We start from the raw sequence: 288,358 nt of genomic DNA, 5'->3' as shown, positions 1-288,358 counted from the left end.
TTTCTTGAATTCCAAGACAAGTTTTCTGAGCACACTAGGGATTTTGGTGTCACATTTTCCTAGAATTTTAAATCCAGTTTTTTCTTTTACCACAATGCAAGTTATTGAACCACTCTGAACGGTACTGTGATGACTAAATAAAATAATGTACTTTAAAAATCAGTGAAGAGTCTAGCACAAAAATATTGATTCCTTTCCTAACCTCCCTATCTCTCTTAGGTCATCAATTAACTTGGTGCCAGAGACACAATAAATACTCAGTATATAGCTACTGTTCATGATGATAGCAGTAATTAAGGCCTGATTAAGGCATGAGCTGTCTGGCAGTTGTCCATGGTAGTAGACCATAAAAGATGCTAAAAACTCTTCTACATACTGAACAATTGTAGAGCTATCAAATGGAAAAAAAAAATTTTTATTGGAACTCTGTTCTATTGTAACCTTTTTTCCCCTTATAGACTGTAAGTCATGTAGTTTAAAAAAATTTTTTTTTAACTGAGGTGGGCATTGTGAGTTAAGCTGCTGCGTCCGACTCTCTCATCCTGTATTGGAGTGCCAATTCGAGTTCTGGCTGTTTAACTCCGTATCCAGCTTCCTGCTAATCTACCTGGGAAGGCAGCTGATGATGACCCAAGTACTTGAGTTCCTGCCACTCATGTGGGAGACCCAGATGGAGTTCCAGGCTCCTGGCTTTAGCCTGGCCCTGCTCCAGCTGTTGTAGGCATTTGAAAACTTAACCAATACGTGAAAGATCTCAATCTCTGTCTCTCCCTCAGTTTCTCTCATTCTGCCTTTTCAAGTAAATAAATATATATAAATATTTAAATTTTAAAGTTTGTTTGTTAATTCCCCAAATGCCTGCAATGGCCAGGGGTGGGTCAGACTGAAGTCAGGAGCCAGGAACTCAATCCAAGTCTCCAACATGGGTGGTAGGGACATTACCACTAGCGGTATCTCCTGCTGCCTCCCAGGGTATGCAGTAGGAAAAGAATTAGAAGCTGAGCTGAGACTGAAACCCAGGCTCTCTGACAGGGGACACGAACATCCCAAGCAGTGTCTTAACCACCATGCCAAATGCCTCCCCACGTTGCAAGTCTTTTCAAGCGAAAGATAAGGCACTGGGGAAGAGAGATGAGAGACACCAGCAAAGACCTGCTTGAGCAGCGCAGGTACCTGACACCACATGAGGGTTAGCAGATTGTGATAGAAATAAGATGAACAAGCTGGTGTCTTTTCACTGATAACAGCCAACTCTACTCAGCCTCCTCCCTACCCTCCCGCACCAAGATGGGGGATTCTGAATCTCTAACAATGTACAAATATTTAAAATAGAACCTTTTGAAGAGGTGCTAAATTAATTTGTTTTCTTTGAGCGAATCCACAAATCTTAATCCAACTCTGATTATAATGTTGATATTGATGAATTGGGCAATAGTTCCTTTTGAACTGAGATCCTGGATTTCCTATGAAGCTTACTTTTTTTTTTTTATTCTCCAGGTTGTCAGAATTATTTGTATAATGAAAAGTCATGGAAAATATACATAATTTCTCTCTTAGGAGTCAAATCATGCTTATTGTCCATTATAAAAGGTTAGAGTTCCTCTCCTGCCGGCGCCGTGGCTCAATAGGCTAATCCTCCACCTTGCGGCGCCGGCACACCGGGTTCTAGTCCCGGTCGGGGCGCCGGATTCTGTCCCGGTTGCCCCTCTTCCAGGCCAGCTCTCTGCTATGGCCAGGGAGTGCAGTGGAGGATAGCCCAGGTGCTTGGGCCCTGCACCCCATGGGAGACCAGGAAAAGCACCTGGATCCTGGCTCCTGCCATCGGATCAGCACGGTGCGCCGGCTGCAGCGGCGGCCATTGGAGGGTGAACCAACGGCAAAGGAAGACCTTTCTCTCTCTGTCTCTCTCTCTCACTGTCCACTCTGCCTGTCAAAAAAAAAAAAAAAAAAAAAAAAAAAAGAGTTCCTCTCCTGTAACATGGCCCACTCCATGTGTAGGTATTGCCTGGCCCTCTTTTTTCACTGTCTTGAGCTTATTCAGGCTAGGATAATCATCACAAAAAAGTGCCAATATTCTGGCTACTGCTGTTGCTTTGAGTAATAAAGTTCTGTCTCTGACTGGACTCTGGCATGTTCTGCCAGAATCTGTGAAATTGTGGTAGACCTACAACTTGCAAGAAGGGTAAAATCTTTGACTCTTGGCCGGCGCCGCAGCTTAACAGGCTAATCCTCTGCCTAGCGGCGCCGGCACACCGGGTTCTAGTCCCGGTCGGGGCGCCGGATTCTGTCCCGGTTGCCCCTCTTCCAGGCCAGCTCTCTGCTATGGCCCGGGAGTGCAGTGGAGGATGGTCCAAGTGCTTGGGCCCTGCACCCCATGGGAGACCAGGAGAAGCACCTGGTTCCTGACTTCGGATCAGCGCGGTGTGCCGGCCTCAGCGTGCTGGCCGCGGTGGCCATTGGAGGGTGAACCAACGGCAAAGGAAGACCTTTCTCTCTGTCTCTCTCTTTCTCTCACTGTCCACTCTGCCTGTCAAAAAAAAAAAAAATCTTTGACTCTTTACAGTTCTTGACAACTTCTACTAAATAATCTGTAACAGGATAAACATTTTTTTAAGATATATTTATTTGTTTGAAAGGCAGAGTTAACAGAGATATGTCTTCCATCCTCTGGTTTACTCCCCAAATGGCTGCAACAGCTGGAACTAGGCCAATCTAAAGCCAGGAGCCAGGAGTTTCTTCCAGGTCTCCCATGCGGGTGCAGGCCATCTTCTACTGCTTTCCCAGGCCATAGCAGAGAGCTGGATCGAAAGTGGAGCAGCTGGGATGCCAACCAGTTGCCCATATGGCATGCCAGTGCTACAGGCAAAGGCTTAAGCTCATATGCCACAGTGCCAGCCCCTAAATAAACACTTTTGTATGAGCAAAGCAGAGGCTTAGGGCAGTGGGAATGTAACCGTAGTTAAGAAAGGCAAGAGGGGCCAGCGCTGGAAGCAATGGAAGATGGCCCAAGTGCTTGGGACCCTGCACCCTTGTGGAAAACCCAGATGAAGCTCCTGGCTCCTATCTTCAGCCTGGCCTAGCCCTGGCCTTTACAACCATTTGAGGAATAAACCAGCAGATGGAAGAGCTCTCTCTCTCTCTCTCTCTCTCTCTCTCTGTCTCGCCCCCCATCTCTCTAACTCTGCCTTTCAAATAAATAAAAATAAAATTTTTAAAAAGGTGAGCATTTTCTGAAATGAAAAAGCTTCTTGCGAAGATGCATGTTTTTGTATCCATATTTTTTTTTTTTCAGAGGCAGAGTGGACAGTGAGAGAAAGACAGAGAGAAAGGTCTTCCTTTTGCCGTTGGTTCACACTCCAATGGCCGCTGCTGCCGGCGCATCGCGCTGATCCAAAGCCAGGAGCCAGGTGCTTTTCCTGGTCTCCTGTGCAGGTGCAGGGCCCAAGGACTTGGGCCATCCTCCACTGCACTCCCGGGCCACAGCAGAGAGCTGGCCTGGAAGAGGGGCAACCGGGACAGAATCCGGCGCCCCGACCGGGACTAGAACCCGGTGTGCCGGCGCCACAAGGCGGAGGATTAGCCTATGGAGCCACGGCGCTGGCCGTATCCATATATTTTCTAGTTTTCTTTAAAAAGCTGAGGGAATGGGGCTGGTGCTGCGGCAGAGTGGGTAAAGCTGCTGCCTACAGTGCTGGCATCTCATATGGGTGCTGGTTCTAGTCCTGGCTGCTTCACTTCCCATCCAGTTCTCTATGGCCTGGGAAAGCAGTGGAAGATGGCCCAAGTCCTTGGGCTCCTGCACCTGCTTGGGAGACCCGGAAGAGGCTCCTGGCTTCGGATCAGTGCAGCTCCTGCTGTTGTGCTGTCTGGGGAGTGAACCAGCAGATGGAAGAACCCCTCTCTTCTCTAACCTCTGCCTCTCTGTAACTCTGCCTTTCAAATAAAATAAATAAATCTTAAAAAAAAAAAAAAAAAAAAAAACTGAGGGAATAACATGACTTATTGAATATTTCTTTTTTTTTTTAATTTATTTCTTCATGATGTGATTTAAGTTACTCATTGCATAAATTAGAATGTTTTGGGGTTGCAATCAGAAAACCAAACTCTTATTTAAATAATAATTGGTATTTGTGGGGACGCATAACTGAAAGTGCAAGAGGAAGACAAGTTTGAAGATTAGTTTAATTGAAAGGTTCAATTAGGCAAATGTACCTAGTTTTCTTCCCCTCTCTGTAGACTCCTATTCTCAACCTAGGTCCCTATAGTGTGTGCACACCTGAAACATTAATAACAAGCAGGGAATGAATTTGGGCTGGGTAGCTTAAGCCTGAGCTATGTGTTCCACTTCTAGACCCGGCAGTAGAGGTACTTGCTTTGAAAGCATATAGGTAATGGGGCTGGTACTGTGGCTCAGCAGGTTAAGCCATGACCTGCAGCACTGTTGTGGTATATGGGTGTTGGTTCGTCTGCCAGCTGTTCCACTTCCTATCCAGCTCCCTGGTAACGCACTAGGAAAGCAGAAGATGGTCCAAGTGCCTGGGCCCCAGCACCCACATGGGAGATGTGGATGAAGCTCCTGGTTCCTGGCTTCAGCCTGGCCCAGTCCCGGCCGTTGCTGCCACTTGGGGAGTGAACCAGGGAATGGATATCTCTCTCTCTCTCACTCGCCCACTCTGCCTCTCCCTCTCTTTCTGTAACTCTGCCTTTCAAATAATTTAATTTTTTGAAGTATATAGGCGCTGTGAAAAAGGTATGGATAACAGTAATGACAACAATAATAAAATCTAAATGGTTAGCAAGAGAAGTGGGTGGTGGATGCTGGGTAGGACAAGCTATTTTCACTACATCCTCCACCATGAAGACACATATATCCAAAATCACATCTGTAGGTCACCCATCTCTTCCATTCTACTCACTTCAATTCAAAGAGAAGCTTACATACAACAAACCAGGATTTGAGAAAGAAGGCTTTGCAATGAAATAGGCACTCCAGGCTAAATGAGTTTCTGAGTCCTTGCAATGTTCCTAATGAAGACTACCTGTCAGATTAACTAGTTTGGTTCATTAACCACACACCTGTTTGTTTTAGCCATCTTGTACGACATGGTTTTGAAATTACTCCCATAATTTGCATCGCTTATTATGTAAAAGATGTTTTAGGCACTCATATACTGCTGGTAGAAATGGAAATATAGAATCTTTGTGGAGGGGAATTTGGTAATTTCCAACAAATGATACAATCATTAATTTTTTACTGAGCTAGCCTACATCCAGGGAATTACCTTGATGTCATACTTTCTTTTTTATTTTTATGTTTTGACAGGCGGAGTGGACAATGAGAGAGAGAGAGACAAAGAGAAAGGTCTTCCTTTTACCGCTGGTTCACCCTCCAATGGCTGCCGTGTCTGGAGTACTGCACTGATCCAAAGCCAGGAGCCGCGTACTTCCCCTGGTCTCCCATGCAGGTGCAGGGCCCAGGGATCTGGGCCATCCTCCACTGCACTCCTGGGCCACAGCAGAGAGCTGGCCTGGAAGAGGGGCAACCGGGACAGAATCCGGCGCCCTGACCAGGACTAGAACCTGGTGTGCCAGCGCCGCTAGGTGGAGGATTAGCCTAGTGAGCCGCGGCGCCGGCCCATACTTTCTTTTTTTTAAAAAATTATTTATTTGGGCCAGTGCCGCGGCTCACTAGGTTAATCCTCCGCCTAGCGGCGCCGGCACACCGGGTTCTAGTCCCAGTTGGGGCGCCGGATTCTGTCCCGGTTGCCCCTCTTCCAGGCCAGCTCTCTGCTGTGGCCAGGGAGTGCAGTGGAGGATGGCCCAGGTGCTTGGACCCTGCACCCCATGGGAGACCAGGAAAAGCACCTGGCTCCTGGCTCCTGCCATCGGATCAGCGCGATGTGCCGGCCGCAGCGCGCTGGCCGCGGCGGCCATTGGGGGGTGAACCAACGGCAAAGGAAGACCTTTCTCTCTGTCTCTCTCTCACTGTCCACTCTGCCTGTCAAAAAAAAAATTTTTTTTTAAAAATTATTTATTTGAACAGCATGATTACACAGAGAGAGAGACAGAGAGAGCATCCATCCACTAGTTCACTCCCCAAATGGCCACAACAGCCAGGACTGGGCCAGACCAAAGCCAAGAGCTTCTTCCAGATCTCCCATGTGGGGGGAGGGGCCCAAAGACTTGGGTCATCTGCTGCTGCTTTCCCAGGCACATTAGTAGGGAGGTGGAACGGGAGTGGAGCAGCTAGAACTCAAACTGGCACCCATATGGGATGTTGGTGTCACAGGCAGTGACCTCAGAGGTTGTGGGGAGCAACTCGGACTAGACTGTTACTGGAATTAAGAGTTATTCTATGCATCTGCTCTCCCACAATATGGCGCTGGGAGAGGAGGAAACAGCTTCTACACAGCTGCCTCCAGTTCAACCAATAAACTGCAGGAACTGATCCTGCTCCTGATTGGAGGAGAGCAGCGTACTCGGCGTGTGGGTAGCAGAGTTGGGATTGGTGGAAGAGGACTATAAAGGAGGAGAGAGACAACATGCACCAGGAACATCTACCTGAAGGAACACCTGAGCAGCCCCCGAGAGAGCTGGCCGGCGGTGTGCCGCTCCCCCGTGGAAGTGGGGAAAGTGGCAGGGGGAACCGCCCTTCCACGGAGGTGGAAGGGACGGTAGCCAACCCGGGAAGAACCAGCAGCAAACCCGGGAAGGGCCGAGCAGACAAAAGAACAGCACAGGGTCCTGTGTCGTTCCTCCACGAAGACGGGGAGCGACAAGAGGTCATACTCTCAACATTGCAAACACATATGCAAAAAATATATATGCTGTAGCATTATTTGTAATTGTAAAATATTGGAAATGACCTAAATGTGCATACATAGAAGAATGGTTGAATAAAAAAAAAATCACTGCCACATAATGGAGCACTATGAAGCACTAATAAAGAATAAAGACAGGGTGTTCGCTTCGCCAGCACATATACTATAATTGGAATGATACAGAGAAGATTAGCATGGCCCCTGCGCAAGGATGACATGCAAATTCATGAAGCGTTCCATATTAAAAAAATAATAATAATAAAGAAGGCTGGCGCTCTGGTGCAGCGGGTTAAACCCAGGCGTGAAGCACCGGCATCCCAAATGGACGCCGGTTTGAGACCCGGCTGCTCCACTTCCAATCCAGCTCTCTGCTATGGCCTAGGAAAGCAGTAGAAGATGGCCCGAGTCCTTGGGCCCCTGCACCGGCGTGGGAGACCCAGAAGAAGCTCCTGGCTCCTGGCTTAGGACTGGTGCAGCTCAGGCCGTTGCAGCCAATTGGGAAGTGAACCAGCGGATGGAAGACCCTTCTCTCTCTCTCTGTCTCTTCTCTCTTTGTGTAACTCTGACTTTCAAATAAATAATCTTAAAAAAAAAATAAAGAATAAAGAAGATTTCTAGGCATTTATGTGAGGTGATTCCAGGACATAATGTTGAGTAAAAGAGCAAGTGGAAGAAGTATCTGTTAGCTTTCAAGTGAGAAGGAACAAGGAATAAGAAAATACATGTTTCTATTCATTTGGACAAAAAAGAAACACAGGAAGAAACTAATGATATTGGTTATCTACAGAAGACAGAAGAATACAATCCGAAAGGATGGGGAATGAACCCCAGGTGGCCACAGCAGAATCTTCTTCCAGCTCTCTTGCGTGGTTGGCAGGGCCCAAGCACTTGGGCCATCTTTTGCTGCTTTATCAGGCCATTAGGGAGCTGGATCGGAGGTGGAGCAGCAGGGACATAAACCAATGCCCATATGGACCGCCTGTGTTGCAGGTGTAGCCACTATGCTACAATTACAGCTCCTTCATGAAGGTTTAATTTAAAAATATTTGTTAAGTATAAAGTTTGCTAGCATGTTGAAGAATTTCAAAAATTATGCATTTGGTGTGGAGCTAAATGCTGCTTGGGATACCCACATCCCAGATTTGAGTGCCTGGTTTGGGTCCTGACTTTCACTTCTGATCCAGATTCCTGTTAGTATCTTGGGAAGAAAAGATGATGGCTTAAGTGGCTGGATCACTACCACTCATCTGAGAGTCCTGGACTGGGTTCCAGGCTCCTGGCTTTGGCCTGGCCCAGCCCTGGCTGTAGCAGGCATTTTGGAAATGAACCAGTAGATGGGAGATCTGTCTCTCTGCCTTTCAGATAAAAGGAAAAAAAAAACTTTTAAAAATTAAGAAAAAAGATGGAGATTGAAAATAGGGTAAAAGAGAAGAAATGAGGCATGTTTCTCTAAGTGAAACTTTATTTTTAGTAGTTCTGATTTTTACAGCCATGTTCATGTTTCACATATAAAAAAAAAATCAGCAAAGATGGGAGAAGTCTATAAGAGAAAACAACAGTCTAACAAATCCTGAAAGAGAAGGGTAGGGAAATAACCTAAGTATCTTTGAAACAGATTCTCTTCATGTTCTAAGACTAAAGACAAAAGGAGCTATAAATGAATATTATACCATGGTAGGCAGATTTGTTTCTTCATAGTGGTATTGTGTTAGCAATTTGGTTACTGATTTTTATTATATTGTAAAATCAAGCATTTAGGTAAATATATTACAGATAACAAAAGCCAGATTTTTCAGAGAAGTTAAAATAAGACTGGAATAAACCATGTGCTGTTGGATTAGAATTGGATGTATCAGTGTCAGCTGATAGTTGTTAGTATATACAAATACTTAAGGATAGAACTAGATATGAAACTGTAGTTCCTTTCTGTGTCCCACAAGAGGGTCTAGAAGCAATAATGCATTGTGAACACCTAATATTCAGCTCTTGGTTTCTGAATACCATTCTCCAAGGAAAAGAACTATGGCTTCTTGAAAAAATTCTAGGGCAGGAAAAATGCAAGATCAGGTTGAAAAAGTAAGAAAGTAGCTCCAAAATAATGAAGATATTATAAAAGTTCACAGAATTCAGACAGCTTGCCACTTGCCAGATCTGGAACAGTCAGAGCATCAAAGTAAGTAACGATGCTTGTAGATTATAATGCATAAAATGAAATAAAAATCCATGCTGTCATACTGATATAAATAGAAAAAAATGAATAAATTAAAGAATGGAGGGAAGGAACTTTTTTTTTTTTTTTAAGATTTATGTGAAAGGTGGAGTTACAGAGAGTGAGAAAGAGTTCTTCCATTTGCTGGTTCACTCCCCAAATGGCAGTAACAGGGGCCATCACTGTGGTGTAGCAGGTAAAGATGCCACCTGCAGTGCCAGCATCCTGTATGGGCACTGGTTCAAGTCCTGGCTGCTCCACTTCCAATCCAGCTCTCTGCTAATGGTCTGGGAAAGCAGTAGAAGATGGCCTAAGTGCTTGGACTCCTTCACCCACATGGGAGACCCAGAAGAAGCTCCTGGCTCCTTGCTTTGGATTGGCCCAGCTCCAGTGCTGCCGCCATTTGGGGAGTGAACCAGTGGATGAAGATCTTTCTCTCCATCTCCCTCTCTCCATCTGTAACTCTGCATCTCAAATAAATAAATATATATTTAAAAAATAAAAATAAAAAATAGATAATGCAGTCTTTTTTTAAGATTTATTCATCTTGGGGTCGGCACGATGGTGTAGCCAGTAAAGCTGCTGCCTGCAGCGCCAGCTTCCCATGTGGGCACTGGTTCAAGTCCCAGCTGCTCTACTTCCTATCCAGCTCTCTGCTATGGCCTGAGAAAGCAGTAGAAGATGGCCCAAGTCCTTGGGTCCATACAACCATGTGGGAGACCCAGAAGAAGCTCCTGGCTCCTGGCTTCAGATTGGCCAGCTCAGGCCATTGCAGCCATTTGGGGAGTAAACCAGCCAATAGAAGATCCCTCTCTGCCTCTGCCTCTGCCTCTGCCTCTGCCTCTGCCTCTGCCTCTGCCTCTCAAATACATACATAAATAAAATCTTAAAAAAAAAAAAAAAGGCAGAATGACAGAGAGGGAGAGATTGAGCAAGATCTTCTACTTCCTGGTTCATGCTCTAAATACCTGCAAAAGCCAAAGTTGGTCCAAGCCCAAACCAGGAACTCCATGTGAATGGCAGGAACCCAAGTACTTGAGTCAACAGCTTCTGCCTCTCAGGCCGCTTTGTCAGGAAGTTGAATTGGGAGTGGAGGTAGGACTTGATCCTAGGCACGCCAGTATGGGACACAGGCATCCCAAGCAGCAGCTTAACCCACTGCCACAATACCTCAGTCCCCTAGAGATCTTCAGATCATACTCTGAGAGGCATTGGTTTAGTACTTACTGAAATTACATTTTTTTTTCTGATAACAGTTCTTTAAACTAGGTTTAAAATTCATTTTAATAGAATTATTATTTAATAGTTATGTTTCAAAATGTATGCATGAGTGTTTATATGAAGATTGAGTACTAAAACCTATGCTTCATAACTAAATATGTGGGAAAAAATATTTCCAAACCATCTATCTGACAAAGGATTAATATCCTGAATATATCAGCAACTTAAACTCAACAACAAAAGAAACAACCAATCCAGTTCAGAAATGGGCAAAGAATTTCAAAAGATGGTTCTCAAAATAAGAAATACAAATGGGCAACAAATATGTGAAAAAATGCTCAGTATCACTAGCCATCAGGAAAATGCAAATCAAAACCTCAATGAGATATCACCTCACCCATGTTAGAATGGCTAAAATCCAACAGTAACAAATACTGGTGAGAATATGGACAAAAGAACACTTACACACTGTTGCTGGGAATGTAAATTGGTGCAATCACTGTGGAAACAGTGAGGAGATTTATTTAAAAACTAGAAATAGACTTTCCATGTAATCCGGCAATCCCACTACTGGGTATATACCCAAAGACTTGAACACAGCACATCAAAGAGATACCTGCACCACCACGTTTATAGCAGCACTGTGCACAACAGCCAAAATTTGAAATCAACCCAAATGTCCATCATCAGATGGATGGGTAAAGAAAATGTGGTATATTCACACAATGGAATATTATTCAGCTATAAAAAAGAATAAAATTCTGCCATTTGCAGCAAAATGGACACATCTGGAGAATATGCTGAGTGAAATAAGCTGGACCCAGAAATAAGCTGGACTCTCTTATATGTGGGAGATAAAATTTAAAAAACAAACAAAAAAGAAATGTCTGTGTATGTCAGTATTACAGCAAATAGTTTTGTAAAACTTTGTTTTATACCTTTGTCAAATCAATGATTAAGAATGTTATACTTCTAGTTTTAATTATTTGTGATTACTTTAAAATATACTGTATATGGGTGAAATGGTCATTTTTCCATTCAATTGTTTTTAGCGATTGTCTATATTCCCACTAAACTAGGGTCTTTTGGCTGGCGCCACAGCTCAATAGGCTAATCCTTTGCCTGTGGCGCCGGCACACCGGGTTCTAGTCCCGGTAGGGGCGCTGGATTCTGTCCCGGTTGCCCCTCTTCCAGTCCAGCTCTCTGCTGTGGCCCAAGTCCTTGGGCCCTGCACCTGCATGGGAGACCAGGAGAAGCACCTGGTTCCTGGCTTCGGATCAGCGTGATGTGCCGGCCGCCGCCGCGGCGGCCATCAGAGGGTGAACCAACAGCAAAAGGAAGACCTTTCTCTCTGTCTCTTTCTCACTGTCCACTCTGCCTGTCAAAAATAAAAAAAAATAATAAAAAATAAAAATAAATAAAAAAATAAACTAGGGTCTTTTTACTTGTTAAGCTTCTTACTTGATGAAGTATTAAGCCCTTTTACTGTAATGTAAATTTTTTTTTTTTTTGCCAGGCAGAGTTAGACAGTGAGAGCGAGAGAGAGACAGAGAGAAAGGTCTTCCTTCTGTTTGTTCACCCCTCAAATGGCTGCTATGGCCGGCGCACTGCCCTGATCCGAAGCCAGGAGCCAGGTGCTTCCTCCTGGTCTCCCATGTGGGTGCAGGGCCCAAGCACTTGGGCCATCTTCCACTGCCTTCCCAGGCCACAGCAGAGAGCTGGGCTGGAAGAGGAGAACCCGGGACAGCATCCGGCACCCTGACTGGGACTAGAACCCGGTGTGCCGGCGCCGCAGGCGGAGGATTAGCCTAGTGAGCCATGGTGCCAGCCTGTAATGTAAATTTAAAATATGGCATCTCCAAAAAAAGCAGAGAGGGAAAAGGAAGGAGGTAGAAGGAAGAGGACAGAAGAAGGAATAGAGGATAAAGAAAAAAAATCTAAATATGTACTTTTCCTCCATGTAGGCATGATAATCATTTTAATAAAAGAGGAGGAATAGCTAACAGAAAAGAACAATCTCTTACAAAGATCTGATGACTCCAAAGGTAGAGTATTTTGGGCTTCTACTCAAATTGAGGTGCACTTGTTACTGGTCATAGTTACTGAGAAACCTGGAAGGAATAAAGGACTCTACTGGTGTATTTAAGGCCCTGTGTGAGAAACTGAAAATGCATCAGAAGAGAGGCAGGTTTTAGTCCAGGCCACTGCGGATGTTAGGCAGGAAGGTCAGAAGCAACACCTACTCACAATAATTCATGGAACAGAGTCTGAGAGGATCCTTACCACTACAAGGCTGATATGGCCAACTAGAGAAGTGGTGCTGAAAGTGAACTTTGAACATATGGATTTGGAAATTATTTTAAAAGCCACTACACACTGGGAATATAAAGTTCCTGGTGTGAATTAAGGTATGTCTTGGTTCAAAGAACCACATGTATTGAAAAAGAAAGGTGAAACCCGTGTTTTGTCAAAAGCATGTGCTCCCAGATAAAAGTACACACACACCAGTAGACAAGATGATGGGGATGGTACTTGGAAGAGCAGAAATGGGGGAGGGAGATATATGGTAGGGAGAGTAGACCACAGATGCCAGAACCCATGGAGAAAATCAGTCATGTTTCCTCAACATGAGATACAAACCACGCAAACCAGCGCAGGAAACGTAGAGGACTGTTCACTGTGGGAGGTCAGAGCTTCATCTCCCTCCTTTATGCGCTTGGTTGGAAAGTAAATTGTTCAAAGGAATGTTAGAGGAACTGCTACTTAAAGCTTAATTATGAGTGAGTGGAAAGATGGCAGTGGAAAATGACCATTTTATCTTAGAGGAAACATAGGGTCCATTCAGATATGTCCTAGACCTAAGAATAGTAGAATTTCAGAGAAGGGAAAAATAGCTAAAACCATATGGGTAGATAATTTAAAAGGAAATAAGGCCAAGGGAAGATAAGTCTCTAAAAATGAGCAAGGTCTTTATATCATGTAGTTGTCCTACAAGTGATATATTTTGATAAAACCAACCATTCATATTTTGTGAATAAAATGAAAAATAAGAGCTGATTGACAAAATAGGTTAATATTGTCAAACCCATCTTTCTAGAAAGTTTAAAAAAGTACAATTAATATCCTTAGATCCTTCAATTCCCCTCTAAGGATCTGCCTGTCAGAAACATAGCACAAATACATGAAGAGGTATGTGTGTGCTAGGATGTCTACTGGATCTTTGTAGCAGAAAAAAAAAATACAAATTTCATGGCCGGCGCTGTGGCTCACTCGGCTAATCCTCTGCCTGTGGCGCCAGCACCCCAGGTTCTAGTCCCGGTTGGGGCACCAGGTGATGGGTACTAGTTCCGGTTGCTCCTCTTCCAGTCCAGCTCTCTGCTGTGTCCCAGGAAGGCACTGGAGGATGGCCCAAGTGCTTGGACCCTGCACCCACATGGGAGACCAGGAGGAAGCACCTGGCTCCTGGCTTCGGATAGGCGCAGCGTGCTGGCCATAGCAGCCATTTGAGGGGTGAATGAACAGAAGGAAGGCCTTTCTCTCTGTCTCTGTCTCTCTCTCTCTCTGTCTCTCTCTCTCTCTCTGTATAACTCTGCCTGGCAAAAAAATAAAAAATTAAAAAATTTAAAAAAATACAAATTTCTGTAAATGGATGATTGGCATAATAACTTACAGTGATCCCATGCAACGGAACAATATATAGAACGCATGGTAGGAGGTATATCTGTATATGGATATGAAAAAATATGGACAGGGCCAGTGTTACTGCACAGTTCACTGAACCACCACTTGTGATGTTGTCATCCCATGTGGGAGTGCCAGTTTGAGTCTGAGCTACTCTACTTCCAATCCAACTTTCTGCTAAAGTGCTTGGAGAGGCAGCAAATGATAGCCCAAACATTTGGGTCCCTACCACCAATGGGGGAGACCAAGGTGCAGTTCCTGGCTCCTGGATTTGGCCTGGCTCAGCACTGTAGGCATTTGGGGTGTGAACTAACAGAGGGATGGAAGATCTCTCTCTGTCCCCCCCACAATAACTCTGTCTTTCAAATAAGTAAATAAATCATATATATAACATGTATGTATATAAAATAACATCAAAAAGCCAGAGGCAGCGCATTCTGTGGTCAGAGGACATGGGACCTGTAACTGTAGCACTGTGATCACACCCTTGTGGTGCCTAAAGGGGCAGAAGGGAGCACAGTGCCCTGGGGAGCCTGCAGCAGACACCAGCACCGGGCAGGCGGAGGGAGGTAAGACACAGGTCCTGGCAGCTTCTCAAGCCCAGTTGTAAGCTCTACTGAATCTGAGCCTCAGCTTTAAGCTACATGAGCCAGGTCAACTTGAGTTCGCTTTTCTTTCATGTTTAAGTAAAAAAAGAAAAAAAGGTTTTATTTGCAATTGACAAATATTTATGGAGCACAGGATGATGTTTCAATACATATATACAATGAGAAAAAACCCTCTTTTGGGGGCCGGCGCTGTGACACAGCGGATTAAAGTCCTGGCCTGGAGTGCCAGCATCCTATGTGGGCACCAGTTCGAGTCCTGGCTGCTCCACTTCTGATCCAGCTCCCTGCTAGTATGCTCGGGAAAGTAGCAGAGGGTGGCCCAAGACCTTGCACTCCTGTTCCCACATGGGAGACCGACAAGAAGCTCTTTGCTCCTGGCTTTGGATCAGCTCAGCTCCAGCCTTTGCGACCATTTGGGGAGTGAACCAACAAATGGAAGACCTCACTCTCTCTGTCTTTACCTCTCTCTGTAACTCTTGTCTTTCAAATAAATAATTTTTTTAAAAAAGAAAAAAATATGGGATGCTGGCATTGCAGGCAGCAGCTTAACCCACTAAGCTACAACAGAGATCCCAAGAGAAAAAAATCTTACCCAACACACACACACTCGTGTACACATCTACACTGCCCTTGTCCTTTTTATTTGGCTGCAATGTCTAACCTGGACCGAAGAAGAGAAAGGATACGAGTTGTATCAAGGTGTTTCAAGTCTCTTATTTTCATGCTTAGCTACTTAGTGGTAGTCTTTTGGGACAGTGATTTCTTGGATATCCACTGTGATACTAGGATATACTTCTATATTTGGGTTTTCGTTCATGGTTCCCAGCTCACAGCTTCTGTAATCCTTGTTATTTCCCACATGCATAGGGCAATAAGACTATCTTTTGTTCATCTGTTTAGTCGTTTTGTCCTTGCCTCCTGAAGCAGCTCCGGAACGGCTTCAGGGCCATAAAGGTGAAATTCCATTTTTTGTTATTTACTGACTACATGGGAAATACACACAAAATGATCCTGGACACATGTAGTGCTGAAATGTAAGAGAGTGCTTTCAACAAGTCTTCACATTGATGGAAGTATGTCAAAGCTGCACAAGAGATAGCTGAAAGCGCTCCGAATGGCCAAAGCTGGAGCAATCGGAACACTAACCCAAAGTATAAAATAAATATCCATGATTTCGTACTGATATAAATAAGTAATTGAGTAAGGTAAAAAATGGAGGAGATGAGACTAATTTCTCATGTAGAAAGCTTCCAAATAATTTATGTAGACACTCTGCTCTCAAGGTTGAACATAACTCTTTACTCCCTGATTGAGGGGCGCTCACAGGAACTTCCTTCTGAAAAGTACAGAACTGAAAGAAAGGGGAAAACCAGGTAGGTTTATAGGGGAGATAGCTAACAAACACTGCCTTAGCCAGGTCATGAACAGTGACAAATCATGTTGACAATAGGTTCCCTTCATACGATACCGTGAGAAAGGCACTTTCCCTCTGTGTCTTCTTCCCCCAAACCCGTAACACCAGTGTAAGGAAAAAATCAGCCATGTTCTAATTGATATCCTATGAAACATCTGACCAGCAATCCTCAAAGCTCTCAAGGTCAGAGTCAGCATTTTGTTAGTGGTAAGGATGTTGTGTGGATGCCTGCATCCCTTATTGGAAGGCCTGGGTTCAAGTCCCATCTCTGCTCCTTATTCCAGATTCTGCTAATGTACTTCCTGAGATGTACAGCAGGGTCCCTGCCACCCAAATGAGAGACCCATTTGGAGTCTTGGCTTTAGCCTGGCCCAGCCGTAGCTGTTGCAGGCATTTGGGGAATGAACCAGCAGATTCAGAATCTGTCTCTTTTGCTGTCTGTCTGACTTTCAAATAAAAATATACAAATAATTAATTAAAAACTGCCAAGGTCATCAGAAACAGTGTCTATAAAACTGGAACAGCAGAGAGAAGCCTAAGGAGACACAACAACTAAATGTAACATCTTGGAACAGAAAAAGTGCATTAGGGAAAATTTAAGGAAATCTGAATAAAGTATGGACTTCAGTTAACAATAATGTTATTCATATTTGTTTATTAAATATAACCAGTACAAGTATAGACTATCGAGATAAGATGGTAATAACAGATGAAACTGACTTGTTGGGTACGTGATGGATACTATTTTCTGTAAATGTAAAATAATTTTTAAAATTTTTCTATTAAAAATGTATGTGTACAAATGTGAGAAGTTTAAGAATGAAAAGACACTAAGGTAGTAATTTAGTATATTTTATCATGTTTTGTATTAAAAATGGGGTTAAAGTGTGATGCTTACCAGTTATGTTAGAAAATCCCAGTGACTCATGTTAAAAGACTAAAACATTCTATATAAATTATAAATTTCTCATAAATTATACATTCATTTTTAACTACTGGTGGCAAAGGAATATTCTTTGCCCTGTTTAGATAATGTATAACTGAATCGGGAAGCTCATTTTTACCTATTTTATTCACTTTAGACTTGAAAGTTTTTTGTTCTTCCTAGTCTCCCAAGACCTCCTGTCAAGTTGAAATATATAACTTTTTTCATTTTTGATCTTAGCATTTGTAAGGGATAAATAATTGATTAGCATAGGAATTCTGGGAATATATTTAGCTTATGCTCAGCACTAAACTATTTTTAAATGTCCTTAGGCATCAACCCAAAATGTACATCCAAAGGATGTCAATTGGAAATTGGGAAGTGAAGTGACAGTATGGATTAGAATTATGAGATGTGAAATGCTACAAGAGGAAGAGCAGTTGTCAGCTTCACTGCTATTTAAACAGTCAGTCCACCTTGCTGTGTTTTTAAAAATCCCCTAAATATCTTTCTGCTAAGACTATAACCTCTTTGAGGGAAGAATCTTCCCTTCTAATTTCTATAAAATCTGATTAACAGCAGAAACTTAAAAAAATGAATTGAAGGCAAAGTATTATTTTAAATGTTTAAAATTTTATTTTTATAAGAATATTTAACATGAGATTTACCCTCTTAATGAAATTTAAGTTTACAACACAGTCTTGTTGACTACAGGGATAATGTTGTACAGCAGATCTCTTGAACTTACTCATCTTGCATACTGGAACTTTGTGCCTGTTAATTAGCGATTTCCCATTCCCCTACCTCCCAGCCCTTAACAATCATCATTCTTTCTTTATTTTTTAATGTTTACTAATATTTTCATCTACTTGAAAGACAGTGACAGACAGATACAGAGATCTTTCATCCTCTGGTTCACTCCCCAGATGGCATCACCAGCCAGGGCTGAGCCAAGCCAGAGTCAGGAACTCTAGCTGGGTCTCCCATCTGGGTCTGCTATGTGGGTGGCAGGGATCTAAGTACTTGGACCATCTCCCACTGCTCTTCCTGGTACATTAGCAGGGAGCTGGATTGGCAGCGGAACAGCCAGGACACAAACCAGCACTCATATGGGAAGTTGGCATTGCAGGCGGTGGCTTAACCCACTGTGCCACAACACTGGCCCCATTTCATCCTCAGCCTCTGTTATACTGCCCATCCCCACTGCCACTCCAGTCCTGTGTATGGCTGCATAAGCTTTAAATCCAGCACCTGTTGGGTGGCCACAAAGTCCTCAAGGCTAGAAAAGATAAAAGAATGAAACAGGCATGTGGAGGGGAAAAGAATGAGATTATTTTATGAATTCATAATAATTTATTCTTTTGTGATCATTTTCTGTAGCTTAGATTATGTATATTAGGGTTTTTGTTGTTGTTGTTATTGTTACTATACCGAAATACCTAAGACAAGCTACTTATGAGGAATGGTTTATTTTGGTTTTTGGAGGTTCAGTTCAAATCAGGTGGGCCCTATTATTTCAGCCATCTGTTAAAGTCAGAGGATTGCAATAGTGGAACCTGTGCAGTGGAACCAGGAAGCCGAGAGAGGGAGAGAGGGAGAGAGGGGGAGAGAGAGAGAGAGAGAGAGAGAGAGAGAGAGAGAGAGAGAAACACAGCTCTGCTTTTATAACCAGCCTCCTATACTTAATATTTTTTTCTTTGTCTTTGGGTTCCAGAAGTTCTACAATGACACATCTAAGAGAAATTTTTTCTTTGTATTTATTCTGCTTTGTATTTCTAAAGCTGCTTGTACCTACAGCCTGATATCTTTCATCAGTTTTGGAAAATTCCCAATCTTTATCTATTCAAATATTGCCTCATCCCCATTCTCTCTTTCTTTTCCTTATTATTCTAATAACATATATTTTAGTCCTTCTACTTTTGTCTCTTACCTTCTCTCTTATTTCCTTCATTTTGTCTTTTATAACATTTTTATTTATTTTTATTTTATTTGAAAGCAGCGAGACAGAATTAACAAGAGAGAAAGACCTCACGTGAGCTGCCTCACTCCCTGAATGCCCTCAGTAGCAAGCCAGGAGGCTAGAACTCTATCTGGGTCTCCCATGTGGGTGACAGGGACCCAAGTACTTGAGCTATCACCTGCACCTTCCCAGGGTTTTGCAATAACAGAAAGCTCAGGATGGAATTAGAGCTGGGACTTGAACCCACACTCTAGTATGGGAGGTAGGCATCCCGAGTGGCATCTTAACTGCTGTGCCTAACACCTGCCCCTATTGTTTTGCTTTTCAGTGCTTCATACTAGATATTGTTCTGGACCTACCTTCTGATTTATTAATTCCCACTTCAGCTAAACTCACATATTGAGTTCTTAATTTTTCTTATATTGTTTAGCCCTATAATTTTCAATAGTTCTACTTTATAGTTTCTTTTTTTAAGATTTATTTATTTGAAAGAGTTATAGAGAAAGGTAGAGACAGAAAGAAAGAGGTCTTTCATATGCTGATTCATTCCCTAAATGGTCACAATGTCCAGAGCTGAGCTGATCCAAAGCCAGAAGCCAGGATCTTCTTCTGGGTCTCCCACGTGGGTGCAGGGCTTCAAGCAACTAGATCAGAAATGGAACAGCCAGGACTCAAACCAGCGCCTGTATGAGATGCCTATGCCACAGGCAGAGGATTAACCTACTGCGCCACAGCTCTGGCCCCTGCTTCACAGTTTCTAATTCTTTTTTAGGAAAGAGTTGCAGATTGGTGCCTCCTCACACAGGGCACCATAAATGATAGGAAAAGAGGCACAGACTAGAAAGGAGGCAGTGTATGAATTTACAGCCAGATCAAATTTATTCAGAGAAAATAAATTCATAAAGGTGGCTGACCGACTGCCCACGTGCACATTGATGGAACACGTGGCAGAAGTAGGGGTGGGGTTTGAAGGCAATAGGATGTGAGCTTCAAGGGCAAGGAATGCATTCAACATTTATCTATCTTTTGGGCAATGAGCAAGAATGGCTGAGGCTTATGTCTTTGTTCCATCACTCTTACAAGTTCTTAAATTTGCCTTTAATCTTGGAACATATCCAAAGATAGTTATTTTAACACCTTTGAGTAAGAACTACATTATTTTGTCCCCCTTATAGGTCTATTTCTACTGTCTGTTGTTTCTCTAGGTTTCAACTGACTTGACTCTCATGAGCCTTTTTTTAATTATTATTGCTGTGTGCAAGACATTGTATATTAATTATGGCCAAAATTAGTCGAATCTAGTACAATATTATCTTGCTAGAGAAGATTTAGAATGCTTTTGGCAAGTGCCTAGGAACATTAGCAGTTCCATTTCAAATTCAGTATGGACCTTGAGCTAATTGGAAGCTGGGTTTTAGTTCATTCTTATTCCTAGAGTCTAGCCCTTGAGTTTCCCAACTGAAGCATGGATTTCACCCCCCTAACCCTCAGGGTCCTGGTCATTTCTGGGACCCCCTTAAAAGGCTGCCAAACATCTGCTCAGCTTCTAGATCTTTCTGTGATCTTGTTAGAAAGAACCTGGGAGAACAGTAGCCGTAAAGCTGGCTTTAGTTCTCCGGGTCTGAGCTCTGCAGTTCTTTATTGTGTTGTTATTTCCTCCAAAGCCTTCAAACAAATTACTCTTAGAACTTTGTACAGTTTTTCTACTGCCATTCTCAATGGATATTTAACTCCAATCTCATTCAAATTATATTTTTACCAGATAAGCTAAAAGTAAGCAAAATAAAGGGTCCTATTTTTTTAAACATCACTTTCTGTATCTTTATTCATTGTTGAATGATGTAATGGAAGTACTTTCTAAAAAACGAAGTGAGGCATATGGTCAAGTACGGGAAAGGGAAAGACCTGGTCAACCCCCGAACCACACAGGAGTCTGAACAATGGAGATGCAAGATCATTTCCCAAACTAGGCTGAGCAGCCATTCTCCTCTTTAAAGAGCAGTTCCATTTTCAGCATTTTATATTATTTTTTCCTGGAAGCAAAGTTTTTCTTTAGGCAAAGAATAAAGTAACCAGGTATTTCATCAAGTAGGACAGAACTTGTTTTTTACTATTCTGTGTCCTGGGGGTGTGCAGACCATATGTCACATCAGGGGTGTAGGCAGCATGGAGTTGAAGGGGGCAAGCAAAGCAGGTGGCTTTGTAAGAATAACTATGGGCAGTCAGTAATCAAAAGTAAATATATCACTCTAAGCCTGGGCTCGGCTAAGTCAGCCAAAGTGGATACAAGCTAAGGAGGCATGATGGCATTGGCAGTCAGGCAGGCCGCAACGCCCCAGGGAGGTCGGTGGACCTGGCTGGGGCAGCAGCAGCTGCAAGGATCCAGGGAGACATTGTAACTAGGGCAGTCTGCTTTAATTTCCTTCCCGTCCAGAGCCAGCCTCGTTGTGATTGGGACCAGCCCAGAGGAATGCAAGCGAAGGGAATTTCACACTGGTTTCTGTGGGCAGAGAGGAAAGTGGAATTTTATACCTCTCCGGACAGAGGCAGTTACAGCTCCACAAGGAAAGCCGGGGGGTATTTCCCCTGAGTTGATGCAATTTCTCTCCTTGGGTTAACAACTACTCCAGGAGAAGGATAATGTTTGCTCAAAATGTCTGCCACTGTGCTGCTTGGAAACTAAAAGAGGTATTAAGTGTACAAGCAAAAAAGCATAAGGAAAAAAAAACAAGACAGAGCTGCAGGCTTCTCTCCTGCCTGTGATAAGTATATTGTGTGTTGTGCATCTGACAGGCTAAGGCCCATCTCTCCTTATGGAAGGAAATGGGGTACAACAAGACCGCCTTGCTTTCCCTGCCCTTCCCGCCTCATCTACCTCCATCTGAATTACCTATTACTAGCAGCTCCAAATGGAAAGGGAAGTTAGTGATCTGGTGGTCTTAATCCTGCCTTTATCTGAAGCAAGAACTCCTTTCGCAGCATTTTAACTTACTGGTTGACAAGACTCTGAGTACCACATTGTTAAAGCCTTCCTATTATTTTCATTGTATTGTGTATTAGAATACACGCAGAAGGGGTCAGTGTTGTGGGGTAGGGGGCTAAGCTGCTGCCTGCACTGCCAACCTCTCTTATGGCTGCCAGTTCCAGTCCTGGCTGCTCCACTTCCAGTCCAGCTCCCTGCTAATGCTCCTGGGAAGGCAGCTGGGCCCCTGCACCACATGGGAGACACAGATGAAGCTCCCAGCTCCAGGCCTAGAACAGCCCTGACCATTGCAGCCAGCTGGGGAGTGAACCAGTGGGTGGAAGGTCTTTCTGTATCTCACCCTCTCTCTGTAACTCTGCCTTTCAAATAAAATGAGTCTAAAAATAAATAAGTAAGTAAATAAATAAATAAATACATGCAGAAGAAGAATATGGTGAGCAGAGCTAGTCTCCATCCTTTTGTGGCCTCCCTCCTAGAGCAACCATTAAGTTTCTATGTATTTTTTTTTTTTTTTTGACAGGCAGAGTGGACAGTGAGAGAGAGAGAGACAGAGAGAAAGGTCTTCCTTTTGCCGTTGGTTCACCCTCCAATGGCCGCCGCGGCCAGCGCGCTGCGGCCGGCGCACCGCGCTGATCCGATGGCAGGAGCCAGGAGCCAGGTGCTTTTCCTGGTCTCCCATGGGGTGCAGGGCCCAAGCACTTGGGCCATCCTCCACTGCACTCCCTGGCCACAGCAGAGGGCTGGCCTGGAAGAGGGGCAACCGGGACAGAATCCGGCGCCCCGACCGGGACTAGAACCCGGTGTGCCGGCGCCGCTAGGCGGAGGATTAGCCTAGTGAGCCGCGGCGCCGGCCTCTATGTATTTTTTTTTTAAGATTTTACTTATTTATGTGAGAGGTAGAACTACAGACAGAGAGGGAGAGACAGAGAAAAAGGTCTTCCATCTGCTGGTTTGAGAGCCTGGCCAATCCAAAGCCAGTAGCTTCTTCCAGGTCTCCCAGGTGGGTGCAGGGGCCCAAGCACTTGGGCCATCTTCCACTTTCCCAGGACATAGCAGAGAGCTGGATCAGAAGAGGGGCGCCAGAACACCAACTAGTGCCCATACGGCATGCCAATGAAGTAGGTGGAGGCTTAGCCTACTGTGCCACAGTGCTGGCCCCAAGTTTCTATGTATTTTTATAAAAGAGTTTTGTATATATGATATATGTACAGAACACACTTCTCTCAGCACCACTCACATACCTTTTAAAAATATAAATGACAATATAATTCTATATTATAATCCTTTGTTGAGCACTCTAATGAAAGTTGTACCTAAAACCCATTTCTGTGGATTTCAAACAGTTAGTCTTTGTTTTGGCTTCTGGAACTTAACAGAATGAGTTGAACTCTTCTATGCAATAAAAGTTGTGCAAGAATTTCAAGGTGGCCGCCGGCGCCGCAGCTCACGAGGCTAATCCTCCACCTGTGGTGCCAGCACCCCGGGTTCTAGTCCTGGTTGGGGCACCGGATTCTGTCCCGGTTGCTCCTCTTCCAGTCCAGCTCTCTGCTGTGTCCCAGGAGTGCAGTGGAGGATGTCCCAAGTGCTTGGGCCCTGCACCCGCATGGGAGACCAGGAGGAAGCACCTGGCTCCTGGCTTCAGATTGGCGCAGCGCGCTGGCCATAGCAGCCATTTGGGGGGGTGAACCAATGGAAGGAAGACCTTTCTCTCTGTCTCACTGTCTAACTCTGCCTGTCCAAAAAAAAAAAAAAAAAAAAAAAAAAGGAATTTCAAGGTGGCTTTTGCTTGCCTTCCCTAACATTCTTTGTCTCACCCACCTCAGCCACATGATTTGCTTCTGGTTAAAATGTCTAGTTTAGCCGGTGCTGCGGCTCACTAGGCTAATCCTCCACCTTGCGGCGCCAGCAAACTGGGTTCTAGTCCCGGTCGGGGCACCGGATTCTGTTCCGGTTGCCCCTCTTCCAGGCCAGCTCTCTGCTATGGCCAGGGAGTGCAGTGGAGGATGGCCCAAGTGCTTGGGCCCTGCACCCCACGGGAGACCAGGAGAAGTACCTGGCTCCTGCCATCGGATCAGCGCGGTGCGCCGGCCGCGGCGGCCATTGGAGGGTGAACCAACGGCAAAGGAAGACCTTTCTGTTTCTGTCTCTCACTGTCCACTCTGTCAAAAAAAAAAAAAAAAAAAAGTCTCTAGTTTATTCCTCCTATGGTACTGTGGAATTAAAAATAATTATAGGGGCTAGCGCTGCGGCTCACTAAACTAATCCTCCGCCTTGCAGCGCCGGCAAACTGGGTTCTAGTCCCGTTCGGGGCGCCAGATTCTGTCCCGGTTGCCCCTCTTCCAGGCCAGCTCTCTGCTGTGGCCAGGAAGTGCAGAGGAGGATGGCCCAAGTGCTTGGGCCCTGCATCCCATGGGAGACCAGCAGAAGCACCTGGCTCCTGGCTCCTGCCATCGGATCAGCGCGGTGCGCCGGCTGCAGCGCGCCAGCCGTGGCGGCCATTGGAGGGTGAACCAACGGCGAAAGGAAGACCTTTCTCTCTGTCTCTCTCTATCTACTCTGCCTGTCAAAAAAAAAATATATATATATATATATATATATATATATATATATATATAGGTGCTAGTTCGTGTCCTGGCTGCTCATCTTCTGGGAAAGCAGTGGAGGATGGCCCAGGTGCTTGGGCTCCTGTACCCATGTGGGATACCTAGGGGAGGCTTCTGGCTCCTGGCTTCAGATCAGCCCAGTTCTGGCCACTGCAGCCATCTGGGGAGTGAACCATCAGGTGAAGACCTTTTTCGCATCTCTCCCTCTTTCTATCTGTACCTCTACCTATTAAATAAATAAAATCTTTTTTAAAAGATTTATTTATTTATTTGAAAGTCAGAGTTACACAGAGAGGAGAGGCAGAGAGAGAGAGAGAGAGAGAGAGAGAGAGAGAGATCTTCCATCCGCTGATTCGCTCCCCAATTGGCCACAGCGGTTGGAGCCAGGAGCTTCTTCCGGGTTTCCCATGTGGGTGCAGTGGCCCAAGCACTTGGGCCATCTTCTACTGCTTTCCCAGGCCACAGCAGAGAGCTGGATTGGAAATGGAGCAGCCGGGTCTCGAACTGGAGCGCCTACGGGATGCCGGTGCTTCAGGCCAGGGTGTTAACCCGGTGCACCACAGCCCCTAAATAAATACAATCTTAAAAAAATAATAATTATGAATATTTCTTGCCAAAGAAAAACATTCAGAGTAGTAAGCTTGCTTTGAGTGGAACAAAATGGGTTAATTACTTGTGGTGAAAGATGGGCTTGTTTGTTTTTGCTGTTACGGCATCATTATGCTATTATAGAGCATATATTATGCTATTATAGCACTGAGTTATAAACTGGTTACCTTCTGAAGGCTTCCTGTATCTGAATTCTATTTGCATAAGTAAGATAATCAGTGTCAAAGGATAAAATTACAACAATTTAAAGATCTTAATTGGTTGTATTTTCAATTCTAGAATCACGTAACACTTTGTTACATGAAATGGAGTATGTGTTCAATGAGCTGAGCAAAGAAGGCTGACTCATAGGCAGAAAAGAACCTGAAGAAAGCAGAAACAAAAAACAAGAGGGGATTGGTCATTTTCAAGGCTACTTTCCTGGTAAGGTGGGAATAGGGAAACAGAATGACAGAACAACAACTTGGGGCAGGTGTTGTGGTGCAGGAAGTTAAGCCACCGTTAGGATAGCTGCATCTTACAACTTGAGCTTTGGATCCAGCTTCCTGCTAATGGGTCTGGGAGGCAGCAGGCAATGGCACAAGTACTTGGGTCTCTGCCACTCACGTGGGAGACGCAGATGGAGTTCCTAGCTCCTGCTTTGGCCTGGCCCAGCCTTGGCTGTTGGCTATTTGGGGAGTGAACCAGGGTATGGAAGATAGCTCTTTCTTGCTCTGTCATTCTTCATCTTAAATAAATAGATAAACCTTTAAAAATTTTTTTAAAAAATGAAAACTTATTGTTAACATCAGGTTACCTTTTTTATGTGTGTGAAAGGATCCAGTAGAGGGAATTTTATTATCATACCAATTGAAACTGTCCTGTTTGGAGAGTTTGACTGTTATTGTTTTAGTCTTTTTTTTTTTTTTAAGATTTATTTATTTATTTGAAAGTCAAGAGTTACACAGAGAGAGGAGAGGCAGAGAGAGAGAAAGAGAGAGAGGTCTTCCGTCTGATGGTTCACTCCCCAAATGACTGCAATGGCTGGAGCTGCGCCGATCCGAAGCTAGGAGCCAGGAACTTCTTCTGGGTCTCCCATATGGGTGCAGGGGTCCAAGGACTTGCATCTTCTACTGCATTCCCCGACCATAGCAGAGAGCTGGTTTGGAAATGGAGCAGCTGGGACTAGAATCAGTGCCCACATGGGATGCAGGCACTGCAGGTGGCGACTTTACCTGCTACACCACAGCACCAGACCTTATTGTTTTAGTCTTGATTTCTCAAAGTTCAGATAAACAGCTTAGTTTTAGCTTGGTGACTTTGGACTTCAGCATGAGTGATTCCATTTTGATTTTTAGCTGGATCTTCTGGGGCCTAGTGGGAAAACTAAGTCCAAAACAATGATTCCTATACTTCTTATTTAACAGCAGATACTTGTATGAATTTTTTTGCAGCTGCAGAACTTTAAAAATCAAAGTAACTTTTAGAAATATGTAGAGTGGGCCGGCTCCGCGGCTCACTAGGCTAATCCTCCGCCTTGCGGCGCCGGCACACCGGGTTCTAGTCCCGGTCGGGACGCCGGATTCTGTCCCAGTTGCCCCTCTTCCAGGCCAGCTCTCTGCTGTGGCCAGGGAGTGCAGTGGAGGATGGCCCAAGTGCTTGGGCCCTACACCCCATGGGAGACCAGGAGAAGCACCTGGTTCCTGCCATTGGATCAGCACGGTGTGCCGGCTGCAGCGCGCCGGCTGCGGCGGCCATTGGAGGGTGAACCAACGGCAAAGGAAGACCTTTCTCTCTGTCTCTGTCTCTTTCTCTCACTGTCCACTCTGCCTGTCAAAAAAAAAAAAAAAAAAAGAAAAGAAATGTGTAGAGTGTATCTCTTTAAGTGGAAAGAAGTTTAAATACACTTTATTGTATAGCCTATTTATAGATATTACCAAATTTACTAACTGAGCAGAGAGTAAATTAAAGACAATTTAAATCTAAGGCTATATAAACTATTATCTGGAAATCAGTTAACTATAATAATTGGGCTTCCTTCAGAGAAGTGCAAGTAGAGCTACTGCAGGATCTATATTTATCAAAGAACTTGGGCTTTGACTGAAACAGGATTGCAGGAGACAGATCAGGAGGACTTTCCCAAATTTTTAAATGATGTGCAAGGATGCAAAATACAATCTGAATCAGAAGTCTTTGGCTTGTGTCCCAGATATGCCTGTTAGTTTTTTTTTTTTTTTTTAATATTTACTTTTTTATTTGAGAGGCAGAGTTACAGGGAGAGAGAGGGAGGGAGAAACAGAGAAAGAGGTCTCCATCCGCTGGTTCAGTCCGCAAATGGCCACAATGGCCCGAAAGGCCATGAGCCAGGAGCTTCCTCCAGGTCTCCCGTGCTGGTGCAGGGGCCCAAGGCCTTGGGCCACCTTCTGCTGCTTCATGCTCCTTTATCAGCAAGGAGCATGATTGAAAGTGGAGCAAGTGGAACTCAAACTGGTGCCTGTATGGGATGTCGGCGCAGCCGCGCCGCTGGCGGAGGCTTAACACACTACGCCACAGCGCCAGCTGCTGGGTTTTGATGTTTGAACTGTGGTTTCCTCAAGTCATCACCATCACTAATAGTTGCTGAGCGTTTATGATGTCAGCCAATGGCTAACATGATCTTCTAGCTAACTCACGCACCCCAGGAGATTCGTACTCTCTCCACCCTCTTTATCGGAAGAGGAAAAGGCTCAGACGGTTAACGAGCTCGCCTAAGGATACACAGCCCAGAGGGAGGGAATTGGAATTCACAGGCAAATAACCTGAGCTCTACTTTTTGGTATACATTTTTAAGTGCTTCCTTGTGTGCACTTCCTTCAGTGTTTTCTACCCCACATAGGCGAAACTTGCTGCACGACACTCTCAGGGGGTTCCTTTTAAAAAATCTTAACTGGGGCCGACGCCGTGGCTCACTAGGCTAATCCTCCGCCTTGCAGCGCCGGTACACCGGGTTCTAGTCCCGTCAGGGTGCCGGATTCTGTCCCTGTTGCCCCTCTGCTATGGCCAGGGAGTGCAGTGGAGGATGGCCCAAGTGCTTGGGCCCTGCACCCCATGGGAGACCAGAAGTACCTGGCTCCTGCTATCGGATCAGCGCGGTGCGCCAGCCGCGGCGGCCATTGGAGGGTGAACCAATGGCAAAAGGAAGACCTTTCTGTCTCTCTGTTCTCACCATCCGCTCTGCCTGTCAAAAAAAAAAAAAAAAAAAAAAAAACAAAACAAAACAAAAAAAAACTTAACTGGCTCCTGACTTGCACGTGTTAAGCTCCATTCAAGGCCCTTTACAACGTGCTCCAGTTCATCTCTCTAGGCCTGTCTAACCCTGCCCCTTGAACTGACCGGAAAGCCTCTGTCAGGTACCAACCACCCTTTAAGAAGCGAGATTATTCCTGTCTAAAGGGATCTCTGCACATAGTCACATAGTGGGACTCCTGTAGCATAAACTTCATATTGTCTCCTTAGATGTAATATCATGTATAGTTATTTGTGTAAATGAATTGTCTCCTTTAACATCCTGTAAGAAGATACAAATCAATGTAAGCCTCTTTCTGTACACATCGTAAGAATTCAGTGTGTATTTCCAGATGGATGGCTTTTTCTAGAAGTGAAACCTGCAGAGATTTGTGGCCCCAGGAGGTGGGTGGGGTAGAACTGCTCTCAAGACCTGCTTTAAACTGGTGAATAGCCTTGAAAGCTAGACTATTGCTAGTTTCTTTCACTATCATTTCTACTTTGTTTTGCCAACAAAAGAAAGCTCTTAAAAGCCTCAGGCCACGGAATCAAATAGGACCATCCCTGCCTCCCGGTCAAAGCCAGTGCCTTCATTACACTGCAAGGTTATCAGAGTAGAGATTCTGTGCTCTGGGGGCGGGCGCTGTGGTGCAGCTCTGGCCTTTGCTGCCATCTGGGGAATCAACCAGTGGATGGAAGACCTCTCTCCCTGTCTCTACCTCTCTCTGTAACTCTGTCTTTCAAATAAATAAAATAAATCTTTTAAAAGAAAAAAGAGAATCTGTGCTCTTGAAACCAGGGTTTGACTCTGTAGTTCTGGATTCATTGGCTTATGCAATGGAGTTAATGATGGCCATAGAAAGTTCCTTTTGCTTGTCCCTTTTACGGTGGTCCCCATAAAACTAATATATTGAATTTGCTGAGAGATAGACAGGAATGTCCCCTTTACCTTTTCACAATAAGGGTTCAAGTCCTCAGCAAGTGGGATTGGGATAGAGGAGAAACAAATTTCTTGACTTGTGGCCTTACCAACAGAGGACTAGCCAACACTGCCTCCTGGTGGCAAAGGTAGACACTGCCTAACAAATGTGGATGGAAGCCATGGTTGGCGAGGGAGGCTTTTGGAGTATCTGTGAGTATGAGGGCACCTTAGACAAGTTCATGGAAAATGGAATTAAAAGATTAGTGTTTTGGGGCAAAAAAATTTTAAAAAGTTGAAATCCATGCAGTTTTTTCAGTGTGTTTTCCATAAATTTTTTTGACAGGCAGAGTTAGTGAGAGAGAGAGAGAGAGAGACAGAGACAGAGAGAAAGGTCTTCCTTCCGTTGGTTCACCCCCCAAATGGCCACTATGGCCACCACACTGCGCCCATCCGAAGTGAGGAGCCAGGTGCCTCCCCCTGGTCTCCCATGCGGGTGCAGGGGCCAAGCACTTGGGCCATCCTCCACTGCCTTCCCGGGCTACTGCAGAGAGCTGGCCTGGAAGAGAAGCAACCAGTACAGAATCTGGTGCCCCGACAGGGACTAGAACCCCGGGGTGCTGGTGCCACAGGCGGAGGATTAGACTAGTGAGCTACGGTGCCGGCCCCATAAACTTTTTTTTTTAAAGATTTATTCATTTGAATGGCAGAGTTGGAGACAAAAAGATAGAGACAGGGGTCGACACTGACCTGGCTCCTGGCCTTGGATCAGCACAGCTCTGGCCATTGCAGTCATCTGGGGAGTGAACCAGCAGAGAGGGAAGATCTCTCTCTGCTTCTACCACTTTCTGTTACTCTGTCTTTCAAATAAAGAAATAAATTAAAATCTTAAAAAAAAAAAGAGATAGATATGCAGCTGGATCTTCCACTTGCCAGAAACCAGGAACTCCATCTGGGTCTCCCATGTGGGTAGCAGGGGCACAAGTACTTGGGTCATCCTCCACTGCTTTCCCAGGCGCATTAGCAGGGAGTTGGGTTGGAAGTGAGGCAGCCAGGCACTCCGTTAGGGGACACATCCACTTTAGACCACACTTGTCCTTACCTCCTCATCATCTCTTCCCGACTGCTACTTCACTACCACCCTACTGCCTTATCTTCTGCCTACTGCCTACCTAGGAGATCACACATTGAATATCAACTGTGTGCCAGACACCTTACTGGGTTCTGTACATACACACTTTAATTTTTACCACAAACTACAAAATCAGTAGTTTATTTCTGCATGTTCCTCTTGAGAAATGGAAGCTCATAGAGAAGTTGGTTTACTTGACTGAGTGGAAATTAATCTCACATTCTTGTGAATTCAGTTCCTGTACTTCTGCTTCCACACTAATGGTTCTCAAAGTGTGGTATCTGTGCCGGCCTGCAGCACAATGAACCGGGTTTCCTGAAACAGAGAGTGGGAATGCAGGGACAAGGACGCAAAGAATGGAGCCAAGACAAGTCCTGATCAAGGCTCGTTTATTGAACAAATCCAGTAGTATTTAAACATGACCAGTTGTTTACAAGAAGGAGCACAAAAGATTTACATATCAAAAAGGCTTTTAAGGTTACAATAAAACACTTAGGTGATAAATGCAGGTTTCAGGTGTGACTGGTTATCTATATCATCTCTTGTGAAAAGTTCAGCAGTGAGATAAGGTTCTTCCTGCCTCTTCTCGGAATCTCCTTAGTCTAATTGTCTGTGCCAGGAAGTCTCCATCCATATGTTTAAGTATAAACAAAGGGAGTGACTACCTGTGGCTGCCCACAGGTATCCAGATTTTTCATCAGGAAACAGGCTAGAAATGCAAATTCCGGGCCCCAACTGCAGACCCACTGAACCTGAAATGCTGCTGTCTGCCACCATCTCACATCTTGGAATTGGCAACAAACATTTTGGAACGTCAGACAGTTCCCTGAGTAGAACCATGCCTTGGTCACCTGCTCCAATACAACGTGTCTGCTAGGGGTCCATGTGGTGATGCAGCAGGTTGACATCCCATATGAATGCCAGTTCAAGTCCTGGCTGTTTTACTTACTATCCAGCTCCCTGCGAACGCACCTGAGAAAGCAGTGGAGGATGGCCCAAGTACTTGTGCCTCTGCCACTCACGTGGGAGACCAGGATGGAATTTCAGGCTCCTGGCTTTGACTTGGCTCAACTAGGGCTCTTATGGCCATTTGCAGAGTGAACCAGCAGATGGAAGATCTCTCTGTGTCTCTCTTCCTCTCTGTCTTTCTGCAACTCTTTAAAATAAGTAAGTATTTAAAAAGAAATAAATTAAAAAGAATGTATCCACTGCAGAGGGCAGAGTGGACCTTGGGCCCAGGCCCCAGCCTTTGGATTTTCTCTCTGCCTGATTACCCTACATGTGTCTTCAAGCTAGCATATCCCAAACCTTACCTAAAAGGTGTCCTTTCCCCTTGTCCTCACTCGGCTTAGTTATTTCACTTTTCCCAATTTACCTAAGTGGAAACCCAAAGTTCTCTTGCTGCTCCATGCATATCACTTTTAAAATTATCCTTCATTTATCCCTACTTTTTTTTTAGCCCTAACACCACCATTTTCTCAGATCCTCATTACTTCTAACCTTCTCACCCATCTACCTCCTGTCTCTGTTTCAATCTGTCCTACAACTGGCTATAAGTCATCATTTCAAAGAGCAGTTCCTGAGCCCATGCTCAAGTGAAAAAAAAATCCAGTTCTTTGGTCTTCCCCTCCCCCACTCCCTGTCTTCTTCCTTTATAGCAGCGTCCTTGGATTATAATTATTTGTGAGGTTGTCTGATGAATGGCACAGCAAGAAAATGAGACTGGTTTCCAGAAGTCATCTAGTATAATCAGCTTCAGGGCTGGTTTTTTTTTTTTTTCTTAAGATATATAGTCACATCAATGAGCTGATTAGACATCTGCCATGGAGAGAGAATTTGAGGGGTCTTACCAGTGGTTTTGCAGACCAATAATGAACACTTCCAGTGACCCAGAACATTCCCAGCAACCCAGAAACCACTTCTCAGTGACTGCGGTAAGAATAGCCATGCAGTTGAAAGCACAAAGCTTTCTTAATGACCATAGAATCACCTTTGGAAAAGTTGCCTTAGGGCCAATTTCAGAAGGAGACAGATTCTCAGTATTAGGGCCTTAATGACACAATTACCACCACCCTCCTTATTTAGTCTGATTCATTAAGCCCTTGGTTTCCATTAACTAAATCCAGTCCTTTTGTTGCTGGCTGTGGTAATAAATAGTGAATGGCACCTTTCTCCAGCCACCCATTTGATGAGCTTAAAATGACCTCATACTAGCTTTGCATACTAGCATGACTCAGACTGATGTCATCAATCCTGTTAAATGACTGGTGATTCCCCGTGGCAATCAGCACCTTCCTAACAGCTTCAGCAGAAACGATTCTTAAAAGGTTTTTGTTCTAACTTTTTCTTTTTTGGATGTTGTGCAATAGGCTTTAGCTTTGTGTTAATTGTATCTGTTGACATATTAAGTCTTTAATTTTTAGTGTTTTGCATGCAAAAGCAATTTGTTGATAATGAGTCATCCCCTCATTTCTAGTTTTAGTCTAAGACTAAATGGTATAAAAACCCAATCCAAAAACCAATTTTTGCTGGGTAGGGAATATCTGTCAGTGTTTCAAGTCATGAGTTATTATTAATAACATCTGACATTTGTATAGCTCTTCGCATTTCAGGACAGCATTTTCACATTTATCATCTCGTTTGACCTTCCAGTACTCCTCCATGGTGGATGGGGAAGGCATGAATCGCTGCCCTCGTCGACAGCAAGGATGAGCTAGCTGCTGGAGGTCAGAGGTCAGTCAGCAGGTATGTGTCAGAGGAGGACTCTGGTCTTGTGATCTGCTTAAGCAAGAGGTTGCTATTAATCAATCTTTTTTCCTTTATTGTTATTTATTTGAAAGAGAGAGACAGACAGACAGACGCTGAGAGATCTTCCGTCCACTGGTTTATTCCCCAAATGCCCAAAACAGCTGGACCATGCTGAAGCCAGGAACCTGGAACTCACTAGTAGGGACCTAGGCACTTGAGTCATGACCTGCTGCCTTCCAAGGTGTGCATTAGCAGGAAACCGGATCAGAAGCAGAAGCAGGACTCGAACCCAGGCACTCCAACATGGGATGCGGTGTCCCAAGTGGTGTCTGCCTTTAGAAATCCTTCTAAGTATCAGTAATACCTTAACATTTTTAAAAAATGGGCTGATGATCCTTGTAAATGGACGGAACAGTAGCTAAGAAGAGGATTGAGGGGGAAAAGAGAGAGAAAAGAGGAGGGAAAAGATTTATACTAAAGGAAATCAAATCAAATCTCAACTCAGCAAACTCAAAGAGAAACATAATATTACTATTTATTTATTTATTTTTTTTTGACAGGCAGAGTGGACAGTGAGAGAGAGAGACAGAGAGAAAGGTCTTCCTTTGCCGTTGGTTCACCCTCCAATGGCCGCCGCGGCTGACGCGCTGCGGCCGGCGCACCGCGCTGATCCGATGGCAGGAGCCAGGAGCCAGGTGCTTTTCCTGGTCTCCCATGGGGTGCAGGGCCCAAGCACCTGGGCCATCCTCCACTGCACTCCCTGGCCACAGCAGAGGGCTGGCCTGGAAGAGGGGCAACCGGGACAGAATCCGGCGCCCCGACCGGGACTAGAACCCGGTGTGCCGGCGCCGCAAGGCGGAGGATTAGCCTACTGAGCCACAGCGCTAGCAATATTACTACTTTTAAAAAACAAATGGTAGGAGCTGGTGCTGTGGTGTAGAAGGTTAAGCCTCTGCCTGCGGTGCCAACATCCCATATGGGAGCCCATTCGAATCCTGGCTGCTCTGCTTCTGATCCAGCTCCCTACTAATGTGCCTGGAAAAGCAGCAGAAGATGGCCCAAGTGTTTGGGCTTCCGTACCGACGTGGGTGACTTGGAAGAAGCTCCAGGCTTCCCATTGGGGCCATTTGGGTAGTGAACCAGCAGAAGGAAGATCTCTCTCTCTGTCTCTCATCCTCTGTCTGTAACTCTGCCTCTCAAATAAATAAAAATAAATCTTTAAAAAAATTTTAAAAAGTGGAGCCATTGGCCGGCGCCGCGGCTCACTAGGCTAATCCTCCGCCTTGCGGTGCAGGCACACCGGGTTCTCGTTCCGCTCGGGGCACCGGATTCTGTCCCGGTTGCCCCTCTTCCAGGCCAGCTCTCTGCTGTGGACCATGAGTGCAGTGGAGGACTGCCCAAGTGCTTGGGCCCTGCACCTGCACGGGAGACCAGGAGAAGCACCTGGCTCCTGGCTTCGGATCAGCGCGGTGCGCCGGCCACAGTGCGCCGGCCGCGGCAGCCATTGGAGGGTGAACCAACAGTAAAGGAAGACCTTTCTCTCTGTCTCTCTCTCTCTCACTGTCCACTCTGCCTGTCAAAAAAAAAAAATTTTTTTTAAAAGTGGAGCCAGCACTGTGGCAAAGTGGTTTAAGCTATGGCCTGCAACATCAGCATACTGAGTCCCGGCTGCTCCACTTCCAATCCAGCTCTCTGCTGTGGCCTGGGAAAGCAGTAGAAGATGGCCCAAGTGCTTGGGCCCTTGCACCCACCTAGGAGACCTGGAAGAAGCTCCTGGCTCCTGGCTTCGGCCTTACCCAGCCCTGGCCATTGCAGCCATTTGGGGAGTGAACTAGCGGATGGAAGACCACCCTTCCTTTTTTTTCTTTTTTTTAAGATTTATTTATTTGAAAGTCAGAGTTACACAGAGATAGAAGGAGAGAGAAAGAGAGAGGGAGGGAGAGAGAGGGAGAATCCTAGTGAGTTGGTTTGTAGGTCTGAGACACTACCCTGTAATGTAATTCGTTGTTTCCTGGCATTTCCTTCTACTGTGTTAGTTCACCTGAACCTTTGCACTTTGGCAACTGCCAAAACTTTGGCCTTTGCTATTCTTCATTCATTCATTCAATTGTGCCAAACATTGGGGATACAAAGGTTGTAGTAAATTAAAAATGATATCCATAACTGAATTCCCAATGTCTTGTAAGATTAAAAAACTCCAGGGGCCGGTGTTGTGGCGCAGCGGGTTAATACCCTGGCCTGAAGCGCCAGCATCCCATATGGGCGCCAGTTCGAGACCTGGCTGCTACACTTCTCATCCAGCTCTCTGCTATGGCCTGGGAAAGCAGTAGAAGATGGCCCAAGTGCTTGGGCCCCTGTACCCGCATGGGAGACGTGGAAGAAGCTCCTGGCTTTGGATCAGTTCAGCTCCTGGCTCCTGGCTTCGGATCAGCATAGCTCTGGCTGTTGCAGCCAATTGGGAGTGAGTCAGTGGATAGAAGACTCTCTCTCTCTCTCTCTCTCTCTCTGCCTCTCCTTCTCTCTCTGTGTAACTCTTTCAAATAAATAAATAAATAAATAAATAAATCTTTTTTTTAAAGTGAGGGTGTGAACTGAGGCTAGAACATTATGCATGGAACATTTTATTTATATATATATATATATATATACTCTTATAAGGGATACTAAAAAGGGAAAAATAACAGAAAGAAATATAGACACTGGGGAAGAATGAGGAGATGTTAAGGGCCGGCGCCGCGGCTCACTAGGCTAATCCTCCGCCTAGCGGCGCCGGCACACCGGGTTCTAGTCCCGGTCGGGGCGCCGGATTCTGTCCCGGTTGCCCCTCTTCCAGGCCAGCCCTCTGCTGTGGCCAGGGAGTGCAGTGGAGGATGGCCCAGGTGCTTGGGCCCTGCACCCCATGGGAGACCAGGAAAAGCACCTGGCTCCTGGCTCCTGCCATCGGATCAGCGCGGTGCGCCGGCCGCAACGCGCCGGCCGCGGCGGCCATTGGAGGGTGAACCAACGGCAAAGGAAGACCTTTCTCTCTGTCTCTCTCTCTCACTGTCCACTCTGCCTGTCAAAAAAAAAAAAAAAAAAAAAAAAAAGAGAAATTATCCAAACCTTGGAAATAAGGTAGGAAAATAAGCCCCACAGTTAGTTCTTCAGTGATATACTAAGGCAAAGGTCTACCCCAGAGGGATTATCTAGGGGATGCACTTTGTACAATTCTGTGTGTAAGTTCCCAGACTTAGAGATGCTACTTGTTACCTTACGAATTTTTATGTAATACAGATGCAAATATTTTTTGTCCACTGGAAAATAAAATCCCAAAGGTTATTTCTGTTGCCCTTTAGGATATTAACCAGTTTTGAATCCATCAATCTTTTTATTTATTTTTATTTATTTTTTTTGACAGGCAGAGTGGACAGTGAGAGAGAGGGAGACAGAGAGAAAGGTCTTCCTTTTCCTGTTGGTTCACCCTCCAATGGCCGCCGTGGCCGGCGCACTGCGCTGATCCGATGGCAGGAGCCAGGTGCTCATCCTGGGGTGCAGGGCCCAAGCACTTGGGCCATCCTCCACTGCACTCCCAGGCCACAGCAGAGAGCTGGCCTGGAAGAGGGGCAACCGGGGCGGAATCCAGTGCCCTGACCGGGACGAGAACCTGGTGTGCCGGCGCCGCGGCTCAACAGGCTAATTTCTTTATAAACCTGCCCATAAATACCTAGCTCCTCATTTGATCTTTGTGCCTTTAGAAAATACTAGAGGGGCCAGCATCATGGTACAGCAGGCTAAGCTGCCTCCTGCGATGCAGGCATCCCACATTGGAGCTCCAGGTTGAATCTTGGTTGTTCTGCCTCTGACTGAGCTCCCTGCTAGTGTGCCTTGGAAAGCAGCAGATGATGACCCAAGTACCTGGACCGCTGCCATCCATGTAAGAGACCTGGATGGAGTTCCTGGCTCCTGCCTTCCACCTGGCGTAGCCCAAACTATCACAATCATTTGGGTAGTGAACCAGCAGATGAAAGACCTCTCTCTCTCGAATCAATAAATATTTTTCAAAAATTAAAAAATTACATGAAAGGCAGACGGTACTTGAATCACCGTCTGCTGCCTCCTTGGGCAGGCATTAGCAGGAAGCTGGAACTGGAAGTAGAGCCAGGACCTGAACCTAGGCACTCCAGATATGGAATGTGGGTATCCCAAAAGGTGTCTTAAATGCTGTGTCAGGGCCGGCATTGTGGCACAGTGGGTTCAGTCACTGCCTGCAATGCCAACCATTTGGGGAATGAATCAGCAGATGGAAGATCTGCTTCTTTCTCTCCTTCTCTCTGCAACTCTGCCTTTCAAATAAATAAATAAACCTTTTTAAAAATGCTGTGTCAAAGACTACCACCTTTGTTCTTTGAATTAGTCTAAACATCTTAGCACTTCCCTACTAGATTAATAAGCTGAATAAAACACTAATCAAGTGTTCCTATGTATAAAGACTTGTGATTTTATCCTTTTAAAAATTACGCTTTGGTAGAATATGCCCATGACTTTGTGTGTTTGAGTTTGGTGACAATGTGAGTAATGATAGTTTCCCACAGAGAATATCTGGTTTTCTGGCAAAGTCAATAACGTATCTCTTCGAATGTGCATGAACCTCAGGTGCCCTTGAAATATCCACAAATATCTACTGAAGGAGTGAGGTTGTGGCAATTTTAAAACTCGAGGCTCTCAACAATTGAGCATTATGAGTAGAGCTAGGAGCTTCTTCCTGGTCTCCCATGTGGGTCCAGGGGTCCAGGCACTTTGCTCTGCAGCTTTCCTAGGTCCATTAGCAGGGAGCTGGATCGAAAGTGGAGCAGCTGGGTCTCTTTGAACCGGTGCCCATATGAGGTGTTAGAGTCACAAGTGGTGGCTTGACACACTAAGCCACAGCACCGGCCCCAGCAAAGGTCTTATAGTGTCCTCTGCAAATGTTGTATGCCCATGGTGAGTCACACACACACACACACACACACACACACACACAACACTACTGCTGACTGGAAAATTTGTATCCTAAAAATGGAGTGCTCCTCGAATTTCATACATTATGATGGAGAGTCTTCTGAATAATTTTTTAATCAAATTAGCACAGTAATTACTTCAATTTACAGTTGTTTGGGAGTTGCACTTGAAAAAATTAATACAACACTCTTGCTTTAATTATGTAATAATCAGACAAGCCTCTGTTTATTATAAAAAGTAATCTTTGGATATTATTTTTGATCATAAGTTGGGGGAGGCTGTTTTTTAAATACATCAAAAATTTGGAAATAGGGTAAAAAGTGGGTGCCAGGTCTTTTCAACAGGCAAAAGCCTATCCAGGGCTTTTCTAGGGAAATACACTTTTTAAATTTTCTTTTGGACTTACTCTTCACTGTTCATTACACTTGAAAATATGCACTCTAATAGACTCTTGGCATATGAGGAATATGAACTTTAGACTTTAATTACCTACCATCATTTCCCCCTACTTATTAAGTTTTCTAAACACTGTTTCCTGCTAATGCACCCAGGAAGGCAACAGATGATGGCCCAAGTTCCGAGGCCCCTGCCACTCATGCAGAAGATGTTGACGGAGTTCCTGGCTCCTGGCTTTGGCCTGGTGCAGCCCTGTCTGTTGCTACTATCTGGGGAGTGAACCAGTGGATGGAAGATCTCTGTCTCTCCCTTTCTCTCTGTCTCTCTGCCTTGCAAATAAGTAAATGTTAAAATAAAAGGAAATATTGCACTATTATAGTTGAATGTTACTTACATCCTTGTAAGAATTTGTTATCTATTGAAATATAATTTTTCATCTGTCCATCAGGGACACTAACTATTGAGCCGCGGCGCCGGCCGAGTGACAGTTTTGATTTCTAGATTGAGTGAATCAAAAGATATGCAATATTTGGCCGGCGCCGCGGCTCACTAGGCTAATCCTCCGCCTAGTGGCGCCGGCACACCGGGTTCTAGTCCCAGTCGGGGCACCGGATTCTGTCACGGTTGCCCCTCTTCCAGGCCAGCTCTCTGCTGTGGCCAGGGAGTGCAGTGGAGGATGGCCCAAGTGCTTGGGCCCTGCACCCCATGGGAGACCAGAAGTACCTGGCTCCTGCCATTGGATCAGCGCCGTGCGCCAGCCGCAGCGGAGGCCACAGCGGCCATTGGAGGGTGAACCAACGGCAAAGGAAGACCTTTCTCTCTGTCTCTCTCTCTCACTGTCCACTCTGCCTGTCAAAAAAATAAAAAATAAAAAAAAAATAAAAAAAGATATGCAATATTTTGATTTTAAATCAGCATTTAAGTTTTATATTTTGAATAACATAGCCACAGCTATTAATTTAAAAGTACTTTTTTAAGTATTAAATGCTGGCTGGCGTTGCGGCTCCATTAGGCTAATCCTCCACCTGCAGCACCAGCACTCTGGGTTCTAGTCCCTGTTGGGGCACTGGTTCTGTCCCGGTTGCTCCTCTTGCAATCCAGCTCTCTGCTGTGGCCCGGGAGGGCAGTGGAGGATGGCCCAAGTGCTTGGGTCCTACACCCGCATGGGAGACCAGGAGAAGCACCTGGCTCCTGGCTTCGGATCTGCGCAGCGCGCCAGCCGTAGTGGCCATTTGGGGGGTGAACCAACAGGAAAAGGAAGACCTTTCTCTCTGTCTCTCTCTCTCACTGTCTAACTCTGCCTGTCAAAAAAAAAAGTATTAAATGCTTCAGGGTACATATATTTTTTATGTTATGGCATCATAAGGCAAATGCATGATCTTAATAGATATGTCTTTTTTTTTTCTTTTTAATTTTTTTTAAGATTTTATTTATTTATTTGAGAGGTAGAGCTAGAGAAAGTGAGAGGGAGAGAAATAGAGAGAGGTCTTCCAACAGCTGGTTCACTCCCCAAATGGCTGCTATGGCCAGAGCTGCGCCCATCTGAAGCCAGGAACCAGGAGCTTCTTCCTGGTCTCCCACGTGGGTGCAGGGGCCCAAGCACTTGGGACATCTTCTACTGCTTTCCCAGCCCATAGCAGAGAGCTGGATCGGAAGAGGAGCAGCTGGGACTAGAACCAGCGCCCATATGGTATGACGGCGCTGTGGGTGGAGGATTAACCTACTGTGCCATGGCGCCAGCCCCAATAGATATATGTATTAAAAAAGAGATTAAAAAAAAAAGGGGTCAGCATTGTGGTGTAGCCTGTTAAGCCGCTGTCTGCAATGCCAGCATCCCAGCTTGCTTGTTCAAGTCCCGGCTGTTCCACTTCCGATCCAGCTCCCTGCTAATGGCCTTGAAAAAGCAGCAGAAGTTACTTGGACCCCTGCTATCCACAGGGGGACCTCGAGGAAACTTCTTATTTCCCTTGCAGCCATCTAGGGAGTGAACTAGTAGATAGAAGACAGAATCTTCTCTCTCTGTCCCTCTCTATCTGTGGCTCTGACTTTATTTGACAGGCAGAGTGGCAGGAAAAGAGGGAGAGAGAGAAAAGTCTTCCATCTACTATTTTACTGCCCAAATGGTTACTACAGCTGGGGCTGGTCCAGGCCACACAGAAATCCATCTGGGTCTCCCATGTGGGTTGCAGGGGCCCAAGTGCTTGGGCCATTTTCTGCTGCTTTCCCAGACACATTAGCAGGGATCTGGGACTTGAACCTGTACTCTGATATGGGATGCCAACACTGTAAGCAGCTGCTCAACTTGCCATGCCACAGTGCCAGCCCCACACATCTTGATTTCAAGGATTATTCAGGCTTATGTTTCTTCCAGTAGTGTGATTTTGTTTGTTATTATTGTTTCTTTATTTGAGAAGCTGGGAGAAACAGAAAGAAAATCCTCTGGTCCACTTTCTGAATGCCTGCAATAGCCGGACAGCCAGCAGTCCAGAATTCAATGCAGGTAGCCCACGTGGGTGGCAGGAACCCAGTTACTTGTGCTGTCACTGCTACCCCATAGTCTGCATCTGTAGGCAGCTAGAGTCAGGAGCTGGAGCCGGGAAGTAAACCTATGCACTAGTGGTAGAACACAGACATCTTAACTGCTAAGCTAAGCTCCTACTCCTGGCATGATGTTTTTTTTTTTTTTTTAAGATTTATTTATTTATTTGAAAGTCAGAGTTACACACACACACACGCGCGTGCGCGCACACACACGCACAGAGGTCTTCCATCCGCTAGTTCACTCACCAATTGGCTTCAACAGCCAGAACCAGTGGATGAAGACCTCTTTCTCTGTCTCTACTTCTCTCTGTAACTCTGTCGTTCAAATAAATAAAATAAATCTTTAAAAATATATATATATTATTTATTATTTGAAAGGCACAGTTAGACAGAGGCAGAGAAGGAGAGAGAGAGAGAGAGAGAGAGAGAGAGAGAGAGAGAGAGAGACTCTTCCATCTGCTGGTTCACTCCCCAAATGGCCCCAATAGCCAGAGCTGGGCAGATCCAAAGCCAGGAGCCAGGAGCTTCCTCTGGGTCTCCCATGTGGGCTCAGGGGGCCAAGGATTTGGGCCATGTTCTACTGCTTTTCCAGGCCATAGCAGAGAGCTGGATCAGAAATGGAGCAGCCGGGTCTCAAACCTGTGCCCATGTGGGATGCCGGCACTGCAGGCGGTGGCTTTACCCGCTACGCCACAGTGCCAGCCCCAACATAGTGTTTTAAAATCATCAAGACTTCCACTTGAAGGTGAGCTGAGAAAATGCAGTAAAATAAATGGAAAATTTACCTGGTTCATTTTTCTGTTTTTTGTTTTTGTGTTTTTTTTTTTTTTTTAGTGTTTCCGAGATTATAATAAATGGTCAGTTAAAATAACTCTTCTCCCTCATTCTAGCTGATAATTGAAAGTCAGTGCTAGGTTTATATATAAGCAGACATATCCTGGTAAAGGGAAATATTTGAGCAAGGACCTACAATTCTTTGGTCATTGTGTATAGGCAGTGATAGTACCAGAAATGCTGGAAGATCTCTTTCTTTCTTTCTTTTTTTTCTTTTTCTTTTCTTTCTTTCTTTCTTTCTTTTCTTTTTCTTTTTTCTTTTTTCTTTTTTTTTTTCTTTTTTCTTTTTTCTTTTTTTGACAGGCAGAGTGGACAGTGAGAGAGAGACAGAGAGAAAGGTCTTCCTTTGCCGTTGGTTCACCCTCCAATGGCCGCTGCGGCTGGCGCATCGCGCTGATCCGATGGCAGGAGCCAGGAACTTATCCTGGTCTCCCATGGGGTGCAGGGCCCAAGCACTTGGGCCATCCTCCACTGCACTCCCTGGCCACAGCAGAGAGCTGGCCTGGAAGAGGGACAACCGGGACAGAATCCAGCACCCCGACCGGGACTAGAACCCGGTGTGCTGGCACCGCAAGCGGAGGATTAGCCTAGTGAGCCGTGGCACTGGCCGGAAGATCTCTTTCAAGAGAAAGAGCTAAACTACTCCTTGAAGATCTTTTAAAATACTGAATTATTTTGAAAGTCAGAGTTATGTAGAAAGAGGGAGAGATCTTCCATCAGCTGGTTCATTCCCCAGATGGCTGCAACAGCCAGGGCTGGGCCAGGCTGAAGCCTGGAGCCGGGAGCATGGTTCAGGTCTCCCATGTGGGTGATAGGGGCTGAAGCACTTTGGCCATCTTCTTCTGCTTTTCCTAGGCCATTAGCAGGGAGCTGCATCAGAAGTGGAGCAGCCAGGTTTTGAACCGGAGTCCACATGGGATGCCAGAACTGCAGGAGGAGGCTTAACCTTTTATGCCACAGTGCCAGCTCCTGGTCCACTAGCTTTTAGGTTTGTTTGTTTGTTTGTTTTTTTTTGTTTGTTTTTTTGTTTTTTGTTTTTGGACAGAGTGGACAGTGAGAGAGAGAGACAGAAAGAAAGGTCTTCCTTTGAGGCCGGTGCGCTGCGGCTGGCGCACCGCGCCGATCCGAAGGCAGGAGCCAGGTGCTTCTCCTGGTCTCCCATGGGGTGCAGGGCCCAAGCACTTGGGCCATCCTCCACTGCACTGCCTGGCCACAGCAGAGAGCTGGCCTGGAAGAGGGGCAACCGGGACAGAATCTGGCGCCCCGACCGGGACTAGAACCTGGTGTGTCGGCGCTGCAAGGCAGAGATTAGCCTATTGAGCCACAGCGCCGGCCTCTAACTTTTAGTTCTTAAACCCACTTTCAAAAATTTCAAATATTAGTTTTTATAAAGAGCACATTTCATCAGACCAATCTTAAATTTCTTCTTCTTTTTCTTTTTTTTTTTTTAAGGTTTATTTATTTATTTGAAAGGCAGATGGGACCGATGTTGTGACACAGTGGGTTAAGCTTTTGCCTGAGATGCCAAAATCCCATATGAGCACCTGTTCAAGCCTGGGTAGCTCCACTTCTGATCCAGATCCCTGCTAATGCACCTGGGAAGGCAGCAGATGATGACCCAAGTGCTTTGGTCCCTGCCCCCTGTGTGGGAGACCCAAAAGGAGTTCCAGGTTCTAGGCTTCTGCCTGGCCCAGCCCCTGCCATTGCGGCCATTTGGAGAGTGAACCAACAAATGAAAGCACTCTCTGTCTTTCCATCTCTCCTTCTCTTTCTGTAATTGTACCTTTCAAATAAATAACATAAATCCTTTTTATAAACAGCGTTGGTAGGGGGGTGAGAGAAAGAGGGAAGAAGAGAGAGAGAGAGAGAGAGAGAGAGAGAGAGAGAGTCCATCTGCTGGTTTACTCTCTGAATGACTGCAACAGCCAGATCTGCACCAGGCCCAAGCTAGGGGCCGGGACCTCAATCCTGGTCTCCCATGTGGGTGGTAGAGATGAAGTATTTCCCAGATAATTTAGCAGGAAGCTGGAGCAGAAGCAGAACTGCTGGAACTGAATCCACATCCAGATATGGAATGCTGGCTTAGCCCACTATGCCATAATGTGTGGGGGAATTAGGCACAGGAGGCAATTCAAAGATGGTGGCTGAAGGGAAATTAGGCACATGTGGCAATTCAAAGATGGCGCCCAAAGGAAGTAAGGTGGGCAGTACCCAAAGTCATTTATCACCAAAGCTGATTGGCCAGCATTGGGAGGTAACAACTGATGATGAGTGTACAGACATGGCTGGTCCTGTAAAAAGTCGCCCTGTAAAATGACCTTTTAAGTAATTGGTTGGTCCTTAAGCCCTGCCCCAGTAATCCTGTGGTCTTGTGCTTTAAAAGGCTTTGCCATGTGCCAATAAACAGAGTTCTTGCTTGCTTGACTTGACTCCCCGCTGTGTCTGTCTCCGGGATCGGGAGGCTGGGGAACGGGCGAGCGGCGCACTTACCTTTCTTCGGACCCAGTCCATCCTCGTTCGGGTGGACTAAGACCCAGCATCACGCTAACCTTTGATCCCAGTTTTCTTCCTCAAAAGAGATATTTATTGTTAAAAGAGCTTGGAATAGGTTTGATACATTTTAATTTCAGAGAATTTTTCACCTTTATATTCCGAATGATACCAGTAAGTTGTGAAATATTTAGGGCTTCCTACTAGTAGGAAGTAGGCTGATATATGATATATACTATGAAAAATTATTACCTAGGGTTTAGCATGAATGAGGGCACACATACACTGACCATCCCTTGCGGCAACTCTGAAGTCCAAGTGAACTTTGATAACAAAGTTTTTTGTTAAGTACGAGGCAAACTCTTCGGTCGCAAAATTTGGCCTGAACTGATGTGAGACTGTTTTTAGTAGTTACCCTACTTAGCGTGAGAATCGTGTGTTTCACTGCAGAAGCAGGAATGTGATTGATTATAGGGTGCTGCTGCAGGCCCTGTGGATGCTACGTGACAGGCTGTGTATGTACTGTTTCCTTTCTGAAGTCCAAGCAATTCTGAATTCTGAAATGCTGCTGCCAAAGGGGTTGTCGAGGAGTATCATATATTTTCTCTTTCTTTCCTAAATAAAGGATTAGAAGGCACAAATAAAATTTATAAATTACACTGCGTTCAAGAGTTAGTATTTGCCACCTTTTCATTTCATAGAATGGAAGGATTTTTGAGTAGGAGCTGGTTCAGCCCCTCTTTTACAAATGAGGTAGTTAAGGTCTAGGGAGCTGTGCGATTGGTCGAAGGTCTGTGTTTTGAAACTGATGAAGACCAGAAACTTCCAAATGATTTTTGCTCAGTGACTTATTGCAAGTCACTGCCTATTATCAGCCTTGTTTAACTGCAGAATGTGGTTCTGCTGAGGCTCTGAGTTAAGGAAACAGAAAATGATTACAATTCCCTTTGCCCTCAGTGGTGGGCCGAGGAATTAATTTTGTTGCCCTCCAGCCAGGGACCTGGGGTACCACCGTTGGGGCTGGTTTTGACAGTGCACCAAGCAAAGTCTTCCAGGGAGTCTGACCCTGCAAGGGGCTGGGTTCTTGTCTGAGCTTGGCACACACGAGGCTTGCCATCTCATCTGTCACTTGGTGTCCACCATCCCCTAGACGCCCCATCTCCAAAGTGCTTGTTTAAGACAATCCACTGAGGTTACAGAAAAAATATTTTTTAAAATTTATTTGAAAGGCAGTGTTACAGAAAGGTGGAGGCAGAGAGAGAGAGAGAGAGAGAGAGAGAGAGAGAGAGAGAAAGATCTCCCATCCAGCTGGGCCTGGGCCGGGCTGAAGCCAGGAGCAGGAATCCCATCCTGGTCTCCCATCTGACTGGCAGGGCCCAAATACTTGGACCATAATCTAGTGCCTTCCCTGGCACCTTAGTAAGAAGCTGGGTCAGAAGCAGAACAGCTGCACTTGAACTGGCACTCTGCATTGGGATGCTGGTGTTTCATGCAGTGGCTTAACCCACTATCCCAAAGTGCTGGCCTCGTGTCCCTGGTTCTGACTGCATTTTGCCTGGGAATGATGATATTTCACTCTGAACCCCTGCAGCTGAATTAAACATGGTGGTTGTTAACACCAAAATATCAGCCTGGAAAAAACACAAAACTATCCCTTGAGGGATAGTTCACTGATTTATGTTTCCTGAATGTATTAATATTATGAAGCATGGGATCAGAAGGGCCTGTTCAAAGTCCTTTCTGTTGCTTTCCGGCCTTGTGATCTTGGGTGATTTCTTAACTTCTCTGGGACTTGGGTCTCTCTTCTTCAGAATGATGATAATGCCAAACTCAGGGGATTCTTTTACAGGGTAGACTCCTTGAACTAAATTACGAATGTCTACTAGAACCTTAATACTCTCTTACCTTTCCATGATTTCACTCCTAAGAAAGGTCCTTCCTGACCTTTTTCTAGGTGTGTGCAACACTCTCATGCACACCTAGAATGGCAATAAACTCAGTGCAAATGAATATGAACTATTTCTGTTCACTATTGCTTCATGGGAACCTAGCACAGACTCGTAGGAAAACAGATGAGGGGACTATTAAATCTGTCTGGTGTCCACTTCACTTTTCCAACTCTGTGAGGAGGGTGTGTTTATATGCCAATGTTGAAGATGAGAAAATTTAGATTAGAGGTTAAGTAACTTGTCCCAAACAGAATTGATCAGTGGTAGGACAGCATAGAACATGAGCCATGCGTGCTACTAAAATCTATAGAAAGTTTCAGAAGAGTGTATTCCTCCTAAGAGTTAAAATCAGTTTCTCAAATGTCTTATGGTCTTTGTGTGTTTCCTCTTATTTCCAGTTCCTTCTATCCTGTAGGCAGAACTGCAAAGCCAAACAAGGAGGTGGTGTTTTTTTTTTTTTTTTTTTTTTTTTATTTAGTGATTGGTGCCACTGACCCAACTGATTTAGCTTGAGAACTTTCATTACTTTTCTCTTTTGTTACATACAGGCAACTCCAGTGGGGCCTATAAATACAACAATCACTGCCAGGTTGGCTGCTGCTGTGGGCTGTGTGAAAATGTTTTTGGTACCTGTCTGTATCTTACCTGGGGAAATCCTATTTAATATCTCATGACAGCGCTCCTCAGAATCAAGAGAAGAAACAGAAGGCATTAGCTGACTCTACTGTTTTGGCAAAACTGCCCCAAATTCTTTTTAGATATTGCATGTTTCCCAGTGCTCTCTCCAGTGTTCACACTTCTGCCACCAATGCTGTGGAAGCAGACAAGAGCAGTTACTGCTGTTTATTGAATGCTTATGAAACGCCAGGCGCATTTATTTCTATATTATTATTTAGTCTTCATACCAGTTTTATAAAGTTATAAACATTGGTTTCCTCTGTATTACACATAAATGTTTAGGTGTCAGAGAAAATGAGAAACTGACTCAGGTTGACTCAGCTAATTAGTGACAGAATCAAAACTTGAACCTGTGTCTATTTGGCTCAAGGCACCTGCTCTTTTTTTATTTAAAGATTTATTTTTTAATTATTTGAAAGGCAGAGTTACAGAGAGAGGAGGAAAGACAGAGAGAGAGAGAGAGAGAGAGAGAGAGGGAATCTTCCATTCGCTGCTTTACTTCCCATATGGCCGCAACAGCCAGGGCTGGGCCAGGCCGAAGCCAGGAGCTTCTTCTGGGTCTTTCACGTGGATGCAGTGGCCCAAGTTCTTGTGCCATCTTCTGCTGCTTTCCAGGCACTTTCCACTTCTCAAGCTGGTTTCTCTATTTTTTTAAAAAGACCTATTTATTTGAAAGGCAGAGTGACAGAGAGAGAGAGAGAGAGAGAGAGAAAGATCTTCCATCTACTGGTTCACTCCCCAGGTGCCCACAATGGTTGGGATTAGGCCAAGCTAAAGCTAGGAGCCAGGAGCTTCTTCTGAGTCTTCTTGGATTCAGGGGCCCAAGGACTTGGGCCATTCTCTGCAGCTTTCCTAGGTGCATTAGCAGAGCTGGATAGAAGTGGAGCAGCTGGGACTCAAACCAGTGCCCATATCGGATGCCAGCATCGCAGGCAGAGGCTTAACCTGCTATGCCACAATGCTGGCCCCAAGGTGCTCTTAAATCACCACTCACTCTGCCTCCTGCAAAGACAGAGCCAGGATTGCCTTGCTGAGTGACAAATCTTTGCTTCTCCTTGGAATGTAAAACCGTTGACTGCAGCTCAACACAACTGCTCTGTATCTTACTTGAGGAGAGGATGTTTTAGAGTCTGGCTGCTGCATTTGAATCTTAGATCCACCACTTAGATTCTAAAGTGCTTCCTCTACTTATCAAATGAATATAATAGTAGTACCAATCTCACAGTGCTGGGGCTGGCGCTGGGGCTTAGTGGGTAAAGCTGCCATCTGCAGTGCTGTCATCCCACATGGGTGCCAGTTTGAGACCCAGCCACTCCACTTCAAATTCAGCTCTCTGTGATGGCCTGGGAAAGCAGTGGAAGATGGCCCAAGTTTTTGGGCCTCTGTACCCACATGGGAGACCTGGAAGAAGCTCCTAGCTTTGGATTGGTGCAGCTCTAGCTGTTGTGGCCATCTGGGGAGTGAACCAGTGGATGGAAGACCTCTCTACTCTCTACTCTCTCTGCCTCTGCCTCTCTGTAACTCTGCCTTTCAAATAAATAAATAAATAAATAAATCTTTAAAAAAAATCTCACAGCGCTCTTGTGAGGATTAAGTGAAATTACCTATGTAAAGCATTTAACACAGTAATGTGTAAGTGTATAAAAACGTTAGCTAGTTTTATTATTAGATAACTCCCAACACAAACATGGATTCACTTCCAAAAGTTCATCTTACACTCAGTTGTTTGAGCTGAGAACATACTTACACATATGAAGAATATTAGACAGTTGATTAGTCACTCATAAGTACTTTTACAGTGCAGCTAAGAGAGTGCTAATTGGCCTGGATGTGTGTCCTACAACCAGGACTGTGTAGTGAGGGGAGAAGGATGGGGCACAAGCTACTGATTCTTTAGAAAGCCCTAGAGTCTCCTCACACCACTATTCTTTAAAAGGTTTTTGCTTCAAAATGATTCTTTTCCTGCAGTGGTAATTACATGTTCTTTGCCTCTGGCAGTTGTCCAAACTTAAAAAAACAAAATGAAAACTCTCTTCTCCAGTCTATTCCTTACTCTCTGCCTCCTGCATCAAAACTCCCATTTTCTCAGTGGTTGGCTCAGGAGAGCAACCATTAATTTCTGATTCTATGCAGATGCTCAGTTTTCCTTAACTTTCCTGGAATTGTTTACATTTTTAGAAAAGATTCATTTATTTATTTCAAAGTCAGAGTGACAGAGGGAGAGACAGATAGCTATCTTCCATCTGCTGGTTCACTCTCCAAATGGCCACAATGGCCATGTCTGGGCCAAGTTGACACCAGGAGTCTGGAACTATTTAGCTTTTTAGAGGAATGGGACTGGCACTGTGGTGCAGCAGATTAAGTCGCCACTTGCAATGCTGGCATCGCATAACAGAGTGCCAGTTCTAGTGCTTGCTCCTCCAACATTTTTTTTAATGATTTATTTATTTGAAAGGCAGAGTTACAGAGGCAGAGAGAAAGAGAAAGAGAAAGAAAGAGAAAAGAGAAAGAGAGAGAGAGAGAGAGAGAGAGAGATCTTCCATCCTCTGGTTCACTCCCCAAATGGCCACAATGGCTGGAGCTGGGCCGATCTGAAGCCAAGAGCCAGGAGCTTCTTCTGGGTCTCCGCCCATATGAGATGCATTGCAGGTGGCGGCTTTACCAGCTATGCCACAGTACCGGCCCTAATTCCTCCAACCTCTGATCCCACTTCCTGCTAATGTGCTTGGGAAGGCACTGGGAGGTGAGCAAATACTTATGCCCCTGCCACCCATGTGGGAGACCAGAATGGAGTTACTGGTTCCTGATTCTGGCCTCACCCAGATTTGGCTGTTGCAGCCATTTGGGGAGTGAACCAGAGGGTTGAAGGTCTCTCTTTCTCTCTGCCTTTCAACTAACTAAGTAACTAAGTAAATAATCTTGAAGAATATATGTAAAGGAATAGAATGCAGAATTTCAGGCAGGGACAGAGCAATTCGAGGACCTGTCACACTTACAGTGTTGCTGTGAGGGTGAGGTGCTCCTGGCAGGAGTATTCGCTCCCTGTCTGCTCTCTCACATCGCAGCTCGGCTGCTGAGTACTTCGAGGCAGACCAGCTGTGCCTGGGGGGCTACTTGGGATCATCTCGCTTAAGCTGGCCTCTTTTTCTTCCTTCTTCCACTTCTTAAGCTGGTTTTTCTATTTTTTAAAAAAGACTTATTTATTTTGGCCGGCGCCGCGGCTCACTAGGCTAATCCTCCGCCTAGCGGCGCCGGCACACCGGGTTCTAGTCCCGGTCGGGGCGCCGGATTCTGTCCCGGTTGCCCCTCTTCCAGGCCAGCCCTCTGCTGTGGCCAGGGAGTGCAGTGGAGGATGGCCCAGGTGCTTGGGCCCTGCACCCCATGGGAGACCAGGAAAAGCACCTGGCTCCTGGCTCTTGCCATCGGATCAGCGCGGTGCGCCGGCCGCAGCGCGCCGGCCGCGGCGGCCATTGGAGGGTGAACCAACGGCAAAGGAAGACCTTTCTCTCTGTCTCTCTCTCTCACTGTCCACTCTGCCTGTCAAAATAAAAAAAAAAAAAAAAAAAAGACTTATTTATTTGAAAGGCAGAGTGACAGAAAGACAGAGAGAGAGAGAGAGAGAGAGAGAGAGAGAGAGAAATCTTCCATTCACTGTTCACTTCCCAGATGGCCACAATGGTTGGGATTGGGCTGGGCCAAAACTAGGAGACAGGAGCTTCTTCTGGGCCTCCCAGGTGTGTGCAGGGGCCCAAGGACTTGGGCCCGTCTCTGCTGCTTCCCTAGGCACAATAGCAGGGAGCTGGATCAGAAGTGGAGTAGCTGGGACTTGAACAGGTACTCATATGGGATGCCGGCACTGTAGGTGGTGGCTTTACCTGCTATGCCACAGCGCCGGCCCCTAAGCAGGTTTTTCTAAAAGCCTCTGGATATTTTTTTTCTGAACTCTAAGGTAGAAAGATTGTGGTAAAACTTGGGAGCATATGAAAACCTGTGAGGACGCCTGTACTCATTCCGTGACTGAGGGATTGCTGCACACTTGTGCGATACAACAAATATATTCAAGCCAGTGACAGACTGTGTGGTTTATGGATAACTGATGACTAAGGGACTCGTGTTGCCCAAGCCAAGAACTGGGACACATATTCTGACAAGTACAAATAAATTTATGGGACAATGGGACCGAATAATTGAAACTGGGAGCCATGCCAAAGTCCTGGAGCTGACAGAGCCCGGCAGAAGACTGGGAACAGGGGACGTATGGTGCAGTCATGAGTGTTGACATCTCTATACCTCTGTGTCATTAGCAGAGACAGAGATGAATGATCCCATGACCCACCATGCTCATTGCAAATGTAAGGGAGAACTAGGTCCTCTGGAGAGGAGCAGGGCAGTGAATAATGTCTTGCCTCTGCTTGGCTCCATATCAGCATTTCCAGCTCCTTCCGGAGGCCCTAGAAATGCCTCAAAGGGAGCCTTCTGATCCTTGGTCGGCTGCTATTAATGGTTTCACCATGCACAGAGTTATCCAAGCTAAAAATAGCAAGTATTTTGTTTTCATCCTCCTCACATTTTCTAGCAGGTCCCTGAGGCCTTTTGTTTCTACCCTGCAATGTCTTTTCTAGTCCTATTGCCTTCATGGTCCCCTGTTACACTACCTCAGCTGGACCTTCATCTAATTTCCTTGCATCTAGCTTCACCCTCCATACTCTTGTGACCCAGCAACACATACCCCCTTCCCCTACACACACACACACACATACACAAAGACATATAGATGTATACACATATAGACACATACACTGACACAAAGACACATTCATACACAAAGACACACACACAGAGACATATAGATTATGGGGCTGGCACTGTGGCACAGTGGGTTAAAGCTCTGGCCTGAAGCACCAGCATCCCAGATGGGTGCTGGTTCTAGTCCTGGCTGCTCCTCTTCCCATCCAGCCCTCTGCTATGGCCTGGGATAGCAGTAGAAGATGACCCAAGTCCTTGGGCCCCTGTACCCATGTGGAAGAAGCTCCTGGCTCCTGGTTTTAGATTGCTGCAGCTCCAGCCGTTGTGGCCATATGGGGAGTGAAGCAGTGCATGGAAGACCTCTTTCTCTCTTTCTCTACCTCTCTCTGTAACTCTTTCAAATAAATAAAATAAAATAAAATAAAGACATAGATGCATGTACATGTAGACACACACTGACACGCAGACACAAATAGATACACACAGATACATACTCACACAAAGACATATAGATGTGTGCACACATAGACACATACACTGACACAGATGCATTCATCCACACACAGATACATACACAAAGACATATTTGTATTTTTGATAAAAATAATAAAAATGATAAAAATATTTTTGATTAAAAAAATAAAGACATATTGATGTATGCACAAAGATACACAGACCCATCCACTGACACACAGACACATACAGAGGCACAGACACATGGGAGGACACATGGAGACAGACACACACACTGACACACATATAATGACACATATATGCATATCTAGACATACACACTGACCCACAGACACATTCAGAGACACATATAGACACACATAGACATATACACACAAAGACACAGAGACATGCGCAAACACACACAGACACGCAGAGACACAGGCTGTTTCCCTGCTGACAAGTTCGGATCTTTATTGTCGGAACCTCATAGTACACAACTGAAAGTTTTCCTGACGGCGATCTCTAGCCTTTCTGTGCCTATGTCCACCAACGCACCCTAGGACTCCTCTAAGTCTTTGAGAATGCTGGTTTCCTCCCACTTTTCAATATTTTATTTTTGAAATGTTTTCCCCTCTGTGGGTCTCATTCCAGTTCTGCTCTTCAGAGCTAATGGTTCTCCTCAACGTTCCCCAACATGTCCCACTCAGTCCTCACTGTGTGTGTGTGCCTCTTTCTCTCTGCACCTCTAAGGTCTTCCTCCCCAGACACCGCTCGCTGAGCTGCTGCCAGCACCTCAAGGTACTTAATAAAACTTGTTTATAAAAGTGCTGAACCTTTTTCTTTCTTGGTGGGGGCAACTGCATCTTGGGGACAGCTCCTTTCAGCCTCCAGTCAGAAGTCTTCTGTGACTTTTCCTGTCTCTCCGCTCTTGCCTCTGGAGATGTCATCTGTAAAACCAAGCCAGTATTCCTATTGGCTTTGATGCAGGCTTTATAAGGCCTCAGTCTCTCCCACTTTAGTTGCAATTCCTCTGTCTCACTATGGTGATCACTAACTTCTCATTAAAGATTAACTCGCTAAATTAACAGAGTGGTATAAGGGTGGCTGTAACCTGGGTGGCTCTGCAGGTCTCTGGATAACAAGACTCAGGATTCAGGGCCGGCGCTGTGGCACAGTGGGTAAGCCTCTACCTGCAGCAACAGTATCCCATATAGGCACTGGTTTGAGTCCCGGCTGCTCCACTTCTGATCTAGCTCCCTGCTAATGCATCTGAGAAAGAAGCAGAGGATGGGCCAAATCCTTGGGCCTCTGCACCCACGTGGGAGACCCGGATGAAGCTCCTGGCTCCTGGCTTCGGCCTGGCCCTGTCCCAGTTGTTGCAGCCATTTGGGGAATGAACCAGCAGATGGAAGACCTCTCTCTGTGTCTCCCCCAGCCCCCTGTAACTCTGTCTTTCAAATAAACAAAATAAATATTTTTTAAAAAGGCCCAGAATTCAATGATTATTTCTATGGCTAGTGTCCTATCACTAGACTCCATTTTGAGTTGTTTTGCAGGAATATCAAGCCCTGATCAAACAAAGTAATGATCAATTTCTTCTTTCTAATGTTTATTTTCATCTACTTGAATCACACACACAGACACACACACACAGATTGAGAGAGAGAGAGAAAGAGAGAGAGAGAGAGAGAGAGAGAGAGAGAAACCCAATGACCACTCTGTAATAATGAATCTACCCAGCCATCTGGGGTCTACTTTGCCATCACAGCATCTTCAGAAGAACATGCCAGCCTCCTGTGACTGGCCAATCCAAGGGGGGTCATGAGCACTGTGGACCAACCAGAGGCGTGCAAGTCAGAGCTGATCATGTGCTGCTCAGTCTCTGTGTGGCTCTATAAGATTCACTGTCTTCGAGCACTTGTGGTGGGGGCAGGAACTGAGCGTTAGCTCTTCACCCCTTGCTCTGCGCTTTGCGAATTATCTCCTCCCATCCCTGCATCAGTAACTGGCTTGCCGTGCTTCAGACAAGCAGACTCAGTTTTGTGGATTCTACGGCAACTCCTGCAACCAGTTTTGGGGATCTTTGTAACACCTGTCCCTTTCCAGTGCATGGTGGGAAGCCCTTGTGCCAAACTCCACTGTGTGGAGCCTGCTCTTCCAGCTTCTTCTGGATCTACTTTTTTTCCCCTCACTGTGTTGTGCCTATTCACTCTCAAAAGTAATTCAATTCATGCTGATTCCTACTCAGGTATTGTAGTGGATAGCCAATTAATGTGTCATCTATCCCACGATAATAGCACTTGAAGAGCAGGTTTTCTGATATCTTGTTCCTAACCAAGCCTAGAAGAGTGATGATATATTTTTTATAAAGTTATTTATTTATTTGAAAGTCAGAGTTACACAGAGAGAGAAGGAGCAGCAGAGAGAGAGAGAAAGAGAGAGTGAGAGAGAGAAAGTCTTCCATCCGCTGGTTCACTCCCCAAATGGCTGCAACGGCTGGAGCTGCGCTTATCTGAAGCCAGGAGCCAGGAGCTTCTTCCAGGTCTCCCACATTGGTGCAGGGGCCCAAGGACTTGGGTCATCTTCTACTGCTTTGCCAGGCTGTAGCAGAGAGCGGGATCGGAAGTGGATCAGCCGGGACTTGAACTGGTGCCCATATGGGATGCCAGCACTGCAGGCAGCAGTTTTACCCACCACGCCACAGTGCCGGCCCCGAATGATATTTTAAGCATGATGGTCAAATAACTACCACCCAATTTGGATATGGGGGAGCAGAGGGCAGGGTTTAAAGCTGGGGTAAGACAGTTTCCCTCACGTGGTTCAGGCAAGCAGAGAAGCAACTGCTCAATCCATACAGAGGGAGTGTGGGAGGGGCACTGGGGAAGGAGGTGGGATGGAAGTCACGCAGGGGTGGGATACAGGCAGGCAGAAGTTAGGGAAACATCTAGAAGGACCTCACTTTGGGAGTGAGTCTTGAAGGCAGCCACGGGGAGAGGACATTTGAAGCAGAGGTTCAGTGTGCATCACACAGTGGTGGAAGGGAAACTGTTTAGCTCACTAGGGTATGGTCTGTCAGCATGACTGTGGAAGGAGTGTGTGGCTGCCTTTGAGTAGTAGTGCAACAAACCAAATACTGGGCATCTACATTCACTTGTTAAGGGAGAATTCACTCTGTGCCAATGAGCACGTGGGAGGCAACAGATGATGGCTCAAGTGCTTGGGCCTTTGCCACCCATGTGGGAGACCCAGAAGGAGTTCTAGGCTACTCCCTTTGGCCTGGCCCAGCTCTTGGGGGCATGAACCAGTAGATGGTAGATACTTCTCTCTTTCTCTTTCCCTCTCTCTCTCTGTGTCCCTTTCTGCCTCGCAAGTAGATGAAAATATATAAATAAATAAAAAAATAAGAATACAGTATGATTTTTACCTTAATGGATAGCTTTTTGCTATAAGCTGTGCATATCAGGAACGCAGTGACTATAGTTTTATTTCTTTCTTTTTTTTTTTTTTTTGACAGGCAGAGTGCATAGTGAGAGAGAGAGACAGAGAGAGAGAAAGGTCTTCCTTTATCGTTGGTTCACCCTCCAATGGCCGCTGCGGCCGGCGCGCTGCAGCTGGTGCACTGCGCTGATCCGAAGGCAGGAGCCAGGTGCTTCTCCTGGTCTCCCATGCAGGTGCAGGGCCCAAGGACTTGGGCCACAGCAGAGAGCTGGCCTGGAAGAGGGGCAACCGGGACAGAATCCAGCGCCCCTACTGAGACTAGAACCCAGGGTGCCGGTGCCGCTAGGCAGAGGATTAGCCTATTGAGCCGCGGCGCTGGCCTGACTATAGTTTTCTATAGGCTACTCTTGCTTGGCATTCATTTTGGGCCTTGAAAAGAGAGCCAACTGCAGTAAACAGTAAGGTAAGACATGGAAACGCACTGTGGCCTGCGTCCAGTTCTGGATACATATTGTCACAGCCAGAGTTTGGGGTGAGAGAAAAGACAAACTCAGCAGGTGTGGGTTCCCACTGACCTCCTCCCTATCTGATGTTTTGTCCCATTTGCTATGACCTATTTGAGTTTCCCAGCACAACTGCGCACTGCAAGGACCATGTTAACATCTGGTGAAGATATTTTTTGAAGTTGCAGTCTTGCTTCATCCATTCTACAGTAATTATATAAGAGTTCCTGCTGTGCTGCTTCCAAAATGTTCTAGAATGAACATCAGTAAGGAGATGAGAGACCCTAGGAAGGCCAACTCATCTAAAACCTGCGGCTTGTGAGATTGTACGATGGAGAGAGACATGGACCTAGCTCTTGGCAGTACACAGTGTCCAGATTGCTTGCAGTCCAATTACACTACTCAGCAGTATCATTCCCTATTGGCAATAGAATTTCATTTTTACTGGAAATTACTGTGTCCAGAGCATATAGTGATTGCCTGATAGGAGTTGGTGGCATTTGTTACTGGAAATAGAAATCATTCAAGGTAAAGAGCTTAAAAGTAGAAAAGTATATTTGAAATAATCAAAGGATTGGGATAATCTGATGGGGTGTTTGCTGAAATTCCTTCTGGCTATAACATAGATTCTACCTGTGCTTATCAGGTGGCTGGTGTGCAACACTCTAGTGTTTCCTGTTTTCTCAAGAGAGCCTAAAGAAGGTATTCAGAACAAAATTAAATTTTAATGTATGTTAATTTTAAAAGCACAGCCTCAGTTTTCTTACTTGATTAAAAGAGGTATTTGTAGTGTCCACCTCATGGGAATGTTATGAAGATTAAATGTGATGATGTACTGAAATGCTTTGTAAACAAAATATTCCTGTGATTCAGTTCTCCAAGTGAATTGGATAGGAAATTGTTACAAGTACAACCAAAATGCTGTTTACTAGAACAGAGGAAGTCATTGACAGGCGAAGCCTCAGGTTTCATCTCCAGATTCTTTTTTTTTTTTTTTTTTTTTTTGACAGGCAGAGTGGACAGTGAGAGAGAGAGACAGAGAGAAAGGTCTTCTTTTTTGCCGTTGGTTCACCCTCCAATGGCCGCCGCCGGCGCGCTGGGGCCGGCACACCGCGCTGATCTGATGGCAGGAGCCAGGTGGTTCTCCTGGTCTCCCATGGGGTGCAGGGCCCAAGCACTTGGGCCATCCTCCACTGCACTCCCTGGCCACAGCAGAGAGTTGGACTGGAAGAGGAGCAACCGGTACAGAATCCGGCGCCCCGACCGGGACTAGAACCCGGTGTGCTGGCGCCGCTAGGTGGAGGATTAGCCTAGTGAGCCACAGCGCTGGCCCATCTCCAGATTCTTGACAGTAGGCATAGATTAGTGATTGATTTTGATGACAGGCATAAGGAAACACTCAGCCTATGTTGTTGAATGAACAAATGAAGTGACTGTGAACTGAAACTGGAAGGATGAGTGATGTTTGAACAGGGTCTGAAGAACGTAAAGGAAGACATAGGTAAGGAAGAATATTCTAGATTGAGAGAACTGATAGTACAGGGTTTGGACGACAGTGTATTGGCTGGCATATCCAGATGTGTCAGGGGGTATAGTGTGAGATGGGATTAGAATGGTAATTTAGGAGTGGGTCATAGAGGACCTTGAGTGCCATAATAAATGTTTGGGTCAAATTCTACACTGATAGGGAGTCATCACAGGTTTTGAAGAAAGAAGACTGGGCATGATATTTAACCTCTCTATTTTTGTGATGATGCTTCTCATGGCTATATGATTTGCCCAAGAGATGTCCTGGAGAGGAAAAAGCCCGAGACAAAATGTCTAGTGGGAAGCTATTGAGTAATTGAACAAGAGGGACTGTAGGGATAAAAAGCAGGGTACAGACAGAAGGAAAGCAGTGGGATTGAATGAGCAGGGCTTGGTAGCTCAGTGGCATAGAGAGTGAGGAGGAGGAGGTATCTAAGACCAGTTTTAAGTTTGAATAATTGCCATGAGCGGAGCCAGAAACACGGCAGAATTTATCTGTATACATTTAGCGCTCTAGGTGGTTTCCTTGTCTCCTGGTTTTTCGTCTGTCAACAACCCACTGACACTTCCTGGCCAATCAACTTGCATAGACCATTTTCTTCCACTGTTGCCAGGACATCAAGGAGATCCATTGAGTGCAGTGACGGGTCCTTCCTCTTAAAGGCGAATGCCAGCTACTTTCAAAGGACTGGGTTCTAATTTTTTGGTGCTCCTTTCAACATTTGCATCCTCATAGCAACAGGGAACACACAGATCGCTCCTGCTTACAGCTTTGAGATTTAAGATTCACAGAGCAGCTGGGTGGGCACTTATTGAAGAGAGCTGTTAGTTTTTGTGTTTTTTTTTTTTCTTTCTTGGCCCAGCATAAATAGTTAAGTGCAGGAAATTAAGATCACATTCTCCAAGCATTCAAGGACCAAATCTCATTTAGGTAGACAATTTCTAAACTCTGTGTTTTTTTTTTTTTTTGTAGTTGTTCTTAAGATGTCTTCATTTGCCTAAATATTCATCACCACAAGCATTGAAAAGTGTTTATTGAAAGTTCATTTTGAGACTGGCACGGTGGCTCAATAGGCTAATCCTCCGCTTGTGGCGCCAGCACACCAGGTTCTAGTCCCGGTCGGGGCGCCAGATTCTGTCCCAGTTGCCCCTCTTCCAGTCCAGCTCTCTGCTGTGGCCAGGGAGTGCAGTGGAGGATGGCCCAAGTGCTTGGGCCCTGCACCCCATGGGAGACCAGGAGAAGCACCTGGTTCCTAGCTTCGGATCAGCGCGGTGCGCTGGCCGCAGCGCGCCTGCCGCGGCGGCCATTGGAGGGTGAACTAACGGCAAAAAAGAAGACCTTTCTCTCTGTCTCTCTCTCTCTCTCACACTGTCCACTCTGCCTGTCAAAAAAAAAAAATTTTCATTTTGAGAGTAGTGCTGGAATGATGTAGTACTCAGGATGGTAGTTATGGGACTGTAACATGGTCCACCATGAAGGTGGACGTTGAATTCTTTTTTTTTTTTTTTTTTTTTTTTAAAGATTTATTGTATTTATTTTAAAGGCACAGTTTTACAAAGGGAGATTTCCCACCCATTGATTCACTCCCCAGATGGCCACAACCGCAAGGCTGGGCCAGGATGAAACCAGGAGCCAGAAGTTTCATCCAGGTCTTCCAAATGGCATGTTGGGCCATCGCCTGCTGCTTTCTCAGGTGCATTAGCAGATAACTGGATGGAAAATGGAGCAGCTGGGAGTCCAACCACCGCCCCTATGAGTTGCAGGTGTTGCAGGGAGTGTCTTAACCTGCTGCGCTACAATGCAGGCCCCAGAGGTCTTGAAGGTTTCCATGTTTTGTCTTGTTTGGAATGGGTGGGGTAAGAGGTATTGCTAGGTAAAGGCACAAGAAACAGATGCCTCTTCCTGCTAGTGAAAGCCAATTAAAGCAGTCCTTTCATTACAAGTTGAACGCAGGATCCAAGTCAGGGAGCCAGGCTGAGCTACTCAAAGGGAAAGGAATCGTAGGTTGATGTGTATTTAGTAGCAGGAATTTTGCAAAGTATAGGAGAGAGCAAACCTCCTTGGCAGTATGATAAAAATTGTACTTGAAGTGCTTCTTATAGAGTGCGAAGTTTATATCTCTGCGGGTGTTTTGCCCAGGCACTGTCAAAACAGATGCAATCAGTCTTGGATGTATAGGAGTTTACTGTCCGAGAAGGATAACACAGAACGCTATATTAGGGATTGTCTTAGTTTGTTCAAACTGCCATAATAAAATACGAGAGGCTGCAGGGCTTCATCAACAGAAGTTTATTTTCTCAGGTTCTGGAGACTGGAATGGTGAGGTGAGGCTGTCTATGTGTTTGGGTTCTGCTCTGCTCTCTCTGGGTTTGCAGGTAGCCACCTCCTCATCTCCTCACACTGTGTCTGTACACAGTGGCTCTTCTTCCCTATTAAATCCAATTCCAGGCAGGGATTGGCAACCATTTGCTTCAGAGGACACAAAGCTTCCCACCACCAACGGTGTTTTTTATAATATTCTAACACAGTACATAAGTTTCCCTAACAGATGACTGCTTTGGGCACAGGCTGGCTTTAGGAGTTGAATTGTGTCCCCTAAAAAGACACATTGAAGTCCTACCCTTTGGTATTTGTGAATGTGATATCTGGAAACATCTTACGTACAGATGTAATTAGTTTAAGAGGAAGTCATGGGGATGGGTCCTCATCCACTATGACTGTTGTCCTTATAAGATGAGGAGAAGGCTGTGTGAAGATTCGGGCAGATTGGAGAGATGCACGTACAAGCTGAGAAGTGCCAAGGATTGTCAGTAACACCAGAAGGTAAGAGAGAGGCATGGAACCGCTTCTTCCCCAGCGTGTTCAGAGAGAGCACGGCTCTGCTCTGACACCTGGACTTGGGTCCTCTGGCCTTCAGAACTCTGAAAGCAAAAATGCCTGCTGAAGCCACGTGGTTTGTGGAGTTTTGTTATGGCTGTCCTAGGAAAACAGAGCTGGTTAACTGAACAAAAGGAAAGCAGCCGGGGACTTCTGGGAAGGAGTTTCCTCTAAGAAAGGGAATCAGAGGGGACATTCTGCCTGCCTTGTGTCCATCCATATGGTCATGGTACATGGAGCAACTGTAGCCATCTTGAAACTAAAGGGACATAAGCTTGAGTACAAAGGCCAAGACACAGAGCCTTGGGGCTGGTATTGTGGTGTGGTGGGTTAAACTGCCACCTGTGATGCTGGCATCCCCATGTGGGTACTGGTTCAAGTCCTGGCTGCTCCACCTCTGATCCATCTCCCTGCTAATGTGCCTGGGAAGCAGCAGAAGATGCCCAAGTGCTTGGACTCCTGCCACCTACCTGGAAGACCTGGATGCAGTTCCAGGTGGGGAGTGACCAATGGATGGACAGTCTCCCTTTCTATATCTCTTCCTCTCTCTCTGTAACACTGCCTTTCAAATAAATAAATAAATGACACAGGTCCTGGTAGAACTGAATGGACAGGTCCATGATGATGTCATGGAGTTGTTGAATTATGCTGGAATTACCAGATTTCCTGTTCTGCGAGAGAACAGAATTTGCTCATTCCGTGTGCCACTTTTAGTTAGGTTTTCTGTTACGTGCATATAACAACCTTTGATACCTCAAGGGTTAGTGGTATCTAAAGGAATTCACTGAGGTCAGGAAATTTTTTTAATAAAAATATTTTTATTTACTTATTTATTTGTGATGAGGAGACAGAGTGCATATGCTCCCAATTGCAGGTTTTCTTCCCAAATGTCTGCAACAGCTGAGGGCTAGCCTAAGGCTGAAGCCAAGGCCAGTAACTGGGAACTCAAGTTAGGTTCCCCATGTGTGTGTCAGGAACCCAACAGAGTGGACCATCACTGCTGCCTCCCGGGGTCTGCATTAGCAGGAAGCTGGAGTCAGGAGTCGGTGCCAGGTATCAAACCTGGTACTGTGAGGAGGGATGAGGCATCTTAACCACAAGGCCAAATGCCCACACACCAGGAAATCTTTTATTTACCACTAGCTGATGGCTTTTGCGACCCTTCCCAGTGAGTACTATGCAGAGGTGACGCTCCCTGAAGAGGTACGCCCAAGTTCCTACAAAGGCTTTTCACTGTAAAGTGGACTGGGTCTTTTTTTTTTTTTTTTGACAGGCAGAGTGGACAGTGAGAGAGAGACAGAGAGAGAAAGGTCTTCCTTTGCCGCTGGTTCACCCTCCAATGGCCGCCGCTGCAGCCGGCGCACCGCGCTGATCCTGGCAGGAGCCAGGAGCCAGGTGCTTTTCCTGGTCTCCCATGGGGTGCAGGGCCCAAGCACCTGGGCCATCCTCCACTGCACTCCCTGGCCATAGCAGAGAGCTGGCCTGGAAGAGGGGCAACCGGGACAGAATCCGGCGCCCCAACCGGGACTAGAACCCGGTTTGCCGGCGCCGCAAGGTGGAGGATTAGCCTATTGAGCCACGGCGCCGGCTTGGACTGGGTCTTACATGAGGCTTGAGGTCTTCCTGATTCTTGTATATGTTTCCTGTCCCAGAAACACTTTCCACCCACGTTCTTCTTGTACCTAGCTACTTTCTACCCACCTTCTGCATTTGAGTTTCCTTTGAGAAGCCAAGTCAGGGCTAAGTGTCCCTTTAATGGACTTGCCCCATTTTAGCATTTACCACATTATATTGTGATTGTCTATTTACTGTCACTACCTCTCACTAGGCTCTTGGGAAAAGATACTCTGAACATCCTGCTGATTGTTGCATGCCCTAATACAAAGCATGACTCATGGTAGGCGCTTGATAAATATGCATTAAGTAAGTGAAAATAAAAGACACAGCGGTGCCAACAGTCTGTAATCTAAAATTTATCTACACTGTTTTAGCAAGGTCTATGAAAAAATGAGAGCTGGGCAGGGCCTTGGTAAAGCAGGAAATAGCTAAGCCGATCTTTTTCCCTGCTCTTTGGGTTCTATGCCTGATTCTTCTATTCTTTTTTTTTTAAAGAGCCATTTATTTATTTTTATTTTTTTAGGATTTATTTATTTATTTGAAAGGCAGAGTTGCACAGAGAGGAGAGGCAGAGAGCAGTCTTCCACCCGCTGGGTCACTCCCCAATTGGGTGCTTTGGGCAGAGCTGTGCCGATTTGAAACCAGGAACCAGGAGCTTCCTCCGGGTCTCCTACCAGGGTGCAGGGTCCCAAGGCCTTGGGCCATCTTCTACTGCTTTCCCAGGCCATAGCAGAGAGCTGGATTGGAAGTGGAGTGGCTGGGACTCGAACCGGTGGCCATGTGGGATGCCGGCACTGCAGGCAACGGCTTTACCTGCTACGCCACAGCATCGGCCCTTCTTCTTCTTTTTTTAATATAAAGATTTATTTATTTATTTGAAAGGCAGAGTTATAGGGAGAGGGAGAGACAGAGAAATTTTCTATCCAATGGTTCACTTCCCAAATGGCTGCAATGGCCAGGGCTGGCCAGACCAAATCTAGGTGCCAGGAGCTTCTAGGTCTCCCACGTGGATGTAAGGGCCCAAGGACTTGGGTCATCTTCCACTGCTTTCCCAGGAGCATTAGCAGGGAGCTGGATTGGAGTGGAGCAGTCAGGACCCCAACTGGTGTCCAAATGGGATGCTGGTATCACAGGTGGTGGCTTTACCCTCTACACCACAGTGCCACCCTTATTCTTTTCTTCTCCCCTCCCCTCTCCTCCTTCTCTCTCCCCTCCTCTCTCCTGCCTTCCCCTCTTCTCCACTCCTCTTCTCTTCTCTTCTCCTGAACATTTTTTACATCTGGGCTTTATTTAACTCAAACATGTAAGAAAAAAAATGATAATGGTTAAACTGGAATTATCAACACATCTACTGTTTTCCTAGAGAAAAAAAAGTTATGAAACACGTGTCTTTCTAGAAAACTCCCTAAAAATTAATGCTAAGAATTTATAATAGGACAAGAAGTTGGCAGCAGTGGGACATTTGGTACCTTTATAGCATGGTGGGTAGGTTTTGCCTTCTTCAGTCTCTGATTTCCCTAAGAAGTTTTGGATAATGATCTTGTCTTTGATACTTGAAAGTAGTTTCCAGTAATACTAAAGGTACGGTATTATCTCAGTCTGAGGTCATTCATTCCTTAAGGTTAGCCATGCATTTGTCTTCCAGATTTTTCTTCTTAGAATAAATTGTGCAGTGCTCTGCCAGATATGATAATTGTAATATTTTTTCTCTATATGGTGAAAATTATTCACTCATTCACTTGGGTGTTTTCCATGTTTGCACTCAATACTGTGTTATGCATCCATCAACAATAGTCAGACTGGAACCCTTTCCCAGCACAGCCTACTGGCCAGTGGAAAGATAGATTACAAATAAATAAATATTAAAAAAATTTGCTTCCAAGAATGAGATGGTAGAGACAGAGACTAAAGTGTGGGGAGGGGACCTAGTTTGGGTGATCGGGGACAACTTCCCTGAGAAGGTGACAATTTAGCTGAGACTTAAAGGATGAGCAAGGAGTCATGCCTTGGAAACAGGGTCACGTTAACCGCAGGTCAGTTAAAAATAACCCCCAGCCTCTCCAGCCTGAAGGTTGGACGTATGGGCTTAAAAGCTTCGCTGCCAGCACCAAAGATGGCGAGTGAAGGGGGCGGGGCTCGCGCGTTCCGATTGGCTAGTCCGGGGGTGGCGTCACGTGGCGGCCACGGAGCATCCGGGCTCCCGGCGGCGGCGCTGCGGAGGCTCGCTGGAGAGGCGGCACGCAGGTGAGCTGGCAGCGGTGCGGCCGGCGCCTGAGCGCCGCGCGTCCAGACCATGGCGGGCTCCCTGCCTCCCTGCGTGGTGGACTGTGGCACCGGGTAAGACCCGCTCGGCGTCTACCCCCGCTCCTCCGCGGACCCGCTCCCGGCCCCGGGCACCTTGCCCTCACCTGGTGGTCGAGTTGCGCTCGCCGCTCCGGAACTCAGGGACCCATGACTGGGCACTGACAGTGGGGTCACTGCCTCCGGGGTCTCCGCGCGGCCCCCGCCGCTCCCATCAGGCTTAGCCCTGATGCTGTGATGTCCCTTTTGGGAAGGGCCACGAGAAGAAGGTGACTGAGGGGGAGGGACGTAGTGTCCAGTCCGTGTGCCCACTTCTCCTGGCCTGTCCCCTTCTCACGTGGCCCGGCGGGAGGGTGCCCTGGGCGCGCAGCCCCGCGCCGGCCTCCGGGATGGACACCCTGTCGGGAATCCGAGGTCAGCCGCATCTCACCTTGCTGGAGTGCCTCTGGGGCACCCATCACTGCGGGTGTGTTTTTTTTTAACGTCACTTACCTGCCGGCTAACGTTGCCCCTGCCCTCTGATGTTTGCTGGCCTTGGTTCTGTGCCCTCAGGCGCGTGTCATTTCTCCTGGCCCATGCTTTTTGCCGCCTACTTGTGGAGATATTTACATTGATCTGCCAACTCCGACAGCCTGTGTAATGCCCACTCTGCTCTTTTCCAGGGTGAAAGGGCACACTCAGTATAACGTCTTGCTTTTAGTTTTGCGGAGACTTGCCTTTTTGTTTACACAAGATGTTTGAAAAGACTCCATTTTGGAAAAGCAGTGTAGATTTGGGAAAACCTGTTTGTGGTATAGGTTGGTCTTTTAGGGATGTGATGGCTTCTTGGGGTGTCAAGCTATTTAGAACGGACTTCAGGGAATGTCTTGTATTTCCAGTCGCTGATTTTCAGCGAGATGATTGCTGATAGTTTGGGAATACAAGCTTGCTTGCTTGCATTGTGGGTTTAGTACTTAATAGCCCGGACATAAATGTAGCCTCTGAAAGATTTTTTTTTTTTTTTTTTTTTTTTGAGAAGAGAGTTTAATCGTTTTGCCACAGAATATTTCATGGCTCAGTCTCCCTACCCTTGATTCTGTTGTGTAGAAAGATGCACTTGGTTTGGTTTCCCTGACAACCTTGTGGGGGTGTCGTCTTTAATTTGCTACAGTCCATCTCCTACTGATAGTTCTTTGCCTTTGCTGCTCAAGCCACCAGTGGTGGTTCCGGGCCAGGGAAAAATTGTGGCCTTTTTGTTTGTGCCAGTTTTTCTTTTTGAAATATTGTACTAGAAGTTTTTTGGCTTTTTAGTTTTTAGAAATTGCTTTAATACTCAAAACACAAGCCAGAATCAGTATTATGTTACAGTTCTCCCTCCAGTTGTTGAGGACCTAACTCTTCTCCTCCCTCCAGTTTCATTGTTCACCCTGCGCCCCTCTGGCCTGGCTGTGTTATGGGTGAAGGCAACATGTAGAAGTATTTTCCAATGTCACATTTGCATGTGAGGCTTTTGCTTTTGTATTTTTGGTCTGGCAAAAGCTATTGAAATAACGAAGCATTTCTTGTTTTGTAGCAGTCAAATAATGCTCACAGAGTTTGTCATACCTTTGACGTTAGTAAGCTGGGGGCCTTACTCATTCTTGCTATAAATATCTGAAATGTGCTCAGTTTAGATCTTTTGAGGTAGGTGATAAATGTAACTGCTCACTGGGACATTGGGCCTCAATAGATCTTTGTTTTGTGACACATGCTTCAGTTGTTGTAGGCTTTGGTGTTGAGACCTAGAAACTGTGTTAGGGAGTCTTCCCAGTGGGTTTCCCATGGACATAATTCTGTCATGGAAACTGCTGCAGTTAGCAGGCATGAATAGCCCATGTCTATTGTGTGGCCAGGAGCAGCCTGGATGCCCCTAACGTTACCTACTTTAATGTATTAGTAGTTCTTACATTTCCCCGACAGCTAAATTGGGTTTTGGATTGACTTTTGCCTCAAAATAGGACAAAAAGCAGTGCAATGGCAGATAAAAATAACCAAAACCAAGGGAAAGAATGGGCCTGGGAAATCACCCCAGACTGTAGACCATTGGTTGCTGTAGTTGGTCATCATCTGGCATGGGTTTTTCTATCTGATAATATCACAAAAGAACCATTGTTATGTAATTCCCGTCATCAGGAAGGAAGAGAAGTACCTGTTTCTCATTTGAAAAGGTTTTTTTAGTACTAAATGCTAAAAGAAAAATTTGACATTGAATGATACATAGTGGGCACTAATGATTTAGTGGATAGTGCTCTGAACAATGTCTATTAGAATGTTTTGTGCTAAACAGTGTTCTAAGTAATGATAACAGGGTACTGAATAACAGTGTATTAAACAGTGTCCTAAGTAATGATAACAGTGTACTGAATAACAGTGTATTAAACAGTGTTTCATCCTGGTAACCTCAAGTTTCTGATAAACCGACCAGCTGGGTGAAAGCCCGAGTGCCGGGGGCCGGTATAATACAGAAAAAGGGATGTGATATATCCAAAAATAAAGGTTCATCTATTTAAAGGAATGACTAGGCGGCATAGTTTTCAGTTTCCCACAAGTCCAGCATCACTTCTCTTAACTGTACTTCTTTAATGAAGACTTTTGCATTTTAAAATTTATTTTGAAGTACTTTCAAATATATTGAAAACTGAAAGAGAACAAAAAATGATTGTGCTTTTCTAGTTTCACCTATTAACATTTACTTCATTATTTTGTGTATGTTTACACATGTTTTAACTATTTTTCTTTTTTAGAAGAATTATTTATTTGGGAGGCAGAGAGAGAGGGAGAAAATCCTCATCTGCCAGTTCACTCTGCAAATTCTCACCATAGCTGGGGCTGGGCCCAGGCCAGGCCCAAGTCTGGGAACCAGGAACTAAACCCAGGTTTCCCATGTGGGTGGTTTCCCCAATTACTTACAGGGTCATCACTGCCTCCAAGGGTCTGCATTAGCAGGAGGCTTGTGTCAGGAGCCAGAGCCAGGAATTGAAGCCAGGTGCTGCAGTATGGGATGTGGGTGTCTGAACCACTGGACCCAATACCTACTATTATCACTTACTGCTTTTTTTAAAAAATATTTATTTATTCATTTGAAAGGCAGAGGTGTAGAAAGGCAGAGGCAGAGGCAGAGAGAGAGAGAGAGAGAGAGAGAGAGAGGTTTTCCATCTGTTGGTTCACTCCCCAAATGGGCGCAACTGCCAGAGTTGCGCCAGTCTGGAGCCAGGAGCCAGGAGCCTCCTCCGGGTCTCCCAAGTGGGTGCAGGGGCTTAAGCACTTGGGCCATCTTCTACTGCTTTCCCAGGTCATAGCAGAGAGCTGGATTGGAAGTGGAGCGGCTGGGACTCGAACCGGCGCCCATATGGGCTGTGGTGCTGGCATTACCCGCAACACCACAGCACCAGCCCCTATTTACTACTTTTTAGAATGGTTTGAGACTAAGTTGTAGACATCATACTCTTTTTTTTTTTTTTTTAAAGATTAGTTAATTTATTTGAAAGGCAGAGTGACAGAGGTAGGGAGATAGAAAAAGATCTTGGCGTTTGCTGGTTCATTCCCCAAATGCCTACAACAGCTGGGACAGTGCCAGGCCACAGGCAGGTGCCAAGAACTCATCCAGCTCTCCCATGTGGGTGGTAGGAACCCAAGTGCATAGGGCATCATCTGCTACTTCACAGCGTGTGCGTTATCAAGAAGCTGGATTGGAAGGAGAGGAGAGACTTGATTCCAGGAATTTTTTTTAAGATTTATTTATTTGAAAGGCAGTTTTAATAGGGAGGGAGAGAGAGATGTCTTCCATCCATGGGTCACTGTCCAAATGGCTGCAAAGGCTGGGTCTGAGCCAGGCTGAACCAGAAGTATGTATGTGTGTGTGTGTGTGTGTGTGTGTGTGTTTATCTATATATATATTTAAAATTTTATCTCGGGTTTTTTTTTTTTTGAAAACATACTCTTTTACATCATAATTCAGTGTCTGCCTTCTGAGAATAAGTCACTTTTTTTTTTTTTATTTAACAGAGTTAGACTGAGAGAGAGAGAGAGACAGAGAGAAAGGTCTTCCTTCCGTTGGTTCACCCCCCAAATGGCTGCCATGGCCGGCGCTGCGCCAATCTGAAGCCAGGAGCCAGGTGCTTCTTCCTGGTCTCCCATGCGGGTGCAGGCGTCCAAGGACTTGGGCCATCCTCCACTGCCATCCTGGGCCGCAGCAGAGAGCTGGACTGGAAGAGGAGCAACCCGGACTAGAATCCGGTGCCCATATGGGATGCCGGTGCTGCAGGGGGAGGATTAACCAAGTGAGCCACAGTGCCGGTTCCGAGAATAAATCACTCTTATATACAATCACAGACCAATTGCAAAATCAGAAAACTTGAATACAATACAATACAATACAATAGTATTCCCCGTGTTCATGAGAACAGTCCCCATTTATATATATATATATATATATATATTTTTTTTTTTTTTTTTTTTTTTTGACAGGCAGAGTGGACAGTGAGAGAGAGAGACAGAGAGACAGAGAGGAAGGTCTTCCTTTTTCGTTGGTTCACCCCTCAATGGCCGCTGAGGCCGGCGCGCTGTGGCCTGTGCACCGTGCTGATCTGAAGCCAGGAGCCAGGTGCCTCCTCCTGGTCTCCCATGGGGTATAGGGCCCAAGCACCTGGGCCATCCTCCACTGCACTCCGTGGCCACAGCAGAGAGCTGGCCTGGAAGAGGAGCAACCGGGACAGAACCGGCACCCCGACCGGGACTAGAACCCGGTGTGCCGGCGCTGCAGGCGGAGGATTAGCCTATTGAGCCGCGACGCTGGCCCCCATTTATATATTTTAAGGAATCTCGCCTTCTCTCCCATCTAGCACCATACATTGCATTTGTTGTTGTCTTGTCTTTTGAGTCTCATTTAATTTGGAACAGTTTGTTATTTTATTTTTTTTGTCTTTCAAGACGTTGACATTTTTGATAGCCAGTTATGTATGATGTCCTTCAATTTAGGTTTGTCTGGTGTTTCCTAAGATAGATACAGCATATGTATTGTCAGGAATGCCACAAAAGTGATGTTGATCTTAGTGTGTCCCATCTAAAGGTTTAAGATGCTGAGTTGCTTTATTCTTGGTGAAATTCACTTGGCTTATTGGGTAGGGTGATGCCCCGTAGGTTTCTCACTGTATAGTTATTATTTTTCCCTTTGTGATAATAGGTCATTTGTGGGGAGATATTTTATGTCCATACTGTTCTTCCTTAAGCACTCACTCATTAGTTTTAAGTATGCATTGGTGATTTTTGACCAAACATTATTTACAGTGATGGTTGCAAGATGCTGATTTTTTTAGCTGTTGTATTCTGACTTTATTGCTCAGTTAGCATTTTACTATAAAGAACTTTTCTATATTCCCTATTCATTTTTTTTAAAAAAATTATTTATTTAATTGAAAGTCCAAGTTACACAGAAAGAGGAGAGGTAGAGAGAGAGAGAGGTCTTCCCTCTGATGGTTCACTCCCCAATTGGCTGCAACGGCTGAAGCTTTGCCGATCTGAAGCCAGAGCCAGGAGCTTCTTCTGGGTCTCCCACATTGGTGCAGGGGCGCAATGACTTGAACCATATTCTACTGCTTTCCCAGGTCATAGAGCTGGATTTGAGGTGGAGCAGCTGGGACTCGAACTGGCACCCACATGGGATGCCGGCACTGAAGCCGGTGGCTTTACCTGCTATGCCACAGTGCCGGCCCCTATTCCCTATTCATTTGTGTACTGTCCTTATAGATTATCATTTAAAGTATTATATCCATTATGTCATCATTATATTCAGTGGGTAATTATTATTACCATCATTTGTTTTGATGCTTCCATTGTTCCATATTTTTTTTTTTTTTTTTTTAAGATTTATTATTTGGGCCAGTGCCCCAGCTCACTAGGCTAATCCTCCGCCTGGCGGTGCTGGCACACCGGGTTCTAGTCCCGGTCGGGGCGCTGGATTCTGTCCCGGTTGTTCCTCTTCCAGGCCAGCTCTCTGCTGTGGCCTGGGAAGTCAGTGGAGGATGGCCCAAGTGCTTGGGCCCTGCACCCCATGGGAGAACAGGAGAAGTACCTGGCTCCTGCCTTCCAATCAGCGCGGTGTGCCGGCTGCAGCGCGCAGGCCGTGGTGGCCATTGGAGGGTGAACTAACGGCAAAGGAAGACCTTTCTCTTTGTCTCTCTCTCTCACTGTCCACTCTGCCTGTCAAAAAAAAAAAAAAAAAAAAAAGGTTTATTATTTGAAAGGCAGAGTTAAAGGGAGAGGGGAAGAGAGAGAGAGAGGTCTTCCATCCACTGATATACTCCACAAATGTCCCCAGTGGCCAGGACTGGACCAGGCTGAAACCAGGATCCAGGAGCTTCCTCTAGGTCTCCCATGTGGGTATAGGGACCCAAGCACTTGGACCATCTTCTGCTTTCCCATGGCCATTAGCAGGGAGCTGGATCTCAAGCAGGGCAGCTGGGACTCAAACCAGTGACCATAAGGGATGCCAGTGCTGCAGGCAGGGGCTTAACCTGCTATGCCACAGTGCCCCATATTCTTCAGATATGTTTCTTTCATTTTTTGAGCATTCTGCTAAGACTGCAATGACAGCCTTGTGTATGCATACATCTTTTTTTTTTTTTTAATATTTATTTGAGAGGCAGAGTTACAGACAGAGGGAGAGACAGAGAGAGGCCTTCAATCCGCTGGTTCACTCTCTACATGGCCGCAACAGCTGGAGCTGGGCCTATCCAAAGCAAGGAGCTAGGTACTTCTTCTGTGGGTGCAGGGGCCCAAGCACTTGGGCTATCTTCCACTGCTTTCACAGGCACTTTAGCAAGGAACTGGATCAAAAGTGGAGCTGGCGGGAATTGAACTGCCATCCATATGGGATGCTGGTGCTGCAGGCAGCAGGCCCCAATTTAAATTTCTTATATGTGAAGGTAAGCATCTTTTCATATGATTAAAAGCCATTTAAAAAAAAATTAGATTATTTATTTCAGAGGCAGAGTTACAGAGAGGGAGAGACAGAGAAATCTTTCATCCACTGGTTCATTTAATGGCCGGTGCTGGACCAGGCTGAAGCCAGGAGCCAGGAGCTTCTTTTTTATTCATATATATATATATATATATATACACATATATATAAAATAAAAATAATATATATTTTATTTTTATTTATTTTTTATTTTTTTATTTGACAGTAGAGTCATAGACAGTGAGAGAGAGAGAGACAGAGAGAAAGGTCTTCCTTTCGTTGGTTCATCCCCCAAATGGCTGCCACAGCCAGCGCTGTGCCAATCTGAAGCCAGGAGCCAGGTGCTTCTTCCTGGTCTCCCATGCGGGTGCAGGCGTCCAAGGACTTGGGCCATCCTCCACTGCCCTCCCTGGCCACAGCAGAGAGCTGGACTGGAAGAGGAGCAACCCGGACTAGAACCCGGCGCCCATATGGGATGCCGGCGCCGCAGGGGGAGGGTTAACCAAGTGAGCCATGGCGCCAGCCCCAGGAACTTCTTTCAGGTTCAGAGCTCCCATGTATGTGGGCCATTTTCCACTGCTTTCTCAGGTGTTTTAGCAGGGAGCTGGATGGGAAGTGGAGCAGCTGCAACTCGAACTGGCACCCATATGGGAGGTCAGCAGTGCAGAGAGCAGCTTTACTCGTCACGCCACAGCGCTGGCCCCGTGCTTCTTTATTTTTAGTGCTGTTTGTATATTAGGGTATGTTGGGCTCCATAGACATCTCCAGGTTCCGTAATTTGTTAGGACTCATGGGGTCATGGTAAAAACAGCCAAGAGAAAAGGTATGTGGTGAAGAATGGAGGAAACCAGTGCAAGCTGCCAGAGCCTTTTCCCAGTGCCATCGTATTGGGTATACTTCCTTCCTTCCTTCCAAGGAAAGTTCTGACAACGTGTATGAAGCTGCTTACTGGGAAGCTCGTTACAACGTAGCACCCCAGGTTTTCATTGGGGACTAGTCATGCAAGCATATACCAGAATTCCATGGTTCTCAAAGGGGGCAGGGGTTTGATATAAACCATGTTGTTTGCACAAGTCTAGGCACAATGAGCCCCTCTTCTCATTTAGGGGATGGTAGGGGGTCCTCTGAAAGTTTAAGTTCCTGGATGTTAGCCAGAGGCCACACTTGCAGGCAGACCTTTCTAAGGACAGCAGTTTCTGGCCTACTAACTCTGTTCTGCACATAAGGCTATTAACACTTTGTGACATTAATTTGCATTTACATTTTCCCTATTTATTGTTTGTCTTTTACCATGCAAAGTTTTTTTTTTTTAGGATTTATTTATTTGAAAGGCAGAGTTACAGAGAGACAGAGGCAGAAAGAGAGAGAAAGAGAGAGGTCTTCCATCTACTGGTTCCCTCCCCAATTGGCCGCCCATTGGAAGCCAGGAGTCAGGAGCTTCTTTACTTCCAGGTCTCCCACCAGGGTGCAGGGGCCCAAGGACTTGGGCCATCTTCTGCTTCTTTCCCAGGCCATAGCAGAGAGCTGGATGGGAAGTGGAGAACCGGGACTCGAAGTGATGCCCATATGGGATGCTGGCACTGCAGGTGGTGGCTTTATCTGCTACACCACAGCGCTGGCCCCACTGTGCAAACTTTTTAAAACAGTGTCAGATTTTTTCATTTTTTTCCCCGCTTATTCTAGATTTTGAGTCAGTTATAATTTAGAAAGTTTTTTGTTTTCATTCTGATTACTTGGTGGTTTAAAAATTTTTTTCATTTAAATCTCTTATCCCTTTGGAATTAATCTGGAGGTATGGTGTGAGAAGTGGACCCAGTCGAATCCAATTCTTCTTCCCCTTGGCTATCCTATTTGTCTCAGTATTACGTTAAAAAAAAAAAAAAACAACCAAACAATTACTGGAGCTGCTGCTTTTATCATGTAGTAAATTTGTACAGTTGTGTTTATTTCTGGATTTTGTTTTGTGTAACATTAGTCTGTGGTTTAATCATGCAGCTGCACCACAGAGTTTTAATTACTGAGGCATTTAGAATGTTTAATATCTGATAGTGTGGCCTCCCCTGCTCATTTGGTTCTTTTTCAGGGTTTTCTCTCTGTTTTTAGTTCCTCCAAATGAACTTTATAATCAATTTTTTTAGTTTCAGGGGGAGAAAAGCCTGACAGGATTGAAAAAAATTTATTTACTTCTCATGTTGTTGAAAGGGAAGAAGGTATGGAGGGGGAGCAAAGGAGGGAGGGAGTGCCAGTCACCCCTCAAATGGCTGCTATGGCCGGCGTGCTGCGCCGATCTGAAGGCAGGAGCCAGGTGCTTCTTCCTGGTTTCCCATGCGGGTGCAGGGACCCAACACTTGGGCCGTCCTCCACTGCCCTCCTGGGCCACAGCAGAGAGCTGGACTGGAAGAGGAGCAACTGAGACTAGAACCTGGCGCCCATGTGGGATGCCAGTGCTGCAGGCAGAGGATTAACGAAGTGAGCCATGGCGCCAGCCCCCCAACTGCTGTTTTTTTTTTTTTTTTTTTTTTTTAATTTTCATTTATTTGAAAGGCAGAGATTGGTGCATGCATACACACACACGCACATAGACTAAATTACCTTTCATTTGGTTCACCCTCCAAATGCCTGTAGCAGCTGGGGCTGGGCCAGACCAAAGCTGGGAGCCTGGAGCCATCATCTGCTGCTTCCAGTGATGAATTAGCAGAAAGCTGGATAAGAAACAGAGTAGCTGGAACTCAAAATGGCACTTCAGTATGGGGTACTGGTGCTCCAAGTGGCAGCTTAACCTGCTATGCCACAACTCAACACCAGCCCTACTCTAATTACTCAGTGGCCAGTATCTCTAAGCATGTGTTAAATAGGAGTGGAGTTTGCATTCTTTTGTTCCTGACTTGTGAAATAGCTTATGGTGTTTCTAAAATAAGTAAGATGCTGGCTTTTGGAGTGCTCTCTGTGTGTGGTGTGCTAATATAAATACATAAACATCTGTATGCATATATATCATTAATAAAGTATGCCAATTTGTATTTTTTGGAGGAATATTTATGGCAGGAATGAGTGTTGAATATTGCCAGATATCTTTACCATAAATACAATGTGTTTCTTCCTTAGTTAATATGATGGATTATGTTAATGGATTTTATTTGTTTACTTGAAAGTCAGAGTTACACAAGAGAGACAAGGAGAGGCAGAGAGAGGTCTTCATCCAATGGTTGACTCCCCAGACGGCCACAACGGCTAGAGTCGCGCCGATCTGAAGCCAGGAGCCAGGAGCTGCTTCTGGGTCTCCCACATTGGTGCAGGGGCCCAAAGACTTGGGCCATCTTGTACTGTTTTCCCAGGCCATAGCAGAGAGCTGGATTGGAAGTGGAGCAGCTGGGACTTGAACTAGTGCCCATATAGGATGCCGGCACTGCAGGCAGCAGCTTTACCTGCTGTGCCACAGTGCCAGCCCCATTATACAACTTTTGTGTTTTGAAATAATCCCCACTCATTCAGGATACATTTTTTTAAAAGATTTATTTATTTATTTGAAATTCAGAGTTACACAGAGAGAGTAGAGGCAGAAAGAGAGGTCTTCCATCCTCTGGCTTACCTCCCAGTTGGCCACAATAGCCGAAGCTGAGCCCATCTGAAGCCAGGAGCCAGGAGCTTCTTCTGGGTCTCCCAGGTGGGTGCAGGGGCCCAAGGACTTGGGCCATCTTCTGCTGCTTTCCTACGCCATAACAGAGAGCTGGATTGGAAGTGGAGCTGCTGGGTTGAACTGGCGCCCATATGGGATGCCGGCACTGCAGGTGGCAGCTTAACCCACTGTGCCACAGTGTTTTTTTGATGTGCATATGGATTCTGTTTGTTACTTTTTAGATTTTTCCCATCAATATAAGTGTGACTAATTTACAATTTTGATTTTTGGTGCAGTCTTTGTCAGGTTTTGGGGTCAGTGTTAAGACTTTCTTTATATGACAAATTAAATTTTTCTGTTTTTCTATGTTCCGATATGGTGTTGGAGCAGAATTTTTAATTAATTTTTTAAAAAAATATTTATTTATTTATTTGAAAGTCAGAGTTATAGAGAGAGAGAGAGAGAGAGAGGTCTTCCATCCACTGGTTCACTCTCCAGATGGCCGGAGCTGCACTGATCCAAAGCCAGGAGCCAGGAGCTTCTTCCAGGTCTCCAATGCGAGTGCAGGGGTCCAAGGACCTGGGCCATCCTCTACTGCTTTCCTAGGCCATAGCAGAGAGCTGGATCGGAAGTGGAGCAGCCGGACTTGAACTGGTGCCCATATGGGATGCTGGCGCTTCAGGCCAGGGCATTAACCTGCTGTGCCACAGTGCCAGCCCCAATTAATTAATTTTTAAATAGATTTTATATATTTATTTGAGGTGTAGAGTTACAGAGAGAGGGAAAGACAGAGAGAAAGATCTTTCATGTGCTGGTTCACTCCCCAAATGGCCGCACTGGCCTGAGCTAGGCCCATCCATAGCAAGGAGCCAGGAGCCAGATTTGGAAAGAGAGCTTTCATCCACTGCTTTGTTCCCCAAATGACCTCAAGAGCCCAGGCTGCAGCCAGGAGCCTGGAACTCCATCTTGGTCTCCCCCAAGGATGGCAGGAGTCCATGTAGTTGGGCCGTCTTCCAATGCTTTTCCAAGCACATTAACAGAGAGCTGAATCAGAAGTGGAGCAGCTAGGACTATTACTGGTGCTCTGATTTGGGATGGCAGTTTTTTGTTTTTTTTTTTTAAGATTGATTTATTTATTTGAAAGGCATAGTTACAGAGAAGCAGAGGCAGAGAGAAAGAGAGAGAGAGAGAGAGAGAGAGAGAGAGAGAGAGAGAAAGAGAAAGAGGTCTTCCATCCGCTGGCTCACTCTCCAAATGGCTGCAATGGCTGGAGCTGGGCCAATCCAAAGCCAGAAGCCAGGAGCTTCCTCTGGGTCTTCCCAGGTGGGTGCAGGGGCCCAGGTCTTGGGCCATCTTCTACTGCTTTCCCAGGCCATAGCAGAGAGCTGGATCAGAAGTGGAGCAGCTGGGACTCGAACTGGCACTGCAGGCTGGGGCTTTAACCTTCTGCAACATAGCACCAGCCCCATAGTAGGTTTTTAAAATGTTTAGGTGGAAAAGCCTTTTTGATTTTAATTTCTGCTTTTGTTCCATTTTGGCTACAGAGTGCAGTTGTGTTATTTCTGTTCTTTGGACTTCATTTGTTTGTGGTTTAAGATGGTTTGTGTATGTTCTATATATTCTTGAGGAGGAGGGATATTCTGTTAATGAGTTTAGAGTTCATGTATCTTTGTGAAGTACCTTATTACTTATTTAGGTCTTCCAAATTTGTCATTGTTGTGTGCTAGATCTGTCTTGGTGTTATTGGTATTTTTTTTCTTAAGATTTTGTTTATTTATTTATTTGAAAGAGTCACAGAAAGGGACAGGGAGAGAGATCTTCTGTCTGATGATTCACTCCCTAATTGCCCACAACAACCAGAGCCAGGTCAGGCCCAAGCCAGCAGCCAGGAACTAGATAAGGGCTTCTCACACCCAAGGCGAAAACTCAAGTACTTGAGCCATCATCTGCTGCTTTTCCAGACACATAAACAGGAAGCTTGGTTGGAAGTCGAGTGACCAGGACTTGAACCAGGCACTGGGGTATGGGATGCAGGCATCTTAAGTGGTGGCTTAACCCACTTGCCACAATGCCTATCCTTAATGTGTTTCTTATTTCTCTAGTAGTTTTCTGTTTTATGAATATTATGACTGTTTCATTGGCTACCTACATATAGATAATTTGTATTTTTACTTGAGTTATTGTTTTATCATTATAAAGGGTCTTCCTTTGAGTGTTTTCTAGCCTGAATTTTCTCTCTCTCTCTCTCTCTTTTTGATTCAGTAATTTTAATGCAACTTACAAAGCATTCAGGTTACAGCACCAAGTTAATAAGAAGAGACCAGTTTTACCGCATCAGAGCCTTTCTCTGAATTCTCTTTTGTTAGATATGGAGATGTGTGATTCCTGCTTGCTTCTCACTGTATTTGCTTGGTATGTGAATATATGTGTATTTTTTATGATGTCCTCTTTTATTTTTATTTTTTTAGAAAGATTTAGTTATTTACTTGAAAGGCAGAGTTACAGAGAGGCAGAGGCAGAGACAGAGGCAGAGAGACGGGGGGTGGGTCTTCTGCTGATTCACTCCCTACATGGCCACAATGGCTGGAGCTTCGTCATTCTGAAGCCAGGAGGCAGGAACTTCTTCCTAGTCTCCTGCAGGGGCCCAAGGACTTGGGCTGTGCTCTTCTGCTTTCCCAGGCCATAGCAGAGAGCTGGATTGGAGGTAGAGCAGCTGGGACTTGAACTGGCACTCATATGGGATAATGGCACTGCAGGCAATGGCTTTACCTGCTATTTCACAGTGTTGGCCCCTATATATTTATTATTATCCTTTCTGAATTGTTTGTTTTATTTCTCTCATACCCAGTGTATTTGCTGGATTTTTTGCTTTTGTTAGGTTGTCTTTTAGTGGGTGACTTAAGCTCATTTAGACTCAGCAGTGCTGAATCAAGAGCATTTATTTATAAATGTTTGTTTATATCATCAATATATTTAGCCTTGGTTTTGCCATATTGATTTGTATTAAGTTTATTCACGTCTATTTCAATATAATCTTTTACTGTGTAGTTGATTATATTTGATTTATATATTTTTTGGTGGACTTTAGGGCAGGTTGTATTTCTGTCTAGTGATTAACCTTATGTATACTCCTTTTATTTGTAGCTGTTTTCTAATGGCTGTCAATTATGAGCAATAATGAAATTAGCTTGTAATCTCTTCTTCCTCTTCCCCCTTTTTCTCTCCCAGCATCTGATTCTATTTTATTTTAGTTTAACTTTTTTGTTTTTCTTTCTTTTTTTTTTTTTTTTTTTTATTTTTGATAGGCAGAGTGGACAGTGAGAGAGAGAGACAGAGAGAGAAAGGTCTTCCTTTGCCGTTGGTTCACCCTCCATTGGCCGCCGCTGCAGCCGGCGCACCGCGCTGATCCGATGGCAGGAGCCAGGATCCAGGTGCTTTTCCTGGTCTCCCATGGGGTGCAGGGCCCAAGCACCTGGGCCATCCTCCACTGCACTCCCTGGCCATAGCAGAGAGCTGGCCTGGAAGAGGGGCAACCGGGACAGAATCCGGCGCCCCGACCGGGACTAGAACCCGGTGTGCCGGCGCCGCAAGGTGGAGGATTAGCCTATTGAGCCACGGCGCCGGCTTAGTTTAACTTTTTTGAATGTAACTTTTTATTTATGTATTTTACTGCAGTGCTGTGGCAACAAAATGACATTCCTATACCAAAACATATATACACCAACATTAAGATGTTTCATTACACCACTGCTAGAATATTTAGCTTTTTGTAGGAAACATAAGCATGTAAGATGGCCACACCAAATAATTTTCTATTTTTTTCTTAATCTTAGTTTTCTTAATAATAATTTTATCAATGCCAATGTTAATAGAGCAGTAAATTATTTGGGTGATGGAGTGTGTGTATGGGAATAATTCAGCTGTGTTATGCTGTAACTGTTACGCTGTAACTGCTAGAATAATCTCACACACACCAAATAGGAACAGTCACCATAATTAAGGGCTAGTTTCTGTTGTTAGTTGCACAATGATAAAATACTTTTGAAAATATGGGTCAGTCCCCTTATATGTGAAAGATGCCCTTTCCACTTACACAGAAGTGAAAATATTCAGAAAGTTATTTTTGGGCTTGCTGTGTCAAAAAGTCAACAGGACAAAAACCTAAAGTAAACCTAAAAATTATAATTTTAAAAGTCCAGGAGCGGCCAGCGCCACGGCTCAATAGGCTAATCCTCCGCCTGCGGCACCGGCACTCTGGGTTCTAGTCCCAGTCGGGGCGCCGATTCTGTCCCGGTTGCTCCTCTTCCAGGCCAGCTCTCTACTGTGGCCAGAGAGTGCAGTGGAGGATGGCCTAAGTGCTTGGGTCCTGCACCCCATGGGAGACCAGGATAAGTACCTGGCTCCTGGCTTCAGATCAGCGCGGTGCGCTGGCAGTAGTGGCCATTGGGGAGTGAACCAATGGAAAAGGAAGACCTTTCTCTCTGTCTCTCTCTCTCACTGTCCACTCTGCCTGTCAAAAAAAAAAAAAAAAAAAAAAAAAAAAAGCCCAGGGGCTGGCACCATGGCATAGTGCATAAAGCCACCACCTGCAGTGTTAGCATCCTGTATGGGTACCCGTTCACATCCTGGCTGCTCCACTTCCGATCCAGCTTTCTGCTATGGCCTGGGAAAGCAGTGGGAGATGGCCCAAATCCTTGGGCCCCTGCACCTGCATAGAGACCTGGAGGAAGCTCCTGGTTCCTGGCTTTGGATCGTCCCAGCTCTGGCCATTGGGGAGTGAACCAGCGGATGGAAGACCTCTCTCTTCTCTCCCTCTTTGCCTTTGCCACTCTGTTACTCTGCTTTTCAAGTAAATAAAATAATTAAAAAAAAAGTCTATTAAAGGGGGTCGGCACTGTGGTGTAGTGGCTAAAGCCACTGCCTGCAGTGCTGGCATCCCATATGGGCACCAGTTCGAGTCCTGGCAGCTCTACTTCAATCCAGCTCTCTGCTATGGTCTGGGATCAGTGCAGCTCCAGTCATTGTGGCCATCTGGGGAGTAAACCAGAGGATGGAAGACTTCTCTCTCTTTCTCTCTCTGCCTCTCTATAACTCTGCCTTTCAAATAATAAATCAATCATTTAAAAAAAGTCTATTAAAAACAAAAATGTCATGCATTTTTATTATCAATTATGCAGAGGTTTCAAAACTGTTGAAAGAGCATATAATACATATTAGCTTTTATATGCTAATGCACAACTAACAGCAAACTTGATTAGAATAACAGAACTCAGTCTTAATTACACCTTTATATATCACAGTAGAGAGACACATGCCACAATATCTGCAGAAACACTCAGTTCTGAGCACTCAAATGGAAGAATAGCTTTGTGTTGTAATCCTGCACATATAGAATAACAAAAGAAGAAAATTCTGCAGTCTCATGTTATGAAAAAATGTACTGCTGTAAAATGTTAAGGGGTAAAAGGATATTATTTATAATGCAAAATAACTCACACTTAGTGTCAAAAAGGTAAATAAAACTTCTAAATAAAAATATCAAAATTGTTAATAACTATAAAGCAGTCTTTTATTTAACATAAATAGATTAAAATAAAAATCGATTAAAGTAAAAATCTGTTATTTGAAAGGTAGAGTTACATAGAGGCAGAGGCAGAGAGAGAAAGGTCTTCTAGTGTTCATTACTGTGCCTTTTCCCTTATCATCATCAAAGATCCATTTATGAAAAATTCTCTATATCATTAGAAGAATTGGTATTCACCACATGTCATATATCCTTTTCATAATGAAAGGTTCTTTTTTTTTTTTTTTTTTTTTTGACAGGCAGAGTGGACAGTGAGAGAGAGAGACAGAGAGAAAGGTCTTCCTTTTCCATTGGTTCACCCTCCAATGGCTGCCGCGGCCGGCACACTGCGCTGATCCGATGGCAGGAGCCAGGTACTTATCCTGGTCTCCCATGGGGTGCAGGACCCAAGCACTTGGGCCATCCTCCACTGTACTCCCGGGCCACAGCAGAGAGCTGGCCTGGAAGAGGGGCAACCGGGACAGAATCCGGCGCCCCGACCGGGACTAGAACCCGGTGTGCCGGCACCGCAAGGCGGAGGATTAGCCTAGTGAGCTGCGGTGCCGGCTATAATGAAAGGTTCTTTAAAACTTTGTTGGGGGCCAGCACTGTGGCATAGGGAGTAAGGCTGTTGCCTGCAGTACCAGCATGCCATATGGGTGCTGGTTTGAGTCCCAGCTGCTCTGCTTCTGATCCAGCTCTCTGCTAGGGCCTGAGAAAGCAGTAGAAGATGGCCCAAGCCCTTGGGCCCCTGCACCTGCATGGGGGACTAGGAAGAAGCTCCTGGCTCCTGGCTTTGGATTGGCTCAGCTCTGGCCATTGCAGCCATTTGGGAGAGAACCAGCGGATGGAAGACTTTCTCTCCTTCTCTGCCTCTGCCTCTGCCTCTCTGTAGCTCTGCTTTTCAAATAAAATAAATAAATCTGCTTTTCAAATAAAATAAATAAACTGAAAAAAAAAAGCCAAAAAGCTTTGTTGGACATGTGGTGTAAATGTACAAGTATGTTCCTTTAACATTCCTTCCTGAGGTACCTTTCTCTGAAGGGAGGAGAGAACTTCCACTTTGCTTATGGCCTTGTCTAAATGCTGACAGAGTTTGTGGACTCAAAAAGCTTCCATAGCCTTGACAGCTCATGACAAGAGCATCGGGTGATTGCTGACATCATAAATAAGAGTGTCAATTGTTAAATCAACAACAGGAGTCACTGTACACTTGCTCTACATGTAGGACCTCTGTCCTTAATGAGTTGTACTATGAGAATTAACTGTAAAACTTGTCTTCAAACAGTACTTTATATTTTGTGTGTCTGTGTGGGTGCAAACTGTTGAAATCTTTACTTAGTATAGAGTTGGTCTTCTGTATATAAAATAATTAAAAATGAATCTTAATGAAGAATGGGATGGGAGAGGGAGGAGGAGGCGGGATGGGATTCAGGGTGGGAGGGTGGGTATGGGGGGGAAGAACCACTGTGTTCCTGAAACTGTACCTATGAAATTTATATTTATTAAATAAAAGCTTTCTTAAAAAAATTCCTTCCTGAAACTTCCAAAATGAACAAAACTAATGAAAAGTAGAAAACAGGTAAAAACTCATCACATTTAAAAAAAAAAGATTTATTTGTTTGAAAGGCAGAGTTAGAGAGGGAGAGTTAGAGACGGAGAGATCTTGTCTGCTAATTCACTACCCAAATGGCTGCAATGGCTGGGGCTGGGCCATTGCCAGGAGCCTCGAGCTCCATCCAGGTGTCCCACGTTGGTGGCAGGGCACCATGTTCTTCGACGATCTTCTGTTTTTCCTGACACATTAGCAGGGAGCTGGATTGGAAGTGGGGCAGCTGGGACTTGAATTAGTGTCCATATGGGGTGCTGTTATCTGAGATGGTGGTTTAACCTGCTGTACCACAACAGAGTCCCTCCTATCACATTTTATGATGCTTACAGTGAAGTGTGGACCTGTTTGTGGGAGGATAGTGAAATGTGACATTTTTGCCTGTCTGTGGCTGTGTGCATGCATGTTTTTGCTCATTTTCTGCTGCTGGTAACACAGTCCTATAGACTAGGTAAGTTATCAAGAAAAGAGGTTTGTGTTGGCTCAGAGTTCTGGTCCAAAGTCAAGGTGCTACAGATGGTGATGGCCTCCTTGCTGATAGTATCCCAAGATGGTGCAGGGCTTTACATGGTGAGAGACAGGGAATATGCGCTTCCTAGTCTCTCTCCCTCTTCTTATGTAGCCACCGATAGTTAATTATGGAGTCTCTGCTCTGGAGACTCTCTCATCCTAGTCACCTCCCAAAGGCCTCACCTTTAAACATCTTCGTTGGATCCAGTGTCCTCCTTCTTAATACCTCAGAATGGGGATTAAACTTCAGCATGAGTTTCCAGTGGTGACAAACCGTATCTACCTGTATTATGAAGGCACCACCCACAGTCTTTACTGGAGAGTTGGGAGCTGCAGGAAGAGTATTGCCAAGAAGGCACATTCTGGCAGCAACTCATCAGGCCACAAAGTGGCAGGACTTGCTGGGCTGGGCTGGGAGAGGATTATACAGTCTTCCTGTTCTTTTTTTTTTTTTTTTTTTTTTTGACAGGCAGAGTGGACAGTGAGAGAGAGACAGAGAGAGAAAGGTCTTCCTTTGCCGTTGGTTCACCCTCCAATGGCCGCCGCTGCAGCCGGCGCACCGCGCTGATCCTGGCAGGAGCCAGGAGCCAGGTGCTTTTCCTGGTCTCCCATGGGGTGCAGGGCCCAAGCACCTGGGCCATCCTCCACTGCACTCCCTGGCCATAGCAGAGAGCTGGCCTGGAAGAGGGGCAACCGGGACAGAATCCGGCGCCCCAACCGGGACTAGAACCCGGTGTGCCGGCGCCGCAAGGTGGAGGATTAGCCTATTGAGCCACGGCGCCGGCTCAGTCTTCCTGTTCTTTGACGTGGCTTCTTACAAGGGAAAGCCTGTGAGGATGACCAACGGGTATCTGAGCAGGAATTGTTGGTCTCTAAGATGCAGTGTTTCCACTTAAGCTCCCTCTCTCCCACAGTGAACTTTGGGATTGGATGTGTCCCCAGAACAGAGGATTTAATAGGATCAGTGGGGAAGCATAACATATTTGAATTTAGGCACTGACCACCTACTGTTCCTGTGTTAATTCTTTTTTTTTTTTTTTTTTTTTTTTTTTTGACAGGCAGAGTGGACAGTGAGAGAGAGAGACAGAGAGAAAGGTCTTCCTTTGCCGTTGGTTCACCCTCCAATGGCCGCCGCGGCCGGCGCGCTGCGGCCGGTGCATCGCGCTGATCCGATGGCAGGAGCCAGGAGCCAGGTGCTTTTCCTGGTCTCCCATGGGGTGCAGGGCCCAAGCACCTGGGCCATCCTCCACTGCACTCCCTGGCCACAGCAGAGAGCTGGCCTGGAAAAGGGGCAACCGGGACAGAATCCGGCGCCCCGACCGGGACTAGAACCTGGTGTGCCGGCGCCGCTAGGCGGAGGATTAGCCTAGTGAGCTGCAGCGCCGGCCTAATTCTTTTTTCTTACTCTAACCATCCAAAGAACTGTACAGCTAGCCCAAGATGTTACACTTATTCAGTATCTCTCTACATGAGGAGATGGATTGTTTAGTTGTTCAGCAATTAGGAGGTCCAGAGAGAACTTTTGTATTCAAGACTAAATACTAAGGGCCAGTGTTGTGGTGTAGCAGGTAAAGCCACTGCCTGCAATGTCAGCATCCCATATGGGTGCCATTTCGGGTCCCAGCTCCTCCATTTCCAGTCCAGCTCCCTGCTAATGTGCCTGGGAAAGTAGTAGGAGATGGCCCAAGTGCTTGGGCCCTGCATCCATGTGGGAGATCTGGAAGAAGCTCTTGGTATACCTAATTTCAGCCTGGCCCAGCCCCAGTCGTTGCAGCCATTTGGGGAGTGAAGATCTGTCTCTGTCTCTTCTTTTCTCTGTGTAACTCTGACTTTCAAATAACTAAAACAATCTGGGGGCCGGCGCTGTGGCGTGGTGGGTAAAACTGCCGCCTGCAGTGCCGGCATCCCATATGGGCACTGGTTCAAGTCCTCGCTGCTCCACTTTGATCCAGCTCTCTGCTATGGCCTGGGAAAGCAGTAGAAGATGGCCCAAGTCCTTAGGCCCTTGTGTCCATGTGGGAGACCGGGAAGAAGCTCCTGGCTCCTGGCTTCGGATAGGCTCAGCTCTGGCCGTGGGGGCCATTTGGGGAGTGAAACAGCAGATGGAAAACTTTCTCTCTCTCTCTTCCTGCCTCTGTCTAACTGTGCCTTTCAAATAATAAATAAAAATATATTTTTAAAAGATTTATTTTATTTATTTGAAAGACAGAGTTACAGAGAGGTAGAGAGGTAGAGACAGCGAGAGAGGTCTTCCATCTGATGGTTCACTCCCCAGATGGCCGCAATGGCCGGAGCTGCGCCGATCCGAAGCCAGGAGCCAGGAGCTTCTTCCAGGTCTCCCACATGGGTGCAGGGGCCCATGGACTTGCATCTTCTACTGCTATCCCAGGCCATAGCAAAGAGCTGGATCAGAAAAGGAGCGGCTGGTCTCTGCTGTGGCCAGGGAGTGCAGTGGAGGATGGCCCAGGTGCTTGGGCCCTGCACCCCATGGGAGACCAGGAGAAGCACCTGGCTCCTGCCATCGGATCAGCGCGGTGCGCCGGCCGCAGCGTGCCGGCTGCGGTGGCCATTGGAGGGTGAACCAACGGCAAAGGAAGACCTTTCTCTCTGTCTCTCTCTCTCACTGTCCACTCTGCCTGTCAAAAACAAAACAAAACAAAACAAAACCAAAAAAAAAAAAAAAAAAAAAAAACAAAAAAACCAAAAAAAAACAAAAAAAAAAAGAAAAGGAGCAGCTGGGACTAGAACTGGTGCCCATAAAGGATGCCGGTGCTTCAGGCCAGGGCTTTAACCCATGCGCCACAGCGCTGGCCCCAATAAAAATATCTTTTTAAAAAAATCTGAAAAAAAAAGAAAGATTGTGTATTAAGCAGAAAGAACCCAGTGTGTGAACTATGTGTGGAAAATAAGGAAAGGAGCATGATAAACAAAAGTAGCTGAAAAACATACTTTGGAAGGAGGAGACTTCAGGAATCAGAGAACAATTTTAGAGACCACTATTCTGTCAGGAGATTTAGACAACGTGGACTCAGTAAAATGAAAGAGCAAGGATGTGATTTGAGAGCTTGAAAGGAAGATGTGAAAGTGGGCTGGTACCTGTAAGGGAAGATGTGGAAAGGAAAATAGGAAGTAGACAGATGAGGACAAGAAACTAAAATCATGTCAGAAATGAAACCATGTTGAAAGATGGAAGAGGTAGCACTGGTGCTTCTGAAATTGCAGGTAAGCTTTTGGAAATTAAATAGACCATAGTGGGAAAGAACAGGAGACAGTGGTGATTAGAGAGAAGTTGGAAGCTGTGTGTATTTGTCAGCTTTTTGTTATCACAATGAAATACCAAAGGCGGCCAACTTTATAAAGAGAAGAGGTTTATTTAACTCACAGTTTTAGTGGTTCAAGTCCAAGAGTAGGCGGCTGTATTGGTTTGGCTTCTGAGGAGGGCAACAGGTGGCAGTAGCAGAGCTCATGTAGGGGAAGAATCACATGTCCAGTCAGGAAGCATTTAGGTCCAGCTCAGGCTTTTATAAGCAAGCCTTTTGTGAGAACTGCTTCTCAAGGGCATGCTCCCTGCAGTGACCCAAGGACCTTTCACTAGACCCGTCTCCTAAATGCCATACTTGGATTGTATTTTCACTCTTTACTGATTTATGACTTTAGTGTAAATGTTTACATGAGTTCTGTGACTGATCATATTCAAATGTAGCCAAAGAAATCAGTGAAGACAGAGATGGTGCTGAAACATTCATAAACAAAGTAATCTTTTCTGGGAATAACAGAAGGGATCACAGTGAGGTAGAAGGAATTCAGTATCACTAAAATGGAAGCATACCTTGGGGAACTACTAACCCGTAACAGAAAGAATTGTAGACAAATGTAAGCAGGAAAAAAGAAAACAGACCACGTATAATGAAAAATAAAGTCAAGTGCATGTATTTCACTTATACATCTTAAACACATGACATGAAGTACTTTTTATAAAGTACTTTTGGTGCACTTGTGTTTTATTGCCTATCACATGAGGTCAGGTGTGGAATTTTCTACTTATGTTGTCATGTTGGCGCTTGAAATGTTTCAAATTTCAGATTTTTGAATTAGGGGTGCTCATCCTGTATGATTCTTTTGATTCATTTAAAATTAAATTTTATCAAAGTATTTTGATTCTTGCAAGTTGATTTTGAGTCCAAAGACTTCTTTGCCTTACATGGTCCAGAGAATCAACTTCCAGAGAATGCTGGAGGCAGAAAGGAGCTGGCACCTGGGGGAGGGAGTCTTCTTTCAGCCTCGGTTTTGTGCTGTCATACCTACTTTGACTTCAGCCCCTCAGTTCCAGTCCTACAGGTAGATGGCATCTACCAGTTCTGAGCCTTTGTGATCTGGAGTGTGTGTTGCCTCTGGTGGCTTTCTTACATGTCTGAGGTCATTTGCCATGGATTATCAGCTTTCCAGGGCCAGAATTTTGCTATTGTTTCCTTTTCTGTCTGTCCTTGTGGCTTTTTCTTTTTTTTTTTTAAGATTAATTAATTTTATCTGAGAGGCAGAGGGAGAAAGAGAGAGAGAGAGAGAGAGAGAGAGAGAGAGAGAGATATCAGTTGGTCTTCCATCCGATGGTTCACTCCCTAGGTGGCTACAACGGTCTGGAGTTGTGCCAATCCAAAGCCAGGAGCAAGGAGCTTCTTTCAGATCTCCCACACTGGTGCAGGGGCCCAAGGGCTTGGGCCATCTTCTACTGCTTTCCCAGGTCATAGCAGAGAGCTGGATTGGAAGTGGAGCAGCCGGGACTCCAACCGGTGCCCATATGGGATGCTGGCACTGGCGGAAGCGGCTTTACCTGCTATGCCACAGCGCTGGCCCCTATCCTTGTGGTTTAACAAATATTTACAAAATTTTATGTATGGTATAAATTATTTTTAAAAAGACTTTTACATTTTCATTTTAAAGGCAGAAAGACAGAAATCTTCCCTCTGTTCATTTACTACCCACATGCCCACAACAGCCAGAGCCAGGCCATACTGAAGCCAGGAGCCCAGAACTGCATCTGGGGCTCCCAAGTAGGTAGCAGGAACCCAAGACTGAATCATTTTCTGTTGCCTCCCAGGAAGTTCATCAGCAGGGAGATGGATAGGAAGCAGAGTAGCTGGGATGTGAACTAGGCACTCTGATATGGGATGTGGGTGTTCTAAGCAGTGACTTAAGCTGCTGCTACACCATGTGTCTCCCCCCTCCCTTTTTTTAAAAAAAGATTTATTTATTTGAAAGGCAGAGTTACAGAGAGTTAAGAGACAGAGAGAGAGAGATCCTCTATCCACTGGTTCATTCCCCAAATGCCCACAATGGCTGGAGCTGGGCCAGCTAGGAGCCAGTATCTTTATCCAGGTCTTCCACGTAGGTGCTGGGGCCCAAGTACTTGGGCCACCTTCTGCTGCTTTTCCAGGAAAATTAGTAGAAAGCTGGATCAAAAATGGAGCAGCCGCAACTTGAACTGGAGCTAATTTGGGATGCTGGCAGCACAGGTAGTGTTTTAACCCATGCTTCATAGTGTTGGTACCCTTTTGGTTAGCAGGGAGCTGTATTGGAAGTAGAGCAACCAGGATTCAAACCAGTGCCCATATGGGATGCCATCGTTGTAGGCGGTGGCTTTACCTGCGACACCACCATGCTGCCCCCATCCCAATCACCATTTTAACCTGAAAGAGTTCACTTTATAATGTTCAGAGAGGACAGCACTGCGGTATAGCAAGTAAAGCTGCTGCCTGCAGCACCGACATCTCATATGGGTGCTGGTTCAAATCCCAGCAGCTCCACTTCTGATCCAGCTTCCTGCTGATGCTCCTGGGAAAGCAGAAGATGGCCCAAGTGCTTAGGCCCCTGCATCCACATGTAGACCATGAGGAAACGCCTGGCTCTTAGCTTTGATCTGGCCTAGCCCTGGCCCTTGAAGCCTTTTGGGGAGTGAACTGGCTGATGAAAGACCTTTCTCTCTCTCTGCCTCCACCTCTGCCTAGCCCTTTCTGTAACTATTTCTAATAAATAAGTAAATCTTTAACAACAACAATAAAAAGCATGCTAGCTACAAAGTGTTTAAAAAATATGTAATGTTCAGAATCCATAAAGGGACTTTATCTCATGATCTTATATTTACCAAATAACATAGAAGCTCCTCCCCCCAACATTTAGAAGGAGAAATGGGCAAGTACGGTAGGTAATGTAAAATTTAATGGCTGATCAAATAGACAAAAATAATTGGATTTAGGTAAAATAATACATTTAGAAATTCAGACTACTTATTTTTTTCTTGAGAGGCAGAGTTACAGACAGAAGGGGAAAGACAGAAAGGTCTTCCATCTGCTGGTTCACTCCCCAAATGGCTACAATGGCCGGAGCTGGGCCGATCCGAAGCCAGGAGCTTCTTCTGGGTCTTCCATGCGGGTGCAGGGGCCCAAGTACTTGGGCTATCTGCTACTGCTTTCCCAGACAATAGCAGAGAGCTGGATCAGAAGAGGAGCAGCTGGAACTAGAACTGGTGCCCATATGGGATGCTGGTGATGCAGGTGGAGGCTTAGCCCACTATGCCACTGTGCCGGCAACATTCAGACTTCTTCTTCTTCTTCTTCTTCTTCTTTTTTTTTTTTTTTTTTTTTTTTTTTTTTTTTTTTTTTTTTTTGTACAGGCAGAGTTAGACAGTGAGAGAGAGAGAGAGAGAGACAGACAGAGAGAAAGGTCTTCCTTTTTCCGTTGGTTCACCCCCCAAGTGGCCGCTGCGGACGGCGTGCTGCGGACGGCGCGCTACGCCGATCTGAAGCCAGGAGCCAGGTGCTTCCTCCTGGTCTCCCATGCAGGTGCAGGGCCCAAGGACCTGGGCCATCCTCCACTGCACTCCCGGGCCACAGCAGAGAGTTTGACTGGAAAAGGAGCAACCGGGACAGAATCCAGTGCCCCAACTGGGACTAGAACCTGGGGTGCTGGCGCCGCAGGCGGAGGATTAGCCTAGTGAGCAGCAGCGCTGGCCAAAATTCATACTTCTGTACTGAACTTTTTGTCTTATCAACAGAGACTGCTTGTCTATACAACAATCTAAAGAACATTTGAAAAATTGATCATGTGTTAATTTACAGTGCACTATTTAGGGATTGTGTATTCTTTAAAAAGTATCATTGGGTACCAGCACTGTGGTGCAGCAGGTTAATCCACTGCCTGCAGCACCAGTATCCCGTATGGGCACTGGTTCATATCGTGGTCGTTCCACTTCCAACCCAGCTCCCTGCTAATGGCCTGGGAAAGCAGTGGAAGATGGTCCAAGTGCCTGTGCCCCTGCACCCATGTGGGGGACCTCGATGTAGCTCCTGGCTTTGGCCTGGCCTAGCCCTGACCATTGCAGCCATTTAGGGAGTGAACCAATAGATGGATGATCTCACTCTCTCTCTCTCTCTACCTGTCCTTCTCTCTGTAACTCTGACTTTCAAATAAATGAATGAATGAATAAATGAATAAATAAATAAATATTTTAAATCATTAAGATCTGGGAACATAGCCCCAGATGTTGCAGACATTTGGGGAGTGAACCATTGTCTGACTGAAGATCTCTTTTTCCGTATCTCTCTCTCTCTCTCTCTAACTCTACCTTTCAAATAAGTAAATAAATAAATCTTAAAAAAAATCTGGGAACAGTTTCACTTTTATCAAAGTCATATTTAAACTGTGAAAATCTTAGGAGAGATTGAGCTATTCTGGTTGAAATTAGGGTCTCAGTCAAAAGAACCTCCCCACAGGATACAGTTTGAGAACATGGTTTAAAGATGTAGAATGCCTTTTGAAGATGTAACACTTCCACTTTTGAACATAAATTAATTGAGCTTACATTGTCACCTTCTGCTCAAGACACATGGTTGTAGGAGGAATTTTAATTATATATAAATATATAATTATATATAAATATGTTGATTAATTCTCCTGACTTTGCAGAATTGAAAAGTCTGCTTATTACTGCTGGTGAAATAGTGACATTTAACAAGAAGAGTGAAAGAGTCTTTGTATGGGGCTCCAAAATGGGGCAAATAAGCATAATTGTGTTTTACAGAAATAAACAGTGGGAAGATGAATAGTAGTAGAACCTGGGTGGAAGGCAGAAGTGGGTGGATGGGTGCAGAATTGGGAGTGAGATTTCTTAATGGACCCAAAAAGTATTGCTTTGAATAGTGAACTGTGAGACCATATTTGTTTGAAAGGCGAGGTGCAATTCTTGATAGTGCTTTCTGCAGCTGTTGATTCTGCTTGATAGCTTTCCCTTTTCTGATTTTTTTTTTTTCCCAATTTAAAGGCAGACTTTGAGAGGGAGAGGGAGAGAGAGGGAGAGGGAGGGAATGACAGAGAGGGAGAGGTCTTCTATCTGCTGGCTCACTCCCCAAATGGCGGCAGTGGCTGGAACCGGGTTGATCCAAAGCCAGGAGCCAGGAGCCTCTTCCTGGTCTCCCATATGGATGCTAGGGCCCAGGTATTTGGGCCATCCTCCACTCCCTTCCCAGGTGTACCAGAGGGAGTTATATAGGAAGTGGAGCAGCCGGGACTCCAACCTGGGCCCATATGGGAAACTGGCACTACCACTATACGTGGTAGCTTAACCAGGCACATTAGCAGAGAGCTGGATCAGAAGAGGAGCAGCCAGGACAAGAACTGGTGCCCATATGGGATGCCAACACCACAGGCAGAAGCTTAGTCGACTACACCATAGCATCAGCTCCAAGATAGTTTTTATATAGATTTGAAAATGGCTGGCTTTTGTATGGTAGTGTTTGTTATAGCTTGTGTTAAAGTTGATGATCTTGCTGTGGTGCAGCGAGTTAACGCCCTGGCCTGAAGTGCCGGCATCCCATATGGGTTCTGGTTCTAGTCCAGCTGTTCCTCTTCCTATCCAGCTCTCTGCTATGGCCTGGGATATCAGTAGAGGATGGCCCAAATCCTTGGGCCACTACACCCACGTGGGAGACCCAGAAGAAGCTTCTGGCTTCGGATCGGCGCAGCTCCGGCCGTTGTGGCCATCTGGGGAGTGAACCAGTGGATGGAGGACCTCTTTCTCTGTCTCTGCCTCTCTCTCTGTAACTCTGTCTTTCCAATAAATAAAATAAATCTTAAAAATAAAAGTTGATCTGGAATGCATGTGTGTGTGTGTGTGTGTGTTACATATATACACACACAAACATGTTGGGAAAAAATTGATTAATGTAGTTCTTCTCTGGAAGTAATGAGCTGCTTAGCCTGACCTTCTAGAGTGGAGGCAAAAAAACTGATTTAATGAGCCTGATCCAATAAAGCCAACCAGGATGCCTTGGGTCTTCAGGCCTTTTCAACACGTTTCTATGACCAGGCAGAAGAGGTGGCTGCCAAGATCACTAGAAAGCTGGAGAAGCAGAAGAAATGCTTGAAGAAGGAAAAGAAGAGCTTGGCTGCATTCGCTCTGGCGTCTTCGGGAGACAGCACTACCCTTGAGGAGTGATGGGAGGTTCATGAAAAACCCAGAAAGAAGAAAAAGCAGAAGCCACAGGAGGCTCCTCGGGAGAATGGAATGGAAGAACCATCTATCTCTTTCTCCAAACCCAAGAAAAAGGAAGCTTTTTTCCAAGGAGGAGCTGGTTAGTAGTGATCAGAAGAGACAGGTGGCAGTGTAAGCCTCCCAAGAAGAGACCCTAGGCCCGGGAGGAAATGGCAAATGATGCAGAAGAGGTGGGTAGCTAGTTGGTCTCCAAGAAAAAGAGGAAATTCTCTTCCAGAGAGGAGCCTGTTAGCAGTGACCCTGAAGAGGCTGCTGGCAGAGAAGAGCCGCACCAAGAACAAGAACAAGCTCTACAAAGCATCCCAGGAAAATTAGCACGGACATTCTGCACCCCAAGGCAACCTTTACCAACTGTGGCCTCACCACAGTAAAAACAAATTTCATGCACCCCCCAAACCCCCACTTACATACAAAAGTAGTTCTTCACTGGGGCTGGCGCTGTGGCATAGCGGGTTAAGCCACCTCCTGCAGCACCAGCATCCCATGTGGGTGCCGGTTCGAGTCTCAGCTGCTGCACTTTCAACCCAGCTCCCAGCTAATGCACCTGGAAAAGCAGCAGCAGATGGCCTGCACCTGTTTGGGAGACTTGGCAGAAACTCCTGGCTCCTGGCTTCAACCTGGCCCAGCCCTGGCTCTTTTGGCCATTTGGGGAGTGAACCAATGGATGGAAGACTTCTATCTCTTTGTCTCTGCCTCTCCCACTCTGTAACTCAATCTTTCGAATAAATACGTATTTTTTTAAACAAAGTAGTTCTTCCAATTTGATGATGCTGAAAGAGAAAAGGAATGAAATTTTATTGTATGGAGGAATTTTCAAAGTAGGAACATAAGGGAAGGAAATTATTTAGGAAAATATTTGTAGATTTGATTACCCAGACTCTTTAAATATAATTTAATTTCAGGGAATGTGAGGTCATGCACCACATAATGATGTTTGGTCAGCAACAGATTGCATATTTGACATTGGTCCCCAAGGTTATACCACTTAGCAATGCTGTCAGCCATCTTAGTTTGTGTAATTGCCCTCTATGATTTTCTCACAGTGATGAAATCAGCTAATAACACTGACAGCCCATCTCCATCCTTAAAGCATTGCATGACTGTGTAACTCATATTAACAACATACTGGGAAAAATTAGCAGTATATATTGCTTATATATAAGCAAGCATTGATACCCTCAGTGTGTAAGAGTTCACTCAGACTGGCAAGAAGACACTAAAGTGCTAGCAGAAAAATTATCTAAGGATAACTATGAAATAAATAGAGATTGGGGCCAGTGCTGTTGCGCAGCAGGTTAACTCTCTGGCTTGAAGCACCAGCATCCCGTATGGACACTGGTTTGATACCCGGCTACTCCACTTCCTATCCAGTTCTCTACTATGGCCTGGGAAAGCAGTGGAAGATGGCCTAAGTCCTTGGGCCCCTGCACCCATATGGGAGACCTAGAAGAAGCTCCTGGCCCCTGGCTTTGGGTTGGCGCAGCTCTGGCTGTTGAGGCCAACTGGGGAGTGAATCAGTGGATGGAAGACCTCTCTCTCTCTCTCCGCCTCTCCTCTCTCTGTGTAACTCAGACTTTCAAATAAATAAATAAATCTTAAAAAAAAAAAAAGAGGGCCGGCGCTGTGGCTCACTTGGCTAATCCTCTGCCTGTGGTGCCAGCAGTCCTGGTTGCTAGTTCTATTCCTGGTTGCTCCTCTTCCAGGCCAGCTCTCTGCTGTGGCCCAGGAGGGCAGTGGAGGATGGCCCAAACACTTGGGCCCCTGCACCGCATGGGAGACCAGGAAGAAGCTCCTGGCTCCTGGCTTTAGATTGGCGTAGCTCCGGCCGTAGTGGCCATTTGGGGGGTGAACCAACGGAAGGAAGGCCTTTCTCTCTGTCTCTCTCTCTCACTGTCTAACTCTATCTGTCAAATAAATTAAAAAAAAAAATAGAGATTAGTACACGTGCAATATTCAGTAGTAAGTAAGTACTAAAGTTACTGAGCAATGAGATTCTGCTTCTACTTTGAATTCAGAAATACTTTCCAAAAACTGTTAAAATCACTGTTGTAGCTAGAGATTGTTTTCTGCATTTCACAGATAAATAAACTGAGATATGACAGGATTAATTTACTAGCCTAAAATCACAGAGGAAGTGTTGAAATTTCAACCCAGCATTGTGGTCCTAGTAAATGCCTCACATCATAAATATATACTGTTTGTAACTACTTTTAAACCATATTAGACATCTGTTAATGGCAGTAACTCTGATCTTTTTTGATGCTTATATAGCATTTTTGAATGGATGTGAATTTAGTATATCTGCTATTTTGAGTGTTTCCATTTTTTTGTTCTTGTATATATGTAAAATACTTTGTGCTGTCAATTCCTAGAAATTTACTATTTGTTTTTTCTTAATTTTTATTTATTTGAAAGGCAGAGTTAAAGAGAGAGAAGGAGATCTTTTTTTAAAGATTTATTTATTTATTTGAAAGTCAGAGTTACACACAGAGAGAAGAGGCTAAGAGAGAGAGGTCTTCCATCTGCTGGTTCATTCCCCAGTTGGCTGCAATGGTTGGAGCTGTCCCGATCTGAAGCAAGGAGCCAGGAGCCTTCTCCAGGTCTCCGACGTGGGTGCAGGGGCCCAAGGACTTGGGCCATCTTCCACTGCCTTCCTAGGCCACAGCAGAGAGCTGTATCAGAAGTGGAGCAGCGGGGACTCGAACTGGTGTCCCTGTGGGTTGGCAGCACTGCAGGCAGCAGCTTTACCCGCCACGCTACAGTGCTGGCCCCCAGAAATTTACTATTTGAGTAGTAGGGTATATGCATTTAAAATTTGGGTAGCTAATGTGAAACTTCCCATTATAATGGATCTTCAGCCTTTTACTACCACTGCTGTATGGCTTTACAAACATTTGCAGTATTGACCCAGATTTTGAGTGGTTTTACATTAAATTTATGGGCTGATTTAGTGCTAATTGATGTTTCTTTTAAAAATAATCTTTCTTTATAAGATTTATCATTTTTGTCTGCTATTGAACGGAAGATTCTTCACACACATCATCTAGTTTATTCCCAACGATAATATTATTTTGTTGTGTTGCTTTTTGAATGGGATCTTTTAATTTAGTGTATGTTCTTAGTTGTTAGATAAGAAAGTGTCGATTTTTGTCTTCCTTTAGTAGCTGGTTATCTGAATTCCCTTATTGCTTTTTTTTTTTTTTTTTTTTTTTTTTACTTAGCTTCCTTAGGTAGTCTAGCTGTTATGGTTGGGATAATAGTTTGAGTGTTTCCCAAAGGCCCACATATTAGGGACTTGGTCCCCAAAGTCTTATGTCAGTGGGTAATAGATTGATTGATAATGGTTAATGGATGAAAAAGGAGACTTGATCTGCTTATGGCATCCAGGGGTGCACCCAGTGGGAGGTCCTTGAGTCACTGGGTGAGCCTTGGGCAGGTGATTCTCATCAGCGGGTTGGTTGTAAAGCTGACATGGGCCCCCCCTGCTCTCTCTGCTTCTTGGCTCTCCCTGTGCTCCTCTCTCATGTGTCCCGCATGCATTTCCCTCAGTAGACACCAGACGAGGGGGCTGCCCAGTGTTAGGCTCTGAACTTCAAAAATGGTGAGCTAAAATAAACTTCTCTCCTTCCTGAATAGCTTCTTTTAAAGTAATGACAAGCTGAGTAATACACTAGGTAGAGTTATCGTTTCTAAATGATCAAAGTTTTGTCTTCTGGTTCCCAGTATCTATTTTATTTAGTTTTTCTGTGATTTGTAATATCTAGACCTTCCAACACAATATTAAATGGGAATAATGATTGTGAGTCTCCTTGGCTTGGTTCTGTCTTTAACAGGGATGCCTTTTTATTTATTTATTTTAGTTTTTAAAAATATTTATTTATTTATTTGTGGGGCAGAGTTACAGAGAGAGAGGGAGAGACAGAGATCTTTCATCTGTAGGTTCACTCCCGAAATGGCTTCAACTGTTGGAGCTTGACTGGTCTGAAGCCAGGACCCAGGAGCTTCTTCTGGGTCTCCCACGTGGGTACAGGCGCCCAAGCACTTCAGCCATCTTCTGCTGCTGTCCCAGGTGCATTAGCAGAGAGGTGGGTTGGAAGTGGAGCATCTGAGACTTGAACCGCTGCACATAAGTGCTGGCCCTACAGGATGCTTTTAATGTTTCATTATCTTTTAGTTTGAGAGATTCCTTCCCTAACCCTCTGCCTTTCCTAAGAAGTAAATGTTTCTGTTTTAAACTTTTCATTAGGAAGTTCAGCCTGGACTCTCCCTAACCACCATTACTTCTTTATTTTTATTTTTGTTTTAAAAATTTATTTGTTTGAAAAGCAGAGTTACACAGAGAGGAGACAGAGAGAAAGAGAAAGAGAAAGAGAGAGAGAGAGAGAGAGAGAGAGAGAGATTGATTCCAACTGCTGGTTCAGACCCAAATAGCTGCAATGTCTAAGGCTGGGCCAGGCTGAAGCCAGGAGCCTAGAATTCCATCCATGTCTCCCATGTGGGTGACAGGGGTCCAAGCACTTGGGCCATCCTCTGTTGTTTTCCCAGGTACATTAGCAGGAGCTGGATCTGAAGTGGAGCAGCCAAATTTGAATTGGTGCTCATATGGGATGTAGGCATTGTGGGACATTGCCACCCCCTTAACTGCATGAATACTTTTGAGTTGAAAAGCACTTCCTACATTCTTTTCCATACAATACCTTCAACACACTTTGTTTAAATAATAAGACAAAATTGGTACATTTGAGTCTTTTCTTTAGAACGTCTGACCAGTATTAAACTTCAGCATTATTTCATTTGGTAAATGTGGTGAGTGGTAGAAGATTTTCTAAGAATGTGGACATGCTATTGGGGAGCTTGTGTTATATAAAAATGTTAATGGTGAGCACATGTGGTGTAGTGTAGGTCAGTGATTCCCAAGCTGGTTGACTGTCAGAACCATGGTGGATGTCCATTCTTGTCCTCTGGAGATTGCCATTAATGAGTCTTGCACAGGCCCTGGGAATCTGCATTTGAGGGGCTTCTCAGCTGGAGCTGATTCTTTTTGAATGCCTATCCAGATGACTTTAAACTTGCCTTCCAGAGACAGTAGTCCATGCTACAACTGAAAACTTGATTTTGAAGTTATCTTTGTCATAGGTAAACATTTTTTGAAGATGTATTTATTTTCTTAAAAAGTTAGGTAAAATTTTGAGAAAACGTTTTGAGAAACACTTTGAGGCTGATACCACCTGGTATCCTCAGTGACTAATGCAGTGCCTGCTACATAGTTTCTAGCTAGTAAGCTGGTTGAAATAAGGAATCTTTCTTTGTTTTCAGAAATGTTGTATTGGAGGAGTAGTCTCCATATGTAAGAATTATGTTTTGCTTGTTGATTATTTTTGGGTCCTGCTCTTGATGTCTTTGAACTGTTACAAGCTCATCTCTAAGGGAGCATGCTAATATAGCATCGGATTATCCTCCTAGGAAAGAATTTGAGAATGTGTACTTTTTAGGTTACATTTTCGGTGCTTGCTATGAGCCTGTGTTGATGCAGATTTTATTAAAAATTTGAACTAAAATGTCTCTTTTTGAACTGTGTAATTTGACATTTATTACATTGTAATTATTTAGTATAACAAAACTTCAAGTGTATTTGATAAAATATGTATATATGGAATAACAAAAATTAAAAGATATGAAATTACAGTAAAGAGATCTGAATAGTTTGTGCCTTTTAAAAATGGCTTCAGTTCTGCTAATAGGGAAAGGGAATATTTCATAGTAAGTTGTTCATACATGAGAATATGAATGTTACTTCATGTTGCTTTGTGGCAGTCACAAAAATCATTGTTTGCTCAATGTTACTGGGCAACTCTGTGACCGAGGTCTCCTTTCAAGATGCTTCTTTCTAAAAGAATGCTGTGGCTTCAGAATCTGAGTATTTCAGCACCTGTTGCTGAGTGGCATCATCCATATTTAGATGAGTTGAGGAGTTGTGGACCCAAGTACTTGAGTCCCTGATACTCATGTGGGAGACTTGGATGGAAATGTTAGTTGCTGGTTTCAGCTTAGCCCAGCTGCAGCCCCTGACCCCAACTGAGCATTTAAGGAGTGAATCAGCACAAGAAAGAGTCTCTGTCTCTGTCTCTTTCAAATGAATGAATGAATGAATAAAACTTAAAGAGCTGGAAGGGAGAGGAGACTAGTTGTTGCAGGGTGTCTGGTACCTACTAGAGTTGCCATTCATGTGTGCATTTCATTTCCACCACTATACAAATTAGACTCTGGTGTACAGCAGAAAGAATGAGTACTGAGGACACAGGGCACATGGATTCTTCTTTTTTCAACTTTTCCAAATTTGAAATAAGTGAATATTTCAAATACACAGAAAAATTAGAAACTAAAAATTGTATACACAGCATCATTTTAACGTTTTTATGTATGTTTGCTCACTCTTTTCATACTAATCCTAGCTTGTATTATTATTCCCATTTTATAGATGGGGAGACGTACACATAGGTAAAGTAACTTACCCGAAGTTATGATTTTGCCAAATAGAAGAGCTGGGAATTGAATCCAGGCAGTCTGGTGCCAAAGTGCATTGTATTATCTCATACAACATACTTTAAATACGAAAATAACATAGTAAATGTGATTGATACTTAGCACCTAACTTTAGTAAATGTTAATGATGTGCCATCTTTTTTCAATTTTTTTAAATTAAACCATCTCAGGTGTTTTCTCATCTGTAAGGAGGAGATTATATTAGGTGATGTCATGTTGTCTTTTCTGTTTTTCGTTGCATCTAACTTTTTTTCTTACCTTCAGTGTCCCCCTTTCAAACTTTGACCCTTTCCCCAGCACTGTGACAGTGATTACCTTTCTTTACATCTGGAAGAATTCATTCAGCAGATACTTACGGAGTATCTGCCATGTGCTAGGTACAGTGCCAGGAGGTGCAGATAGAACCATGAAAGAGCACCCGATTCAAGTCATCCCAGGACTCATACCCTAGCTGTGTGGGCAGATGAATTTACTTAAGTCTTGCACATTCTTGGGGGGCAATGGGTGATGTGCCTTGTTAGAAACACAAAGATTTCAGATCAGCATTTAGCTTGGTGGTTAAATGCCTACATCCCACATGAGAGTGCCTGGTTCAATACCTTTCTCTGGCTCCTGACTCCAGCAGCCGGCTAATGCAGACCCTGGAGGACAGCTGTGATGGCTGAAGTAACTGGGTTCCTGCCACCCTTGTGAGTGAACAGGATTGAGTTCCTGGTTCCCTCTCTGACTTCAACTCAGCCTTGGCCATTACAGGCATTTGGGCAATGAGCCAGCACAAAGGACCTCTTTCTGTTTCTGTCTATATGTATCTCTTACTCTTTTCTTCTCATGTAAATAAATTTAAAATTTTTTTTAAAGATTTATGTATTTATTTGAAAGTCAGAGTTACACAGAGAGAGGAGAGGCATAGAGAGAGAGAGAGAGAAGTCATCCAATTGGCCGCAATGGCCAGAGCTGTGCCGATCTGAAGCCAGGAGCCAGGAGCTTCTTTTGAGTACCCCACATGGGTCCAGGGGCCCACGCGTTTGGGCCATCTTCTACTGCTTTCCCAGGCCACAGCAGATAGCTGGATGGGAACTGGGGCAGCCGAGTCTCGAACCAGTGCCCATATGGGATGCCGGCACTTCAGGCCAGGGCTTTAACCCACTGTGCCACAGTGCTGGCCCCATAAATAAAACATTTTTAAAAAAATCTTCAGATTTGAGAGAGAGAGAGAGAGAAAGCGTGCACAAGCGAGTACTCCTGTCTCCTGGTCCACCTTCGCTAATGTCTGCAACAGCTGGGAACTCAATCCAGTCCTCCCACATGGGTAGGAACAGAGTTCTTTGACCTGTCATTGCTGCCTTCCAGGATCTACATGAGCAGGCAGCTGGAGTCAGAAGCTGGAATCAGGGATTGAACCCAGACATTGAATATAGGATGGGTGCATCCTAACTGCTATGATTATCATAGGTTAACTTCCTGTCCCTCATCTGGAATTTTTAAAGTACAGTCTGTTGTTTCCATTCTTGAAAGCCCTTATCTCTGGGTGAGCTTTGAACTTCCTCTGTTGGTCTGTGACTGTGGAGTGGGGGACTTGTGGGTTCATTACGTTGTGTATCCTGTTCCCAGCTCTGTGTTTGTAGAAGTTGAGAGGACTTAAGAGCATGCTGCCTTGTAGGACCCAAGGGACTTGGCCAGGTCCTGGCTCCTGGGGTAGGAAGAATTCAAATCCCATTGAGGCTGAGCAGAAAGGTATGATTTAATGGGAGCCAACTGGGTGTTTTTTTTTTTTTTTTTTTTTTTTTTTTTTTTTTTTTAGATTTATTTTATATATTTGAAAGGGAGTTACAAAGACAGGGGGAGAGAGAGAGAGAGATATTGAGAAAGAGATTGAGATCTTCCATCTGCTGGTTCACTCTCTCCCATCCAAGTACTAACCAGGCCTGACCCTGCTTAGTTTCCCAGGTCAGAGGAGATCAGGTGCGTTCAGGGTAGTATGGCCATAGACAGGCTCACTCTCCAAATGGCCACAATGGCTGGTGTTGGGCCAGGCCAAAGCTAGGAGCTGGGAGCTTCTTCTGGGTCTCCTACATGAGTGTGGGGGCTAAGCACTCAGGCCATCTTCCCCTTTCCCAGGTGCATTGGCAGGGAGCTGGATGGAACTGGGATAGCCAGGACTTGAACTGGTGCCCATAGGGGATGCCGGCATTGCAGGCAGCAGCTTAATCTGTTATACCACAACACTGGCCCCCCAACTTGATTTTTACATCTTTCAAAACCTTATCCATTCATTGTATATTTAAATAGTAAACTTAGCATATGGGAAAATACATTAAAGTCATAACATTAATTTATTGGAATTTGGAAATACTACCACATTGAAAAAATTTAATATCAAAGCATCTTGAAATAATTTGTAAATTTAATAAATTTACTTTCAGACTGCTAAGAAGTATTTTTATTCAATATAAGCATTCTTACAGAATGATGCCTTAGTGTTAATTACAGTAGTCCTAATACGAAAGAAGAGCTGATGAGTTTTTTCAATTTACTTAACTGCTTTTCAGCTCTTCATTTCCAGCAGATGGTCTGAGTGGTTTTTTTCAACCCCTCCCCCTTTTTATATTTAGGAGATTAGCAAGTGCTTTTGGAACAGATAGTAGTATTTTGGCATTTGTTTTAGTTACGACTTTTGGAATCCATCGTACAGAGAGTATCTTGACAGAAAATGGGCTCCTTCTGAAATGAGATGATAAAGAGATGCTCCTGTCAGATGATTCTCAGGAGATGGCAGAGCTGCTCTAGACATATGCCATGACATTTTAGGGAAGTTATGTAATCATTTTCTACCCTCCCACCCCCTAAAGTTCAGGAAGTTTGGGAAGTAAGTATACTTCCCAGAGAGCTAGTGCTGGGATTCGCCTGCATGCTCAGATCTGAGCTCTCTGCGGTTCACTAGCTATTTGGCCTTGGGAGGCCTAGTTAATTTATCAGTGGCTCAGTTTTTTCATCTGCAAAATATGCATAATATCTACTTGCACAGAAGTTTTGTGAAGATTAAAAGAATGTGAAAGCAGTTTTAAAAGTTACTAGGAATACACAAATGTAATTTTTGTGCTAGATATATCGGTTTCTATTTTTCCATTAGAAACAAGTATATTTTAAGTTTTTGTAGTTGCTTGCTTTCTTCTTTGAAAGTAGTGTTTGATTGTCAGTGGTCACATTTTTTTTTTTTTTTAGTAATTTCAGGGGAATATTCTCAAGCTTGCTATTTTAGGACTTGGAAAATTTATAATAAAAGACATGAATGGCATATAGACAAGAATATTATTATCTAAACATGTGTTGATGACTTTGTGCTTCTAGGTATACCAAGCTTGGCTACGCAGGCAACACTGAGCCACAGTTCATTATTCCTTCATGTAAGTAAAGCTTTGCTGACGAGTTTGTAACATACCATTTCTTAGAATTGTTCATTCTGTTTTTCACATATATTAACTTACTTACCATCTTCCTTTAAAAGATTGTTCTGCTTATTTATTTTGACTCTAGTCCTAAATATCACTGTAGGGTGTAAATGTTATTCTCCTTCGCCAACTTTCTAGTTCCTTGACCCCTTTCTGATACAGCCCTTTGTCACTGACGTTGGAGTTTCAGCTTGGGTGGTTGGCAGGGACCTTTCTTTCAGTCCTACATATTTGAACAGCCTAGGAAAAGATCTAATTCCTTAAGACTTATTTATAATTTTAAGTATAGTGTTGTTGGATAAGCATTTTCATGGACTGAAATATCTATTGCATTGCACTGTTTATTATTCTATGGAGAGATTTCTTTTTCTCTTTTTTTTTTTTTTTTTGTGGAAATAAGAGGACTGGCAAGTGTTTTTATTGTGTTCAGAACTGTTCTGTTTTTTAATTTTTAATCTGTAGGGAATGATAAGCTTAAAATGTGTCCTCACATTTTGGTATGAATTTACCTTACCTCCCCTTTATTTCCCAGAGGAGTCTCCCCAAGGTCAGATCAGCTTTTTATGGGGTGGAAGCTAAATACCAGGTAGTTATTTGGGGACAGTTTGCCTAAGAGTAAGGTGTATTAATCAAGAGTGAAAAGGTAGCCTAGTATGGTGTATCCCATATAGGTGCCTGTTTGAGATCCAGCTGCTCCACTTCTGGACCAGCTTCCTGCTAATGCCCTGGGAAAAGCAGTGGGAAATGGCCCAAGCATTTGGGAGACTTAGAAGCTCCAGGATCCTGGCCTTGGCCTGACACAGCCCTGGCTGTTGCAGCCATTTGGGGAGTGAATCAGTGGATGGAAGATCTCTCTCTCTCTCTCTCTCTGCCTTTGTCTTTCTCTCTCTGTAACTCTTCCTTTCAAATAAATAAATAAATAAATCTCTTAAAAAAAAGTGAAGTGAAACTTGGCTTCCTAAATGTAGCTTTTGTAGGGTGAGTTGTGGTCTGAGTAATTGTAAGTTCTTAGGGAGTCAGGGCTATTGTAATGACAGGCTCTTGAGACCACAGTGAATAGGGATAATGTAAGAAGGCCAAAGGGAAGGAGTTTGATTAATATTTATTGAAAGGAAGGCAAAAGCCTATTTAAGTGAGTATTAGAAACTATTCCAGACTCCTTGAGGACATTTAAATCATCTCCTCCTACTTTCTTGCTTGCTGAATAACTGACCATGAATTTGATTTTTTAGACCTAAACACTTTGGTGCTTTGAATGAGTTGTCCTTAATGACAAGTTTGAGTGGTATGCTGTGTCTTTATTTAAAATGAACAAATTGGGGTATTTGTCTGCTAGGGCTGCCATAACAGATCACCACACATGGAGGTGCTTGCATAACAGAAATTCATTTTATCTTCTTTTGTTTTTAAGATTTATGTATGTATTTGAAAGGCAGAGTGACAGGGAGAGATAGAAAGAGAGAGAGAGAGATTGATGGATGGATGGATGGATTGATCTTCCATTCACTGGTTCATTCCCCAAATGCCTGCAACAGCTGGGACTGGGCCAAGCTGAAATCAGAGGTTGAGAACTCCATCCAGATCTGCTACATGGCTGGCAGGAACCCAGGTACTCAGGCCATCATCCACTACCTCCCAGGTGCATTGGTGGAAGACTGGGTCAGCAGCACCAATCTGTGACTAGATCCCAGGGATTCTGATACGAGATGTCAGTGTCTCAAGTGGTGGCTGAGCCAGCTGCACCACAACATATGCCCGAGCAGTTCTGAGGCTCGAAGTCGACATTCAAAGTGCTGTGAGTTCTTTGGTGCTCCTCAGCTTTAGGAGGACCACGTTCTGGTTGTGTCCGTGGCCTTTTCTCTATAACAGCGTGGTGGGGTAGGGGAGACAACTCCTTTGGCGTTTCTTCCTCCTCTTTTAAGGCTACTGCTCCTATCACCTGAAGATCCCACCCTGTAACATTATTTAACCTTGATTATCTCCCTGAAGATCCTGTGTCTAAATGCAGTCACATTAGGGGTTAAGGTTGCAACATATGCATTTTGTGGGAATGTGACTTAGTTGATTTGGCCTTCTGTAAGATGAATCAGCCTTTTGTGCATTTTATTAATGTGAATGCCCTAGAACTTTATCATTTCATGTTGAGTTGATAAATTAGACTTTCTGCCTTTTCAAAGCTGAAGATTAGATTTTAACCTTCTTAAGTGCAACAATTAGAAAAGACTGACCTTGCACCTTTTGCTTTAATATGCTGGCATTTAAAACTGTCAGTAACATTTAGCTGGGTGCCCCATTTAACCTGTCTTTTATAGGGAGGGGAATTAAAGACAGTTATTAGCAGGATTTCATTCACTGTCAAAAGGCAAGAGAATTCACACTGGTATTGTCAGAACCTTAACAGTGGCAGAAGCTGAAAAGAAGATAAAAATGTCAGAGAGGTGGGAGTGAAAGAACAGTTACATTGTTGGCTGAATTGGTTGCAGGGGTTAGAGAGGCCCCAGGAGGTAAGGTTAGAAGATGTTCGTGCAGAAGTGAGGGTGCAGGGATAGAGGGTCTTGGCTTCCTTTGAGGAATGACCTGCAGATTTTTTTGGCACTGGAAATAGAAGCATTTTTCTGGTTTCAGAGAACCCATCAAAAGACAGGTCGAAACATACATGCTAATGTTGTATCAGAAGAGAAAAGGGGGATGAAGCAGGTGCATGTATAGGAGTGTGGTAAGTGTTGGAGTAAAATTTTATGATCCTGATGGGCAAAGAAGCTGGTCAGAGTGAGTGTATGTGAAGTATAAGGATAGCCGGTGTTAGAGAGCAGAGTGGGCCAGGGTTGTGGGAGATGTGGTTGGCAATGTGGAGCAGGGACCTATGATGAAGCACTTAAAAAAAAATATATATATATATATATGCATGTATGTGTGTATATATATATGTATATATATATTTGTGTGATATATATATATACACACACACACACACACACACACACATATATATTTGAAAGGCGGAGAGACAGAGAGGGAGAGACAGACATCTTCCATCTGTTAGCTCACTCCCCAGATGCCCACAACAGCCAGGGCTGGGCCAGCCTGAGCCCAGAAGCCAAGAATACTTGGGCCGTCATCTGCTGCCTTCCCAGGTGTATTAACAGGAAGTTGGATTAAAAGTGGAATAGTTGGGACTTGAACCAGCACTTCAATATGGGATGTGGGCAACCCATGTGGTGGCTTAATCTGCTGTGCCACAATGCCTGACCCAATAAAGGACTTTGTTTTTTAAAAAGAATTTTAAAAGTTTACTTGAGAAGCAGAGAGAGAGAGAGAGAGAGAGAGAGAAAGAAGGAGGCATAAGACAGAGCTCCCATTTGGTGATCTGCTCCTCAGACTCTCCCACTGGCTGGGCCTAGGCCAGGCCACACCCCAGGCCAGGCTCCAGGTATAACATCTAGGGCTCCTACATGGGAGGCAGGAATCCAGTTGGTTGAGCTGCCCAGGGTCTGCATTGACAGGAATCTGGAGTTAGGAACCAAAGCTGAGACCCTGATGTGGGACATCTTTACTACTAAACGCTTGCTACTTCCTATACAGGAATTCCACTTCCATTTTGCAGAGTAGGAATGTTCACACTGTTTTTGAGGGCTTCCCTCAGGGACCTGGCTCTTGGAACTAAAGAGGCACTAAGCTCTGCTTGTACTTGGGCTGTTGAGTCTGTGTGCAGAATTTACTTGATTGAAGAAATTTTTTTCTTACCGTTTTTAAAAAAGATTTATTTTATTTGAAAGACAGAGATCCAGAGAGATAGAAATAGTGATAGTGAGAGAGAGAGAGAGAGAGAGAGAGAGATCGATCTTCCATTTGCTGGTTCACTCTCCAGATGGCCATAACAGCTGGGGCTGGGCCAAGCCAAAGCCAGGAGCCAGGAGCTTCTTCCAGGTCTCCCTTGTGAGTGCAGGGACCCAAGCACTTGGGCCATCTTCCACTGCTTTCCCAGGCACATTTGCAGGAAGCTGGATCTGAAGTGGAGCAGCCAGGACTTGAACCAGGGCCCATATGGGATGCTGGTAGCACAGGCAGCTGCTTAACCCACTCCGGCACAGCATCCAAGTGGTTGGAGACTGTTGGGAGTCAGAGGAATGTGTAGTGGCCACATCAGTAGAAAGATGATGAAGCAGAAGAAATCAGGACATTTTAGACAGTTTGGTATCTCAAGAGTTCAGGTATAACGGTCTAATAGGAACTGGGTAAAAGATTTTAAATGCTCAGAGAGGAGACCTAGACTGGAGGTAGAAGTTGAACCCTGAGATGTTTTTAGTTTTCATTAAATAGACTCTTAAAATTTTAATCTTGGCAAAAAACAAAAAAATGCAAAGGAACGTGTAACAGACTCACACCCCAAATGAACACACACTAATATTTCATCCTCGTGTCAGAATAAATTAATGCTAAATAACATGTAATAGGAATACCAGCCCCTCTCTTTTCCTTCCCAGTCCTTTTCTTCTCTTTCCTTGTTCTCTCTCCCCCTCTTTCTACCCTAGAGGATATTTTCTGGTGGGTTTCCAGTCCATGTCTTTTCTTTATATTGTAAATAAAAAGATACATTATTTTTTGAATTTAAACATTTTAAAAAATGTTACCACTGTAATTTTGTGTGTTTTTTTTAAACAAACAAAAAAAACCTTCAATATTTTTTTCTTAGATTTTTCAGTGCTGATATATATAGATCTTGATCAGAATTCTAACATGAGTATACAGCATTTTTTCAATATGGATTTTTTGGGGGCCGGTGCTGTGGCATAGCAGGTAAAGCTTCCACCTGCAGTGCTGGCATCCCATATGGTTACTGGTTCAGTCCCGGCTGCTACACTTCCAATCCAGCTCTCTGCTATGGCCTGGGAAGCAATAGAAGATGGCCAAGTCCTTGGGCCCTTGAACCTACATGGGAGACTTGGAGGAGGCTCCTGGCTCCTGGCTCCTGGCTTCAGATCAGCGCAGCTTTGGCCGTTGTACCCAACTGGGGAGTGAACCAGCAGGTTGAAGACCAACTGATCTCTCTCTCTCTCTGCCTCTCCTTCTCTCTCTGTGTAACTCTGACTTTCAAATAAATAAATAAATCTTTTAAAAAATGATAATATGGATTTCTCCCAGTTTTTTCTATTACACAGAATGGTGCAGTAAATGTCTCCTTATATCCCAAGAGGAATATGATTGAAAAATGAAATTGTGTCCTCATATGCTGTGCACCTCTTCACCCTTGTTGTTTATTGCCAGGTTACTCTTCCATATAGTTATACAGGTTTGTATTCCTACCAGCAGTGTGTTGAGTTTCTGCTTCTGCACATCTTGACAGTGGTTTGACAAGTGTAAAATGATGGCTGATTTGAAATACTTATATTTCTTTGAATACTGGTAAAGTTGAACACCTTTTATTGTCTGCCTATATCTGCCCATTTTAAAAATTGCATTTTTTTGGTCTTTATTTTCAATGTATTTGAAAGGCAGAGAGAGAGAGACAGATCTTTGGTCTGCTAGTGTACTCTCCAAAGGCCTGCAACAGTCAGGCATTTTTGGACAGGCCAAAGCCAAGAGCTTGAACCTCAATGCTAGTCTCCCACATGAATGACAGGAACCCAAGGACTTAGCCATCATCTGCTGCCTCCCACGATGTGCTTTATCAGAAGTGGAGTAGTAGGGACTTGAAATTGGCACCCTGGTAGGGGCTGACGCTGTGGCGCAGCGGGTTAAAGCCCCAGCCTACAGCACCAGCATCCCATATGGGTGCTGGTTTGAGTCCCAGCTGCTCCTCTTCCCATCCAGCTCTCTGCAATGGCCTGAGAAAGCAGTAGAAAATGTCCCAAGTCCTTGGGCCCCTGCACCTGTGTGGGAGACCTGGAAGAAGCTCCTGTTCCTGGCTTCAGATCAGCTCAGCTGTGGCCGTTGCGGTCATTTGGGGTGTGAACCAATGGAATGGAAAACCTTTCTCTCTGGCTCTACCTCTCTCTTTGTAACTCTGTCTTTCATATAAATAAAATACATCTTTAAAAAAAAATTGGCACCCTGGTATAGTGTCCCATGTGGAGACTTCATTGCTGTGCCAAATGTTTCCCCCTTTGTGAACATTTTTTATGGAGTTATAGAAACTCTTTTTATGTCAAATAGTAATTTGTTGTATATATCTTTTCTTGTTTTGACATTTTAAAAATGCCTGGAAATTTCAAATTTTGATTTGCTCAGTTTTCACTCTTTTATAATTCACTGATATTAAAAAATGCATTTGTAGTCTAAAATCACAAAGAATTTTTGTATATTTTTAAAGAAAAACTTTAAAGGTGTTTATTTTTATTTACTTAAAAGGCAGAGTGACAGAGGGAGGGAAGGAAGGAGATCTCTTCTATCCACTGTTCATTTCCCAAATGCCTACAACAGCTGGGGTTGGGTCAGGCTGAATCCGGGAGCCTGGAACTCAATCTGGGTTTCTCATGTGGGTGGCATGGACCCCAGAACTTAAGCCATCACCTGCTGCCTCCTACTTTCGGCATTAGGAAGTTGGAACCAACATGGGGACAGGACTCAAACTCTGGGACTCCAGTATACGATATGGGTGTTCCAGACAGTGGCTTAGCCTGCTGTAGCACAATGGCCACCCTTAAGAAAATTTTGAGTTAATTTTTTGAATATGATGTCAAAGAGATAGCTAATTTTGTTTTATGAGTTGAAGGTCAGTTTTTCCAATCCCATTTATTGAAGAGTGCATTTCAGTTCCCATGTCTCTTTGGTCATATTGAGGTACCATATATGGTTGGAAATATATTTTGTTGTCTTTTGTTTGTCTTTATTTTGTTTCTATCTCTGCCCCCGGTTTACAGTGTTAAATGCTATTACTTTGTTCATATTTTAATTTATTTAGGGATGTAGTTGTTTCTCATTTTTCTTTCTTAAATTTGTTTTGGTCATTATTCATTACAAGAAATTTTAGAATCAATTTCAGTTTCATGAAAAATTATGAGGTTTTTATTAGAAATGCATTATGTATAGATTAATTTGGGAAGAATTGACATCAAATTTGACATTCATGAATAGAAATTGAATATTACTGTTTGTGAATTGAGTATTCCTGTTCACCAATATGGTTACATGTTTTTTTTTTTAAATTTATGTTTCATGTATTTCAGTAATATTTTATAGTATTCTTTAAAAGCTCTTAAACACGTTTTGCTAGAATTATTTTTGGGTGCCTTTATGTTTTTGTTGCTGTTGTGAAATTAAAAAAATACTATATCTTCCAGGAGTTTGTTGCCAGCATATGGGAATGCCACTGAAGTTTCTAAGCTATTTTTGAGTTCAACAACCTTGCTGACCTCTCTTTCTTGTTCTAAATAGTATGAAGATTCTTTTAGTTTTTTTTTTTTTTAGCAGACTATTGCATTGCCAGCAAACAGTGGTTATTTTATATTGACCAATCCTAATACTTCATAATTATTTTCTTGACTTTGTTAAGTTGGCTAGAACTTCTGCTAAAATGCTTACTAGAACTGGAGATAGCACATGCTTTTGTTTTTCTGACTTTGAAGAAAAATGAGATTTTAGTGTTTTGTTAGTGATTGTTGTAGTTTTTAAAAATTTATTTATTTGGCTGGCGCTGCGGCTCAATAGGCTAATCCTCCACCTGTGGCACCGGCACACCGGGTTCTAGTCCCGGTCGGGGCGCCGGATTCTGTCCCGGTTGCTCCTCTTCCAGTCCAGCTCTCTGCTGTGGCCCGGGAAGGCAGTGGAGGATGGCCCAAGTGCTTGGGCCCTGCACCCCATGGGAGACCAGGAGAAGCACCTGGCTCCTGCCTTTGGATCAGCGTGGTGCGTCGGCTGCAGCACGCTGGCCGCAGCGGCCATTGTGGGGTGAACCAACAGAAAAGGAAGACCTTTCTCTCTGTATCTCTCTCACTGTCCACTCTGCCTGTCAAAAAAAAAAAAAATTTATTTATTTGAAAGTGAAAGCTACACAGAGAGAGGGAGAGACAGAGATGGATCTTTCATCTGCCTGTTCCCTCCCCAGATGGCCACAATGTCCAGGGCTTGCCAGGCTGAAACCAGGAGCTTTATCCGGTTCAGGAGCTCAAACACCTGGGCCTGGTTTTCCCAGGCTACTAGCTGGGAGTTAGATTGGAAGTAGAGCAGCCAGGACACGAACCTATGCCCATATGGGATGCCAAGTTTGCAGGTGGCCTTACTTGCTAAGTCACAATGCTTGCCCCTGCTGTATTTTTTTTTTTTTATGGAAATGCTTTTTCGGATTAAAACAGTGCTCTTCTATTCCTAGTTTAATCAGAGTTTTTAAAAATTTTTTAAATTTTTATTTGTTTATTTAAAGATTTATTTATTTGAAAGGCAGAGTTGCAGAGAGAGAGGGAGAGACAGAGAGAGGTTGTCCATCTGCTGGTTTACTCCCCAAATGGCTGCAACGGCTGGCTGGAGCTGAGCCGATCCAAAGCCAGGAGTCAGGAGCTTATTCTGGGTCTCCCACCTGGCTGCAGGGGTCCAAGCACTTGAGCCATCCTCCCATGCTTTCACAGGCCATTAGTAGAGAGCTGGATTGGAAGAGGAATAGCTGGGAAACGAACCAGTGCCCATATGAGATGCAGATGCCACAGGTGGAGGCTTAACCTACTATACCATAGCACCAACCTGAGTTTTTTAATTTTAAATTGTTTGTTTATTTTCATCTATTTGAAAGAGAGTAAGAGGGGTAGGGGGAGAGAGATGTCTTTCATCTGCTGGTTCACTCCCCAAATGCTGGCAACATGAAGGTTAGGCCAGGCTGAAGCCGGGAGCCTGGAATTCCATCTTGGTCTTCTATATGGGTTTCAGGGGCCCAAGCACTTGAGTCATGACCTTCCGCCTCCTAGGATCATATTAGTTGGAAGCTGGATGGGAAACAGAGTAGCCCAGACTTGAACTAGTACAGAATTGTTTTTTTAATCATGAATGAGTATTGACCTTTATTTAAGACATTTTTGTTATTGAGATGATCATATGGTTTTTGACATTTGCATTTTAATATGATGAATTACATGAATATATTTTCAGATATTGAACAGTTAATGTATTAAATTTTTGGGACAAATCCAATTTGGTTATGAAATACAAATTACATGCTAAACTATGTTTCCAAATATTTAGCATTTTGCATTGCTTAATGATGGAGATTCTGACAGGTGTGACATTAGGTGGTTTTGCTGTTGGCAAATGTGATAAGGTGTACTTATACAAACTCAGAGAACCATGTTGTTGCATATGTAGTCAGTTGTTGATCAAAATGCCATATGTAACATGTTAACTGTGTTTGGGAGTTTTACATCACTGTTCAAAAATGAGATTGGTCTGTGATGTTTATTTCCTTTTTTTTTTCCCTAAAGAATTATTTATGTATTTGAAAGGCAGAGTTACAGAGAGGCAGAGGCAGAGAGAGAGAGAGGTAGAGAGAGAGGTAGGTCTTCCATCTGCTGATTCATTCCCCAACTGGCCACAATGGCTGTAGCTGCGCCGATCTGAAGGCAGGAGCCAGGGGCTTCTTCCTGGTCTCCCATACAGGTGCAGGGGCCCAAGGACTTGGGCCATTTTCTGCTTTCCCAGGCCTTAGAAGAGAGCTGGATGGAAAGTGGAGCAGTTGGGACTTGAACTGGCTCCCATATGGGATGCCGGCACTGCAGGCGGTGGCTTTACCTGCTATGCCATAGATTTAGATATAAACTCTATATCTTTTTTTTTTTAAAAGATTTATTTATTTATTTGAAAGGCAGAGTTACACAGAGAAAGAAGAGGCAGAGAGAGAGAGAGAAAGAGAGAGAGAGAGAGGTCTTCCATATGCTGGTTCACTCCCCAACTGGCTGCAATGGCCAGAGCTGCACCGATCCAAAGCCAGGAGCCAGGAGCTTCTTCTGCATCTCCCACGTGGGTGCATGGGTCCAAGGAGTTGGACCATCCTCTACTACTTTCCCAGGCCACAGCAGAGCTGGATTGGAAGTGGAGCAGCCAGGACTCAAACCAGCACCCATACTGGATGTGGTGTTGCAGGTTACCCACCAGCCCCTAAACTCTGTATCTTAAACTACTTGTCAGGCTGGTGTCATTGCTCACTTGGTTAATCCTCCACCTGTGGTGCGGCATCCCATATAGGCGCGAGGTTCTAGTCCTGGTTGCTCCTCTTCCAGTCTGGCTCTCTGCTGTGGCCCGGAAAGGCAGTGGAGGATGGCCCAAGTGCTTGGGCCCTGCACCCACATGGGAGACCAGGAGAAGTACCTGGCTCCTGCCATCGGATCAGCGCAGCGCCAGTTGTGGTGGCCATTTGGGGGGGGTGAACAAACGGAAGGAAGACCTTTCTCTCTGTCTCTCTCTCTCACTGTCTAACTCTGCCTGTCAAATAAATAAATAAATAAAACCACTTGCCAATAAAAGTTGACAGACACAATAGTAGTTTTTAAAGTAAAAATCTCCAGTATATTTCTCAAAAGCACATTAAATACTTTACTAAAACTTAAAGGAATAAAGAATTCCTGTCTTATACAAACTGTTCCAGAGAATAAATAACTGTTCCTTTCAAATAAATAAATAAATCTTTTTTTTAAAAAAAGATACAGGGCCGGTGCCGTGGCTCAATAGGCTAATCCTCTGCCTGTGGCGCCGGCATACCGGGTTCTAGTCCCGGTTGGGGCTCCGGATTCTGTCCCGGTTGCCCCTCTTCCAGGCCAGCTCTCTGCTGTGGCCAGGGAGTGCAGTGGAGGATGGCCCAAGTGCTTGGGCCCTGCACCCCATGGGAGACCAAGATAAGTACCTGGCTCCTGGTTTCAGATCAGCGGGGTATGCCGGCCGCGGCAGCCTTTGAGGGTGAACCAACGGCAAAGGAAGACCTTTCTCTCTGTCTCTCTCTCTCTCTCACTGTCCACTTTGCCTGTCAAAAAAAAAAAAAAAAAAAAGATACAGAGTTTAAATCTTAGTTTTACTCTTCTTTGGTGGTACTGTTCCTGATAATCTTCCTCAGATTGACCTCACATGACCTTTTGATACTGGCATATAGGAAAATAGGCTATATATTTTAGTTCTTCACATTCTATATCTATATAATTTTTTAAGAAACAGAACTTAAACATTGTTCTTCATTAAGTATAAATTTATTAGTTTTTTAATTCAATCATTTTTTAAGAAAGCATTTATTTAATAAATATAAATTTCATAGATACAGCGGTTCTTCTCCCCATACCCACCCTTCCACCCCTATACCCATCCCACCTTCTACTCCCTCTTCCATCCGATTTTTCATTAAGATTAATTTTTAATTATCTTTATATACAGAAGATCAACACTATAATAAGTAAAGATTTCAAGTTTGCATTTACATACACACAAAGTATAAAGTACTGTTTGAAGGCTAGTTATGGAATGTCTTTATTTCGCCTTCACAAATGAGAGCTTTAAAGGGTTTAATATTCTGGGATGACAGTTTTTTCTCTTAAGACTTGGACTATATCTTGCCTTTCCCTTCTAGCCTGTAGGGTTTCTGATGAGAAGTCCACTGTGACTCTGACTGGAGATTCTCTGAAAGTAATCTAGTGATTCTCTTGTGCAGATTTTAGAATCTTCTCTTTATGTTTCACTGTGGTGAATTTGATTACAATGTGTTGTGGTGAGGATCTTTCTGGTCATGTCTATTGGAAGTTCTGTGTGCTTTTGGTATTTGGATGTCCCTTTCTTTCTTCAAACCTGGGAAGTTTTCTGCTGATATTTCGCTAAAAAGGCCTTCTGATCCTTCTCTCCATGCCTTCAGGAACTCCTAGAACCCGTATTTTTTATTTTATAGTATCCTGTAGATTCCCAACAGTGTTTTTTAGTTTTCTAATGTCCTCTTCTTGTCTTTGGTTTGACTGTATACTTTCCTGTGCTTTGTCTTCTAAGTCCAATATTCTCTCTTCTGCATCACCGATTCTGTTTTTAAGGCTCTCCACTGCATTTTTTATTTGTTCTGTTGAATTCTTCATTTCATTTTGATTCCTCTTTAGATCTCAATTTCATGGGAGAAATTTTCTTTGATGTCCTGCATGAATTTCAGTAGTTTGTTTGCTTTTGATTACTTCTGTGTAATCTTATGATCAATTTTTGAGTTCCATTTCTTCTATCTCCTTGTCTTCACAATCTAGTATTGAAATGTCGTGTTCTTTTGGGGGCGTCATGTTGTCTTCCTTATTGTTTTTTTGATTGGTGCATTTGTTGTTCAGCATTTGTGGAGATAACCATTGGTTTCTTCTTCTTCTCCTGTCCCTCCCCTTCCCCTCCCCCTTCTCCTCCCCTCCCCTTCCTCCCCCCCTCCTCTCTTCTCCTTCCTCTCCTCCCTCTCCTTCCTCTCCTCCCTCTTCTTCCTCCTCCTCCACCTTCTCCTCTCCCCCTCCCCCCTTTTCTCTCCCCTTCTGCTCCTCCCCCTCCTCTTCCTTCCTTCTTCTTCCTCCTCTTCTTCTTCCTCTTTTTTTTTTTTTTTTTTTTGCTGTGGCAGCTTTTATTGTTGTACTATGACTGTAGATAAGTGGAATGTCTGCTTTCAGTGAATCTCTAAAGGCTTGTAGTGGGTGGGGACAGAGAGCTCTGTTCAGTTCTCCAGGGTTAAGGGCGTGCCCAAGGTGACACACCCAGGTTTGGTGTGGTAAATCTCTCTCTCTTTTAATCAGAAGGGAGGTATATTCTGCTCAGCTGAGCTCTCCTCAATGGAGACCAGAGCCTGAGCACTAGCCCCAGTGGGTATAATATTCATCTGCTCTGTCCTAAGGACGACACAAAGGATCTGCACAGTCCTCAGTGTGAGTTCAGATTCCCCAGCAATGCCACTCACCAGGTAACCAGGAACCCTGGAGCTTGTGGAGTCTCCCACTGAGACTGCTCAAAGTCCCAGCCACACCGTGAGTCGTCCCACACACTGTCCGTTTTTTTCATAGTCCTGGTTCAGAAGCTTCACACAGTCACAAGCTCTTAGCCTCCTGTTAGTTCTCTCTACCAGAGTCGGGAGTCTTAGCTCAGCTGTTGGCTGTGTGCAGACACGAGCTGGCGCAGATGTTACGTATGTCCAAAATGGCACCCTCTTTATTGGCTTGTTACACTATGCCTTTGTAAAGTGATCAGAGAGAGAGAAACATGTCCGTCTCATCCTTTTTCTTTCTTTTTTCTTTTTCCTTTTTTTCTCCTTTAGTTTGGCTGGTGCACTTTCCTCCACGTGGCTCCAAGTCTAGTTCCCTTTACGCTCTTCCTGCTGCTTTTTTGCCAGTGGCTTGGGCTGCTGCAGTCTGGTCTCACCTCACTTTCCAGCACTGGTTTGTAGGCTCTCCACTGTTGGAGTCCCGAGCTGTGGGGGCCCACACCCTCCACGTAGGTCCACTGTGTCCCTCTAATTTCAGTAGAGCTTCCTCTGCCATTTTTTCCCTATTCCTTCCCTGAGACTACAGCATCCCCACTTTTTAAAAACTATATTCTTCTGGGCTAGAGCAGCAAACTCCTTCCCTACTCTGCCATCTTGGAACCAAGATAGTTATTTCAATCAATCTAAAATTCACTTATGGGAATTTGTTATATCTTCTGTTAATTTGCTGTGACTTTATATTTCATTGCTGAGATTTTCTTTTTTTTCTTTTTCATTTGTTTATTGAAACATTTCATGATGGCTCCCCAAATCCTTGTTTGATAATTGTAATACCTGTGTCACATTAGTATTCTTGCCTGTCAGTTGTCTTTTCTCGTTTTCCTTGAGATGTTCCTGATTCTTGTTATGGTAAGAGATTTTAAAATTAAAATTGAACATTTTAAGTATGTTAGGAGATTCTGAATGTTGCTGCCAGTTTGGGATTGAAGTTCAGGTTCTCCCCTTGGCCTTTGGTGGCACTCAGCTGGGGGATGATCTCCATGTTACTGTTGGAGTTAAAAGTGGGAAGTGTCAGACAGGGAGAGGGCAAAGGGCCTCACCTATAATGTAGATGGCTTTTATCAATCCAGTTGGGAAAGTAAGCCTTGTAATGTAAAGGCATTTGCTCTGGTTCCAGGCCAGAGCAAATGGCCAGGTAACCAATTTATCTTAACCATGTATCAGTGATCAGTTTCAAGAGTATGGAAAAAATAAATAATTCCCTTGACAGGTCCTAATATAAAATTCTTCTTTTGGTCTGTGAAAAATCTCTTGTTGTTTTACATATATAAACCCCCAGTATGTAGTAGAATTCTGTCCCTCCTGGTTAGGAGTTCCTGTCTTCATGCTCTTTCAGTAAACATTGCTAAAATCGCCTTCTTGGCTACTCGTTCAGTGGCCTTATATAACTTCGTTGTCAAAAACAAGTTCGGGGTCAGCATTGTGATATATTGGGTTAAGCCACTTCCTGTGATGCCAGCATCCCATATGGGCACTGGTTCGAGTTGCGGCTGCTCTACTTCTGATCCAGCTCCCTACTAATGTGCTTGAGATGGTCCCTGGGCCTCTGCACCAGGTGGGAGACTCACAGGAGGCTCCTGGCTCCTAGCTTCAGCCTAGCCCAGGCCTGCCTGTTGCAGTCATTTGGGGAGTGAACCAATGGATGGAAGATCTCTTTCTCTCTCTCTTTCAAATAAAATAAATAAATATTTAAAATAAAAAAAAAAACTAACAAAATAAGTACCTCAGGTTCACAATAGTTGCAACATTACTGCTGAGTTGGAGGGAAAGTCAGGATCTCTGTAATATGCTGCGATGTGCTGGAGACAGCTGGGATGACATATGAATTATTATTCTACACTAAATGTTCTTACATACATTCTTAGATACTTCATGATTTTCAATAAGGACTGTTTGGACTAGTGTCTAGTATGTACAAAAGATTTTATATATAAGCTCTCTCTTTGTTCTCTTGCATGGATTCAGTTGCTTCCTAAATAATAATTGAAAGAAGTATTCTTTATTTCTAAGGCAACATAGATTTACTATTGTCTGGGATGACAGTGCTTTTATTTACCTTTTTGGGAGGAATAATACTTTGTTGTCATTTAAATTTTTAAGTATCGTAGTTTCATTAACTTTTTTTAAAGGTGATGGTTTTTCTTTTACTTTTGGTTAAATGTATTGTCCTCATATTCTTGATAAACCTGAATGATGTCATGAATTGCAGCATCTTTTCACTGTCTTAATGTTAGTCTTGTCAGTTTAATTCTAAATTCATGCATAATTAAGTGTAATTTTGCACAGTGAATGGAATCTGTGTCATGTACTAGCATACTGTATGAGGATTTTTTGAGGTCTGCCGCTGGCCATCTTATGCATCAGATATTCTGTGTAGTGTCTGTCAGTATGCTAGTTGAATGACATCTGGTCAGTTTTCAGAGATAAATTTTATTTATTTCTGCAGATTGCCTCAGTCAGTTATGGCCCACCAGACTTTTAGCCCAGTCTCAGCCCAGGGCCCCAGATGTACTCGCCACTTCTGATACTAGACTGTCTCTAGGCCCAGAGTCCAGCATTTCACACCACCTCTGCTTTCTTCAGTCCTGTAGATTTATGCCTCCTTTTCTAAGTTGAAAGTTTCAGTGTGATTTTTGCACTTGTGTCCTTTTCTTTTCACCTTTCACCCTGTTGCTTTAAGATGCCTTTCTCAGAAACAGGCTTACAATTCGCGTTTACAGCTTTGTTGTTATTCTTCCTCTGTAATAAATCAGGAATTTCAGGCAATCTACTTTTAAAGATAATGTATATATTTATGGATTTGTTTTGGAATAATTTTAAGGCAGTTTTACAGCAAACTTAGTTTCTTATTTGAGGAAGTTATGTAGCCTGACGTACCTTGAGAACTTTTCACTTGTAAATAATGCTCTGAGGATAAATGAATTTAAGAGGTAACAGAGTAATGCTATGGCTTACCAACAAAACAGTAACTTTTAATTTTCTTCTTTCTTCTTCTTTTCATAGTTTAAAAGCCACACTTAGTAGAGGAAAGCACAAATCATCTGCAGTTCCTTTCTTCTTTTAAAGATTTATTTATTTATTCCAAAGACAGAGTTACAGAGAAGAAGATACAGAGAGAGAAAGAGATCTTCCATCCTGTTCCATCCAAATGGCTGCAATGGCTGGGGTTGGTCAGGCCAAAGCTAGGAGCTTGAAACTCCATCCAGGTCTCCTATGTGTGTGGCAGGGGTCCAAGCACTTGGGCCATCTTCTGCTACCTTCCCAGGTGTATTAGCAAGAAGCTAGATTGGAAATGGAACACTCCAACTGGCACTGCAGGCACTGGTGGCATTGCAGGCAGTAGCTTAACCTGCTGTGCCACAACACCTGCTCCTAGAGTATTAACTTAAATATTTCTCTAATGCCTTGCTGATAGTAGCCTGCTTAGGTGCAGATCTTGACTCTGTCTCTTCGACTGGGTGAATTTGCTTGTTTAAGCCTCTGCTTCTGTAAAATGTAGATAATAGTACTTATCTTCCCTTAAGCTGTCGTTAAGGTTAAGTGAGGGGCTGGTGCTGTGGCGTAGCAGGTAAAGCCAACGCCTGCTGGCATCCCATATGGGCGCCGATTCGAGTCTTGGCTGCTCCACTTCCAATCCAACTCTGCTGTGGACTAGGAAAGCAGTGGAGGGTGGCCTAACCCCTTGGGCCCCTGCACCTGTGTGAGAGATCTGGAAGAAGCTCCTGGCTCCTGGCTTTGGATCAGTGCAGTTCTGGCCGTTGCAGCCAGTTGGGGAGTGCACCAGTGGATGGAAGACCTCTCTCTCTCTCTCTCTCTCTGCCTCTCCTCTCTCTGTGTAACTCTGACTTTCAAATAAACAAATAAATCTTTAAAAAAAAAGGTTAAGTGAAATAGTGTACAAAAAGAAACACTTAGCAGACTGTTTCGAAATACAGCGGGTCTTCAGAAAGTTCATGGATTATGCAGGGATTTCAAAAATTATGAGCATCAAAATAAACTTATCTTTTATTTCCATTTTCTCTGAGTTTTTGAAATACCTTCATATAAACTATTATTTGTTGACATGTGTGCCTGTCACCAGTAAAAGATTTATGATACCAAACCTTAAAGAGTCTATAGTCTAGTTGGTAGATTGATCGTAAGCACGAATAATTCACCATGAAAAAATGCCTTTCTGGTAATATAGAAGGGCCACTGGAAGCATCCTAAACTTAGCCTAAACTGCCAGGTTGTCAAGGAATGCTTCAAGGGGAAGGGGATGTCACGACCTGGTGATGAATCATGAGTGTGTGGGAGCTCCGAGTGTGACCAGGGTTGGAATCTAAGTGAAAAATTGAGTCTTTGTGAAGCCTACCATATTTCATTAGATGCTAAATTTTGTAGTCAGGTTTTGTGTGGTTATTTACAATTAAGCATATTCCCAAATATTTAAGGTGGTGTTTAAAAAAGCTATTTACATTTGAAGTTGTTTTATTGTATGGTTGTTTGATTACTATACCTTAATTTTTACAGCAAACATTAATCAGTAATCTAGGTTTTCCATTTACACAGCTTTTTTTTTGTTTTGTTCTCTCTGTACCAACTAAAATTATACTTTAAAGCTGTTTATATAGTTTTGTTAAAATGACTTAAGAGCATATAGACATTATTTTTTATTTTACTCTCCTCTTCTGTGGTATCCTCTTCCACACTGTATATTCAAGATTAGAACTTATTCATATATAATCCATAGGCATTTCATTATTATCCTAAGAGATTTTTCCAGATGAAACCGAGAGATTAGTAATATAGGTTTTGTCAACATTAAAAACACACCAGCTAAATTCCTTTGTACCATACTAAAAACAATGCTGGCACCTAATAACTTATTTTTGTATTATTTTATGTGCTCAGTGACAGTATCTTTTCTGTGACTACCCTTGACTCCTGATAAAGCCCTGACATTGAAAATTTACTTGTACATACTTAAGAATTATATTATCTTTTCTTGATCATTCAAATAAATGTGAATAGTGATGGAAATCTTTGTGTTTTCTTTCTTTCTTTCTTTTTTTCTTTCTTTCTTTCTTTTTAAGGTATTGCCATCAGGGAGTCAGCAAAGGTAGTCGACCAAGCCCAAAGGAGAGTGTTGAGGGGAGTTGATGACCTTGATTTTTTCATAGGGGATGAAGCCATTGATAAACCTACATATGCTACCAAGGTAAACTTCTGACAGGAATTTCCTCTTAATGTAGAGCCAGAAACAGAGCAGTGGAATGAAAAATGCAAAATGATACATTATCTGGAAAGGAACTCCCATCTACTGGTCCACTTCCCAAATGCCCACAATGGCTGGGGTGGGGCCAGAGCCAGAGCCAGGAGCTAAAACACAATACAGGTCTCCTTTGTAGATGGCAGGAACTCAATTATTTGGCCATCACCTGCTGCTTCCCAAGGTCTGCATTAGCAAAAAGCTGAAGTCAGGTGCTAGAGCTGGGAATTGGACCCAGGTCACTCTGAGGTGGAACTTGGGTATCTTAACCACTAGGCTAAATTCCCATTTCCTGGGATGTATTCTTTATGATGATGATTGAAAAGGTATGATGGTGGTGGTTTTAGAGTAGGGATATGAGGCAGACATTTGGCCTAGCGGCTAAAAGGTCTGTGTTCCATATCAGAGTGCCTGAGTTTGTTTATAGGCTGTAGCTCTTGACTCCAGCTTTCTGCCAGTGCAGATTCCAAGAGGCAGCAGGTAATGAATGGTTCTAGTAATTGGGTCTCTTGCCACCTCTGTGGGAGACCTAGATTGAGTTCCTGGCTATAGGCTTTGTCCTGAACCAGTCTTAGCTGTTGGGTGCATTTGGAGAGTGAACCAGCAGGTGGAAGCTCTGTCTGTCTCTGCCTCTGTTTCTCTTCCTTTTGAATAAAATAAATAGTCAAGGGGTATTTTTGAGTGAAGGATCAAGTGAATTAGCAAAACCTTGGAATGCAGAATTGATTCAGCAAACACACACTGTGTTACCATGAAAGCAAGATCTGCTCCTAGGGAAAATTACAGGTTGACTAATTAGCCTGTCAGATGTAGAAAACTGCAGATGGATTAATTTAAAAGAAACACATTATTTAAGAAGACGTTTTCTTTAAAACAAAACAAAATAAAAAGCTCCACATCCAGTTGTTTGGTATATGAGCTACACTTTTCTATCTGTCCCTCATTGTTAAGGTGATTCTTTGTACTTAGAAATGAGTAGAATAGAATGTAAGCAGTGAGATGACTTAGTCTTTCTTTTAAAATACCTGTTGTTTCTTTACATGACTCCACATTAATTGCACTGGGAGATACTTATTCTTTAACAACACTGTCTCTTCTGTATTAATGTTGTTAAGCTGTTCTTGTTGTCATGAAGTAAAGCTTGACACGTTTTGGTTTCTCTTGCTTCAGTGGCCTATACGACATGGAATCATTGAAGACTGGGATCTTATGGAAAGGTTCATGGAACAGGTAGTTTTTAAGTATCTTCGAGCTGAACCGGAAGACCATTATTTTTTAATGGTGAGTAATTGGAATTTATATCCCTGTAAATTCCAAATTGCTTAGATTTTAAACTCAGTGTATTCTTTCCTAGATAGTTTTTAATTCCTTCTAAAGATATTTGCAGGGGCAAGTGTTTGGTACAGAGGTTAAGATATCACTCAAAACTCCACACGCCATATTGGAGTGCCTGGATCCAGCTCCTATTCTGCGTCTGAATCCAGCTTCCTGCTGTGTGTACCTGGAAGGCAGCATGTATTTGCTCAAGTACGTTGGTCCCTGCTGTCCATGTGGGAGACCTGGATTGAGTTCCTGGCTCTCTGCTTGGGCCTTGCCCAGCCTTGGCTGTCAGGGGCATTTGGAGAGTGAACCAGTGGATGGAGGATCTTTCTCTGTCTCTTTCCCTCTCTGCCTTTCAAATAAATAAAATAAATAAAAATAAAGATACCTGCATGAATCAGGATGCTGTTTTGCAAGTAACAGAAAACTCAATAAAAACATCCAGAGCCAAAATGGACTTATTATCTTAACAAAACAGGAAGGCCAGCGATAGGTGATTCTAACACTGGTTATTTTAGCAGCTTAGTGATGGAATTGAAAATGCAGCCTAGTGTTTGAACTTGACCTTTTCTCTTGGTTTCTATCCTGCCCCAGAATAGCTGCCAAAGGTCCTACATGAGGGAAGGTTTTCCTCGCACATCACTTTTTAAGGTTTTAGAAGTCCTTTCTCCAGAACCTTTCCAGCAGATTCACCCCAGTTGCCCAGGCTTAACCTGGTCACTGGCAAGAGGAATGCAATTACCTTGACTGGTTTAGACATCTGGAGTCCGTCCCGGGGCTGTGATGGTGACTGTGATCACCTGGACTCTGCGAGGAGGATCAGTACCTACACGGGCCTGCACAGGCAAGCATGAGGGAAGCAGGAATAGATTTGGGCAAGAAACCAACTGTGTACTTAGATATCTTTGAAGTCACCAAATGTCTGTGCGTATTGTGATTTACTGTAGCAGAGCAAACTGAGTCAAGATGTCCTCCCCCGCCCCAGGGTTTAAAGTTTCTGTAAAATAAAACCGAACTGAGTTATGGTCCCTGATTATGGTACTTAATTGAGCTTATTCAAACAAAATAAAACATTACAGAGAAATAGGAAGACATGTCTCTTGGTTATAGGATCTGTTCTGATTTTCTACTCAGCATTATGTGTTTCCTTCCATAAAATGTTCTCCTTAAGCTAAAATTAATTGTATATATGAAATGCTTTATAGAGAGCAATTTCATGTAACAAAAGCTGCATGTTAAAGCCTACGTAGTTTAGCTTTAGATTTTTTCCCATTATCAAATGGTCCCAGATCCACTCACTTAATTCTAATGGTAGAATATGTAGTGGTATTTAGGATTACCTGGTTTAAAAAATACGTTAAGTGCAAGACTAATAGTCAGTGGAATTTATATATTTAACATCTATTAGAATAAGCCCTTGCAAGTGTTCTGATCTCTTTTTTCCTGGTTACATTTTCACAGTTGGAATGGCCACGTATGGCTTTTATAGGCCACTCTATGTATTTTCTCGCTTGTACATCTAGAATGGTTTATGTAAAACAAATGGAGCCAAAAAACTGACAATGTGTATGAGTAGCTTTTTCTTTATAGCCAAAACAGATCAGATTCCCACCTGTCATATCTGGCATTTTTCCCTCTGTAGCGTATCACATAACTACCTGTTGGACAGGATTTTAGGACCAGGCACAATGCCCAGCTGCTTCCTCCTGTCTGCCTCAGCTTACTGTGCCAGCAGTTCTTCTTGCTCCCCTTAGAGGGACACCTGATCTTTAGGCCTGTGGAACAGATGCAGGACACACAGTCCACAGAACATTTTTACTAAGAGAATTTTCTTTCTTAAAAAACGTAACTGACAAATAGAAGCTAGTAAAAACACAGCCACTTTCCAGGACAGAATTGGAGGTGTTCATTGTAAAAGTGAAGAAGTCTGTTGGCTGAAAATGGGTGCCTTCAATTTTTACAAATAATCAAGTTTATTATTAAAAAAATGAGAAAACTTTGTATTACATGTGTTTTGTATTCTGTAAGTCAGTTCTTTGCATGATGTGTTGAAGAAGTGATAGAATGGTAGATTTCCTCAGGATGATGTCCATCCTTGTCAGTTTCTAGAGTAGTTAAGAGAATTATGGCCAGGCTGTTGAAGTGAGTAGAAGATGCTTACTGAGCTGCAGCATCAGGTGAGGCCTCCAGGTTTAAGTCTAAGAGGCCCATGCTGAGGGTCCTTGGGGAGCTCACCCAGTTGTCCTTCCTGACTGCTGAGTGCAAACTGACAGTGAGCTCATTAGCACCTGAGATTTTCAAGAGGCTCAGAGACTCAAGGAATGGCAAATGGAGTCATACTCTTTTCAATATTGAATTGCCCAGAGTTCACAATGGACTGATATATTTTAAAGAGTTGTAAGGGTTGGTGCTGTGGCATATCAGGTAAAGCCACCGCCTGCAGTGCCGGCATCCCATATGAACATCGGTTTGAGACCTGTCTGCTCCACTTCCTATCCAGCTCTCTGCTATGGCCTGGGAAAGCAGTAGAAGATGGCCTAAGTGTTTGGGACCCTGCCCTACATGGGAGACCTGGAAAAAGCTCCAGACTCCTGGCTTCGGATGGGTGCAGCTCCGGCCATTGTGGCCATTTGGGGAGTGAACCAGTGGATGGAAGACCTTTCTCTTTCTCTCTCTTTCTCTCTCTGTCTCTGTCTTCCTCTCTACCTATGCCTCTATAACTTCACCTTTCAAATAAATAAATTAATTAAAAAAAAAGGTGTAGTACTCCAGAGTTAGAAATTGAGTTAGAGCTCTTGAGGAGACCCTCCCCCCCCCGTCACACACACACACTCTCTCTCTCCCTCTGCCTCTGTAACTCCACCTTTCAAATAAATAAATAAATCTTTTAAAAAAAATGTTGTAGTACTCCAGAGTTAGAACTTTTGAGGAGATTTTTCAGGCTTTCTGATTGTTAATCGTACAAGAACCATCAAGCAGCCCTTGCCAGTGACTGGCAGAGAGCAAAAGAGTGATAACTTGAGGAACCGGCTAGTATAACTGGAGGCCGAGAGAGAGGTGGGGAAAGCAATAGGTATCATTGCAAGTTTGTATTTTAGAGACTGGAGAGGGGGCGTGGCTGATCCTCATAGTCTTCATAAAAAATCCAGGGAGAGAGGATGAGTACCTGAATGAAAGGAGGAGTAGATGCAGGGCAGTTAACAGCTTTTGTAGAGTTCTGAAAATGGTGTCAGGTGAACATTACAGTCAAAACCATCATGGGATTCTCTCAGGAAGGGTCCTTGTAAGCGACTAAGATAACAACTCTTAGTGATTGTGAGAAAAATAATTCCCCTTCAGCAGAGGGGGATTTTTGTCTATACCAGCTGTGGCAGGTGGGTTTTACTTGGGGGTAAAACAGTGTCTTAGGAAGAGCACACATTGATTAGAATTACTTTTGTCCAGCAGTATGTTCACACCTTGAGAATGTGTGGAAATTGAGATGAACTGAGAAATCAGAGTCAGCCTCAAGTAGAATACGGACAGGCTTATTTTTTACTATTCAGTTAGTTATTTCTTCTGCTCTCATGGTTGACCTTATCATTCTTGGGTGCTCACAAAGCTTGTCTCTTACCATTCTTTGAAGTATATACAGTTGGCTGGGTAAGTTCTATAATACGTAGTAGAGATATACAGGAGATAGAATTCATCAACCTTGGTGATTAGAACTGGTAGCAGGTAGACGAGGAAGCCAGGAAGATTCAGTGTTAGCTTGAGGAGTGGGTTGGTAGTAATTTCCTTGGCTGAGCTCTGAGACATTAAAAAAATCTCACTGGAGGGAGGATAAAGGAGAGTTTAGTTTTGTATCTGCCGTGGTCTAGAGGTTACTGGGCTAAACAGGTAAAGAGGCCTCAACAGAAGCAGCTCAAAGTCACAGATGTTGGTTTGGAGTCAGTAGCATTTACATGTTGATGATTGGTTGAGAGAACTCTGATCACCAAAAATCCTTCGTATTTTAGAGAGTCTGCAATTATCCTGAAATCCCCGTGTGAAGTTCAGGTTATGGCTCTGAAGGAACGTTTGTTTCAAGAATCAGTGAAGTAAAAAATGGAGGGGTGGGCCTTGTGTGTCAGGTTAAGGCACCACTTGGGATGCCCACATCCCATTACCAGAGTGCCTGGCTTTGAGTCCCGCCTCTGTTTCCAAGCCAGCTTCCTGGTAAGGTGCACCATGGGAAGCAACAGGTGATGGCTGAAGTACTTGAGTCCCTGCTACCCATATGAAAGACCAAGATTGAGTTTCCAGCTTCCTGACTTCAGCTTGGCCCAGTCTGGCTGTTGTGGGCATTTGGGGTAGTGAACCAACAGATGGAAGATCTCTCACTTTGTCTTTGTTGGTCAGTCTGTCTCATGCCTTTCACATGAATAAAAATAAATCTCTAGAAATTTGATAGCTGTTTATTAGCAGTAATGTATGTATGAATCACAATATAGGATTGTGTCTTGACCTGCTAAGTTACTCAGAATGGTTTGGACCTGTCTTGTCCAACTCAGTAGTTACTAACCAGCAAACCAGCATTGAGGCCAGTTGCCTTGGATTTGCTAGTTAATTACCACTGGATTTCCAGGTTTTAGTTTGTTGTCATCTCCTCTCCTGTTCTTGCTTCTTTGAGCATTTATATGTTATTTAAAAAGTTTGAAGCATTCTTAAGGCCATATTCTCATAGATCTGAGAACCATAATCATAAACCATTAAAATTTATGTAGGGCCGGCGCCGTGGCTCACTAGGCTAATCTTCTGCCTGCGGCGCTGGCACACCGGGTTCTAGTCTCAGGGCGCCAGATTCTGTCTTGGTTGCCCCTCTTCCTGTCCAGCTCTCTGCTGTGGCCCGGGAGTGCAGTGGAGGATGGCCCAAGTGCTTGGGCCCTACACCTGCATGGGAGACCAGGAGAAGCACCTGGCTCCGGCCATCGGATCAGCGTAGTGCACCGGCCGCAGTGCGCTGCTCGTGGCGGCCATTGGGGAGTGAACCAATGGAAAAGGAAGACCTTTCTCTCTGTCTCTGTCTCTCTCTCTCACTGTCCACTCTGCCTGTCAAAAAAAAAAAAAAAAAAAAGATTTACGTAGTTAGTTAGTTAATTTGAAAAACAGAGCAACTCAGGGAGACAGAGACAGAGATCTTCCAAATGTTCCCAACAGCCAAAGCTGGGCCAGGCTAAAACCAGGAGCCAGGGATTCCATCCAGATGTCCCACATGGGTGGCAGGGGCCCAAGCACTTGGGTTGCCTTCTGCTGCCTTCCCAGACACATTAGCTGAATCGGAAGCAGAGGAAACAGCACTATGATCCAGGATACCAGAGTCACCAGCTTAACCCACTATGCCATAACAGGCCCCAACCCATTTCTTCTATGCCTATTACTATAGACGTGGTAATTATTCCTTAGGAGATAAATTTTTTAAAATGTTCCCAAACCACTTTTTAAAACAAGATCTAAATTGGAGGGACAGTGTTGTGACACAGTGCGTAAAGCCACCACCTGCAAAGCTGGCATTCTGTATGGATGTCAGTGCAAGCCCCGGCTGCTCCGCTTACCATCTAGCTTCCTGCTAATGTGCCTGACAAGGCAGCAAAAAAAAACAACCCAAGTCCTTGGGCTTCTGCATCCACACGGGAGACATGGGTAGAGTTCCATGCTCCTGGTTTCAGTCTGGCCCAGCTCCAGACATTGTAGCCATTTGGGGAGTGAACCAACTGATAGATGGGAGATCTCTCTCTTTCTCCCTCTCTCCCTCACCCCCCCCCCAACTCTGCCATTCAAATAAATAAACCTTTATTTATCTAAATTGAGGATATGTAAATTGAGGTTTTGCTTTTTAATATATATATTGAAGCGTGATTAGACTATTACATGAATACAAGCTATATAAGCTTTTTTTCACAATAGTAAAATTATCGCTTAGTATTGATTCAAAAATGAATAATGAATGAGCCAATCCATATTTCTGTATAAAGAAAGCAAATTGAGTACATGTACCTGAAATTACTCCCCCTTCATATCGCTATTATTGCAGTAAATAAACCTTTTTTTTTTTTTTTTTATATAAATGCTTAGGGTATGCATTGGCTTGGTGGTTAAATTTCTACTCAGGACACCCACATCTCATATCAGATGTGGGTGATCAGATATGGGTTACTCATTTACTCATATAATCTGATTATATTATAAATGTTTCCTTAAATGGAAGTACATAGATTTTAATCATTCAAAGATTGTGTTTGGCTGCAAGTAATAGGTATAAAAAACAGTAGTTTAAACGAGTTAGGGGTTTTATTTTTCTTAAATAAATGTAGTTTGACAACTCCCTGGTATCAGTAGGGATCTCTCTAGTGTCTTTAGTGCATGACTTCCATTCTAAGGAATGCCTCATGATCACTGGTTGCTTACTGCAGCTCCAGTCGTTACCTCAGTGTTCCAGGAATGAAGAGATATTAAGGGTAGGAGGGAATCTGGTACTAGAGTCTACCTTCAACTTTGTAAGGGGTTTTCAGAGAAGCTTTTATATCGTGATGGCCAGAACTTACTCACATGGTCATCTCTATCCACAGGGAAGTCTGGGAAGTGGTTTTAGTCTGGGCCTGTTGCGATTTCCTCTAATAGATGAGTAGTGTGTCAGTAAAGAACTCACAAGGTCAGTGACTAGAAGTCAGGTGCCTGCCATAACGATGTGACTCACCTGTCTGAGGGACAGTGGCAAAACGAGAATTCAGCTGCTTGCACGGCTCTGGCTGGATTCTGCCTCCTGGGAACATGTCCTCCACAGTAGGAAGCCAGCAGGCCAGGGAGAAGCTGTGGCAAAATGGGCTACGTTTCCTCCTGCTCTGTGTTGCCTGTGGGCCCCTGCTGACTTCTCTGTCTGCAGATGAGTAAATCAGGCGTTCTGTTAGGAGTTTGTGTGGTCTTGTCTCAGACCACCACTCAGAGTGTAACCCCTCATGGAAAGATTTCTCCTCTTTATAGTAGAACTGGGAGTAGGATATAGGAAATTTGGACTCTTTCACTGAACCTTTCATAATGTTGCCATGTCAGCATAGTTATTGTTAACATTTAGCATGCTTTCATTTACTCTTTGCACCTCTGTTTGTTATACTCAGTCCTGTATTCTCTAGTTTTGCTAGTCCTCCTATTAACAGATTTGTAATCTATCCAGTAGGTATTTCCTGTCTGTTTAGCACTTCTTCTTATTTACTTCTGCTTTAAATTTCTTATATTTAAAAAAAATATTTATTTTATTTGAAAGGCAGAATAAGAGAGAGAGGGAGAAACACAGAGGTCTTCCATCTGCTGGTTCACTCCCCAAATGGCTGCAGAAGCCAGGGCTGGGCCAGGTTGAAGCCAGGAGCCAGGAGCTCCATCTGTATCTCTCACATGAGTGGCAGGGACCCAAGTACTTGGGGCATCTTTCACTGCTTTCCCAGGTGCATTATCAGGGAGCTGGATTGGAAATGGAAAAGCTGAGACTCAAACTGGTACTTGTGGGATGCCGGCGCTTTAGGTGTCAGCTTAGCTGGCTGCGCTACAATACAACCCCAGATTTCTTGGTTCTATAAGAAACAATGTAAATTTGTTATGGGTTTCTTTTTTATGTATTTGGAGCATTTCTTATTTAAAAAGAACTACCTGTGTTTAATTTTGGAGTATAGAAATGTTAATAATTTTATGAGTCTAACTATAGCATGCTATTTCACACTGCCATCAGTTATACACAAGAGGGCCACTTTTTTATACTTTTGTGAGCATTAATATCATTAAAACTTTAAAAAGCTTTTCGTTTATTTAACTTTTATGAGGTAGAGAGAGATCTTTCATCTGTTGGTTTATGCCCCAAATGCCTGCAACATCTGGGACTTGGCAGTCTGAAGCCAGGAGGCTAGAACTCATTTTGTGTCTCCCACTTGGGTGGCAGGCACCCACGTACTGAACCATCACCTGCTGCCTCTCAGAATGCACACTAGCAGGAAGCCGGAATTGGAAGCAGAGCTGAGACAGGAACCCAGGGACTCACATATAGGATGTGGGCATCCCAAGTGTTATCTTAACTGCCGTGTCAAATATTTGCCCTGGTCTAATTTCCGTCTTTAATGACTGATATTTTTCACATTTATTAGTTGTCTTTCCTCTTGTGAGTTGCCTATTCATGTTCTCTTTCATGTATCAGTTTTATATTGATTTTTTATTACTATTATTTCTGTCAACTTTTTTTTTGATTTACAGTTTTTTACTGTAAAATGGATGTAGCATAAAATTTATCATTTTAATCATTTTTGAATGTATAGTGGCAGCAAGTAGAGGGATCTTAACAAAGTTCATGGAAAATGCATATTATGAAAAAATATACCTAGATTTCAAGTTTTTTGAGCCATTTAATTCTATTTTCCATGAATTTTTTGAGGTACCCTTGTACAATCACATTGTTGTACAACCATGTTTCCAGAACTTTCTCATCTTCCCAATTGATAAGTCTGTCCACATTAAAAACCACCTTGCTGTTTCTCCCTCTTTTTTTTTTTTTTTTAAAGACTTATTTGTTTGAAAGAGCTACAGAGAGGGAGAGACAGGTCTTCCATCCACTGGTTCACTCCACAAATGGCTGCAACAGCTGAGGCTTGGCCAGGCTGGAGCCAAGAGCCTGGAACTCCATCTGGGTCTCCCATGTGGGTGGCAGGGACCCAAACACTTAGGCCATTTTCTACTGCTTTTCTTGGCTTTTTAGCAGGAGCTAGTTTAGAAGTGGAGCAGCAGGGGCTTGAACTGGTGATTAAATGGGATGCCAGTGTTGCATGTGGTGGTTTTACCTACTATACCACAGCACCAGCCCTGTTTCCCCCTCTTGGTTGCTGGCAACCACCCTTCTACTTTCTGTCTGTATGAATTTTACTACTGCTTGGTACTTTATGTAAGTACAGTCATACAGTTATTTGTCTTTTTGTGATTGGCTTATTTGACTTATCGATGTATTCAGGATTCATCCATTTTGTAGTATGTTTCAGAATTTCCTTCCTTTAGCCTTAATAGCCGAATCTGGGCCGGGCTGAAGCCAGGAGCCTAGAACTCTATCTGGGTCTCTCAGATGGGTGACGGAGACTCAAGTACTTGAATCATCACCTGCTGCCTCCCAGGGTCTGCGTTATAGGAAGCTGGAGTCAGGAGCTGGAGCTAGGTGTTAGACCCAGGTTTTACTCCAACGTGGGATGTGTGTCTTACTTTGAAAGTTTTTTGTTTAGATTGTGGTTGCAATTCCCCACGTAATATAAAATCTAGTCTCAGCCATTTTTAAGTGTTCAGTTCAGTAGTGTTAACTGTACTCACATTATTTTGTAATAGAGCTTCCATCTTGCAACTCCATACCCACTGAAGAGCAACTCTGGTTTCCCCATCCCCCCACATAACTTGTGTTTTAAAAAGTTTTCTTTGTTTTCACTTTAAAAAAAAAAAGATTTATTTTATTTGGAAGGCAGATTTACAGAGAGAAAGGGAGTTCTTTACAAATTTTTGATACAAAGGCTATTTAAGAATGTAATGGGAATGAGATACCTTTCTCTTTTAACAGTTCATCATAGAGATTGTTTCTTGTTATATATATGGAACTCATCCCTTTTAATTACTGCAAAGTGTTAATATTTAATGGATGTAGCATAATTTAGTTATTCAGCGATTGACATTTAGATTATTCACGAATTTCCAGTACTTACAAATAATGTAGATTTTTGATCTTTCTGGACTGGTTTGTTTTAGATGGATCTTTAGGCTGTTAATGCAATTTGATTTTATTTGGTCTTAACTCAGAGACATTTTCTCTTAGTAGGTGAGTTTCTCATTTATATTTGCCAGTCATTTTAGTAATGATAACTCACTTCATTGGACCATATCCACACCCAGGTATTGCTCTGAGCACATTCCTTAGATGTCCTTTAGTCTTTGCAACTCTGTGAGCTAGGTGCTGGTTACCACCATTTAACCAGTGAGGAAACACTGAGGAAGACGAGATGACTTTCCAGACCTAGTAGCATGGGAGGCTGGGATTTGACTTAAGAGCACTTCCAGACTGGAATGGCATGCTGCTGTATGACACACGTGTTTAGTCTTAATACAGTTATTTTATTCTTTCTATTTTTAGTGGGTTTATTTATACACCAGTTTTTTTTTTAAACTCAAGACTTTTTTTTCCTCTTGGTTTCTTATTAGATATGTGTTCTATCTAACAATTTGAAGGTTTTTTCCTTGGGTATTTTATATAATTTTATTTATTTACCCTGTATTTGTTTGGGGGTGATTTCCTATTTTGATCATTGACCATGTTCATGTTTTCAAATATTTTGTTTTAAAAAAAGTTTTATTTATTTATTTGAAAGAGAGAGAGAGATATACCTTTCATCCACTGGTTCACTCCCAAAATGGCCACAACAGCCAAGTCTGGGCCAGCCAAAGCAAGCAGCTGGGAACTTCATCCAGGTCTCCCATGTGGGTGGCTGAGGCTCAAATCCTTGGGCCATCTTCCACTGCCTTTCTAGGTGAATTAACAGGAAGCTGGATCAGAAACAGAGCAGCTGTGACTTCAGCAGGCACTCAGATAGGGGATGCCGGTGTCACAAGTGGCAGCTAAGCTTACTGTGCAACGACACTGGTCTCTTCATTTTCAAATATTCTTACTTCCTTTTCCTTTTCTCAATCATTTGCTTTTGACTGATAACTAATAAATAAGCTTATTCTGATTTAACAGGTATAACTTTATGTATATTAATCTCTCTGCTACTTTGTTTTACTTTGTATCTTTTGATTTCAAATTAAGAGATTGTGCCTATGCTGTCTCATTTGTGTATACACCTCTCAACTCTGTGGTATTTCTTTTGTGTAATTTGTAACATTTACATTTCCTTCTGTAATTTACTATAAAAGAAAATTTTTTAGTCCTACATCTTAAATGTATTCTTTTTTTTATTGTAAAACTTCATTTTTTTTCTGTATTATTATTGTTTGGATAAAGTTTATCTTTTAATAATTAATTCATGAAGGGCTGTTGGCAGCCAAAATTTCCTAAGTATTCTTTTTGTAAAGATGAGATGAGTCTGAAAGTCAGAGTTACAGAGAGAGAGGGAGAGATAGATCTTTCATCAGCTTGTTCACTCCCCAAATGGCTGTAATGGCCAGGACTGGGCCTTGCCAAAGCCAGGAGCTTCATCCAGTCTCCCACATAAGTGGCAGAGACCCAAACACTTGGGCCATCTTCTGCTGCTTTCCCTAGGCCATTAGCAGGGAGTGGGATCGGAATTGGAACAGCCAGGACACAAACTAGCATCTGTATTGTATGCTGGTATTGCAGGTGGTAGCTTTACCTGCCATGCCTCAATGCCACCCCTTACCTTTAATAAAATATTTATTTATTTGAAAGGCAGAGTTACAGAGAGTGGGAGAGACAGAGAAAAAGAGAGATCTTCCATCTGCTGGGTCATTCTACAAATGGCCACAACTGCTAGGCGAGAATGAAGCCAGGAGCCAGGAACTCCATCTGGGTCTCTCATGTGACTGACAGGGACTCAAGTACTTGAACCATCTTCTGCTGCTTTCTCAGCACATTAGCAGGCAATTGCATCAGAAGTGGAGCATAGGGGACAGGCGCCATGGCGCACTGTGTTAATCCTCCGCCTGCGGCGCCAGCATCCCATATGGGCTCCAGGTTCCAGTCCTGGTTGCTCCTCTTCCAGTCCAGCTCTTTGCTATGGCCTGGGAAAGCAGTAGAAGATGGCCAAGTCCTTGGGCCCCTGAACCCGTGTGGGAGACCAGGAAGAAGCACCTAACTCCTGGCTTCGGATCAGCGCAGCTCCGGCTGTTGTGGCCATTTGGGGGGTGAACCAACGGAAGGAAGACCTTTCTCTCTGTCTCTCTCTCTCTCACTGTCTGTAACTCTGTCAAATAATAGATAAAATCTTAAAAAAAAATATAAAAGAAGTGGAGCATCAGGGACTTGAACTGGTGTACCTATGGGATGCCAGTGTTACAGCAGAGGCTTGAACCTGCTGTGCCCCAGTGCTGGGCCCTTCTAAGTTCTTACATGTTCTAAGATACTTGGTTTTTGCAGCATAGTTGATTGATAGCCCAACCAGGTGTGGCATTATTGGATTTTTTTTTTTGCTGTGAAGACTCTGCAGGAATGGCCCCCTGAGTCCCAGTGTGGAAGACCAAGGCTGGCTGTCCCGTTACCACCTTAAGTGTGTGTTACTCTGCTGTGCTGTCATCACAAAATAACACAGGCTGAGTGACTTGAGCATCGGAAATTTACTTTCCTGTGATTCTGGAGACTAAAAATCTGAGAACAAAGTGCTGTTAGAATTGGTTCCTGGTTGAGGACCCTTTTTCTGGCTTGTAAATGACCAGCTTCTTGTGTTTTCACATGGCCTTTCTCTGTGCTGACATAGGTGGAGAGAGAGCCCTGTGGTGGCACTTCCTTTTTTTTTTTTTTTTTTAAGGCTACCACTTCTATTGGATTAGACCTCCATCCATATGACCTCATTTAACCTTAACTGTGACCCTAAAGGCTTTGCTCCAAATATAGTCACATTGAATTTAAGGCTTCAATATGTGGATTTTTTTTGGGGGAAGGGGACAGGATTCAATCTGTAATGAAAGAAAATATGGACTCTTTTTTTAAATTTTTTTGTCAAAAGGCCCAGAAAATTATTTATTTTTGCAGCTTTAAGTATGAAGTGTAGCTCTATATGTGCTGACATGGAAAAATATTCACAGCACATTGCTAAATGATACAAAGTAGATTTTTTTCTTTTTAATCTTTCTGTTATCCTGCCATTTCCTCCTATTTGATAATGGTTATTGTTTTAAAATACATATTGAATTCTTGGAAATATCTTTGGATGATGTTCTTCAGCTTTGTTTTTAATATATTTCTAGGCATGTATTTTTTATCTGCCATTAGTTTGTCCTATTACTTTTCTTTCCCCTCTTTTTCCTTCTTTTCATTAAAAAAAAAAAGATTTATTTGTTTATTTGAGAAACAGAGTGACGGAGAGGTAGAGAGAGACACAGAAAGGAAGAAATCTTCCATCTGTTGGGTCACTCCCCAAATGGCCACAAGTGGCTGAAGCCAGGAGCCTGGAACTCCTTCTGGATCTCCCACATGGGTAGCAGGGGTCCAAGCACTTGGAGCATCTACTGCTGCTTCCTCAGGTGCATTATTAGGGGGCTGGATCAGAAGTGGAGGAGCCCAGGACCCAAACCAGTGCTCCGTTACGGGATGTGGGTGACCCAGGTGGTACTTTAACACACAACACCAGTCCCCTTCCCCTCTTCCAGTGTTTTTGTGGCCAGTGTCATTGCACTCTTTACTCATCTTTGAATGAGAGGAATGTTTCTTGATCCATGTTTGTGAGTGTAGGTTAGGGAGGCCCAGTGTGTGAGGAAACTGTGCTTTGGGCTTTCTGCCTTGTGCTGGGCAGTACAGGTGTTTGGCCTAACCTAGCGTCCCTGGCAGCTCTGTGGTGGGAGAAGTCGTAGAGGGGTCAGGAAGCTTCTTCTGTTTACACTGGATATGTCCAGGCAGCAACTTGCTCCTTGGGCTCTGCTTCAGGGAACTTTTCTTTTTAAAATTTTTTAAAGGATTATTTTTATTTATTTGGAAGAGTTGCAGAGAGAGGTAGAGACAGAGAGAGAGGTCTTCCATCCACTGGTTCACTCCCCAGATGGCCGCAATAGCTGGAGCTGCGCTGATCCAAAGCCAGGAGCCAGGAGCCTCCTCCGGATCTCCCACGTGGGTTCAGGGGCCCAAGGACTTGGGCCATCTTCCACTGCTATCCCAGGCCATAGCAGAGAGCTGGATCAGAAGAGGAGCAGCCAGGACTAGAACTGGCATCCATATGAGATGCCGGCGCTTCAGGCCAGGGCTTTAACCTGCTGCGCCAACAGCGTTGGCCCCTGGGGAGCTTTTCTAAGTCACTGGTATCTGCCTTGGGTGTCCTCACTCAACTTGGCTATGTTTTCACTGCCCTTGGCAACTTGCTTCAGGGATATTCAGGGTGTTTTTGTGTTGTGGCCTCAAAGATAGAGTTTCCTTTTCTATCCCTTGTTCTTGTTTTGGGTGGATAATAGGAACAGAAGCCTTCAGGGAGGTCTGTACTCTGGCATCTTAAATCTTTTAAGGCCCACAGCCAGATTTCTTTAATTAATTACTCTGGTCATACTCTGTAAAATTAGAAAGTTGTATAATATCCTAGCCAACATGTTTTTGGTTAAGCTTTTTATGGTTCTGATGTAATTCTTGAAATTTGGGTGAACACTAAATATAGTGAATGTTTTCTTACAGACAGAACCTCCGCTGAACACCCCAGAAAATAGAGAATATCTTGCAGAAATTATGTTTGAGTCATTTAATGTCCCAGGACTCTACATTGCAGTTCAGGTAAAAACAGTTGTTGTGTGATTCCCAAAGAATCTTAGCTGGCCAGTGTGGAAAGAGTGGTAACTCCAGAGGGTCTCTGTCCTGAGATAATGCAGTATCAACTTCCTGTTCTCACTCCTTCAGCCACTCCCACACCCCCACACCCCCCCCACTCCCACACCCCCCACACCCCCACACTCCCACACACAGGTATGAACCAAAACAGTGGGGAACAGGTCCCACGACTTTTACTTTTATATTTGTATTACTGGTATGGACCGTGTAGCTCTCTCTTTTTCTGTGTATTTGTGTCTAATGTGTTTTTTTTCTAGGTGACAGAATAGAAATTCAAGTGTGAATCTCTGCTTGGCTTCTTTTGCTTACTGTAGAGTGTTGAAAAAAATAAATATCTTTACAAGGTTTCCCCTTTTTAGTCCCACTTTATTTTCTTGCTTCTGAGAGATCCTGTGTTTCCATGAGCTTACAAATCTCCTTTTGAAGAGATTTGTACTTGATGTGACTTTTTTGGGGTTGTTGGGGTTGTTTTTGTTTGTTATATCTGCCACCTTTTTTTTTTTAAATGGAATTGGCTGTAATTTTGAGAATTATAAACAAAATGGGTGCTTCCCAAATGTATCTGCATAGGAGCAGTCCCTGCTTTAAAAAAGGAGGAGAAGGAGTTTCACAGGAAAATAGATTTGGGAGGTACTGCATTCTGTGGTCTCCTCATGGTGACTGACCGTGCATATTAATATGGCATAGTCTCTGTAAATTTGTTCCAGCACTTCCAAATTTAGTTAACCACAGATCTTTCCCTGCCTCCTTAAATTTTTTATGTTGCATGGGATAGGGAAACACTTGAGTAAACAGTGTACCAGTGGTTGTCAGAGTGGTCTGTGTATCAAGTTCACCCCTGGGGAGTGTTTGAAAGTACAGATTGAGTACAGACTGTGCTTTGAGTTGGGTAGTTCTTTCCTGTGGGGCTGTCTTGTGCATTGCAGGATATTTGGCAGTAGCCCTGGCCTCTACCTGTGAGAAGACCACCACCACCAGTCACCTGTCTCTTCACAAGTGTAACAAGAAAAGTGATATTAGATACTGCCAGATGTTCTCTCGGGGAGCACATCTGCCCCTGGTTGAGAGCTCCTAGATCTCCGGTATTAGAATTTCTGGGTGGGAGGCCTGCTGATCTGTATTTTAAAGCTTCACAAGTGGTTTTATAGCAGCTGTCTGGTCATTAAAAGGTGGGGAAGTAGTGGATTAGACATTAGTCTTCTATTTACATATTAGAATTCCCTTTTCACTGGATTTTCTTTGTAAAACCTTAGTCTTCTTTATTGAAAACTTGACTCCTGGAGTTTGAAACTTTGTATGTTCAGTTGTGCAAGTTGGAATAGAAATTCCGTGGGGGGAGTGATGGGAGAAAGGGAAAGGAAAGAGTTGCCCAGACTTACTCAGTAAGAGTTTATTGGTCGCACCCAAGGATAAGCAGGCACAGCACTTTAGAAGAAGTTCCCTGTGTACTCGTGGTTTCTGTCTTCTCTCCAGGCAGTGCTGGCCTTAGCAGCGTCCTGGACATCTCGACAAGTTGGCGAGCGCACGTTGACAGGGATAGTCATTGACAGCGGGGACGGCGTCACCCATGTGATCCCAGTGGTAAGCTCCATAGTTAATACCTAACTCCCCTAGGCTTACCATCTGATTGGAGGTAAGTGAAGAAATTAAATAAGCCAGCTACCCTTTTACAAGTAAGATACCACTTTTTAAATGAGAGTTGTATTTGTAAAAGTCTAGTGTTTTAGAAAGTCAGATATGTGAGAAAAGTAAAAAAGATGGTCAATATTTGTGACTTTGGCCATTTAACAATCATAGTGGCAAATTTCTATAGTCAGAGTATCAGTGGTTGTTTGGGATTTCCGGTGTATAGCATCATTCCCATGGGTCTGACATCAGCAGCAGAGACATCATCTAGGCTTAGAGTTCCGAGCTGTTGGAGATACACATCATTTTGGATATTGGGAGTGTAGGGCAACTGCATGACCATTTGAAAGAATATGTCTATGTTTTATGAAAAGGTGTGAATGCTTTTAGCTTGTGTTTTAGAGAAGTTAATTCTGTTTTTTTTATTTTTTAAAAAATATTTTAAATTTATTTGGAAAACAGTGATTCAGAGAGGGGAAAATGGGGAGAAGAAGGGGAAGAGAGAGAGAGATCGAGATCTTCCGTCTACTGGTTCACTGCCCAAATGGCCGCAACAGCTAGGGCTGGGTGAGGCTGAGGCCAGGAGCCAGGAACCCAACACCTTGGCCATTATCTATGCTGCCTTCCAGGTGCTTCAGCAGGAAACTCAATTGGAAGCAGAGGTGGAGGCAAGACTCAAACCAAGTACTCTGATGTGGGATAAGGCGTCCTGAGAAATAGCTCAGCCTGCTGTACCACAGTGCCTGCCCTGATTATTCTTTTTAAAAATGTAGTTAAGAGTCAATGAGCAGATATGGTACTTTTGACTTGTAAAGATTTTGCAACATCATGTTCTGGTTTAATTTTCAAAATATTAAAAAAAAATTAGAGAAGTGATTTCTCATTCCGGTTTAAAGAGCTCTCTCTTTTTCTTTTGGTCCAGTGGATTATTTAAAGGAATTATTTAAGTATTTTAATGAAGTGGAACTGTCTGAAGGGAGGGAGGTATTCATTGGAAAGTCAGACTCATTCCTGATTATCCTTTCCCAATATGACTTCCTCAGTAACCACTTTTACTGATTTTTTGCATATGAGCACATGAGTGTATTGTTTGTTTATATACTTCCTTTGCAAAATGCAAATTTGGATTTTTTCTTTTTTTGAGTGGCAGAGAGATTGAGAGACAAACACAGAGACAGAGAGAAGCTCCCATCTGTTAGTTCACTCACCATAGGCCCACAGTGGTCTAGGATGGGCCAGCCCTGGAACTGGGAGCCAAGAACTCATTCTAGGTCTCCTGTATGTGTGGCTCTGACCCAAATACTTGAGCTGTAACCTGTGCCCTCTCAGGGTCTACATTGATGGGAAAGTGGAATTTGGAGGAGACCAGGGACTTGAACAGGTAGTCAGTATGGGACACAGGTGTTTTAACCACTAGGCCAAATACTTGCCCCATGAATTAGGATTTGAAAAAAAAAAAATCCATTTACTTAAAAAAAAAAAAGTCACCATTTTATTTCAAGAAAGTGAAGGAATGATGTATCAATTGTTCATTCCCCAAATTCCTGCAATAGCCAGGGCTAGGCCAGGCGTAAACAAGGAGTCTGGAACTAAGTCTGGATTTCCCATCTGGGTAACAGGGACATGTGTACTGGAGCCAATACCTGCTACTTCCCAGGGTGCACATAAACAGAAAGCTGGATTGTAAGGGAAGCTAGTACTCAACCCCACAGACTTCTCCATAGGATGTAGGCATTCCAAGTAGCAAGTTAACCTCTGTACCAAATGGCTGCCCCTGGTTTTTTAAATTTATAACTGTATCTTAGTTCCATTTTATTCCAGTGTAAAAATTACATTTTTTGAAAATTTGGATAAAATAGGAACATAAAATAGAACATAGAAAAATGTAAAGAAGAAAATAAAATTACTCATAAAGCTATCCAGAGAACCATGTATTTTTTAGGTTCTAGTTCTTCTAGGCTCTATTTCTTAGCTCACATACACACACACACACACACACACGTACTTTGCACACATTTTAATCAAAATTGGAATAGCCTATGTCTGGTTTTATATCCTAATTATATAATTTTAAAGTTATACCTTGCATATTAACTCTAATTTTCTATTTTATGGTTAAATAGTCTGTGAAGAAATGTTTACTATGTAATTGTGGGCATAGCATACTTCAGTTAGTCATTTTCTTTTGCTTTTTGGACGTGTAGCTTGTTTTAATGTTTCTGGTGCTGTGATGAAACTGCAATTTAGTGGCAATGTTTAGAAAATGCTATATGTAATGCATAGAAAATTGTGAATAGTTTGTGTTAATAAATCTAATATTTTTATGGGTTTAAGTTGATCCTTACTATTTCAATGATTTATATTTATCTTTTATGTCTGCCTTAAATATTTTACAAATACTAGGACTTCACAGAAGGGCTAAATCTGCTTTACTTCTTAAAGTTAGGTACATCAGAAAAAAAAAAAGCAGGAGGAATTCTGTAAGTTGTCCTTGACCTTCATTGGTGGCTGTATCTAGTGCATGTAGTTATTAGAGTTAACACATCTGTAAAATGAAGTCAGTGTTTTACTTCCATTCCCTCTGTGTCACATGATGATTGTTGCACAGAGCTGTAACGTGAAACCCGAGTTATGTCTTTTATCTGATGATACTGTGGTAGGGTGCCATCCACGCTCACCACCAGCATCTCCCCTCCCCAGCCCCTGTAGAACAGTTGGACTTGCCAAGCCTGTCTGTGGCTTCTGTGGCCACTCACTGCCCAGAGGGAGGTGAAGGAGGGAACTTTGGGTCCATGGCTGCTATGGGTGGAAAGATATCAGCCCTACTAGCAAGACCAGAGATAGTGGAGCCACTGTGTGTCCCTTTGCCGGCACCTTACACACCTGCCTTCACTGGCCCAGGAAGTCAGCACAGTGAGAGAATCCAGACTACTGATGCGCCTGCTGCCTTCAAAGGGTGGAGTGCTTAGGTTAACCTATCAGAATTGGTCCTTAGGACGGTACAAGGGACTGTTTGTTGAATACTTAGTGTGTGCCAGAGCACAGCACTACAGGCTTGACATGCAAGATTGTATTAACCTGTGTGAATATAATATAGTAAAGCCCCAGGGAATCATGTGTGGCGGCTGAAACATGGCCATGGCCACTCAGCCAATGAACTAGAAACTGGGGTTTGCATCTAAGTCCTGTGTACTTAACTGATTGCTGATTTTAAGATAAATATGGTAGATTTACCGTTCACTTGACAATTTATAGATAAAACCGTTTCCTTTTTTTTTACAGAAAAAAAATATTGGATTGTCTATTCTCATAGTCAGTGTTACTGTTACTTTTTGGAAATAAACTACCCTATGTGGTTTTCTTTTTCACATTCCTAATGAAAACATCATTTTTGGTTGCTATGGAGAGTCTCACGTTATTGGAATAATTTAGAATTTTAATATTAATGGGATTGCATATGCAGTAATATAAAAATACCTGCAGTACTGAGCTTGCACAGTGGTGACTCAGTAAGTGCTTGTTAGTGCCAGGAGTGGGGTGGGCAAGGGAGGCTGAGGCAGGAGACCTCATGAGTCTGGGCAGCTCCTGTCTGAGAGATTACTTACGCAGGCTGTTCTGCCTCCTCTTCTTCCCCAGGCAGAAGGTTATGTAATTGGAAGCTGCATCAAACACATCCCGATTGCAGGTAGAGATATTACATATTTCATTCAACAGCTGCTAAGGGAGAGGGAGGTGGGAATCCCTCCTGAGCAGTCACTGGAGACCGCAAAAGCCATTAAGGTAAAAACAGATGGGAAACTGGCTGGTTTGGGGGTGAGAGAGAAATGGTGTCTGGCCACGTCCCTTGGAGCCACCATCCCTTCCCTTGCCTCCCTTGCCTGTCCCTATCAACCCTTCCCTGTGAGTGTGGACATTGATTTGTTTACCACTGAGTTAAGGGGGCTGAAGACCTACAGCTCAACAACTTCTGACAGACGCGCTGTTGAGATTTCGGCTGTCAGCGCTATCAGCTTGATAACTGGTATTGAGCACCGGCTCCTGTAGTACAGCAGGGTGTCACTGGAACCTAATTAAATAGAAGTGCAGTTAACTAAAGCTTCTCCCCCCTCTGGAAGGGGAGGCCAGCTGCAGCATCACAGGTGACTGGCGGCATTGGTCTGCACCCATCATTGTGGCCTAAGAATTCAGCAAGTTTGTGGGCAGATGAAATGAAAATGCGTTTATCTTGCTGCAGGAAATTTCAGATCCATGCATTTTTTTTTGTAATGTGCCTTTTCCACAGTTTTTGAAGACCTCTTTTATACTTCAAAACAGTGCAATTCTAGGATCTAGAGTAGACTCATTAAACAAAATTCATCTGTATTTTCTATACTCTAATTTCTATATTAGAAAAGTTACAGGACATTTTAGAATTTAATCAGTAAGATCAGAAGAAAAATGGCTGATAATCCTTAATTAGAGTGTGTGTCTGACATGCTCCTCAGGGTTAATGTTGTCTTACTCTGTACATGGCAATTGATACACCCTTTGTAAAGAGTTTGTCTTCTCAAATTGCAAAATCAGGACAATTAAAAAAAAAATCAAAATGCCAGAAATCCTTAGCAATCCAAGGATAATTATTACACAGATAATGAGGGAAGGAATTTTCTTGGGAGAAGAATTTAGTTTGGAGATGGCAGTGACGTGTGGTCTTGAGTATATTCTTTCTCATTTGGTGCTGTTGAGCTGTAGAGGAGCAGGGGCAGGGGATGTGAGACTCAGCCCTCCTCTCCTGCTGCACTGCTCCTCCTAAGCACCTCAGAGCTGAGGCTGGTTGAAGGAAAGGAAGCACCAGGTGTGGAACCCAACTTAATCTCCTGACTTTTCTTTTTCCCTTAAAGCCCTCACTCCTCTATGTATTTCTCTCACTAAATAAAAAGCTTAAAAACTTAAAAAAAAAAAAAGCACCAGAGATGATTCTCAGGTTTTGATGGACAATCTAGGACAGGGAGGGGCACTGATCTAGGGTAATTTTCTGCAAGTAGGCCCTCTCCTCCCCCAGTTTACCTCTGGCTGGAGGTTCCAGGGAAGGAGGAGGAGTGGTGGCAGGGGCGGGGGCAGGAGAGCTCTCAGTACTCAAAGAGTGAATTCCCGGCACAGAGAAGAGTTGGTCCCTTCCCTCTGGGGCGAAGGTTTTCTGAGGTGTCATAAGACTCTTCTTATTATTATTTATGTTTTTAAAATATATATTTAAATTATTTATTTATTTAACTTTATTCGAAAGAGAGACAGAGACATAAATTTTCCATCCATTGGTTCACTTCCCCAATCCCTGCAATGTCCTGAACTGTGCCAGGTTGAAACGAGGAGCCAGGGACTCAATCCAGCTCTCCCATGTGTGTGACAGGGAACTACTGCCCTTAGAGTGCAAATTAGCAGGAAGCTGGAATTGGAAACGGAGCTGAGACTTGAACCTTGAACCCTGAACCCAGACACTGCCTGTGGGATGCAGGATCCTAAGTGATATCTTAACTGCTGCCCCAAATACCCACTCCAGACTTTGTTTTATAGACTGAAGTGTTTCCTTTTCAAGATTTATTTATTTATTTATTTTTCAGATTAATTAATTAATTAATTTTTGAACAGCAGAGTTACAGAGAGAGAGGGAAAGTTAGATAAATCTTCCATCTGCTGGTTCAGTCTTCAGATGGCTGTAATGGCTGGGACTGGGCCAGGCTGAATCCAGGAGTCTGGAACTCTGTCTCGGTCTCTCACTTGTGTGGCAGGGGCTCAAACACTTGGGCCATGTTCTGCTGCCTTCCCAGGCGCATTTGCAAGGAGCTGGACCAGAAGTGGAGCAGCCAGGACTTAGAACAGGCGCCCAAAAGGATGTTGGTGTTGCAAGCAGTGGCTTAATCCACTGCCCACAACTCCAGCCCCTTTTAGACTGAAATAGTTCACAAGATTTTTCTCTCCTTCTTTCTTTGCCTTTCTTCTGGGGAAGAAAATTTGATACCTGGTGTAATCTTGCTTACCCACCCTGGATCTGCTACAAATGAGAACCCTCTTGTTAGGGTGACTCTTGAGAATCTGAGTGCTCCCCTCTCAGTGGAGGTGGCGCTCCCAAGCCCCATGCTGGGCTTTTGTTTCACTCCCTGCTTACCTGGTTCCATCCTGACCCTGGAAGTTGAGGTGGTGCTGCAGGATTAAGAATGTGTTTTGCTCAGCTGTGAGGATTAGGAGTGGAAGAGACTCTCTTTGCAGACTCCGAGCAGCTTCCCTGACTTGTCAGGTGTGGGTTGGCCCTGTTAGTTCTTACCTCACTTCTTCCTGTAAAGGAAGAGATCCTGGAAGGAATGCTTTAGATGATCCCTACCTGCTGTGGTCATGAGCAGGCCTCAGCGTGTTTAATGTGAACACATCGTTCTGTCCCATGAATGTAGAACTTCCGTGTTAGCACTGCTACTCTGCATCCAGCTTCAGGAGAGTGTTTCACGACATCAGTGAAGTGCGTTAGGATGCTGTAGGGCATTGACCAGTCCTCCCAGGACAGCTGAGTCTTGATAGGTCTCTAGTCTTGATAGATTCAAAGTGCTATTGACTCTCTCTCATCAGGGAACTCAGGGCTGTGTAACAATTCTTGCCCAGCCATTTTAGTTAGCTAGAGTAGATCAAAGGTATCCAGATGTTATGAGAATATGTGTCAGGAATTCTAGGAAACTTAAAGCTTGATGCCACAAAGAGGTCTTTGAGGGAGTCATTCCTTCTAAAATGTATAGAGAGCTCAAGCTGGTGCTGCTCTCGTGCATGGGCTGAGTGGGCCTACCTGAGCCATGCCCACCTGGCGCTTACTTTCAGAAGCTCGTGCCCAGATGTCACCTGCTGCTTTGCTGAGCTGATTGCTAAGGACAGATGATCAACACAGGGATCCCCAAGAACATCACTATCATCAGATTCTCAGGAAACACTTTGCACAGCTCATGTTGGGTGTTGCTGCCAGTGTGGAAGCAAGTAACAAGTTGTGCTGTAGCAGCCGCATCCTGGTGACTCTGGCCCTCCCACCTGACTGCTTTTGTCTATTGTTCTTGGTCCCTATCACCTTTATTGTAGTCCCTTATTGTCTGACTCTCAGCTAGTGTCATCTGGACAGGGATCTGTGTGTTTTATTCACTTGTGTCTTTCCAGTGCCTAGACGTGCGATACATATGTGTTGATTGAGGGTATGCCTCTAGGAAAACCTGGGCAGTTAGAGGACAGTTCTGTGGCTGACTCCACAGCACGTTGATGGCTGAGATTAACCGTGATCTCTCCGTTGGTGCGGCACCAGAGAAGCCATTGCAGTAATGCAGTGGGTGTAGACAGCACCGCAGTCGGTAGATTGGGCTGCAGCACAGTTTGCTGGTCCAGAAGCTGAAGACTACAGGGTGCCTGGAGGGGTGTGAAGAGACACGCCAGGAAAGACTAGACGGAGACAAGGTACTGACCCACGATAGATCTCTTGTAGTGGTTATAGACACCATTCCAATAAGATGGCAACAAAAGTAGACCAAGGCTGGGATCAGTAGTTAAGTGTCAGAGAAAGCAGACTCAGCCTGTCCAGAGTCTGAGTATAGTGATGTCTAATATGAAAGGCAATAGATGAGGAGGCTTGACAGCACATGCACTGTTGTTATGGAGTGGGCAGATGTCATTTCAGGGGTGTGTGTAATGTATGGAGTCCCTGGGTAGCTGTCAGAAAGGGCCGAGACTCTGGGTAGGTGTTAATGTCTGGTGATGTCTTTGTGTGTATATGCAGGAGAAGTACTGTTACATTTGCCCGGATATTGTAAAGGAATTTGCTAAGTATGACATGGATCCCCGGAAGTGGATCAAACAATACACGGGTATCAATGCAATCAATCAGAAGAAGTTCATTATAGATGTTGGTTACGAAAGGTTCCTGGGACCTGAGATATTCTTTCACCCAGAGGTAAGATGCTGCTTTTCCGAATGTGTTGCAGTGTGGTGGATATGGAGCAATATTGCCACCTAGTGTGCATGAAGAGTACTCTCAATGGAGTCCTAGAAGCCAGCTGCCTTTCAGTTCTCTCAGCAGACAGTGACAATGCCCGGGTGCACTGTGTCTGCTCGATTGATTCTTCAATTTGCCTCTTCGTAGACTGGGTTGTCTGCTGAGAGGTTAGAAGAAGTTTTAAGAGCATTGGAAAATAATGGAATTAAAATGAGTCCCAAGGGTTTAGGAGTACCTTCCAGTGAGACAGCTGGTTACCCTGAAGGGATGTATGCAGGTTGATTCTGTGTGAACGTGGGGTGACAGGTAACGTCTCCACCTTCTATGGTGGTCTGTCTGAATCCCAGTTGTAACGCAGGATGGTTGGTCCTGCTGTGTTGCTCACTGAAAGTCAAGGTGAGCTTTTGTCATTTTTACTGGTCATCACAAGGAATTAGTAATACTTCTGCAGAAAGCAGAAATTAAGAGGCAACAGTGTAAGCTCCACGTACAATGGATTAAATTTGTATTTTGGTATTATTTTCCTGCCTAATTCAGTTTACATGAAGTAGGTAGGTATCAAACTGCTGCCTGTTTTAAGATGTATATTTTGTACAAAGAAGTGGTGCTGAGTGTATGCCTCACTATTCATAATCTAATGACTAATATTAACCTAATGAATAGTAGTAACCTAATTAATACTCATGCTCTTGATAGTATCAATTTAAAGTATACAAAAAACAGACCAGTGTCTAGCGAGCAGCTGGTGGACAAGAGGATGTTACTGCATTCTTTCTCTTAGACTTTTGCACACTAAAGCTTTCCTTGATTTTAAAAATAGACTTCAAACGTGATTGAGTGGAATTATTTGCACTTCAGCTTACTTAACTCAAAGAATTGAATCTAGTAACTGTTATATTGTACAGATTGTTGCATTTTAAAGTTACCACCATCAAGAAATACAGCCCTTCCCCTGTCTTCTAGGCCAGGGTTATCCTTCCACTGAACATGTTTCCTTTTCCTTATGTCCTGCCTAACTTTCTCATGTTGGCAATATTCACTGGTGATACACTTGTGAGTTTCTCATTGCGTATCACGTAGCTCACACACATAACTTTTCTCTCATTAGCATGATTTACTATGTATTTGTGATGTGGGGTGGGGCTGTCTTTGTTACTAAATCTCATGTTTCTTGTCTCAAGGAGACACAGGTTACCACTTCATGGGTATGTGATCCGTCATCTGTGAGATTGCTTTGACGTTCCTTCATTCCAGTGTGAAGTGTTTTTAAGTTACAGTGAATTGTATTATTTGTTAAAGTTTCTTTTTTTTACAAAGAACTTTTTTATTTTCCTATTTGAGAGAAATGTATGATGTTTCTTTTGTATTTATGTAAAATTTAGTTTGCCAACCCAGACTTCATGGAGTCCATCTCGGATGTTGTCGATGAAGTAATACAAAACTGTCCCATTGATGTGCGACGCCCGCTGTATAAGGTATAAGCTGATTGGGTAAGGTACTTTGATTTCATTCCAAAATTAAAGGCACAGAATTCTGAGACTAGGTGCTTAATATACTGACATTTCTGTTTTGCTTTCTGTTTTATAGGATTTGTTAACAGCAGTATAATTATAAATGATTTTACTCGGAGAAAGACTGACTTAAAATGTTTAGAAATATGACTTGGTTAACTAGAAGTATTTAATGTAGATACTGTAATATATTTTATTCTTACCTGGGAAGGTATATTTTAAATTGGAAAATTTTGGTCCTCTCACTGGTTGAAAGATAAAAGTGATACCTTCTTAGGCCTCCTGTGAACTCTGCAGTCTTGTTTCATGCATATTTACTTAGGTTCAATGCTAATGTGCTGTGATAGAAGTTAGAGTCCAAAATGGAACAATCAGATTGTAGAATATGCTCTTAAAATTTTTTTTTCAAAATTCTTGGATTGCCTAGAATTTGAAAACTTGGAATGAGAAAAGTCTAGTCCATGTAATTGGTGAATAACAGGAAATGCTGGCCCAGAGCTGGCAGCCAGAAACTGAAGGCAGAATGTGATTATCAGTTAGCTTTCCTCCATCTCTCGTTAGCCTTTGCCTGAGTGAATCATACTGCCACTGTAAGCCTCGTGACTTCATCTCACTCAAATTTGGCTAGATTGATTTTCTTTTCTTTATTTTAAAGATTTATTTATTTGAAAGGCAGAGTGATAGAGGGAGAGGGAGAGAGCAAGAACGAGAGCAAAAGAGAGAAATGTCTTCCATTTGCTGGTTCACTTCTTAAATGCCTGCAACAGCCAGGGTTAGGTCAGGCTGAAGCCAGGAGCCAGGCACTTCACCCAGGTCTCCCACAGGGGTGACAGAAACCTAAGTACTTGGGCTGTTATCTGCTGCCTTCAGACACACTAGCAGGAAGCTGCATTGGAAGTGGAGGAGCTGGGACTAGACCCCAGGAGCTCCTGATACGGGAATGTGGATGTCCCAAGCAGAGGCTCAACCTGTGGTGCCACAGCGCCTGCCCCAGGTGAATTTTAAAGAGTAGAGAAATGGTTCAACAGTGAGGACTCAATAAATTTTAACTTTTATTTAAAAAGATGTATTTATTTATTTGGAAAGTAGAGTTACAGAGAGAGAGTGAGGACTGAGACAGTGATCTTCCATCTACTGGTTTACCCCCAGATGACTGCAACAGCCAGGGCTGGGCCAGACCAATAATAGAAGCCAGGAGTTTCATCTAGGTCTTCCACTTGGGTGGCAGGAGCCCAAACACTTAGGCCATCATCCTCTGCTTTTCCCAGGCCATTGGCAAGGAGCTGGATTAGAAGTGGCGCAGCAGGGATATGAACTGGCACCTGTATGGGAGGCCAGCGCCACAGGCCGTAGCTTTACCTGCTATACCACAGTGCTGACCCCTGTTTTATCTTCACAACAGAATACTAGGTAACCTTTGAAAAGAATGAGGTAAATCAGTGTAAATTCAAATGAGAAGATAGCTATAGTACATCTTAAATAAAAGAACTTATAAAACTTTACATATAATTTCATTTTATATAAAATATAGCTTGCATATTTTTGATACATACTTTGCTGCTTTTTTAAAGATTTATTTATTCATTTCAAAGTCAGAGTTACAGAGAAAAAAGGAGCAACATATAGTGAGAGAAGTTTTCCATTCGCTGGTTCACTCCCCAGATGCCTACAATGGCTGGGTCCAGGCCAGGCTGAAGCCAGGAGCCAGGAGCTTCTTCTGGGTCTCCCACATTGGGGACAGGGGCCCAAGCACTTGGATAATCCTGTGCTGCTTTCCCAAGCCATTAGCAGGGAGCCGGATTGAAAGTGGTGCCCATATGGGATGCTGGCACTGCAGGCAGCAACTTTACCTGTTGTGGCACATTGCCAGCCCCTTTGCTCCTGAAGTAAGGAAAGTATCTTTGAGGGTATGGTGATGGTTAACTTTTATGTTTGTTTTTTGTGCTTTAAAATTGCTTGAATTTTTTTTTTTTTTTTTTTTTGACAGGCAGAGTGGACAGTGAGAGAGAGAGACAGAGAGAAAGGTCTTCCTTTGCCGTTGGTTCACCCTCCAATGGCCGCCGCGGCCAGCGCGCTGCGGCCAGCGCGCTGCGGCCGGCGTACCGCGCTGATCCGATGGCAGGAGCCAGGAGCCAGGAGCCAGGTGCTTTTCCTGGTCTCCCATGGGGTGCAGGGCCCAAGCACCTGGGCCATCCTCCACTGCACTCCCTGGCCACAGCAGAGGGCTGGCCTGGAAGAGGGGCAGCCGGGACAGAATCCGGCGCCCCGACCGGGACTAGAACCCGGTGTGCCGGCGCCGCTAGGCGGAGGATTAGCCTAGTGAGCCGCGGCGCCGGCCAAAATTGCTTGAAATTTTATAGTCAACAAATCTTGTTTTTATAATTGGAAAATATTTTCCTACCTAGATAATGTTTTTTTTAAATTTATTTTTTAATGTTTATTTATTTATTTGAAAGGCAGAGTTATAGAGGCAGAGGCAGAGAAAGAGAGGTCTTCCACCTGCTGGTTCACTCCTCAAATGACTGCAATGGCTGGAGCTGTGCCGATCTGAAGCCAGAAGGCAGGAAATCTAGATAATGTATTATGACCAGAAAACAAATTATGATTCCAAGTGTTGTTGGCCTTGTAGCCTTAATTAAACACCTTTCCTGCAATAAAAACCTGCCATAAGAGGGAAATTAAAGAGATTGCAGTGTGAAAGTTAAGTAGCGTGTCTTGTGCTTTCTAATTCTCAAATCTCACTTAACATTGTCTTATTGTCAGTGAGAGACAGGAGGGACTGGCATTGTGGCATGGTGGGTAAAGCCTCTGCCGGTTAATGCTGGCATCCCTTATGGATTCTAATTCGTGTCCTGGCTGCTCCACTTTCTGATCCAGCTCCCTGCTAACGGCCTGAGAAAGACAGTAGAAGATGGCCCAAGTGCTTGGGCCCCTGCTACCCACGTGGGCGATCCAGGTGAAGCTCCTGGCTTCAGCCTGGCTCAGCCCCGGCTGTTGCAGCATCTTGAGAGTGAATCAGCAGATGGAAAGTCTCTCTCTTTCTCTCTTCCTCTGTCACTCTGACAGGAACAGGCGCACATAAAGAGCCTAATTCATCATCAAGAAGCTTTGCCCCCTGTTATGGACTGCTCGTGCTGGTCTCATTTGATGACACAGTTCACTTAGTTCAGTGAGCTCCATATTCAATAAGCGATGGCAGCCCCAGAGATGGAGAAAGGTGGCAGAAACTAGAGCCATGTGGGTGAAATGAAACAAATTGGTCTCAGGCTTTGTTTATTTTGGGGGAGGGGTATCAGGAGAGGCCATTTTATCTCTTGTCATAGGAGAAATTCGTTAACCAACACAATGACTGTATTATTTAGGAAGGGTAAGGCAATCTTTACTTCTACTGTGTTGCTTATCCAAGGACGCTTGAGGAATCTGCCTCTGTTTCTTCCCCTACTACGGTGCCTGCCCCTTTCTTTCTAATAATTTCACTGAGATGCCGTTTTCCTTTTTGGAATTAGTAAGTAACACTGTGTTTAACGTGCGGATTCTGAACTCAAGGAAGCTTTATAAACTGGAGAGACAAGGCAAGCATATGAGAATGACATGTGACTGCTGCAGGAGTTTCAAATCACTTAAGCTTTTGTGTCAGATGTAGGGATGGTGGTATATCCCATGAGGCCATGTTTGTGTACAGGGCTTGATATCTAAACCTGGGAAAGTCATGAGAGAGAACAAGGATTAAAGGTGGGGAGAGACAATGGCTCATGAAGAAGAGGAGGAAGGAAACGATCTAGGGGCTAGTGCTGAGGGTGTCTGAGGCAGAGGGTGCAGTGGTGAGTTCTCTTCCCCTCACCGCTCTGTAGATCAGCCTCACGTTTCCATCTGCTTTCTAAACGTTCCAGCTGACTGTCGGGTGGTGTCCTCAGCAGCTACCCACAGATAGCTTACTGTTCTCTTAGTTCATACGCGTACTCCTCTCCCAGTCACCTGGCTGGAAGTGTTAGATTGTGTCAGAGACAGCTGCAAAATGGGCTAGTACAATGGTGATACTAGTGTTGTGCGTGCGATAATAGCTCGTTAAAAATGTCCTTTCACAGTCATTTTTTAAAGATTTATTTATTTATTTGAAAGTCAGAGTTACATAGGAAGAGAAGGAGAAGCAGAGAGAGAGGGGGTCTTCCATCCGCTGGTTCACTCCCTAATTGGCTGCAACGGCTGGAGCTGCGCCGATCCGAAGCCAGGAGCCAGGAGCTTCCTCTGGGTCTCCCTCACGGGTGCAGGGGCCCATGGACTTGTGCCATCTTCCACTGCTTTCCCAGGCCATAGCAGAGAGCTGGATCGGAAGTGGCGCAGCTGGGACCCAAACCGGCGCCCATATGGGATGCCCGCACTGCAGGTGGTGGCTTTACCCACTATGCCACAGCGCTGGCCCCCACAGTCATTGTTAGGTGGCTTAACAATCAAGAGAAGTGAGGTGGTGTTGGCTGTTGACTGCCTGTATATTTATAGTAATCATCTTGGACTTCAGTAGATGTCTAAGTCAGCAGTTTCCTGTAGATCATTTGATGAAAGGAGATGAGGGCAGACCCATTCTAGATAGGATAATGAATGATGGGATAGAGAAACTGTAAGAAAACATGGTCTTAGAAAGGTTTTTGAGGACTGGTGTTATGGTGCAGCTGGTTAAAGCCCTGGCCTGAAGCACTGGCATCCCATCTTGGTGCCGGTTCAAGTCCCGGCTTCTCCTCTTCTGATCCAGCTCTCTGCTATGGCCTGGGAAAGCAGTACAAGATGGCCCAAGTCCTTGGGCCCCTGCACTCACGTGGGAGACCTGGAAGAAGCTCCTGGCTCCTGGCTTCGGATCGGCACAGCTCTGGCTGTTGTAGTCATCTGGGGGAGTGACCAGCAGATGGAAGACTCTCTCTGTCTCTACCTCTCTCTGTAACTCTTTCAAATAAATGAAATAAATCTTAAAAAAAAAAAAATTGAAGGGTCTCTGAGAGAGGATCAGGATTGTAGCTTAACAAATACAAATAAGTTTAACCCGCCGGCGCCGCGGCTCACTAGGCTAATCCTCCGCCTAGCGGCGCCGGCACACCGGGTTCTAGTCCCGGTCGGGGCGCCGGATTCTGTCCCGGTTGCCCCTCTTCCAGGCCAGCCCTCTGCTGTGGCCAGGGAGTGCAGTGGAGGATGGCCCAGGTGCTTGGGCCCTGCACCCCATGGGAGACCAGGAAAAGCACCTGGCTCCTGGCTCCTGCCATCGGATCAGCGCGGTGCGCCGGCCGCAGCACGCTGGCCGCGGCGGCCATTGGAGGGTGAACCAACGGCAAAGGAAGACCTTTCTCTCTGTCTCTCTCTCTCACTGTCCACTCTGCCTGTCAAAAAAAACAAAAAAAACAAAAAACACAAAAAACACAAAAAAAACAAATAAGTTTAACCCAGTTACTTGCATTTCCTTCCTTCCTCCCTTCCTCCCTTCCTTCTGTTTATTTATTTGAAAGGCATAATTACAAAGAGGCAGAGAGAGAGAAAGAAGTCCTCTATCCACTGGTTAACTCCCCAAATGGTCTCAGTGGCTGGAGCTTCTTCCTGCTCTCCTTGGGTGCAGGGGCCCAAGGACTTGGGTCATCTTCTGCTTTCCCAGGCCATAGCAGAAAGCTGGATCAGAAGTGGAGTAGCTGGGATTTGAACCGGCACCCATATGGGATGCTGGCACTGCAGGCATCAGCTTTATCTGCTACACTACAGCACTGGCCCCTGCATTTTCTAATACATTAATTTTTTTTTTATTTGAAAGAGAGAGGAAGAGAGAGGGTAAGCAAGAGTGTGTTCAGTCCCATCCTCACTCCCCAGCTGCCAGCAATGGCCAGGTCTGGGAGCTGAGAACACAATCCAGGTCTCCCAGTGGGTGGCAGGAACCAGTTTGCTTTACCCATCATTGCTGCCTCCCGAGGTCTGCATTGTCAGGTAGCTAGAGCTTGTAACTGAACCCAAAGTGATTTGCTATAAGACATGGAAATTTTTTTTTTCTAAAAGATCCTAGTTTAGTGGAAATAAAGACAATGGCTATAAATAATTGAATGGGAAAATGACCATTTCAGAAATATACAGTAAATTTTTAAAATAGTCACAGATCATCAAAACTATAGTAGTATAACATTCTTTTTTTATTACTTTATTTTTTTATTTAGTAAATATAAATTTCCAAAGTACTTATGGATTACAGTGGCTTTCCCCCATAATTTCCCTCCCACTCACACCCCTCCCATCTCCCGCTCCCTCTCCCATTCCATTCACATCAAGATTCATTTTCAAATAACTTTATATATAGAAGATGATTTAGTATATATTTAGTAAAGATTTCATCAGTTTGCACCCACACAGAAACACAAAGTGTAAAATACTGTTTCAGTACTAGTTATAGCATTACTTCACATTGGACAACACATTAAGGATAGATCCCACATGAGAAGTAAGTACACAGTGACTCCTGTTGTTGACTTAACAATTTGACACTCTTGTTTATGGCGTCAGTAATCTCCCTAGGCTCTAGTCATGAGTTGCCAAGGTTATGGAAGCCTTTTGAGTTTGCCGACTTCGATCTTATTCCGACAGGGTCATAGTCAAAGTGGAAGTTCTCTCCTCCCTTCAGAGCTTTCTCTGAAGGTACCTTTGTACCTCCTTCTTTGATGGCCCCGTTCTTTCATTGGACATTTTAACATTCAGGCTAAATTCCTGCTCTTAAAATAAATTTTATCAGTATCAGTTTTTTCTTTTTTCTTTTTGTTATAAAAAGATGTATTTATTTATTTGAAAGGTAGTATTACAGAGAGAGACAGAGAGATCATCCATCCACTGGCTCACTTCCCAAATGGCTGCTGTGGCCTGGGCTAGGCTGAAGGCAGGAGCCCAGAACTTCATCTAGGTCTTCCTTGTGGATGGCAGGAGCCCAAGCACGTGGACCATCTTTTGCGGCTTTCCTAGGTGCATTAGCAGGGAGCTGGATCAGAAGCAGAACAGCTGGGACTTGAACTGGCACTCATATGGGATGCCAGTATCATAGATGGCAGTTTAACCTGCTGTGCCACAATGCTGGCTGCCCAAAATTTCTGTAATTTGTTGCTCAGAGATTAGGAAAAAATGACTAACCTTGTAAATATAATTTAAGTGGTTGATAATTTCAGAATTGCTTTTTTTTGGTGGCTCATTGGTCTCTAGGTCCTGTACTATTAATCAAAGTTCCAGCAGTGGGGAATATCTGGCCCCTGGGTTGTATAAGGCCCACGAAATCATTTGGCCTGGCCCTGCCAAGACAGTTCAAAGTGGGACCTGAAATTCAATAAATCTACAGCAAGCTAATTTTTAAGTTGATAATTTGTATGGCCTGCAGATATTATAAAATAATATCCAAATGGCCCTTGGCAGAAAAAAAAAGATTCCCCACACTTCACAGTATTTATTTGAAATTTTGTCATTAATCACAGGCTTTTAAAAGATCCTTTAATAGCTATAATCTATTGAAAGTTTACACTTTTGGCCAGTGCCGCGTCTCGATAGGCTAATCCTCCACCTAGCGGCGCCGGCACACCCGGTTCTAGTCCCGGTCAGGGTGCCAGATTCTGTCCCAGTTGCCCCTCTTCCAGGCCAGCTCTCTGCTGTGGCCAGGGAGTGCAGTGGAGGATGGCCCAAGTGCTTGGGCCCTGCACCCCATGGGAGACCAGGAGAAGTACCTGGCTCCTGCCATCGGATCAGCGCGGTGCGCCGGCCGCAGCACATCAGCTGTGGCGGCCATTGGAGGGTGAACCAACGGCAAAGGAAGACCTTTCTCTCTATCTCTCACTATCCACTCTGCCTGTCCAAAAAAAAAAAAAAAAAAGAAAGTTTACACTTTATTTTTTATTATATAATGGCACTTTGCTGATAATGACCCTGTGCAATATTTCCTGTTTCTGTTCTCATCTCACAAATAAAACTGAGACCTTCAGGGGACCAGCATTTTAGTCTGTTGTTACGTGCTGAATGAGGCTTCTATGTGCAGGGACTTTAATCATTTCTTTTCTTTTTTTTTAAAAATTATTTTATTTATTTGGAAGGCAGAATTAGAGAGAGAGATTCTGTCAGCTCCATAAATGGCTATAATGATAGGGGCTAGGTCAGGCTGAAGCTAGGAGCTTCATCCAGGTCTCCCACGTGGTTGCAGGAGCCGCTGCTTTACCAGGTGCATTAGCAGAGAGCTAAATTGGAAGTGGAGCAACCGGGACTCGAACTGTTATCCATATGGGCTACCATTATCATAGGCAGTGGCTTTTTCAGCTAGGCCACAATTCTGGCCCCTGAAGTTTCTTTCTTTTTTTTAAAAATTTTTAAATTTTTTTGAAGATTTATTTATTTATTTGAAAGAGTTACACAGAGAGAGGAGAGGCAGAGAGAGAGATTGGTCTTCCATCCGATGGTTCACTCCCCAATTGGCCACAACTGCTGGAGCTACACAGATCTGAAGCCAGGAGCCAGGAGCTTCTTCTGGTTCTCCCATGCGGGTGCAGAGGCCCAAGGTCTTGGGCCATCTTCTACTGCCTTCCCAGGCCATAGCAGAGAGCTGGATTGAAAATGGAGCAGCCAGGACTCGAACTGGCACTCATATGGGATGCTGGCGCTTCAGGCCAGGGCATTAACCCACTGCACCACAGCGCCGGCCCCTCTTTCTCTCTTTTTTTAAAGATTTATTTATTTGAAAGAGATACAAGAGAGGAGTAAAGAAAGAGCATTTCAATCCTTTGCTTCATTCCCCAAATGACTACAACGTCCAGGGCTGGGCTAGGCCAAAGCCAGGAGCCAGAAGCTTCTTCCAGGTCTCCCACATTGGTGTGGGGGCACATGACTTGGGCCATCTCTGCTGCTTTCCCAGGCTCATTAGCAGGGAGCTGTATCAGAAGTGGAGCGTCCGGGACTTGAACCGGTGCCCATACGGGATGCTGGTGCTGCAGGCGGAGACTTAACCTTCTGCGATACAGTGCCGGCACCTCCCTGCCACCACCACCACCTCCATGGTTTCTTAAAGTACATTGTCTTAATTATTGCATACATCAGAAAATTGAGTTTTATGGTGCTAAGTAAGAACCTGTACTGTTAACAGGTAAGGTTGAATTTTGGGCCCATTGCCTGCATTTATTTTATTTTTTTTTTGCATTTTTGAAAACTTACACCTTTTCCACTCTATGATGCTGACAATTATGTCAATGTGGAGGGGAGGTGAGTCTCCCAAGAAGGAAACCCTGCTCCTGAACTCTGTCTGCTGTTAGGCTGATCGTTTCTTCCCTGTGGTCTTTGAAATGGTTTTGGCTTTGCCCTGGCTACAGATTTGTGCAGAATAAGTCTTTTGCTCTATCAGCCACTTCTGCTTTTATGTAAGGAGCCTTGTAGCTGATATAAAATTCAAATAGGGTTGAGAGCTGGGAGGACTGAGTATGGTGGAGTTGACCTTGTCTTTTGTGCTTTGTCACACAGCTGAGCTCTCTGTGGAACAGAGGAAAGAGACACACTTGTGAGGCTACCCCCACTTCGCCACTTTCCTGGATGTATCATGGTGTCCCACACGAGAGGTTGATTTCTTTGGTCGTGGTGTACATTTGTTGTGGGTTGGCAGTGGGTTCTGTACCATCTTGTGACTGCTGCTTCTGCAAGTGGGTGGAAGATCTCTCTCTCTCTCTCTCTCTTTCTCCTTCTCTCTCTCTGTGGTTCTGCCTTTCAGATAAATAGAAAACATCATTATTAACTATTATCACCATGTTACACCTTAGGTTTCCAGAACTTGTTTATGTTACAACTAAGTTTGCATCCTTTGACCAATATCTCCCACTTTCCTACTACTGTCCTTGGTAACCACTGTTCTACTGCCTACTTTTATGAGCTTGACTAAACATTTAGAATTGGGGGCTGGTGTTCTGATGCAGCAGGTTAAACTCCTGCAATGCTGGTATCCCATATTCTAGCACAAGTTCGAGTGCAGGTTGCTGCTCTTCCAATCTTGCTTCACCCTAATGCACCTGGAAAGGCAGCAGAAGATGGCTTAAGTATGTGGACCTCTGTCACCCATGTGGGAGACCAGGATGGAGTAGTTGGCTCCTGGCTTTCGCCTGACCGAGACCTTGCTGTTGCAGCCATTTGGGAGTGACCCTGTGGATGGAAGATCTCTCTCCATCTCTTCCTTTCTCGTCACTCTGCCATTTGAATAAATAAGTAAACACATCTTTAAAAAAACTTAGACTCTTTGCAAAAACAAAGCAGTGTTTTTTAGACGGAGGCAGTCATCATCTGTCTAATTTTCAGTCAATTATTGGCAGAAATAATAAAGATGATAGACATGTCCTCTCTGTTCTGCCTTTGGAACAACAGGGAGGGTCTGCAGGGATGTCAGAGCAGGTAGTACACGACCTCATCCGCCTTGGGCATCGTCCTAGAACTCTAGAATGGACAGGTCTGGATCCTGCCCTGGGGATTCTGTTGTAGTTGGGCCTGGTGGAGCCTGACAAAGTGATTCTAAGGTTCGACTAAATTGAGCATCACTGTCAGTAGCCAGTGTAGCAACGTGCATGCTTTACTTGAGGCCAGACCTAGTCTAAGTCACTTTGTAATATAACTGGGTATCTTCTATTTCTGAGTTCTACTCATGCGGTAGCTTGAGTGCCTACTAGGTAGAAGGCACTGTTGTTGTGAATTAGGGGGTTTAAGTATGCGTGAGAAATGGTTCTTGTCTTCAAGAGCTTATAAAGCTAAAAATACCAAAATAACTCTAATGGGAACCACTATGAGCTGAATGTAATTAAAGTGAATCATGCAAATTATGACAATTGAGAGAAGGGAAAGATTGCATTTAATTAGAGGGGATCAAGAAAGACTTTGAGAAAGTGACACTGAGCTGATTCTGAGGCCTGGCCTGCAGGGCTGGTCTGGGGGAGACCAGCCTGGAGTCCTGAGGAGTGGAGAGTCACTTTTTTTCTGGCCAGATAAGGATTTTTCTTCTGGCCAGAGTCCGGGGTGTGTGTGTGTGCGTGCAGAAGGTGTAGGAAGTTGTGGGAAACAAGTCTAGGAAGGGAGGGGGGTCAGCAGTAAAATATCTTTGAATCTGCTCTAGCAATAAACTGGGAGTGGTTAAAAATTCCTATTTATTATATTTGTCAAGCAGATGTGAATACATCTTTTTTTTTTTTTTTTTTTTTTAAGATTTATTTGTTTATTTGAAGGGCAGAGTTAGAGAGAGACAGATATCTGCACCTACATGGGAGATGCGAGGGAAGCCCCTGGCTCCTGGCTGTGGACTGTTACAGCTCTGGCTGTTGCTGCCATCTGGGGAGTGAACCAGCAGATGGAAGACTTCTCTTTTTCTCTGCCTCTCTGTAACTCTGCATTTCAAATAAAATGAAGAAATCTTAAAAAAAAAAAAAAATGAAGGAGAAGAGAGTTTGTTTTTGGACCTGAGAGCAATTCAGCATCCCTGGACCTGACATGTGAGCACAGGCCTGATAAGCATGAAGCGGCCAGAGCATGTGGGGTGTTCAGGAGCGTATGTGAGCCACCAGGTACCTGCATGTCCTCTGGAGGGTCCTCCGTGGAGTTGGTTCATCCTAAGGGCAGTGAGGGCTTTGTGCAGGGATGGGAAGTGACCTGATGCAGGTTTCGATGAGTGCTAGAGTGCAAGGATTGGAGCCAGGAGAGCAGTCACAAGGATCGTGTAGTGCTGTGGTGAGACAGCACTCCTGTCGGAAGTGGTGGTAGGAGGTGTACGGCCAGACATGGTTGGGAGGAGAGGGAAGAAGAGGGTCCATAGCATTAGATTTTAATGAGGCAGGAGTGCAAGCTTCAGGTAGCTTGTGGACATCTAGGAGGATGGGGGATGCAGGAGCAGGGGAACCCACACGAGGGGTCAGAAAGTGAGTTCTAGATGTGGAGATGTTGCATTGCAGACCGAAGGTGGAAGCTTAGGAAGAAGATGGAGTTATGCATGGAGATTTGAATATCCTCAGTGTGCTGATGGAAATTAAAGGTCTGCAAGTGGGTGTCACTACAGGAGAATATGTAGGCAAAAAACCAAGAATCCAAGGGAGGTTAGTTTTTAAGAGATAGGCAGAGAAAGGATTCCAAAGAGACTAAGTGAGCGCTTTCCTGGGAAGCAGAAGCAGTAGGCGTATTGCTGTGGTAGGATGGCATCCGTTTGGGCAGCTGCATGTCCGTGGGTTTACCTTGAGGAGCTGGCTTGTGCGGCAGTAGAGGCTGGCAGTGCCAGCAGCTGTGGGTCGGGCTGGGGCTCAGGGAGTGACTGACCCTGCAGTCAAGGCACGAGTCCTCGGGGGAATGGAATCTTGGTTCTTGCTTTTTACAGGTTGGATGATTACCCTCCACGTCGTATTGTTGTTAACCATATCGACAAAATACCCTCACAACACCTAAGTAGTGTTGGTTACGTCACTGGGTGCTACATCTTGGCCAAATTGACACAAAATAACTGTTAAAAAAGCCAGGAAGAATAGTCTTGAGAGAGAAGAGAAAGAAAACTCCAAAGGCCAGGGGAAGACCACTTGTCTTTGGCCCTTACAGGTGTTACTGATACAAGGTGAGTGTCTAGGGCAGCAGCTGGGTTCACTATGAGGCAGTGAGCAACAGAGAGAGAGGAGTTGGGCAGAGGCCAGATTACAGCAGTTGAAAGAAAATGAGGAGTTGCAGGATGAGAGAAGACTTACAGGTTATTCTTGTAAGGAACTCGCTGTTAGTTGTTGCAGTCCCTGGTATCAGGCAGCTGTTTGAAAATGGGCCTGGAGGGGCCAGCGCTGTGGTGCAGCTGGTTAAAGCCCCAGCCTGCAGTGCCGCATCCCATATGGGTGCCAGTTCCAGTCCCGGCTGCCTCCCCTTCTGATCCAGCTCTCTCCTGTGACGTGGGAAAACAGTAGAAGATGGCCCAAGTCCTTGGGTCCCTGCACTCATGTGGGAGACCCAGAAGTTCCTGGCTCCTGGCTTTGGATCAGCTTAGCTCTAGCTGTAGAAATCATTTGGAGAGTGAACCAGCAGATGGAAGATGGCTTGCTCTCTCTGATTCTACCTCTCTCTGTAACTCTGTCTTTCAAATAAATAAAATAAATATTTTTTAAAAAGTGGCCCTGGTGATTGGCTTGGATTCCCTCCAGTACACCATTGGGTTACTGTACATCCCATGTATTAGGTTGGAGCAAATTTTTGCCGAGATTGCATTCTTTGCGTTCAGTTCGAGAATAAAAAGCTGTAGTTCCTAAAGAAGGAAAAGCTTTTGAGACTACAAAATAGGGATAACAGAGGCTTCCAGCAGAGTTGTCCTCTTAACCGGTGGGGATCATGGGTGCCTGAGTATGGAGTGAGGGAGAGAGAGGCTGCAGTCTCTGGGCAGCTTTTATATCATGCCTGCAGTTACACAGAGTGGTTGCTAGGTGGTGCTGTTGTCTGTCAAACTGAGTTAAGAGCACGCATAGCATTAAAGGAAAGGGAAGTTTTGTTATTTTCAGTGCCCTGTTTATTGATGAAATGAACTTACTGTTGATAAAGATTTTAAGCCTTTTGGATTTAAATTTCCAAAGACTAACAGCTTACGTGTGTTGTTTATTATAGTACATGCTATGGCATTCCCATGCAGGCCTTTCCATTGGGAGAGAGAACTTAGAGTTGAAACTTCCATTTGATCTTGTGCAGTACAGATTTATACAGCAAAGTAAGGTAATATCATATTTGCTGAGGGTTCTCAAAAGTGCCAGTCAACATAGTGAACTTACCAAGCAGATGTTGCCTTTATACTAGATTCCAAGCCATTGAAGTGGGAGCAGGGTGTTGAGATGACTACGGTGTGAAAGTGCGGTCTTCAGTGTACAAAATCTGCACACTACAGAGAGCAAAGACCAGCATTTCCAAGTTAAAATACAGACTCAGTTTAGGAAATTGGAGCTCCACCAAAACCAGAAGTCACTCCTTGTAATCATTGATTATCAGTTATTACTGCATCTTTGCCTTTTCTTTTCATGAATTATAAATAGATGTTACATTGTGAGAAGTTTCTTAAATAAGGAAAATTCTCCAAAAACATTGATAATGAAGTCTGATGTTCTATGCGGTGTCAGATTGCCAACTTCTTTCCTACAATTAGGCTTTTGGTATTTTTCAGCTTAGGTCAAGGTTTTCTTTACCTGGACAAGTATATTTTTCTGGCTCCATCTGATGTACACGGGGATCTGTAATTAATGATATTTATGGGGGCTGGTGCTGTGGTGTAGCGGGTTAAGCCACCACCTGCAGGCCGACATCCCATATAGGCACTGGTTCAAGTCCGGCTGCTCCATTTCTGATCCAGCTCTCTTCTAATGTGCCTGGGAAAGCAGTGGAAGATGGCTCAAGTCCTTGGGCCCCTGCACCCACGTGGGAGACCTGGAAGAAGCTTTTGGCTCCTGACTTCAGACCGGCCCAGCTCCAGCTGTTGTGGGCATTTGGGTAGTGAACCAATGGATGAAAGATATTTCCCTCCCTCCCTCTCTCTTTCTCTCTCTCTCTCTCTCTCTGCCTCCGCTTCTCCCTCTAACTCTGCATTTCAAGTAAAATAAATCTCTTAAAAATGTTATTTTTGATTAGAATGGTTCTGATTTGAGAATTTGTTGATTTGAGTGAAGTAGATACTTTCTGGCTGATATCCTTACTAGGTGTTTGAATATATCTGGATTTCCAATCAAAATTGTAAGTAGATTGGTGGAAGGGAATTAAGAAAATGCTTTTCTGGAAGATTACTCATGGTTAGAGCTCTACCCCTCAGAGTTTACAGATTGCTTATGTTTTATGTGATATGTCAGTACTTTGTTTTCTAAGTTAAATTGTCTTTAGAGTCAACATCCTTGAATTTTGGCTTTTGTTAACACTTTATTGAGAACATTATTTTTATGTTGTCAAGGCTAAGAGGGTGAAGGCTTCAGCACGAGACTGCCTGGGTTTTCCATCGACTGGACCATTTACCACTGCCATGTCTGTACTGCTTCCTTAGTCTTGCCCAGCCCCTGCTTCCCAGGTGCAAAGTGGCCATAGGAAATGCAACTATTTTACAGAATTGTGAGAATTTAATTAGGTTATTTTTAAAAAGAATACATCGCATTGCTTGGTATATAGCAACTATTGCTAATTAAGTGAATATTATTTTTAGTGTTAGATAATTACTATTAAGTACTAAGTAAATGTTGTTATTACTCTATTATCTTCACTTAATCCTATGGCTGTGTGTGTGGGATTTTTTTTTAAAAAAGATTTATTCATTTATTTGAAAGTCAAAGTTACACACAGAGAGAAGGAGAGGCAGAGAGGGAGAGAGAGAGGTCTTCCATCCGCTGGTTCACTCCCCAGATGGCCACAACGACTGGGGCTGGGCCGATCTGAAGCTAGGAGCTTCTTCTGGGTCTCCCACATGGGTGCAGGGGCCCAAGGACTTGGGCCATCTTGTACTGCTTTCCCAGGCCATAGCAGAGAGCTGGATCAGAAGTGGAGCAACCAGGACTCAAACCGGCGCCCATATGGGATGCCAGCACCCGCCATGCCACAGCGTTGGCCCCGAGCATGTGCTCTTGAATGAGGCAGATCTGCAGCTTCCCAGCTTGTGGCTTTGGGCCAGTTATTTAACATCTGGCTGTTGGCACTTAATCTGTAAAATGGGATAATGATACCTATTTCATAATGTTGTAAGGCTTAACGGGGACAACAAGCATCATAGCATAGTAACCAGCACATGTTGAGTGTTGTTGTTATGATGCTATTACTGTTAATACTGGTGGTGAATCAAGTGGTGAATGAGCTGTCACCAAAACAAAAGTATGGGCTGGTGTAGAGATAAGACATCTAGTGAATAATGCATATTCTTTGTTTGGCATTGGGTATTTGAAATGAATTTAGCTTGATTTAATTAAGAAAAAATGCTACAGTTTTATTCCTGTATAGTAGTTGTAAGAACATGTGTTTCTTATTTGAATTGGTTCAATTAAGGAGAAAGGGAGAAATTTCTGTTTTGTCATTTTGAAATCAGATTTGCTTCAACTTTCAGCAGACTAGTGCCCTTTGAATTTCACAGAGACTCTGTTTCTTATTAGGAGACTCTGGTGAGCATCACACATCGTGAGAGTCAAGCGGGGAAGGTCCCCATGCAGCTGAGGAACCAGGGCAGAAGTGAAGGCTTTGGCGAGGGGTGGGGGTGGTCATGAGCTAAGACACCAGGGCAGAGTGAGCAGGTGTCTGTGCTGGGTCTGCAAGATGCAGCCACTCCTTCATTCCTTCATTCCTTCATTCCTTCACTGAATGATATTTCTGGGCACTGCAGAATCAGCTGTGGCCAAAACAGGAGAGAAGTCACTGCCTTTGTGGAGATTACCATAATCATGTGGGGTAGCAGACAGAATAAATAAACGAGTGATTAAACACATTTAGGAAAAATGGCAAGGAGGAAAAAGTCAAACAAGAAAAGGAAGAAAGGAGTGTTGGGGGCAGGTAGGTAGGGACCCCAACTCAGTTTTCCCAGGCAGTGAGGGAAACCCTCTAAAGAGTGGATGGACCCTTGTGTGAATATGGATCAGGATTCTCAGTGAAAGAAGAACTACGAGAGGCAAGCCCATTGTCTTTTTTTTTTTTTTTTTTTTACGATTTATTTATTTATTTGAAAGTCAGAGTTACACAGAAAGAGAAGGAGAGAGAGAGAGGTCTTCCATCCGCTAGTTCACTCCCCAACTGGCCACAATGGCCGGAGCTGCACCGTCCTGAAGCCAGGAGCCTGGAGCTTCCTCCTCGTCTCCCACGTGGGTGCAGGGGCCCAAGGACTTGGGCCATCTTCTACTGCTGTCCCAGGCCATAGCAGAGAGCTGGATCAGAAGTGGAGCAGCCGGGACTAGAACCGGCACCCATATGGGATGCCAGCACTGAAGGCAGTGGCTTTATCCACAGTGCTACAGTGTTGGCCCTGGGGTATCTACTTTTTCTCCCAATATAGATTATAAATTCTTGGAGAATAGTTTTTGTGTCCTATACTTTTATATCTTAGGGTGTCAAGGCGTGAGGGGAAGATGGCCTATTGGTGGTCTCTGGCTTCGATGACCACGTCCATGATCTCCACACTTCCAGCAGCCCCTGTTGATTCTGATTCATGCTCTGTCTTGTGGCTTCCTGCTGGGAACAGGAACAGGCCCCTCCATTCTGGAGATCCTGCAGGGGACTTTGCTGACTCTTGTGAAATGCAAAGGACTCTGTACTCTCATTCCTTTATCTCCTATGATGCCTGAACCCAGTTCACCTCAATACACACCATACCAAGCTTCCAGTACACCTTGGCTTCCGTATCATAGATGTGAGCTTTCCCTTTGGGTGAACTGATCATGATATAGTCATTCTGTGGCCTGAATGTGTACTCAGATTTCATATGTTTAAGCCTTAATCCTCAGATTCATGCTTTGGTGGTACTATGCTGTGGGGCCTTTGGGCTGTAGTTAGGAGTCACTGAGGTTATGAGGGCAGGGTCCCCATGATGGCATTAGTGGCTTTATAAGAAGAGGAAGAGAGACTCAGGCTAGCACTCTTGCTTCTTTGCCATGCTTACTCCTCTGCCCTGCTACGGTGCAGCAGGAAGATCCTCACCAGAGGAGAGTGCCATTCTTTTGGATTTACTTGCTTCTAAACTAAGAGCTAAATAAACTGCTTGTGTTTCTATCAATGACATGGACTGGGATATTCAATTATTGCAACAGAAAAGTGAGGTAGTCCTGTTCCCTCAGAGAAAAACCAGAATATTTGACCTTGTATAATCTTACAGTGGCTACTTTGAGAATGGTTCCAAGACAAGGCTTAACAGAGACTCCCCAGCCTGCTACCAAGTCTGATCTTTTCCAAAGCACAACTTTGCTGCATCTGATCTGTATTAAGTTGGGGGCCTGTCCATTTGGAGAGGTTACAGCATCCTAACACCTTGACAGGTCACTCTCAGAGACTGCAGAAACAATTCGTGTTGGTCTTCCCCAAAGCCTACCATCGGTGAGCCTTGACTTGAAACTGTTGTGATGGTCCTTACTTGTCCTGGCTGACACAGTCTGAGTGGAGCTATTAGAATCACCTAAAGGAAGAGGTTCAGCTCTTACAAACTCAGAGTCCAAAACAAGGGTCCTAAATATGACCATGAGCCTTTCATGAAATCTGTGGAGATGTTAATCTCATCAGCCAACTTTAACAAGGCAGTGCCTCCCCTGTTTCTTTTCCTCTATTGATCAAACTCAATCACTCCAGGAGCTGGTTAGCATGCTGAAGTACTCTGTAAACTCAGTATCATGAAAGATTTCTGGCATTACCTAATCCAACAGGAATTTTGAGAAGACAACCAATCACTCCATCTGTACTCAAAGAGCATTATTAATGTTGCTGTCTAAAAGAATTGTCTTGAATTTAATGGGCTGAAATTTATTCCGGCTATAAGCACTACACAAGAATGTTTACTGGTGCTAGACTTGGTCAGCCCTGTAGTACCCATGAGTCACAGTCCATAAATTCAAGTGAAAACAACAACAAAAATACTCCTTTGTTAAACTAGTTCATTATTTACTGAGGCCCCAATTCCAATAGAACTTCAGTTTGTTTTAGAGTTTTCCTGTCTCCAAAGTGCCAGAGAATTAGCAAAGGTGAGAGATCAGCAGTTGGCCACAAGACCACACTTCCTGCTCCTGAGACCTCCATGTGGCTCCTTTGGTTCCTGTCTTCCTGTCCTAAGACAAGAGGGTCTTCAGAAAGACTGTTGAAATCCATTCTTCCTAGATACTCCTTGCAGTCAGTTCTCTCTGGATTCCCATTTCCACTATTATTAGTTTTTTGGTTACTTATGACAATTCTGTCACCTAATTTTTTAGACAGACTCTATACTTCCCACCTGCCCTCGTGCTCCGAGAGTTACCATTATTAGCATCTCATGTTGGTATAGCATATTTGTCACAATTAATGAGCCATGCTCAGTTTCCTCTTTTTTTTTTTTTTTTTTTTTTTTTTGACAGGCAGAGTGGACAGTGAGAGAGAGAGAGAGAGACAGAGAGAAAGGTCTTCCTTTGCCATTGGTTCACCCTCCAATGGCCGCCACGGCCGGCGCGCTGCAGCCGGCGCACTGCGCTGATCCGACGGCAGGAGCCAGGTGCTTCTCCTGGTCTCCCATGGGGTGCAGGGCCCAAGCACTTGGGCCATCCTCCACTGCACTCCCGGGCCACAGCAGAGAGCTGGCCTGGAAGAGGGGCAACCGGGACAGAATCCAGCGCCCCGACCGGGACTAGAACCCGGTGTGCCAGCGCCGCAAGGTGGAGGATTAGCCTAGTGAGCCACGGTGCCGGCCTCCTCTATTTTTTTTTTTTTTTAAGATTTATTTATTTAAAAATCACAGTTATAGAGGCAGAAGAAGAGATAGAGATCTTCCATCCACTGGTTCACTCTCCTGATGGCCACAATGGCCGGGTCTGGGTCAGACTGAAGCCAGGAGCCAGGAGCTTCATCTGGATCTCCCACATAGACAACAGGGGCCCAAACACGTGGGCCATCTTCCGCTGCTTTTCTCAGGCTGTTAGCAGGGAGTTGGATCAGAAGTGGAGTAGCTAGGACATGAACTGGCACCCAGATGGGATGTGGGCATGGCAGGCAGCAGTTTGGTCCACTATGCTACAATTCTGTCACCTGATTTTTTAGACAGACTCTGTACTTCCCACCTGCCCTTGCGCTCCAAGAGTTACCACTCTGTGTTCAGTTTGTATGTTTCTGTAAACTCCTACATATGATGGAGAATATGCCATATTTCTTTTCTGTGTCTGTCTTATTTCACTTAACATGATGTCCTCCAGTTCCAGCCATTTTCTGCAAGTGATAGGATTTTGCTCTCTGTTGTGTATGAACAGTATTCCATTGTGCTTGCATAGAACATTTTCTTATCTGTCACCTGAGGATAGACACCATTGTCGATTCCATATGTTGACTATTGTGAACAGTGCTGAGGTAGCCATTATGGAGCAAGTATCTTGTTAATAACAGTGATTTCGTGTCTTTTGGATATATACCCAGCAGCAAAATTGTTGGAACATATGGCAGCACTATTTCTATCTTTTTAAGGAATTTCTACATTGTTTTCCCTAGCAGATTACTAATTTATACCCCACTCACAGTGTGTAAAAATTTCACTTTCTCCACATCCTGACCAGCATTTGTGCATCTTCACCTTTTTGATTAGTCATTCTAACAAGTGTGAGATTATAACTCACTGGGGTTTTTATTTGTATTTCCCTGATGACTAGTGATATTGAGCATATTTTCATGTATTTGTTGACCATTTGTATTTCTTTTGAGAACTATCCATTCAGGTCCTTTGGCTGTTTCTTAACTAGATAGGTTGATTTTTGAATTCCTGGTATATTCAGAATATTAATCCTTTTTTAGAAGTATCTTGCAAATATTTTCTCTCATTCAGTTGACTATCTCTTTATTTTATTGATAGTTTAGCTTGCTGTGAAAAAGCTTCTGAATTTGATGCAATCCCGTTTGTCTAGTTTTGTTTCTGTTGCCTGTGCTCTGGGAATCTTATCCAGAAAATCATTGTTTACACCTATGTCTTGAGGCGTTTCCTCTGATTTTTCTGCTAGCAGTTTCATAGTTTCAGGTTTTACATTTAGCTCTATCTTGAGTTGATTTTTGTGTATAGAAGGAGATACAGATCTAATTTCATTCTACATAGGAATGTAGAAGCTTTGCTAGCACGTTTATTGAAAACACTATCTTTTCTCCAGTGTATTTCCTTGGCACTTTTCTCAAAAATCAGTTTGCTTTATTCAAATGGATTAATTCCTAGACTCTTTATTCTGTTCCATTGATTTAAGTGTCTGCTCTTATGCCAGAATCATGATGTTTTAATTACTGTCAACTTGCATAATGCTTTGAAATCAGGTATCGTGATCCATCCAGCTTTATTTGCTTTTTTTTTCCAGTATTACTTTGGTTATCCTGGGTTTTTTGGTTACTTATGAATTTTGGGATTTTTATTTATTTATTTATTTTTTACAAGCAGAGTTAGACAGTGGGAGAGAGAGAGACAGAAAGAAAGGTCTTCCTTTTGTTGGTTCACCCCCACAAATGGCTGCTATGGCCGGCACACTGTGCCGATCCAAAGCCAGGAGCCAGGTGCTTCCTCCTGGTCTCCCGTATGGGTGCAGGGCCCAACTACTTGGGCCATCCTCCACTGCCCTCCCGGGTTACAGCAGAGAGCTGGACTGGAAGAGGATCAATGGGGGTAGAATCTGGCGCCCCAACCAGTACTAGAACCCAGGCTTCCAGTGCTGCAGGCGGAGGATTAGCCTAGTGAGCCATGGCACTGGCCAAATTTTAGGATTTTGATAGAGAGTACATTGGATATGTAGATTGCTTTAGGTAGTGTAGACATTTTAATTATGTTAATTATTTCAACCCATGAACAAGACTATCTTTGCATTTTTTTGTGCCCTGATGATTCCTTTCATCTGTATTTTATAATTTTCATTGTAGAGATCTTTCATTTCTTTTGTTAAACTTATTTCTAAAGATTTAAATTTTGCATAGCTATTGGGAATGAGATTTTTTTCCTGATTTCTCTTTAAGCAAGATCGTTATTGCTGTATAAAATGCTACTTTTTTTTTAAAAGATTTATTTTGTTTATTTGAAAGACAAAGTTATAGAGAGAGGTAGAGACAGAGAGAGAGGTCTTCCATCTGCTGGTTCACTTCCCAATTGGCTGCAATAGTTGGAGTTGTGCTGATCCAAAGCCAGGAGCCAAGAGCTTCCTCCAGGTCTCCCACGTGGGTGCAGGGGCCCAAGGACTTGGGTCATCTTCTATTGCTTTCCCAGGCCAAAGCAGAGAGGTGGATTGGAAGAGGAGCAGCAGGGGCTAGAACTGGCACCCATCCATATGGGATGCCGGCACTTCAGGCCAGGGCATTTACCCACTGCACCACAGTGCTGGCCCCAAAATGCTGCTGTTTTGTATATTGATTTTTATCTTGCAACTTTACCGAATTGGTTTGTCAGTTCTAATAGATTTTTGGTGGAATATTTAGATTTTTCTATGTATAAAGCCATGTCACTGTCAAACATGGATATTTTGAGTTCTCCCTTTACAATTTTGATGCCCTTCAGTTTTTCTCTTCCATAATTGCTCTTTTTTATAGAAAGCTTTTATTTAATAAATATAAATTTCATAAGTACAATTTATATAGCGGTTCTTTTCTCCATACCTGCCCTCCCACCCCCAAACCATCCCACCTTCTACTCCCTCTCCCATCCCATTCTTCATTAACGTTCATTTTTAATTATCTTTATATACAGAAGATCAGCTCTATACTAAGTAAAGATTTCAACAGTTTGCACACACACAGACACACAAAGTATAAAGTACTGTTTAAAGACTAATTTTATCATTAATTCTCATGGTACAACACATTAAGGACAGAGGTCCTAGATGGGGAGCAAGTACACAGTGATTCCTAGTGTTGATTTAACAATTGACACTCTTACTTATGACATCAGTGATCACCTGAGGCTCTTATCATGAGCTGCCAAGGCTATGGAAGCCTCTTTTTTTTTTTTAACTTTTATTTAATAAATATAAATTTTGAAAGTATAACTTTTGGGTTATAGTAGTTTTCCCCCATAACCACCCTCCCACCCTCAAACCATTCCATCTCTTACTCCCTCTCCCATCCCATTCTTCATTAAGATTCATTTTTAATTATCTTTATATACAGAAGATCAGCTTAGTATGGAAGCCTCTTGAGTCCACAAACTCCGACATTATTTAGACAAGGCCATAATCAAAGTAGAAGCTCTCTGCTCCCTTCAGAGAAAGGTACCTCCTTCTTTGATGGCCCCTTCTTTCCACCGGGAACTCACTCACAGAGATCTTTCATGTAGGTCATTTTTTGCCACAGTGTCTTGGCTTTCCACGCCTGAGAAACTCTCATGGGCTTTTTAGCCAGAGCTGAATGCCTTAAGGGCTTATTCTGAGGCCAGAGTGCTATTTAGGGCACTTGTCATTCTATGAGTCTACTGTGTCTCCTGCTTCCCACGTTGGATCATTCTCTCCTTTTTAATTTTATCAATTATTATTATCAGACACTAGTTTTGTTTATGTGATCCCTTTGATACTTTATCCTCTCTTTATCATCAATTATGAACTTAAATTGATCACTTTAACTAGTAAGCTAGCATTGGTACCTGCCAACTTAATGGGATTTGGAGTCCCATGGCAGGTTTTTAGTGTTACTCTTAGGGGTAAGTCTGAGCCCTTCAACTTCTCCTGGGGCGTCCCCTGGTGGGTACTCTTACCAGGGTATCTGAATCGCTCTAGGAATGAAAAGCACACTCTTTTTAAACATTTTTTAAAAAGATTTATTTATTTATATTGAAAGATTTTCAGCGAGAAAGAGAGAGGCCTTTCATCCTTTAGTTCACTCTCAGATGGCCACAGTGTCCAGGGCTGGGCCATGCCAAAGCAGGAGCCAGGAGCTTCCTTGGGGTTTCTCATGTAGGTGCAGGGGCTTAAGCACTCGGACCATTCTCTGTTCTCTCCCAAGGCCTTTAGCAGGTAGCTGGAATGGAAATGGAATAGCCAGGACACCAGCAAGCACCCGTGGGGTGCCAGTGTCTCAGGTGGCAGCTTTACCCACTATGCCACAGTGCCAGCCCCGAAAGGCAGACTCTGAACTGCAGCTGCTCAGGAGGAATTGGGTGGATGCTGGCTCTGGCTGTCCCCATCGTTGCTGAGAAGTGGTAGTAGTAGGTGTGGCTGTAGGACACAGGGCACTTTGCTGTGGTATGCTCTGTAGTTTATTTCTTGTAATCCCAAGCACCAGGAGAGTGATGCTGGCAGTAACTAGGGCCTAAGAAGAATGAGGCCAGGTCTAGGTCTTCTGCCTTTATAAAAATTACTTTTCCATTTGTGTTTTGGATGGGGAGAGGGAAAGGAATGCTTTTGTAGTTGAGTGCTGAAATTAGAGGGTTTTTCCTTCGTTTTAGTTTTTATCATATTTTCCCCCTGTGGAAAATGGACTCGAAAGATAAGCTTCTTTTGGTGCAGAAACATTTTCTTAACATTGATATAAAAAATTTTAAGTGACACATAAAAATTGTATGTATTTATGGGGTACCACGTGATGTTTCCATACATGCATGTGTTGTGTAATATCTAATCAGAGTAAGCATATGCATCTCCTCTAATGTTTATCATTTCTTTATGGTAAAAATACTCAAAATCCTTTCACTTCTTCTTTTAGAAAAACACGCAGTATATTGTCACTATCTACAGTTACTCTAATATGTAGCAGTACACCAGAACTTCTTACTGCTATCTAACTGTAATTTAGTCCCTGTTAAATAACTTTTCCCCATTCCTCCTTCCTATGCTGCCAGGCCTCTCACGCTTCTGTGAGTCAGTTTTTTCAGATTCCACATGTGAGGAAGATCACGCAGTTCTCTGTGCTTGGATTATTTCATTTAACATGATGACCTCTGGTTCCATTCATGTTAGTGCAGATGACAATATGCCATCCTTGGGGCCGGCGCTGTGGCACAGCAGGTTAATGCCCTGGCCTGAAGCGCCGGCATCCCATATGGGTCCCGGTTCTAGTCCTGGCTGCTCCGCTTCCGATCCAGCTCTCTGCTATGGCCTGGGAAAGCAGTACAAGATGGCCCAAATGCTTGGGCCCCTGCACCCGTGTGGGAGATCTAGAAGAAGCTCCTGGCTCCTGGCTTTGGATAGGCACAGCTTTGGCCGTTGCGGCCATCTGGGAAGTAAACCAGCGGACGGAAGACCTCTGCCTCTCCTCTCTCTGTGTAACTCTGACTTTCGAATAAATAAATAAATCTTAAAAAAAAAAAAAAGGATGCCATCCTTTCTTATGTCTGAATTATTCTCCATTGTGTATATGTAGCACATTTCTTTTTAGCCACTCATCAGTGGATGGACATAGATTGTTTCTATTGCTTGGCTCTGTGGCTAGTGCTGCAATTAAGGTGAGAGTGCAGATGTCTCTTCAACAGATGGATTTAACTCCCCTTGGACTCCTACCCTTGAGTAGGATTGCTGGATCAGATGTTAGCCCTGTTTTCAGTTTTTTGAGGCTCTTCAGCCTGTTTTTCACGGTGGCTGTACTGATTTACACCCACCAACATGTGCAAGGCTCCTTTTTCTCCACGCCTTCACCGACATATGTTACCTTTTGTGTTTGTGATAACAGGCAATCTTACTGCAGTGAGGTGAAATCTCACTGTGATTTTGGTTTTGATTTGCATTTCCCTGATGATTGGTGATGTTGAGCATTTTTCCTTTCCTTGTTGACTATTTATACGTCTTCCTTTGAGAAATATCTATGTGGATCTACTGTCCATCTTTAAATCGGATTATTATTATTATTTGCTGTTGAGTTAAGTTCCTTATTTATTTTGGTTATTAAACCCTTGTCAGATATATAAATTGCAAATATTTTATCCCATTCTCTGTGTTTCTTCTTTTTGTTGACCATTTCCTTTGCTTTTTGTTGACTGTTTCTTTAGTTTGATAAAATCCCATTTGTCTGTTTTTACTTTTGTTTCCTTGGGGTCTGATCCAAAAAAATCTTTGCCCATTCCACTGACCTGAAACATCTCTTCTGTGTTCTATTCTAGGAGTTTCATATTTTCATGTCTTACATTTGTTTGTTTAATCCATTTTAAGTTAATTTGTGTACCTGGTAAGAGATTGGGGACAGGTTGTATGTATCTAGTTTCATTCTTCCACGTGTGGATATTCAGTTTTCCCAGCACCATTTATTGAAAAGACTGTCCTTTTTCCTTGTTAAGCACCTTTGTCGATGATCAGTAATCCTAAATTAATTTCTGGGATCTCTATTCTGTTACTTGGTCTGTGTGTCTGCTTCGTACTGGCACTATGCTGTCTGGGTTACTATAGCTCTAGTATATCTTGAAATCAGATGTTGTGATACTGCCAGCTTTGTTTTATTTTGTTTGGAATCACAATTGCTTTGGCTTTTTGGAATCTTCTATGGTTCCATACAAATTTCAGTAGTATTTTTTTCTAGTTCTATGAAAAATGTCATTGATATTTTGTTGGTGATTTCATTGAAATTACTGGTACTGAATTAGGTTGGTTTTTTTGTTTTTGTTTTTTTCACTTGAACTGAAATACTCGAGAGGAGCTTCTTGGGAAGGAAAAAGGTTTGTTTTTGTTGGCAGTCGACAGCCCCATTACTGTGGTGCCAGTGGAGGCTGGCAGTCACCATTGCACGTGCAGAGAAATGATCATAGCAGCGAGCCAGGGAGCAGAGGGAGAAGCTAGGACCAGCTTGGCCTAAGCAACCAGCCCTCTTGCAAGAACTGCCTTTCGAAGGCAAGTCCCCAGTAACTTGAAGATCTCCCTGTGGGCTCAGCCCCTAACTGATTAGAACAAGTCTCTAATAATCCATCAGCCAATAGTATTAATCCATTAAACTGTTAACATGAGACTTTGAGTTTTAAATGTCTACAAGTGCTGTTTAATTCATAACAGGGCACATGGGCATTTTAACTGTTGATTCTCTCATCCATAAACATGGATATCTATCCCTTTCTTTGTGTCTGTGTCATTTTCTTCCATGAGTGCTTTATATTTTTCATTGTAGAGCTCTTTCATCTTTTTGGTTAAATATATTCTAGGTATTTTTATGTTTTCTGTAGCTATTGGAAGTGGAATTACTTTCTTGATTTTTTTTCTTCAGATAATTCATTATTGGTGTAAAGCAACACTATTACATTTTGTACATTAACTTTGTATCCTGAAATCCTGCTGTTTCACTGATAAGTTCTTACAGTTTTTGATAGTCTTTGGGATTTTCTCTATATAAGACCATGCTGTCTGCAAACACTGACAGTTTGACTGCCTTCTTTCCAGCTTGGATGCCCTGTATTTTTTTGTCTCGTGTAGGTGTTCTGGTCAGCACTTCCAGTACTGTGTTGAATAAAGTGATGGAAGGCAGTATCCTTGGCTTGTTCCCGACCTTGGAGGGAACACCTCCAGCTTTTCTCCATTTGGTCTGATGTTTCCTCTTGGTTTGGTATATCTGGACCTTATGCTCTTCCTGTACCTAATTTGTTTAGAGTTTGTTTGTTTGCTTGTTGTTGTTAAGAGTTTTCTTTCTTTTTTTAATCATGAAAAGATGTTGGATTTTGTCTTTTTTCTGCATCTGTTGAGAGGGTCATGTGATTCTTGGCCTTCATTCTGTTGATGTGGTATATCACTTTTAAAACATTTAAAAATTTTACTTAAAAATTTTAGTTTCATTTTATTTGAAAGGCAGAGGGAGAGAGAGAAATCAATCTTCCATCTGCTGATTCACTCCCCAAATGGCTACAGTGGTCAGGGCTGGGCCAGGGCAAAGCTAGGAGCCAGGAACTAACTCCAGTTCTCTCATGTGGATGGCAGGGGCCCAAGCACTTTGGCCATCTTCTGCTTTTCTAGGCATATCAGCAGGGAGCTGGACAGGAAGTGGAGCAGTCGAGACTCAAACAGATACCCTTAAGGGATGCTGCCTCACAGGTGGTGGCTTTTACCCTCCACTGCCACAACGTAACACTGCCCCAATCCTTGGTATTTCTATGGTGTCAGTCAAATTTCTGCAGTTTTATTTGCAGTTGAGTCTTCTCTCTTTCTTTCTTAGTCTAACTAAGAGTTTGTCAATTTTGTTAATCTTTTCAAAGACCCAGTACTTTGTTTCACTGATTTTTTGGTTTTTATTTGATTTCTTTCTTTTCTTAAGTTTATATTGTTTATTTGAAAGGCAGAGTTAGAGAGAGAGAGAGAGAGAGAGAGAGAGATGTCTTCAATCTGCTGGTTCACTCCCCAAATGGCTGCAACATCTGGATCTGAGCTGATCTGAAGCCAGGAGCCAGGAACTTCATCCTGGTCTACCACATGGGTGCAGGGGTCCAAGGACTTGGACCATCCTCCACTGCTTTCCCAGGCACATTAGCAGACAGCTGGACTGGAAGTGGAGCAGCTGGGACTAGAACTGGTTCCCACATGGGATGCTGGAACTGCAGGCCAGGGATTTAACTCACAGTGCCATAGCACCGGCCCCTGTATTCCAGGTATTTTTACTATGAGTTTTATTATTTCTTTGATCCCACTAATTTTGGGTCTGATTTGTTCTTGTTTTTTTGGCTCCTTGGAGTATAGCAATATATTATTTATTAGAGGTCTTCGTCTTTTTTTTTTTTTTTTAAAGATTGATTTATTTGAAAGGCAGAATGAGGGAGGGAGGGAGGGGAGAAGAGAGAGAAAGAGATATTCATCTGCTGGTTCACTCCTCAACTGGCTGCAACAGTGTGGGCTGGTCCAGGCCAAAGCCAGGAGCTCCATCCGGGTCTCCCACATGGGTTATAGGGGCTCATGTGCTTGGGCTGTCCTCTGCTGCTTTCCCAGGCACATTAGCTCTGCTCCAGTGTGGGCTGCCAGTTGTTCTAAGTGGCAGCTTAGCTCATTGCGCCACAGCACTGGCCCAGCCAACTTTTTGATATAGGCATTGATTGCAATAAAATTTCTGCTTGGTACTGTGTTTGCTATATGCCATAGATTTTTGGTAAGTTGTATTTCCATTTTCATTCATTCCAGAATTTTTTTTTTCTATTTCCTTCTTAATTTTTTTCCTGGATATATTGATTGTTCATGAGTAAGTTCTTTAAATTTTCATGTATTTCTATAGATTCTAAAGTTTTTTTCAAACTTATTTCTCATTTAATTATAGTGGATGAGAAAATATAATGTATGATTTATGTATTTTTTTAAAAAATTTATTGGTGCTTGTTTTATGAGCCCTCTGATCTGATTTATCCTGGGGATTGTTCTGCGTGCTGTTGAGAATAAAGTGTATTCAGCAAGTTTTTGGGTGGAGCATTCTGTAGATGTCTGGTGTGGTTTATCCGTTCTGTTTAACTCCTTTCTTTGTTGATATTCTGTCTAGATGATCTCTCCATTTCTGAAAGTGGGGTATTGTTGTATTGGAGTTGCTCTTTCTCTGTGGGTCTATAAATATTTGCTTTGTGGCCGTGCTTTGACATAGTAGGTTAAGCCTAACCTGTGGTGCTGGCATCCCATATAGGTGCTGGTTTGTGTCCAGCTACTCTTCTTCCAATCCAGCCCTCTGCTTATGGCCTGGGAAAGCAGTGGAGGATGGCCCAAAAGCTTGGGCCCTGCACACACATGGGAGACAAGAAGGAAGCTGCTGGCTTGCACACACATGGGAGACAAGAAGGAAGCTGCTGGCTTCAGTTCTCCTCAGCTCCGGCTGTTGTGGCCATTTGGGGAGTAAAATGAAAGACATTTCTCCATCTCTCTTTCTTTGTAACTCTACCTCTCAAATAAATAAATAAAATCTTTTAAAAAACAATTAATTATTTGCTTTACATATTTGGGTACTCTGAAATTTGATGCATATATATTTACAATCATTATTTCATAGTGCTGAATTGAACCCTTTATCATTTATAAAATGACTTCTTTGTCTCCTTTTACTGCGTTTTATTTAAAATCTATTTTATCTGATACATGCATGGATACTACTACTTTCTTTTGGATTCCATTTGCATGAAATGTCTAATTCTGTTCTCTCACTTTCAGTCTATTTGTGTAATTAGAGATAAACAAATGAATTGTCTCTCTCTCTCTCTCTCTCTCTTTTAAGATTTTGAAAGACAGAGTTACAGAGAGAGGCAGAGACAGAGAGAGAGGTCTTCCATCTGCTAGTTCACTCCCCAGATGGCCGCAACGGCTGGAACTGTCTGAAGCCAGGAGTCAGGAGTTTCTTCCGGGTCTCCCACACGAGTTTAGGGGCCCAAGGACTGGGGCTATCTTGTACTGCTTTCCCAGGCCATAGCAGAGAGCCGGATCAGAAGAGGAGCAGCTGGGACTAGAACCAGTGCCCACATGGGATGCCAAGCGCTTCAGGCCAGGGCTTTAACCACTGCACCACAGTGCCGGCCCCGAATTGTGTCTCTTTTAAAAACTATTCTGTCACTCTTTGTATTTTAGTTGGAGGATTTAATCCATTTATATTTAAGGTATTTATTGATAAGTAAGGCTTTACTACTGTCATTTTGATTCTTGTTTTCTAGTTTCATTGTACTTCCTTTCCCTTCTTTTGCTTCCTTTGTGGTTGTTCTTTTCTTTCGTAGTGTGTTTTGATTCTATGCATATTATTTTTTGGTAATTCAATTAGAGATTTTTGCTTTGTGGTTACCATGAGGCTTCTAAAGAACATCTTTAGGTTATGACAGTCTGGTTTGAAACTATTTCAATTTATGCTATTTATAAAGATAGTGAAAGAAACAAAACCATACAACTGCATTCATTCCTCCTTATATTTTGAATTCCTGCTGTCCTGTTCAACATCTTTTCATACTACCTGTGTCATATTATAATATAATAATATATATATTAGTGTAGGTATGCATTTTTTTTTTAATTTTTTTTTTTTTTTGACAGGCAGAGTGGACAGTGAGAGAGAGAGACAGAGAGAAAGGTCTTCCTTTGCCGTTGGTTCACCCTCCAATGGCCGCCGCGGCCGGCGCGCTGCGGCCGGCGCACCGCGCTGATCCGATGGCAGGAGCCAGGAGCCAGGTGCTTTTCCTGGTCTCCCATGGGGTGCAGGGCCCAAGCACCTGGGCCATCCTCCACTGCACTCCCTGGCCACAGCAGAGGGCTGGCCTGGAAGAGGGGCAACCGGGACAGAATCCGGCGCCCCGACCGGGACTAGAACCCGGTGTGCCGGCGCCGCTAGGCGGAGGATTAGCCTAGTGAGCCGCGGCGCCGGCCTATAGGTATGCATTTTTAATGATTTTTTTAGTTATGTATTTGAGAGGAAGAAACAGAGAGAAAGGTCTTCTATGCAGAGCTGGTTCACTCCCCAAATGGCTGCAGTGGCCGGAGCTGGGCTGTTCTGAAGCCAGGAGCCAGGAGTTTCTTCTGGGTCTCCCACACGGGTGCAGGGGAGAAGTTGGGAAACTCCAAAAGTAGTATCAGAGCTCAGGAAAGACTCAGTAAACAATATGGACATAAACAGGAAAAACAGCAACAGAAATGAAAACTCTAATTTAGGGGTGATCTGCATCCAGATTAGAGGAGATTTACACAAGATTATAGTGTATAAATGTCAATTCAAACTTCACAGCAAGGACTAAATGCAGAAAACCAAAGTCCCTAAATTGAGTCAATTAAGCAACTTAAAACTTAATTTTTGTCTACATACTAAAGATATGAATGGTTTATGTAACTATTTGAGCTCTCATACAGTGGTCCTTAGTCGACCTAGTCAGTGAGAGCCATCTTGTCACTTACTGTGGTCTGTGCAGCTGTCGTTCTGTGGTTCATGACAACCATCATGTCCACTTTCCATGGCTGCTGAGAGCTGTCTGTTCACTTATGATGGTGAGGGAGAGCCATCTTGTCACCTACTGTGGTCTGTGCAGCTGTCGTTCTGTGGTTTATGACAGCCATCTTATCCACTTTCCATGGCCGCTGAGAGCTGTCCTGTTCACTTGTGATGGTCAGGGAGAGCCGTCTTGTCCATTTTCCCTTCAGGTGGGGACCTGTTGCTGGTCCTGTCATCGCTCACTGTTTTAAGTTGCTTAATTGACTCAATTTAGGGACTTTGGTTTTCTGCATTTAGTCCTTGCTGTGAAGTTTGAATTGACATTTATACACTATAATCTTGTGTAAATCTCCTCTAATCTGGATGCAGATCACCCCTAAATTAGAGTTTTCATTTCTGTTGCTGTTTTTCCTGTTTATGTCCATATTGTTTACTGAGTCTTTCCTGAGCTCTGATACTATTTTTGGAGTTTCCCAACTTCTCCAAAATTTTCTCTGTGATGAGAGCCATCTTGAATCTTGCCAGTTGTCATGTTGGTACTTTCTCCACGTTTCATTTTGTTTCATGGTTTTAAAATTCTGTCATTTATCAGGTTAACTGCGCTGACCTGGACAGAGTGTGGTAACCATGAGGAGCTCTAGTCCATTCTGAGCCGAGAATTTTGAGCTCCGTTGCACAGTGAAGAGGAATAATTCTGGATAACAAGCAATGTAAAAGAGGGCTGTGACCTTTCTGTGGATTCTCTGGAGACGGATGCCGGCTCCTGAAATGACTTGGCTCTTCCTTAGGGCCTGTTGGCAGGGCATTCTCATTGAGAGGTGCAGAGCAGAGCCACCTGCTGTGCAGGGACCTACCTGAAGTTAAAACCCAGGAAGTGAGACAATAGTGTGTGCACAGCTGCTTCTCCCTGTGTGGGTGCCGGTTTGTGTCCTGGCTGCTCCTCTTCTGATCCAGCTCTCTGCTATGGCCTAGGAAAGCAGTGGAAGATGGCCCAAGTGCTCAGGCCCCTGTACCAACGTGGGAGACCCAGAGGAAGCTCCTGGCTCCTGGCTCCTGGCTTTGGATTGGCCTAGCTCCGGCCATTTTGGCCATTTGGGGAGTGAACCAGCAGATGGAAGACCTCTCTCTCTGTCTTTTCCTCTCTCTATATGTAACTCTGCCTCTCAAATAAATAAATCTTTAAAAAAAATGTCAGCACAGTTTGGTGAGACCACAGGTAGCCCACAGCAAGGTCCCTGGCCAAGGGATTGTGAAAGCTTTAGCAACTGACAGTCCTTTTCAACTCAGTAACTGGAGCAATTAGAACTTGTTTGAGATCATCAAAAATCTGTTGGTTATTAGAGATGAAATTTTTCTGTAGGGACACAGAATAGAGCCCCGTGCAGAAGACCAGGCTGCTCACTGGTGGCTTCTCATGGCCCTGCTTCTGTTTCCTTTCTGACTTTACCTGCCTACCCCTGAGTTCTCACGGGTGCTGCTGCAGCTCTTCCCGGAGCTGGCACGAGGGAAAACAAATCCTCTTTTGCTCAGTGCCGGCCGTCTTTCCTGAGGACAGCAGTGGCAGGAGCGGACCACTGCCATCGTGGAGAATGTACAACCCAGGTTACGGGGACAGAGAGTGTGTTCTGTCATCCTGGCTCCTTTTGACTTCTGCTTGCCTGTAAACTTCGTGAGGAGTCCACTGTTCAGACACACAGAGCTGACTGGGAGGCGTGCCTGACAGCAGGTAGTCCCGCGGGGACTCAGGGCTCTCAGGAGGAGCAGGGTGAGCACTCGAGGATTGAGAGGATCTTGAAGTAGGTCTTCTGGCTTCTGGAAGGATTATTTCATTTTCCATATATAGTTTTTGCAAGTGATTTTTTTTTCTGTAAGAATGTTAAATCAGTATATACTTAATTACACTTACATTGTCCCAAATAATACCCGGTAGCCTGAAAGAATACAATTTTTACCCCTCTTCAGAATCTGATTGGTGATCTAATGGCAGTTTGTCCAGTGGTCGCTGAGTCGTCGGGTGCTGGAGAAGAGTGGGAAGGGAGACAGCTCATTGGAAAGGCTTCTCCAGAAAATGGGGGCCTTCGCAGCATCTCCCTTCTTGAAAGTGTTAGTCAGGAGACTTGTCTGTGCCAGTGGTTACTAAGGCAGAACCCCTGAAGATCGGGCTTGGTTTGGACCAAGAGAGTCAGTTTCTCCAGTGGTTCTGTGGGGTCTGAGGGGGAGCGCGTGGGAGGAGAATGACTTTGTTCACACTTGGTTACAGTCGAGGGAGCGTGCAGAAAGGAGCAGTCTGTGACACCTTGTTGTCTCAGGGAGAGAAAACACCACCTGCAGCTTCTGATGGCTTCGACTTTGCTTTACTTAGTGTCTTTTCATATAGGGTCGGTGTGTTACTCCACAAGCAGTTGGATGTGAGGGGATTCTGTTGTGGCACAACAGAACCACGTGGGTGGGTGATTTCATCCAAGGCACCCCTCTGCTTTGTGTTTTTTAGAATGTCGTTCTTTCAGGAGGCTCCACAATGTTCAGGGATTTTGGACGTCGATTGCAGAGAGATTTAAAAAGAGTGGTGGACGCCAGGTTAAAACTAAGTGAAGAGCTGAGTGGCGGCAGAATCAAGGTAGGAGACCAGGAACCATATGGGTGCTAATGAAGTGAGTTTCTGCACCGGCATTGGCTGGGCTCTCTCTCCTGACACAGAGCTGAAGGAGCTCGTCTTTCATGAAAGAAAAACAGATTGCAGCACTTAGCCATGCTGAGAAGTTGCAACGGAGTTTTGCTGCCTGAACTCGTTCCAAACATGTAGTTAAAACTGATGCACCTAGTGATGCAGCAACGGCAGTTTCATGCACCCGCCACGCCACGTCGCCAGCAGATTGTGTGTGTGTGTGTGCGTGCGTGCGTGCGTGTGTGTGCTGTAAGAGATCGGGCATGTCATATAATGACACTGTCCCAAGGAGACAGAGTTAATTTATAGTAAGGGTCTAAGGATCTTTAGTATCCTTTGGAAATGTTCTCATTAAACAAAAATAACTAATATTGTCAGGGAGGTGAGACGTGTTCCTCCAGTTAACAAACTGCTGGTTTTAGTTAGACATCTAACCAAGATTGTGCTTGGTAGGGGAAGTGGGAACAAAGAAGCGAGCCCCCTGAGACAGAGCCAGCTGGCTGGGAAGGGGCAGTTCCTTCAGTGTTTTTGGAATGGCTAGCTGTTTCTTAGTGTGTGTGCTGCCCAAGTGGGGACTCAGAATTATCTCTACAGTGCTAAAACATCTATCTCATTTGGGCAAAAAAAAAAAAAAAAAAAAAAAAAAAAAAAAAAAAAAAAAAAGAAGGAGAAGAAGAAAAGAAAGAAATGATTGAGGGTAGTTGCTTGGGTCTTTCACTTACTGTAGGGCTTTGTTGTGTGAAGGTGCCCTCTGCGGGCTGTGCCTGCCTCGTTTCTTTGAACCACCCAGGTCTGGAGCGATGGGGGCCGGCGGGGAGGACGTTCCTTGCAGAGGCAGCATGCGTGTAGTTGGTGCCACTGCAGGAGAATGCACATGTGAGGGGGAGGCCTTCTGCCATTAAGAGGGAAGGAAGACCCAGGAGGGATGCTACCCTGTTAGCCAAAAGATTACTTGAATAACAATTCACGTGTACCCTTGGACTAAACGTAGATTACTTTATTTCCAGCCTAAGCCTGTGGAGGTTCAGGTGATAACACATCATATGCAGCGCTATGCCGTGTGGTTTGGAGGCTCAATGCTGGCTTCCACCGTAAGTCCTTTCAGGTTGTTGCATAATTTCATTTCTGCAGCCTCTGTTAAGTGTGACTAAATAGGACAGATCTTCAAAAACTTCATACAAAATGCATGCTGTGAAAAACTTGCATGAATTAAAAAAATTTTTTGTAAGCAAATAAGCTTTCAATTCCATTTTTCATGAATTTAATGTATCCTCTATTGTTTAGAAAGGTTATATAGTGCATGTTCTAGTTATGTGGCTATAAATAGACACATACTTAATTCTGTAAGATTGGACATAATTTAATGATCACTTAAGTTGCATAGCTAATTTGCAAGTATTCTTGCTAGGGGTTGTAGATAACATGAGTAAGTGAAATAAAAAATAAATCTTGAATTATTAATTCCAGTGATTTTCCTAATTAATTTTTCAAATTTGTTAGTAACTGACACCCTGTCAGCATGGGGCCTGCATATAGTGGGCTCTAGATAAACAGAGGGTGAATACGTCTTTAAAAAATGAGATAACTAGTGTGTCAGAGAGGTCAGAATCCTATCAGAGTGGTTTGGAGAGAGAGGAAGTCTAGGGTAAGGAGAGCTTCTCGTTCGCTTAATAGTTTATTTCTGAACTAGTCAAGTTTCCTTCTAACTGTTGCCTCTGGCAGCCGGAGTTTTTTCAGGTCTGCCATGCCAAGAAGGACTATGAAGAGTACGGCCCTGGCATCTGCCGTCACAACCCTGTCTTCGGAGTCATGTCTTAGTGTCCGCCGGGATTATCGTTCGATCGTGCCATATTGGGGAGCAAGTGTCCTTCGGAACCCAGAGAAGAGTGCAGTTTCTGTACATAACAGCGTCCGGTGTTGGTGTCCGAGCAGTGTGCGTGCATTGCCCAGTGCATGAGGCACAGTGCAGAGTCTTTTCAGTACAAGCCATTTATTTATGTGCCGACTGTTGTATGCCCGTTCCTTTCTCCCTCACACCCCACTTCCTGCTCCCCCCATTTTCTCTCCTCCTCGCCACCCGAGCTTCTAGTTGACAGATGCAGTTCTGAAGGGATTCAGATGCGACTGGAAAAATTGTTAGGGGAGAAAACACACTAGAAGATGGTGTGGAATCGTTCACCCCCAGGAAATGATGGGGGTTGTAAACCCTTTTCCTCCCAGCCTATTTTTGTAAATAAAATGTTATAAACTTGAAATACAAATCGATGTTTATATTTCCTATCATTTTGTATTTATGGTATTTGGTACAACTGGCTGATCCTAAGCACGAATAGATATTGATGTCATGGAGTGCTGTAGTTTAAGTTTCTAACTGTGAGGCATGTCCTGATATATTTATAGGCAGACAATAAAACAGAGAAACAGAGCAAACTTTGTTTGCCACGTTTGCTAGAAAATGATTATACTTTATTGGAGTGACATGAAGTTTGAACACTAAACAGTATTGTATGAGAATTATTATAGATAATGTATCTTTAGTTTTTTGTTTGAATTTCCTGGAATTGTTTTATAGAAGATGATGGTTTGTTTTGGTGAGTGTTGGATGAAATACTACCTTGCACTATTGTAATAAAAGCTGTTAGAATCTTTATAAATTTTTTTTTCTGTAGTGCGGTGGTCTTTGGTGTTCTGCTTTCTGCCTTTTTTTTTTTTTTAAGATTTATTTTTATTTATTTGAAGGACAGAGTTACAGAGAGAAGTAGAGACAGGGAGAGAGGTCTTTCATCTGCTGATTCACTCCCCAAATGGCTGCAATGGCTGGAGCTAAGCCAATCCGAAGTCAGGAGCCAGGAGCTTCTTCTGGGTCTCCCACGTGGGTGCAGGGGCCCAATGACCTGGGCCATCTTCTACTGCTTTCCCAGCCATAGCAGAGAGCTGGATCGGAAGTGGAGCAGTGGGACTGGAACTGGTGCCCATATGAGATGCCAGTACTGCAGGCAGCGGCTCTACCTGCTACACCACAGCGCCGGCCCCTGTGCTTTTTTATTTTATTTTTTTAAAGATTTATTTATTTTATTTGAAAGAGTTAGAGCAAAAGAGGGAGACAGAGAACGAGAAAGGATAGAGATCTTCCATCTGCTGGTTCACTCCCCAAATGGCTGCCAACAGCCAAGGCTGGGTCAGGCTGAAGCCAGGAGCTTTTTCTGAGTCTCCTACATGGGAGCAGGGGCCCAAGCACTTGGGCCATCTTCTACTGCTTTCCCAGGTGCATTAACAGGGAGCTGGATCAGAAAATGTGGAGCAGCTGGGACTCGAACTGACACCCTTATGGGATGCTGGCGTTGCAGACAGTGGCTTAACCTGCTGCGCCACAGCACCTACTGCATGGTTTTGCTTTTTTTTTTTTTCCATTGTTGTTTGTGAAACAGAGCAAGACAGAGAGCTCCCATTCACTAATTCACTCCCCAAATGCCTGAAACAGTTGAGAGGTAGGGTGAAGCCAGGAGCTGGGACCTCAATCCAGATTTCCCACGTGGGTAGCAGGAACCCAATGACTTGAGCCATCACCTGTTGCCTCCCAGGATCTGCATTAGCAGGAAGCTGGAATGGGGACCTGGGGATGGAACTCAGGCCCTCTGATATGAGATGGCAAACTGTTAGGACAGACACCCACCCCTCCATAGTTCTTTCAAAGACTATTGAAATTTGATTTGATGATTAATGTCAAATTTGTGGAAGCAAATTTTTAAAAATGATTTATTTATTTATTTGAAAGGCAGAGTTAAGGGGGCTGGGGGAGGAGAGACACACACAGAGATACCTTCCTCCATTGGTTACTCCCCAAGTCTGAGCCAAGCTGAAGCCAGGAGCTTGGAACTCCATCTGGGTCTCCCACAGGAGTGGCAGAGGCCCAGGTACTTGGGCCATCATCTTCTGTCTTCCCAGGTGCATTATCAGGAGTTGGATCAGAAGTGGAACAGCTGGGACTCATACTGGCGCTCTGATACAGGATGCCAGTGTTGCAAATGGTGGCTCAGCTTGCCGTGGCGCACCCCCCCCACCCCCAGGAAATTTCTTAAAATGATGTGAACTGCTTGTTCCCCAGTGACCACTTCACCAGTGGGAGACATGGATGATAAACATGTTGGAAATGTGTTGCTGTGGATTCATTCTGAGAGGAGAAGCATGGTGGGGGCAAGAGGCGCGGAGCCACGACACAGACACTGGGAGTCCAGAAGTTGGGTGGAAGCAGGCTAGAGGCGGGCAGATCGCAGACTCGTTTATTCACTTGGTGCAGCAGCTTATATAGCAGAGGCAGCCAATCCGGTCAAGGACCGGTTTATGCCGTAACCAATCACTGCCTGCTGCTAGGCAGGCTCCTTTGCCAGGTGGGTTCCACTGTCATTTTCTGAGTAACTGAAGGTGTGTCTTGCTCGCTCGCCAGTGCCGTCTTGGCGTGGCCTTCTCATTTCACCACAGAAATGTTTTTTGGACTGTGGGTATAGTGGAGTGGTGTTCCGCATGATTTCATAACTTTAAATGTAACTACTCTGACATTTGCTGAGGAGATTGCCGGCTTGAAAGGAAATTTGTTAAATTAATAGATTTAAGTTTACTCCAGTTTTTCATATCCTTATAATTATGTTACCTTTAAACTGTTAGTTATGGTGTTCCTTATAAGTTGGGAGGTATGTTTAACTGTTAGAAAATTTGCCTTCATAAATGTTAGATTCTAGTATTTAAGTTTAAAAACAAGATTAGGAACAATAAACTCAGCAGTCTGCCTTACCTGTGGTCTCACTTTGTGTGATTTTATTTACCTGCAGTGGGGGCTGAAGATACTATCTGGAAAATTCCAGAAATAAACAGACTACATTCACATAACTTTTAATAAGTGTGTTATATTTTATATTTTAACTCTATTATTAGTCATTGTAAAGCTCTTACTGTGCCTAATTTATAAATTTTATTATCACAGGTATGTATGTATGTTTAGGAAGAAAATATGTATGTTTTGGTATTACATATGTATAGGCATATACAATACCAACATTCAGGCATCTGCTAGAGGTCTTAGAAATATCCCCCTCAGACAAGGGGGCCGTTGAGTTTGGTGAGCCTTCAGGGCAGTTCCTTCCCCCTCCCCTGTATTGTCATTGACCCCCCTGCTCAATGTCTACTCGAGAGTCTGATGCCAGTTGGTTCTTCCAGACAGATTGTTCCTCTGTATTCCCTCTGGAGTTTGCTCCATCTTTGGTCATCTGGACTTTGCACAGTGAGTGCTCTCGTTTCTGCCTCTGCTATGGGTCTGTGTTGGCAGGTGCTTTGGTGCTTTGGTAGCCCTCGTACAGACTTCTGTGTGTCAGCATCAGTACGGACATTGGTTAAACCAGAGCTGATAAAACCTGATCTCAGACCACACAACATCTAACGCTTCTGTCTTCCTTGTATGAAACAAGGTTGTTTCTGAGATTTTACTTAAGTTTGGCAGTTTTTTTTTTTAAAAGATTTTTTATTTATTTATTTGACAGGTAGAGTTTACAGGATCATGATGAGAGCATTCTGTTTTAAACAAGATCTGCAGGGCAGCATGGTCCATTAGAACATGGCTTGCATAATTCTGTGGTTCTCAATCCTGGCTGAGACCCATCCCACACTAAATGAATCAGAGTGGGCTTGGGGATGGGGAGTGGCAGGAGGGTTAGGGAAGCCATCTGTGTTTTGCTTTTTATTTTTAATCTCTTTAGGTGATGCCAATCCGTATCTAGATCTGCAGACTCTGATGAGCAGAAAGGAGGGCTTTTGACTCGGGGAGATCTGAGCATGAATTCTGGCAGTTCATTAGGCAAGTGCTGTCTTACTGTGTTTCCTCAGCTGTCTGAGAATTGCAATGGCCCCATTACCATAGTAGATTGGAATTAATGTTTTTGTTTATTCAAGAAACCTTCCACATACTGTGGGTAGCAACGAACTGGGATTCTGCACAGTGCATTGGCCACATTATAAGGAGCAGAAAGGGGTGGACATTGGGATGCAGTGAGTTAAGCCGCTGCTTGGAATGCCCACGTGAGTCCCTGAGTTCCAGTCCTGGCTCCTCTGCTTTGACACAGCTTCATGTTCATGTATACCCTGGGTGGCAGCTGGTGATGGCTCAAGTACTTGGACCCCTGCCATCCACGTGGGAGTCCTGGATGGAGTTCCTAGCTTGTGGCTCCTACCTGGCCCAGTCCTAGCCGTGGTAGGCATTTGAATAGTGAATCATTTGTGCTCTTGCTCTCTCTCTCTCTTTGTCTTTCAAATGGAAATAAACACTTTTTTTTTTTTTTTTAAAGAAAACACTGGGAGCAGGCATTGTGGCATTGCAGGTTAGGTGCCACTTGGTACACCTACATCCTGTGTTGGAGTGCTGGTTTGAGTCTCAGCTGCTCCACTTCTGATCCAGCTTCTTGCTAATGCACTGGGAGGCAGCAGATGATGGCTCAGGCACTTGGGTCCCTGTCACTTATATGGAAGACCTGAATGGAATTCCTGGTTCCTGGCTTCATCTTGGCCCAGCCTTGGCTGTTGCACCCATCTGGGGAGTGAACCAGTGGATGGAAAATCTTGCCATCTGTCCCCTCCTTCACCCTCCTTTCTCTGTCACTCTGTCTTTCAAATAAATTAATTAAAAAAAAAAAAGGAAAAATGCTCTGAGTTAGGCTGTCAATTTTTAGAAAACCTGCATATACTTTTTTCAGGTTGACTTAATTACTGCTAGATCATATTATAGTAATGAGTTAAGTATTACTAGAGTTGACAGATAGTCAACTTTGTAGGGCAGAGATGTCTTACAACTTCAAGTGAACAGTTTTCCATTTAATCAGTACACTGTTTAACAAATATCTCTAAGATTGTAAGTCAACAGTATTTAAAACTACTGAAACAAACCTTTTAATAATACAGAAAGTTTGTCTTATTTAACAGATTTAGACATAAACTTCATGATGATAAAATATAGGAACAGCTTTAACTTTAAAAACCTGGCATGGTTTAACCATTTCATAGTGTATGTATATTTCAGTAAATCTAAAATATGTATTTATTTGAGAGAGAGACCTCCCGTCTGCTGGTTCACTCCCCAGATGTCCACAATGGCCAGGGCTGGGCCAGACCAAAGCCAGGGGCCTAAGCACACGGGCCAGCTTCTGCTGCTTTTCCAGGCCATCAGCAGGGTGCTGGGTTGAAAGTGGAACAGATGAGACTTGGATCAGTGCCCATCTAGGATGCCAGTGCTGCAGGCGGTGGCTTTACCCATTATGGCACAATGCCATCTCCTATATTTCAAAACATGCTATACATGGTAAATGCATCCAGTGTTGTCTGTTAATCTAAAATCTGGCAACTGATAACAGGAATATTTGCTAACATCATCTCTGTAACAAGACATGATGAATATTGCAGAGTTGTTCTTTGCAGTGCACCTGTGGGACTAGCTGCTTAGCTTTTAAAAGTGGAGATATTAACTCCTGAGGGCTTTGGTTTCTGTAAGGACATGAGGCTTATGATTTTGTTTCTACATACACAGGGCACAGGGAAAAGAATAGGGAGAGCGATGGAAGCTGTTGGAGTGGAAAGGGGAGATAATGACTTGATCAAGGCCCCTGAGGAGTCGAGAGGCAGAACCCCTGAGTACAGGGTGAGGCAGGAGAAGCCCAGAAGGCACTGGTGCTCCCAGTGGGGCTCATGCACGTGGTTGGGGGAACGGGAAGGAGGCAGAGTTGGGTTGTCGTCAGGTGAGTGTGATGACAGGGCAGATCTGTGTGGCTGAAGTTCAGGTAGGCTGAGCAGCAAGGGGGAATGAGAGTTTGGCAAGGTTAGGATGTTTGTAAGATTTCAGCGGCAGAGCACTTCTCAGCAGTAACAGGTTCATTGTGGTCATCATGTAGAAGTTGAATCTGCGAAAGAATTTAGGGGATTTGGATAGGTCATAAGACTGATCCAGTTGCTGAAGTCCTAGATGAGCATGGGAGATGGCCACAACATCAGAACTTTGCTAAGTGCTGATTCTGCGTGACCTTATTTAATCTTTTTTTTTTTTTTTTTTTTTTTTTTAAGAGGTAGAATTACAGACAGTGAGAGGGAGAGACAGAAAGGTCTTCCTTCCTTTGGTTCACTCCCCAAATGGCCGCCACGGCAGGAGCTTTGCTGATCTGAAGCCAGGAGCCAGGTGCTTCCTCCTGGTCTCCCATGTGGCTGCAGGGGCTCAAGGACTTGGGCCATCTTCCACTGCTTTCCCAGGCCACAGCAGAGAGCTGGATTAGAAGAGGAGCAGCCAGGACTAGAACCGGAGCTCATACGGGATGCTGGCACCGCAGGTGGAGGATTAACCTACTGCACCACGGTGCTGGCCCCAACCTTATTTAATCTTAACAACTGTGAACTTGGTATTACTGTGCCTGATTTACCAGAGGGGAGCCTATGGCCAAAAGTAATTCAGTTACATATCGAGACTACACAGCTGGGGAGCAGAGAAGTGCTGTGTCAGTGCATTGACTTTTTTCCATGTTACAAAACAAGCAGATAAAAAGACAGTTGTTAATCTAAGCTCTTAGAACCAGAATGAGATCCTCGTGCAGGTACTGTGCAGGCTAGTCTTTATTACTATGTTATGAAGCAAGTGTGTCTTAAAAGCCTCCTTCACCACAGTTGTGTTAAAAATGACTCATGAACTATATTACCTTTAGGAATTGCATTTGTTTGTTTGTTTATTTTAATATTGATGTATCTGAAAGGCAGAATGAGAGAGAGAGGGAGAGACAGAGGAAAAGATCTTCCATCTGTTGGTTTACTCCCTACATGGCTGCAATGGTTGGGGCTGGGCCAGCCCAAAGCCAGGAGCCCTGGAACTCCATCCAGGTCTCCCAACGTGGATAGCAGGGGTCCAAGTGTCTTCTGCTGCTTTCCCAGGCACATTAGAGAGCTGGATTGGAAGTGGAGCATCTGGGACTTGAACTGGTGCTCCTATGGGATGCTGGTGTCATAAGTGGTGCCTTAACTCTCTGTACCATAACAGACCTAGGCACTGATGTCCTTGAAAATAGGAGCCCCTAGATGCTGGCACTGTGGTGTAGCGAGCGGGTAGAGCCGCCACCTGCAGTACTGGCATCCCTTAGGAATGCCGGTTTGTATCAGCTGCTCTACTTCCTATTCAGTTCCCTGCTATTGTGCCTGGGGAAAACAGCAGATAGCCCAATTACTTGGCCCTGCCAGCTATGTGCGAGACCCAGGTGAATTTCGTGGCTCCTGGCTTTGGAATAGCCAGAGCTGGCTGTGCAGCCATCTAGGGAGTGAACCAGCAGATGGAAGAACTCTCTCTTTTCTCTCCCTCTCTCTCTAACCAAATTTCAAAATAATTAATTTAAAAAATGCTGGAGTCCTATGTTGCTTATCTTTGTACCCCTGGGGTCCTCACGGTGCCTTGTACATGGTAAGTGCTCAGTAAGTAGTTCTTAAATTACATTTGTGTTCAATAAAAAGCATTACATGATAGGTAACCTTAGATGAGAGCCAGATATTGAGTATCTGGGATTTTAATTATCTTAAGAGTTTTAGTGGTCTTATAAAATCTCTTTAAGTTTTGGCTCCAGTAGATGTTTTATGTTCCTGAAAAGTAGATGATGGAGCTTGTGGGGTGCCGGCACGTGGCTGTGCGTGGCCTTCCTCCACACTGGCTGCCATGTGCAGTGTGACCTTTCACCGAGAGACCTACCCTACAGAAATCTTGAAGACACATGTGTGTTTTATACAACTCAGAATACATATGAACTATGAGCTCATGGGTGATGGGAGTACAGAGCGTTTTGTGATTGATTCGTTCCGTATGGCCCCTCCCTTCTATCTTATTTGTAAAAATCATGGTTGTGCCAAATAAAGCTTGTGAGATTCATCAAGTGCACAGCTTATTTAAAGCCACAGAGAGCCCCATTACGAATATTTGTCTGTTAAATAATTCTTAAAGAATATTTCATAACATTTATTTTTAAATAACAGCCTTATTAAATAGAAATGTAAATTGGCAAAGTAATTGCATGTGGCTCTGGCAATTATATCAGTTTCTCTTGATCAAATAGAAGTAAATCTTTTTTTCCATTTTTTTTTTTGTTTAAGGTATACAAACGTTATGCATTTCATAAATACAAATTTAGGAACATGGTGAATCTTCCCACCCTACCCTCTCTCCCACCTGCACTCCCTGTTTTACTAAGATCTATTTTCAATGAACTTTATACATATAAAATTAACCCTACACTAAGTAGAGAGTTCAACAAATAGTATGAAAAGAAAAGAAAAACTGTTCCTCAACAGTCAGGACAAGGGCTGTTCAAAGTCATCACTTCCACTTCCACTTCTTAGTTACCACAGGTCAGGGAGAACTTCTAGTATTTGTCCTTTGGGGACTGGCTTTTTCACTAAGTGTAATGTTTTCCAGTTGCATCCATTTTGTTGCAAATGACAGGATTTTTTTTTTTTTTACCGCTGTGTAGTATTCCATGGTGTACATATTCCATAATTTCCTTATCCAGTCTTCAGCTGACGGGCATTTGGGTTGTTTTCCTATTTAGCTCTTGTGAATTGAGCTGCAATAAACATGGGCGTACAGGTAACTCTTTCATATGCTGATTTCATTTCCCTTGGGTAAATTACCAGGAGTCTGGTGGCTGGGTCATATGGTAGGGCTATCTGTATTCAGATTTCTGATGTATCTCCATCTGTCTTCCACAATGGCTGTACCACTTTACATTCCCACCAGCAGTGGATTAAGGTACCTCTTTCCTCACATCCCTGTAGAAACAAATCTTTTTTTTTTAACTTTTATTTAATGAATATAAATTTCCAAAGTATGGCTTATGGATTACAATGGCTTCCCCCCCATAACGTCCCTCCCACCCGCAACCCTCCCCTTTCCCACTCCCTCTCCCCTTCCATTCACATCAAGATTCATTTTCGATTCTCTTTATATACAGAAGATCAGTTTAGCATACATTAAGTAAAGATTTCAACAGTTTGCTCCCACACAGAAACATAAAATAAAAAATAATAGATGATTTTTTAAATGATGATGAAATCAGATCAGACCTATTGTCATGTTTAATCCCAGTGAGAGTCAAGTTGGGAATTGATAATTTCTTCTTCTTCTTCTTCTTCTTCTTCTTCTTCTTCTTCTTCTTCTTCTTCTTCTTCTTCTTTTTTTTTTTTTTACAGAAGATCAGTTTAGTATACATTAAGTAAAGATTTCAACAGTTTGCACCCCCATAGAAACACAAAGTGAAATATACTGTTTGAGTACTCGTTATAGCATTAAGCCTCAATGTACAGCACATTAAGGACAGAGATCCTACATGCAGAGTAAGTGCACAGTGACTCCTGTTGTTGACTTTACAAATTGACACTCCTGTTTATGGCATCAGTAATCTCCCTATGCTCCAGTCATGAGTTTCCAAGGCTATGGAAGCCCCTTGAGTTCTCTGACTCTTATCTTGTTTAGACAAGGTCATAGTCAAAGTGGAGGTTCTCTCCTCCCTTCAGAGAAAGGTACCTCCTTCTTGAAACAAATCTTTTTTAAGACAGGAAAAGAAAGTAGGTTGATCTTGGTATAATTATGAAGGGTTTTAAAAATTTTTTTAATTAGTAGTTCTGTACCCTGCCTTGTTACTCAGAAGTAAGCTGCTGTTTATTCCCTACAGAGTGACTTCTCAGTTTCTATTTCATTTTTAATTTGAGGTGCTGTAGATAACCCTCTCTTCCTCCCTCCCTCCCTGCCTCTCTTTCTCAGTATGTGTATATATGCATGTGTTTTTAATCATATATATGTATAGTTCCTAAGTTAATGTATACTACTCAGAATTTCAGTTTTGTAATTGGTAAGAGATGAATGTGGCCTTATATTTTTTAAATTAATTATTACAAACCTGAGACTTGATGTCAAATCAAATTTAAATGACAGAGGCTTGGATGTATTTCCACTATTTGGGGATCAGATCAGATGTGGTCAGCGATGCGAGCTCCATTTAATTCACTCTTGGCCACATTTGCACCTGCTCTAAATGAGTTCTGAAGAGCTTCCCATCAGACACACTTTGGCAGTCTTTCTGGCCTGTGATTGGCAGCAGTGACCTCAGGGCAGTCTTTGATGAGCTGCATCATGGTCATTTGCTCGTAGTAGAGCGGCGGAGCCTGTGGGCGGAGCAGAAAGCAGGCCCTGCGGAATCCTGAGTTCCAGCTGGCATTGCTGTGGGCTTGCCTCTGGTGCTGGCCGCTCTGAGTTTTCCCTAGTCTGTCCCTTTCCTTTTCTGTGTCCGGTGAGAGGATGACAGCACGCACCGGGCACCGAGAGGCATAGGACCCCACGTTGTCGAGTAACTCAGAGAACGAGGGTTGGTTGGAAATGGGCCCTGAGGGGTGACCTGGATACCCCACTGTGGAGGAAAGTGGACGAGAGGCCACAGGCCCCTGCACGACTCCGGAGTGGGGCCGGCTTCAGAACTCTGGTCTTTACCCCGAGAACAGGGTCCCTAGACACAGAGATTTTAGACGGAAGAGTGGATGGTCAGATTTGTGCCACATCAAAAGCAGACCTACCTAGGAGCTCTGAGGCAGTTTCTTCTCCAGCGTGACCGAGCAGACCTGCCACCGGAACAGGCAGCTGGCTGGCAACGCTGCCCTGGAGCTCCGTGACGGGCGGTGTTGGGTAAAGGTTACCAGCGCCTAGGAGATCGGGCGCTTCGGCGGTGCGGGCTGTGGGTCTCCCTCCACAGCAGGGCTGAGGTTCGTGGAGGGTGTGAGAAGGGAGTTGGAAGTCAGAATGGCCAGGTGCTCAGGTGAACACAGGCAATGGGCTTTTTGCATGTAGGATAATGGAATATATAGCTAATGATATAGTCAGCTTTTAGTTTTACAATTCAAAGTACCAGCCAGATTTCTCTTGCTGAAGTTAGAAGTAGTCTTTTTCTTCCCTCACTATGCTTTATTTACAGAAATTAAAAAAAAAATTATTAGAGAGCAGGCGAGAGAATGTGAGAGCGAGAGAGCTGTCACCCACAGTGGCTCACTCCCCAGATGCCCACCGCGGCCAGGGCTGGGCTGAGGCTGAAGCCGGGAGCTGGGAACATAATCCAGGTCTCCCTTGTGGGTGGCAGGAGCCCAATTACTTGATCCATTACCACTGCCTCCCAGGTCTGCCTTAGAGGAAGTGCTGTCAGGAGCAGACGCAGGTACATTGATATGGGTGTGGGCATCTTAGCATCCTAAATGCCATCCCATGTGCTTTCTTCATTTTGAAGAAAAAAAGCGACAGATTTGTCCATGATGAGAATTCACAAGCTAGTCGAGAGCTTTCTTTGTAGCACAGTGTGGAGAAGGAGCAAGATGTACATAATAATTAGAAATAAGCTGACCAGCTAACCAGAGAAATAAGCTTGTGAGCTATAAAGGTACAATAACTAACTGCTTTTCTCTGCTGACATTTTTTTTTTAAAGATCTGTTTGTTTATTTGAAAGGCAGAGTTGCAGAGAGGCAGAGAGAGAGAGAGAGAGAGAGAGAGAGAGAGAGAGAGAACACGCTTCTATCTGCTGGTTCACCCCCCAAATGAGCACAACAGCCAGGGCTGGGCCAGACTGAAGCCAGGAGCCAGGAGCTTCCTCTGGGTCTCCCGTGGAGGTGGCAGGGGCCAAGCACTTGGGTCATCTTCTGCTGCTCTTTCAGGCCTATTAGCAGAGAGCTGGATCAGAGGTGGAGCAGCCAGGACTTGAACCCGTGCCCATATGGGATGCTGGTGCTGCAGACAGCGGCTTCACCTGCTCAGCCACAGCGCTGGCCCCTGCTGACATCTTTTACCTTAATTAGGTAATGCACTGAACTTGCGTTTTTGATTATATAATCATTTTCTTGAGCTGAATTAGCGGATTGTAACACATGTATTCATTAGCTCTTATGTCTGTGATAAATTATTTAATTTATAGGTGATCAAAACATTGTTGCCTGATGCAATTCCAGCTCTCTGATTGGAGTTTAAGGATGTTACTGCCATGCTCTATGTAACTTAAATACCCTTGGCTGGCAACGGGTAACAGTTGCAGTGTAGACCTCCTGGCATTGTGTAGGTGGCTTCCAGGTGGTAACTTGGAGGCGCTCTGGCCCCTGTGCACAGTGTTGTTAACTGTGGGCGTGGCCCCTGTAATTTAGTGCTGCCCACTATACCACTTATAGTAACTGTACTCAGTTTATTGTGCCAGTGCTCTGATATTGTTATATTTGTGACACAGTTAAGTGGGTGCTTAATTTCACATGGAAATGGAAAAACAATCAATAAGGCTTAGGGACCACACCCAGGACAATTTTTCAGAGGTTCCCCCCCCCCCAAACGTTTTATTTAAGGAATACAAACTTCCTGCAATTTATAAATACAATTTTAGGAACATAGTGATTCTTCCCACCCTACCTGCCCTCCACCCACACTCCCACCCCTCTTCCTCCTCTCTTCAGAGTTTTTTTTTTCTTAAAGACAGAATCACTGATACATTCATACAGAGGGTATACATTTTAAAAAAGATTGTTTATTTGAGAGAGAGAGAGAGAGAGAGAGAGAATGTTTCTATCCGTTGGTTCACTCTCCAAATGCCTGCAATGGCCAGGTCTGGGCCAGGCAGAAGCCAGGAGCCAGGAACTTCATCCTGGTCTCTCAAGTGGGTAGTAGAGGCCCAAGTACATGGTTCATCTGCTGCTGCCTTCCCAGGCATATTAGCAGGGAGCTGGATCAGAAGCAGAGCAGCCAGGACTTGAACTGGCACTCCTTGACCCTATGGATGCCAGCATCGTGAATGATGGCTGTTAACCTGCTGTGTGACAATGCCAGTTCTGGAGTATTACTGTTTTATATGTGTGTGTGTGTGGGGGGTAAAATTTAAACTCTACCATTATGGTGGACTGCTAGGGGAGAGGGAAGCCTGGGGCTGTGAGCACTGGAATTCAGCCCATTCAGTCCCTACCTCCAGATGATGCTCAGGAAGTAGAATGGACCCTGTGTCCGTTCCTCAGTATTGGAGATGGATTTGTGGAAGCCCTGCCCCCACCCTCCCCAGGTAACCTGAGAGGTAACTGATGAGAAAGGGCTGACAGGTGCTCAGAATTCCAGACTCTGCCCTGCGGCCAGTGACCCTGGCATGCGCCCCCCTGCCCCGCCACCGTCTCTCCAGGCACTGGTGGGCCTGAGAGCAGAGCTTGTCTTAATAGCTGCTCCTTGAAGAGCCGCCTCCAGGGGGCGCTGTGTCTGGCGGACTTGAGAAAGACAAGTTGAGGTTTCCAAACAGAAATGATTATTTTAAACTTTTATTTTACTGTGAGTTGAAAAGAAATGATAATGATGCTTTCAGTGGTTGCTGGTGATAAATAATGAAGTTGTAGAGGGCATTTTGGTCTTTTACAGAAGATTGTAATTAACAAAATGGACTGTTTGGCATTTCTTTGTATAATTTTTCATTTCTTTCTTATGGTCACACTCATCATCTAGGATAATGGAAAAATTCAATCTGTTACTCTCTTTGGATTGCATTTCAACAGCCTTTTTTTTTTTTCTTTTTGAAAAGGGATATAATTTCCATCTATTGGAATTTTATTTCAAATATAAGCAAACACCCCGCAGGGAGACGAGTGACAGACGCTGGTGTCAGAGTGTCAGCCTGGTAGAAATTGCCAGGCCTGGCTGTGAGCCCTGTGGCATCACATTTCCATTTCTTAGGGAGAACGAACTGCTCACGGTGTGATCAAGTCAGAGGACGTGTTCCCGAGTGGGAACGCCCACTTCTTCTATGTTCCGCCAGGGTATGTGCTGTGCGGGAAACCCTAGATGAGAAAACAATTTGTGTGCATTTCAGTAGTTTCACTGGGCCTCATATTTATGGTTCAGACGAGGTTCCTGAATCTGGTTTCCTCGCCGCTGCTTTCTCAGACCTTGTGAGCTCGCGTCAGTTCCCTGGTGGTGTCCGCTTTCTGCCCCCGCGTGGCGCTCCGGTCCTCCCGCGCAGCCCTGGGCTATCTCCCTGCGTAGCAAACCCTCTTCTGGAGAATGCAGAGTGGAATGGGAGACGGGAGATGCAAACTGCTTTCCTTTAGCTTTGGGCAAAGTGATGTCCGGGAAGAAGGTAGCTGTCCTACGGAAACAAAGGAGCCCCAACTGATCCAGAACAGGGCTTGATCTAGCAAGGGAAGCAACCAGCCTCCCTTGAGCCTGGGAGTGACTCGGAGCCAGGTGAGACGTGTGAGAACGGAAGAGGGAAGGCTGCCGGCCCTGAGGAAGCTGGAGGCGGCTCGCTAGAAGCTAGAATCCAGCATCTTACACGATTGCTTAGGGGAGCACGTTTCTCTGTTGGTCCCAAATTGACTGTGATGGCTACAATTAGAGAAGCTGGTAGATATGGATCAAATATGACCATTTGGGGCGAGTTGCTGCAGGGGTCATGGTTTTGCCGTTGGGCTGCAGATGGGGGGGTCACAGTTGTAAACAGTCAGGCCGTGGGACATCTGTACGTTTAGATCCTCACCCAGAGAAGTGAAATTTTGAGTAGCATCACAGTTTCCATTATCGGAATGTGAACATTGCCTGTCCCGGTCCTGAAGCTATGCTGCGTGCGATGCTGCTATTTATTATGTTTATTTAAATACAATAAAGACATCAAAGCATTTCTACTGTATCACATATTTTTTCTTTAACAGAATTTTGGGTTTCCAGTGATGGCCTCGTGGAATTGTGACGAGAAGCTCAGACATGGAATCTGACTGCTCCTCGCGTGCTCTGTCCCCTGAGTCCCTTTACTCTCTGGGCCTTAAGATGCCTTTAAAACAGGTGTGGAGAGGGGCGATGCTGTGCACAACAGGTTAAGCCGCCGCCTGCAGTGCTGACATCCCATGTGGGGTGGGCACTGATTTGAGTTCCTTCCAGGTCTCCCACGTGGGTGCAAGGGCCCAAGCACTTGGGCCATCTTCTACTGCTTTCCCAGGCCACAGCAGAGAGCTGGATTGGGAGGAGGAGCAGCCGGGACTTGAACTGGCTTTACCCACTACACCACAGTGCCAGCCCCCTCCACTGGTCTTTAGGGAGGGCCCAGCCTGCTGCTCTCCGCTGCTCTGAAGTTTACAGATGTGGAAGCCAGAGCTCAGGCCTCCCCCGGGTCCAGCATCTTTTTGTAACAGTGTCTTCCTGAGGTGCTCCCTCTTCATGCCTCTCTGCACCGCCACCCCAGGGTGTCACTCATGGGGGCAGGGCCCCGCGGTGGCTGTCTCCTGAGCACAACAGACACTCGCAGCCTGTGGACAAGGCGGCTGACCCCTGGCCGGCCCTGTGCAAGGTGCACTCGCAGGGTCCTTTGTTAGAAACTTTGTCAGAATTTCCAGACGTGGAATGCAGGTTGTTCCACCTCAGTGTGGAGCCTGCATTGGATGCCCGTGAAGATGGCCCTGGTGTCCCCTAAGCCAGAGTCTCCTGGAAACAAACGCTGTCCAGAATACTGACCCGCCAGGCTGACCTGCACTGGTGCAGGCGGGCGCAGACGTCAGCTTGGGGCTGCCCTGCCCAGACCGCTCACGGCAGCCAAGGCGGCCAACCCAGGGCGGATCCTCCCCGGGAGGGTAGGCTGTGCTCTGAAGCTCCTAATTTCCTTTCAGCGCATTCTTAGCGACACCTGTTATTAAAAATGCCATCTCCCTCTCAGAGGAGCAGGCAGCAGGCGGATACAGCCACGGGGCGGGCGTCTGGGCTGTGGTATTTATTGATCTGTGGAGGAGAAAGGAAACAATTCCATGCCTGAAACCACCTTTCACATGTCTGAGTGGGGCCCGTGTGACTTTCACATGTGGGCAGTGATCCAGAGCGGAGCAGGCTGCCCGGAGGGTCCTTCTTCTCTTCCTGCCCTGCCGCCCAGGTGTCCTGGAATTCAAGAGAGGTCCTCCATCTCATGGCTCACTCCCCAATTGGCCGCAGCGGCCAGAACTGAGCCGATCCGAAGCCAGGAGCCAGGAGCTTCTTCTGGGTCTCTCACGTGGGTGCAGGGGCCCAAGTGTTTGGGCCATCTTCCACTGCTATCCCAGGCCATAGCAGAGAGCTGGATCTGAAGTGGAGCAGCCGGGTCTCGAACCAGCACACATATGGGATGCCGGTGTTGCAGGCCAGGGCACTAACCCACTGCGCTACAGTGCCGTCCCCTTTTTTATTTTAAATGGAATAAAGCTGCTGCCTTTGTGAGAGACTGCACAGGGTCCTCCCTTTGGGCTTTCTGCCAATTGCAGGGTTTCCTTCGGGTCTAGGGCCTTCACTGTAGGTTTAACGTCAACCCCAAATGATGCGTTAAGTTGTATCAGGGTCATGCACTTGTGGAACTGGGGGACCCTGAGCATGTCATTGTTGTGGTGTAGCAGGTTAAGCCCCTGCTTGCAATGCTGGCTTCTCATGTCGGAAAACTGTTTGAATCCTGGCTGGTTTGCTAGGGATTCTGCTCCCTGCTAATGCACCTGGGAAAGCAGTGGAAGCTGGTCCAAGTCCTTGGGCCCCTGCAGCCTTCGTGGGAGACCAAGAAAGATGGAGCTCCTGGCTCCTGGGTTCCACCTGGCCCAGATCTGGCTTTTGCCACCAGTTTCCCCAAGGAGTGAAACAGTGGATGGAAGAGTCTCTCTCTTTCCTTCTCTCTCTCTCTTGTCTCAATAGGTCTGTCTTTTGAATGAATGAATACATTTTTAAAAGAATGGTCCCTCTATTAAAAAAAAAATCTTGACTTTTTTCCCTGAATGAAACTGTTAATTGCTGTAGGGTTCCTCCTTCTGAAATCATTCATTGGTTAAAAGTATCCAATGTTTGCTTATGTTGTACAGGTTACTGAAGGCTGTAGGGAGATGTGTAATAGTCCCTGCTCTCTGGAGTTGTACTTCTAAACCAGGGTGGAGGCAGAGCCTGTGGTGAGACCTTTCTGTCTCTCTCTAACTTTGCCTTTCAAATAAATAAAATAAATTGTATCTATCTAAATAAATATTAATTATTTTTTTATTTACTTGAAAGGCAGAGTTACAGAGAGAGAGAGTGAGAGAGAGAGACAGAAATCTTCCATCTGCTGCTTCACTCCAAAAATGGCTGCAACAGCTGGAGCTGGGCCAATCAGACATCAGGAGCCAGGAGCTTCTTCCAGGTCTCCCACATGGGTGCAGGGGCCCAAGGACCTCGGCCATCTTCCACTGCTTTCCCAGGCACATTAGCAGGGAGCTGGTTCAGAAGTGGAGCAGCCAGGACTTGAACTAGTTCCCAAATGGCATACTGGCATTGCAGGTTACTAGCTACGCCACAGTGCTAGCCCCAGTAAAATAAATCTTAAAAAAACAAAAAAACAAAAAAAGCTATTGACAAATCCAAAGGACATTTATCTACCTTTTACTTTTACAAGGTTATGTTTCTCTCTCCCAAGAGTTGTCTATTAATGAGTTTTGTCTCAATGCTTTGGCAAAGATTGAGGTTTTCCTTCAGAATTTATTATTCTCATTTTCCATTTGCAAAGCATGTTGGTTGCCTACAGAGAGAATATATTGAAAAATACAATAAGTTAATTCAACAGAGTTAGGTTGGAAGATTTAAAAAAAAAATACCTGCATCAAGGCTTGCTTCTGTTCTTGATTTTTAAAATTTAAATACGATGCAACTCCAGGAAGCTTGAATACAGAGATTTAGTATAGAATTCCTGAAGGAACAGGACAGGGTTTGATGCAGATTCAACTTCTTCAGTGCTCACTTTCCTATTGTGTCAGAGTTTGAGTTTCAGCCTGCATCTTTTTATAATATAATTTGTTATTTTTATTAATATAAAGAGAACGTATTTCATGTAGTTCATAGAATTCTGAGAATATAGCACTCCTTTGTTCTCTTCCCTCCTTCCTCTTTTTGTGATAGCATTTTTAATTAACTTTATAGTCACAGGCTTAATGCTCCAGTAAGCAAAGAGTCCAGCAACTGGAAAGTAGAAAGCAGCTGTCCAGCGGGAGCAGAGACCAGGGCTGTGAAGTCCAAGGTAAGTTAGCTTTTTATAGGAAGAAGCGTTAGGTAGCACTGGGACGCCTGGGAGGGCCAGGGATGTGGCGTGTACCTCACCCAGCCAGGAGCAAAACTAACCGGGGGAATGTGAGGCTGGGAACGCAGGGGCAGCACCTCGTCCGCCACAGCTGCCCACTCTCCCCCTGCCAGAGCCCCACAGGACGGCTCTCAGGCGTTCAGAGCCTCTGCTGTGCCCGCCCAGAGAGCTGACTCCCTGGTGGGGACTCCTGCTCTGGATCTACACCACCGGAAGTGTGGCTGCAAAGCCGTCTGCAAAGCGGGATTTTAGCTTTCCCATTCCAGTTGCCCAGGGACCACAGACTTGGGTCTGGGCTGGGACTTGAGTGCGCCATAGGCAGCCATTTCCACGGTCTCTCCCCTCTGCAACTCCCACTGCCCCTTCCTCCTGCCTGCTGCCCACACTGTCCCTTCCCAGGACTGCACGTCATCATCATCATCACACACATACACCCGTCTGTTGTCTCCCGGGGTACACGCATGTCCCCATGATTAGATGACTGTCCTCCTATGTAGGTGGCTGTCCCCCTGGGTATATAGCTGTCTGCCTGGGTAAAGAAGGGTTGTCCCCCTGGGTAGATGGCTGTTCCCTCGGGTATATAGCTGTCTGCCTGGTTAGAGGAGGTTGTCCCCCTGGGTAAGATGGCAGTTCCCTCGGGTATATAGCTGTCTGCCTGGTTAGAGGAGGGTTGTCCCCCTGGGTAGATGGCCGTCCCCCTGGGTGGATGGCTGTCCCCCTGGTAGATTCCCCATGCTGCTGCCTTTGGAGAGGGCCGTTTGCAATGTCCAGTTCCCTTTGGGCTGTCTCAAACCCTTTTGCTTTTTTCTACCGTCCTTTGTCACCACTTTGATCCTAAATATCCCACTTTATTTCCTATGTTCATTTACCTGAACACTGTCTATGAAAGTCGAAAGCAAACTGAGCTTTCCCAGGGAGTAAGTAGCATGAGCACAGAAGACCCTGAACTCAAGGAGAGTCAGAATGATCTGTCAAGCTCCCGAAGAACTGCGGCGAAAACGGAAATGATTGTGTGGCGAGGGAATGGCTTTGCTGGGAGGACAAGGTAGAAGCCTAGATCTAAATTTAGTTAAATTATATATATTTTTAGGATCCAATTCTTAATTTCATAGTTCTAGAAATCCAAATGTTATCCAGCGACTAAGAACTGGGAGCTGAAGCTGCTCGGCCGACGGAAGACAGAAGTTGATTTTACTATCAGATCGAAATACAAGATGTATCCAAGGATTATAGGGTAAAACAAAAAGAAACCACTTAAATTGCTCTACAACCTCTCCTTCAGGATGACTAATGTTTCCTGTCAAGCGAGGAAGAAAATACTCCCACTTCATGAATCTAATTATCTACAAACAAGCTTTCCGGGGGGAGGAGGTTGGTTAAAAATCCTTGGTGGAGAGGCCCAATTTTTCCCTTCCTTATGTTTATTAGACTGATGGAAGAGTGCAGTTTTTATTTGTCAATTAAAGAATTTACTTATTTCAAGTGACTTCCCGGGGTTGTTAACAACCTTGGTGATTTGCTTGAAGAAGTTAATGTGTCTTTGTCACCAGCACGCAACCCAAACAGTGGAGAACGGAGCAGGAGAGAGGGGCGGGAGGGGAGAGAGAAGGGGGAGAGGAGTGGCCCCCGCCTGGACCCAGCTCTGACAGCCCGTAGCCCTGTGTGGGATTGGCTGCCTTGGCTGCCACACTGACCATGCAGATTTGCCATTGGGTCTTGGCTGCCCCTTCACCCCTCCCCCTCTCTGCCCATCCACAGCCTTCCAGGTCCACGCATGAATATGTCTCTGGGTGTGTCTGCCTTCACTGTTTGTATTTTCCTGAGTTCAGAGGGTCATTTTACCCTATGCTCTGACACTTTTTACTGGTTTTCGTCCTATGTGTTAAATTGACAGTTTTTGACATAAAACCCACCTCTTTCATCCTTGTCAGATTGCTTGTCTGATAACTGTACCCCGTGTGGACTCCCAAGGCATCCCGTCCAGGAGTTTTGGGCCCGGAATTAACTCTAAACATCACAGCAAACACTTTTTAAAAAAGATTTATTTATTTGAAAGTCAGAGTTACACAGAGAGAGGAGGAGACACAGAGAGAGAGAGAGGTCTTCCATCCACTGGTTCACTCCCCAGTTGGCTGCGGTGGCCGGAGCTGTGCCCCTCTGAAGCCAGGAGCCAGGAGCTTCTTCCGGCTCTCCCTTGTGGGTGCAGGGTCCCAAGGACTTGGGCCATCTTCTGCTGCTTTCCCAGGCCACAGCAGAGAGCTGGATTGGAAGTGGAGCAGCTGGGACTCTAACTGGCTCCAGTATGGGATGTCAGTTCTGCAGGTGGCACCTTTACCCGCTACACCACAGCGCCGGCCCCAGCAAGCACTTTTTAAAATTTCATTTATTGTATGTCAGGGACTGTGCTAAGAATTGATAGGTAGCTACACCTATGTTGACGCATACACGATAGTGATGGATATTTTTGCTGGTATTTCACATGTAGGAAACCAAGGGTGGGAGTGAAGGCAGTCTGGCTGCTGGGCCCATTCTCTACCTCCTGTTCTGTGCTCGGCCCTCTAGATGCTCCTGCCCACTCTGGGGACTGGTGCTACGGGAAACTCCTAGCCTGCCCTGGGGAAGCACCGCCAGGGTTTATCCCATGCTGGTTCTGTGCCGAGCACATGCAAGGCGCTTCGTAAACATAACCTCTAATTCTCATAGCTGGTGCGTCCGTGTATCCCTGGGGGAACTGAAGCTTGGAGAAGTTAGCGTCCAACCAAAGTCACCCCAGCAGCGAGGGACAGTGCTGGGATTTGAACCCAGGGAGTGTGAGACGGGCTATAAGAGTGTGTCGGGCAGGACATACTGGGAATTCAATCCTCCTAGCGCCTGGGCTTGGGGTTGTCCAAAGTTTAACGTGGCTTCCTTTCCGCTTCTCCAGAGTTTATTTTGGAGGTTTCCCGCCCCCTTTCTTAGGGTTTCCTCTCCCAGTATTTTGTGCAGGAAAATGCCAGGCTTTGTCCCATGGGCTGGTCTGTTAGTCAGGATGTGGCTGCGTGTAACAGAAATCCCTTATCAACAGTAGTTTCAGTATGTGAGGTTTTTATATTTCCTTGTAGGTGAGCTGTCCGGGGCTGGCATTGCCATCTCCATGGAGACGGCAGGAACCCGTGCTCCTTCCAGTGTCCTTGCCCTTCCACCCCAGGACTGTGGCTGTTGTCCTCATAGCCCACGGTGGCGGCTGAGGCTCCAGTAAACACAGCTGCTTTCTGGCCAGCAGGATGAACGAAGTGACAAAAACGAGTGTGCCTCTTCCCTTTGCAGGATACTTCACAGAAGTGCCTTCCAGGGCTTTCTAGAGCTGGGCCACAATGCAATGAGAAAGCACAGGGACAGTGGTCAGTGTAGTCATTTAGCTGGGTAGCACCGGGCCTAGAGACAAATTGGGTTTTATTACCAAGGAAGAGTGTGGATGTTGGGCAGTAATGACCAGCCTCTGCCCTGGCTTAAGAACTGAAAGATTCATTTATACAGATTTCTTTTCATTTATTTTAAAGATTTATTTAGTTAGAAGACATAGTGACAGAGAGAGAGAGAGAGAGAGAGAGAGAGAGAGAGAGATTCTTCCATCTGCTGGTTTACTCCCCAAATGCCTGCAACAGCTGGGACTAGAGAGGCTGCATCCTGGTCTCCTTCGTAGGTGGCAGGGACCCAAGCACCCGGGCCATCATCTGCTTCCTCCCAGCAGGAAGCTGACCTGGAATCGCAGAGTAGCTGGGTCTTGAACCAGCACTCTTCTATGGGACGCAGGCAGTGCAAGTAGTGGCCCAACTCACTGTGCCACAGCGCCCAGCCCCAGAGTTCTTTTTAAAAAGCTTCCAAGTGGGCTGGGCTCCTTTCCTGGCCCGTGTGCTTCAGGCTGCCCCTGCCCTGCCATTTCTCATGCGGCAACATGAGAATCCCTTCTCAGGGCCTCAGTCCCATTCGATGAAAGGGGGCACCTTTCTGTCTATCTGTCTGTCTGTCTCTTGGACAGCTGTCTGTGATTTCTTTCTTTGATCTTCAGGGAGGAGAATTCTTCCCGGCATGATGCTCAGCATGGCCTTTCATTCACAGTGAATGCAGCCAATTCCGTCTTAGTTGGTTTCTTGAGAGTAGCAATGGGGTGATGGAACTCACTTATCACCCTTCCCCAGGACTACTGTGTACAACCAACAAAACCAAAAACAATACGGAGAGCACCTGCATTTGTGCCTTGGGAGAAACTGCCAGAGCCTGAGTAGGTGGCAACATTAGACATTTATTCTGGAGGCCAGAAGTCCAAGGTCAATGTATTAGCAGGGCCATGCTAACTTCTGGGGGGTTCCCAGCAGTCCCGGGACTTCCTTGGTTGCAGCCACCCCACTCCCATCCCTGCCTCTGTCTTCCCTCCGTGTGCCTGTCTTCACATGGCGTTCTGTGTCAGTATCTCCTTCTTTCTTATTAGGACACCTGTCACATGGGACGAAGGCCCCACCCTACTCCAGTCTGACCTCATCTTACTGACAGCCCGGTTGTCTGCAAAGATCCTACTTGCAAGTAAGACCACATCCTCAGGTGCTGGGGGTCAGAATCTCCCTGTGTCTTTCTGGACACCTGATTGAGACCACAGAAGCACAAGTATTGCACAGTCCCTCGCACGGTCCGTGCAAGTGGCCCAGGTGTGCACTGCTGTCCTCGTCGTTTAATGTTCTCTCTGTATGTGCTTGAGCCCTTACATTCTCTACTGGTTCCAGTAGCATAGGGTCTTGAGAGATGAGAAGGGAAAGAAAGAAAAAGCTGTTTTCCCAAAGCTCTTGGTCAGGGGGCCCAGCATGAGAGCTAACTCTCACGTGGCTGTCACAGATGGGTCTTCACTGGGCTCTGTGACCCCACAGCAGTGCCACCTCCTGGAGCTTGCTGGAGATGTGTGTGGAAGACCCCGCCCCATTCCCGTTGAATCGGATTCCCAGTTTCAGCAGGCTCCAAGGCAATTTGTGTGCTTGCTAAAATTCGAGGAACACTGCACTGGAGGGAGGAAGGGGGAAGGGAGAGCCACTCTCCCGTGGGCTTGATACAAAAGTGCTTTGAGGATTCAGCCAAATCTGCCCTGGTTGAATCCAGGATGGCTCTGGGTCTCAGGATGGAGATTCTCCCATTGAGAGCAGAGGAGGAAGGATTGGGGGCTGGGGGTGAGGGATAGAGCCCCTCCCCCAGGCTCATCAGAGGTGGCCACTGGCAGAGCTGCAGAGAGAGGCTGCAGTCACCGCCGAGTTCATCCCCAGCGTGAGGGGCAGTGGCAGAGAGACGGCGTGCATGACAGCGTGTGCCAGGGCGAGGGCCAGGACGTCCAGGAGAAGCCCCAGAGGCTGTGGGGCCCGGCCCTGCTGTTCTCTGCATCCCTTGCAGACTGACGCCTTCCCTCAAAAGTGTACTTCCGGGTGAGGATCCCTGGGCTGGATTGCTTGGGACCAGACAGGTTTTGGATTTCAGGGCTTTCGGGTTTTGTGGCATTTGCATATGCATGAGTTGTCTTGGTGAGAGGGCCCAGACTTAAATGGAAATTCATTTGTTTTATATCCGTCTAATGTACTTAGCCTGAAGGTAATTTTATAGAATATTTTTATATAATTTTGTGCAAAATTTCGTGCTGTGGAGTTTTCCATTTCTGGTACCATGTTGGCATTCAAAGAACTTGAGATTTTGGAGCGTTTTGGGTTTCATATATGCCAAGGTCGGATGATGAGCCTGCACCTACTTTTGAGTGAATTTTTTTTTTTTTTGGACAGGCAGAGTGGACAGTGAGAGAGAGAGACAGACAGAAAGGTCTTCCTTCGCCGTTGGTTCACCCTCCAATGGCCGCCGCAGCTGGCTTACCGCACTGATCCGAAGGCAGGAGCCAGGTATTTATCCTGGCCTCCCATGGGGTGCAGGGCCCAAGCACTTGGGCCATCCTCCACTGCCTTCCCGGGCCACAGCAGAGAGCTGGCCTGGAGGAGGGGCAACTGGGACAGAATCTGGCGCCCCGACCGGGACTAGAACCCGGTGTGCCGGCGCCGCTAGGCGGAGGATTAGCCTAGTGAGCCACGGCGATGGCCTGACTTTTTTTTTTTTTTTAATTAGAGAGAGAGAAATTCTTATCTGATGGCTCACTCCCCACATGGTGGCCACGAGCAGGCTGAAGCTGGAGATCTGAACTCTATCCAGGTCTCCCAGGATGGTAGGAACCCAAGCACTTGAGCCACTACGCTGCCTCTCAGGGTCTGTATTAGCAGAAGATTGGTGTCAGGAACCAGACCTGGGCCCCAAACCAGGCCTCCACAGTGGGATGTGTGGCTTCTCAGCCAGTGTCTTTTTTTTTTTTAATTTATTTGAGAGATAGAGTTAGATAGTGAGAAAGAGAGAGAGAGAAAGGTCTTGTTAGGTAGGAAGTCAGATATGAGCTTACGTGTGTGTGTGTGTGAGAGAGAGAGAGAGAGAGAGAGACAAAGGTCTATGTCCAGCGTATGCATCTCAAGGTCATCCCAATAACCTTATCTACAAGCTGCCCTGCCCCTTGTCGCTCCCCCTCTTCGTGGAGGAATGACACAGGACCCTGCGCTGTTCTTTCGTCTGCTCGGCCCTCCCCGGGTTTGCTGCTGGTTCTTCCCGGGTTGGCTACTGTCCCTTCCACCTCCGTGGAAGGGCGGTTCCCCCTGGCCGCTTTCCCCACTTCCGCAGGGGAGCGGCACACCGCCGGCCGGCTTTCTTGGGGGCTGCACAGGCGTTCCCTCAGATGTTCCCCTTAGATGTTCCTGGTGCATGCCGTCTCTCTCCTCCTTTATAGTCCTCCTCCGCCAATCCCAACTCGGCTGCCCACACGCCGAGTACGCTGCTCTCCTCCAATCAGGAGCAAGTCCTACAGTTTATTAGTTGAACTGGAGGCAGCTGTGCGGAAGCTGTTTACTTCTCTCCCAGCGCCATATTGTGGGAGAGCAGATGCATAGGATAAGTCTTAATTCCAGTAACTCAGTCTAGTCCGGTTTGCTCCCCACACCCCTCCTGCCTGGTAGCCTGCCAGGTGGGGGGTCCCTGTCCCTTCTGCCTGGTAACCTTCCAGGTGCAGCCCAGTATCTGCACTTCAAACGCCCTCCCTGCCTTTCTCTAACCAGGGCAAGGCCAGCCAGGCTTCCTCCTGTTTGTTAACTTCAGGGGGAAAACTCAGATAGGAATTTTTTGTATTTACATCCAAAAAGTCTTTTGTTTCAGGAGGAGAAGATGTGAGAAGACAAAGACCCATCTCCTTAAACACCCCCCCCCCCCCAGCCTAAATGTAGACCCGGCACTCTCTCTCAGGTCCTGTCTGGAGAGGTGCCCATCTGTTCTTACGGATGTCCCTTCCCTAATAAACCTTGCTATTTTACTTTCCACTACTCTCTGTCTCATGCCTGAATTCTTTCTTGCGCGAAGACAAGAACCCTGCCATTTACTGGTAACAGTCTTCTTTCCGTTGGTTTACCCACAAATGGCCACCACAGCCAGCGCTGCGCCAATCCGAAGCCAGGAGCCAGGTGCTTCTTCCTGGTCTCCCATGTGGGTGCAGGGGCCAAGCACTTGGGCCATCCTCCACTGCCTTCCCGGGCCACAGCAGAGAGCTGGACTGGAAGAGGAGCAACTGGGACTAGAACCCCCAGCCAGTGTCTTAATTGCTACACCAAACGCCTGAGCCTGAGTGAAGGAAGTTTTAACAGATCAACATTCAAAAATTTACAACTAGGCATAACTCACTTAGAATGCAAATGTCTAATTAAGACAGTTGGTTCACTGAAATGGGGTAGGGGCCAGTGTTGTGGTGCAGTGGCGCTGGCATCCCATAAGAGTCCTGGCTGCTCCACTTCTGATGCAGCTCCCTGCTAATGTGCCTGGGAAAGCAGTGGAGGCTGGCCCAAGAAGCTCCTGGCTCTGGGCCTCTGCCTGGTCCACGATGAACCAGCAGATGGAACGTCTCTCTCTCTCCACCCCCTGCCCTGCCACTGGTTGCTCTGCCTTTCAAATAAATAAATAAATAAGCAAATCTTAAAAAAAAAAAGTGGTGGAGTCAAATGACAAAAGACAGAGGAAGCCCCTTCCATAGAACGGTGAGGAGGCCCAGCCTGGTTGTTTTGTAGACCTGGTGAAGCTCAAGGAGACAGGGAGGAAGCCAAAGGCCATTCTTGGCTGGTGTCTGTGCCTTCCATTTCTATAGCACACGATAGAAGCTGCTGGCTGGTTGGCCACCCCCCCTTTCCACCCCACCCACCGATCCACACCCCCAGAGCCTGGCCTGGGGGTTGGAGTGCTCACCCATTCACGTGAGCGAGCACAAAGCTCCGGTTCTACACCAGGTGTCTGCAGAATTCCTATTGTTACAGTGACTTGTAGAATTTGGCAGGTGTCCCTCTCTAGGAGCCATCATTCTCAGCGTGTTTGTTGACCCAAACCATGGCATAGTTGCAGAGCCAAGACATCGCGTTGAGGTGCTACGTATTCGAGACAGCGGACAAGCTGAAGCAGGGCAGGCCTGTGTCTCTGGCGGCTGGGGAAGCTTTTGTGTGGGACGCGAGACTTCAGGAAGTTTCGTGAGTTGGTGAGAGAACAGAAAGCGAGCAGAGCGGCTCCCTCCCTCCCTGGACTCCCAGCTGGTGCTGAGCCGGCCTGGGAACCCGTGGGGGAGTCCCACAGATTGGACGGAAGGCCATGCTAGCAGGCCAGAGACGCTGGCTGCATAAACTTGATCGAGAAGATCAGAAGGTGACTGAGGGAGGGGATAATCGTTCCTGGTGCTTTCGGAAATTCTAATTAGTGGTAGCGATTGGATTCCCTCATTTTTTCCTCTGCCAGTCCCAACAAAACCAATGAACTCTTTTGCATCTCTGCACTGCTGTGTGTGGGCCGTGAGCACGAGAACGCATGTTTAGTCTGACTGCTGCCTTTTGGCTTTCAAGGGAAAGTCAGTTTAGTTCAGCACATCAAGCCCGAGCACCTATTGGATGTGAGCTGTCACATTTCCCTTGACATCTCTCTGCCGCCTCCCCCTTTCTCTGTGGCTGGGGAGATGGCTCTCTAAAAACTGTGAGGCGGAGGCCTCCCAGGAAGCAGGGAAACAAGCCAGATGCTCCCTGGGTGTTTCTTGGGCACTCAAGGACCTTTCTGATTGAATGGTGCAGTTCCGCAGGGCTTTGAAATTCTATGAGCGCACATCACGCTGTTGACTGCATATTCTATGAAGAGCTGGGATTGCTGAGCGCCTGGAAGCATTGTTTGGAGGGTTCCACAAAGGGGTGGCAGATTAGATGAGGCAGCGCTTCCTAAAACAGGAAGGGAAATTGAGCCATCAAAGGAAGTGAGGAGTTGTGTGTTCTCTTGGCCAGCTGCCGGGCAGAGAGTTGGGCAAACCCCAGCCTGGACGCTGCTGTGACAAAGGAAGGGGGTCTTGTAGACCTGGTCGGCGCTTTTGCCCAGGCTGCCTGCGAGTGGAGGCTGCCCTCCGTTCCGTGCGTGGGTCCCCTCCACTCAGCTGAAGGTGTAGGGGCAACACCGATGTTTCCTGGGGAGAAGAGACATCTGCCTCAAGACGGCAACACGGCAGCCTTGGCCACTCTGCGTTTCTCAGCCTCAGCTCTTGCCTGCCCTATCAGTTTGAGATGTGAGAGTTCCAGGGAGCGCGTGAGCCAGTTCCTTAAAAAGATGTATTATTATTATTTTTTTTTTATTTGAAAGGCAAAGTTATGGGGCAGGGCAAGGGGGAAGAGAGAGAGAGATCTTTCGTCTGCTGGTTCACTCACCTAATGGCCACAACAGCCAGGGCTGGGCCAGGCTGAAGCCAGGCGCTTGGGACTCCATCCAGGTCTCCCTCATGGACGGCAGGGGCACAAGCACATCTCAGGTGCATTAGCAGGGAGCTGGGCTGGAAGTGGAGCAGCCGGGACTCTAACTGTTGCTCCTATGGGATGCTCACAGGCAGTGGCTTATCCTGCCGGGCCACAACGCTGGCCCCATTGAACTTTTCAACAATTACTTGTGAGGAGTGGGCGTTGGTGTTTAGCCTAGAGGTTAAGACCCCGGTTAAGATGCTTGTGTCCTGGATGGTGGTACCTGGATTTGATACCCAGCTGTGACTCCTGTCTCCAGCTTCCTGCTAACGCAGGCCGTGGGAGGCAATGGTGATGGCTCAAGCAATTGGGTTCATGCTATGAATGTAGGAGATGTGAAACCTGGCCCAGCCCTGGCACTACGGAGAGTGAACCAGCGGATGGAATCACTTTCTCTCTGCTTCTCAAATGAATAAACAAATAAATAAAATTTTAAAAAACTAACATATGTATAAGCTTCGGCTGCCAAATTGCTGTGTTTGGTGATTTGGGGAATGTAATGATGGATGAGACGTGAAAAGATGTAGGCTGAGCGTTTCTTTCTTTTTTTTAAAAAAAGATTTATTTTATTTGAAAGGCAGAGTTACAGAGAAAGAGGGAAAGAGAGAGAGAAAGTCTTCCATCTGCTGGTTCACTCCCCAATTGGCTGCAACGGCCAGAGCTGAGCCAGACTGAAGCCAGGAGCCAGGAGCATCTTCTGGGTCTTCCACATGGGTGCAAGGGCCCAAGGACTTGGGCCATCTTCTGCTGCTTTCCAAGGCGCATTAGTGGAGAACTTGATTGGAAGTGGAGCAGCCAGGAATTGAACCGGTGGTCATATGGGCTGCAGTCGCCGCAGGCAGCGGCTTAGCCTGTTAATGCACTGAGCATTTCTTTTTTTCTTTTTTTTCTTTTTTTGACAGGCAGAGTGGATAGTGAGAGAGAGAGAGACAGAGAGAAAGGTCTTCCTTTTGCCGTTGGTTCACCCTCCAATCGCCACCGAGGCCGGCGCGCTGTGGCCAGCGCACCGCGCTGATCCCAAGCCAGGAGCCAGGTGCTTCTCCTGGTCTCCCATGGGGTACAGGGCCCAAGCACTTGGGCCATCCTCCACTGCACTCCCTGGCCACAGCAGAGAGCTGGCCTGGAAGAGGGGCAACCGGGACAGAATCCGGCGCCCCTACCGGGACTAGAACCCGGTGTGCCGGCGCCGCTAGGCGGAGGATTAGCCTAGTGAGCCGCGGCGCCGGCCTTGAGCATTTCTTTATACACCTTCACCAGGAGTTCAAGAGAGGCAGAGCTGAGTAAGCTGACTGACGCTAGCACGGGGGCTCCCTTCATATTTTCTGTGCTTCACAAACCCCAGACAGAAAGCAGGCAAGGACCACGTTCCCTGGCAGGGCGGGGCAGGTGGGTGGGGATTCAACTGCTCTTGAGAACTTGATACTAGAGCGGTCTAGAATTCAGGGCAAAAGAAGCCACGCCCAGGAGTCATTTTTTAATGCTAATGCTCCTAACGTGGCCTCTAACAGTCAAGTAGGTGTTGCATTGACAATGGTCATTGGATGGAAGCCTGGAGTTTGTAACCAGCGAGAGAGAGCAAAGGAGTTTGAAACCAGGGTGTGAGTGTGTGAGCATGTGTGTGTGCACACACACTGGCAGTGGTGGGGGGAATGATTGAAATAATAAATGATGCCATTAATAAATGAGGAGGAACTTTTAAATTAACAGCAGCCCAAGATTGAAGATTAATTTTTTTAATGTTTCCTAACAAGAAAAATGTAGCAAATAAATTCCAACAATTAGGAAGTAATGAAGACCTTGCAAGAATAGCTTATTGCCGGTGGCAGATGAGGGAATTCTTGGTTGGTCTGCAGCAAATGTAAATCAGTAGGCCCAGATACATGCATCTTCAGGCATTAAGGGAATTGGCGTGCTCGCTTTCTGAACCCAACTAGTCATCTTTTGAAATCTCTCGGAGAACGTGCCAAGAAAGGCAATGAAGCAGTGCTGTGGAGTCCTGTCATTGAAGAAGTGCCCCGTGCTGGTCCCCAGCCCCCCCACCCCTTCATGCCACCCCACCCTTGTCACCTGTTCTGACGGGGTGTCCAGGGCCATGAGGTCACCTGTTGAGTCTGCATTGCACCTGCTGCTCTGTGGTTGGTGGCTGGTGACGGCTGGGAAGTGTGAGAGCGGCTGCTGCAAACTTGGAAAGAGCAAAGGGCCCAGGGACCTGGGAACAAGGTAGAGGGGCATGGTGGTGCTCTTGGAACTGGACTGAGGCAGACGATGGTGCTGTAGGCACCACACCTCCCACAGAAGGAAGTGTTGTGACTGTTGGCTGCTAGGGTCTACGGGCCTTTTGTACCTCAAGCACAGACTCAAATGTTTCCCCTTTCTCAGTTTGCTTGGGCAAGCCACTTGGTGGTAATTGACCATTTCTGCTGTGGACAAGAAGCAGCCGCCAAAGCTGGAAGGTGCTGTGAGACCCAAGACAGAAGGGGACAATGCCAGGGCTACACAGTGTCATCTGATGGCAGATGTGTGTCTCGAGTGGCCGCAAGATGAAAGCATCCCCCTCGCCAGGAAGAAGGGGGTTTCTATGCTAACCTTGGCCATGGCTGCCTGTGGCTAACCAGAATGCACCTGATCGTTCCCGATGTCAGATAAGGGATGTTCCAGGCATCATTTTCTGGCACCAGACGGCTGGCAGATTATCTTAACCACCTCAGTTACCAAATAGGGCTTGGGATGACTAGCAGGATCCCAGAGGACAAGCGTGGCAGTTACGGCCAAGATGCCCGCAGTCAGGGAAGCTGGCTTCTTCCACGGCCGTCGTCTCCGCCTGCCCGACTCCTCGGCCCCTCCCTCTTCAGCAGCTTCCGCACCTGGAAGCGGATTGCGGTGCCTCTTCACTCCGGGGGTTGCATCCTGATTCAGTCTCATCCGTGTTTATCGCTTGATGCCCAGATACATTCAATGCCTTGGTGGTTACAGTTGTCTCGTATTTTACTTTGTAAGGTCTAATTGAAGTAGGCAGGCATACAGGTTAAAATCAATTAGGTTTGTGAGCTGGAAGACCACGCCTTTGCCACGCCCCTGTGTGACCTCACACTCTACCTGATACCTTTGCCACGCCCCTGTGTGACCTCACATTCTACCTGATACCTTCGCCACGCCCCTCTGTGACCTCATGTCTTTACCTGGTCACACCTGAGTGCCCACCGGCCAATCAGGTTAATGAACCACTCCCCTTTGGAAGTGGGTTAAAAGCCTGGGACACGGCGAGTGTGTCTGGGCCTCTTTTCCCTGGCCTCTAGCCAGGAGGGTTCTGGCTGTAGGCTTCCTGGCCTAGATGCTCTTCCACGTGGCTGGTTCCTGGTACTGGGTATGAACCCAGATTTACCCCTCTCTGTCTCTCAGATAAAGCTCTCACTCTCCTATGATTTCTCTCACTAAATAAAAACTTGAAATGTACCATGCTGCCTCGTTTATCTGTGCCGGTATTTAGAATTCTCTAAATATTAGGCAAGAACCCTTTCGGGCTTATTAATATTGGGGATTTATTAATAAGCACATGGTAATATCGTATAGCACCCCAAATTCCAGCAACATATGTGGCACCCCAGATGGCACTTCTGGGGAACTTTAAGGGGCCACATTTTCATATATATATTTTCGGGGGTCAATTCTGATGTAATGACAATAGTAGTAATACTAAGGTAACATTTTAAGAAAAGATTTATTTATTTATTTAGAGGCAGAGTTACACAGAGAGAGGGAAACACACACACACACTCACAGAGAGAGAGAGAGAGATCTTCTGTCCTCTGGTTCACTTCCCAAAGGGTCACAACAGTCAGAGCTGGGCCTATCCAAAACCAGGAGCCAGGAGCTTCTTCCGGGTCTCCATCATGGGTGCAGGATCCCAAGCACTTGGGCCATCTTCCACTGCTTTCCCAGGCCATAGCAGAGAGCTGGATCAGAAGTGGAGTGGTGGGGATTTGAAGTGGTGCCCATCTGGGATGCAGGCACTGCGGGCAGCAACTTTACCTGCTAGGCCACAGCGCTGACCCCACAGGTTGCGTTTATGGAGCATTTATAGCATGCCAGGGACATACACCAATCCACTTAATCCCCACCATAAATCCCAGAAGTAGGGATTAACATTCCTATTTTGCGGATGAGGGAGTTGAAGCATAGGGAAGGCATCATGTGTTGTCTCCCAGGGTGTGTGTTAGTAGGAAGCTGGAACCAAGACTGGAATTCAGACACTCCAACATGGGAAGCAGCATTAGCCCTAGGCCTAAAATCTGCCCAGTTACTTACTTATTTATGTTTTTAATGATTTATTTATGTACTTGAAAGAGATACACAGAGAGAAGCGGAGATGCAGGGTTGGGGGTCTTCCATTTGCTGGTTCTCTCCTCAAATGGCCACAATGGCCGGAGCTGAGCTGATCTGAAGCCAGGAGCCAGGAGCTTCCTCTGGGTTTCCCACAAGGGTGCAGGGGTCCAAGAACTTGGGCCATCTTCTACTGCTTTCCCAGGCCACAGCAGAGAGCTGGATCTGAAGTGGAGCAGCCTGGACTCGAACTGGCGCTCATATGGGATGCCAGCACTGCAGATGGCGGCTTTACCTGCTACATCACAGTGCCCCCCCCCCCTTTACTTATTTTTAAATTGGGGCCAGAGATAGAAGGGAGTTACATGGAGACAATGGGGTAAGAACTTGGCAAAGCCAGCTCTGGTCCTCTGCTAGGTTTCTGTTCTTCACCACCCTGTTCTAGCAGACAGAAGCTACTTCCTACATAATGCAGTACTGCTCATAGTTGGACTGAGGGATGGGCTTGCCAGGAAGCTGCTTGGGGCACTAAAAGGCTTGTAGGCAACACTGAATAACCCAGACACACAGCTGCAGTCAACTCTGTCCTGGGTCTGGTTCCCCCATGTTTGTACATGATGAATAAGATGTAAATGATCAGCCGGCGCCGTGGCTCACTAGGCTAATCCTCCGCCTTGCGGCGCCAGCACACTGGGTTCTAGTCCCGGTCGGTGCGCCGGATTCTGTCCCGGTTGCCCCTCTTCCAGGCCAGCTCTCTGCTGTGGCCAGGGAGTGCAGTGGAGGATGGCCCAAGTCTTGGGCCCTGCACCCCATGGGAAACCAGGAGAAGTACCTGGCTCCTGCCATCGGATCAGCGTGGTGCGCGGGCCGCAGCACGCCGGCCATGGCAGCCATTGGAGGGTGAACCAATGGCAAAGGAAGACCTTTCTCTCTGTCTCTCTCTCTCACTGTCCACTCTGCCTGTCAAAAAAAAAAAAAAAAAAAAAAAAAAAAAAAAAAAAAAGTAAATGATCAACCCCATTTGTGCCAGAGTAAGTCCATAAAAAATCCATCACCAGCAATGCCAATAGGATAAAGGTTGTATTACATTCAAGGCCTTTAGTATATGTCTTATTTTAAATATAAAGAGGCATCAAAGGTTTTCTACCCCCGCTAAGTGTTAGGAAGCAAGTCAGAATTAATTTAGCCTGTGTGTGTGTGTGTGTGTGTGTGTGTGTGTAGAAAGGCCCAAAGAACTCCAGGAGCCCAGCATCTTACACTTCAAAGTCCTGGGGCCGGCGCCGCGGCTCACTAGGCTAATCCTCTGCCTAGCGGCGCCGGCACACCGGGTTCTAGTCCCGGTCGGGGCGCCGGATTCTGTCCCGGTTGCCCCTCTTCCAGGCCAGCCCTCTGCTGTGGCCCGGGAGTGCAGTGGAGGATGGCCCAGGTGCTTGGGCCCTGCACCCCATGGGAGACCAGGAAAAGCACCTGGCTCCTGGCTCCTGCCATCGGATCGGTGCAGTGCGCTGGCCGCGGCGGCCATTGGAGGGTGAACCAACGGCAAAGGAAGACCTTTCTCTCTGTCTCTCTCACTGTCCACTCTGCCTGTCAAAAAAAAAAAAAAAAAAAAAAAAAAAAAAAAAGTCCTGCCCAGCCCCTGATCACCCCCCAGGTGGTCCCAGCCCCTCCCCCAAGGAAAGCTCCCAGGAGAATTCTCTCCTCAGGACCAAAGGGGTTACCTGATAACATGGAGCAATACAACCTTCTCAGATGCCCTAAGGGAAGCCCCCCTACTCTTCCCAGTGCCAGCAAATCTGGGGAGGAATTTGCTAATTTTCACCCCAACAAACCCTTCTACCAGGACTCCCATCCTTTGTCCTGGAGGAGAGGGGGAAGTGGGTAAACAGACTCCCTTAAAAACCTAGGGAGCCCAAACAGACTGCACTCAGTCTCTGCCTCTCTGCTGAGCCGCCCGCCTGGCCTGCCCAGGTGTATTCTCTCCACTCAACCAGGTAACCTTCTCCCCGCCCCGTGGCGCTGCCTCCCTAGCCTCACGAACTTTCCTCCCTCCCCGTGCGGCTGTCAATCCTGCCTTCCATGCTGTCTTCTCCAGACGGTTTCGTAACAGCGCTTGAAAGCTCCCGGGATCTGGGGAGCGGGCCGTCCATCCCAGGCCTGTGATTTGTTAGTTGGGTAACTCTCAGCCTGTTTCCAAACCTCTGTGACCCCAGCCTCCCAGCCTCCCAAAGGGGGTCTGAGCATGGACCTCGACGCTGGTGGGCGGAGGGAGGTGACAGGGAAGTGAGCGCGCCCGCCGGGACCCCCGTGGGGACCCCCCCCCTCCCTGCACTGTGCCTTCCCCAGGTTTTCCAGGATGGAAGCTGCCAGGGCCGCTCGGTTCCAGAGACGCACACCAGAGGGCGCTCGCCACCGCCGCCTGCCTGGCCTGGGCCGAGCGCTTGCTTAGCGTGCAGCATGCTTTGCGAATTGAAAGTGTTGAACCTATTACCAATTCTCAGACGTCAATTTTGAGCTGATATTTGAAGGAAGGGAGAGGAAAAAATGGCCTACACTAACCCTTTCGTCTTATTTTGAAATCTTAAGGGCATGGAACAGTGCAACTCTGTGGTTGTGCCTTCAGAGTATACGTACCCCAGAGCTGTCAGAAACTAGGGCCAGAGCCAAGTGTGCACACCCAGGGCACACTGGTGCTCTTCCTCTCTGGGGCTGCACATCCAGCAGCCACTAGCTGTTGGCAACATGGCTGAGAAGAAGGCCCCCAGTGTCCTGAGCCACTCAGACGGCTGCCGTCAGCTACTCACTGGACACCTTTGCTGTGAGGTCCAGGGTCTCCTCCCTCAGGCCTGAGGATCTCTCTCACAGCAGACACAGCAAACTGGAAGGAGAGAGGAAGTGGCTGACAGTGAGGAGGAAGCTGGGAAAGAGGCTACAGGACAGCATATTTGTAGTAGGTGGCTGTACGGTGAGTTGGGAATAGGATCTTCTCACCGTGTTAACACAGCTAAGAAAGCTTGCAAGTTAACCTGGTCAAAATAAGGTTGTGCAAATGAGCAAATGGAGCTAACTGAATCATCTCAGATGTTACCCAGGTTAATATCTGTGGGGGGAGAGGTACCTTGAAAATGGAGGACTTGAGTTGATTCTAACAGCTGAGTTTTCTACACCATGCGGCATTTCAGGCTTTGAGGTCTTTCATGGATGATAATGATTTTCTACAACTCGTATTACATATCAAATTGAAAGGCAGAGACTGAGAGACAGACAGGGAAGATCTTCAATCCCCTGGCTCACTCCCCAGATGCCCACCGATAGCCCCGGGCTGGACCAGAGCAAAGACAAGAACCTGGAACTCAATCCGAGTCTCCCACGCGAGTGGCAGGGATGCAACTACTTGCAACATGGCCTGCCGCCTCCCAGGGTGCACATTAGCAGGAAGCTGGAATAGGAAGTAGAGCCGGGACTTGAACTCAGGCACTGTGAGTTGGGATGTGGGCATTCCATGGGACTGTGTAACTGCTGTACCAAATACCCATCTCTGGATGTCCAACACCTGTTTACTTGTGAGTCGGTACATGCGTGTTGGGATGGGGACGGGGAGAGACAGCACCATAGGGAGGTCGTCGAAACTTGGCCGTGCTGAGGTCCCTCTGCAGGAGGGGAGGAACTGTGGGAGTGACCGGGGGCAGAGCTCAAGCTACGTGTGAGTGGTCACCCAGAGGCTGTGCCCTCAGTGCCATGCTGGGGAGGATTGTCGCTGGGTGTCGCACACGTGGGTGCGGATCCCGACAACAGAGGGGAGTGTGAAATCAGGTGTGATGTGCTGTTGATTGCGAGACCTGGATCTTTGCAGGTGTGAAGTTCTCTGGGCTGGGCCTCAGCAGAATGGTTTTTCCAGGAGACTGAAAGGGACACAGGACGGTGGTGAGCCGAGGGGACAGGTAGGCCACCAGTCTCGCCTTGGCTTCCACAGGCTTGCCGTGTCCCCTCAGGTGTGTCCACCTGGTGAATGCCCTTCCCCCCATCCCATTGCGATGCTTGCTTTCTAGTGGCCAAAGTTCTGTGCATTTCTGACACTGGCTTTGCGCTGCAGTAGGCAAGCCCAGGTTATAGAAAACCCACCCTTCCCTGGATGCCACCCGAGGTATCTGCACACCGCTGCCTGCCTGGAGCTGGACCGCTCCATCTGCCGATCAGACATCGCACGCTGATGGCCGTCTTATTAAGGGAATAGGTACGGAAGGAAGGTACAGATGTTCGCGCGTAATCTGAGGTCAGGGCTCTGATCTGTGTAAATGCCCTGGAAGCCCGGAGAAGAAATGAGTGGAAAGGTGGTATTTGGCTGGGTTCGGAATATCAGGCAGAAATTGTTGGAGGTTCTTAGCCTGGTGCTTACCCTGGTGTGGTTCTTGGTTCAAGGGGGTTGGGGAGGAAGTGGGATGTCCCCCATTGGTACAATAAGGAAGAAAAAGGGACTTTTTTTGACAGGCAGAGTGGACAGTGAGAGAGAGAGACAGAGAGAAAGGTTTTCCTTTGCCGTTGGTTCACCCTCCAATGGCCGCCACGGCCGGCGCGCTGGGCCAGTGCACCGCGCTGATCTGTTGACAGGAGCCAGGTACTTATCCTGGTCTCCCATGGGGTGCAGGGCCCAAGCACTTGGGCCATCCTCCACTGCACTCCCTGGCCACAGCAGAGAGCTGGCCTGGAAGAGGGGCAACCGGGACAGAATCCGGCGCCCCGACCGGGACTAGAACTTGGTGTGCCGGTGCCGCAAGGCGGAGGATTAGCCTAGTGAGCCGCGGCGCCGGCCAAAGGGACATTTTTGACATAAGCCACTTTTCATCCCATGAGACCACTGAGAAGAACAGAAGCACCCAGCTCCCTCCTTCTCAGAGTACAAACAGGTAAGTTCTTCAATGCGAGTGCAGGTGCCTTGTGTTACTCAAGGGCAGAGGTGGTGGTGGGAGGTGGGCCGTGGGTGGAGGCTCCTAGGAGATGCTTGGACACTTGCTGCACAGGGTGGCTCAAAGGCCAGTGCTGCCTTGTGGCTGGAACCGCAGACACACCTTGCTCGTATTGTCATCCTCCAGGCTTGGCTGTCCCCACCCGGCTCTGCCCCCAGACGTGGCTGATTACCCCAAGAAGGCAGCAGCAGCTCTGCACCCCCAGGGTCAGTGCACGGACCCTCCACGGTTCCTGCTGACAAAGTATAGGGCCTCCAGAGCACTGCACGGTGGCCCAGGCGCTGTAACTGAAGTTCTTTACAAAACAGCACACGGTGTGCAGCAGGTTCTCAACCCTAAACCCGGACAGTGTGCTCCTCTGACCTTTTTGTCCTATGCTGCAGGCGTCCTAGGCACAGAGCCCCGGCTTCGGAGCTGTGTGCAGGGCTGCCCGCCCTTGCCCTGGGTTTGCTGCCTTTCCCTGCGGGACTGGAGAAGTGGGAACGCTTTCTCTCACCAGCAGGCTCTGCAGCCGCCCCTGGGTGGGGGTGGGGTGGTGGGGAATGTGGGGGGGTGGGGCCCTGCACTTCCCACAGACAGCAGACATTCATAGATAAGAGGCCGTGGACTGAGATAGTCAGTGAAGGAAGTCTGCGTTCCTGAAGATGGTGGGAGAAGACACAGCCCTGGGTGGGAGGAGGTTTAATTCAAGGCAGCAAACATGTGTGCTGTTCAGCCGGGGGGAGAGTGGGACTCGGTTCTCCGGGTGTGGTGGAAGCTGCAGGTGCCACCTGGAGCCCAGACACAGGGACTGGGCACCAGCGCACAGGGCTCAGAGTCAGGGCCATGGGAGCTCCTGGGCCACAGGGAGGCTCCCCAAGGTCACACCTCCAGACCCCCTCCCCAGCTCCAGTGGCTGATGAAGTGGAAGAGAAGGGGTAATAAAGTCACAGCCTGAGGGTCATCCAGGCCTCAGACCCCCAGCTCCAGGGTGGGCAGAGGTCTGCATTCAGACAGCACCACAGCTCAGCTGCTCCCTCACCCAGTGTGGTCTCTTCTGCTTCCCCCTTCCCCTTTCTCCTCTCCCTTTGCACACACGCGAGGGCCTAGAGTGGCACCCCCAGCACCCTGTGCATGCTTGGTTCCATCTTGGAGTCGGTCCCCCGGGCCTTTCTGGACGAGGATGGGTGACCGTGCAGTTGCCGCGTGGCCGAGAGACTGGGGCCCTCGACGGCTCCACTCGGGATCACGCTGATGCCAAAGCTTCAGGATGAAGGAGTTTCTCAGGTGGCCTTGGCCGGTGAGGCAAAGACACAAAGGCTCGTGTGTGCGTGCATGCATGTGTGTTTATATGTGCATGTGTTTATGTATGTGTGTGTATGTATGTGCACGCGTCTTTGTGTGTATTTGTGTTTGTGTATGTGCATGTATTTGCATGCACATGTGTTTTTGTGTGTGTATGTGTGTGCATGTATATGTGTATTTGTGTTTATGTGTTTGTGTTGTGTGTGTGTGCATGTATTTGTGTTCATGTATGTGCATGTGCGTTTATGACTGGCATGGCTGAAGTCCTCTTCCTTTTTCTCGTGTGTCTATGGCTTTGTCTGTATCTATGCCTCTATTTCTATAGCTATGTCTATGTCTATATTTATGTCTGTGTATCTGTCTATATCTCTTTGTACTTATGTCTGTATATCTGTCTATATCTAGTTTACATATATATATATTTAAAGATTTACTTTATGTATTTGAAAGGGAGAGTTACAGAGAGAGAGGGAGAGACAGAGAGAAATCTTCCTTCTGCTGGTTCACTCCCCAGATGGCCACAATGGCCAGGCAGCCTGGGCCAGCATGAATTCAGGAGCCAGGAGTTTCTTCCAGGTCTTCCACATGGAGGACAGGGGCCCAAGGACTTGGGCCATCTTCCACTGCTTTCCTGGGCCATTCACGGGGAGCTGGATTGGAAGTGGAGCAGCTGGGACTCAAGCCAGTGTCTATACGGGATGCTGGTGCTGTAGGCGGCGACTTAACCTGCTATGCCATAACGCGGGCCCTGATCTATTTATTTATGTGTGCCTATACCTCTGTCTGTGTATTTGTCTGTGTCTACAGCTACATGTACATCTACGCCTATAAGTATGACTGTCTAATTGGCAACAGACGATGCCATACTCCCTGAGACCGTGTGGGTGGGGTGTGGGTCTCCCGTCATCTCAGCAGCTCAGTCTTGTGGGGCGATCTGCAAGGGAAGAGGAAACGGAGCAGCTTAGGGGCCTACGTTGTGCGAGCTGATCTTTTGTGATGTGTGGATCTGGCCTCTCTCTCTCTCTCTCTCTCTCTCTCTCCCACACACATACACACACACTGTGCTCAGCTTTGCCTCCTCCACAGAGTGTCTCTGACCAGAATGTTTTTTCCTCTCTTCCTTGGGTCTCCCATCCAAGTACTAACCAAGCCCAACCCTGCTTAGCTTCCGAGCTCAGATGAGATCGGGCGTGTTCAGGGTGTGTGGCCGTAGATTTCCTTGGGTCTCATTTCTCCCAGGAGCTGGAAGTGCTACGCTCAACCACCCAGCTCTAGTGCTTCATCGTGACGCCACGTGCCTCCTCTCTCTTCTTTCTGCACAAAACAACTTTCTCAGGCAAACCTGGAGTTAATAGCTTCCTTTCTTGTGGCAAACCATGCAATGCACCTGATATTTGCCGTTGTAAAATGTGATGAATCATCCATGTTCTGAAGACCCAACCACATCAGGTCTCCAGCATGACTCTGCACCTTCCCGTGCCATTGAGACCTCTGGCACGAAAAAGAAGGACGCTGGGTGGCTTCAGGGTGTGCGGAGACCATCTGGCAGTGTTATTTGGGTTGATTTTAAAAGTTAAATTCCCTGTCCAAGCTTTCTAGTTTGGATCTGCAGACAGTGCTCGGTGTCCAGCTGTTTTTTTTTTTTTTTTTCAGGGTGTTGTGGTTAGAGCTGGATGGCTGAGATCGCGCCATGGTGCACCTGCGGCAGCCCGAGTGTCTGTATGAGCTAGCTCAATTCCTGGGCTTTCCTCCTCATCCATCCCGCCCCTGCCCCTGGGGCTCGGGGACCCCTTGCCTCATCGGGAGACACTCTCAGTGTCCGTGTTTCGGTCAGACTGTGACTCTCCTGGGCTGGTTCCCAGACCACACCCCGTTTGTAGCTCCTTTGCAGAGTTTTTTCCTGTTGGAAATCTCTGTACAAAATCTCTGTTGGAAATCTAGTCCAAGGATTCTCCTGTTCCTGCTCTCAGAAAGGGTGCTTGGTGTAAAATTAAAGATAGCCATGTGTTTGGCCATGCTGCTCACTTGGTTAAAGCACTAGTCTGTTGATAGTGTCCCCCTGTTCGTGATCAGAGGGTAGCTTCAGGGATCATCTCCCCCGCCCCCAAGCCGCTCTGAGTGTATTTCCGCTGTTCTGTGCTTGTTATTTTATTTGTGCCCCTAAAATGTCTGCCAGGTTCCTGGAGTCTACTCACTCTTTGCACTTCTGTCTCAGGGGAGGGATGGAGACAAGGGAGCTGTGTGATGGGGAATGGGAAGTTGTGGGTGGGGAATTAGGGGTCATCTATCCTGTTGGGCTGGAGAGCAGCAATGAGAAGGGTCAGTGGCCCACAGTAGCTGTGGAGTGTGACCTTGACAGCCCGCCAGGCTCCTGGGCAGTAGGATGATGCCAGGACTGTTTGAGGGGGGTGGTGGTGGGAGGGGAGGAGGTGCTGTCAGATGAACAGGTAACTTAAACAGGTTGGGTGCAAGCCTGGTGTGTTTTGGTGGGTGGTGGGGGCCTGGGCCAGGCCGCTGGAGAGCTGCATAGACACCCTTTTGGCAGGTAAAATGGGCCACGGAGGTGTGGGCAGGTGTGGTGAGGGGTGTGGATAGGGATCTGACCAGGGCAGGGGCTCGTGGTAAGTGTGGGGAGGAGAGGAGGAGGACTTCCCCGGGCTTTGCTGTTGCAGGGCCAGCTGGGTGTGTGGCCAGGCTCTGGATCTGGTTAAAGGGCTGAGTCGGCCGTGCAGGGGTCAGTGCCTCTCACAGGGCCTTTGGGATCTAGCTGGGGGCCAGCGTGGGTGAAGAGGTCACATCTGAGTCAGAGGCACTGGCTTCTGTTCTTAAAGTCTCATCAGTGGACACCATCGGTCTGGGTAGCGGTCGTCCTTGAGTTTCCGTCCCATCATGGACGGTGTGAGATGAGTTGAGGACCCTCAGGCTGAGTTGGCGGTCAAGGTCCCTGCTCTGGGCCTCATGCTGTCCCCTGCCTCTGAGTGCTCTTCTGCATCCTCAAAGGCTGTGCTGTCCACGGCTGCCATCTCGGGCCTGCCTGTAACCTGTCTACCCCAGGACGTCGTGACCTCCCAGGTGAGAGTTAGAGCCGGGAGGGCGGTGCCCTTTGTAAGTCAGCCCCGCCTGGGAACTGTTTACTCAATGGCTGTGTGCTCCGGCCGTGGGCAGATGGTCATTGTGACAGCGTGACAGGCCACGTCACCCGGGGGCTGTGATGGAAATGAGGAATCTGGGATCACAGGGCTCACTGGCTGGCTGTGGCCTGCAGGCGGGCAGCAGGGCTGAGGGGCGTTGTGGGCAGTTCTTGCTCCCCATGGCAGATCTGTTCCTGTCCATCTGCATGTATGAGGAAAGACTTTCCCATGAATACAGCGGCAGATGAGGCATGCATAACTATGTGCCTCTATATGCCTCCACTACCCATAATATTGGCAATGATTGAGTACAATGATATAAGTTCAAATGACAATGAAATTCTATAACCAGCAGTGTAGGGGCTAAGAGTTAGTGAGACTTGACCTGCGCCACGGCTCATTAGGCTAATCCTCTGCCTTGCGGCGCCGGCACACCGGGTTCTAGTCCCGGTCGGGGCTCCGGATTCTGTCCCGGTTGCCCCTCTTCCAGGCCAGCTCTCTGCTGTGGCCAGGGAGTGCAGTGGAGGGTGGCCCAAGTGCTTGGGCCCTGCACCCCATGGGAGACCAGGATAAGTACCTGGCTCCTGCCATCGGATCAGCGCGGTGCGCCGGCCGCAGCGCGCCGGCCTCAGCGGCTATTGGAGGGTGAACCAACAGCAAAGGAGGACCTTTCTCTCTGTCTCTCTCTCTCACTGTCCACTCTACCTGTAAAAAAAAAAAAAAAAAAAAAAAAAAGAGTTAGTGAGACTAGGGTCCAGTCTGAACTGTGTTCATCCAGGGTTAGGAAATCTTTGATAGATTCCCTCTCTGTGCCTCACTTCTTCACCTGTAAAATGAGGATAATAAAATATTAACATCTACTTCCTAAGGTTGTGAGAATTAAATGAGTTTATCAGCTGGCCCTTACCTGGTTCCTCACCAACGCTCAGTCGGTTTTAGTGTACGACGTTCCCTAGAAAGTGGGAGAGGTTAAGAAATGCCTGGGCTTAAGTGTCCGGGTCTGTAGTCTTGCTGTAAAGATGCAGGTGAAGATGGAGGTGCTAGTGGCAATGGATGGAGGAGGAATCAAAGTAGAGAAAGGCCAGCGTGACATCATCAAGGCATCATGATGACATCAAGGTGACATCATCCATGTCCAATGAGGTTGGAGAAGATTGAACTTGATGCTCATGAGCAGAGAAGGGGGCACGGTCTTCTCTCCATGCAATGCCTGTGCCCTCTCAGGGTTTGAAACTGCTTGATCTCTCTCCCTTTGCTCCTCACGCACATCTCTTCATAACATCAGATGTAATGAGAGAAAACCTTTTGTGGTTTCTTGGCATTATATAGTTTTTTGAAGATGACTTTCAGACTTCGTGTTAGTCAAGAAACATGATAGAAAAAGGTTGTAGACACTACGGAGTGCAGGCAAATCCGAGAGCCCCGGAGACTGAAAACAGAGAGACTTCAGAGCAAACGGATGAGCACACCAGAGGAGGAGCGATTACCCCTCGAAGCCTTGTAGCTTGTTGTGCTGTGCTGGGGGGCAGAGTCAGAGTATACCAGGGCTTAAGCAAAAACCACGCAAACAGGCTGGGGTTCCTCTTTTTTTTTTTTTAAATTTTTTGACAGGCAGAGTGGACAGTGAGAGAGAGAGACAGAGACAAAGGTCTTCCTTTTGCCGTTGGTTCACCCTCCAATGGCCGCCGAGGCCGGCGCGCTGCGGCAGGTGCACCGCGCTGATCCAAAGCCAGGAGCCAGGTGCTTCTCCTGGTCTCCCATGGGGTGCAGGGCCCAAGCACTTGGGCCATCCTCCACTGCACTCCCAGGCCACAGCAGAGAGCTGGCCTGGAAGAGGGGCAACCGGGACAGAATCCGGCGCCCCGACCGGAACTAGAACCCGGTGTGCCGGCGCCGCAAGGTGGAGGATTAGCCTAGTGAGCCGCGGCGCCGGCCTAGGGTTCCTTTTGCTGTCAGATCAAGGCTCTTGTCCTAGAGCCTGTTTGTGAGAGCATGAGATTTTGCTTTGTTTCCTGAAATGAATGCTCAAATTTCCATTTAAACTTTACTAGTTTAGTTGGTAACAGGAGAAATCTAGATCCACAACCCAAGATATTTTCTAAATTAGCAAGGGAATTTATTCAGCTTATGTAAAGGTAATTTTATTCGCAAGAGATTCTTTAGGTGAGTTATTGGTGACCCCGTTAATCATAACAAGATATGCAAGTGAATCCAATTTCCCATGGCAAACATCGTTCATAACTCAGAGAGCAGACATGTTCTCCTGTAACAAACACATTCTACAATTTCCCATAGCAACATTTAAGGTAAACTTGAGCTAATGTGGGTTTAAGGTTACAGGTAGGGAATGAGGACGAATTCTCTGAACTCGGAGGCTGCACTCATGGAGTATGTGAGGGTTCCATCACGCGTGTGGTCCATTGTTGACTGGAATGCTGTGTAGCACGCACGACTGTGTGTGTTCTATTTACACAGGAATCTTTACCCTCTCAGTCCTGCTGGCAGCTCCCTTCCTGGCCCTTCTGACTAGGAATGGTGAGTTCTCCATGGATGCTGGCTTTTGAAGCATCACAATTTTTCTCCTGCCTACGCTTTTATCAATAGTCCCTTCATTAAACCCCTCCATCACCCCAATTTGGTGTGCCATTTATTTCCTTCTGTGACCTTGACTGATAGGGTCTATTTTGAGACCATTCATAAGATTAGAACTATATCTTCAGGCATGTGTTTAGTGCATCTATATTTCAAAATAGCAACAGCATCATATATTTCCAAAATTGTATGCACAATCAATGCTATTTGTTTGGTATTCAATCAGCGCCGGGTTTAAGTACAGATTTGTAGAGTCTTTGTGATTATTTCTCAGGCTCCCAGCAAGGATCAAACCCCTCAGCCTGGGAACTCATGTCATAGATCACAGGAGATTGGGGACATCAAATGCCATTGCCTTGAAAATCCCTCAAGTCTTAATCCCTGACGTGGCTGGTTAACACTCACTGGAGCCCTTTCAAAGACGCTGATTCCTAGGCTCCATGCTACAACTTCAGAATTTCACTCTGGGGCGTCTGATGACCAGTTATGCTTGAGGTCTGTGACGTGAGTCCTTCTGAGCTCCTTTTAGGGACTGGGAAGTTTAGTTCATGAAAGGTTGGTTTTTGGGGGCTGGTGCTATGGCATAGTAGGCTAAGCCTCCGCTTGTGGCGCTGGCTTCCCATCTAGGCACCAGTTCCTATCCTGGCTGTTCCTCTTCCAATCCAGCTCTCTGCTTAGGGCCTGGGAAAGCAGTAGAAGATGGCCCAAGTGCCTGGGCCCCTGTACCTGCATGGGAGACCCAGAAGAAGCTCCTGGCTCCTGGCTCCTGATTGGCTCAGCTCTGGCTGTTGTGGCCATTTGGGGAGTGAGCCAGTGGATGGAAGATGTTTTTCTCTGCTTCTTCTTCTCTCTGTCTATAACTCTACCTCTTAAATAAATAAATAAAATCTTTCTTTATAAAAGGTTGAATTTTAGAAATAAAGGTCGGCAGTGAGAATGACAAATTCATTTTGTGGCAAAGCCAAACAATGCCAGACGCCATCACGACTCTTGGTGTTCCCAGTCCTTTCCCCCTTCCCAGATACATAGAAGACTGGTTCCCAGCCCGTGGAGATGGTGAGTTCTGGCCAATGGGCTGAGAGCAGAAGTGACTTGTACCACCCCGGCGAAGCAGGTGACTCACTGTGAGTGTCCATGGTCCCCTCCCCTGCTGCAGAGATCCTGGAAGCCATGTCTAGTGGGAGGGGCCACAAAGCCCTGCACTTTGGGTTGAGGTCCCTCACGTGGGGGAGAGCGGCCTGGACAGTGTCCTAGACACACAGTGGACTTTGAGCGAGCACAAAGTAGACCTCATTGTGACAGCCCCGAATTGATTATCACCACAGCAAAACTCAGCTTGACTTAATTGATTCACCATTGTTGAGATATTGCACAACTATTATGAACAGAAACTGTAAAAACTAGATAGCATCATGGGAAAATGCTTTAAAACAAGGCTAAGTCAAAAAACCAGGCTACACAGTTGCTTGTGGTTGATTTATAGTTATGTTAAAATGTGTACATGGTCTCATGTTGGGTAAGATTACATAAGAATTAAAATACACTAAGATGAGTTATTAAAAAGAAAAGTGATTTTGCCTATATAATAGCTTCCTCCTTCTTTTCTTTTTCCTTCTCCCTTCCCTTCCTCTTTCTTCCTTGCTTTTACTTAAAAAATACACTTTAACAAATTTACTTTTTTAAAACAAATATTTATTTATTTATTTGAAAGGCAGAGTTGCAGAGAGCCAGAGACAGAGGTGGAGAGAGAAAGAAAGAGAGGACTTCCATCCGCTGATTCACTCCCCAAATGCCACCATGGCTGAAGCCAGGAGCCAGGAGCTTCCTCCAGGTCTCCTACAAGGGTGCAGGGGCCCAAGGACTTGGGCCATCTCTCACTGCTTTCCCAGACCATAGCAGAGAGCTGGATCAGAAGTAGAGCAGCCAGGTCTCGAACCAGCACCCAGGTGGGATGCCAGCATTGCAGGTGGTGGTTCTTACCCACTATGCCACAGCGCTGTCCTCAACAAATTCACATTTCAAATTTGAAAAGTTAAATTAATCAATTTATTTGAAAGACACACATACACACATGCCCACACGCACACACCTAGTACCAGTTTACTCCCCACATGCCTGCAGTAGCCAGGAATGGGCCAGACTGAAGCTAGGAGCCAGGAACTCCATCCTGCTCTCCCACATGGGTTGCAGGGACTTTGTATTCGAGTCATCGTTTGCATTCTATTAGCAAGAAGTTGGATTGAGTGCAGAGGAGCTGGGAGGTGAACCCGGACACTCTGATATGGGATGCGGGTGTTCTAAGCAGTATGTTAGCTGCCACGCCAAATGTCTGCCCCTTTTATTTTTGAAAGAACCAGAGAGTGGACATTTCTTCACAATGATGGCACAGTGAGCGAGGCAAACGCTGTTCCTGTTTCAAGGGATGAAGCAGGGGAAGGAGGCAGAGGGGGCAGTGCTGATGGACTTGGGTTGTGATTGCCCTGGAACAAGGCTTCAGGCATCATGGTCTTTAAGGGTTTGAGAGTTTTAGGAAGTAAACCGAGATTCTCAAATGGATTGTTTTATGCTGTTCAGACTTTCTATAATTATCCTTTTTGGTTTTCATCAGTTTTTAGTTAGGTTCCATTAGAAAAAAATTAGCCTAAGGCAATAGTTCTCATCCAGGGACAGTTTTGCCTCCTGGGGGACATTTGCAAGCGTCTGGAGAGGTTTTTTGATTGTGCCATGAGCATCTAGTGGTAGCGACCAGGGAGCTGCCAAACATCCCACCATGCACAGGATGGCCCCACAACTAAGAATTATTATGGGGCTCAAAATGTTGGCAGTGTCCCTGGCGAGGCACTCTGGCCCAAGGGAAGAGAAGAAGGGGTGGCTTTTGGCTTTTCTGCTTTGTATATAGGAGGAGCATTGTGTTTCTATCCAGGTAACCAAGAACCTCAGAAAACCAATATTCTAGAAGTCCAAGGAAAGACAAGATTCAGACTCAGCACAGTGGCAGCACCCCACCCACCAAAATCCTCCCATGTGCTGTGCTGGGAAGGGCTGGGCTTACCCTCACAGAACCTCTCTTCACGCCTCCTGGGGGTATGCATGTTCCCATCTTTCTTTGGTGACAGGCAGGACCTGTGATGAGTTCCTTTGGGAGGCAGAGTGGAAAAATCCAACAGAGAAAAGAGAGGTGTTGAAAACCTGCCTCGCTGATGTCACTAGTTTGCTTGCTCTTGCCCTAAATCTTACGCACCAAGAGCATATTTGTCGTGCACTTTTCCTTTTCTTTTCTTTCTCTCTCTCTCTCTCTTTCTTTCTTTTCTTTCTTTCTCTCTCTCTCTTTCTCTCTCTTTCTTTCTTTCTTTCTTTCTTTCTTTCTTTCTTTCTTTCTTTCTTTCTTTCTTTCTTTCTTTCTTTCTTTCTTTCGCACTCCCAGAAGGTCAGTTGAAGTGGGAATTGTTGGCAAACCCCTGGTGAGAGCCTCATTAAACTTAGTGGTAGTTGTGGATATTTTATATGTGTTGTAGAAGAGTATGGAGATGAGGTGCCCAGGCCCCCTTTCAAGGAGGGGCTGGCTGGGACAGGCCTTAGGGCATGGTGGTTAAGTGGTCACTTGGGGATCTCATATTCTATAGCAAAGTGCCCTGTTTGCTCCCTGGTTCCTTAGCTTTCAATTCAGTTTGCTGCTTGTCACTGTGTACCCTAGGAGGCAGCAGCTGCTGGCTCAAGTTCTTGGGTCCCTGCCACCCATGCGGGGAACCCAGACTGAGTTCTGGGCTCCTAGCCTTGGCGTTGGCCCAGCCCTGGCTGTTGCAGACATTTGGGGAGTGAACCAGTCCATTGGAAACTCTCTCTCTGTCTCCCATATCTCTGCCTTCCAAATAATGTAAAACTAAATAAGCAGAGATTTTTTAAAAAAGGGTGGAGCAGCTGCCTGAGCTGCAGAAGTGGGGCGGAGGGACTGTCAAGATTTGTGTTGGAGACAGAAAGTCACCTTGTCTGCAAAGACCTACTCCCTTCCTGGGTCCTGGGTGACCCACCTCCAACAACGAATCACCCACTGCATGCACCCCAGGCTCCCTGTGGGGTTGGCTGAGGCTCTGTGAAACCTGTGTTGCCTTCTCCCTCTGCCCTGCCCTCTCCAGGTGTTTATGCCTGATGGGTCGCCCTTACCTAGACACCATCTTGGTGTAGCACTGGCCCAGAGCACTCTTGAAGCTCAACATTTGTAGTGTCCAAGGGCAATCCAGAGAGGGCGGAATCAGGTTGACTGATCAGAGAAGCCAGGAAGGGCTGGGAACGCCAAAGCCACTTGACACGGAACCACTGGGAACTGCTGAGACGGCGTGTTTAGTCAGGGCTTCCTCTCGGGGTGATTATTCATGTCAGGCTATATATTTTCCTGGCTGCACTTCCCCTGACAAGATGAAGTGCATTCCTGACACACGGAATTTTCCAATAAAGATTTCATTGTCTCACTCCCCTGTGAGAAGTGATAAGTGAACTTGATATTTCTCTGTTCAACCTTCATCAATAAAAAATTTTTCTGGTTGGGTTATTCCTGTTGATTCTTAATGAAGTGGCATTTTATGAGGTGCCAGTCAGCCCTAAACTCCAGGCAGAGTCAGGGATATATGGCATGTGAAAGTGGATGCATTAAACGTCGGGATGTATATTAATGGCTGTGTGCATACATAACACGAGGAAGTAAATACACAGTTATCAGGGATTTAACACACCCCATCCAGAAAAGGATATTTCACACATTAAAGCATAATTACTGCTGGAAATAGAAATAGATCACCTGCTAAGCCAGATTCATCAACGTGCCTCCGATGCATCACCCGCTGAATCAGACACAGAGCCCATTGAGTCTGACTTATCGCTGTCTCGCCCCGACACACAGCAACTGATTTAGATCCAGGGCGCTGATACACTCACTCGGTGACCACCCCTCAACTGGAATACATTGTCACTAATGAGAAATATCTTTGTGATGGAACACAGTGCCTGAAAGTGAAAGCTACCACACAGTGTGTCCCACTCAGGGTTGTCTGCAACAGACAGGTGGCTGTCGCCTGTCCTGCCTCCTTGGGGCTTGCAGGAAGCTGGTCATGGGGTGGGGAGAGCAGTCAGCAGTGGTGGCTGGCACAGGGAGCACAGTTTCCTGCAGATGTGTCTCCTGGTGCAGGGATGATGCAGCCTCAGAGGCGGCTGCAGTGGGGGGCAGGATTCATGATGGATTTTTGCATGTAAATCCAGCCCATGTTTCTCTTTCTTTAATCTCCAGATACCGTTTTGGGCAGGTTATGGGGAGGGGTAGAAAATTGTCTTTCCATGTGTTTTATGAAGCTCCTTTAAGATCGTCCTTTTTCTTTTTTTTTAAGATTTATTTTATTTATTTGAAGGAGTTACAGAGGGAGGTAGATAGAGAAAGAGATCTTCCATCCACTGGTTCACTCCCTAGATGGCCACAACAGCCGGAGCTAAGCGTATCCGCAGCCAGGAGCCAGGAGCCTCTTCCGGGTCTCCCCCGTGGATGCAGAGGCCCAAGCATTTAAGCCATCTTCCACTGCTTTCCAGGGCCATAGCAGAGAGCTGGATCAGAAGAGGAGCTGCCTGGACTAGAACCGGCACCCATATGGGATGCCAGCACTGCAGGCCAGGGCTTTCACCAGTTGCACCACAGCACCAGCCCCAAGATCTTCCTTTTTCTACACCATCTTGCTCACCACTTCCACTAACTCCCGGAGCGATTGTGTGTGTGTGTGTGTGTGTGTGTGTTGTTTGAATGTTGGGTGACGTTGGTAGTAGGGTGTGTGTGTGAGCATATATGTCTGACATGCGTGTGCTCATATGTGTGTGTGTGGAGAGCAGGTGGGATTTGCTTCAGGTATAGATTTATGTAGACTTCTGAACCCGAGCTAGGAAGTGGAGAAATGTAGGGACATCAGGGAGCTAGAGATCAAGGCTGGAGGGGACTGAATAGATCAACTGCCCTATTCTCTGTATTTTATAAGTGAAGAAACTGTTCTGAAGAGGGTTGTGACTTGGCCATTGTCCCACTTGTTTATGGAGAACCAAGCTGTTGTCATCCTCAGGCCAACAGAGAGGTGACAACTCCACAGAAATCACCAGAGCCTTCAGGACATATGCAATGGGTGTGGCTCATGACAATAGCAGCCGGGGACAAATGTGGTCTTCTACAAGGCTATTGGAAGACTGATGCCTGATTTTTGCTCCATCCCTGGAGCCTGAAGCTATATTCGATTCCCAAGCTCTGTGAGTTAGCAATGAAGTATGCATAAGGGACTGAAATGCAAACTTCAAATGCAAAAAAAGTTTTTTTTTTGCACAACACTGAGTTCCTTTGCCATTAGGTAGAGAAGGAGTGAGAGGATCTGTGGCTTCCAGTCCTATATATTTTGACTCTCACCATAAGGCTCAAGCACCCACACTCAGTGACTCTGTCCTTGCTTCCAACAAATTAGTTGTGGAGAGGGAAGAGAGCCTCTCATGGCCCAATGAGGAACAAACCAGACATATATTTTTGTGGTAGGGTCTCAGGGAGGCAGCAGGAGATAAATATGAAGATCTGGCTTCCAATCCTGGTTGTGCCACAGCCCAGTCTCTTAGAGTCAGATAAGACCGAGAAGAGACAAGGGAAGCAGAATGAATGCCCTTGGGGGACATCCAAGGAAGGTGGCTGGTAGAGGATGAAAGGACCACAAGATGCAGCTGGAGAAAATTCAAAGTCAGAAGTGAATGAATAAAAGACATGGAGACTTTCCAAATGAAGCGGAAGTTTTGAGGGATGGGAAGGCCACAACAGCGTGAAAAACAGGAGAGTGGAGCATGGAGGCATCTTCTGGATTTAATCACAATTATGGTCAACGTCAACATCAGCAGCAGCAGCTGCACCACCACAACCACTGCCGCCGCCACCACCACCACCATCATCATCATCATCATCATCATCTCATCATCTCATTATCTCATCACCACCACCACCACCACCACCATCATCTCATCACTACCCCATCACCACCACCACCACCACCACCTTCATCATCATCATCATCATCTCATCATCACCACCACCACCATCATCATCATCTCATCACCACCACCACCACCACCACCACTACCATCATCATCACCACCTCATCATCATCATCACCACCACCACCACCATCATCATCATCTCATCATCATCATCATCATCTCATCATCATCACCACCACCACCATCACCATCACCATCATCTCATCATCTCACCACCACCACCACCACCACCACCACCACCACCACCACTATCACCATCATGATCATCTCATCACCACCACCATCATCATCATTATCATCATCATCATCTCATCACCACCACCACCACCATCACACATGATCATCTCATCACCACCACCACCACCACCACCACCACCATCATCATCATTATCATCATCATCATCTCACCACCACCACCACCACCACCACCACCACTATCACCATCATCATCATCATCATCATCTCATCATCATCACCACCACCACCATCATCATCATCTCATCACCACCACCACCACCACCACCACCATCATCATCTCATCACCACCACCACCATTATCATTGTCACCACTATCACCATCATCACCACCACCACCACCATCATCATCTCATCACCCCCACCACCACCACCATCATCATCATCATCTCATCATCACCACCACCACCACCACCACCACCACCATCATCATCTCATCACCACCACCACCACCACCACCACCACCATCATCATCTCATCACCACCACCACCACCACCACCACCACCATCATCATCATCTCATCACCACCACCACCATTATCATTGTCACCACTATCACCATCATCACCACCACCACCACCACCATCATCATCTCATCACCATCACCATCACCATCACCATCACCATCACCACCACCACCACCATTGGGAGCAGCAGCATTATCCTTACTTCCAATGCCAACACCATCATCACCCTCACTTGTATAGAACACTGAAGTTTATTCAGTTGGAATCAAATCAATTTGCACAGCCTTTGAGGCATGATTCCTCACACTCATTTTATAGGGAGAATAACGAGGCCCAGGGGATCAGAGCTTAGGCATCTTGATTTCAAGCCCAGCACAAAGTGATTGATCTTGAGAAGGCAAAGTGGAAGGAAACTGGAGGGCTAGCATGGGCCAATTGGGTCACACATGACTCTCGGGCAGTAGAGTCCTCTGAAGGCCATTGCCCCATGCACAGGTGAGCTGTGCAGTCTGGAGCCATTGCCACAGGAGCTGACTGGGGCAGGACAACCATCCCAATCTGTCATCTTAGAAGCTCAGGAATGGGGCAAGAAAATGGAAAGAGAATGAGGGAAGAGGATTTAATGAAAGTGATAGTTAGGGCCTGTGCAAACTTCAAAGGCTACTGAAATAAAAGGAAACAAAGAAAAGACCGTGGCTGCTATGACTAGAAGGGATTCACCTCAGGATTTTCCAATTTGGGTAATTTTCTAGGGCCATAAGTGGAGACAATAATAATACTTGCTTCATTAGATTGTTGAGAAGATCAAATAATGTTCACAAAGGACTTAAAGCAATGGCAAGAGCTCAATAAACGTTAGTTTCTGTTGCTTCTCTCCTCTTCTTCCTTTTTTCCCTCTTCTCCCTCTCTCCACTCCCTTGTCTTCTTATTTTTCTCTTGCTCTTGAATGGGTGAGAGGGCCAGGCAGAACAGGGGAATTGCTATTGTTGTTGGTGACTGGGTGGTAGTCAAGAGGTGTGCTGCAGGAGCCAGTTGTCTTTCCACAAACAACCAAGGCCATCTTATCACCAGTCCCCACTCTCCAGGGCCCTCGGGCTGCTCTTTAGCATCCCTTGGTTGGAACGGTAAAAAGGACTTTGCCTCATGACCAGGACGTCCACACGGAGAGGGACCCTCAGCCCACTCTTCCCTTGGTGGTCATTAAAAACTGATGCGATGCTCAAGGTATTGTAATGAGGGTAGCTCATTAGTTAGTGTTTGTGGACAGAGATCTTAGAGTAGACCAGAGAGAATAGTTAGGGACACCAGCATGGAAGGCCAATGTCTTCCCATCTTTCACTTTTGAAGCTATGGAGTCTCTAAAAGCCCTTCCAACTTTTAGTTTCAAGCCCACAAAGGTCCTCCTGGGAGCAACATCAGAATCTACAACTGGAAAGTGGAGTCAGGCCCAACTGCAGCCACTGCAATGGTGGGGTGCTGTGAAGCGGGGTGCACAAGAGCTCCTTGGGTAAATCGGTCCCTTTCATGAACAGCTCCATTGGAGAGGGTGGATACAGCCATCCCAGCAACATGGCCAGCAGCTCTCAAAACCCAGTATAGGAGGAAGCTTGCTCACGGCATTCTAATCCAGTAGCTCTGGGCTGGGGCCAGGAATCTGCACTTCTAAGAAGCAGTACAGGCAACTCTGATGCAGTCATTTCAAGGACCTAGGCTGAATAATGTGCCAAAAGAGTCACAGCTAGTTAAGCCGTCAGAATCAACACTTGGACCTTGGTCTAGTGGGTTCCACCCCCTGGTCCCCTCCCCTGAGTCATCTTGCCCCTTTGTTGGACTAACACTGGGTTTGTCTTTTTTTATTTATTTTTCCCAAAGAAACCTTTTATTTAGGAATATAAATTTCATGCATTTCCTAAGTACAACTTTAGGAATCTAGATTCTCCACACCTGCCCTCCCAACCACACTCCCATCCCTCCTCCTCCCTCTCCCATTCCCAGTCCCATTCTCCACTAAAATCCATTTTCAATTAACTTTATACACAGAAGACCAACTGTATACTAAGTAGAGTTCAACAATTTGCATGAAAAAAAGAAAAAAAAAGTTCCTTAACAGTCCAGACAAGGGCTGTTCAAAGTCATTGCATCTCAAAATTAACTTCACTTTTTTTTTTTTTTAAACTTAATTAACTTTAAAGAAGCACCTGGGACCGGTGCTGTGGCTCAGTGGGTTAATGCCCTGGCATGAAGCACCAGCATCCCATATGGGCGCTGGTTTGAGACCTGGCTGCTCCACTTCCAATCCATCTCTCTGCTATGGCCTGGGAAAGCAGTAGAGGATGGCCCAGGTCCTTGGGCCCCTGCAAGTGAGAGACCTGGAAGAAGCTCCTGTCTCCTGGCTTTGGATCAGCTCAGCTCCGGCCATTGCAGCCAATTGGGGAGTGAACCATTGGATGGAAGACCTTTCTATCTCTCTGTAACTCTGACTTTCAAATAAATAAATAAATTAAAAAAAGAAGTACCCAAGAATGATACTTTTGCAAGCACTTAGACATAACTATAACTTATGAGACATCAGACTATCCTCCACTTAATACATTAAAAGAAAGTGAGTCCTTGAGAATGAGTTTTATCATTAATTAAGAAAGCACCTAAGAAAACAAGCAATGGAGATGGACACTTAGGCATAACTAAAACTTATGAAACATAGGAATATCCTCCACTTAATACACTAAAATGAAATAAATCTTTGAAAACAAGCTTTACTGTTAACTTTCATAATACAACTCTTTGAGGACAGAGGTCTGCATAGGAAGTTAGTGCACAATGACACCTGTTGTTAGTTTTACAATTAACACTCTTATGTATGATGTCAGTGATCACCCGAGGCTCTTGACATGAGCTGTGAAGGCTATGGAAGCCCTTTGAGTCCACAAGCTCCATCAGTATTTAGAAAAGGCCATAAGCAAAATGGAAACTCTCTTCTCCCTTCAGAGAAAAGTACATCATTCTTTGATGAGCACTTTTTTCCACTGGGGTCTCACCCACCGAGGTCTTTCATGTAGGACATTTTTTTGCTACAGTGTCTTGGCTCTCTATGCTTGAAATGCTCTTGTGGGTTTTTCAGCCAGAACAGAATGCCTTAAGGGCTGATTCTGAGGTCAAAGTGCTATTTAAAGTTATTGTCATTCTATGACTGCTGTGTGGACTGCTTCCCAAGTTGGAGCGTTCACTCCTTTTTAATTCTATTATTATTATTTTTAAAAAAGATTTATTTATTTGAAAGTCAGAGTTACACACAGAAAGAAGGAGAGACAGAGAGAGAGAGAGAGAGAGAGAGAGAGAGAGAGAGGTCTTCCATCCACTGGTCATTCCCCAATTGGCTGTAATGGCCAGAGCTGCACCATTCTGAAGCCAGGAGCCAGGATCTTCTTCCAGGTCTCCCATGTGGGTTCAGGGGCCCAAGGAGTACTGGTACTGCTTCCTCAGGCCATAGCAGAGAGCTGGATCAGAAGTGGAGCAGACAGGACTCAAAGCAGTGTCCATATGAGATGCTGGCACTGCAGGTGGAGGCTTTACCTGCCATACCACAGTGCTGGTCCCTGTAGTAATTCCTGATGATTCTTTTTATTTCTGTGGTGTCTGTTGTTAAGTTTCCTTTTTCATCTCTAATTTTATTAATTTGGGTCTTCTCTCTCTTTTTTATGATTAGGTGCCAATGGTTTGTCAATTTTATTTATTTAAAAAAACCCCCAGCTCATCATTTTGCTTATCTTTTGTATATTTTTTGTTTCAATTTTGCTTATTTCTTCCTTAATTTCAATTATTTTTTTGTCCTACTAGTTTTGGGTTTGGTTTGCTGTTGTTTTTCTAGAATCTTGAGAGGCATTGATAGCTCATTTATTTGGTGCTTTTTCAATGCTTGATGTATGGATTTGTTGTATTGTCATCTTCATTTATTTCCAGAAAATTTTTTATTTCCCTTTTATTTCTTTAATGATCCACTGTTCATTCAAGAGCATGTTGTTCAGTCTCCATGTGTTTACATATGTTCTAGATATTCCTGAGTTGCTGATTTCCAGCTTCATTCCATTGTAGTCCAAGAAGTTGCATGGTATGATTTTGATTTTTTTTGAATTTGCTGAGACTTGCTCTATGGACTAGCATATGGTCAATACTAGAGAAAGTTCCATGCACTGGTAGAAGAATGTGTATTTTATGGCTGTAGGATGGAAAGTTCTGTAGATATCTGTTAGGTCCATCTGGTCTATAGTATCAATTAACTCTATTGTTTCCTTGCTGATTTTCTGTCTGGTTGATCTGTCTATTCCTGAAAGTGGGGTATTGAAGTTCCCCATTAGTATTGTATTTGAGTCTATGTCTCCCTTTAGATCCCTTAACATTTCTTTTAAATAGCCAGGTGCCCTTTAATTAGGTGCATATGCATTTATTTTATTTATTTAGTTTTTTAAAAGATTTATTCATTGGGGCCGGCACTGTGGCAAAGTTGTTAAAGCTGCCACCTGCAGTGTTGGCATCCCATATGGGCACTGGTTTGAGTCCTGGCTGCTTCACTTCCGATCCAGCTCTCTGCTATGGCCTGGAAAAGCAGTAGAAGATGGCCCAAGTCCTTGGGCCCCTGCACCTGTGTGAGAGACCTGGAGGAAGCTCCTGGCTCCTGGCTTCAGATTGGCACAGCTCTGGTCATTGCAGTCAACTGGGGAATGAACCAATAGAAGGAAGATCTCTCTCTATCTCTGCCTCATCTTTTCTCTCTGTGTAATTCTGACTTTCAAATAAATAAATAAATCTTTTAAAAAGTGGAGCAGCAGGGACTTGAATCAGCATCCATATGGGATACTGGCATTGCAGGTGATGGCTTTATTTGCTACACCACAGTGCTGGCCCCATGTGTCTTCTAATTGGAGAGTTGAGGCCATTTATATTCAAGGTGACTATTCATAAGTAATGATTTTGCTCTGCCATTTTCCCATAAAGTTTCCTATTTTTTCCTTTGAATTTCCTTTGTACTTTTACTGGGAGGCTTTCTGCCTTTACCTTCTTTCATAGTGATGATCATGTTTCTGTGTTTCTGTGTGCAGCACATCCTTAAGCATCTTTTGCAAGGCTGGACGGGTGGTGATAAATTCTTTCAATTTCTGTTTGTTTTGGAAGGTCTTTATTTCACCTTCATTCATAAATGAGAGCTTTGTAGGGTGTAATATTCTGGGATGACAGTTTTTTATTCTTAGGACTTGAACTCTACCTCACCATTCTCTTAGCTTGTAGGGTGTCTGATGAGAGGTCTGTTGTGAGTCTAATCGGAGATCCTCTGAGAGTAATCTGGCATTTCTCTGGTGTACATTTTAGAATCTTTTCTTTATGTTTTCTCGAGAGTTTGATTACAATGAGTCATGGTGAAGATCTTTTCTGGTCATATCTATTAAGGGTCCTATGTGCTTCCTGTACTTGGATGCACCTTTCTTTCTCCAAATTAGGGAAGTTTTCTATTATTATTTCACTAAAAAGGACCTTCTAATCCTTTCTCTCTGCCCACGCCTTCAGGAACTCCTAGAACCCATATGTCCTACTCTTTTGGTGTAGACTCAGTCACCTCTTCTCTTTAAAGGAGACCAGTGCCTGGGCACGAGCCCCAGTGGGTATAATATGTGTCCATGCTGACACTAGAAAGGATCTGTGTAGTCTTCAGTGGAAGCTCAGATTCCACAGCAATGTCCCTCACCAGGGAACCAGGGAGTCCTGAGCCTGTGGAGCCTCCCACAGTGACTGCCCAAAGTCCCTGCCACACCGTGAGCCTCCCACACAGCCTCAGTGTTTTCACCGTCCTGGCACACGAGCCTCCCACAGGCACGGGCACCCAGCCCCTTGTCCGCTCTCCCTGCCAGACTCAGATGTCTCTGCTCTGCTAGTTGCTGGGCACGGACATGAGCTGCCACAGCTGTGATGTGTGTCCAAAATTGCACCCTCTTTCTACCGACTTGTTACAGGATGCTGTTGCAGGGTGATTGGGGAGACAGAATCACGCCCCCCTTCTCCTCTTGTTTGGCAGGTGCACTATCCCACACAAAGCTCCAAGCTGGATTCCATCCAGGCTCTGCCTGCATTTTTATCGCCAGTGGCTTGGGTTGTTGCAGACTGGTCTCACCTCACTCTCCAAAGCTGGTGTGGAGGTGCCCAGCTGCCAGGGTCCTGAGCTGTGTGTGACCATGCCCTCCACGTAGGTCCCTGGGTCCCTCTAATTTTGGTAGGGTTTCCTCTGCCACCTTCTTCCTAACTCTTCCCTGAGACTGCACTCTCTCCACCTTTTAAAAACTATCTTCTCCTAGACTAGAGCAGCAAGCTCCCTCCCTACTGTGTCATCTTAATTCCCTTTCTCTGGGTTTGCTTTTTTTAAATTCCTTTTTTTTAAATTTATTTGACAGGGAGAGGTATAGACAGTGAGAGAGAGACAGAGAGAAAGGTCCCTCTTCAGTTGGTTCACTCCCTCAATGGCCGCCATGGCTGGTGCTGTGCCGATCCGAAGCCAGGAGCCAGGCACCTCCTCCCGGTCTCCCACGTGGGTGCAGGAGCCCAAGCACCTGGGCCATCCTCCACTGCCCTCCTGGGCCACAGCAGAGAGCTGGACTGGAAGAGGAGCAACCGGGACTAGGATCAGCACCGGTGCCGCAGGTGGAGGATTAACCAAGTGAGCCATGGCGCCGGCCCCTGGGTTTGCTTCTAACACTTGGCATAGAAAGAATTAGGGAGCATGTGCTGGGTCTATAAGTGACCCAGACTATGCCTTGCACACATGATCTCATCTCAGCCTCAGGCCACTCCACACAGCTCTGTGGTGTGGTAGGCCATGCCGCTCCTGCTTTACAGGTGAGCATGTTGAGGGCCAGAGAAGGAACCTCACTTGGCTCGCGGTCACACAGACAATGGCAGAGTCTGGAGGGTGTGGGCTCAAGACAATCTTCTTCTTTTTAATCATCGTGGCAGCTGGTGGACATCCTAACGCCGTGTCTCTCTCAGTCTCCATCAGTGGAACCTCTCCTGTGTGCTTGGCTGTGCTGTTGACTGTACAGTGCTTGTGATAGGAGCCTGAACATCTGGGCACTGCACCCTTTTCTGGAACTCTGAGGTCCTCTGTGGGCCTTGAATTGATGGGGTTCCTTTCTTCTCCCTCCCTTCTCATTTCCTGCTGACTTTTGGAGGTCAGGGCCATGGGCTTGGCGATATTTCACCAGAGTTGCATTTAGGATCTTCCTCTGTACTTGGCTAGGTTGTTCTTTTCCCCTAAGGTAGAGAACACATTCCGGGAAGGTACATATATATTTTTCCAATTGATTTCTTGTCAGATCTAACAAGATCAATCAAATCATATGGCCAATAAAACTGATTTAGCACTCATAAAGTTCCATGACATCTCATATGTGCCGGGAATGAATGACAAGGAGGCATAGCTGCTCTGTGTCTTTGCACCCTCCTGGTCGCAGAACATCTATCCATGAGCTGCTGGCTGATGCTCCTTTCCCACCCAGGAGACAGATGTCAGGAAGGACCCATCCTACAGCCTCCTAGTATGCAGGCAGGAAGCAAAACTAACAAGAGAGGCAGCAGGGTAGATTTTATCTATGAACTCACAGGAGGAGGAAGGCAGTAATTATCACACTGAGGGTGCCATTAAAGGAAATATCTGAAATGTTCTGGAGAAAAACATACTTGAGAAATTAATTCTTTGCATTTTGATCCTGTGTTGGGAAGCCTTGTTGCTTAACCCCTCTGCTGTCATGAAGAGATGTGCTCTCTCTTTCTCTCTCTCTCTCTCTCTCTCTCTCTCTCTCACACACACACACACACACAGAGTGATTGGACCTCATGACAGGTCCTTGTTGGTCATCACTGCTTGGCCAAGGGTGAGCACTGGATATACAATGGGCCCAAAGAATCCTTCCTCTGGAATTTGGAGGTGGGCACTGGGACTGCGGTAAGAGTAGAAAGAGAGGGAAGGCGACACTTGTCCCAGGCTTGTCTCATCAGTGGTGAGTAGCCAGGCTGAGGGGTCACAGGATGTTTGAGCTGAACTCTCTGAAAGTGTCCTGGTCCCCATTTCTTCTGTCTTTTGGGGGATCCCTGAAACCTATACCCTACAGTCAATCCTCCCTTTCTGGAGATAACTTGTATAGATTTATGTTCCAACAGCCAAATATGTCCTGATGAAGCCAGGTTTTTTTCGGGGGAATGGTCTGTCCTGGCTCATATAGATCTTGGAATTGACAAGTTTGATGTCAAGTGGGCTTCAGAGACCATACAATTCTGGGACTGGTGATTTGTGGCCTGAAGGAATTTTTCTTGTGGATTGCATTTAAGTGGATTTAGTTGTCTCTGTGGGTTCTTCATCTATGGATTCAGCCAAACACGGATTGTGTCTGCCTGAACGTGTACAGTCAGTGCCACGGTTTTCTAAGTAATACAGTACTGCAACTGTTTACGTGGCCTTTGCATTGTATTAGGCATTATGCATAATCTAGAGAGGATTCAAAGCGTATGGGAGGATGTGCTTCGGTTGTGTGCAGATGCCAAGCTGTTTTGCATAAGAGTCTTGAGTATCTACAGACTTTGGTACCTGTGTGGGCAGGAGAGAGTTTCTGGAACCAAACCCCTGGGGATACTGAGGGACAACTGTATTTAGAGATGTGCATGGAGACTCTCCAGTTTACCCCAGTCCCTACCACTCCCTCTTGTCTTTCGTCTGCTCTACACAGTGTCATTTCTGTGGTCTCTGAGGAAATCCAGTTTGTGACTTCTGATTGGGCCAACCCTGTAACTGGACAAGGGGGTTAAGTGTCTTGCCCAAAGCCACACATTTAGGCATTAGCATGGCTGGGGCAAGAATGATGATTTTTTTGACTTCCAGGAAAAGTGGATGTAGAATTCTCTCCCTGAGAAAGACTATGATAGGGAAGCTGTAGTCAAATGCATGTTTATTGAGTCCCTCACGTGGGCACTGGTAGGAGCTGGAACTCTAACAGTGAAAAAGACAACAGCCTATTGGGGGTGGAGCTCACGGCCAGGTGGGGTGGGACTTATGGTGTCATTGTATTATACTGACATGATGATGAAAACTGAAGCATGAAGAGAGACAGTGTTGGGGGGCTGTGCTCCTTCGCACAGGGGGATGTTGGGGAAGCTGCGACAGAGGTGAGTGGGGAGCACCTGGATGGTGTGTGGAGGAGCACCTGGGGTCAGGGACCAGGCGTTCATGCAGAACACGAGGGAGGAGTTGGTCTGGGGGTCAGAGAAGCAGCCATGACCAGGGGGACCAGAGTGCCATGAATGAGTGGCAAGAGTAGAGGGTGAGGGGGCAGGGAGGGCAGAATGTGCAGGTGCGTTAGGCCAGGGTAAAGGCTTCAGTTCTACCTCCAAGTGCTTTGAGAAACTCCTGGAGGGTTTAAAATTTTAAAAATATTTATTTACTTATTTTCACTTTATTTGAAAGAGAGGGAGAGAGGGAGGAAAGGAGGGAACGAGGGAAGGTGGGAGTGAGAGAGAGAAGGAGAGCGAGGGAGTGATATGGAGAGGGATCTCCTATCTGCTTGTTCACTCCCCCATGCTCACAGCAGCCAGGGCTGGGCAAAGCCAAAGCCAGGAACTCTATTCAGTCTCCCATGTGGGTGGCAGGGACCCCGACACTTCAGTCATCGTCTGCTACCTGTCGGGAGGCACATTAGCAGGAAGCTGGGTTGGAAGTAGAGGAGCAGGGACAGGGACCCAGGCACTCTGCTGGGGGTGCAGGTGTCCCACGCAGCAGCTCAGCCACTGTGCCAAGCATCTGCCCACCCTGGACACTTTTGAACAGAAGAATGAACTCAATCCTCTTCTGATGGAAAAGCATCACTGGGGCTGGTGTGGACACCAGAACAGAGCTGAGGGTCCATGTTGGCTGAGGTTAGAGTGGCAGCCAGCTGTGATGGGGGCTGGTGGGTCCTCCTGGATGTCTAGCTTGGAACTCATAGCCCCCACACTAGCCATCTAACAGCTCCCAGAAGCCCCTAGCAGCAGCAACAACTATACAGATCTGCTATGTTTGCTTTAACCCCGCATTTCCCAAATCGTGAATCTCCCCATCTGTATTCCTTACCCACTTTACTACTGATTTCTGGGGCTGGTGCTGTGGCATAGTAGGTAAAGCTGCCACCTGCAGTGCTGACATCCCATATGGGAGCTGGTTTGAGTCCTGGTTGCTCCACTTCCAATCCAGCTCTCTGTTCTGGCCTGGGAAAATAGCAGAAGACAGCCCAAGTCCTTGGGCCCCACACCCATGTAGGATACCTGGAAGAAGCTCCTTGCTCCTGGCTTCAGAACAGCCCAGCTCTGCAGTTGTGGCCATTTGGGGAGTGAACCAGCAGATGGAAGACCTCTCTCTTTGCCTCTCTCTCTCTCTCTGTCTGCAACTCTGCCTCTCAAGTAAATACTTTTTTTTTTTTTAAAAGAACTAATTTCTAGCCGGCGCCACGGCTCACTAGGCTAATCCTCCACCTTTCGGCGCCGGCACACTGGGTTCTAGTCCTGGTCGGGGCGCCGGATTCTGTCCCGGTTGCCCCTCTTCCAGACCAGCTCTCTGCTGTGGCCAGGGAGTGCAGTGGAGGATGGCCCAAGTGCTTGGGCCCTGCACCCCATGGGAGACCAGGAGAAGCACCTGGCTCCTGCCATCGGATCAGTGCGGTGCTCCGGCTGCAGCGCTTCAGCCGTGGCAGCCATTGGAGGGTGAACCAACGGCAAAGGAAGACCTTTCTCTCTATCTCTCTCTCACTGTCCACTCTGCCTGTCAAAAAAAAAAAAAAAAAAAAAAAAAAAAAAAAAAAAAAACCAAAAAAACCAAAAAAAAAGAAAAAAGAACTAATTTCTGAAAAGTACAATTTGGAAAATTCTGCTCCTCATGCTGCCGCATGCGATTTCAAATCATCAGGTCACTGGGAGCAGTGGGAGCATTTTGACCACGCTGCATTCCGCCTGAGCTGTGGATCTAAACTGGGGCCACTGGTCACATGTGGAGTCTTTCTTTCTCAATGCGGTACACCCAAGCTGTGGCTGACACCTCCCTGCCCTGCGACCTGTCTGGAGGGGCGGAGCCAGAGACTCCAGGAATGGTTGTGTGGGGGCGGAAGGAAGTGTCAGTCTACACACATTGCTGTTCACTATGGGGTGACTGGGGCCCAGGTTTCCCTCTCATTGGCCCCCTCTTTCTACACCTTGCCCACAGGTGAATTAAAGGGCAGCAATCTCTAGAAGGGTCTCACAAGGCAGAGACCTACCCAGTGTCCTCCCACAAATCGTTGGCTCGTAAATTAGCGTCTGGCAAACACTAAGCTGACCTCCGAGTTTTATGGCTGCTGCCTGGCAGCAGGTTGTGAAATTGAAGGGTTGCACTGGGCAATATTGGAGATTCTGGATTTAGCACTCTGGGGCCAATGGAGGACTAAGGAGAGCAGCTCTCTGTGGCTTGGTGCATGAGGACGGGAGGACACAGAGTGATACAGGCCAGCTAAGGTTTTCCAGAGAGTTCCTTACCCTCCATTGCACTGGGGGAAGCAGTATGGGATCCTTCCTGGGCCTCTGTCATCTGGTCACCTGTGTAGGTTCCTGCAGTCCATAACGGCCTTGCCCCAGGCCTGCACATCCACGCTCGTTCATACATGGACTGCCATGAAGCACCCTGGGCGGGGGCCCCTCACCCTGTGTGTCCACGCTGCTGGACAGTCATGGGCAGGAATTTCACGTGGGCCTCAGCTTGCTTGTCTATGGAGACAGAACTGACTGCAGGCTCTGGTATTGACGGTCAGCATCTGGTGTGCCCAGGTTATTTGAATTTCCACTCATTACCAGTAGCAGACATGCAGGGATGATGAACTGTATTTTGTCATCTGGCTCTCTCCAACTTGATCAATGGCTGGAAGTCCTGATAGTGGTGATGTGAGTTGGCGATCTGTCACAGCAACTCATCAATGACGCCACCTCATGGTGACATGAAGCAACTGTTCCTCAGAGGGGCTTCGCACTGCCAGGGGCTACAGACCATAGCCTGTGTATGTCTACTTATGCTCTTTCTTTCTTTTTTAAACTTTTTTTTTTTTATTTTGAAAGTCAGAATTATGTAGAGACAGGGAGAGACAGAGCTCTTCCATCCACTGGTTCACTCCTCAGACGGCTGCAATAGCCAGTGCTGGGCCAGGTTAAAGCCAGGAGCCTGGATCTCCATCTGGGTCTCCCATGTGGATGGCAGGGGCCCAGATACACAGGCTATCTTCTGCTTCTTTTTCTAGGCCATTAGCAGGGGGCCGGATTGGAAGTGAGGCTGCCGGGACCTGAACTGGCACCCACATGGGATATCAGTGTTACAGGCAGTGGCTTTACACGCTGTGTCACCATGACAGTTCCTGTCTACGCACTTTCACTCCATAACCCCCAGGGCTTAGCCACCAATCCAGGACCCTCAGGGGGAAAATCCATGCCCCAGGACCAGGACTACAGAGCTATAAATGTGTGCAAGGGGCAGAAATCCTAGAATCCTGAATGTTTGCTACACTGTGACGAAGGAGAGCAATCCACAGGGATGAATCGTTTTAACTGATAAGTTACATGTGTGAAGTTTTGAAGACTAACAACAGCAGAACATAGATTGCAACAGTTCCCAAGCAATGTCCTGAAACAAATAGTGATCATTTGTGGCTTCAACAGAGGACTGACTCTGGGGTCTCTAACCCTAATCTCATGGTAGTGATGTGTGCAAGCTCCCTAAAGACAGCAGCTGCTTCCATGAAAAATAGAAGTAGTACCCACCTGGGCGCACCTGTTGGGACCAGACTCCCAAAGTGCAGTAAAACCTAGAGGAGAGTGGGAGGCAGAGGGAGAGGGCTCATACCCACACATTACATGCGGCTGAAATTCTGTACGCTTTTAGCTTTTCAGATTACAGGGATGCTGCCCATGAGGGCCTGTTAAATGCTGAACTTTTAGTTCCTCAGCTGATTAAAGACAGGAATAAATTCTAGGTGAGCATTTCCCCAAAGTGCCTGGGATCCCCACTCTCGGATGCGAACTGTTTGGAGCATGATTGGAACAGGAGAGCTACCACCCCTCACCTCGACTGAGGGCTCTGTGTGTGTGTGTGTGTGTGTGTAGGGGCAGGGCTGCACAGCACTGTGGGTTCCTAAATAGTGGGGGCAGGTTCCTCCTCAATGCACAAGGGTCCTGAGGCTACACAGATGCATGGAATCCACCTGCTGGGCTCAGACATCTGAATTCCTGCCCAGCCCTTGCTCTGTGACCACCCAGTGAGGGACCCTGTAGAACCGTGGGGCATGCTGGGTTTGGCTTAGCTATCGAAGCAAATGGTGCTTCCTCAGGTTCTCAGGGGAGAGGCCCGTTCTCATCCTCCACGGGGCAGGGTGCCGGCTTGCATCCTACAGAGAAGATTTATTGGTGCTGCTTTAAGGGATCTGAGTCATTTAGAGAGAGGGGATTTTCATGTGATGTGTCGATTTTAGGAACTAACTCTGATGAGCTGCATTTCCTTTTTCACTCGAGTCCTAAACCCTCCCTCCTTTGATTCTAGGACACAAAAGACATATTTTGCTAAAGACATCTCACTATTTTCTTCTCTGGTCCGGTCCAGTCCGTATGCAGGCATCAGTGGGGCTCTGCAGGGCTTGTTGTGGGTGTGGTGTTGCTGGGCTGGGTGGAGCAGAACCGGGCAGGACCTAGTGAGCGGCCATGTGTGAAGCAGGGCCAGTCCTCCTGCCCCGCCTGGGCACCAGGATCCTCTCTGCATAGTGAGAGGCAGGTGCCTCGTGGGCATCCCAGGGAGAAGGGACAGGTGCTTGTGCACTGAGAGGATGACGCTGTGGAATCAGATGTTCTCCCCAGAGCAGGTTCTGCTGGAGGAAGGCAAGCAGAGGAGAGCTGAGTGCAGAGGGGCAGGGCAGGTGCAGGACAGACCACCAAAGCCAGGGCTGGACACGCCGTGGGCAGGTATCACTGGAATGTGAGCAGAGGGGGCCAGCTCTGTTCGTTCAGGGTCAAAGCTTCCTAAATATCTCCTGGCTGCCTGAATCAGATCACTGGTTTCTAGCTCCCTTGGACAAAACCCTGGTAAGTGTTCTGAGATGAGGCGGGGTGGGGGCGGGGAGCAGTTTGTATCTTGTGATGTCAACGCAAAGTGTGAGATGGATAGGAGTGCCGCAGTGGTTGGAGATGCACAGTGCAGAGAGCAGATAAGAGCGTGCTGATAGGCGAGGATAAAAATAAAATATGGGAGTGTGTGTAATTTCAGTTTTACTGCCCAGAGCCAGAGCGTCAGAGGCAGGCCGGGGTACGCCTCCCCCAGCAGGTCCACAGGAGAGTGCTTGGCCCATTCCAGAGGCTGAGTACAGGGTGGACTGTTGGGAGGGGCGGCTCCTTCCTGCTGGGTTGGGGACTGAAGATTCCCAGCCCAAGGGTGCACAGTTCTGGGGCAGCCCACAGCTTCTTGAATAACACCTGCGTCCCTTCTTGCCCCAGCATCCTCCTCCCCAGCAGATCTGGGGAATTCCCCACAATCACCACAAATCCGTGAATATCACAGGCTCTCTGGTTTTCTGCTTCTTTCTGGGTGGAGTCTCTGAGCAGAGGTGTGGCCAGCACCTGGCAGGGAGGGGGAGAGGGGCTCCTGACTTAAGTGATTGATGCCAGGCTATGGGAACAAATGGAGGGAGCTGTGTGGCCGAGCCTCACCCTGGACCTGGCCAGGACAATGGCATGGGGCAGAGAGGCCACCATGTGCATGCTGGCAGGGCCCTGGGAGAGACAAGCTTCGGTCATCTGTGGTCGCTTTCAGCGGGAAGAAAGGCAGGTGGAACCAGAGAGCTGCTCAGCTTGGAGCTTCAACAGGTCCTGCCCTGCCCTGCCCTGCCCTTTTTTTTTTTTTTTAAAGATTTATTTATTTTACTTGGAAGTCACAGTTACACACACAGAGAGAAGGAGAGGGTGAGGGTGAGGGTGAGGGTGAGGGAGAGGGAGAGGGAGAGGGAGAGGGAGAGGGAGAGGGAGAGAGAGAGAGTCTTCCAGCGCCGAAGGCAGAGGATTAGCCAAGTGAGCCTCGGTGCCGGCAAGAGTAGCAGGGAGAGGGGGAGGGGGAGGGGGAGGGGGAGGGGGAGGGGGAGAGGGAGAGAGTCTTCCAGCGCCGCAGGCAGAGGATTAGCCAAGTGAGCCACAGCACTGGCAAGAGTAGCTTTTAAATGTTCTCCACACAAAAAAAGTTTCAGAGGCAGTGCTCATGATAAATAACATAATTTGATCCTTCCATGATATGTGCAAGTATCAAACATTATGTTATTCACCACAAATATATACAATTTTTGTCAAATAAAAACTAAATTAATAAGAAATGATTAAACTATTTGTTAAATTGCTAAGGCCTTTCTAATTAATGAAAAATATGAGTTACTATAGATGTTTTTATTTTTCTCCCCAACTTCACTGAGGTATAATTAGTATACAGAAAAGTGCATATAATTAATATATATATAATTCGGTGAGTTTGGACCTGTGTATACATTTGTCTTACTGTCACCACGTTTTAATAGGGTTCCTAAGTCAAGGTTTTCTGGTGTAATTATTATTTTTTTTAAGATTTATTTATTTATTTGAAAGATGGAGTGACGGGGTGGGGAGAGATTTTTCCACCTGCTGATTTACTCCCCAAATGTCTGCAATAGCCAGGGCTAGACCAGGCCAAAGGCAGGATCTAGGAACTCCATCCAGGTTCCCCATGGATGGCAGGAACCCGAGTACTTGGGCTATCATGCATTGACTCCCAGGCACATTAGCAGGAAGCTGGATTGGAACATGGAACAGGCAGACTCCACTGGCACTCCTGCATGGGAGGTGCTGGCCACAATGCCTGCTTCTCTGATAAAACTGTTATTTTTTTCTTTTTCTTTCACTGAGTAGACTTACTATTTTAACCTCCCTTTAATGATTTTCATATCTTCTGTTAAAAGGAACAAATTTTTTTTTAAATCACAAACTTGCTTGGTATAGGTACTCCTGCTTACGCAAATGTGCTGATCTGGCTGAACTGTTCTCTCATTGCCCTAAACATGCCTTTCCTCCTTCCCGTTGTTGGGAGCACTCTATTCTTTGATAGAGAAGTCCTTTTTTTTTTTTTTTTTTTTTTTTTTTTGACAGGCAGAGTGGACAGTGAGAGAGAGAGACAGACAGAGAGAAAGGTCTTCCTTTTTGCCGTTGGTTCACCCTCCAACGGCCGCCGCGGCCAGCGCGCTGCGGCCGGCGCACCACGCTGATCCGAAGGCAGGAGCCAGGTGCTTCTCCTGGTCTCCCATGGGGTGCAGGGCCCAAGCACCTGGGCCATCCTCCACTGCACTCCCTGGCCACAGCAGAGAGCTGACCTGGAAGAGGGGCAACCGGGACAGAATCTGGCGTCCCGACCGGGACTAGAACCCGGTGTGCCGGCGCCACAAGGCGGAGGATTAGCCTAGTGAGCCATGGCGCCAGCCTTAAGGCTTATACTTAATGTACAAGTTAACGTTAGGATTCCAGCAGGCCCATTCTGAGCAGGGAGACTCTGAGAAGTGAGGGCACAGTGTTCCGAGGCTGGCTGCAGGACTAGGAGCTCAGGATGGGAAGGAAGAGCCATGGGCTTCTAGTTTGTCCTGCCACCATGTTGCTGGGCCTCCCTCATTTCCACACTGAGGATCACTGAGCTTTGTTGCAAGTGTGTGAGTTTACATGGGAGTGGGTTGAAAGGGACCTTCCAGGAAGCAAGAACTTGGCACAGCTGACGCCTCCAGGCTTGTAAAAGCCCAATTCAAAGCTGATGTCAGGGCTTGTTATGCCCAAGTGGATATCCTCATTGAGGGTATTAGAACTGGGGCTCACTAAGGAAAAACAGCGCTAGTGGTCTTAATAAAATACTTTTATCTTGTTCTTTCTGGTCTAGTCCAGTGTGCTGGAGGAAAAACGAAAGTGGCTGGAGCCAGTGTGTAGTTCTAGGTGATAATGAGAACCTGCTGCTAGCACTTCAGGCACACACAGCCCAGATGACTCCCACAGAAGCAGGGCTGGGAGCGTCATGGTTGGACCAAGTACCAAGTCCCCAACAAGTGATTTCCCAGCTGCCTTGGGCACAGCGGGAGCTGCGGCCACCCTCCCTCCTCCCCAAGGCTCTTTCGTGGGTGAGATGAAACAGCAGCAATTAAACAATAAATACGAATTACTGGCTCTTTGGGGGCACCCAGGGTATTGATTGAAGGCCTGCAAGAATAAATCGTCATCCTCTTTGACTTATCTGGGATTATATTTCACCACTAATTAAGGTTTACCCGAGGACTGTTCCTTTGCATATAAAGAGCTTTAGGAGTCTGGCAGATTCCAGAAACGGTTGCTTTGCTGAAAGAGAGGGAGGAGGGCGTGCAGTTGAAGGTAGCTGGTGCTGCAGCTCCTGTGCGCATTGAATATTGTGAGCTGTGTTGTGAAAATCGCACATTGCTGCTTTATTTAGAATTTCAAACAAGCATTTGATTTAATAAAAGGAACACAATGTTCTTATAGCAAAGGGAATTTTCCTGGCCTGTTATTGCTTGCAGTTGACTTCATTGTTGATAGAAAGCCAACTGCTGGATTTTTTTTTAATTAATGGTGTTACAATCATATCTAAATGGAAAATACAATAAAGTGAGCTATAATTTGTGTTGACCATAGACTGTCTCATTACTTGGAGGATAGATTGCTTCAAAGAGCTGGACTGAGGCAGCGTTGCCCTCAGTTTTGTGATATTAGCGACCATGCCTTGATGAATTTTAATATCATTTGGTTTAAATGCAAATGTTAAAATAAATAATTGCTTCACTGCTCGCCGCAGCTGAGCAGCCTGAGAATATCTTATTATCAAGCACATGGATAAGATGAATGCTTTAAAGGAAGAGCTTGATATGCTATCAATTATTTTATATGGAAGAATTAACAGTAAAAAAGCTTATTATAGCAATTTCCTCTTCTCCAATCACGCACTAAGAGGCCGTTATTAGTCGGGCTCACGGAGCATCCTGATGACTTGCATGGACAGAGCTGTCCTCGCATTTAATGCAGTTTCTATGTAGAATGTGTGTGTGTGTGTGTGTGTGTGCACAGAGTCTAAGCCTTCTCTTTTCCCCCACACCATGCCATCTTTTTTTTTTTTTCTTTTTTGACAGGCAGAGTGGACAGTGAGAGAGAGAGAGACAGAGAGAAAGGTCTTCCTTTGCCGTTGGTTCACCCTCCAATGGCCGCCGCGGCCGGCGCGCTGCGGCCAGCACACCGCGCTGATCCGAAGGCAGGAGCCAGGTACTTCTCCTGGTCTCCCATGGGGTGCAGGGCCCAAGCACTTGGGCCATCCTCCACTGCACTCCCTGGCCACAGCAGAGAGCTGGCCTGGAAGAGGGGCAACCGGGACAGAATCTGGCGCCCCGACCAGGACTAGAACCCGGTGTGCCAGCGCCGCAAGGTGGAAGATTAGCCTAGTGAGCCGTGTTGCCGGCCCATGCCATCTTCTAGGTGAATTTAGTTTCTATTTTCCTAAAACGTCTTCTGCCTACAGGCTATCTCTTCCCACAAGGCAATGCGGGTTTCCTACTTGCCTGGTCCTCTTCCTCCTGCTGGATGGGGGAAGTCCACAAGCACAGTCCCAAGGGAGGTGGGGAGCAGACTCTTACAGGGGCGCGGGGAAGACCCACCCCCTCTCCATCCTAGCGCAGTCTTTACAGCGCCATCTCCCGTGGGCACTCCCTGTGTGGGTGCGGCCTCTCCTTGGCCTTGCTGCATTGGGCTTCAGCACCTTGTTTCACCTGTCCCTTTGCCACGTGAAAGCTGCAAGGTTGAGCAGCACCTGCTCTGTCAGATACCTCTGTGTACCACCTCCCGTCCCCCAGGCTGACCTCTGGTGGTGGCGGATGGCTGTGCCAATCAGGCTTTCTTGCAGGGCCAGCTGTGCCCCTGGCTTCCTGCCTGCGATACTGACACCGGGCTTGGGAAGCATTCACGTCTGTGTTACTGGGAGAGGGAGAGCTCACGTCCTGTGGCTGGGGAAACCCAACCTTACACGTGAGAGGCTGGAGCCTGTGGGTAAATGCTTCTGGGTAGGTGACTCAGTGACATCTCGGAACTTCTCCGAGCAGGTTTGGAGAAGGTGGAGCACCAGGAGCCTGTTCAACTCTACAACAGCCCTAGCCCTGCCCTTCTTCCTGCTTCTCCACTCCTGTATCCTGAGGTCACTTCCTAGATAAGCTAAGTATTCCAAGTTTCGTCTGGGAAAGGCTCTGCTTTCAGGGAAATGAGATGGGAAATACCAATAAAGAGATCATGTTGATCGATTTACTTTGGGCCAAATTGCTCTCAGACTATTCTTTTCTAAGCAAATTAAATGATCTGAAATGTCTACCACTTCCTTCTTTTGGGCCACAGATGCAAAATACACCCATGTCTACCTGTGCACACACTCGTATGCACATACACTCACACCTTAGTGCACCTGCATGTACGCACTGGGTCTATGTGCATACATGCACATAGCGACACCCAGGCACACACACACATTCCTTGGTTTGCTGGCTCTTCCCCCGACTTCTGTGGGGAGCAGCCCGGACTAGACTGTTACTGGAATTAAGACTTATTCTATGCATCTGCTCTCCCACAATATGGCGCTGGGAGAGAAGTAAACAGCTTCCGCACAGCTGCCTCCAGTTCAACCAATTAACTGTAGGACTTGCTCCTGATTGGAGAGCAGCGTACTTGGCGTGTGGGCAGCCGAGTTAGGATTGGCGGAAGAGGACTATAAAGGAGGAGAGAGACGGCATGCACCAGGAATATCTATGGGGAACATCTAAGGGAACCCGTGCAGCCCCCAGAGAGCCGGCCGGCGGTGTGCCGCTCCCCTGTGGAAGTGGGGAATGTGGCCAGGGGGAACTGCCCTTCCACGGAGGTGGAAGGGATAGTAGCCAACCCGGGAAGAACCAGCAGCAAACCCGGGGAGGGCCGAGCAGACGAAAGAACAGCGCAGGGTCCTGTGTCGTTCCTCCACGAAGAGGGGGAGCGACATAATGGTGCCGTGACTCGGATAGCAAACTTAGGAGGGAAGAAACGGGAAGAATTGGGAAAATATCGGAGAGAGAGACTAGCAAACAGCCTAGGGAAAATACCGGAGAGAGAGACTAGCAAACAGCCTAGGGAAAAGCCGGACGAAAAGGGTGCCGGAAGAAGCTATTGAAAGCCTAGGCATAGACTCGGATACGGACTACGGGGGGAAGCTGGGAGGAATCTCTAAGGTCGAAAGCGAAAGTGAAAGCTAGAACAAACAGACTCGGACGCGGACTGTGGGGAGAGGCCAGGAGAAATGAGGGAGGAATATCGTTGGAGGAAAGCTTGGGGAAACATACCGGGTAGAGAAAAATGTTAGGGAAATTGAAGCCGCGGGGGGCAGGCCAAGGCGGAAACGAAAGCCACTTTGGGATTCTCAAGTTAGCCCGGGAATAGGGGGCGAAAAGTTAAAACCAGAAGCTGAGACGCAAGCCAGATTGGGATCCGTCTGATTAGCCCGGGGAGCAAAGGACGGGAAGCCAAACCGTGGGGCGGAGACGTACGCTGGGTTGAATTCGCCAGGCTAGCCCGGGGAACTTAGATTGAATCCTAGTGGCGGACACGTGAGCTACGCTGTGTTACTCGCGGAAGCCGCCGCGTGCAGAGAGAGCACGGGGCGTGAATAGATAGGGAACGCTGGCGTAGGCCGTGGTTCAGACGCGAAAGGGTTAAGCGTGGAGACCGCGGAGCGCGCGAAGCCGAGCCTCGCAAAGCCGGGAAGCTGCGCAGATGAGAGAGGCGCGCGGGCTGAAGCGGCGAGGTGCCGGGAAGCTGCGGGGATAAGAGAAACAGAAGTTTGGAAGTAAAGTAAAAGAGAAATGGGAATGCTGGAAGATAGAAGTGAAATGGGAGAGGTAGGAATGCCCGGAGATAGAGAAATAGAGAAAAATAAGGCCTCCCCTCAACATGCCAATTAGAAGGCTTGGATTCGGTCTGCCCGATTAGTGAGGCGATGAGCACCTGGGCGGCTAGCCGCAGGTCACCGAAGACAGGCACGAATTAACATCAGTAAAGCTTCCCCACAATGCAACAATTAGGAGGCTTGGATTCGGTCTGCCTGATTCAAGGCGGTAAGCGCCAGCAAAGCTCGACCAGAGTATGAGCTGCAGGTCACCGAAGATAGGCACGAACCAACACTAATAAGTCTCCCCCACAATAAGGCAATGAGAAGGCTTGGATTCGGTTTGCCTGATAGAGCTTGTAAGCCCCTGCAGGCTCGACCAGAGCATGCGCTGCAGGGCACCGAACACAGGCACGCATCAGCGCCTAAAAACCTCCTCACAATGGCGAAGAGAGGACCCGGATTCGGTTTTCCTGATTGATAGGACTTGTAAGAGCCTGTGGCAACTCTAGCAAGTAGAGCAGAGTGTGTGCCGCGGGACACCGAAGACAGGCGCGTATCAACGCCAAAAAATAAAAAGAAAGGGGGATCTGTGGGGAGCAGCCCGGACTAGACTGTTACTGGAATTAAGACTTATTCTATGCATCTGCTCTCCCACAATATGGCGCTGGGAGAGAAGTAAACAGCTTCCGCACAGCTGCCTCCAGTTCAACCAATTAACTGTAGGACTTGCTCCTGATTGGAGAGCAGCGTACTTGGCGTGTGGGCAGCCGAGTTAGGATTGGCGGAAGAGGACTATAAAGGAGGAGAGAGACGGCATGCACCAGGAACATCTATGGGGAACATCTAAGGGAACCCGTGCAGCCCCCAGAGAGCCGGCCGGCGGTGTGCCGCTCCCCTGCGGAAGTGGGGAATGTGGCCAGGGGGAACTGCCCTTCCACGGAGGTGGAAGGGATAGTAGCCAACCCGGGAAGAACCAGCAGCAAACCCGGGGAGGGCCGAGCAGACGAAAGAACAGCGCAGGGTCCTGTGTCGTTCCTCCACGAAGAGGGGGAGCGACAACTTCCTCTTCAGGTATGCCCTACTCAGACTGTCCCCTGAGCACTCTGGTCCCAGTACTTTCTGGAGCTGTCCCCCCACGCCGGGCTCCGGTGAGTGTGGTGGCTCTCTGAGAACTACGTGCTTCTAAATCTGGGCTCTAGCAAGAGGCTGACCTGACCCCAAGGTTGTGTCCAGCCAGGGCATGCATCAAGCATATGCGGGCTGACAGAGGGCTTCAAAGCTGGCTATCATTATTAGCAATAGCTGCCCATCTTACAGCATCTCTGCTTAATCTGCTGTTTTCCTTTCCCATCTGTCTCTCTCCTTTACTCACTGGTCACCTGATTTAGGATATAGAGAGGTAGAGGTTGAGAGAAGAGAGATGGGGGCCAACTATGAGTGGACTAGGTCTTGGAAGGCTCCTGGAGTCTGGTGGAACTTGAGATGGGCCTTTGAAGATCACTTAAAGTTTACAGAGGAAGAGTATTCTAGGCATAGTCTGGGGGCACGTGATAAGCAAAGGTGTGGAGAGATAGTCATAGCAAAGTGACTAAGAAAACCCTCACGTGGCTTAAAATAAGCGTAGCAATTGCAATTGGAGCATGTCCTGGAAGGAAGGATGTGCGACTTGTTGAGCATTTTCCTGTGGTGCTAACATCGTGGGTAATGTCTCACCCTACCTAACAGTGTCAGAAGCTCAGAGAAAAGAGAACTAAACCTTCTCTCATTGGATTAATGGTGCTGACAAATACAAGAAAAGCAAACAAAGTAAACCCCTCTGGTGACGCGCCTCTGGGTGGCACGGATTTGTATATAAGGCACTTGGCCATCATCTCACCCTGTACCCAGCCTCCATCCTCACCTGGGTAGATGGCAGAGCTTGGGGAGGAGAGGGAGGCTGGGGTGATCAGGATGCCCAAGGATCCCTCAGCTGCACTCAACTCCAGACAGGCTTGTTCCTGACTCCTGCCCCTACCTTCCCTCTCATAGAGAACTTACTTTAGAAAATTTGTCATTGTAAATCGCTTCTCTGTTCCCTTGATACAGATATCTTTAAAAACCTCTTACCAGGGGCTGACGCCATGGTGCAGCAGGTTGAAGCCCTGGTGTGCAGTGCTGGTATCCATGTGGGTGCTGGTTCTAGTCCCAGCTGCTCCACTTCTGATCCAGCTCTCTGCTATGGCCTGGGAAAGCAGTAGAGGATGGCCCAGGTCCTTGGGTCCCTGTACCCGTGTGGGAGACCTGGAAGAAGCTCCTGGCTCCTGGCTTCGGATCAGCTCAGCTCTGGCTGTTGTGGTCATTTGGAGAGTGAACCAGCAGATGGAAGACCTCTCTCTCTCTAAATATATCTTTCAAGTAAATAAAATAAATCTTAAAGAAAACCTCTTGCCAGGATTACAATCCAGGAATATCCTTCTCTGAGACCACCTAGCCATCTTTTTGAAATGTGGTCACCAGAGGAGGTAGCATTGCTATCTGGCTTCCTGGGACAATGGGAGCCTCACTTTTGCCAGAAGATAGGAGAAGTTTATTTTCCCTTTGAGTAAAGGTAATGAACAAACACAGATGGCCCAACTCTTAAAATCCCTCCTGCCCATTGTTTCAGTAGAGTTGAGTTCTGAGTGAGTTCTGGGCTCTCTTCTCTCTTGCAACAGTCTTGAATAAAGTCTGTCTTCTCTGTTTAACTTTGTCAAGTACATTTTTTTTTTGCTTTAACAGAAGAGGGGGTGCACAGAGGAGTGGGGGAAAGACAGCAGATTACTTTGTGTGAAGTGGAGACATGGAGGGTGAGTGCCTATGACTGCAATATTTTTGTGACTCATTTTCTGTGGTTTGGGCTGTTAACATAGGAAGATCTTGGAAGCACCAGGAGATACAGGAATCAAAACTATTCCTATTAGCGTTTAATCCCCAAACAGCAATGGCTACACCAAATTGCAACCAGGCCCAGGGCCATTTGGTTCTTGCAGCTGCATGCCCAGCTCATGGGAGCTTGTGTTGGCTGTGTAAGTGTCTCCCAGACTTTTCACCATCCTGGCATTTTACGTCATTGGATTGTCTGGACTCCGTTAATAGCCAGGTGCTGAATTTAGTCCTTCCTGAATTTCTCCCTTCTATACTGGGTAAGGAAGCTCTCAGACCTAAGCGTGGTAGAATCTGGTTGCTGATGCTGGCTCAGCAGTCCTGTGGGAAGTTTCACTTCCCAACAAGAAGCTTTGATCTGAAACTGGTCAGGCATTCAGCTCAGCGGAAGCACTTATGTGGCTCCCCAACAAAATCAGTGCATTTGTTCTGAGTTTCAGTGGTCTTTTCTGGTATCATAGCCATATGCATAGCCTACTCAAAACAAATCTTTCCCACTTTGTGTGTAACAACTGCTTAGCATCCTATTAAATACATTCCCTTTCACTTTAAAAAATATTTTCCACTGAGGCTTGAAATTAGCCCGGGACTTACTTTCTCTCTCTCTCTCAAAGATTTTATTTATTTATTTGAGATGTAGATTTACAGACAGAGAGAGGTAGAGACACTCAAAGAGGTCTTCCATCCACTGTTTCACTCCCCAAATGGCCACAATGGCTGGAGCTGCACTGATCTGAAGCCAGGAGCCAGGAGCTTCTTCCGGGTCTCCCATGTGGGTGACAGGGGCCCAAGCACTTGGGCCATCTTCTGCTGCATGCCCAGGCCATTAGCAGGGATCTGGATTGGAAATGAAGCAACCAGGACATGAACGAGAGCCCATATGGGATGCTGCTGGCTTTACCTGTTACGACACAACACTGTCCCAACCTGGTATAATTTTTAATGAATTAATGGAACGCTCATGACTGTATGTTCCGCATAGAGACTTTTATAGCCTCCATGGACATTGCAGGTGGGGCTGGGCTAATGATACTTGATTCCTCCTCTGCTTCCCCTTGACCCACTCTTGGGCTGTGTATTCCCAGAGACTCTGGTCCTGCGGCTCCCACGTTGTCCTCCTGTATGCTCCTATCCTCGGAATCTCTCTTTGTGTTCCATGAACAACATACCTATCCTTGCCAGGGTGCTCCAAGGACCTCGTTCTGTCCAGCTCTGCATGATATCTGAGTGGGACACCGGGTGTCTGGAGGCCCTCCTGTGCTCTGACCCAGCAGGATGGCTGAGGAAGAGGACACGCTTTGCAATATTCAGATGGAAGAAAACATTGCTCTTGTGAGGTAGTTAGAGTTCAAAACTGTAAAATGCTTGAACTTATTCCTTGTAGATTTTTGTTTTCAGTTGAACAGATTGAAAAATAATGGGACAAGTGGGGATGCTTTTAAATTTTGCTGCAGTCTGGAGAGAATTAATTTGCCCTTTTGTAATTGAAGATTAGATCCAAAGATTATTTTTAGCTGGAGGCTTTCCTAAGCCACATAGAATTCTTGGCAATTGAACATTTGTGTGTGTGTGTGTGTGCGTGTGTGTGTGTGTTTCATTCTTGAATTTCTTTTTTGTGATTTTTTGATTGGATTGAGGCACAGACAGATAGAGTTTTTTTTAATGGTTTAGCTGATGCCCAGAAATAATATGCTATTCTCTCTTTCTCCCAAGTAATAAAAATAAAATCAACATCTCTCCTTTGTGTTGAGCAGGGCAGTTGGGGTAGACACCAGGAGTCACTGTGGAGGTAGGGCAACCCCTGGTGAAGGGCCCAACCTCAGAGCCACACTGCCTGGGCTTGAGTCCTTGCTGCTTATTAGCTGTGTAACCAAACTCAGATATGACACAGATGTCGAAACTATCAGATCAGGTACCTAAAATAGCTATTATCAATATGCTGAAGGCTGTAGTGGAAAATGTGATCAGTGGCATGATCATGTAGGTAATTTCAGTAGAGAGATGGTGACTATGAGAAGGAATCTGATAAAATGCTGGATGAGCTTGTCAGTAGGCTTGGCACAGCCAAGGAAAGAATGAGTGCAATTAAATAGAGATCAACAGAAATAAACCAAACTGAAACACAAAGAGAAAGCAGAATAGAGCCTTGGACAGCTGCAGGACAACAGGAAGTGTCATGAAATACAACTAACTGAAATATCCAAAGGAGAGGAGGCAGAAGAGGGCCGAAGAAATGTCTGAAGAGATAAAGGCTGAGAATTTTCCAAAGCTAATGGTAAACACTAAACCACAGATCTAAGAAGCTTTGGGAAAACCAAAGAAAAAAAAGACACTGCATGCGGAAGGAACTGCAAAAATTACTGCAGACTTCTCATCGGAAATGAAATAGTGTCTCCTCTCTCCAAGTTTATATGTTGAAGCCCCAACTCACAGTGTGTCTGTATTTGGAGAAAGGGCCTATAAGGAGACTATAATAAAAGTAAAGTGAGGTCACAGGGTGGAGCCGTAATCTGATAGAACTGGTGCCTTTAGGTGACAGATCTTAAAAAAGTACATTGAAATGCATGTTCTGAAGGACTAGCGTGGACTTCAATATTTTTGCATCAAAATAAACAGCTTTTAAAAAGTTTCTATTTATTTATTTTAGAGGCTTGGAGAGAAAGGGAGAGAGAGAGGAGAGAGGGAGGGAGGGAGGGAGGGAGAGAGAGACAGAGAGAGAGAAACATTTCCAAGTTCCAAATTCCTGCAATGGCCTGGGCTGGGATGAAGCTGGGGTTCAGGAAGGCATTCCAGATCTCCCCTGTGGGGAGCGTGACCCAGTTACTTGCGTTGTCATCACTGCTGCCTCACAGGGTCTGTAACAACAGGAAGCTGAAGTCAAGAACCAGAGCTGGAGCTGGAACTGGGTATTGAACTCATGTCCTCTGATGGGGGATGTGGGCATCTTAACTGCTAGCCTAAATGACCTCTAAATGACCTCCCTTTAACTTACCTTTCAATTCCATTTTCCATGAATTTTCTGAAGTCTTCTTGGAAGAAGAAAAGACAGCAGGGCTCTCTCTCTCTTTCTCTCTCTCTCTCTCCTCCCTCTCTCTCATTTTGTGCAAGAGGTGTAGCCAGATCATGACAAAGGAAGAATCCAGAAAGAGAGTCCACAGGAGGAACTGAATGAATTAGTACTTTGATCTGGGATTTCTAGCCAGCAAAACTGTGAGAGAATAAATGCTGTTTTGTTACAATGTTCTGTGTAGACTAATACATTATGCAAGCCAGAAGGCCATGGTATTGCATCAAATGCTAACTGTAGAAATTAAGTTATCTACCTAGAATTCTGTACCCTGCAAAAAATGTCTTCAAGACTGAAAGGGGAGGGGCCAGCGCCATGGTACACTAGGTTAATCTTCTGCCCGAAGCACTGGCATCCCATATGGGCGCAGGTTCTGGTCCTGGCTGCTCCTCTTCCAGTCCAGCTCTCTGCTGTGGCCCAGGAAGATTTTTTGCTTGTTTGTTTAAACCTAGAGAATACTCAGAAATTTAATTTTTTAAGAAGTTAGTAAGGTGTCATTTTCAGGAACAAGTGTTTAGACTTGCAGTCAAGATATTCATGTTCCAGTTTCAAGTACCTGGTTTTAATTCCCTTCTCCAGCTTCTGACTCACTTTTCTGCTAGTGTAGATGTTGGGTTTGCAGCAGTCATAGCTCAAGTAATTGAGTCCTTGCCACCACTTAAGAGACTTGGATTTGGGGCCGGCGCTGTGACCCACTTGGCTAATCCTCCACCTGCGGCACCGGCATCCCATATGGGCACCGGGTTCTAGTCCCGGCTGCTCCTCTTCCAGTCCAGCTCTCTGCTGTGACCCGGGAAGGCAGTGGAGGATGGCTCAGGTGCTTGGGCCCTGCACCCCATGGGAGACCAGGAGGAAGCACCTGGCTCCTAGCTTTGGATCAGCGCAGTTCCGGCCGTGGTGGCCATTTGGGGGGTGAACCAACGGGAGGAAGACCTTTCTCTCTGTCTCTCTCTCTCACTGTCTATAACTCTACCTGTCAAACAAATTAAAAAAAAAAAAGACTGAAAGGGGAAATATAATTGCTCTAAATGATAATGATCTAAGGCAATATTACAGCAGTATGCTGTGTTTTTATGGCATATTGTCCATTTAGAGCATATTGGCATGATAGCATACAGCAAGTTGTCAGAATATGTTGTCACTTTTGTTAAGCCCTAACTAATAAATAAATAAACAAACAAGTTGGGTGTTATGGAGAGGGCAGCATGCTTGATAACAAGAACTCTTCTCAGAGATTCTGCCAGCACCACAACCCTGCACAAGGGCCACTGCAGCCACGCACAAAGATTCTTTTGTAGCATGTCTGCTCAACAACTGTCTCTTTTTTTTTTTTCGACAGGCAGAGTGGACAGTGAGAGAGAGAGACAGAGAGAAAGGTCTTCCTTTGCCGTTGGTTCACCCTCCAATGGCTGCCGCGGCTGGCGTGCTGTGGCCGTTGCACTGCACTGATCCGAAGGTGGGAGCCAGGTGCTTCTCCTGCTCTCCCATGGGACGCAGGGCCCAAGCACTTGGGCCATCCTCCACTGCACTCCCGGGCTACAGCAGAGAGCTGGACTGGAAGAGGGGCAACCGGGACAGAATCTGGCGCCCTGACCGGGACTAGAACCCTGGGTGCCGGCGCTGCTAGGCGGAGGATTAGCCTGTTGAGTCGCGGCACCGGCTGAACAACTGTCTCTTACACACGGATTAATGCTATGTTTGTTATTGGTCCTTATGAGTATTGCTTTAAAATATCTTATGCAATCCTCATCATTTTGCCTTGAAGAACTTGTTTGCCTCGACCTCCTTGAACAGGGCCATAGTTTACTATGCTATGCAAATTTCCGTTGCAATATTCTGCTATTCTCAAATAAACATCATTGTCCTGTGGATAATTTCTCTTTGCTAGTTATTTAGGTTGACATCCAAAAGAAGACAGAAAATGAGGAGAAATAAAAGAACAAATGGGAAATAGCTGCCAAGATGGTGGATATTAATCCAACCATATAAATAATTTATGAAATATAAATGATCTAAATAATCACTAAAAGACAGATTGGATAATAAAGCAAGACTGACCTATATATTGTATCAAGAAAATAGCTTTAAACGCCAAGATAGACAGAAGTTAAAAGTAAAAGGATGGAAGAAATAGTCCATGAGAACATGAATCAAAGAAAGGTTGCATAATTATGCTAACAGAGACACAGTAGAATTCACAGCAGACTATTGCCATGGGTAAAGGGGATGTCACATAACAATAAAAGGGTCAGTTATTTGGAAGACATAATAACCCTAAATGTGTGTGCAACCAACAGGTTGCTGTCAAAATATTTAGGATAAAAGGAAAAACAGCCAGACCTACAATTATATTTGGAGTCCTCAACATGTTACAATGTACATTCTTATTCATTAGGCTTTGCACAGTTTTGAGAGGATTTATGTACACAATGTTTCTAAAATTGTAGTCTTTATGATCCTTTTTTTTCACAAAACATTTTAAGGCACTAAAGATCCCAAGAAGCTTACTTAGAGACAAGCAATTTAGAATTTCTAAAAGCAAACTCAATTGTGGGGATAAAGTAGCAGCAAACGCCATAATCTAGGCATTGGCATTGTGTCAGATAAGTGCTACCAGTCTGGTCCCCACTGTTTCTATTGCACTGGGGAATGTTAGGCATTAGGCAATGGGAAAATGCAGTGTTTGCAACTTGAAGAATTTAAAATGTGTGGAAGAATGCATTGGTATTAACAATGCTTTGTTTAAAACTAAAAACTTTATTGGTAATCATTCTTTTGGGGGTGACACCTATTTATGACATTTAAAACTTGTTCTGTAAAGAGGTGTACTATTGATGCCCAGTTTGTATCTGTTAATCTCACCAACACCCCTGTGAAGATGACGACGATGATAATGTTATCACCCTTAGGAAGCCTCCTTTGGAAAAGATGTTGTCTCGTTTCCCCACCACGGACAGCATCCAGAGTCCTAGTCCATGAAGGCCAAGCTGTCATCCTCTCTTTCAGGTTGAGATGCAAAACTCAGCCAGGGCAAGTTGAAAGACAAGGATTGACTCCAGGCTCCCTGCCATCCTAGTTGAGAGAGTTTCCAACTAAGCTGACAGTGTCTGGGAATTCTTTGTCCTGTTGGAGTGTGGAGCAACCTGCCCAGTCAGATGGCAAATTGGGTTAAAAAGAGAACACATTTGAATGGAATGCCAGGACATCTATTCCTTGGAGTTTTTGGAAATCAGCATGATGAGCTGGGCAGTGGACACAGACAACTCAGCGACTGTCCTCTTCATCCACTTTCTTGCCTCTCTCCTATAAATGGCCACTGATATGGACATACTGCCCTGTATCAAGTCCAAGGCTCTCTTTGACTTGTATGGAGAACCACTCAAGGGGAGAGCAAATTCCAGCTGACAAAACACCTCTAACATCCAGATGTGTGCAGAAGTTGAGAGTTTTCTTGTCTTCGATCTTTACAAGTGTTACAAAAACACTAGTTACGGAGTGATTCTTCCACACTGGAGGAGTCTACAAGTTGCAGTGAACATTCTTATCCATCAGGCTTTGCACACTTTTGAGGGGATGTGTTTCTAGTCCTCAGTTACAAAGTGACTTTTGCTGGGATGATGGGTGGTAGTCTCAGTGCTATGGGTGCAGGTTAACACATTTTCACAACCCTGCTTGTTATACAGTGATCTCTTGGTATCAAAGGGATTGGTTCCAGTACTCCAGTACTTGGACATCAAAATCTGTGTATGTTCAAATCCCTTATAAGAATGGTGTAGTATTTGCATGTGACTGATGCATATCCTGTTGATTTATTTATTTTTATTTATTTGAGTTACACAGAGAGAAGGAAAGGCAGAGAGAGAGGACGAGAGAGAGAGAGAGAGAGAGAGAGAGAGAGAGGTCTTTCATCTGCTGGTTCACTCCCCAATTGGCAGCCACGGCCGGACCTGCACCGATCTGAAGCCAGGAGCCAGGAGCTTCTTCTGGGTCTCCCACTTGAGTGCAGGAGCCCAAAGACTTGGGCCATCTTCTACTGCTTTTCCAGACCACAGCAGAGAGCTGGATCGGAAGTGGAGCAGCTGGGACTTGAACTGGCACCCATATGGGATGCCAGCACTGCAGGTGGTGGCTTTACTCACTAAACCACAGCCCTGGCCCCCTGTTTACTTTAAATAATCTATAGATGACTTATGATATCTAATACAATGTAAATAGTTGTTATACTGTACCATTAAGGAATGATGGCAAGAAAAAAATCTGGACTTGTTTTAGGAAAAGATTTATTTATTTATTTGAGAGGTGGAGCTATAGACAAGAGAGGGAGAGACAGAGAGAGAGGTCTTCCATCTGCTGGTTCACTCCCCAAATGGCTGCAATGGCCAGAGCTGGGCCAATCCAAAGCCAGGAGCCAGGAGCTTTTTCCTGGTCTCCCACTCGGGTGCAGGGGACGAAGCACCTGGGCCATCTTCCACTGCTTTCTCAGGCCATTAGCAAAGAGCTGGATTGGAAGTGGAGCACCCATAAACCGGCACCCATACGGGATGCTGACACTGCAGGTGGTGACCTAACCCACTACGCCACAGTGCCAGCTCCCTGGAAATGTTTTATATAGGTGTGACTTTTTTTCTGAACATTTTTGAGCTGTGACTGGTTGAATCTATAGATGTGAACTCCACAGACATGGAGGGCTAATTGTAATGAGGGGTCTTAAAAATGTTCATGAAACATACATATAATCTAAAAAACTGCATGGGTTCCAAGAGTGTTTTTGCACCAAGATTCACTTATCTTTTTAACTTATTTATTTGTTTATTTGCAAGGAGAAGAGAGTGGAGACAGAGAGAGAGAGCGAGAGAGAGAGCAAGAGAGAAAGAAATAGAAGAGGACAGAGAGAGTGAGAATCCAGGAGCTAGGAACTTCTTTTGGATCTCCCTTGTGTGTGTGGCAGGGTCCCAACTACTTGAGCCATCACCTCTGGCACCCAGGGTATGCATTTCAGGAAGCCCACTCCTGCATTTAGGCACCTGAGTATATCTAAGAAATCTCTTGAAACTAGTTCGTAGAGATCTTAACTCTTTCCTACAGCTGCACAGACTACTCTACTCAGCCTTCCTATGCAAGCGTGTTCAGCAACACAGCTGACATTCACTTCTATTAAGAGAAAAGTTTACGACAGAGAAGGAGAAAAACCACTGTACCCAATTCTGCAGCTGTATCACGCACCAGCATCTTTTCAACTCTCCTTTTTTTTTTTTTTTTTGACAGGCAGAGTGGATAGTGAGAGAGACAGAGAGAAAGGTCTTCCTTTGGCCGTTGGTTCACCCTCCAATGGCCACCGCGGCCGGGGCGCTGCGGCTGGCACACCGCGCTGATCCGATGGCAGGAGCCAGGTACTTCTCCTGGTCTCCCATGGGGTGCAGGGCCCAAGCACTTGGGCCATCCTCCACTGCACTCCCTGGCCACAGCAGAGAGCTGGCCTGGAAGAGGGGCAACCGGGACAGAATCCGGAGCCCCGACCGGGACTAGAACCCGGTGTGCAGGCTCCGCAAAGGGGAGGATTAGCCTAGTGAGCCGCGGCGCCGGCCTCAACTCTCCTTTGAGATCCTAGGCTACCTATTGCTGGGTTTTATGGGGGTGGGTGTGTGACTACCTGGAAACTGTGTGTGAACTTGTGCAAGGTCATACTTGTGCCTTTTCCAGGGAAAGAGTCAAAGTATCAGACAGCAGTGACACTGCAGAGGAGTTGTTGTCTGAACCCAGAGGAAAACACAGCAATGGATACTTTTGAGAATCAAAACCCCTTTCACATTTCCCAAGTGGGGTTATTTTTGTACAGTGACCTCTTGAAGGGGAGAGCGGCACCTATCCATTCTATGGCCTCTAGAAAGTCAGAGTCTAGATTTGGTCTTCTTTTTGAATCCGGTCCACCTGTTTAGGTGAATTTATGACCCATAGGATTACTGAGAAAAAGTCGCTAAACTTCAACCATTGAGAATGAGGTTTGGGACTACATATCCTTGCTATCTTCAAAATGATCCCTCCTAGCTCTATCAAGGACAAAACATGGGGCTGTTCAAAGATACGCCAAGGGAGTTGTAAACAGCTGACCACAGTGGTTTTTGAGTTTTAAAATATTTGTACAACTGAAATGTACAACATCCTTATGGTGTTTGCAATATTCTCAGGAGGCCGTGCATTTTATACAACAATTTAAAATGTTGCAGTTTCACTTCTTTCTTTTTTAAAAAATCAGTTATATATTTGAGAAGGAGGAAAGAGTGAGTGAGTGAGAGAGAGTGGTTCTCTCCTAAATGCCTGTGATGATTTGGACTGGGCCAGGCTGAAACTGGGAGTTGGGTACTCAGTGCTGGTCTCCTATGTGGTGGCAGGCTCCCAATGATTTCAGCCACTACTTCTACATCCAGGGTCTGCACTGATGCGATGCTGGAGTCAGGAGCCAGAGTGGGGTACAAATCCAGGTAACTCTGATGTGGGACCTGGGGGACTTGCTGCCGGGCTAAAAGCCTGTCCTTGTGGTTGTGCTTGATAAAGAATACATCGCCTTCTGTGACCGGGCCCTGAAGGTCACACAGCACAACTTCTGGATTCTATTCAATGAGGGAGTCGCACAGCGCCTCCCAGATGGCCCCTCTTGATGGGCAGGGACAAGAGTCTGGAAGAATGTGCAGGACTGGAAATAACGTGGTGGATGTCTTTGGAAAATGCATTTGGCTCACTTATTTTTATGGCCTGGATAACTCCCCCACCTGTTCCCAACCCTTCCTCTTGCCTCTGCTGCCTCTGCCTGCCTTCTGTTCTTCAGGCACTGTGGCTGTGGTCCAGACTCACAGGATGGATGGGGCACAAGTTGTACTTTTTTACAGTCTTGTGTCCAAACAAACAAAGTGATCAAAAGTGACAGCATCAAATTGACAGGCCCTGGTGGGGAATGCCAAAGCCAAGAAAAATGCCTGTAAAACCTGAGCCTTCCAAATTTTCTTCTCTTGTCAGCAGAAACGGTTAGATTGAGGGACTAGCAGTTAGCTGTGAGATTTAAGATGTTTGGTCACACAAATCAAAAACCACAGGCCTTCTTGGGTTAACCAGGATAAATTTATGATAGAGAAATTATTATTTTTTTTAAGACTCTGCGAGATGAGCTAAGATTCTTCTGCCTGTAGGGCAATTTTTTCATTGGAAATTTTGAATTTCTCATCAAGGTGAAAGGTGCGGTTGGTGACCTTGTTTATGACTGAGAAAGCAATATATTTGCAAAGCAAAGTTCTTCCCAGGAAGTTAGTCTGTCCCTGACTTTTGTTGCACAGCTACTTTGATTTATTTGCCAGCAAAACTTTCCCGACAGAAGGGATGATTAAGCCGGCTAGCGATTGAAATATGATACAGGGTATTACTGATTGGGTGAAGTCACGTGGCTGGGACAGAGCTTCTCCACCAGGGCCCCGTGACCCTGGGCCAGGTGTCATGAGAAAATTTATAGGTAGAATGGAAAAGCAGAGAAGACAGATGGAAATGGAGAAAATAAATCCCCTTTGTGAAACTACTGAAAACCAGAGGGTTTGATGGAAACGCTGGGATAAAAATGAAGGGCTGGTGCTGTGGCTTTCTGGTTAAGCCACTGCTTGCAATGCCAGCATCCCAAATGGGTGCCCTTGCAAGTCCTGGCTGCTATACGTCTGATCTAGCTCCCTGCTAATGAGCCTAGGAAAGCTGCGGGAGATGGCCCAAGTACTTGGGTCCCTTGCACCCACGTGGAAAACTCAGATGAAGGTCCTGGCTCCTGGTTTCAGCCTGGCCCAGCTCTGGTTGTTTCAGACACTTGGGGAGTGAGCCAATGAATGGAAGATCTCTTTCTCTCTAACTCTGCCTTTCAAACAAATAAATAGATCTCAAAAAAAAAAATGAATGCCTCATCAACGTTTTATTTTTTAAAGTTTTTAAAATTTATTTTGAAAGTCAGATTTACAAAAGGGGAGGAGAGAGGGAGGGAGAGGGAGAGAGGGAGAGAGGGAGAGAGAGAGAGAGATTGATTCTATTCTTTATCTGAATCTCTTACATGGGTGTCAGGGGCCCAAACACTTAGGTCATCTTCCGCTACTTTTCTCAAGCCCTTTAGCAGGGAGTTGGATTGGAAGTGGAGCAGCCAGGACATGAACCAGCAACCAGCACCCACATGGGACACTGGCGTTGCAGCCTGTGGTGTTACCTGCTACTCCACAATGCTGTCCCATCACCAACATTTTCTTAAATGCTCATGCAAAACACAGTATAAAGCAAGTACCATATTTGTATGAAGATAGTAAAATACCAGTTATGGATTATGTTATCATTATATAAATTATGATTATATAGATATGGATACGTAGGTAAGCTCACTATTCAGCCAACTTTGTTGGGCACTGTTCACATTACCAAGCACTGTACAAGGCTCCTGCACACAAGGTTCTTTTCTCTCTCTTTCTCTCTTTTTTAAAGATTTTATTTATTTATTTGAGAGGTAGAGTTACAGACAGTGAGAGGGAGAGACAGAGAGAAAGGTCTTCCTTCTGTTGGTTCACTCCCCATATGACCACAACAGCCAGAGCTGCACCGATCCGAAGCCAGGAGCCAGGAGCTTTTTCCCCATCTCCCACGTAGGTGCAGGGGCCCAAGGAATTGGGCCATCTACTGCTTTCCCAGGCCATAGCAGAGAACTGAATCAGAAGTGGAGCAGCTGGGACTCGAACTGGCACCCATAAGGGATGCAGGTACTGTAGGTGGTGGCTTTACCTGCTACACCACAGCACTGGCCCCAATTTATGTTGTTTTAAGCCACCAAATTCGTGATAATTTTCTATAGCAACTATAGTATACTAATATAAAATTCAGACATAGTACATATCTATACAGTGTAATTTTAAGGAATGTCTTGTCCTTTTTTTTTTTTTCCTTTTCAAAAAAGATTATTTGTTTGAAAGGCAGAGTTACAGAAAGGCAGAGGCAAAGAGAGAGAAGGAGAGAGAGAGAAAGAGAGAGACAGATCTTCCATCTACTGGCTCACTCCCAAATTGGTTGCATGGGCAGAAGCTGTGCTGATCCAAAGCCAGGAGTCAAGAGCTTCTTCCAGGTCTGCCACGCAGGTGTGGGGGCCCAAGAACTTGGGCCATCTTCTACTGCTTTCCCAGGCCATAGCAGAGAGTTGGATGGGAAGTGGAGCAGCTGGGACTCGAACGAGTGGCCAAATGGGATGCCGGCACTTCATGTGGTGGCTTTACCCATTATGCCACAGCATTGGTCTCTATTTCTTAGTTCTAAAGATTAGGAGCCCAAGATCAATCAACCAGCAGATTCAATGTCTGTTTGTGGGGCTGGCACAGTGACATAGTAGGCTAAGCTTCTGCCTATGGTACCGTCATCCCATATGGGCACCACTTTGGATCCAGCTCTCTGTTAATGGACTGGGAAAGCAGCAGGAGATGGTCCAAGTCCTTGGGCCCCTGCACCCGTGTGGGAGACCCAGAAGAAGCTCCTGGCTCCTGGCTCCTGGCTCCTGATCGGTGCAGCTCCGGCCATTGTGGACATTTGAGGAGTGAACCAGCGGATGGAAGACATTTCTCCCTGCCTCTCCCCTTCTCTGTAACTCTGTCTCTCATTAAATAAATAAATAAATAAAATCTTTAAAAAATACCTGCTTGTTCTTTGCATCAGGGATGGTGACTTTTGTAAAGTCCTACACGGAGGGAGGGCCCAAAAGGGACAAACTCCAAGCCTCCCTTGGCCAAAGAACAGGAAGGGGCAGACAGCTCCCGGAAGCCTCTTTTATAAGGGCATTAATTCTGCCCATGTGAGTAGGGCCCTCATGGCCCAGTTGTCTCCCAAAGGCCCCATTGCTTACTCTTATCATCTTGGGGTTTATGTGCTAACGCGAATTGTGGCGTGTCACATGTCAGACCAAAGCACCATTCCTTAGCTGACAGTGACCGTCGGACTGCAAGAAATCCTGATTGCAGAGGTGTTAAAAATATGGGAACAATGGGCCTTTTGGAATCTCTTGTATTTATTGCCTTTGTTCAAGATTATATGGTTTTAATAAGCCAGTCCCAAAGGGACAAATATCATATGTTCTCCCTGATCAGTGACAACTGACTGAACACCAAAAAGGAAACCTGTTGAAGTGAAATGGACACTATAAGAAACAGTGACTTGATCAGCATAGCCCTGACTGTTAATGAACAACTTAATATGTTATCCCTCTTAGTATTTTTTTTGTCTGTTCTACTTAATACTACTGCTTTAATTCTGTAATTAATACACAGTTATTCTTAAGTGTTGAAATTTAACTGAAATGTGATCCCTGTTAAATATAAGAGTGGGAATAAGAGAGGGAAGAGATGTACAATTTGGGACATGCTCAAGCTGACTTGCCCCAAATGGTAGAGTTAGAAACATACCAGGGGATTCCAATTCAATCCCATCAAGGTGGCATGTACCAATGCCATCTCACTAGTCCAAGTGATCAATTTCAGTTCACAATTGATCATAATGAAAGGACTAACAGTCAAAGGGATCACATAAACAAGTCTAGTGCCTGCTAATACTAACCGATAGAATAAATAAAGGGGAGAACGATGCAACATGGGAAGCGAGATACACAACAGATTCATAGAATGGCGGATGTCCTAAATAGCACTCTGGCCTCAGAATCAGCCCTAAAGGCATTCGGATGCCAACATTGCAGGTGGTGGCTTAACATTTTACGTCACAGTGCTGATTCCCAATCACTCTATTTTTTTTTTCTTTTTGTGGCAATGGGATGTGTAACAGCATACTCATCATAACAGTTTTTGAGGATCAAAAACTTGTCTGTATGTATTTAATATAAGAAGACAAATGGTCTTGCTTGTTTGCAATGTCGGTTCCTGCAAGGTTGATAATGAGTATAATGGAAGCGTTTGTGCATGTTCAGGGGACAGAACAGAGTCTCTTTCCACATTCCTTCAGCATGGCCATTCTGAAGGCCATTCTGTTCCCTTCCTTCCCTTTCTCCTACTGCTGATTGATCCCCAAATGTTCTCCCCAATAGGAATGAATTTTAGTTTTTTTTTTAAAAGGTCTTTAAAACACTTTCATTTAAAAACCTAATTTGCAGGCACTATTGATTTAATTAGCCTGAGGTCATTGGTTGGACTACTAATGCCTCCATGTTCCCTTCTAGAAGTGGGGAAGTGGGAATAACGGAGGAAGGAGAGTTTATGAGCGTAACGCGGCAAACAGTTCAGTTAAGGTCTCCTGGTGCTGTCTGCTCTGCTTCTCTGTCCATGTGTAGCCATGTTCCTCAGTTTGCCTGGCTCCTACACCTGCCCTATTGATATGCACTGAACCAGCTGAGTCTAGAAGTGACGGACTCATAAGATACTCCTCAGGTATGAGTTGAGCAGTTTGGCTCCCACGGCTCCTATGGAGAGGTTGCAAAGCTGAGATTTCCACAGGGGGAGGAGGACGCCTGGGATTTGTTCTCTTGCCTCCGCTCAAGCCTTTATAGAGCATGTACCTGATGTGAAGGCAAGGACTGGAGCGACCACAATGGAAACATGGCTTTGGTCTGAGGAGATCCTCTATCTGACAGCAAGGGGTTTGTGTGTGGGGTGGGGGTGGCACCCAGAGGAGGGCATGTGCCAGAATGGGCAGTAACTTCATGCGTCAGACTGAGGAATTTTCTTGGTACCAGGTACGGAGAAGATCTTCTGGAGAGCAGGGTTTTTGGAGATTAGAAATGGGACTTCCCTCAAGACCTCAACAAGAGTCCTCTCCCTCAGGACTTCATACTTGATGTGCCAGCCTCTGATACCTTGATATCTTTCCTCTTTTCTCAATTATAGTCTTCAAAAAGTTAAAAATGTGTTTTATCTTTAAGGCAGGTGGAGAGAGAGAGAGGGAGAGAGAGAGAGAGGAGAGAAGAGAGAGAGAAAGAGAGAGAGAGAGAGAGAGAGGGAGAGAGAGAGATGTCCCATCCTCATCCCCTGGTCCACTCCCCAAATGTCTGCAACAGCCAGGGTTGGACCAGGCTGAAGTCAGGAGCAGAGGCTTAACCTAAATCTCCCATGTGAGTGGCAGGGACCCAGGTACTTGAACCATCATCTATTCTCTCAGAGGTGCACACTAGCAGGGAGTGCAGCCAGGGCTTGAACCCAGATAGTCTGATATGAGATGTGAATATCCCAAGTGGTTTCTTAGTATTATGCCAAACACCTGCTTCTGAGTTGTTATTTGGTTCACATATCAATTTTTGTTGCTGGATATTTCTCTTTTCCCTAGATTTTTATAATTTCTGTTTGAAATGATTAAAGATGCTGATGGAGAAATATTTGCACCTGTAAAAAGCTGTGAGTGCCGAGTTACAGAAAGAGGTAGAGCTAGAGAGAGAGGTCTTCCATCCACTGGTTCACTCCCCAGATGATCATAACAGCCACAGCTGAGCTGATCCAAAGCTGGGATCCAGGAGCTTCTTCCAGGTCTCTCACATGGGTGCAGAGGCCCAAGGACTTGGGCCATCTTCTACTGTTTCCCAGGCCATAGCAGAGAGCTGGATCGGAAGTGGAGCAGCTGGGACTCGAACCGGGATGCCAGAGCTGCAGGCTGGGGCTTTAACCTGCTGCACCACAGCACCAACCCCAAGAAGCTACAATTGTAAAAGCAGCTTTCCTGGATACAGATTTATTCTTATGGTTAGGTTAGTGGATGGAAGACATCTCTCTCTCTGTCTCTACCTCTCTCTCTAACTCTGTCTTTCAAATAAAAAAAATAAATCTTTAAAAAAACATACAGAAGAAGTAGTGCTGAATGGAGCCCTAACACTGTGGAGGGATATTCTTCCTTCATTTTGTCTTTTATGGATAATTTGTGTGCAGACATTGAGAAATATTTTTAATTTCATTTTTAATTTTAATTAATTTTAACAGATTCAATATGATTCGTAGATACATGTCTAAGAACATAATGATATTCCCTTCCTCACTTCTTCCCTCCCTCCCACCCCCCTCCCTCCCTCCCACCTTTCTTCTTTCTACCTTTCTTTCTTTTCTTTTTTTTTTTTTTTTTTTGTACAGGCAGAGTAGACAGTGAGAGAGAGAGACAGGGAGAAAGGTCTTCCTTTGCCGTTGGTTCACCCTGCAATGGCTGCTGCAGCCAGCGCACCTCGCTGATCCGAAGCCAGGAGCCAGGTGCTTCTCCTGATCTCCCATGCAGGTGCAGGGCCCAAGCACTTGGGCCATCCTCCACTGCATTCCCGGGCCACAGCAGAGAGCTGGCCTGGAAGAGGGGCAACCGGGACAGAATCTGGCGCCCTGACTGGTACTAGAACCTGGTATGCTGGCGCCACAGGTGGAGGATTAGCCTATTGAGCCGTGGCGCCGGCCTATTTTTTTTTTTTTTTTAGATAACATATTTTAAATTTACATTTCAGACAAGATCTGGCATGTTCAGGTTGGTATGGCCTTAGACTAAATTTACATTTCAGTAAAAAGACTTAAAGACATTGAGAATGTTTTGGGTAATATGAAGTTTCTTGGTGATAGCTAAAATGGTAGATGATAGAATTAAGGTTCTAAATTATCTCAGTTGGCTTTAATGATCTGCTAACCCCAGAAAAATAAAGTTTAAGGGGAACACAAAGACAGTTGTATTCCTTTGCCTAAAAAAATCTAACTGTTCAGGTAAGGAGCAGGAGAGATATAAGTGAACCAACATCATAAGTGAGAGAAGTGTGGTTTTGTGTTTGGTTGGCCAGAAGTTCCAGAGTGATGTGTCTTCCTTTGGAGCTAAGCTTCTCTGGGGTTGCATTGTACTTATCACTGTCCAAGGAAAAGTGACCTGTGGGTTATTGCCAGGAAAAAGGGACTTGTACAACATCTCCCATGAAACTCAGACAAAAGGACAGAGAGTGTTAGCACCTCGGAGAAGCTTTCCTGAACAAGTAGAGTAGGAGGAATCAGACCTTGTTATCACTAAAGTATTAGTCACGAGTTACTACTTATATAACACCTCTATAACAAAGGGTTACAAAATGTGCCTCAAAGTAGGGTGGGAGAAACGTGGGCCCCCGGGAGGTGAGCAGGATGAGAAGGTGCTGGTGTTTGGTCTCTTCACTGCTCTGTAGTGGGACTCTCCCAGTGGCTCCTGCCAAACCTGACACTATCTCCCATCATCATCTCTGGCATCTCCCTGATTAAAACATTGCTGGTGTTGTGGGACCCAGAGGGAGGAAACACTGAGGTACATGGCTTAGGCTGAGGAAGGAAGATGGAAAACTCACAGTGGAGTCAAATCACAAGTCTGGACCGAAAGTTGCATACAACTTTCTTTGTCAGGTAGCAGACCCATGATTTCTCCATCACCATCTCTAATTGTAGTTCTTTTTTGCCCCTCAGAACTTCCCAGAGTACACAGGATGAAAAAAATCAAATAACAAATGGCAGAGTAAAACACTATCATCTGGTTTTGATAACAAGGCTGTGGGCAGACAGAGCCATAACTATGCTTCTGCTTTTTGGAAGAGGAAATCTAGGACAGAGATGTTGAAAAATGTGCCCGTGGCTACTGGTTGGTGAAAAATATGTGCTGTCTACACCGTCTCCCCAAGGGTCTAGTCGATTCTGGTTTGTCAAGAAGTGGAGTGGGATGAGGTTAGGGTATTAAGGAGAAAGTCATCAGCTGTGTTTCTGCACCATTAAGCTGCTTTCCTGTGAGTTATTTCTCTTCAACTAAGAAGACTGCCTTCCATCATTTTCTGGTTGGATTCAGCAGGGTTATGAATCTAGGGTGCCCCTTACCAGCTTTTAGGGTGGCTTGGACATGTAGTCAGCCATGACTGCTGTTGCTTCTTTTGCTCAAGGAGAAGTGGACACTGGAAACTTCAGCTTGAATCAGTTGCATCCAAGATTTGCAACCTCAAAGTCTTCAGTTGGTAAATATGTGAGTTCCTAGCACTGCCAGTATAAAGTACCACAAACTTGGTGACTTAAAGTGACACATATTTATTCTTTCATAGTTCTGGAGGCTAGACATTTGGAGACAGAAGTATCATCAGAGTTGTGCTCTCTTTGAAGGACCAAGGAAAGGGTCCTTCCTTGCCTCTTCCAACTTGCACTGGATATGATCAGTCCTTGGCATTTCTTGGCTTGTGGACAGATCGCTAAAATTTCTGCCTCTGTCATCCCGTGACTCTCTCTGTGTCTTTTTCTGTATTAGTCATTTTTCAGGACTTTAACAAAATACATGGGGCAGGCTGATTTATAAAGAAAAGAGGTTTATTTTGGCCCATGGTTTTGGAGGCTCAAGGTCCAAACAGCACACTGCAGGCTTTAGCAAGGGCCCCTCTTCGCTGCATCACATCGTGGCAGAAGGGTGTGCATCCTCTTTCTCCCCCACACCCCCAATAAAGCCATCAGGACTTAATATGGGAGCTCCGTACTGATGACCTAATCTATCCTAATCTCCTTCCTGAGACCCCAGCTCTAAACACTACAGATTTATCAAATTCCCTCCATCTTAAAACTGTTAACATAACTTTAGGGATTAAACTCCTGCATGAGCTCAGTGGGGACAAATCATATTCAGACCATAGCAGTCTTCAAATCAATCTTTCCTTAAAGGAATTCCAGCCACTGATTTGAGACCTACACTAATCCAGCAAGTTCTCATCTTAGCTTGATCATATCTGCAAAGACCCTATTTATGAATCAGATCCTATTCATGGGTATGCGGCAGGGGAAATGATGTTAGGACTTCATATCTTTTTGGAGAACACAAATCAACTGAAAACAGTAAGCAAAAAAGGGAAGTTTCTATATATTTGTGTCATCTGATTTATTCTATTCTCCACATTCTCACTCTTGAAAATTTCTCTAGAAAAACTCTTTCCAGAGTCACAAACCAATTTTTTTTTAAAAAGATGTATTTATTTATTTGAAAGGCAGAGTTATAGAGAGGCAGAGGCAGAAAGAGAGAGAAAGGTCTTCCACCTGCTGGTTCACTCCCCAGATGGCTGCAACAGCAGGAGCTGCCCTGATCTGAAGCCAGGAGCCAGGAGCTTCTTCCGGGTCTCCCACTTGGGTGCAGGGGCCCAAGGACTTGGGCCATCCTCCACTGCTTTCCCAGGCCACAGCAGAGAGCTGGATAGGAAGTGGAACAGCCGGGACTCGAACTGGTGTCCACATGGGATGCTGGCACTGTAGGTGATGGCTTTACCCCCTATGCCCACAGCGCTGGCCCCACAAACCAATGTTTATCAAATGTCATTCAAAACATGACCATATAGCAGCTGTACCAACTCATTGGGATAATTGAAAAGAGCCTCTCTATATCAAGATCCTTGATTTAGCCAGAACTGCACTGCCTCTTTGTCACATAAGGTTACATAATTTCAGGTTCTGGGAGTCAGGATACGGCCATCTTTGTGTGTGTGTGTGTTGAGGGTGTGGTCCTGTTTACTGCAAGTCCAAACCAGAGTGGAAAACTACAAAAAGGTCCCCAAATAAGACTTACTCTGATGCTTCCCTTATAATGGGCTCTCTTTTCTGGCAGAATCGAAGCGGAGTTTATGTAAATATGTTACTCTCAAGTTCCCCTCAGCAGGAGGGACATTTTGTAGGAATATGTTGAACCTCCTGCCTGGGAAATTGGACTCCAGAGCCAAAGCCCATGTAGGGCCATGTGGATATGGCCATGACTGTGGAGCGTGGTGTGCAGGGATAGCCCTAAGACAGCAAGCAGGGGTGCAGGGGTACAGTGGAGTTGAGAGTCCCAATGACGTAATAGTGGACGAGTTGGAGATAAGACCCAAGAGCATACGCAGGGTCAGTGGCGAGGGCCGGAATCCAGAGTATGTGAGGGTGAGTTTGTAGAGACTAACAGTGGTAGCAGGGATAGTAATTCACTGTATCAACAATCAGTCTGTACCTGCACTGTGTTGACTGCTCTCCGTTAACATTTCCAACTCTCACGATAACTTTATGAGTTAGGTATTGTTAATATCTTTCTACAGATAGCCGTGAAATAACTTGCTAAAGATCAAGAGCTAGCAATTGGCAGAACCAGGATTTGAAATGAGGCAAGTTCAACCCCAGAATTCACAAGATGGACCCACTTTTACATGTGTCAGTTACATTTCTGATGTCCTGAATCTCTGTGTGTGGTACTTGAGTCTTTTGCCCATGGGTTGGGAACACAGGAAAGCAAGCCTTGGGGTTTGAACCCAAGACGCTGGTTTTATTGGTGTTTAGCAACTGAGCTGACTAAATTCAGATCTTTGAGAATACTTTGGCTTGCATCATATAATTTCTTTATTTTTATTGCTGTTATTGTTAATTTCCATTGGCAAAATGTCTCCTATAGTGTTATTTGCAACTCTGATAAATCGATGGCATCTGAATTAATGTCCAGTCCAGGCTGACTGTTCTGAATTCTACTGGAGCTGCCCATTGCATTTTGGCAAGAGCACCCAACTGGGGTGAGCCCTGTATTAGCATTTTAATTGCTGGCTGATTGCTTTCCTGTTGCAAGATTCAGCCCACAAAGGTATAGCAAGCAAGTTTCAATTAGTTCTTATCCTGTGATTTACTGGACCTATAAAAAACATCTCCCTGTAGCCCTTGGAAAGTAATGCCCTTAATGTACTAAAAGCAGTACAGAACGTTAAAGACAAAGAATTGCCTTTACCAAGGTGTGGGCATCCGGGGTCTCAAGAAAAATTCCTAATGAATGGTAAATTTTCTTCAGTGGGTTTGCCTTGAAATAAAACAAAAACAAATAAAAACCCAGGACTCCTCTAAATTCTAGGCTTGGTTTTATTATTATTATTTTTTTCCATGGAGCTATCATTATAGAGCTTTTTCCCTTGGTCTACTTAATTTTGTAAGGGAAGCTAGTTCATAGGAATGGCATTGGCTTTGGGTTGTATGAGTTTCATACGTACTTTGACTATTAACTCTTTTTTTTTTTTTGACAGGCAGAGCAGAGTGGGACAGTGAGAGAGAAAGAGAGAGAGAGAAAGGTCTTCCTTTTGCCGTTGGTTCACCCTCCAATGGCCGGTGGCGCACCGTGCTGATCCGAAGGTAGGAGCCAGGTGCTTCTCCTGGTCTCCCATGGGGTGCAGGGCCCAAGCACTTGGGCCATCCTCCACTGCACTCCCTGGCCACAGCAGAAAGCTGGCCTGGAAGGGGGGCAATCGGGACAGAATCTGGCACCCCGACTGGGACTAGAACCTGGTGTGTGTGCTGGCGCCGCAAGGAGGAGGATTAGCCTGTTGAGCCGCAGCGCCGGCTGACTATTAACTCTTTATCAGATATACGGTTTGCAAATATTTTCTACTCTTCTTTAAGCTGATTTTTCATTGCATCAATTACTTACTTTTCTGTACAGAATTTTAAAAATTGGATGCAGTCCCAATTGTTAATTTTTGCTTTTGCTGCCTGTGCTATTGGCATCATATCCAAAAATCAAATAATGTGATTAAGAAATGGGCAAAGGATTCCATCAGCCATTTTTCTAAAGAAGACAAACAAGTGGTCAACAGATAGAGGAAAAGTTCTCAACATCAGTAGTGATCAGGGAAATGCAAATCAAAATCACAATGAGACAGCTCCTCCCATCTGTTAAGATGGCTCTGATCAAAAAGAGTTAAGTGTTGGTGAGAATGTGGAGAAATGGAAACCCTTGCACATTGTTGATGGCAATGTCAATTGGTACAGATATTACAGAACAAGGAATAGGGATTCCTCAACAAATTAAATACTGAACTGCCATGTGATTTAGCAATCCCACTTCTGGGCAATGCTGGGGCTCAGAAAATGAGTACTTTGTTATACTGAGTGCTTAGAATTGAGTATTGGAAAAGAAGCAAAGTGTCTTTCTGACATCCTGTTTTTCTCTCTCCTCTCTTTTTTCCTGGAAGCTACTCATAAAAACTAGAATTCTTCCCCAAGGCTGGTCACAGACTAGAAATATTGCTGTAACCTTCCCCATCTTTCTGCGTAAAAGCTGTGCTTTAAAGAAATCTCCTGACCTACCTTGTCTGATTGTGAGACCTCATTCCAGAATGCATTGCCGTATACCTGGGGGAAGACATCCCTCACACAGCAGCCAGGAAGAACCCGGCCACACAGGCCGTTATCCATAACATTTCTACAAGACTTTCCGTGGCTCATCCAACTTAGGCATAAAAATGATCCGTTCTCCCTCAGTCTTTGGGTTTTTATTTCTGAAGGCTGTTGTGTCACATAAAACTTTGCTAGGCCGGCGCCGTGGCTCAATAGGCTAATCCTCCGCTTTGCGGTGCCGGCACACCGGGTTCTAGTCCCGGTCGGGGCGCCGGATTCTGTCCCGGTTGCCCCTCTTCCAGGCCAGCTCTCTGCTGTGGCCAGGGAGTGCAGTGGAGGATGGCCCAGGTGCTTGGGCCCTGCACCCGCATGGGAGACCAGGAGAAGCACCTGGCTCCTGCCATCGGATCAGCGCAGTGCGCCGGCTGCGGCGGCCATTGGAAGGTGAACCAACAGCAAAGGAAGACCTTTCTCTCTGTCTCTCTCTCTCACTGTCCACTCTGCCTGTCAAAAACAAAACAAAACAAAACAAACCCTTTGCTTACAGGAACCTGTTTTGCCTCTCTCTCTCTCTCTCTCTCTCTCTCTCTCTCTCTCCCTCCCTCCTTCCCCCACCCCTTGTCTTTCCTTACAGGAATGTCCTTAGGACGAGGAGGAAGGGTATCACACCTCTTCGCTCCTGTGATGCAATTCCAAAGGAAATGACATCAGTATCTCGAAGAACTGTCTGTGCCCCCACGTCCATTGCAGTGTTATTCATGTAGTCAAGTCGTGGGAACAACACTGGTATCCACAGATAAGTGAGTAGATAGAGAAAATGTGGTGTATATACAGAATAGGATAGTAGTCATCCTTAAAAAAGAAGGCCATGAATATATTAATTTCCAATCCAGGTTCTTGTCACCCTCATAGACACACTAATAGATAGAGACTGGTATCTTTTGCAAATAGGAACAGAATTTATTTAGCAGTGGGGGAATAAACACACATTCATGCTGCCCCACACAGAGAAATACACAACAGGAGTGGGCCGAACAGATGTCCATGAACAAGAGAGAGCAACACCCACAGAGTGGGAGAGGTCCATCTGACAGTGGTCTGTGGTGGAAAGAGGGCTTTCTCTCCAGCCTTCCACCTGTTTATAAGAAAGGAGTTAGTACCCCAATTGGACATACAAATGGGAGGGGGTCTGAGCATGTACCGTGGTCCTGGATTCAGCAGGAGCATGAGAAGGTGAGGGTTATAAGCCCACAGTTACAGAGATAGTATTACACTGCAGGGATACAAGAATTTCAGCTCACGTAAATGTTAACTGACTACTCAGTCAAGCCATGTCGGTGCTGCCATTTGGGACAACATGGATGAACTTGAAGTACATTATGCTAAGTGAAAGGAACAAGATTAAAAAAGGGCAATATTGCTAAGATGCAGAATCTACAAAAGAAAGTTGCATTTACAGCAACAGAGAGTAGGATGGTGATTGTCAGGGGTCCAGAGATAGGAGAAATAGGGAGATATTTATTAAAAGGTGCAATCTTTCAACTAGAAGAAAAGTAAGTTAAGATCTAATATCCGGCATGGTGACCACAGTTAATAATACAGTGTAAACTTGAAATTTGCTGAGGGAGTAGGTCTCCAGTGTTCTTGCCACACACACATAAATGGAACAAAGTTAGGTTGTGGATACATTCATTGAATCATTAGACAAGGAATACTTATGTGAAATCACTTTGCCTTTATATATAAATGTGTATATAATCTTTATTATATATTATATATTATTTTATTATACATAATCATTCATCAGTCATATCTCAGTAAAGCTGGAAAAATGACATTAATTAAACTTTGCTAATTGATATGTCAGCCTTTCAGTTCCTCTGGGCATCAGATCTGAGAGCGGGAAGTCTGGCACTTTTGGAAGTATTCAGGTAGCTGACTAAAGCAGATTCCTGGGCCCCATGTCCGTAGTTCTTCTTCAGTAGCCCTGGAGCGGTGTGACCAAGGCAGCTTTGCCCTTCCCCTCAGCTGGGCAGAGTGGACAGTGAGAGAGAGAGACAGAGAGAAAGGTCTTCCTTTGCCTTTGGTTCACCCTCCAATGGCCGCCGCGGCTGGCGTACCGCGCTGATCCGATGGCAGGAGCCAGGTGCTTTTCCTGGTCTCCCATGTGGGTGCAGGGCCCAAGCACTTGGGCCATCCTCCACTGCACTCCCTGGCCACAGCAGAGAGCTGGCCTGGAAGAGGGGCAACAGGGACAGAATCCGGCGCCCCGACCAGGACTAGAACCCGCTGTGCCGGTGCCGCTAGGTGGAGGATTAGCCTAGTGAGCCGCGGTGCTGGCCCTGGATTTCTTTTGTTGAGGAAGGTACTACCATAGTTACTACTCCAGGAACTGTCAACACCCTTTCTTTCTTTTTTCTTTTTAAAAAAGATTTATTTATTTATTTGAAAGTCAGAGTTACAGAGAAAGAGAGGCAGAGGTAGAGAAAGAGAGAGAGAGAGAGATCTTCCACCTGCTGGTTCACTCCCCAAATGGCTGCAACAGTCAGGGCTGGGCCAATCCAAAGCCAGGAGCCAGGAGCTTCTTCCAAATCTCCCACATGGGTGCAGGGGCCCAAGGACTTTGGCCATCCTTTGCTGCTTTCCCAGGTGCATTAGCAGATAGCTGGATCGGAAGTGGAGCAATCGGGACTTGAACTGGTGCCCATATGGGATGCTGGTACTGCAGGCGGTGGCTTTACCTGCTATACCACAGTGCCAACCCTCCTTTATTTATTTATTAAAATTTTTTTAAAAAATTAATGCATAAAGGAGTCATATTTTGCATCATCATTCCTTCATAATTAGAACTTTTTTTTTCGACAGGCAGAGTTAGACAGAGAAAGGTCTTCCTTCCGTTGTTTCACCCCCAGAATGGCCGCTATGGCTGGCGCGCTGTACCGATCCGAAGCCAGGAGCCAGGTGCTTCCTCCTGGTCTCCCATATGGGTGCAGGGCCCAAGGACCTGGGCCATCCTCCACTGCACTCCCGGGCCACAGCAGAGAGCTGGCCTGGAAGAGGGGCAACCAGGACTAGTACCTGGAGCTCATATGGGATGCCAGCACTGCAGGTGGTGGCTTTACCCACTAGGCCACAGCGCTGCCCCCCCCATTTATTTATTTTTAAAATTAAGAAGATCAGTATTTCAAAGCTTCCTTCCTGCTGACTTCCTACATTTCAAGACTTCGTAGCACAGTTAGAATAATATTTCTTGATCAGCATGGAAACAGGAACTTGCTAATGGCTGGGTCTTAATGCAAATTTTTGCTGCTCTCAAAAGTACCTATTGATCCCCTAAAGACTCTATATGCTGGTGTGCATGCTAAGCTGATATGGAGAGCAAAGAGAAGAGTGTACATTTTGAATTAAAAAATGTTAGGTAAGTCACTAAAAAGGAAATGTATTTCATACATATTTCTCTACTTGTGTTTGAAACCTTCATAATTTAAGGAGCAAGACAAAAAATTGTGATAGTACTTTTGTGTAAATCAATCTTCTAAATTTAGAATTTTCCTCTCATCACAGATATCAATTCTACAATAGATGCTGGTGCTCTTATCTTTACTGGGGCTCAGAAACAACACCCCAAGGTGAAGAAGTTTCTCTGATATTGTCTCGTCATCCTGTCTCTCAACCCTCATTAGGCTTCAAGGCAAGTCATAGAAACCGGAACCCTTTTCCCCAAAGTCAACCATAAAACTCAAGAATGTTACTCTGACTTTCCCCCATCTCTCTGGGCCAGTTTGCCATAATGAAATTCTCTGACCTATGTTGTTTGGCTGTTGGTGCTAACACCTAAATCCTAGAAAGGGTCCTGTCCTCTCCTGGGAGGAAGGAATGCCATACAGAGACAAGGAAGACTCTGAACAGATAGGACTTCCTTTCCCTCTCTTTTTATTATAAATCATACCATTTTCATGCAGTTATGTTTCTACACGACCGTCCATGCTTTATGGAATCTAAGCATAAAGTGGACAGTTCAGCCTGGGTCTTTGAGCCTTTATTCCAAAGGCTCCCATGCATGTAAAACTATCATCAAAACAATTTGTATGCTCATCTTTTGCAATAATATATATAATATTATATATAATATATATTATTAATATATTACATATAATATATAAAATATATAAAGATATATAATAATGTATATTATGTATTATATATAATGTATATTATGTATTATATATCTATATATTATATATTATGTATCTATATATCTATATATATCTTTGTTTGGAATGAATGTTTGTGTCCTTCAAAATGCATGTGTTGAAATCCTTACCCCCATGGGGCCAGTGCTGTGGCACAGTGGGTTAACGCCCTGGCCTGAAGTGCCGGCATCCCATATGGGCACCAGTTCGCGTCCTGGCTTCTCCACTTCCAATCCAGCTCTCTGGTATGGCCTGGGCAAGCAGTAGAAGATGGCCCAAGTCCTTGGGCCCCTGTACCCACGTGGGAGACCTGGAAGAAGCTCCTGGCTCCTAGTTTTGCATCAGTGCAGCTCCGGCCATTGTGGCCAATTAGGGAGCAAACCATCAAATGGAAGACCTCACTCTCTCTGCCTCTCCTCTCTCTGTGTAACTCTGACTTTCAAATAAATACATAAATCTTGAAAAAAAGAAAAAAGAAAAAAAGAAAAAAAAGAAATCCTTTCCCCTACAGTGATGGTATTAGGTGGTGAGGGCTTGGGGAGGTGAGTATGTCCTGAGAGATTAATGACTGCCATGATTTGGTTACGATTCATGTGCTGGAGACTTGGTGATGTTGAGAGGTGATAGAACCTTCGAGAGGCAGGGTCATTGGAACATTGTCCTCAGAAGGGGTTAATGTAATTCTCATGGGACCTTGATCAGTTTCTGAGAGAACGAGTGGTTATGAAAGGAACAATTGTGGCCCTTGAGTATCTCTGTTGCAATCTCCTGTGCTGTGATGTAGTCAGAAGGCCCTCACCAGAGCTCAGCCAATGCTGAGCCATGCTCTGGAGCCTCTGTAACTGTGAGATAAATAAATGTCTTTGTTAAGTTTCCAGCCTCAAGTGTTTTGCTATAGCAGCAGAACATGGACTCAGTGCCCTTCAAAGAAGGATCCAAGAGCACAAGCTCACCTCCTCTACCACGTAAGGACATAACTGCTCAGTGGAAGGCTGATGTCGGGGCCCGGTGGGTTAAGCTGCTGTTTGAGACACCCACACCACAGTTCAAGACCCAGCTGCTCCTCTTGCAATCCAGCTCCCTGCTAATACTCTTGGAATAGCAGCAGAAGATGGCCCAAGTATTTATGCCCCCACCACACATGTGGGAGACCAGGATGGAGTTCCTGGTTTTTGACTTCAGTCTGACTCAGCCCTGGCTGTTGTGGGAATTTTGGGAATGCACCAGCAGGTAGAAGATCTCTCTCTCTCTCTCTCTCTGCTTTTGAATAATCAAAAATTAAAAAAAAACTTAGCTGTCTTCAACCTAGAAGATGTTCCGGCCCTCACAAGAACTGACTGTGCTAGAAGTTTTATTTTGGACTTCCAGCCTCCAGAATTGTGAGAAATAAATTTCAGATCTTTATAAGCCCATCAATCTAGGTTACTATTTGAACAGCAGCTCAAATGGACTACATATCATTTCCAGAAGGATTACATGGATTAATATATGTACAGCACTTAGAATGAGTCTCAAGTCCTCTGTGCTATATGAAGTCTTGGTCATTATGTCTTGAGGGCTGCTGGCCAGTTTCTGGACAGTCTGGAGAGAAGGTCTACCTCTCTGGAGACAAGAAGTCAGAGGTGAATAGATGTCTGGTCTGAAAATAGATTCCTGGTCTGGAGAAGCTACCTGCCGCGTGTGGAGATGAGACCTAGATGTTATAGCTAGCACAGGAGCCTCTAGTCTCCTATAGAGTGTTTACCAGGTACTGGGGGGGTGGGCAGGTGGCCAGGGAATGGGGTTCACAAAACCTTGGCCATCCTGGCTCTGCAGCAGTTTTCCAAGCAGACATCTTCAGAATCACTGGTTCACAAGACCCTTTGAGAAAGGATTTATTATTCAGAAAAATTTAGAAGCTATTAGATTGAGTGGCATTTCAAAGGTTTCCTTATTGCTAGGTTCCACAGTCCTTATTTAGCAGATGTACATTGTAAGTCTGCCAAAGAAGAGTGAGATAGGCAGCTCTTTCCAAACTCAGTGAGTTTGCATTTTCCTTCTCATTGCAACACCTCCATAGGCATAGTCTGGGGAAACAGGAGCCCTAGAGATACACAGATTACCTACATCTTCCTCCCTGCATTCTATAGTGTCAGCAGGGAGTCTGAGAAATTGAAAAACCACTGGCTCCATCAAGTTATCAACAAGTTGTCACAAACTTCAGGAAGAAGAGAGCTCCCCAGAGAAAAGAATTCACATGGTAAATAACTACGGGAAGAATATTTCTGGTAGAAGGATGTTTTCATCCACGCATGAATGAAGCCTCTGGATCTGTGTGAATCTATGAGGGACATGAGTGAGTTACATATGCATGAGCACTTGTTGTTTGTTGGAGTCCTCTAGGGTTTTAAGCAGTCACCTTCATCATTAGTACTGTTTCTGCTTACATTTTTTAAAGGGACTTTATGATATAATTTTTAACTTTTATTTAATAAATATAAATTTCCAAAGTACAGCTTATGGATTACAATGGCTTTTCCCCCAATAACTTCCCTC

At 45.5% G+C, this 288,358-nt stretch overlaps 1 protein-coding gene, 2 long non-coding RNA genes, 2 other non-coding genes and 1 pseudogene across 11 annotated transcripts in view; 5 read left to right on the top strand and 1 right to left on the bottom strand.

Moving 5' to 3' along the window:
* The window catches only part of LOC138850496 (uncharacterized), a 35,165-nt gene extending 1,659 nt beyond the window's left edge, over window positions 1–33,506 (top strand). The window contains exons 1-3 of one of the 2 annotated variants that reach the window (XR_011390309.1): window positions 11,936–12,296; window positions 25,314–25,457; window positions 32,981–33,506. This is a non-coding gene — a long non-coding RNA (uncharacterized lncRNA). Of the gene's footprint in view, window positions 1–11,935; window positions 12,297–25,313; window positions 25,458–32,980 lie in introns of those variants that run through there. The other variant, XR_011390308.1, reaches the window with a different exon arrangement.
* On the top strand, window positions 6,961–7,067 carry LOC138850756 (U6 spliceosomal RNA). Its single transcript, XR_011390936.1, has one exon. It is a non-coding gene; the product is annotated as a U6 spliceosomal RNA (small nuclear RNA).
* A 30,698-nt stretch (window positions 33,507–64,204) lies between the features above and the next one.
* On the top strand, window positions 64,205–184,126 carry ACTR3B (actin related protein 3B). Of its 6 annotated transcripts, none has more exons than XR_011390302.1 (12): window positions 64,205–64,350; window positions 102,117–102,172; window positions 120,236–120,360; window positions 121,582–121,692; window positions 136,082–136,177; window positions 137,705–137,812; window positions 141,494–141,637; window positions 145,632–145,805; window positions 147,230–147,337; window positions 181,299–181,424; window positions 182,480–182,563; window positions 183,195–184,126. XR_011390302.1 is itself a non-coding variant. In XM_051857097.2 (12 exons), exons 4-12 carry the CDS (start codon window positions 121,621–121,623, stop codon window positions 183,288–183,290), a joined length of 993 nt encoding a protein of 330 aa, XP_051713057.1. In that variant the 5' UTR covers window positions 64,272–64,350; window positions 102,117–102,172; window positions 120,236–120,360; window positions 121,582–121,620; the 3' UTR covers window positions 183,291–184,126. The 6 variants fall into 6 exon arrangements, 5 of the variants coding, with proteins under 5 accessions (XP_051713057.1, XP_008262152.1, XP_008262149.1 ...); XM_051857097.2 differs by having other exon boundaries at window positions 64,272–64,350; window positions 147,230–147,322; XM_008263927.4 differs by having other exon boundaries at window positions 64,286–64,443; window positions 147,230–147,322.
* On the top strand, window positions 91,909–91,979 carry LOC127493833 (small nucleolar RNA SNORD57). The gene has a single exon (XR_007924371.1). It is a non-coding gene; the product is annotated as a small nucleolar RNA SNORD57 (small nucleolar RNA).
* Window positions 184,127–213,215: 29,089 nt separating the features above from the next.
* LOC103350001 (uncharacterized) lies at window positions 213,216–214,568 on the bottom strand. The gene is made up of 3 exons (XR_518081.3): window positions 214,085–214,568; window positions 213,601–213,707; window positions 213,216–213,494 (listed from the first exon to the last, which is right to left on the bottom strand). It is a non-coding gene; the product is annotated as an uncharacterized lncRNA (long non-coding RNA).
* Window positions 214,569–277,398: 62,830 nt separating this feature from the next.
* The window catches only part of LOC138850351 (eukaryotic translation initiation factor 4E-like), a 13,727-nt pseudogene continuing 2,767 nt past the window's right edge, over window positions 277,399–288,358 (top strand).

The sequence above is a fragment of the Oryctolagus cuniculus genome, chromosome 7 (assembly GCF_964237555.1).
Source record: "Oryctolagus cuniculus chromosome 7, mOryCun1.1, whole genome shotgun sequence".
Taxonomy (NCBI): Eukaryota; Metazoa; Chordata; class Mammalia; order Lagomorpha; family Leporidae; genus Oryctolagus; species Oryctolagus cuniculus.
Note: the sequence above shows the minus strand (reverse complement) of the source record. Positions and strands in the feature narration are given on the sequence as shown.

Bases quoted from the DNA above. Each gene is read 5' to 3' on its own strand.
- ACTR3B (XM_008263927.4), top strand. From the start codon at position 64,400: ATGGCGGGCTCCCTGCCTCCCTGCGTGGTGGACTGTGGCACCGG. The intron at 120,361-121,581 runs GTAAACTTCTGA...CTCTTGCTTCAG, and splicing joins AACCTACATATGCTACCAAG to TGGCCTATACGACATGGAAT. The intron at 137,813-141,493 runs GTAAGCTCCATA...CTTCTTCCCCAG, and splicing joins TCACCCATGTGATCCCAGTG to GCAGAAGGTTATGTAATTGG.